The 288,358-nt window shown below is 38.4% G+C and overlaps 2 protein-coding genes, 1 non-coding gene and 1 pseudogene across 11 annotated transcripts; 2 read left to right on the top strand and 2 right to left on the bottom strand.

Annotated features, from left to right (window-relative positions):
- The first annotated feature begins 76,944 nt into the window (after nucleotides 1–76,944).
- On the top strand, nucleotides 76,945–77,045 carry LOC112135354 (small nucleolar RNA U13). Its single transcript, XR_002916650.2, has one exon. It is a non-coding gene; the product is annotated as a small nucleolar RNA U13 (small nucleolar RNA).
- A 46,185-nt stretch (nucleotides 77,046–123,230) lies between these two features.
- Nucleotides 123,231–260,698, bottom strand: STAMBPL1 (STAM binding protein like 1). 9 transcript variants are annotated; one of them, XM_024253098.3, is made up of 20 exons: nucleotides 260,303–260,326; nucleotides 240,820–240,893; nucleotides 233,032–233,114; nucleotides 229,114–229,331; nucleotides 225,997–226,072; nucleotides 223,750–223,845; nucleotides 221,313–221,670; nucleotides 220,112–220,236; nucleotides 217,940–218,077; nucleotides 213,380–213,492; nucleotides 212,332–212,431; nucleotides 148,513–148,623; nucleotides 134,920–135,085; nucleotides 130,463–130,600; nucleotides 129,303–129,411; nucleotides 127,700–127,761; nucleotides 127,482–127,547; nucleotides 126,216–126,298; nucleotides 124,962–124,986; nucleotides 123,231–124,211 (listed from the first exon to the last, which is right to left on the bottom strand). In XM_024253098.3, exons 3-20 carry the CDS (start codon nucleotides 233,059–233,061, stop codon nucleotides 123,880–123,882), a joined length of 2,346 nt encoding a protein of 781 aa, XP_024108866.3. In that variant the 5' UTR covers nucleotides 233,062–233,114; nucleotides 240,820–240,893; nucleotides 260,303–260,326; the 3' UTR covers nucleotides 123,231–123,879.
- Nucleotides 181,788–199,513, top strand: ACTA2 (actin alpha 2, smooth muscle; the record flags this gene model as incomplete). Its single annotated transcript, NM_001133342.1, is given in 9 exon segments — nucleotides 181,788–181,828; nucleotides 185,608–185,759; nucleotides 187,174–187,302; nucleotides 190,671–190,781; nucleotides 192,715–192,799; nucleotides 193,194–193,355; nucleotides 194,885–195,076; nucleotides 196,335–196,516; nucleotides 199,224–199,513. Coding segments are annotated over 8 exon segments (1,134 nt in total). The 3' UTR covers nucleotides 199,368–199,513.
- A 2,705-nt stretch (nucleotides 260,699–263,403) lies between the features above and the next one.
- LOC100455675 (pentatricopeptide repeat-containing protein 2, mitochondrial-like) lies at nucleotides 263,404–264,639 on the bottom strand (annotated as a pseudogene).
- Between the last annotated feature and the right edge of the window lie 23,719 nt (nucleotides 264,640–288,358).

The raw sequence follows: 288,358 nt of genomic DNA, 5'->3' as shown, positions 1-288,358 counted from the left end.
AAAACTCACCTCTGGTGACATGATAGTACTTGTCTCCAAAACAGCAAGTTGTTTCTCTCCTCTGTGCTTGTGCTCAGGCTGTTCCTTCTGCCAAGAATGTCCTTCCCCTACTTTTTATTTTTTTCCTTCAACATTTATTTTAAGTTCTGGGGTGCATGTACAGGATATACAGGTTTGTTACATGGGTAAACGTGTGCCATGGTGGTTTGCCGCACAGATCACTCCATCACCTAAGTATTAAGCCCAGCGTCCATTACCTATTCTTCCCGATGGTCTCCCCCCGCAACCCCTCCCTCCAACAGGCCCCAGTGTGTGTTGTTCCCCTCCCTGTGTCCATGTGTTCTCATTGTTCAGCTTCCATGCATAAGTAAGAATATGCGTGTTTGGTTTTCTGTTCCTGCATTAGTTTGCTGAGGATAATGACTTCCAGCTCCATCCATGGCCCTGCACAGGACATAACCTCATTCCTTTTTATGGCTGCATAGTATTCCATAGTGTATGTGTACCACCTTTTCTTTATCCAGTCTATCACTGATGGGCATTTGTGCTGATTCCATATCTTTGATATTGTGAATAGGGCTGCAATGAACATACACATGTATGTGTCTTTATAATGAAATAATTTATATTCCTTTGGGTGTATACCCAGTAATGGGATTGCTGGGTCAAATGATATCTCTGCCTCTAGGTCTTTGAGGAATCATCACACTGTTTTCTCCAATGGTTGAACTAATTTATACTTCTACCAACAGTGTAAAAGCATTCCTTTTTCTCTGCAACCTCAGCAGTATCTGTTGTTTCTGGACTTTTCAATAATCACCATTCTGACTGGTGTGAGGTGGCATCTCATTGTGGTTTGGATTTGCATTTCTATAATGATCAGTGAGGTTGAGCTTTTTTTTCATGGGTTTGTTGGCCTCATGAATGTCTTCTTTTAAGAAGTGTCTGTTCATGTCCTTTGCCCACTTTTTAATGGCCTTCCCCTACTTCTTAACTTGGGCAACTCAACTTAGTGGCTGCCTGCCAACACACGTGACTTCATAGAGAGAATTGTGCCCTTCTTTTCAGTGCTCCTGTAACACCCTGGGATGATGTCTGCCCTCAGACTAACCTTATGGTACTAAAGATGGAGTAATCATTGCCTGACTTCTTACTGTATCATAAGCTCCTGACCTTTGCTACCCCTTCTGCGTTGCTTGGCACATATCAGGCACCACAATCTGACACTATCTGTCTTTTACTGGGCAAATGTATATTCTGTGATTAATGGACATATTTGGATTTATTTCTATAGTTTTGTTTTGTTCTATTAAACTGTTTTTCCATTCCTTATTTAAAAAATCTTCCTGAGTTGAAAATCTTCCTGATTAAAAACATTATTTTTACTTCTCATTGTGGCTTGAAGCTGTACATTTTATTTCCACTGTAATCTATTTTGGTGGCTAAACTTAACACTTTAAAAATGTATACTTCACTTTAGAAAGTCAAGTAAATGAACATCTGTACTCTTCCTAAACAGTTCAATGTCCTTAGTATCTTAATGCAATGATGCTTCAGATCTCGTCACTCTAATTTTGCATATCATTGCCTAATATTGCAGTTCATTTTATTATTATTGTATGTTTATTTTAAAATGAAATTTACTTTTGCCAAAGAGCAACAAACTATATATGAATGGGTTTAATTTCTATTTTGTTCCATTCATCTATTGATATATAATATATCCACAATAAAACTTATCAATTTTAAGTATACAAGTTTACAAATGTATGCAATCATTTAATCACTACCACAGACACAGCATAGAATATGTCTTTTACCTGGCACAGTTTCTTTATGCTCATTGCAGTCAATACCAATTCATCATGGTCCCAGGCAATCACTGATCTGCTTCCTACCACTATTGATGAGATTTGTCTTTTCTAGAGCTTCAAAAAAATTAAATAACACATTATGTATTGTTTCATGTCTAACTCCGTTCACATAGTTTAATGTTGTTGAGAGCCATCCATGTTGTGTGTATCAATTTTTTTATTACCAAGAATTCCATGGTATGGAAATACCAATATCACAACTATTTTTATTCATTAATCAATTGATAAACATTTCAGTTATTTCCAGTTTGGGGATATTATGAATAAAGCTGCTATGCATTTATAAACAATTTTTTGAGTGGGCATAAGTATTTCTCTTGGATAATTACCTAGGAGTTGAATTGCTGAGTTTTATGGTAAGTGTATGTTTTTTTAAAAAACATTATCACTATAATTCTAATCAGTTCACATATTAATATTAAATATGCTTTAAAAAACACAAATATTTTCAAAGCTGTGTTATATACTATGATATCAAGAGTGTGGAGGTAAGTCAGGTAAATGTATGCTTATTTTTAGAAGAAACTTCTAAACTGTTTTTAAAAGTTGGTTGTACCATTTTGTGTAACCATCTGCAAAATATGAGAGTTCCAGTTGCTCTACATCCTCATTAATCCTTGGAATTACCAGTCTTTTTGATTTTAGCTGTTCTGTGGCTGTATGGTGGTACATTGCCCTTTTAAAATTAAATTTCCTCAAGACTAGTCATGTGGAGAATCTTTTTGTGTCCTATGGCCATTCATATACATTTTTTTTTTTTTTTGAGACAGAGTATCACTTTGTCACCCAGGCTGGAATGCAGTGGCATGATCTCAGCTCACTGTAACTTCTGCCTCCCAGGTTCAAGCGGTTCTCATGCCTCAGCCTCCCAAGTAGCTGGGATTACAGGCATGAGCCACCACGCCTGGCTAATTTTTTGTATTTTAGTAGAGACGGGGTTTCACCATGTTGGCCAGGCTGGTTTCAAACTCGTCACCTCACGTGATCCCCCTCCTCGGCCTCCCAAAGAGCTGGGATTACAGGCATGAGCCACCACGCCCGACCTCATATACTTTCTTTTATGAAGTGTCTATTCTATTTTTTTGTATATTTAAAAATTTGGTTTTCTTCTTATTCTTGAGTTGTAAGGATTATTTGAGTATTCTTATTATGAATATTTTCTACCTGTCTTTGTAACTTGCCTTCTTGTTTTCTTAATGGTGTCTTTCATGAAGGAGAAGTTTTATATTTTGATGAAGTCAATTTTATCAGTGTTTTATTTTATGGTTCATAGTGATCGGGTCCTGTCTAAGAAATTCTAAGCCAACTTTGCAAAGATTTTCTACAGTTTTTATTCTAGAAGTTTTATAATTTTAAATTCTAAGTGTAAATTTTGGATTTCTATTGAGTTAATTATTGTGCATGGTGTGAGGTAAGGGTTGAGGTTTGTTGTTTTCTATATAGAGATTTAAGGTTTTCAGCATCTTTTGTTAAAAAGACAGTTCTTTCTTCATTTCCCCGTTTCCCAACTGGTCTAAAGTTAAATGACTGTACATATGTGTGCATCTATTTCTGGACTTTCCATTCTGCTCCATTGACCTATTTGCTTATTCTGACATCAACACCACACTCTATTTCTGTAATTGTATAGTTAACTTTTAATCAGGTATATACATCTTGCTACTTTGTCCTACTTTTTCTAAACAGTTTAGGCTCCTCTGGGCCTTTTTAAATGCCATATAAATTTTAGAATCAGCTTGTCAGTTTCTACCAAAACAAAAAACAAACAAAAAAAAACCTGCTAGAATTTTGATTTAATTTTGATTGAGATAGTGATCCAATTTTACCTTTTAAAAGTATAGATAACAATTTTGCCAGCACACTTAAAAAAACTATCCTCCCTGATTTTCACAGCCACGTATATTATACATCAAGGGTACATATACATATGCATTCGTTTTCTAGGCAATCTATTGTTTCATTTACACTTTTATGGTTTTCTTCCACTAATAATACAAGGTTTTAATAATTACAATTTTATAATAATTCTAGCTATCTAGTAAGGGCCATTGCCCCTCCTTGTTCTTTGATTTTTAGAAATGTTTTGAGCATTTGTAGCATTTTTACTTTTCACATTACATTATCAGTTTTTAAAAAACAAATGCCCCCAAAACAAAAAACAAAAACCTGTTTGTATTCTGAGTGGAATCACTTTGAATTCTCAGATGAATTTGGGGAAGAATGAATATCTTTATAGTATTACATCTTCTAACACATTGAACCTGTTTTTTCTCTTAATTTATTTAGATCTTTAAAACCACTTTTGAATAACGTTTTAATTTTCCCCCATAAATATCTTACACGTTTTTTGTTAGCTGTACTATTAGGTACTTTACATTTATGGAAGTTATTGTAAATGACAGTCTTTTTTCTTAAAATTATAGTTTCTGTGTGTTGTATAGAAATGCAAACAATTTATTATTCTGATTTTACCATTAGCTAAACTCTTATAAATTCCTTTTTTTCCCTCTTTTTAAATTTTCCCAGCCACTTCATCAGTCCAACTCCGATAAATTCAAATCATTTTAAAGATTCCTTGGGTTTCTAAGATTATAAATTTGTCATCGAATTAAAGAGGTTTTATTTTGTCCTTTCTAATCCATAGCCTTTTATTTTCTTACTGCATTGGCTAGGACTTCTAATACAATGTTGAAAAGAAAAGATGGTGATAGAAAGTATCTCTGTCTCATGCTGATCTAAAAGGAAAAGCTTTCAGCACTATACTATTAAATATGTTTACTTTACCTATCCTTAGTAATGGACCTACCTAAGTCTATTTGGTCAGGTACAAGGTTTAGCATAGGTTATATAAGCTGTTTTGAATCGCTTATAAATATATATTTGCTTAATAAATTTCTGTAATTGTGGTAAAAATTGGTTTTAGATTTACTTTAATTATGTGTGAGAATGTTTACTTTTATCAGAAGGTTCTCTGCATTAAGTTGATCAAATAATTTTTCTTCTTTAATTTATTAATGTAGCAAATTACACTAATTGATATTTTAATATTAATCCAACTTTACCTTCCTGGGATAAATAGAACTTGGTCATCACATATTAATTGTTATTGCACTATAATCAGTTATACATTATACATTACTGTATTTAGTTATATAATATTTCATTTAGAATTTTTGCATCTATCTCTCCATAAGTAGGATTGACTTGTAATTCTCGCCCTGTCACCCAGGCTGGAGTGCAGTGGTGTGATCATAGCTCACTGTTTTGAAATGTCAAAAGCTGGCTCCCCAAACATTACCAACACAACCTGTTGATGAGACAAAGATGACAGTTTGATGAGACAAATGCTTACAGCAGTAAGAGAATACTAACTCTGCAAAGCTTTAGCAATGTCTCTGAAGAGCGGAGGTAAGGGCAAATTTATTGAATTGGAAGTTTGATTTAAGGGAGGGGGGAGGGATAGCATTAGGAGATATATCTAATGTAAATGACGAGTTAATGGGTGCAGCACACCAACATGGCACATGTATACATATGTAACAAACCTGCACGTTGTGCATAAGTACCCTATAACTTAAAGTATAATAAAAAATATATATATATAGAAAAAAAAAGAAGGCTCTTTCAAAGGTGGTGGAGGCTAGCTAATTAGGATTGGGTAAACATCAAGATGTAACTGTTCAGCATAGGGGAAAATACTGGGAAGGATTAAACAACTGTAGAGTGCAAACTGTTTGTTGATGTTTACCATCGAAGATTTATTGGGTCTTTTAGGAATTTTCTGTAATGAAGAATCAGAAAACTATGTGTCTGAGCAAGATACTCCTAGAAGGCAAAAGTCATGCTAATGAAGACAAAAGGATACCACCAAGTCATGATAACATAGCCCATGAGGTGTGGTTTTGGTTCATAGTGTCCAGGCTGAATGTAAGATAGACAGTGTCTATTCTTTGGAGCTAGCTGTCAAGATTGTGCAAAATTGATAAAATGAGCTGTGAAGTGCTCCTTAATTTTCTATAGTATGACATATTTTGTGTAAAGTTAGAATTATGTATTATTTCAGTATTCGTGAATACTTCCCTTTTAAAATTGTCTAGGACTGGTGTTTTCTTTGTGGGAAGATTAGTTAGCTTTGATTTAATTTTCATGTTTTCTGTTCTTTAATCTTTCTTAAAAAAAGATATTATTATTATTATTATTTGAGATGGAGTCTCGCTCTGTTACCCAGGCTGGAGTGCAGTGGTGCAATTTTGGCTCACTGCAACCTCCACCTCCCAGGATAGATCTTATTTTTTAGAGTGGTTTTAGATTCACAGCAAAATTAGGGGAAAAGTCAGAAATTTCCCATATATCCTCTGGACCCAATACCGTCCACATCCTGGACTCAACAACACACACCAGAGTAATACATTTTTTACAATTGACGAATCTACATTGACGCATCATTATCACCCAAAGTCCGTAGTTTACAGCTTGGGCAAATGCATAATGACATGTATCCAGCGCAATGGTTTCACTGCCCTAAAAATCCCCTGTGCTCTCTTATTCTGATAATCTGGTAATTACTTTGCGGTGGTAATCACTGATCTTTTTTTTTTTTTTCTTTTTCTTCTTTTGTGACAGAGTCTCACTCTGCAGCTCCTGCTGGATTGCACTGGTGCAATCTCAGCTCACTGCAGCCTCTGCTTCCTGGGTTCAAGCAATTCTCCTGCCTCAGCCTCCAGAGTAGCTGGGACTACAGGCATGCACCACCACACCCGGCTAATTTTTGTAATTTTAGTAGAGACAGGGTTTTGCCATGTTGGTTAGGCTGGTCTCGAACTTCTGACCTCAAGTGATCTGCCTGCCTCAGCCTCCCAAAGTGCTGGGATTACAGCCATGAGCCACCGTGCCTGGCCATCACTGATTTTTTTTACTGTCTCCATAGTTTTGCCTTCTCCAGGATGTCATATAGTTGGAATTATTTAGCCTTCTCAGATTGGCTTCTTTCACTTAGTAATATACATTTAAGGTTTCTTCATGTCTTTTCACGGCTTGATAGCACGTTTCTTTTTAGTGCTGAAAAATATTCCATTGTCTCGATTCATCACAGAATTTCTATCTCTTCACCTACTGTAGGACATCTTGGTTGTGTTCAAGTTTTGGCGATTTTATAATTGCCAAATGATCCCTTTAAAGCTGCTCTAAACATCTATGTGCAGGTTTTTGTATGGACATCAGTTTTCATCTTATTTGGGTAAATAGCAAAGAACACAATTGCTGGATCATATGGTAAGTGTATGTTTAGTTTTATAAGAAACTGCCAAACTGTCTTCTAATGTAGGTGTACCATTTTACATTTTCACCAGCAATAAATGAGAGCTCCTGTTAATTCACATCCTCGCCAGCATTTGATGTTGTCAGTGCTTTGAATTTTGGCCATTATAATAGATATGTAATGATATTAATATCTTAATATTGTTTCAATTTGTATTTATCTAATGACATGATGTTAAGCATCTTTTCATATGCTTATTTACCATTTACATATCATCTTTGGTGAGGTGTCTGTTCAGATTTTTGTTATTAATTTTTATTTTTTGAGACGGAGTTTTGCTCTTGTCTCCCAGGATAGAGTGCAATGGCGTGATCTTGGCTCACTGCAACCTCTGCCTCCCAGGGTCAAGCTATTCTCCTGCATCAGCCTGCCAAGTAGCTGGGATTGCAGATGTCTGCCAGCTAAAAAATTTTTGTATTTTTTAGTAGAGACGAGGTTTCGCGATATTGGCCAGGCTGGTCTCGAACTCCTGACCTCAGGTGATCCACTTGTCTCGGCCTCCCAGAGTGCTGGGATTACAAGCGTGAGCCACCGAGCCTGGCCAAAATTTTTTTTTATTGTTGAATTTTAAGAGTTCTTCGTATGTTTGGATAACAATTCTTTATCGGATATATCTTTTCCATATACTCTCTCCTAGTCTGTTGCTTGTCTCAATCTCTTGACAGTGTGTTTTGCAGAGAAGTTTTTAATTTTAATGAAGTCTAGTTTATCAGTTATTTCTTTCACAGATTGCATCTTTGGTGTCGTATTTGAAATATTATCACCATACTTCAGGTCATCTAGATTTTCTCCTATGCTATCTTTTAAGGAGTTTTATCATTTTGTGTTTTACATTTAGGTCTATGATCTATTTGGTGTTGATTTTTATGAAGAGTGTAAAATGTATGTCTAGGTTTTTTTTTTTCATGTAGATGTTCAATTGTTTCAGCACTATTCATCCTATTTCCTTTTAAGCTTAGCTGTGTATTTAAAAGGATCCTTATTTGATTTTTCCCGTCATTTCCAGCTATTTTAAAGGGGAAGTTTTTCAGTATATCTATCTCATCATGGTGCTAGAAAAGAAAGTCCCCTAAAAATGTTTGTTGAAATGAATGCAGCACATGACTAGAAAAAATACTGGAAATTGAATCTGTTAGGAAAAAATAAAAGAGGAATTAGCAAATTCAGCAGTTTGCTCGTTTTATATATAATTTGATTTCCAAGATTTCATCAGTATGCTTTCTGTTTTACATGAAACCACAGACATGCCATAGTGTTACTCAACCTTAGCCATGGGCATGATTTTCTTGGGTTAGGTCCAGGCCCAACATCTGTGGTGAGTTCAGATCCTATTTGTGGCTGGACCATGGCCGGTTGTAAGGGTGGTATGGGATCAGGAAGTGGTGGCAATCTGGCCCACAGAAAGATACCAGAAAGTAAAAAGACCTGCCATGTTGTTCTAAAGAGAGAATTATCACTGTTAAAAATTAATTTTCAAAAAAAGGATAAATGATAATGGATAAAAGGATCATCGCTCTTATACGGATGAAAAATGAACTTAAATATTTAACTCATACAGTTATAACTATGGACATGTTCTAAGTGGTTAAAAGGAGAAGTCACAAAAGCACACTTTTATATTAAGTAAAGGAATGCTGAAATGAATGTACATGAGGAGGCAACACTAATTTTTTCCTAGTTGGAGAGAGAAGCCAATTAAACCTCTACTAGACAGGACAAAATTGCAAGTCTATAGACAAGAATTTATTTGTCAGTTACTCATCCTTTTCAGATTTATGAAGTAGTTTCTGCAGAATTACACTAAGATAACCTAGAACAGTGTGCTGTAGACAACATGTAGTTTTCTGTTGAAACACATATTTTTTCTTATACTACTAATTAAAGACAAATCCATTGTTTTAGGAAAATTTGTCAATCCATGAAATTAGGGTAATTTATTAAAAAGTAAGCTCCTTCTAGCCCTGTGAATCTAGTTTTCTGAGGTATGACTGACCCACAAACCTGGATTACCTCTGCATTACGGTTATCCGCAAAGCTTTCAGAAGACAGACGCCTGAGGTGTAATTCCCAAAGAGTCTAATCTAAATGCTTTGGCTGTGGCCTGGGAATCTCTATTATTAAAAGCCTCTCTGGAGATTTGCGGTATAGTCAATATTGAGAATTATTGCCCTAAACAGATCCACACCTGCCTAACTCTTTTCTGATTATACCTGGCTTGTATTTGAAGCTAAAAAGAGTGTTAGCAATGGAGTGTGGTAATCAGATAAATCAATCCTTGCTAAAAGGATAAAATAATCATTTTGCCTTAAGGAAAGGCAGAGGGAACCTATTCTTTTAGATGATCTTTATGGAATAATTCTAATTATTGGAATTTTCAAGTATCTGACTGCCTGAACAAACCCAAACAAAACTACTCATCATTATTTTTTGTAGCATTATTGAATGTTTTTTTTAAGCCAAGCTTCTTGCATCTCATCTACAACTTCTATAATCCATTGATTATCAAAATCTATGCCCTATTTGGCCTCCTAAATTTCCTGTCTGTCATGATTATAACTCAACTCTTTGCATCAAGCCTAGAAGTTTATTCCTGATCTTCCAGCCAACATCTTTGTGACTAATCAAACTCAACCTCCCTGTGTTTCCGTTTTTTCATCAAATAATTTAAATTATTTTCGCCTTCTCACTCTCACAGTATTATTTGGTAAGATTTATCAATTGTGACAAGACATAAAACTGGTAATAAGACACCTAACCTTTTCAGAAACTCTCTAATTTACTTTCATGCCTCCAGGCAATAACATTTTTATAGGACATTGACTATGCATCCACAAATATTTTAGGAATTGGTTTACAAAGGTAACTAGGATATAATTTTTCATGCCAAATTGTTCACAGATGGAGCAATAGCCAGGGAAACAATGGCAACCCAACGTGGTACTGCCAGCCTAGGGTTGTGCTCCCCACATGATCGAGCTAAGGGGACTGAGTTTCCTTGGGAGCATCACTGAAGTCTTCTCAGGGAAGCCTGTTCTCAGATGCTTAGGGTTCTGAGCTGATCACACTGGTCACACACACTCGAGTGATTTGAAGACATATTTGAGCACTGAAGCTGAGCAGCAGTGAGTATAATTTTCTTTTCTCTACTAACTGTATATGGTGAGAATTTTTCTTCAACCACTGTGTTTCCTTCATCAAAACAACATTTTGATTCCAAGCTATTATATAATCTTTTAATCTTCAATGCTTTAAACAAACTAGAAATATCTTTCTTGGCAGGGATAATGGCTTGTTAAAGCAGAGGGACAGGGCAAGTGATCAAACAGTATCTCTCCCCTTTAAATCCATCCTGTCTCAGAATGTTGTCTCTTATTTTTAAACCCACTCTGGAGTGGAGTTTAATCAAGTCAGTTGTGATTCCACAAAATAAAAGATGATTGGATTACGTATGTCAGACTAAATAGTAATAAAACTTGTTTAGATGGGACTTTTGTTTAAAAACTTTAGCCATTTTATAAACAATTTTTAATTCTCTTTAAAATTTAATTTAATTCTCCATAGAGTGTCTGTGTTGGCATGGAGTTGGTTTCAGAAAACGTGTCTTTTATATACTAATTTGAGATTAGGGGGTCCATGCAGTGTCATGTGACCAGAAGACTCAGATATAACTAAATACTACCTCTTAAGTAACAAAGATTGAATCACAGCTGAGGACCAAGGATAGGAAAAGACAAAATACCATTTAATTTAATCTCATCTAGGGTCCAAAACCATAATCCATACAGCCCTGGTAACCTAGACTTGAGAAAGTGGTTTGGCTAGTGTGCTAAACAACCTCTTTATTGTTCGTAAACCCGAAAACCAGTCCAACACCCCAAATTATATTTGTCTTCCATGCTGACAAACAGAGGCCACTGTCCTTCAGGAGAAATCTTAGCCAGCTAACTCACTACTGGGGCGGCATAGGGTGATGGCTTAGGGTATTCTAACAGGCGTTTTCACTGATGTCATCCTACAGAGCAGTATAGAAAGGACTAATGTTTCTAAAAGTAAGCCATGAAAGGTGAAACATTTTTATTTATAGTTGCATGTATATTTTAATATATTTGGAAATATATGGGCAGATTATCAGACTTGTGATTCACAAATGAGCCTGACCACATTTCAATGAAAGAAGTGAATCAATTAAAAAATATTAAGCAAATATTAATGCAACTGGGAGGTGGTGTGGAAGCTCCAAAGCCATCATTGAGGGTTCAGGTTGTGATGTGACACTGTCTGGTTTCAAATTCTAGCTTCAGTGTTTACTAAGTGTATTACTTTGAATAAGCCAGTTAGGTTTTCAAATCCTCAGTCTCCTCAGCTGTAAAATGGAGAAAATACCACCTACTTCGTAAGTTGTTATGAGGATTAAATGAACATATAAAGTACTTTGCACTGTTCCTGTCAAATAGTAAAGGCTTAGTATACATAAGACAGTGCCATCATGATCATTAATATAATTACTTTCAAAAATACATCTTTACTGAGCTAATAAAGGCTAAACTTTGTCTTAGAGACCAAAGAAATAAGTAAGACATGATCCCTATTTTCAAGATGCTCAAAGTCTTGAGATAAATAAAAAGATGTATATAAACCATTGGAAATTACTATGTGAATAATAGTACCAGTGTCTGCTGGTAAATGCTTAACAACCAGCAATCTGGGGGCAGGGGGAATACATATATACATATGTACAATTATTATAAATTTTACTAATAATGTTTTCATTGTTTTTTTGCTGAACTCTTGTATCCATCATCAACTTCTGATTACAACTGACAAAAGAAGGTAGCTTTGCTAGGAATGGTTATTGATATCTTCATGTACATTAATGAATAAGATGAAAGTGAAAAAACAATGACATATGTTAGAACCTCACTCATTCACCAGTTCTGTGGGTGGCTTTGTTGCTGAATAATAGAGGAATATTTCCTAATTGTTGGTACTATTCATGATGTAAAAGCTATGATCCACTTTTAAGTTTAATCTGCATAGTTAACGTATCTCCATTGCTTTCTTAGGTATAGACGAAGTATTGTCAAATTACAACCTAAACTACCCCATCATCCCAATCCACCTTGATTGTATAAAAAAGTTTTATTAGAACACAAGCATACCCATTTGTTTTTATGTTGTCTCTGTTTTTAGTTGTAGCTGCTTCCAAGCTACAACTACACAGTTGAGTAGTTGTAATAGAGATTGCCTATAAAGTCTAAAATATTTATTACCTGGATCTTTATAATAAAAGTTTACTAATCCTTGGTATAGACAATCAACAAAATGATAAATCACACTCCGTTCTGTAGTGCCTGCCAATTTACATGTTGTAAATACTCCAAGGCCAATTTCAAGCTACCTACATGACATCACCGAACACGGAGTTGGGAAGAGATGCACAGTAGTTCATGATTATATATTTTCACCATATAGTTATAATCAGCATAAATAATCACAGGGACATAGATAATAGTAAAATATAGTAAAATAATCACAAAGTAATGAGTTTTTAAATATAATTAATTTTAAGCTTATACAATTTGCTTTTGTAGAGTAGTTAGGTTTAACAACTGGCTTGCAAAATTCCTGATCTTTTATAATCGGCTCTCAGGATCTGATATATGGTGGCTCCAGCACACCATTGTAAATAGCACCCTTGTGCATGGGGAACTACTGGTGCAGAGGGGAGGGTTGCCTACTTTGTGGGTTTGTGTTACATTTGTCTGGCTAGTCATTAGAAAAGACTTCAAAGGGGGAACATGGAGGAAGGTAAGAAGGAAAGAATGGAGAATCCTTAAAGAATGAGCAGGAGTTAGACTGAATAAATGTTCATTTCTATGAACATTTATTAAGAACCTATAGGCATTGGCTCAGAGCTAGAGATACAAAGATGAGTAAGACACAAGCTTTGTTCTTAGAGTTCACAACGAATGGAAGAGGTATTCATTCGTTCATTCACTGATTTGATTAATCAATTAATAATTTATTGCTCCCCTACTTTGAGCTTCATGCCATGGATTTAATAGTAAAAAAGATATCACACAAAAATACTTATGATGCAAAGTATTAAATGCTACAATAGAAATACGTTTTCAAAATGTTATAAGAACATAGAGAAGGAAGGGATTAATTGTCTGGAAGGATGAAGAGCTTTTGTACAACCCTTTAGGTTACATTCCATATTTGCCTATCACTTTCTCCTTCCAAACTAATTGTCTCGTTGTCTTTGAAAAGGCTATGGGCTTCCCATCTTTCTTGCCTTTTACTCTTCTGTGATCTGGCTGCTCTTAACCCATCTGCCTTCCAAATTTGAACCACTCCTTAAGACTCAGTTAAAATCTGACCTTTTTTTTTTTTTTTTTTCTGAGATGGAGTCTCGCTCTGTGGCCCAGGAGTGCAGTGGTGAGATCTCAGCTCACTGCAAGCTCCTCCTCCCAGGTTCAAACCATTCTCCTGCCTCATCCTCCCTAGTAGCTGGGACTACAGGTGCCCGCCACCACGCCCGGCTAATTTTTTTGTATTTTTAGTAGAGATGGGGTTTCACCATCTTAGCCAGGATGGCCTCGATCTCCTGACCTTGTGATCCGCCCGTCTCGGCCTCCCAAAGTGCTGGGATTACAGGCGTGAGCCACTGTGCCTGGCCAAAATCTGACCTTCTTCCTGAAGCTTTCACTGACCTTCCCCAGGCCACAGATCTATGTGCCCCCTCTGAGCTCCAGCAGCATTTGCTGACAATAAAGTTCTCTTAAGTATTTTTTTAATCGTCAACTGTGTATATCAGTGTAAGATGGGGTGAGCATACCATAAACACCACTGACATCTGAGTCAATAGATATCAGAATTCCAGGGCCCTGTTACATATGAGTGACTGAAAAAAAATATTTGTAAATTTTTGCAATGTTATGAACTCTCTCCATGTTAGTGAATGTAAGCATTTGGCAGAATATGAACGAAAAACGTGAGGATTTACCAAAGAGTCTGAGGCCAGGAGAAAGCTGTATGGTATGGTAGGAATAAGATGGGTTTTAGCTACAAGGGGACCTGTGTTTAAATTCCTGTCCTTTCATTTCTTAGCTGTATGTCCTAGGATGAGTTATTTAACTTTTTGGAGGCTTTTTTCCTTTACCTGGAAGTGAGAGGTAATACAACTACCTCACATGACTATTATGAGGATTACTAGAAACACGAGGAAATTGATTGACTGATGCTCATTTTTCTGTCCTTTGTGTCTGGCACTAAGTTAGTTTGTAATATGTATCTGTTAAAAGAATGATTGAGTTAGCTCTCAGATATGACTATGAAATAAGTTAGAAACATCATTACACTGGGCACATGGCTCATGCCTGTAATCCCAGCACTATGAGAGGCCAAAGTGGGAGGATCACCTGAGGCCAGGAGTTCGAGACCAGCCTGGCCAACATGGTGAAACCTCACATCTACTAAAAATGCAAAAATTAGCCGGGCATGGTGGCATGTACCTGTAATCCCAGCTACATGGGAGGCTGAGGCAGGAGAATTGCTTGAATCTGGGAGGCAGAGGTTGCAGTGAGCTGAGATTGCGCTATTGCACTCCAGCTTGGGCAACAGAGGAATACTCCATCTCAAAAAAAAAAAAAAGAAAAGAAAAGAAAAGAAACGTCATTACTTCTCCTTGCAATGGAGTAGACACATGGACATTTCCTCCATTCATGTGACCAAAATAACAACTTATATTTGTAACCGATGAAGGAAATAAAACTAATGTTAAAAGAAGAAGTGAAATCTAGGACTCAGTGGATTTGTTAACATGATCTGGTTCCTTCCTACGGTCACTCATTTTAGATATGACTGTACCATTTCCTAAAGTCTCAGAGTACTGTAATTTTCCATCTGCTGGGGATTCTGTCCTTTCCAAGTTGTCTGTGCTTGCAGAATTCGCAAGTTGTAAGCCAGTCTGAATTCCCTGTGGTGAGGAATGGAGAGAAAGGTGTATTTTTTAGGTACACAGTACTCTCTTCTATGCAGGTGGTTTCTGGAATTTTTATGTGCATCGGAAACACAGGGGGACGAAAGCAGTCATTATAAAGATTAAGACCTGTTATACATTCCACCTTAGTATCTTTGCATCAGTGACAACTTTAAAGAGCTGACATCTATTTACTGATTCAGAGCTAGGATTAGGTCACTAGATCATATGTGGTAGGCAGAATAATGGTCCCCCAAAAGCGTCCACATCCTAATCCACAGAACCTATGAATAGGTTACCTTTCATGGCAGTTGTGATTAAGTTAAGGATCTTAACATAGGGAGAGTATCCTAGATTATACAGGTGGGCCTAGTATAATCCCAAAGATCTTCAAAAGGTGGGAGAAGCAAGACAGTCAGAAGAGAAGTCAGGATGGAAGCAGAAGCTGGAGTGATGTTATTACTGTCTTTGAAGCTGGAGGAAGGGGCAACAAGGCAACAGATGTAGGTAGCCTCCAGAAACTGGAAAGGGAAGTAAACAGATTACTTCATAGAGCCTGCAGAAAGAGTACAGTCCTGCCTGTACATTGGCTTTAGGCCGGTGAGACTCATTTTAGATTTCTAACATCCAGAACTGTATGATAATAAATTTGTGTTGCTTTTAAGCCACTAAATTTGTGATGATTTGTTATACAGCCACTGGAAACTAATACACCATACCTTCCTCCTAGCCAGTAAATTACAATGACTCATTGTTGCCCGGCCTAACAAGGCCCACCCCTCTGCTTCAATGTTCAGGGCCTTCATCATCTGAACCTCTGCTGAGGCTGAGCACTGTCTAAGGCTGAGCACTTTTCATTTCTTCTAGACACATTGGTGCTGTTACTGTTCCTCTAAAACTCCCAGAACATAGCACAAACATATACATACACTCTCTATTCCAGAATAACTGGTTTCCTCCTCTTCACACGTCCAAATTCTTCCAGTTCTTCCGGCCTCATATCTGTTCCAAAAGCCTTCTCCATTTCATCCTAATTGATTTCTCTTATTACTGAACATTTATGACCCCTTCTATGGAGTTTGATATTTGATAACAGAGTGTATGTGAGAGGGATAGGACGCATGTCTTATTTTTCCCCTTATTTTTCTTTCTTTGCTAAGAGCTAGATACATAATCAAACTCAAAAACCACTTGTTGTCTCAATCATTCTTCTGAATGTGGTGAGATGCCAAGCTTTGGTCATGGGTTCCTTTGCTGAGCCCCAGATCCTATTAAAACTTCAGGTACCATCAGATCACAAAGTTAAATACTGTAGTTTTTAAAGAATTTTGATTTTATTAAACACTTCTGAATGGCTGCCTGCTCTACAAGTTTCTGGCTGGTGATAGACCCCATACCCAACATGGCCATGAAATTGCTTGATTGCATGGGAAGTCCAGAATTATGCGCCAATTCTGAACAGTCTGCATCAAAAATATTTGTTCTGTTTTCTGTCTAAATTGATTACATCACCCTTCCTAACTTCTTAAAATTCACTAAATTCACTAATCTTAGTCTGGTTTAGCATTGACTTGCAAAATAGCACTAACTGGCTTTGTCTTTGTAAGTAGCACTTTCATTATTTGTAATGATATTGTCTATATCCTTGCCTATCTAATTCTCTCTCTTGTTCTCTCTTGCTCACTCATGAAAGTAAAGTGTCATGTTTTGTGTCCTTTGGTTATATGTCACCAGTACTTTCTTCGAACTACCACATATGCAGGTGTGAGGCGTGAACCTAATATTTTACTACTGATAGATGAATCTTCATATAAGTGCTATTTTTCAACAAAGCAAAACAGAACATAGTGGAGGCAACAACAACACCGTCTCCCTGCTGACTACCCCCGAATTATTACAGGAACCACTTTCCCCATGTGACTTACTGAGCCTTTTTGCTCAACTTCAGCTATTGCCATTGGGATCCTGCTGCCTCTTAAAAGGGAAGTGACTACTCTTTATGATGGACACGATTCTCCTGCTCTAGCCTGATTAGATTCCCCATCCAGCATGTATTCTTATATACATAAGAAACCAGATTTTTCCTCATAAATACTTAAATAAATAAATAAAACTGTAGTGAAGATTCCACTTTGTGCTGAGACTCAAATGGCTTTTGCTGATTTCTGCATTAAAGCCCCAAGAGAATGCAAGCTGACCTAGAACCAAAGTCTTTCAAAAGTTGAGGACACAAGAATGCAGCATTCCTAAGGAAGATATTTCTAAAGACTGGGGAAATTCCAGTATTTAAACATTGTAGCACAGTTAATTATCCATGTTGGAATGTGGAAGAAACCCACGAAATAGCCCTCCTGTTTTCTGACTGATTCTTACTCCAATCCATTCTCAATATCACTGTGACAGTGATTTTTCTAAAATCCTTATCAGGTACAGACAGTCCTTTGTTTTCAGTCTTCACTGAAGCCCATCCTCATACCTTGTTGAAGAATCTGGACCCTTCTTGCTTCTCCAGACTCAGGTCCTGTCACTCTCACCTCACCTGCCACAACCCAGCGATGTCCAGCTTCCTAAAGGTGCCCCAAAGTGCTGTGCTATTTCATGCCTCCATCCCATTGTTCACGATTTGTCCTTCACAAGAAAGTCCCACTTCTGTGTCCACTTTGCAAATGTCACTTCCTAGTCTTTGTTCAAAACCCAAATGTTCATCTCTGTATTATTTTTAGTATGTAAAAACTAGGAATCTTATGGATTTCCACTACCATAGAATGAATAAATTGCTGTATATTCACACAATAGGATATTATATAACAATGAAATAGAGCAGAATGCAACTACGCACAACAGCATAGGTAACACTCACAAATAATTGAGCACAACAAGCCAGACACAAAAGAATACATGCTACTTAATTCACTTCACATCAAGTTCAACAATCATATAAAGTTCATCTGTGGTATTAGAAGACAGGATAGTGGTTTCCCTTGAAGAGAATAATGGCTGGAGGAGGCAATACGGGGCATTCTGGGATGCTGGTAGTGTTTTCTTTTTTGATCTGGGTGCTAATTATATATGTGTGTTCACTCTCTGAAAATTTATTGAGATGTATTATGATTTTTTAACCTTTATGAATATGTTTTAACAAAAAGTTGAAAGAAAACCCAAAGTCAACTCAAGCACTATTTTTGCAAGATAAAGGGAATTATTTACTTCTAGCTATCTCTGTATTGTGTGCATTTTTTCTTTGTAGTTGCTTTGGTCACACTGAATTGAAATGTACAGGGCTACATGCCTTTTTGTTGGATATTTTCTGTTTGCCCCTCTAGATTCCCTTTGCTTTCTTCTCTGGCACACTCTGTATTCCAGGAAACTTTCCTGGATTGAGTGTATCAATAAGCTTACTTTTACTCCAGTTGGGTTCAACCAAGAGGAAGCACCAGCAAGAGCAGAGTGAAAGGAGAGTGAGGAGGGAGTGTTTACGTACCCCCTCCTTCTCTGCCAGCTGCTCCTAGTTGGCTCCCTCCCTCTATTAAAGGCCATGGCTCTTTTAGCTGGCCCTGGCAAAGGCTGCAGCTACCCTCTCTGAGCTCTCTCCCTTTGCTTCTTCAGGCCTAAGGATAGAAACACCACCTTGCTGGTGTATTTTACCATTCCTTGTTTGTTTTCTTTAATCTTACTCACAGCTTTTGTAAATAATTCCTTTATTAAACACTCCTTAGATATGCTGTTTGCCTGTGTATGTGTTTTCTTCTTGGATTTGCTGATATAGTACACTTTCTCAACTCTCTATCAGCAATCCAAAGTCTGTGATACCCAGTTTTATTCATATTTTTATCATCCTAAACCACTAAGTAGTCCCTCTCAATAGTAGGAACCAAGAAATATTGATTGAATCTTATATCCTTGTGAACAGCCTAAAATAATACAATTGTGGACAAAATACAAACAGCACAAAATGGCTAAATTTTGAACTTTGGTGATGGATACATAAGAGTTCATTTTACTATTCTCTGTACTTTTGGGAATATCTGAAATTTTCCGTAATCAACAAACTTTTTAAAAAGGTCTTTAACCATTAATTGCTCCTTGCTTTGTCTTTCTTGAAGCTTTGATCTGGATTTTTTTTCTTTCCTCCTCATTCTACATTTTCTGCCAAGTGATTTCAATCGTATCCACAGTTTCTACTGTCAGTTCTTACCTGGATTATTGCAAGTTTCCCAGCTTGTCTTCCTGTGTTGGATCTATATAATTATCTTTTCTGTAGCCAGAATAGTGTTTTCTAAGATGTATATCGTATAATAAATTCATTCCTTTTTTTCAGAAATATTAACTAACCATTATACCCAAGCAAGCAACTGTCCTAAGCACTGAAAACAGATGGGTTCTCTGTCCTCAAGCAACTTAAAATTAAATGGAAAAAGACAGAACATAAATAAATGTAGGTATAAATAATATATTTTCTTAAAAAGCATGTTTCTACTATCTATAGCTATGTAATAAGCTGTCTCAAGCCTAGAGCCTTAAAGCAACATTTACTTTACTCAAAAATCTGCAGTATGGATCTGGCTAACCAATGGTAACTCATCTCTGGTCCTTTCATTGCCACCTGTGGCAGTTCCCAGACTGGGGGCTAGAATTATCTGAGATATCACAGACTTACATGTCTGACAGCTGATATCGGCTCAGTTGGGACTGTGTTCAGAACACCTAAATGTGGTCTTTCCATGTGGCTGTTTGGCTTCCTTAAAGAACAGTGGCAGGAAGAGGGGTTAGAGAACCAGGTGAAAGCAGGATGTCTTTTATGACCTGAACTGGAAGTCAGCAACCTCATCCATGCAGCTTCCATTTATTAGAAACGACTCATGAAGCCTGGCCCATACTCAAGGGGATTAATCTGTTTCCCCAGGGCCTACCCTCCTTCCCAGTACCCAGTGCATAGTAGATTCTTAATAAGTGAATTCTAGATAACTGAATTATAGCCCTTGTCCCATTGCATAAGTGTTTATATTTCTTTCACCTAAGAGCCCATTTGACTCAAGGATCAAAGTGATTCATCACTCAGGACTACACAAGTCCTAACACATGAAAGATGCTTAGTTATCTTTGAAGAATGCACAAAACCCCACTTCACAACAGCACTTGGGTCATACATGACAACTGTTACCCTCCAGCAGTAATAGGAAGGCACATAATTATCCACCAACTTATCTCAAACTCCTAACAGAAATTCTTGTGATTATTTTTTCCTATTGAATTTTAAGTACTTAGCAGAACACCACACTGAAATCCAACATATATTTATTGAGCAACTCCAATGTGTAATGCCAATGAGGAAGATTTGAGTATGCTTTGATAGTTAAGACCAAAGGAGGAAATTAGTGTGACTAATTAAAAACTTAAGAATGCATAGTTCCATAGAAATACACTGGGATTCTCTAGTGAATTTTACAAATGGATATTGTTTTATGAAGTTACTTCATTTTTTTCATACTGTATGTATGCAATAGATTATTCCAAGAATGTATATATATTTTTATTTTCTAGCTTCAAAATAAATGTTCAACTTCAGTCTGTGTATTTGATATCTTCTGTGATCAAGAACCTTACCAAAAAACTAATCAGTACCATAGTAGGAAAACGTGATCGTTAAAGCAACTGAAGATAAAACAGTTCTTGAGGGAAAAGTCTGACTTCATTTTTCTGTCATATCCTACTAGACTGAGAATCATAGAATTTGATTTAAAAGGTATAGTAGTTTTCTATGGCTGCTGTGACAATTTTCTACAAACTTAGTGGCTTAAAACATCACAAGTGTATTATCGTACAGTTCTGTATCTGACATGAATTTCACTGGGCTAAAATCAGGGCATTGGCAGGGCACCTGCATTCCTTTTGTAGGCTCTAGGACAAGATTCATTTTCTTACTCCTTTGGGCTGTTGGCAGAATTCAATTCCTTGGATTTTAGGACTGAGGTCTCCTTTTTTATTGCAGTTATCCATTGAGGGCCTTTCCTGGCTTCTAGAGGCCCCTACATTTCTTAGCTTATGGTTCCCTTCTTCCATCTTCAAAGACAGAAACTGTGATTTGAAGTCCTTTTGTATTTGAATCTTTCCTCCTTTCATCTCACTTCTCTGGTACATTCTTCTTCCCTAGTAGGAATCACATGAATAGTCCAAGATAATCTCCCGATCTCAAGGTTCTTCACTTTTACATTTGCAAGTCCCTTTGACTATGTGAAGTAACACATTCACGTCACAGTGTCTGGGGATTAGGATGTAGACATCTTTGGGGTTGGAAGTGGGGCATTATTCTATTATACCTTCCACAGAAAACCATATTTCCACTTGTTTTCTCTTTGTCTTCTCTCACCTGGCATCTTTTAATATATAAAAACCCTAAAGTTACTAGACATTTAGAGAAGTTCTTCTATCCACCCTTTTTAAAAGGAGTAGCAAGTAACTATGAAATCCTTAGTGATAGCAGAGATATGAAATCCTTAGTGATATCAGAGATAGTGACACTATGACCTGGATGAATAAGAACAAATATTTTAAAATAGTATGACTTTGAAATATAGGACATTCTGTTTCTCGGGGGCTACTTCTTTTTACTCACACTAACTAAATTTTTAAAAAGTTATTCAAAATAGCTTACTTGGAAATAAACGGGAATTTCAATGCAGTGTTTTGTAGAATCCAAGGCAGGAAGCACATTTGAACTACACAAAGAACCATCTGCAAAAGAAGGAAAGCCATCAGAAACTTTCCCCTCTCTCTTCACCACCTTCTCCTATACTTACTTCCCTATCTCCAAATGGTGTGTACTGACTTCTTTCTGTGCTTCTCCTTTTCTCTCATTACCCTTCCCTGCTTCTGTCTGATCTTGGTGCTTTTCTCTGCTTGCTCATGGTTACCCCAGTTCCCAACAGGGCTTCTTAGTTCAAGTTCCAGGAGTTGACTCCCTGGAGCCAATGAGTCATTTAAATTCTTGAAAAGACTCTTTGGCATGTCTTGAGTCAGAATTCATCACTATTTTAATGAACTGTGACTAGAGGACAGGACCCTATACAGTGCAAATGCCAAGGGCCATTGACAGATTGGCGGCCAAACTTGTCTTCTCCCAGTGTCCAACCTTATTATTTTAATATGTATTTTGATTAGTTACCCTTCAATACTTTCTCTTCTCCAATATGGACAATTTGGTATAAAATGCTATATATTTTATTTAGTCGCCATTTTCTTTATATAGTATATATTAAAACATTATGCTGGCCAGGCGCGGTGGTGCACATCTGTAATCCCAGCATTTTGGGAGGCTGAGCCAGGTGGATCACCTGAGATCAGGAGTTCACCACCAGCCTGACTAAGGTGGTGAAACCCCATCTCTACTAAATAAAAAAAAATTAGCCGGGCATGGTGGTGAATGCCTGTGATCCGAGCTACTTGGGAGACTGAGACAGGAGAATCGTTTGAACCTGGGCGGCAGAGGTTGCAGTGAGCTGAGATCATGCCATTACACTCCAGCCTGGGCAACAAGAGCAAAACTCCATCTCAAACAACAACAACAACAACAACAAACATTATGCCTTGATGAGGTTCCTATGGCTTAAAAATACAACAACTTTAGAGATTAAAACACTTAAAATTTTGAGACTAGTGAACCTTAGCTCTGTCATCAGGAGGAAAGAGAAAAATTTTATTGTCAATGTATGATCATAGTAATATAGAGTTCATATTTTTAATCTGAAATTTCCATCCCTCAAATCCATTATAAGGTGATACATGCATAGAGCTACTGGAATAGATAGTCTTGGTAGTTATTTCATTTAATTTGGCTCTTACCAGGTTTCCTGACATGAATTCTTTCTCTGGATGTCATCTTTGCCTTGATCCCAGGAATCTTCTGCTATTCCAAAATGCTATTCTTCTCAAACCAAAACTCTCTTCAAATTGTTTTAATACCTTTTCTGACTCATTTTCCTTTTCCTTTCACTGCAGATATTTGAGTCCCTTTGCTCTTCCTCCCCATTGTTCTCTATTCTAGACGAAAATAGGTTTTTTTAACTTAGAGATTAGTAGATTCTTTTGGGAGTCATTAAAAATTATTTTTCTACAAGCTTGACATGATCTTTTATTCCCAAATCCAGAAAATCTCAAATTGTGTTATTACTATATATGTGCGTGTATATATATGTGTGTATATATGTGTGTATATATATAAACACATATATATTTAATTATATATATAAACACACATATATTTAATTAACAATGTGCTTACTTATCTACTATTAAACAAACCAGTTTCCTTAGAGACAAGAAATGGGCTTTCTTCTGCCTATCTCTCAGCCATAACACAGTTTCTTACACATAGAAGAAATAATTGAATGAATAAATTTCATGAACATTAAGGTATATTCAGTAGAGATCAATTTTTTTTTAGATCTGTAAAACATTAGTAAAGTAAACTAATAAAAAAGTGGTGAAATCTTTAATAGGGGTGTATTCAGGTACATTCAAGGCCTGGTAGTTAGTTACCAGAATGATTTGCTTGCATTATTCCTTAATGTCTGGGTTTTCATTCTGACAGTTCCTCCCCAAATATTATCCATCCATTCAATGTTCAGCTCAGATGTTACCTTGATTCTTCTCTGATTATCTGAACTTTAGGTGATCTCTCCTCCTTCTTTGAACTCCTATTGCTCTTTGTACAACTTTGGTGATAATTACCAACATGTCAATGAATTTAGCATACTTCTCTGGATTGCTGCCATCAGTGAATTCATTTTATTATAAACTTAAGATTATAAACTCCTTGTGTAGCATGCAGATCTATTTAATTTACTTTTGTTTACTCGGTCTCCCCAAACACAGTACTTTGATCTAGGTTAGTGATGACCAGATGTTTTCTGAATAAATAACATCTAGTTATATTTGTTCTGTTACCCAACTAAACCTTAGGCAACTGCATCTATATTACTAGTTCTAGATAAAAAGCCATGTCGGATTTGAAAAGTGCTGAATTTTACTACTGTACTTTGATTTTCTAAAGATGGTAGTATATATTACACAGGAGTCTCATCTCTTGAAGTTTATTATATTTTCTCTGGTATGAATTTTGTCAGACTCAACTAGAAATCCAGTGGCCGAAGTTTTACATTCCAACTTGGAAATTTAGACAACGTCTCTTTAATTTTTGGCAGTATAAATAAAAACTGAATTTCTTACAGTGGCTGTATGTTTTCCAACATGCCTTACTGATTGAACTTTCTGATATTTATACAAATGTTGTGATGTACTACAGACTTGATGTACAGACTTACATTATGGTTTCTTTTCTTTGAAGCTTTTACCTAGCCATTCCAAGCTAAAATGATAGCTTGAAGGTGAAAGGCATAGTACACAAAGAGCACAATGCTGTTTGCTGATGACTTGATCTTACAGATAAAATCCTAAAAACTCCACAACAAAATGCGTTAGAACTCATAAACCAATTCAGTAAAGTTATAGAATACAAAATTGACTTACAAAAATAGCGTTTCTAAATATTAACAATCAACTACCTGAAAGAGAAATTAAGACAATCCCATTTACAATGGCAGCAAAAAAAAAAAAAAAAAAAAAACAACAACCAAAACACCAAAAACAACTCAGTAGTAAATTTAACCAAGGAAGTGAAAGAACTATATACTGAAAACAATAAAACATTCATGAAAGAAATTGAAGATGACTCAAATAAATGGAAATATATCCTTGTTCATGGACTGGAAAAATTAATATTGTTAAAATATCCATACTACCCGCGGAAATCTTTAGATTCAATGCAACCTCTATTAAAATTCCAATGCTGAATGGGCATGGTAGCTCATTCTTGTAATCCCAGCACTTTGGGAGGCCGAAGTAGGAGGATTGCTTGATACCAGAAGATCAAGACCAACCTGGGCAACACAGTGAGACCCTGTCTCTACAACAATAACAACAACACAATCCCAATGGCATTTTCAAAGACATAGAAAAAACAATCCTAAAATGTGTATGGAACCACAAAACATCCTGAATAGCCATAGTAATCTTTGCCAAAAAGAATGAAGCTGTAGGCATCACACTGCTGGACTTTAAAATGTACTATGTACTACAAAGCTATAGTCCTCAAAACAATATGACACTGGCATACAAACAGATACACTGACCAATGGAATAGGGTAGAGAACCCAGAAATAAGCCCACATGCCTACAGTCAACTAATTCTTGACAAATGTGCCGAGAACACAGTGGGTACAGTCTCTTCAATAAACAGTGTTGAGAAAACTATATTCACATGCAGAAGAACGAAAATGAATTCTTATCTCACCCTTTGTACTAGAATCAACTCAAAGTGAATTAATGACTTAAATATAAGACCTGAAACTATAAAATAACTAGAAGAAAACATACAGGAAAAGCCGCATGACATTGGTCTGGGCAGTGATTTCTTGGTTATGACTCCAAAGGCACAGACAATGGAAACAAAAATAGACAAATGAAATTCCCTCAAACTAAAAGCTTCTGCATAGCCAAGTAAATAATAAGGTCAAGAAACAGCTCACAGATTGGGAGAAAATATTTGTAAATCATCCATCAGATAAAGGGCTCATATTCAAAATATACAAGGAACTCAAACTACTCAATAGCAAGAAAATAACCCTATAAAAATGGATACAACACATAAATAGACATTTCTCAAATGAGGACATAAAAATGGCCAACAAATATATGAAAAAGTGTTCAACATCTCTAATTATCAGAGAAGTGCAAATTAAGACCACAATGAGACATCACCTCATACCTGATGGATTGGCCACTATCAAAAAGATGAAAGATAACAAGTGCTGGTGAGGATGTGAAGAAAAGGGAACACTTGTATACTGTTGGTGGTATTGTAAATTGGCACAGTCATTTTGGAAAACAGCATGGAGATTTCTTGCAAAACTAAAAATAGAACTACCATATGTCCCAGCAATCCTACTATTGGTTCCATACCCAATGGAATTGAAATCAGTATGTCAAAGAGATATCTGCACTTCCATCTTCATTGCAGCACTATAAACAAGAGGGAAGATATGGAAACAACCTAAGAATCCATTAATGGATGAATGAATTTTATAACATGATATATATATACACAATGGAATGCTGTTTGGCCTTTAAAAAAGAAGAAAGAGGTGAGCGGATCATGAGGTCAGGAGTTCGAGACTAGCCTGACCAATATGGTGAAACCCTGCCTCTACTAAAAATACAAAAATTAGCCACGTGGTGGCGCACACCTGTAATCCCAGCTACTCAGGAGGCGGGGCAGGAGAATTGCTTGAACCCAGGAGGCAGAGGTTGCAGTAAGCTGAGATCACACCACTGTACTCCAGCCTGGGTGACACAGCAAGACTCTGTCTCAAAAAAAAAAAAAAAAAAAAGAAGAAGAACAAGAACTTCTGTCATTTTTGACATGTCTGAATATAGAGGACATTATGTTAAGTGAAAAAGTTGAACTCATAGAAGTAGAGAGTAGAATGGTGCTTGCCAAAGACTTGGGGTGGGGAGTGAACGAAGAAAAGGGAGACATCAGTAGACAGGTACAAAATTTCAGTTAAATAGGAGGAATAAATTCTGGTGTTCTATTATATTGCACAGTGACTATAAGTAATAATCATGTATATTTCAAAATAGCTAAAAGAGATTTCAAATAATCTCACTGCAAGCAAATGACAAATATTTAAGGTGATAGATGTGCTAATTAGCCTCATTTAATTATTCCACCATGTATACTTATATAAAAAGTCACATTGTACCGTACAGCTATAGACAGTTATAAAAAAAAAGAGTACACATTCTGGAGCTAGACGGATTCGAGTTCAAATTCTTGGTCTTAATACTTTCATAAAAGTTACCTCCTTCAGGAGTTTAAAAATACTATACAAATAAAATTACCTTTTATTAAACAGACAACATTGCTTTTCCATTAAAGTTTACCCACTGAAGTTTACATCCCTTTAATAACCTTGATTTCCTTTCTGCTTAAAAAATATTATTTTAAATTAAGGAATTAAATTTAAATTTGAATATGTTGGCATTGACACCAAAATAATTTCTTTCACATTCTACAACTGCAATACATGAAAATAATTCTCTCTTAGGACATAGGCACATGACTTATGACCAGGTTGCTCTTTTGAATTTTTAGAGAAACTCTCAGATACACGATATAAACTCACATTTACAAAACAATTTTTCTGAAAAATTTCAAAGTTTTACATCATGAACGTTTAAAGACTTTGTCCAGGACTGGCAGAAGACCGACTATACTAACAGCAGGTTGATGGCAGGAAAAGGAACCAGCTGAAACAAATTATGCCTCTTTCTACAGGAAACAAAGGGCAGTTTGTTGTGAGACTGATAATTGTTTCAAGCAATTAGGTGTGGAGATGCAGAAGGGAAATAAGAATGGGATATCCTAATGCAGTAAACAATCCACCCTACCAGCTTAACAAATACAAGTCATACAATAGACTATTTCAGTGATAACTATCCCACATTAATGTGTGTGGGTGTGTGTGTGTGCATGCACAGAGGCATGCAGGTCATAAAACAAAAAACTTCCAGGAAAACTTGAGGGACTACCATAACTTAAATCCAATGATTTTTCCATCAATCTTACTCTTTTTGTTATTGTCAATTCAATGAAAGCACACAAACAAAAAATGTTTTGGGGGCATGATTTTATGACAGGCATTAGACAAGATTGAGCATACAAAGTTTAATAAAACAAAGACATTACTCTATGAAAACATGCAATTTAGTGGTATGAAGGCATCTCTATCCTCAAGTTTTCACTTTGAAACATTTAACCGTAAGCACAAAATAATATACACCATCAAATTCTTCTTCCTGAAATATATTTATTTATTGCTCTTTCAGCAAATGTAGGAGAGTGATAGACGGTCTCAGTCTTTGTTTGAGAATGTCGATTGTTTTCCTTCATTCTGTTATAATAGTTTGGATGGTATGGAATTCTTAAGTCACATTTACTTTCCTTCCACAATCTGAAAATATTCATTACTTTCCTTACTTCTCTTGTTGCTTTTGAGAATCTGCTGTTGCCTGATGTTTGTTTCTTTGTAGGTAAATTATCTTTGTATGTGATTGCTTTAAAAAATTTCTCTTTGCATTTATTGTTCTACAGTATCACTTCAATATATACACAGAGTTGACCCTTAAATAACACAGGGTTAAACTAAGTAGGTCCACTTACAAGGAAGTTTTCTTCTGCCTCTTCCACCTTTGAGACATCAACACCAACCCTTCCTCTTCCTCCTCCTCCTCAGTGCTACTCAACAATAACAAGGAGGATGAAGACCTTTATGATGATCCATTTCCACTTAATGAATAGCAAATATATTTTTCTTTCTTATAATTTTTTTATTATACTTTAAGTTCTAGGGCACATGTGCACAACGTGCAGGTTTGTTACATATGTATACATGTGCCATGTTGGTGTGCTGCACCCACTAACTCATCGTTTACATTAGGTATATCTCCTAATGCTATCCCTCCCCACTCCCCGGACCCCATGACAGGCCCCGGTGTGTGATGTTTCCCTTCCTGTGTCCACGTGTTCTCATTGTTCAGTTCCCACCTATGAGTGAGAACATGCAGTGTTTGGTTTTCTGTCCTTGCAATAGTTTGCTGAGAATGATGGTTTCCAGCTTCATCCATGTCCCTACAAAGGACATGAACTCATCATTTTTTATGGCTGCATAGTATTCCGTGGTGTATATGTGCCACATTTTCTTAATCCAGTCTATCATTGATGGACATTTGGGTTGGTTCCAAGTCTTTGCTATTGTGAATAGTGCCATAATAAACATATGTGTGCATGTGTCTTTATAGCAGTATTATTTATAATCCTTTAGGTATATACCCAGTAACGGGATGGCTAGATCAAATGGTATTTCTAGTTCTAGATCCTTGAGGAATCGCCACACTGTCTTCCACAATGGTTGAACTAGATTACAGTCCCACCAACAGTGTAAAAGTGTTCCTATTTCTCCACATCCTCTCCAGCATCTGTTGTTTCCCGACTTTTTAATGATGGCCATTCTAACTGGTGTGAGATGGTAGCTCATTGTGGTTTTGGTTTGCATTTCTCTGATGGCCAGTGATGATGAGCATTTTTTCATGTGTCTGTTGGCTGCATAAATATCTTCTTTTGAGAAGTGTCTGTTCATATCCTTTGCCCACTTTTTGATGAGGTTCTTTTTTTTTCTTGTAAATTTGTTTGAGTTCTTTGTAGATTCTGGATATTAGCCCTTTGTCAGATGAGTAGATTGCAAAAATTTCTCCCATTCTGTAGGTTGCCTGTTCACTCTGATGGTAGTTTCTTTTGCTGTTCAGAAGCTCTTTAGTTTAATTAGATTCCATTTGTCAATTTTGGCTTTTGTTGCCATTGCTTTTGGTGTTTTAGCCATGAAGTCCTTGCCCATGCCTATGTCCTGAATGGTATTGCCTAGGTTTTCTTCTAGGGTTTTTTTGGTTTTAGGTCTAGCATTTAAGTCTTTAATCCATCTTGAATTAATTTTTGTATAAGGTGTAAGGAAGGGATCCAGTTTCAGCTTTCTACATATGGCTAGCCAGTTTTCCCAGCATCATTTATTAAATAGGGAATCCTTTCCCCATTTCTTGTTTTTGTCAGGTTTGTCAAAGATCAGATAGCTGTAGATGTGTGGTATTATTTCTGAGGGCTCTGTTCTGTTCCATTGGTGTATATCTCTGTTTTGGTACCAGTACCATGCTGTTTTGGTTACTGTAGCCTTGTAGTATAGTTTGAAGTCAGATAGCGTGATGCCTCCAGCTTTGTTCTTTTGGCTTAGGATTGTCTTGGCAATGCAGGCTCTTTTTTGGTTCCATAGGAACTTTAAAGTAGTTTTTTACAATTCTGCAAAGAAAGTTGTTGGTCCATTTTCTTTTTTCTAGTTTATTTTAGAATACAGTATATAATAATGCATATAACGTAAAATACATATTAGTTGACTGTTTATGTTATCGGTAACGTCACAGTAGGCTATTAGTCATGTTTTCAGGAAGTCAAAAGTTATACATGGATTGTTGACTGCATAGAGGTCGGCATCTCTAATCCCAGAGTTGTTCAAGGGTCAGCTGTAGTATGGATTTACTTACATTTATTCTTCTAAAAACTTCGTTAATCTGAGAAATTATTTTTTTTCAATAATTCTAGAAAACTCTTAGCATTATCTCTTTGAATATGATCTATTCACTATTGTCCCCTTTTCTTCTTTTAGAAATTATATTAGACAAATAAAAGTAAAATGTTCAATGTTTTTGCTTTAACTTGTACATTTTATTTATTTTTTTATTTTTTAATTTTTTTGAGCCAGAATCTTGCTCTGTCACCCAGGTTGGAATGCAATGGCGTGATCTTGGCTCACTGCAACCTCCGCCTCCCCAGTTCAAGCAATTCTTCTGCCTCAGCCCCCCGAGTAGTTGGGATTACAGGTGCCCGCCACTACACCTGGCTAATTTTTGTATTTTTAGTAGAGATGGGGTTTCATCATGTTGGCCAGGCTGGTCTTGAACTCCTGACCTCGTGATCCGCCTGCCTCAGCCTCCCAAAGTGCTGGGATTACAGGCGTGAGCCACCATGCCCGGCCTATATTTAAAAATTTTTTAAATATTCTCCATAGCTTTAATTTTCTCTTCTGATTAATTTTGTGGGAAGTTTTCCTTCCAGATAGCCAATTCTCTCTTTAGCAATGTTGAATCATTGGACCAATAATGGAATAATATTTTCAAAGTTCTGGGAAAAAACAATTGTCAACTTATAATTTTATACCAGCCAAATAATTAACGAATATGAAGACAAATTAGACATTTTTGGATAAAGATCAAGAGAATTTACCACTTTTATACACTTACTGTTGAGAGTATCCATTGAATTACTCACTTAAATTGTTATTTCTAGAAGTTTTACTTTATTATTTCCCAAATGGCCTGTATTTTTCTTGGAAATTTGATTTTTCAGTTTTTGCCTTGAATCATTTTAAACATGCTCATTTTTATTTTATTTTGAAAAACTCCATCATCTAAAATTTGTGGGGCTCTAATCACTATTTAATGTTCGCTGACTCTGTCATGGTACATTTTTCTCCTGAATAATTTTAAAATGTTTTAAAATTCTGACCACATCTTTGTTATTATTTTTTTTCCTGAGAAACACTTGTGGTAATACACCTCCAGAATATTCTTCCATCTTCATTCAAATTTAATATTAATTTTCTTGCTGGGACACACATGGACTGTGTAATCAGTAAGGATATGCCAAATAGAGTCTATTTTGCCAAATATATATTTTCAAGAACACAGACAAAAGTTACAAAAATTAGCCAAATTCTGGGCCACAAAATAACTTATAACAAATTATAAGAAATTTACAAATTTCTCTGACCTCTTGTAATTCAACTAGAAGTAAATCACAAAATGATAACTAGTGAATCTACCTATGTTTGAAAATCAGGCATTTCACTTCTAAGTTACCAATGGCTTTAAAAAGAAACTATGACAAATTATAAAATATTTTAACTGAATGACAATGGCAATGTGATAAATTAAAATCTTGTGTTATACGGATAAATAAGAACTTAGAGAAAATGTTGTGTCCTTAAAGGGATATTAAAAATGAAAAAAAGCATAATAATCAGTGATCTAAACATCAATCAAAAAGCTAGTCTTAAGCACAAAGAAAGTAGAAAGAAGTTACTAGTGCAAACCAGGCAGACAGAAATCAAATATGAAGCAAACATACATTGTCAATGGATTAAGAAAGCCAAAATCTTTCTTTAAAAAATGAGTAAAATTGGTGAACCCCTACTGAGAATTCTCAAAATAAACTAAAAGTCACAAAATGATCAGTATCTGGAATAAAAAGGAAACATTATTACTGATCCCTCAGATAGTAAGAAAATAGTAAAGGATTATTATGAATAAATTAATGTCAAATATGACATTAACTTGAAAATGTAAAGGAAAAAAACACAATCCTGACTCAAAAAGAAACAGAAAAACATTGAGTTCTTCATTCTTAAAGAAATTGAATAAGAATTAATACCTTCTTATATAGAAATGAAATGTAGGAAAATTAAAATGAGTAAAATGTTAAAATAAGTCTAATGTTTAATATTGGTGTCAACTTGATTGGACTGAAGGATGCAAAGTATTGTTCCTGGGTGTCTGTGAGGGTGTTGCAAAAGGAGATTAACGTATGAGTCAGTGGACTGGAAGAGACAGACCCACACTCAATCTGCGTGGGCAGTATCTAATCAGCTGCCAGCGCAGCTGGAATGAAGCAGGCAGAAAAAGGTGGAAGAGCAGACTAGCTGAGTCTTCTGGACTTCATCTTTCTCCCATGCTGGCTACTTCCTGCCCTCGAACATCGGACCCCAATTTCCAGCTTTTGGACTCTTGGACTTACACCAGTGGTTTGCCAGGGGCTCTTGGGCCTTCATCCCTAGACTGAGGGCTGCACTGTCAGCTTCCTTACGTTTGAGGTTTTGGGACTAGGACTTGGCTTGCAGATGGACTACTGGGGAACTTCACCTTGTGATCGTTCTGTCCCTATGGAGAACCCTGACTAATAAAGTAAGTTATTTCTGAAATGCAAGGGTTTCAATATTGGAAATTCAATCAATATAATTGACCATATTAACAAAACAAAGAGCAATATAATTTTCTGCATTGATAGATGTGGAAAAAGCATTTGATAAAGTTCAATATCAATTCATGATAAGATTTCTTAGTAAGCTAAGAGTAGAAGGAACTTCCTTAATATGAAAAAATATGCATAAAAATCCTACAACAAACATACAACATAACAGTGAAACGTTGAAAAATTTCCAAGATAAGAAATAAAACGATATTCAATACCATAATTTATCCTCTTGATGCACTTACCAGCACAATAAAGCACAAAAAAGAACAAAAGAATAAAATTAGAAAGGAAAAAATAAAACTGCCATTATTTACATGATTGTATGCACATGGAGCAGAAATCTACAGATAAATTATAGAATTTGTAAGTTTCGCAGATGTTAAATATAAGCATAACCTTGACAAATCTATTGCATTTCTGCATATAACAAGCAAACTATGAAGCAAAATATTTTATCAATTGTTAAATATCAAAAATATAAAATAGCTAGGAATAAATCTGTTAAAATGTGTTTTTGATAGGTACAGAAAAATCCATCAAACATTATTGAGAGACAAATAAATGGAGGGATATGGCAGGTTAATGTATTGTGAGCTTCTTTACTATAAAGGTATCAAATTCCTCAAACTGATCTACAGATTCAATGGAATACCAATTAAAATCCACATGACAGTTTTGTGAGAATCGAGAAACTAGTTGATAAAATCATGTGGAAATAAAAAGAGCCAAAACCAAGATAATCATGAAGCAGAAAAATGAAGTGGGAAGATGGCTGTATTAATTATTGAGGCTTTGTAAAACTTTAGTGTTAAAAATGTGGCATTGGAATAAGAACAAATAGAAATATGTAAAAAAAAAAATGTCCAGAAGCAGACCCTCAGAAATACAGATACTTGATTTATGAGAACTGTGGCTCTATTAAGAAATGGTATATTCAGGAATGATGCTGGGTCAATTGAATTTTCATATGGAAAATGAAAAAATAAGCCCTTACCACAAAATATAGACAAATCAATTCCAGTGGTTGTGAATTTTAGTGTGGCAGTAAAACAATTAAGATTCTAGAAGAGGAAATATATATATATATAAATATATATATATACACACACACATATGTATACATATATAATACTCTATATATATGTTTTATATATATTAACATGTATGTATACATGTATGTGTGTATATATATGTATATACACACAAATATATGTGTACACACACATACTAATATAGGCCTTAAGCAAGCAAAGATTTTTCAAGAAAGAAGCTAAAAGCACGAATAAAGGTGAAGATAAATAAATTTAATCACACTATAATCAAACACTTCAAAATATAAATAGAGTGAAAATCTAAGCCACAAAATGGGAGAAGATAATTGCAATACATATAATAGACAGACGGTTAAGATCCAAAATAAATTCACAATACAGCAAATAAGCAAAAGACAGGCAACCCAATAAAAAATGCTCAGACACTTCAGCAAGATCTTCACAAATAATGCTATTAAAATGACCAGTAGGCATATTAAAAGGCAATAAAATTCATTTGTTAAGGAAACAAATTAGAACCACAATGTAATAATGCTCCAACATTGGTACAACTACATTGGAAAGACATGACATTATCTATTAAAGTTGAGCATATGCTTAACTTATGATCTGTGAATTCTACTTCTAGATACATATCCAGAAAAAAAAGTTTATGGGCCACAAAAGATATCTACAAGAATATTCATGCATTATAATTCACAGTGAACACTAACTTGGAAAAAAGTTATCAACAGGAAATTTGATAAATAATTTGTAGTATAATCATACCAAGAATGCAACAGAGTAGCAAAAATAAACTATATCTATGCAAAACTGCATGGACATGTCCATCTAAAAATTCACTGTTGCATTCTTAATCCCCAGTACTTTAGAACTGTGACTATTTGGAGAGAGGGCCTTTACAGAGTTAAGTTAAAATGAATTCATTGGGATGGCCACTAATCTAAGTGGTGTCCTTATAAGAAGAGGAAATTTGAACCCAGGCACGTACCAAGGGAAGATGATGTGGAGACACAGGGAGATGAGCATCCCCAAGTCAAGGAGAGAGACCTCAGAAGTAACCTACCCTGCCAACACCTTGGTCTCAGACTTCTATCCTCTCAAACTGTGAGAAAATACATTTTTGTTGCTGCTTTGTTGTGGCAGCCCTAGAAAACTAACATAGAAGGGAACAGAAGCACTTCAGAAATAGTGGAGTAAGAATGTCTCAAAATCTGCTCCATAAAAGTAACAGGAGCACTGGTAAAGACTGCCAACATCAGCTTCTCAGAACTCCAGAAATAATCAAAGGCTTGCAACACTCCAAGGAGTGTTTATTCGAGAAAAATTACTAAATATCAGTAAGCACAGTGAGTGAGCTGTATGGAGTTTTAACTTGCCCTACTCCCATCACCTCCTCCCCATCTCCATGGTAGTCTTGAAAACTATCCTCCCCATGCCTATGATAATTGACAGCTGGAAGCCTAGCAGCCACTGGAGGTGGGAAAGGGGGAAAATGAGTTTGGAGTTCCATAAAAAAGCTGCATCCAAGAGAATTGTAACCATTTGACCTGTCTGGCAGCTTCCTGGAAAACTCCATCTTCAGGGCCTGGCTTTATTTGACTTGACTAGAATTATTTCTGTGCAAAAAGTCCTATTCCCGGGGTTTTTGTTGAAAAGAAGCAGGAATTGTTTAACACCACTATTTCTGCCCAAAAAGTCTTATTCCCAGGGTTTTTGTTGAAAACAAGAAGCAGGAATTGTTTAACACTACAGGTGCCTGTGCTGTGGATACCAGGTGGGGCTAACAAGAGACTGACCAAGAAAACTTGAAAAACAGAAATGAGATGTCCATAATCAGCTTTGTCTTGGTCTGTTTGGGCTGCTATAAAAAAAATATCGTAGGCTGGGTAATTTATAAACAATAACTCATTTCTAACAATTCTGAAGGTTGGAAAGTTTAAGATCAAAGTGCAGGAAGATTTCATGTCTGGTGAGGGCCCCATTCCTTGTAGATGGTGCCTTCTAGCTGTGTCCTCCTTAGGTGGCAGGGGCAAACAGCTCCCTGGCATTTTTTTGATGTCACTAGTCCCTTTCATGAAGGTGAAGCCCTCATGACTTACTCACTTCCTGAAGGCCACACCTCTTGATAGTATGGCATTAGGTATTAGGTTCCAACACATACGTTTTGGAGGGACACAAACATTCACATCATACTAGACTTTGAAAAGCTCGTATATATTCCTGGGAATCTGGAAGGCTACCTGCATATTCAGGGTTGTGCACATGCTCAAGACAGCAGAAGGCCCTAATCTCTCGTCTTTGCCTGACTGTGTGGCTTAGTGCAAGCAAAAAGTAAATGCAAGGAATAGTTGTAAACTGCCTGCCCGAGTGTTGAAGGCATAACCCAACATAACCCAACTCCCTTGGCAAATGCTGGGAAGCATATTCATTCAAGGAATTTAAGGAAATCTCTGTCCAATCATTTGCTGACCATCAAACTTACTGAGCAGAGACTTTAATATCTGCACAGCAGGAGCAGGAAGGGCGTATTTCTGTGTGCTGGCCATTTCTTATATTTTGAGTTGGGTGGTTGTTAAACAAGTGTTTTGTTTGTAATTACTCAACAGGATATACCATTATTTCTCATGCATCTATTTGCTTGTGTGTTGTATTTTGCCATCAAGTTATTATTTTAACAAATGGAAGACAATATAACACCTATGTCAGTCATCTGTGAAAATTAAATGAAATAAATCAGGTATATACACAACAGAATTCAGCCTTAAAAAGAAAAGAAGAAAATACTGTCACTTGCAACAACATGGCTGAACCTGGGGGACATTATATTAAGTGAAATAAGCCAGACACAGAAAGACAAATATCATGCGGTCTTATATATAGAAACTAAAAAGCTGAACTCAGAACTAGCGAGGAGAATGGTGGTTACAAGGAGGAGGGGGCAGGGTTGGGAAGATGTTGGTCAAAGGATACAAAATTCCCGATAGACAGGAAGAATAAGTTCAAGAGATCTATTGTACAACATGGTGCCTATAGTTAATAACAATGTATTTTATTCTTGAAAATTACTTGGATAGTAGATTTTAAGTGTTTTCACTACAAAAAACATAAAAAGCATGTGGGGTAATTTTACATGTTAATTAGTTAAATTTAGTCTTTACGCAATGTATGCATATTTCAAATAATCATGTTATACATGATAAATATACAATTTTCATTCGTTAAGTAAAAAATAAATTTTAAAAAGGAATGAAACAGAAGGCTTAATCTAAGATTAGCCTTTGTTGAGTGCTCTAAAAATCTCAGCTATTACTAGTAGTAATAGCAGTAGTACTTGAAAAGGTCAATTATGATCCAAGAATTTCACCACAGAGCTCATACTGTGGAGAAGCTTTTGTGCATGTTTATCAGATGCGTAAGAACATTCACTACAGTAGTGTTTAAAATAACTCTTGATTGGAAAGAGTCCTAGTGTCCATTTTTAGAAGAATGAGTAGATTAACTGTAGTATTTTCATAAAGTAGAACAGTATATCATGGCAGAAAGGACTAAATTGGAACTGCGTATTAGTTAGAAGTAATCTCAGAAACATAATATTGAACAAAAATGAAAGTAGGAGAAGAATAAACACAATATGACTTTAGTTATAAAAATTCCAGATACATGGTGTTTCCTTGTTGTTCAGAGATATGAATATGAGTGGTAAAATAACAATAAAGCAAGGAATACAAGCATAGGTAATAAAACAATAAGAAAGCAAGGAATAATGAGCACAAAATTTGAGATTGCTGATACTCTGTTGGGGGAGGGTGGCTGAAGGACAAAGACAGGATGGACAAGCAGGGGTCAGAATCCCAATCAATATTCCCTTTCTTAAGCTGGGTGGTAGGTATACCTATGTTTATTTGATTGTCTTTCTTTGGACATTAGCCATGTTTTAAATATTCCTTTTTATATACTTAAAATTTCATGTACTTCAATCCCTTCTGGAAGTCGAGAGAGAAGGAGCAACAGGGTGTTTGGGAACTAAGAGCAGGGAGGTTTCGCTTGATTTATTCCAAGTGAATGAATCCATTGTGCCTACAACACAAATCTCTCCAAGTGATATCAATATAAGCTGAATAGCAAGAGCATTGAAGAAAAAAATTAAGCCACAAAATCATCACTGCAGAGGATGAAGAGAATGGAAAACCTTGCCCCTCTTCCTTGATTGTGGTAGGAGTAGGGTAAGAAGAAGGTTTGGGCTAATTTTCTAGTATATTGTCTAGATCCTCTTAAAATGAAAGTGGCTTTGCTAGTACCTTTGAGTCACCACCTAATGCATGGGGGGAAGCATCTCAAAACATTAGCCCCAGAATTTATTTAAGGACCCATTTAAAATTAATTTAGAAACCACATTATGTCCTTGCTCCTTTGAGTCATTGACCTAAAACAATTGTTACTAGATTGGTCTCATGTCTTTAAATTTTCCCCAACTTTTATGACTACTGACTCATGGACTATTTGTAAATTGATAATTTGTTCTAGACAAAAAACAGGCCCCTTATTTAGCAGAACATCAAAACAGAATTTTTAAAGAAGTCTTATAAAGGAGAGAGGGCCTAGTCAGGTGTAGTGGTGCATACCTATAGTTCCAGCTACTCTGAGAGGCTGAGGTGAGAGGATCACTTAAGTCTGGGAATTCGAGGATGCAGTGAGCTGTGATTGTGCCAATGCACTCCAGACCTGGGAGAGAGAACAAGACCCCATCTGTTAAGAAAAGAGAGAGAGAGAGAGAGAGAGAGAGAGAGAGAGAGAGGTCTGGCAGACAAGGCACCTATCTTGGCCCAGGAAGGCTGCCTATTCAAGTACTAACTCTGTTATTTGCAAGTTGTATCAACATCAGCAAGTCTTTTCCTCTCTTTGGACCTTAGTTCCCTTATGTATAAAGTGAGGGAATGAACTAAATGATTCTGCCCTAATGTCTAGGTGGAGGTTAAAATCTGACAAGTGTAGGTCCACTGATTATCATTCTGGATACACTCTTGTGTCAGCTGGTCCCTGTTGTCTTTGAGCTGGAGCTATGATTGCATAGTACTGATGACAGGAGAGAGACAACATTCTTCTCCCTGTGCTACCATGTGCATTGGGGGCAACTGGTGTTGGGCTTCCACTTTTTACCTCCAGGCCTTTGTTTGTGCTCTTTTCGGTAAAAAGTTGTGACAAAGCAATCAGGAGCCTGGGCTGGTCAAGGCCTAAGGGCTGAGAGAGCTTTAGGTTCTGTCTACTGCCTATAGTTGAGATGGACTGGAAATAGGAGTACATACATCTTGGAGAAAGTGGACTGTAACTGTGAATTGAAAGATTTCTCTCAGCGAATTTTGTTAACACTTCAGGATTGAAGCCACTTTGCTGCGGGATTCCACTTGAATACGTGATGGAGATAGAGATGAGGAAGAGGACTGAGGAAGAGAGTCTCTCTCATGTCTCAGGGGCATGACTGCCTGAGGGAGTCAGTAGAAGTCTGTAAGGATGCCAGGGTCAGCATGAAGCTTGATCAGAGCTGTGCATCTCTCTCCCTCTCTCTCTTTTGGCACCTGAGCTGGGAACTGCTGGCAGTAGTAATGGTAGATCTCTGGTTATCCCACCACCATGGATATTACTATGATCATTCCATGTAGCTAACCCTGTCACAGCCTACACCCCATTGGCTGTCTTGGGTTCAAAGGTTTCTTGTGTCAAGCATCAAGAATCATCAGTGGATGGTAAAATTGCTGGCTAACAGATGGGGAGCAGTGGCTTATGTGGTCTAAGCAATGACCCTGCAGGTTATTTATTAATGACAAAAGGAAAATGTACATTTACTGTGGAGAGATCTGGGGGACACCACCTTAACCATGTGCTCAAACTTAACATCCCCAATAATGAAACAATCTGACATAATGTGACTTCTGATATCAGAAGAGAGAAACAATACCAACTATGTAGTATTTCTGCCAGAAAAGTTTAACCTAAATCTAATCATGAGGAACAATCAATCATACAAATTCAGAAAATGGGATGTTCTAGAAGTCAGGTGATATGAATTCTTAAAAACTACATAAAAATCCATGTCATAAAAAGAATAGTTGGGGCAACTACAGTAGTCCACACTTACCCTCATTTCAGTTTCACTTTCTGTGGTTTCAATTACCTGTGGATTACCACTGTCTGATATAGGCGAGTACAGTACAAAAAGATATTTTGAAAGAGTCCACATTCACTTTTATTACAGTATATTGTTATAATTTTTCTGTTTTATTACCAGTTATTGTTAACCTATTACTGTAACTAATTTATGAATCAAACTTTATCATAGGTATGTATGCATAGAAAAAAACAGTATATATAGGGTTTGGTACTATCCACAATTTCAGGCGTTCACTGTGGGTCTTGAAACATATCCTGTGTGGATAACAGGGAATCACTGTATTTAGGTGAAAGGCACATAACAAATGATTACAGAGAATAAACTCTAATTAGATTTAAGATTTTTTTAAAAAAATGAAACAGTGAAGTTAGAATGCTTAGGGGGACAACTATAGAAAATTTTGAATATTAGATGATAGTAATAATAAATTAGTATTAATTTAATTAATAAATTAGCATTAATTTTCTTAGGTGAGATAAAGATGTGATGTTGGGATTCTACTCTTTACCTCCAGGCCTTTGTTAGTGCTCTTTTTGGTAAAAAGTTGCGACAAAGTAATCAGGAGCCTGGGCTGGTCATATCGAGCAATTGTGGTTATATAGAGCAATTCCTTTATTGTTAGGTGATGCATATTTAAGTACTTAGGAATAAATATTATGGTATATGAAACTTCAGAAATCTTGAACAAAAAAGAGTGTGTGTGTATGTGTGTGTGTGTGTTGTGTAGAGAAGGGCCAGAGAAATGTGGCAAAATGTGAACAATTGCTGAATCTAGGTAAAGGTCATATGGATTTTATTCTGCATTTTTGAAGTTTTTAAATATTAAAAGTGTGTAGAGGCATGTAAGGATCTGAAAATTGTCTAACTTAAAACTACTCATGTCTATATCTCTTTGTGAAGTTTAAAGTACCCCAGAGGTGCACAGTTAGCCTTGCCATCCGAACATCTAACTTTCTTGCTTTTGCCTTTCTCATGCACTGTAGGTTAAACTGTTGTCTTCCTGCTCCCAGAACATGTAGAATGTACCTTCTGAGAATGCAAAGATTTGCAGATTCAAGTTCCTGGAGAGACATCTCCACTATTAAGGACCTCTAGATGAGAGAGGAGGGAGGAATGGTGCTAGAGAGCAGGGTAGTCTGTCTTGGAAGCTTGTTAGCAGAAAGTGTATACAGGCCTCTGGCAAGTGAGATGATCCTAGAGGATCAGTTTTAGCAAAGACAGAGAGAAGATGAATTATTGATCTCCACTTTCTGGAACTTTTCTCCTTCCATTTTAGCATCCCTTCATTAAATATTCTCATTACATATATTTTTATTTTACTAAACTTTTACTAAGCGCCTGTCACATGCCAGGCAACAGTCTAGGCCCTGCATATAGAGAGATGGATGAAAGATGATTCTTGTCCTCAAGCCACAAACTCACCTATTTCCAGTTTCCATCACGCTGAGTGAAAAAAATAAAGTCAGACTTATTGAGTTGACCCTCTGAAGTCAGGTAGAAACAGGTGAAGACTAACTCTAAGGAGTGATTTCAGTGGCATCATTTTTTTTGAGGCATCCTTGACCAGTAGGAGTGGGGGAGGTGGAGGCTTCTTTACACCCAGGGCTGGAGAGCTTCCTCAGCCCAGAGTTGCCAGTTGCCCCCCTCTGTCTACATATTACACTCCACCAGGGAAAGAATACCAGGCAAAGATAGCTGAACCCAGCTTCCAGATATTTGGGATAAGGAACAGATTGAAAGCTCTGGGAGAAAAAGCTATCTTTTTAGAGAACAGAAAATAGTTCTATCTCTTTTGAGAACAGAAAATAGTTCCATATATGGAAATGTCTGTGAACCAAAAGGTCAAGTGAGTAGTTCAGAGCCTGCTATGAAAGTGGCTTGACCTACGTAGGCCAGCTACCAAGGAAGTTGGCATCCTTCTTTTCTGAGGTGTGTCTTTCTTTTCTTTTTACATTTAATGATCCTGGCTACTAACTCATTTCATCATGGTATTTAATACATTAGACTGAGAAGGAATGTATCTTTCCCATATTTTTAACAATAGGCCTTAAGGGGCTTTGAGCAGTATACTCCAAATGTTGATTTAACTATGAATGAATGATACTTATGACAAAACAGTTAGGTTGCAACTATAAATCTTTAGACCTAACCTGTCAGTCCAGACCTAAGTAGAAAACCTGTGTGGGTATTTCAGATCATGCTTTGTTCCGGAATGATGCTTTTATTACCGTGCTCCAATCTTAACTTTTATTGTCTGAATTCTGGCCAGGCTTTCCTTCCTGACTTGCTCCCTCTTCCCTCACTAATCTTACACTATCATTGTGCTGCTTTCAGGATTCCAGATATCTGGTAGTTTTCAGATAAAAGCTAATGAATGCATATAATATCATGAGTATAATGAATATAATGTCAGAGACTGTTGTTGTTACATGGGAGGAAAATATTTCAAAGAATGAAGGAAGGCATGTTATATATCATCCATGCATAGGCTAGGTTTATTGTTACTATGTTATGTCACAATATTGCCATTTCTGTAATACCGTTTTGGAGAATTATATTAACACTTGTGTTTTATGGAAATTACAGGATGTCCTACAATTATTAAATTCACTAGGTCTAATTTATTTAAAGGATCTTTTCACTCTCTTTGAAATCTTCTTTTTCATTTTGTCAATGCACTCAAACTAGAGAAATGAACTGAAGCAGTGATTTAATAATGCTATGAAGAAAGTTAAAGTTCTAACCAAAGCCATGGAGAATTATAGCGGGTATAGTTTTCCACTTGAATTTCCCCTCCATTTTCCTCAGATCATGGAAAAAGGCTATACAACAACTAGATCTCACCCAAGAGGACAATTTGTCTTGTGATTCAATGGCAACAAAATTGCCTTCAACCTCAGTGTTAAATTAGTATATCAGGTCCTATCTTATTTAATTACTTTCTACTATAACTGTGTTTTACAACAAAACCACGTTCAAAAAAGAGCTAAATAGAAATCAGTCACCTCCAGGCAGAAAGGTTTTAAAATTGGTACAACTTTCATCTTCTGCTATCTGCTTGCCCTCCACACTGACTCTTCCTTTAGAAGCACTCTCAATAATTGAGGAAGGGGCCACATGATTCCCTGTGGTTCATATAATGGAGCAGAATAAGAGGACAGAATTACTTGAGCCACTAATAACCTTGCAGGGAAACTGTTTTTATAAACTCTGGATGGGCACCAGAAACATGGAATAAGGGATTCCAGATAAATTCTTTTTTAAAGTTTTACTCTGTCACTTAGGCTGGAGTGCAGTGGCACGATCATAGCTCAGTGTAGCCTCAACTCCCAGGCCCAAGTTATACTCCTGCCTTAGCCTTCTGAGTAGCTGGGACTACAGGTGTGTGCCACTACACTTGGCTAATTTTTACAATTTTTTTTTTTTTTTTTTGGAGAAATGCGGGTTTGGCTTTGTTGCCCAGGATGGCTCAAACTCCTGGCCTCATGTGCTCCTCCCACCTTGGCCTCCAAAAGCACTGGGATTATAGGTGTGAGCCACCACATCTGGCTCCAGATAACAATTTAATTTTTTTCAGAGAGACAGTAGCTACAGATCGTTGTGAGCTCACTGTGTGCCAGGCACAAAAGCTAAATATTTTACAAACCTTGTCTGTAAAGCAAGAATAAAGTAGGTATTAACATACATTTTACAAAAGAAGACAGGAACTTTGAGAGAAGTTAAGTAAATTTCCCACTATCAAATACCTTGAAAGTCAAGGTGAGATTTAAACTAACATTGTTGTCTTGACACCAGTGCTCTTCTAGTTGATGTTGATTTGCTCAGCATTGGGTCACTTTTTATAGTTGTGCGAGGACAAAAACTGTTGCAAGATTTTGCCACATCCTTTCCAAACTCACCCACTAACAAGAGTTTTACCTCTTTAGTTCCAACACCTTTGATCTGGAAAACATGGAGAATACAAAGAGGAACATGCTGCTTGGATATGGGAGAAATATTTCAAAGAGTTTTGAGAAAGAGAAATGGGAGAATCTGTGGCATGAGGGGAAACTGGATAGCTAGATAGAAAAAGAAGGCAAGAATCACCCTTGTGGTATTTGAAAAACTCAAGAAATCATCTTGAATTTCCTTGGGATTATTTTTGGTTGCCGGATTGTGTCTCCTGAGACACAGTGTCCCCACGGAGACTCTTGCATGTGGGTCACGGAGAATAAACATAATATCATAAAGTTTAGCTGTTTTTATCTAGTAGAATTCCTAGTGGAGCTGGAGAATTCAGATTGGGAAGCCAGAGCTGCTCCCCAAGAAAGAAATCTCTGGAATAAGAGATTGAAACGTTTATCCCACGGCATAGTGGAAGGGTCCCCAACAGAAGTGAAGAGCTCCCTCTCTGTGATCTCATAATTACTAGTAAAGCCAAAAAATTATAATATGCTTACTGAGATTGAATTTCTAGTGGAAAATGGCAAACAGATAAATTTTGTGTTCAGATCAAAAGTGCCTAGGCCTCATGGCAGCACAGGAGATAAGGTGCCCTGGGGAAGTAAGAGTAGGGATTTATTGATATCATTATCTATTTCTATCAAAATAGAAGTTGAAAAAGAAAAAAAAATGGATGTTGAATTAACACAAACTAAGACACTGGGGATTGGAGTCAAGTTTAAAAAAAACTCACCAAAGTCTAGGGAAGTTTCACATGATACCTGGGTTATCTTTTGGAATCATGACTGTGATATTTAAATGGAGGTGCATTTCCTTGCCACATCTCTGACAACAACATTCCATCACTCAGAATCGGAATCAAGCCAAGAGCATACCTTCACTGTGACAGCCGAGCTGTTGGACATGAGTGCCTCTGCATGGCCATGATGGTCCAGGTAATGTTGCCAAGCTTCCAAGTGTCAAAGTGCTCAGCTAAGACAGTGAACCAAACTGAAAGTAACAATCAAGCCTTTTAAAACTCACTGTAGCAATGCAAGCAAGCGATCCAAAAGAGAAGCACTGGCTCCTCAGTATTCCACTTTTCTTCAAGGAAGGACACGGCTGAGATCAGATGACATGCAGCTCAGACAGGAAAAGTCACCTCGCTGCTAAGGAGCCCAAAACTAAGGGCTCCTGCCTCTTTATGGACATGGAGGGTCAGGGATAGAGACAGGGAGAAAGGTTAGGAGTGAAAAAGTACTGAGTTAAAATGGAGAAAAGTGCCCTAACCAAGATCCCAAATGATTAGGCAGAGCAAACCCAGAGATAAAGATTTGGGTGTAACCATTGGATACACATGGCCAGAAAGATGGGATCAATAGACACTGTGGCCTACCAGGGCAGGAAAGTGAGGGAAGGGAGCAAGGGCTAAAACACTACTTATGGGGTACTATGCTCACTACTCGTATGACGGGTTTAGTCATACCCCAAACCTCAGCATCAGCATCATGCACTATAGCTTTGTAACAAACCTGCACATGTATACCCTAATAGTAAAATAGAAGTTGAAAAAACAAAAACAACAACAACTATATATATATATGTGTGTATATATATATATGTGTATATATATATGTGTGTATATATATATATATGTGTGTATATATATATATCTGGGCATAAATAGTTTATTTCTTACAGACAAAAAAAACCAGCACACTCTCTAACATATAGTATAGCCTAGTATGTCTAGTATGTTTGGTGTGGACACAGGAGCAAGTTCTTTGTTTGTTTGTTTGTTTTTAAAAGGACAAGTGAAAAAAGCACTCTATGAGTAAAAACACCCAATTGTTTTGGTTATAGGAAAGGACTAGCATCTTCTGGCAGGTCGTACATGTGTAGGAAACTATTTTGCTCCTCAGAAAAGATGACCATGAAATGCTTTGGCATGACAAGCTGTGGCGGTACTTGTAAGAGAGAAAGCTTGAAGAGAGAAGCTGAGGCGAGGAGGGCCACCACTAAATGATGCTTCTTTGCAGACAGGAGACAGTGACACAGAACAGGGCCTTGACTTTGAGCACATAGGAAATGGGGCAGAAGAAATTCGAATTTCCTTTAGGTCACTTTGGAATCTCTGCTGCAGTTGATGTTTTAACAACTTCCCATTCTGCAGCCTCTCAGGGCCCGCTGCGGACATGTACTAGTCCAGTTAGCTCCTTGAATACCTGGATTTGAATGCTGGCAGTCTAGTTTAGAAAGCCAAGGAGATGTTGTCCTCATGTCTAAGCAACCAGGTGGAGTAAGAAAGCAACCCCTGCAGAGGCTCTGCTGGTACAGAAGCTCCAAAGGTTCTGTGAGTTTTAAATTAATAATTGTTTTCAGAGATGGCTAGGCTGCGAACTATGTGTCCTTAGGACCCCTTCAAATTTATGTTTGACATCTCTCTCCTAAGCATGACTCATATTTGAAAGATCACCAAGCCTGCCTGAGCTGAAATATCTAAATTATGCAAGAGGATACTTGTAATGCTTTTCAAGCTAAATGGTAGTGTTCTGTCAACCTGGTTATTTCTCTTTGGATAATTCAGAAATTTTGCCTCCCATAGGTTTTGCGTAAAAAAGAAAACCAGAGCATGACAGCATTATCTTCTACGTGTTCTTTCTAGACAGGGAAAATTAAAGATTAGCCTACAGATTTGTGTGAATGACAAAAGGTATCTCTGGATATGCATAACTGCTATTATAAACAACCCAGATTCCTCCTTTGAAAAGTATACCGAAATGATTTGAATTTACTTAAAAAATTATTTGTTCCATTCTTGATAATTAACATGAAAGGTCACATACTCTTGATTAAACGAAAGTATTACAAAAGTGTTCTTAGAACAAAGGAAGTTAGTACTAAGAAAATGCGTTGTTCTGCTTTTTATAGCCTACTTTTCCTTGAACTGGAGAATGAGAGGTCCTGCAAACAGGGAACTAAATATCAAGCTAATTGTACTGATATGTAAACCCACATCTATGCGATTGAATAGGGGTAGGCTCTTAAAAACAACTATAGCTACTTGCTTTTGGTCTCTCTGTTTCATAACATTCCTAAGCTTTTCACTGGTTCATCTGTTATGCCAACATTTAAGCTCTACTAGTATTCTCCTTCCTAACAACACCGAAATGAGCAGCCAAAATACTTTGTGGCAGTTAGTGGGAATGTAAATTAGTACAGCCACCGTGGAAAATAGTATGGAGGTTCCTAAGGCAACTAAAAATAGAACTGCCATAAGACTGAGCAATCCCACTGCTGGATATATAGCCAAAAGAAGGAAAATCAGTATATCAAAGAGATAACTACTTCTCATGTTTATTGCGGCACTATTCACAACAGCCAACATATGGAAGCAACTTGTGTCCGTCAATGGATGAACTGATAAAGAAAATATTTTATATATATATATATAACATATACATACACAATGGAATAATATTCAGCCATAAAAAGGAATAAATTCTGTCATTTGCAGCAACATGAATGCGCTTGGAGGCCATTATGTTAAGTGACATAAGTCATACACAAAAATACAAATATCGCATGTTAAATTAACAAGCTATTTTTGCTCTGATGCCCATTTTCAGTTTATTCCAACTTTTTAATCTCCCGCCACATCTCCAGGCAAATACATAAGGTGGAAAGATGTGGGCAGTCATTCATTCCATAATCTTGTGCATGATGAGTGCTCTCTCATTTCTGTGGAAAGTGGGGATGAGGCAGAGAGAAATGGAAGGTGAAAAGGGATTGAGGATGAGTAGCACAGGAGGAGAAAATAGAGACAGGTAGAGTAGGAGGAAACTGGGAAATGTGTCACTGTGGCTTTTATAAGCCATAAGTAAGCCTTGCTGTACCTGAGCAAATACACACACACACACACACACACACACACACACACTACCCTCCACTCAACTTGGCTTTATACTTTTGTAAGACTAAAAGCAGAGTTAAAAAAGAGAGAGACAGGCCGGGCGTGGTGGCTCACGCCTGTAATCCCAGCACTTTGGGAGGCTGAGGCAGGTGGATCCCTCGAGGTCAGGAGTTCGAGACCAGCCTGGCCAACATAGTGAAACCCCATCTCTACTAAAAATACAAAAATTTAGCTGGGCGTGGTGGCGGGGGCCTGTAATCCCAGCTACTTGGGGGGCTGAGGCAGGAGAATCGCTTGACCCCGGGAGCCAGAGGTTGCAGTGAGCCAAGATGGCACCACTGCACTCCAGCCTGGGCGACAGAGAGAGACTCCATCTCAAAAAAAAGAAGAGAGAGAGAGAGAACATGGATGGAATTGGAGGGAGGCCGTTATCCTAAGTGAACTAATGCTGGAACAGAAAGCCAAATACCACATGTTCTCACTCATAAGTGAGAGCTAAATAATGAGAACACATGAACACAAAGAGGGGAGCAACAGACACTGGGGCCTACTTGAGGGTAGCGGGTGGGAGGAGGAGGGAAAGGATCACAAAAAATACCTATCAGGTACACGTTTATTAGCTGGTGACAAAATAATTTGTACACCAAATCCCTGTGACATGCAGTTTACCTATATAACAAACCTGCACATATACCCATGAACCTAAAAGTTAAAAAGAGAGAGCGAGAAAGAGACAAGTCTGATAGCAGACTATTTTGTCATATAGTTGGTAAGGTTTATCTTTTTACTGAAAAAAGTCCTCTTCTTGACTAATAAATTTTATGCTGCATCTTGAATGAGGTGTTGTTCCTAATTATGTAACAAACTGTAAGGAAGTAGTACTCTTAAAAACAATATATTTTAACAACATTGTATCTCCTAATGTCTTATACAAATATTTATTGAATGAATCAGTGAATGCAAGCTGAGTAGCATTAATATAAACACACGTGTACAGATGTAAGCATCTTTTAATGATGGTCCTTGGGTGGATAATAGCCACTAACAGCAGTTCCCAGACTTTGCTGCATGTTAGAGTTATCTGGAAAAATCCAGATGCTCAGGTCATGCCTTGTAATAATTGAGTTACAGATGTCTAAAAGTGGCAAAGAGAAACCTGTATTTCTTAAAGGTCCCCATGTGATTCCAGTGTGCAGCAAAATTTGAGAACTCCTGTCCTAATTGATTTCTAACTCGAAGGATAATTAACTATAATATGTAAATAACGTTGCATATATAATGCTCAGATTTCTAACAAGATCACATATTTTTAAAAAGCTAGTCTTATATTAACATGCATTTCTAGTGAGTTTTTGATGTTGTGAAGGTAATTTCAAAAGGATTAATAACTCAAAAACCCTTGAGTGTGCACTGCATGAGTTCAGCAGTGACATAGTATCTAGCATTGTTGTTGGCTAGTATTCCAGAGACTGGTATCCCAAAGAGCTTGTCTTCCTATGGTAAACACCATCTAAAGACAGAAGATGAATAATCATGCAAGGAGGTGGAGGTCAACTGGGAAATAAGTAACAGTTGAAAGAATGTAAAAATCAACTCACAGGAGAGAAATTGTGAGTATATTATAGTCTTAGGAATTTAATAGCAGAATATAAGGTGACATGTTATGTTCTCCCCAGGACATGCCACTTATAAAAAGTAATATGAGGAGAACATGTAGGCTCATTATCTGATCACCTACTATTTTTAATTTGTTTTATTTTTAATTGGCAAATAATATTTGTATAAATTTATGGAGTACAAGGTGATGTTTCAATACACGCATACATTGTGGAATGATCAAGTCAGTCAAATTGGCATATCCATCACCTCAAATATTTACCATTTCTTTTTGGTGAGAACATTTAAAACGCGGTGGCTCATGCCTGTAATCCCAGCACTTTGGGAGGCTTAGGTGGGTAGATCAGCAGGTCAAGAGTTCGAGACCAGCCTGACAAACATGGTGAAACCCTGTCTCTACTAAAAGTACAAAAACTAGCCGGATATGGTGGCATGTGCCTGTAATACCAGCTACAGGAAGCTGAGGCAAGAGAATTGCTTGAACCTGGGAGGTGGAGTTTGCAGTGAGCCGAGTGCACTCCAGCCTGGGCAACAGAGCGAGACTCCATCTAAAAAAAGAAATCCTCTCTTTTAGCTATTTTGAAATATACATTATTGTTAACTGCAGTCACTGTGTGGTGTAATAGAACATCAGAACTTACTCTTCCTACCATACACAGCATTTTACTCATATTATCATGATTAATCCTGTCATTAATTCTATAAAATATTATTGTTTCCATTTTCTAGATGAAGAAATTGAGGCTGAAAGAGGTTAATTTCCTAAGATAATAGAGCCAGGATTCACATTCAAATCTAGCAGGTTCTAGGATTCATATTTTTCATTGCACAGAAGCATAAAACATTGCCCTTCCCCTCTCCCCAATATTCCCTCCATATCTTCTTATATGGGTGGAAAATCTGTGTGCTCTGTGGGTGGCAACAGTTGGTGTCTTTAAGAGAGCAGGGTTACTAAATACTAACTTTAACCGGAACTGAGAACATCTGTTTCTGAGGGCTGCATAGTGTAGCTGGGTGGAGGCAGTCGTGTTGGTGAGGTTTGATCTCCTACGTTCAAGGAAATGGGAAAAGCTCAGCAAAAAGCATTTACTGATTTGAATGAGTTCCAGTGACTGGAGAAAATAAGCATCTCTGACATCAGCTTTTCCCAGACCCACAGCAGTTTAGTCTTCATACGTTCTTCCGGAGACCAGAGAAAATGTTTGTTCCCACATTTCCAAAAGCACTTAGGGAGGGACGATGCAGTCTGCCAGAAGCGGTTCTGCCTTTGGGACTGAGTCCCCTTCTGGGACATTTTTAGAACTTCCGCCCGCCATGCGTGAGGGCGGGTGGTGAAGTTCTGGTGGTCGGTTCTGAGGAGCTCACAGGACTCACTGCTGTGCCTTCTGTGGGTCTCCAGCTGCGCCCTTGACTTGCATCATTAGCTGTCCTCATCCAAGAGGTCTGAAGATTCGTCAGCCTGTAAGCTCGCACTCCATTTCCTTTTGATTGCATCATATCATTAGCTTACTGAGTAGACAATTATTTCCATGAGAAAGGTCCATTCTGCCACCACAGCTGTTACCAGTAAGCAGCTGGCACCCTGCTGGTAGGCAGGGTAGAGTCCTCTGTTGTATATATAAGATGGTGGAGGAATTACTGAAGCAACTTCCTCACTTCAAGTTTCCTTGATTTTCATGATTACAATGGCCTTTACTTCCATTCTTCTCTATTTTTCTGTGGTCATACTTGTTCTTTACATCAACTGGAGATGTTCTACAGCAGAAACTAGTATGCTGTTTCTGATCATAGCCTCTTCTCCCTTTAACTCTGTTATTCATAAGATGTCACTTTAAGCAAATGAAGATTTCTAGTCCCTCTGCAACTGCCTTTTCTGCCCAAATGCCACCCGCTCCTACTTTACTTCTTTATGTATGCAAGTCTTATCCATGAGGTATTATTTAATCCACTTCATTCTCCTGCCAGAATCTCCAACATCCCAGCTCTCTTTTCTGCCCTAAACATCCAACCTCTAAGTACTAAACCTGGGCGCCATCCAACTGTCTGCCTTCTACAACCACTTATTGAAACACACACACACACACACACACACACACTACACACACACACACACACACTACATACACACACGCACACAGAGTTATGGGCATTGGTATTATGATAATTTCTTGTATCCAACTTGAGTGGATATTCACCACCACTGCCCAATTTTTTTGTGTGTGAATATGTGTGCCCCTAATAAGCTTCCTCTCTCAGTACTCATGGTGGACATTCCAGCAAGTTCTGGAATGGAGCACAAGGTGATGTTTCAATACATGTATATATTGTGGAATAATTAAATCAGTCAAATTGGCATATCCATCAACTCATATATTTATCTTTTCTTTTTGGTGAGAACATTTAAAATCCTCTCTTTTAGCTGCAAGTGTCTCTGCACACTTGTCCTAGAGAATAATAATGACTATAGAGTCATGGGACAAAACTTCCTATCTTAGAACCTCTCTCCTATGCTGCCTCTTCAAGTCTCTCCTCCTGCACTCACCACTCCTTTTCTCTATTCTGAGGACAAGTTCTGATCTTTTCCCTATCCAGAAAAAAAATCTCTTTATCTGTCCTCTAGACTCCATTCCTGCCTGTCTCTTCCAGGACCTTACTCCATTAATTACTTCATTTCTCTTCTAGAGTCAAACTTTTTCTCCAATATCATTCATTTTAAAATTTAAAAAACAAAACAAAACTTCCTTTACTCTGCATCTCCTCTAGCCATGCTTATCTAGCAAACACATAAGGCATTTATTTGTTCTGTGTCAGCTATTGTTCCAATTGTTTCACAACTCATTTAATATTCATAGTGACACTATTAAACATTCCCTTTCTCAGTTTCACATTTGAGACATCTGAGACACAGAGAAGTCAAGTAACCTTCCTGAAGTCACCTAGTTTATTAATTAATGTCAGAGCTAGGAATCGGATCCAGGAAGTCTACCGGGCTGTTCCATACTCCCCCTTCAACATTCTACCTCCTCCTTTTACTTCTCAACCAAGCTTTTCAAAACATGGACACTACTTACACTTTCTACATTGCAAATTGTCTTCTGTTTCTGCAGTCCTCTGAAATTGTTGCTTAGGGACACTGGTGACTAACTTCCAGCTTGCTCAATCCAAGAGACATGCTTTTTCCCTTTCCTCTCCACTCTCTCGCCCTTTCTTTTTTTCCTTCAATGCACAGAATTGGGTCAGTCATAATCCTGATTCATGCCATATTTATTATTGGTCATTCAATGCCCATTTACCTTTAGTTAATTTTGGTAAAGAATTTTTAAAATATGCCAATGAAATAAAAGTCAAGGCCTCAAAAATAACCTACCCCTAACTATGCTCAAACCCCCATTTCATTCCCCTTACTCCCTTCATCCAGGTAACTCATTATATTAAATGCTATGTTCATCACTCCTTTATTTTAGTTTTGAACATTTTTTTAAAAGAGTATCATACTATATACAATTCTCCTAGAAATTGTTCTCTTCAGTTAATGTTATATTGCTAAGATTCATCCATACTGTTGCATGTCAATTAATTTCATTAATTTTTACTGCTATATAACAACTAGTCAAATATATGCAAATATAACACACTTTATTCATACATTTTCCTACTGATGGACATTTGAATAAAAGACATCTCTAGACCTTATGTTATTACTCTGTTGTTTAGTGATATTTGTTGACATCTCCTTCCTTTTTGAAAATCACCGCTCCTTTTTCATTTTCTTCCGGTTCTTCTTTAAGGTGACTGTTTCTTTGTAGTCACCTTCATTGACTCATCTATCTACTCCTGCCACTTAAATATTGATGTTGCTCAAAGTTCTGTCTTTAGTTCTTTCCCTTTCTATTTCATATGTTATTCTGATGCAACCATGGAAAGTGAAAGTCCATAGTATCTGTGTGGGCTGTGAGCTGCGAGTTTCTAAATTTATTTTTTTATTTTTATTTTTTGTTTTCATTTTTGGTATTTTTTTTTTTTTAGATGGAGTCTCGCTCTGCCACCAGGTGCAGTGGCGTGATATTGGCTCACTGCAACCTCTGCCTCCCGAATTCAAGTGATCCTCCTGCTTCAGCCTCCCTAGTAGCTGGGACTATAGGCGTGTGCCACCTTGCCCAGCTAATTTTTTAAATTTTTAATAGAGATGGAGTTTCACCATGTTGGACAGGCAGACCTTGTGATCTGCCCGCCTTGGCCTCCCAAAGCACTGGGATTACAGGTGTGAGCCACCACACTGGGCCTCTAAGTTTATTTTTAATCCTACATACCTCTCCTGAGGAAGAGTCTTATATTAAACTACCCACCTGACTTGGCCTCAGTTTTCTCACTTGTAAAATGGAAGGGACAATAATATCCACCTCTTGGTGAGGACAGTACTGAAGGAGATGGCCTGTAAACTGTGGAGTACAGCTTCTAGAACAAAGAAGGGTTTCACAAATGAAAACTATTTTATTACTATTGTTCTGTAGTTTACCACATGTGTTCATGTCCCAGATTTTCCTCAACACAGACAACAGAAACATAAGGGCATCATGCAGGAGTGCAGTTGAAGTGGATGGTCAGAGGCTACTGCCTCAGAGACTAGTCTTGGTAATTGCATATAGGCTGCAATTCCAGTCCCAAATGGGAAAATGAAAAATGCACTGTCCTGTAGCCTAGCTATTCAAGCTTGCCTATCAGAACAGTGGGAGCCTCAAAAGGTGAAAGTAGTCTTTCCTTAATTTCCTTAAAGCTCAGCCCAAATTTTAACTATGGAAAGATAGAACATTAGGAGATGCCAGCAAATGTATCTAGATTAAAAGGAGAAACAAACTTGGATTCCAAATGCTTCAAATTATCTCAAAGTCATGACGTTTAACCATAATTTTCATAACCAGGCACAAGATGACTGAAAAAGTGGCCAGTGCTCCCATATCATTAGGTGCTAGTCAAGGAGGGTTATAAAGGATCTTTTCTCACTATTTCTTGCTATGAATTTGATGTTGTAAATGGATAGGCTACATCTATGACCGTGAGAAGACTTACACATGAATAAAATTTAAAGGAGCATCTGCTATGCATTTCTTCTCTTTTCCCAAACTGAAGCCTGATGGGGCCATAGACTCTGGCTGGGATGCAATATTGTAGAAGCCTAAGTTGATGGTCACTTGTCAAAGGGAATGATATAAAACATAGCAACCCGGTGAAATTAAAAAAAGAAAAAACACTTGGTTAACATTCACTTCTAAGACTTTGTCATAAGGAACCAATCAGAGATGGATGCAAGAATTTACAAGCAAGCATGTTCATATCAGCATTGTAATATCAATAAATTGGTAACAGCTCAAATGTCCAAGAATAGAACATAGATTAAATAATTTCTCTTCTTCTCTTTTCCCAAACTGAAGCCTGATGGGGCCATAGACTCTGGCTGGGATGCAATATTGTAGAAGCCTAAGTTGATGGTCACTTGTCAAAGGGAATGATATAAAACATAGCAACCCAGTGAAATTAAAAAAAGAAAAAACACTTGGTTAACATTCACTTCTAAGACTTTGTCATAAGGAACCAATCAGAGATGGATGCAAGAATTTACAAGCAAGCATGTTCATATCAGCATTGTAATATCAATAAATTGGTAACAGCCCAAATGTCCAAGAGTAGAACATAGATTAAATAACTTCTGGTATAGCTATATGACTGAAAAAGAATTGCAACCAAATGCTAACATAAAGACATGTCCTTAACTGTAGTTATTGTCATGATAAAATACTTATGATATAATCTTAAGTAAGAAGAAAGCCATAAAGCATAATGTAGAAAGTAATGGCAGTTTGGTAATGAAAAAAAAGTATATATATATAAGAATCATTGGCTGGATTAGCAAAATATTAGTAATGGTGGTCTCTAAGAGATGTGATTGCTGGAGATATTAAATTTTTTCTGTATTTAAAATATCTTATTTACATTATTCATTATTAATATAATTTTATAATTAAAATTATCTTCAAAATTAAAACATGAAACATAAAGAAAAACATAGCTGGGCAGGAGGTGAGTTTATAGGCACAAAACAGAAAGGATGAAGAGAAGACAGACCTTTAAAAAGGGAGCACAGTTCAAAGAGGCAGAAGTTGGAGCAACTTTCAGCTGAAAACAGGGTATCAGCAGCCTCAACTCTGGTCAGAGAGGGGAACACCTGTTCATATTATTATGCCAGAATATATGGCGAATATCAGGTCATAGAATTTGACTGTCTAGAACTCCTGTCAAAAAGTCTAGCTGGTGAATTGGAACATGCGTATGTGAGAGTTAAACAATATTTGTTAATAGCATACAACAGTATTAAAAGCACTTTGTTTCTAGAAAAGGTAGGGGAGTAATGGGAACAAGGAAGCACAATGATAGCACAACATAAACCTGCCTAACATGATTCATCCCAAATGCTCTCTAAACTTTCCAGAGTTAAAATTCGGTTTTTCCAGTGGGGAGGAATATATCTGTCTATGAGTGTGGATGTGTGTGTGTGTGGATGTGGATGTGGATGTATTTGTGTGTGTGTGTGTGTGTGTGTGGATGTGTACATGCATTTGTTGGGGGATTATTTGCAAAACATTTTCTTCGTAGGGTAAGTGGTAGGGACAAGATCTTGAACTGGTGTAGCTGCCCAAGAAAGCGGTGTGGCTCTTCTTATATCAGATGAAATAGACTTTAAAACAAAAATATTATTAGTGATGAAGACCATCACTATATACAAATGAAAGTTTCAAATTACTAAGAATATAGAGCAATCTTAAGCATATATGCATATAATAAAAGTATTGCCATAGATAAAGCAAAATTGATATAATTGTAGGAATAAAATTATTAACTCATTATCATAGAAGGTGATTCAACATATCACTCTCCATTATTAAGTTAGACACATCAATCAGCAAAGATATAGAAGATCTAAATAACACACAAAAAATTTTTGATCTAATAGGCACATGTAGATTTCTACATTTGATAGAGAAAATACATTTTTTTAAGCACACATAGAAATTGATCATGCACTAAGCCATAATGAAAGCCTCTGCACATTTCAAAGAATCAGAATCACATAGAGCATGATTTCTGACCACAAGTGTAAGTTACAAATTCATTTTAAATATATTAATAGGTAAACCTCACATATTTAGAAAAAAAACAAATTTCTCTATATAATTCATGGTCTATAAAATAAATTATAATAAAGATTTTCAAAGACAGTACTGTATAATATTTTAAAAGACTAACAAAATTTGTAGATATAGAAAAAAATGGTGTTTTGAAGAAAAGATGTAACCATAAATAATTGTATTAGAAAACCAAAGGAAGAATTAAAAAAAAAGAGCTAAATGTGCACCTTAAGAGACAAGAAAAGAAAAAAATAGAATAAGCCCCCAAAAGTAGAAGGAAAGATATAATTAAAATAGTAGAAATCAATGAAATAGAAAATAAATATATAATAGAAAAAAACACAAAAGCAAAAGGGTAGTTTTTTTTTAAAAGAAACTAATAAAATAGACTAAACTCTGAGAAGATTAATCACAAAAAGTTAGAAAAAGCACACATTAATAATATGGAAAAAAAGAGAATATGCAACTACAGATATAGCACAGAGTTTAAAAAGGTAATGTTATTAATAATTATAAGTGAACAACTTTAAAAACTTAAACAAAATGAAGAAATTACTAGAAAAGTATGATAAATCAGAAATGACTCAACATGAAACACAAATGTTTATCTATTTCCAAATTGTTTATGTGTGACAGCACTTTCTTCCTACAATATCAACTCCAATCTAAGTTTCTGGAGGGTAAGAGATAGCTGTGAACAACTTTGGCCACAGAATAAAGAGCTATCAACAGGAAGTAGGTAGATTGGAGGTGGGAGGTGGGGTAGGTCCTAAGCAAAGTTTTGAAACATAGATGGGCATTCATACTGTAGGAAGGTCAACAGGTGAGATGCTGGCTACCACCCATGGATGCTTCTTGAAGGAGTACAATGCGAAGGAAAATCCATGCAGCTCCCCAGCTGCACACATGCGATGTCCTCAAATGGAGATCCTAAGGTTGATGGTTTCAAACTCAACCCCCACACAATTTCCTGGTGTTGGCAATTAGTGATGCTTAGTTGCATGAATGCATGAAGGTAGATTGCTTCTTCATGTTGACTTCACTCTTCTCGATTTATGCTTTTCCCTTTCTTGGAATCTCTCTTCTCTCCCCATTCCCCATTCTTGGTCTAGTAGATGTTAGGAGGAGGAAACAGTTCCTCTATTCTTCCAAATCTTTCAGTTTACAGCTTCCCCTCAGTTTTTAAATTCACAGCCCAGAGATGCTGCTTCTGTGGTTTTTCTCTGAGACTTTACCCTACCTAAGGCAACAGGTGACATATGATGTCCTAGGCAAGAACAGGACTGGGATAACCTCAGGATTTGGAAGGAGAGGAGGCAGGGGGAACAGGAGCACATCTATTAGTCCTTTGGAATAGCTTCCTGCCACATGTGTAAATAATAGCTAGAAGACAGTGTCATGTGCCATAATAGAAACATGTAAGAGATCATTTGGAACATTACTGAGAGAGCCAGGAAACATTAATCAATTTTAGTGTTTTAGGTTTCTTTAAATAACTTCATCACATGCTACATATTAGGTCAAGTTTTAAGATCAACAGGCCCCCTTAAGTTATAAGACTGGAGACCACTGGTTCACCTAACGCAACTTAATCTTCATTTTTTATTTATTGACTTATTTGTTTGTGTCTTTGTCAGAGAATTAAGAAGACTGGTCTATTTAAAACTTGTTCATCAAGCAACTTGCTCATCACAAGCTTCTCTAAATGGATGGTACATCAAAAGACATTTATTTGAACAAATTTATTTGGAGATAAATTCTCTTTGGGAATTTGGAAATAATTAGATTTAGGTGTTAGGTATCTTGGGAATCTTAATTTTGGGGATAAAATTTTCCATTTCTTGGAAAGAATTTGGCTAATAGGCACAAATTATTTGTGATTTCACCCATGGAGGAAAAATGCAAAATGCACTAAATTATCTCAGATGTTTTCTTGGCATGGAGACAAAAATCTAGATTTGTTTAAGCATCTGGATGATCAAGAGAACTATTCATCTCCGTTGCAATTATTCATATTATTCTGTCCTTTCACCACGATTTCTAATCACATCAAGAGCTCAAGGCAAAGGGACAAAATCTGGTTAAGAGACATTCTTTTTTTTTTTTTTTTTTCTTTTTTAATTATTATTATTATTATTATTATTATACTTTAGGTTTTATGGTACATGTGCACAATGTGCAGGTAAGTTACATATGTATACATGTGCCATGCTGGTGCGCTGCACCCACCAACTCGTCATCTAGCATTAGGTATATCTCCCAATGCTATCCCTCCCCCCTCCCCCCACCCCACAACAGTCCCCAGAGTGTGATGTTCCCCTTCCTGGGTCCATGTGTTCTCATTGTTCAATTCCCACCTATGAGTGAGAATATGCGGTGTTTGGTTTTTTGTTCTTGCGATAGTTTACTGAGAATGATGATTTCCAATTTCATCCATGTCCCTACAAAGGACATGAACTCATCATTTTTTATGGCTGCATAGTATTCCATGGTGTATATGTGCCACATTTTCTTAATCCAGTCTATCATTGTTGGACATTTGGGTTGGTTCCAAGTCTTTGCTATTGTGAATAATGCCGCAATAAACATACGTGTGCATGTGTCTTTATAGCAGCATGATTTATAGTCCTTTGGGTATATACCCAGTAATGGGATGGCTGGGTTGAATGGAATTTGTAGTTCTAGATCCCTGAGGAATCGCCACACTGACTTCCACAAGGGTTGAACTAGTTTACAGTCCCACCAACAGTGTAAAAGTGTTCCTATTTCTCCACATCCTCTCCAGCACCTGTTGTTTCCTGACTTTTTAATGATTGCCATTCTAACTGGTGTGAGATGGTATCTCATTGTGGTTTTGATTTGCATTTCTCTGATGGCCAGTGATGGTGAGCATTTTTTCATGTGTTTTTTGGCTGCATAAATGTCTTCTTTTGAGAAGTGTCTGTTCATGTCCTTCATCACACTTCGGGGACTGTTGGGGGGTGGGGGGAGGGGGGGAGGGATAGCATTGGGAGATATATCTAATGCTAGATGACGAGTTAGTGGGTGCAGCGCACCAGCATGGCACATGTATACATATGTAACTTACCTGCACATTGCGCACATGTACCATAAAACCTAAAGTATAATAATAATAATTTTAAAAAAAACTTTCCTTCAATGCTTTCAACCCTTGTGTTTGGGTATAATTTGCTCAGATTGTGAGAAGCAGAGGATGTTGTTATTAGGTTGCAGGCATTGTGTCTGATCTGAGCCTTCACTACTGACATACTAGAAAGTGTTACAATTTACCCAGTGTTCACAGCAACATGCTGAGCATCTTGGGCGGAATGGTGAATGCAAAGATGACATAGAGTGAAGTCTGACCTAAAGACCTAAAATAGTTTATATTTAGATGTTTTATACTGATTGAGGTGGTGAAGAGTGAACTAGTGGTATAATAGTAATCAAAGAAAATAATAGAATTCCACAATTTTCAACACATCTGAGATCTCACCCCTTTACTAGAACTTGGATATCAGATTCTCTTCAGGAATAAAGAGATTCCTTTAAACTGCTTTGGGGTGAAGAAAATCCAGTAAATACAAAGCAAAAACTTCAGAAAGACAATTTTTTGGTGCATCTTTCTTTCAAACTACAGCCATTAGTTAGGGAAAGAAACAAATTCCATGGATAGATCCAGCCTGCCTCTTGTCCCAGCCTTATTTCCGACCTGTCACAATCAAGTTAAGGAAAGTTTTATTTTGCTAGTAACAATGTGATCTCCTTCCCGGTCTCTATTCCCCAAACAATGATCCCTAAGATTCCCAGATCTATGCTGACCTCCAGTGTCTCCTTGAGCTTCAAAATTTTGCAAGGCCGTGATTTCAAGCATGCTTCCAAACAAAATTTTGATGGATGGGAACTCCGAAGTCTTAACAGAATCTTTTCCTAAATTAAACAATACTTATAAATGCAAAGTAGTCATCCTTAAAATAATTCATTCTCCAATTGAAAAAAAAAAAACTCACATTGCATTCTTAAAGTGAACCATACCTCAAGATGAGAAGAGCTTGTTACATGCTATTCACACTTCTCCACTCCGTATTCTGGTCCTGAGTTGTACAGTAGTGAAGAAGTGATTTTTTTTCTCTTTCCTCAGAAAACCCAGTAACATATGCCACTGTCTGTTATGATTTTGCTAGCACCATTGACTAACTACCTGATCACCAGCTGTGACTTCCATTAAGAATCTCTTTTTGGATGTAACTAGTGAGCAAGAGTCCAAATGAAATTACCTTTATTTGCTGTTTCCTGCCCTCTAACCAAATGTTCTGACCACATGTTTGGCTTAGAAAGGAGAGGTTGTTGTTTCACTCCCTAAAAGCCAGTTTTTGCTAGAATGATAAGTGCTCCCAAGGCCCTGGGTGGCGGAACTATTTGCCAGGTGTCACGTGCATGGCCATTATTTCCTTTCCAGGGATATAATGCAATCTTAGCCTTTGAATCATGAATCTTTTTTGAAACAACATTTTTAAATACAAGGAAACAGATGAAAGAGTACACGTTATTTCAGTAAATGCTCTATTTTTTTTCTTTTTCTCTCTTGCCAAAAACAACCTTATCTGGCAGTCCCAGACCAAAACTTTTACCTCAAAGGCCTCTGAATTAGAAAATAAAAATCACAATTTGGTTGCCGATGTTTAAGGCTCTAAAGCTCTTTCCCGAGTATCCATGTCTAGGATGCCGTCCTGTCTCTTGAGACTACAATGCTGTCTTTAGTGAGGCTCTTTTCTTTCTGAGTCAGACCCCTGCCTTTTAGCATTAAAGATGCTCTCCTGATAACCCTAGTTTCCAAGACTTAATGGTGGTTCTTGGACTTAACCCAAAGGAAATTGTCATATTTTCTCCTGGCTAGCGAATTTCATCTCCTTTCTCAGTTTCTTGAGTAGAGCTACCCAGGATAGCTGGTGAACCCATCTCCTGGATTTTCTTTCCCCACTGCTCCCTCCTTTAATATTCTTTGCCACATCAATTGCCCTTGCATTTAATGACAACAGCTACCATTTGTTGAGCTATTTAATCAGAGAAAATTTAGCATTGAGGTTAAACACATGGTATCTGGAGTCAGATTATCACATTTTGAAGCCTGAGGACGCTACACACAAACTGTGGGACTTTCATTATTTAACCTTTATTTGCGTCAGTTTCCTCATTCATTAAATGAGGCTAATAACTTTACCTCCCTCACAGGACTATGTGAGAATAATATGTACAGTGTGTTTTTCCTGGCAGGTGGTAAACCCACATTAAATGCTAGCTCTGTTATTGTTACCGTGTTTGGGTACAGTGGTAGGCAGCCTCTACAAAGGGCCCCTGATCCCTGCCTCCTAATATTCATGTCCTTGTGTAATCTCCCTTTCCTGAGTGTCAGCAGGACCTAGTAACTCACTTCCAATAAAGAGAATATGGCTAATGCAATGGGGTGCCTGACAAAAGACTAATATCCAGAATCTACAAGGAACTCAAGCAAATCCGCAAGAAAAAACAAATGATCTCATCAAAAAGTGGCCTAAGGACATAAATAGACAATTCTAAAAAGAAGATATACAAATGACCAACAAACATATGAAAAAATGTTCAACATCACTAATTATCAGGGAAATGCAAATCAAAATCACAATATGATATCAACTTACTCCTGCAAGAATGGCCATAATCAAAAAATCAAAAAATAATAGATGTTGGTGGGGATGTGGTGGAAAGGGAGCACTTTTACTCTGCTGGTGGGAATGTAAACTAGTACAGCCACTATGATAAACAGTGTGGAGATTCCTTAAAGAACTAAAAGTAGATCTACCATTTGATCCAGCAATCCCACTATTGGGTATCTACCCACAGAACAAGTAGTCATTATACATAAAAGACACCTGCACATGCATATTTATAGCAGCACAATTTGCAATTGCAAAAATATGGAACCAGCCCAAATGCCCATCAATCGACAAGCGGATAAAAAAAATGTGGTATATATACACCATGGAATACTACCCAGCCATAAAAAGGAATGAAATAATAGCACTTGCAACAACCTGGATGGAATTGGAGACCATTACTCCAAGTGAAGTAACTCAGGAATGGAAATCCAAACATCGTATGTTCTCACTCATAAGTGTGACAAAGCTATGAGGATGTAAAGGCATAAGAATAATACATTGGACTTTGGGGACTTGGGGAAAGGGTTGGAGGCAGGTGAGAGCTAAAAGACTATACACTGGGTACAGTGTACACTGCTTGTGTGATGGGTGCACCAAAATCTCAAAAATCACCACTAAAGAACTTACTCATGTAACCAAACACCATCTGTTCCCCCAAAACTTATTGAAATTAAAAATAGTAATAAAAACAAAAAATCTCCTCAGGTACATACAATGGCATATTATTTATAAAATTATCTTTAAAAGAAAGGGAATTCTGACACATCCTATGATATGGATGAACCTTTAGGACATTATGCTAAGTGAAATAGACCAGTAACAAAAAGTCAAATATTATATGATTCTGCGTATATGAGATACTTAGCATATTCAAATCCATAGAGACAGAAAGTAGAATGGTGGTTGCCAGGGGCTTGGAGGAGACAAGAGGATTTCTTGTTTAGTGAATACAAAGTTTCAGTTTTGCAAGACGAAAAGCATTCTGGAGATTGGTTGCACATAATGTGAATGTAATTAACACTACTGAACTGTACACTTAAAAATAGTTAGGAGGGTCAATTTTATTTTATGTGTATTTCTATCACAAATAAATATTTCAAAAAGAAAAAAACTATGCTGTACAGTGATTAAAATCCATAATAAAGTCGTGTCTGTATTACAGAGGAAAATTCAAATGTTCATTGAATAGTAATGAATAAGTTTTCACCTTCAGAGAACTTATATTTGGGCTAGAATCCTACCTCGGATTCTAACAAAGAAAAATAGTATATTAATGAAAATATATTTTAGCTAACTTCCATTTTCTGAATATGGACTTTCAGAATGAGAGATTAATAACTTAGTGTCTTGTTTGAAATGTGAATACCATTCATTTTAACTGATTTGAAAATGCTATTAAGTAGAACTCATCTCATATATTGAAGATGAGAAAGACTGTGAGAGGCTGATGGAGGAGATTGTGGTGTGGGTGAAGGTGGGAAAGAAGAGAGGGGACAGAGGTCCAAAAGGGTCTTCCCATGATTGACATACTTGAGTTACAGCTGCTGAGATAGAGGAGAGGGTGCTTAATACAAAACATAGATGCCTTCAAAACAAATATTATATTTTGACTCAATAAAGAAACATTGGCATTTTTCAGCTTTAATTTATTACTCTCATGGAAATTTTGCCCCAGAATGCAAGTTCAATTTCTGCACTCAACATGGTGGTTCCTTATTCAGTAATTAAAGACCTTTTAGCTTAAATTAAATCCATCCCTGCAATATGTTCTGTGGGCTATGGCATTAAATACAATGAATGTTATCTTTAATACAAATTAAGACCTTAAAATGTTTCATAAACTAGGCTAAAACATAAGCAATTCAATCTGAAAATAATCATTGTGGTATTGCAGCTGGTTCAAGCAGCTATATTAGAAGTGTCTACAGCTTGTCCTTTAAGCTACAATAAATGGGTTTGTTAAATATGTCATTTAAAAGTGCCTAATTTGACCTGTTTAATCACAGCCTAACACAGTCTCATATTGAAATGAAGGTACTGTCAGTCTCTTTTAACAAATTTGCCTTCAGTGAGTTTATAAGTTACAAGTAATATATTGAGTTTCCCCTGATAAAGTACCACTATTTGTGGGCCCTCAGAATTCAGACATGTTTTAAGGGATCTCCTTTATGTGAAGGCCTTGTTGGGATTGGTGACTGGATGTATGATATATATCATATATTAATATATATGGTAAGAAATAGAGAGAGAGGAGAGAGGGGGAGATTGAAAGAATTAGCTCACATCATTGTGGGGCTGGTAAGTTTGAACTGTCTTGTGTGGGCATCAGGCTTGAAACTCAGGCAAGAGTTGGAAGTCTCTGTCTTGAGTCTAAAATCTGTAGGTCTGACCAGCAAACTGGATACTCAGGCAGGATTTCTATGTTTCAGTCTTAAGGCAAAAATGCTTATTCTTCAGTAACCCTCAGTTTCTGCTCTTAAATCCTGATTGAATGAAGCTCACTCCATTATCAAGAATAATCTCCTTTCTGTAAAGTCAACTGATTGTAAAGATTAATCAGATCTACAAAATACCTCATTGCAACATCAGGCTAGTGTTCAACCAAATAACTGGGCACCGTTGCCTCACCAAGCTGACACATAAAATTAGCTATCACACCTGGTCACTAGGGCTAAAACCCTAAGTAACCAGGAAATAGCGGCTACCTCTTAACCCCTGAGACTGAACACCAGGTAGGCAAATGGTTTATTTCTCAGGGACTCAGGGACCCTGTTAACACAATATGGCCTCCCAGTGTCCTACTTGAAATCCAGAGTTGGTCTCTGGGATCTCTTGCCACAGGTGGATCCTGCATTCTAGCTGTCGTATCAACACTTGGAAACTGCCCTAATGCCTCTCTGCTTCTCAGAGGTTTTCTGTTCCACTTCTTAGCCTCCTTCCGTGTGCAACTTCAGAATTCAACAAGTGTCTTAAGGAGAAAGATAGCAGAACATTGGACTCAGTTCGCTACCCTTTCCTTTTCAGGAGACTTCTTGGCCCTCAAGGTCTCTAATTTTGGTTAGTCTAACCTGAAGAGTCAGCCAAAAGCTTTGCTGGCTTTTCTGCTTCCTGGTAGGTGGCCTGAGCCTTCCACCTGCATACTCAATTTCTTTCAGTAGCAAATGCCTTGAATGAAAAAATGGATTCAGAATAGCAGCTCATTTCTGTTGCAGTGATCCCTTCTCTGTATCTTAGGTTCCGGTTACTTTGAAAACTTTCTGGTGGCTTAAAGCAGATGTTTTCTGCTAGTTTTTCTCTGTTCTAATTGTTTTCAGTGGGAGTGTTTGTCAGCTGTATACTATTCCATCATACTCCTTTTTATCTCTCTTTTGTAGTCTCTCTCCAACTTCTTAATACATTTAATTCTTCAATCCATCTCAAACTTATTTTGTTTCAGATTAAGAGGTTAAAAAATTTTATCCCCAAGTATCTGAATTCCCCAACATCACTTTACCCCACTCTGAGCAGAATAGCTGTATCTCCATAGGTTCTCTTATAGACAAATTTAACTAATATTTTCTAGATATTTTGTAATTTAGGTGTTGACTTTTATTTTGTTCCTAGATTTGAAGAAAGAGGGCTTTTTAAGAAAATTAATTTCCAGGTGATAAGCTTTTCCCCCTAGTTTTGTTTTTATGTTTTAATTTTATTATATTATGGAAATATCATGTGTATGTTCTGTTTTTTGGAATTTATTCAGTGTTATTTGTATCTTAATATATGATCTCTTATTGTGTTTCATAATCACTAAAAAATGTACAAATTCTGTGAATGTTTATGTGTTTGTGAAAGTGTATGAACATATAATCTATTAAATTATTTTGTTCTCTGTTTCTCAGATTTTTGAATTTGTCCTGTTGTAGGTCAATATATACAAATTAACATCTTCAACTATGACTATATTTCTATTTCTTGTGTTTTCTACAATTTCACTTTATGAATATTGATGCTATTATTCATCTACATGGATTTGACATTTTATCATTACATAGGACACTTATTTGTCTCTTCTAGTGTCTTCTGCCCAGAAATCAACTTGTCCCTGCAGTAGGTAATGTTATCCTATTTATGTTTTTTTGATAATACAGATATATTATGTCTTAATTTTGTTGTGCTTTCTTTTTTCACTGCTTTAAAAAAATTTTTCTCTATCTGTGTTTGGCTTTATTTAGTGAAGATAACTAAAAACCAAACACAATCAACAAATTGTGTTTGTTAAATAAACATACACCTAATATATTTTTAATGGTCTTAATGGTTTTTAATGGTCTTAATGGTCTTTTAATGGTCTTTAATCTCCTATTGTGTTTCATAATCCTAATAAAAGAGCAGTAAAAGAGAATTCTTTTAGCGATTAATATTACTTCTCCCCAGAAAACAAGGACAGCAACGTCAGAGTTGCTCAGAATTTAGTCTCTCTCCTTTCCCTGTCTCACTGACAGACTACTTACTACAAAGATTGTGGGTTTGTGAGTTTCCCCCCTCAGTTATCTCTTCTCTGCTCTTCCATGGAGCCAAATAAGACCAAGGAAACTTCAGCTTCTGGCCTTCATGCCCCGTTCCAAACAAAGAATTGCTGACTTTGCCTCCTGGGTTGTATCACTTTCTTTGGAGCCCCTTCTCTGCCAGCTTTAGGTATTCTCCTTCAGTGGCATTTCAAAACTTAGTTTGATCTTCCCTATGCTTGACAGCCTTTCTTCTGTAATGGCCTGGGTTACAGATTCTGTGTTTCATTGTCCCTTTTTTGTGATTTTGTATTGAATCACAAAGAAGGAAATGATTAGAACTTTAATTTGGCATCTTAAAAGAGAAAAATAATAGCTAACACTTAAATAGTACTTTGTATGTGCCAGGTACTGTTCAAAGCATTTTTTCATGTAATAACAAATAATCTTCACTTTGTGAATGAGGAAACAGTGACACAGAGAAGTTAAGTGGCTTATCTTAGGTTAAAAAAAATGGGAGTAAATAGATGAGCCCAGATTTGGAGTTAGGCAGGTGGGCTCCAGAGTCCACGGTGCACTTTGCTATACTGCCTTTCAATCACATTTATTTAATAATTTACACTTTTCTTGCTGTCGTGTGATTTTCCTTTAATGTGTATGTGAGTACATATACTCAAATTATTTTAATTGCTATCCTGGTCTTCCTGTTCAGTCATGAATCAATGCCATTCTCTGTTTCTTTCTTTCTTTTGGTAGTTTCAAATGCATTTTATTACCTGTGAGGTCAATTCTCACTGTTTTAATTTTTCAATTTTTTTCCTAACTACTCCATTATCTTTATTCATACAGATGAACTTTGAAATCATTGTACCAGGTTTCTAAAAAATCATCTAGTGATATTTTCAATTGATTGTATTAAACTTGGAAATTATTTTGAGAAGAAGTGATACATTTATAGGACTCTGGTTCACTACATTTATCCTTTTATAAATAGCATTCTTATTTATTTGCAAGACTGATCAATAATAAAAAGGGAAGGTATAAGTGAAACAGAATGAAAAAGGATTTTGGACACAACACAAATTTAGATATATTAAATGAGTACTACAAATAATTCATAAGTATGGCTGCTTATAAGAAGCTTTTGGTATTTAAAACTTGTAAGGGATTAATATCTGGAAAATACAAGAAGCTCCTGCAAATCAACAAGAAAAACAATAATAGACTACTAGATGAGTAGTCTAATAGACCAATAGATGAGCAAGCTAATTACAAGAGAGGAAACACAAAAACAGATGAAGAACTAAATGCATTAATAATTGGAAAAATTCAAATTAAAAAAAAATCAACTGTCACCTTACTTGTTAGACTGGCCAAATTAGGAAGCTGGATAATATTACACGTGGGCAAATATATGGGTATAGAATCACAACTGCTTCTGTGTGGTTGATGTTCATGGAGACAGAGACAGACAGCCATTCTAGGGAGCAATCTGGCATCCACATTAAATCAAGTATATTCAGATCCTATAACTCAGTGTTCAATTCCTGAGATCATGTCCCAGAGAAATTTGCATACAGGTCCAAAAGGGGACATATACAATGATGTCAATCTCAGCATTGTTCCTGGTGGCTTGGAATTGCAGGTGACTTGCAAGTTCACCACTGGGGATTCGAGAGGTAAAATGTGTGGGATCCAAACCATAGAGTTTTAAACAGCAACTAGGACAGATGCATCCAAGGCAACATAAATTTTATGAATGAATAAATAAATAAATACATTTTAAATAAATTAATGTAAACAAAAGGAAGATGTCTGTAAATAGACCAATAATGTGACAACATGGTATAAAGTGAAGACGATGATGGCTACAACTCTGCTCCTGAGATCCAACTCACCAAAAAACAAGTAGCAATGGAGAAAGTCTCATGTCTGCTTGTATATTGAGAAATTTCTTGCAAAATACAGCTTCAGTATTTTAGAGTCATACTGATCTTCTCATTTCTGATAGTGAAGATTTAATTATTTAAATTATTTTAATATGTATAATGGGACGGTGAAACTTAAAAACTTTTTAGCACAAAATGGCCAGGGAAATAATTTTGTTTTTTGAATTTCCAAATCTTTTCACCTTGAGTAAGGTAAAGTGGCCAGTAGTCAGACCCACTCTCCTCTGCCTGTATTTTGGGAGGAAATATCCAAAGCCCCTCCTCCAGTTCTATTCTTATGGCCAGGAGCTAGGAAAAGTGCTGTGAAAGGACTGAGTTCTAGGCAGAGACCTTGTATAAATCTTGTTTATTCACTGCATACTTTAGGCCCGCCTGGATCCATTCTGGTAAAGTACAGGTCAAGCACCAAATATGGGAGCTCAGCCCAGTTTATTTCCAACTTACGTGTTTTGCTGTAAGAGTGTATTATCAGCAAATTGGAGGATTCGTCCAATCTCTAATCTTGGTTCTCTCTTCCTAATTATTTTATGAACAGGTTAAATAAAACTGGTCTCAGGTATGATCTTTATGGGGCCCCAATGCCTACCCTTCTCTTTACTTCTTATCTCAATCCGCCACATCTGTATTAATGCTACAACCTCCTCTTATGAAGTGAACATCATTTTTGTCCCCATCCATCCCCATATTGATTTCACACTTGTCCAAACATGCACCACTGAGATTTGGAAGTGATTTACCTTATCCCAAGTTCCAAGGTGTACCCTGGTTATATTAGGCCATTGAAGACATTTCTGTCCTCTTCACCACAACACTTGCCTCAGAGTCAATCTTGTAGGTCCAGTTGCGGTGCTGCCTAGGACTTTGGTTTAATTGGGAAGAGATGCTCTCTCTGACCTTGGATGTGAACAAGGAAGGACGTAACCATGATTTTTCTGGAACCCATGTTGAGGCATGGAGGAGGATATTGCTGAATTAACTTCAGAGAAACAGGGTTAGAGCACTGATCAAAAGATGCCTGAAGCCTGATTATCCACAGACAATTTTTCTTCATCATTTAAGTCATTTAGAGTTGGGTTTTCTGTTATTTCAACCATGCATCCTAACAGATACAACTGCTTAGATAGACCAATCTTTATTTCCCAATTGACTTCGAGAAAAGGTCTCTAAGGATAGGTCTTCTCTATCTGGGTTAAATGGTCTATTTCATCCCCAGACTTTGAAACAGGCAAGAAGTTCAAAGATTAAAAAGTTGGCAAGCTCAGACAGTAAACCATCTCTCTTGTTCAAACACTCACTTCCTGGCTTTCTAAATTTCAGAGTTAGAGAATCTCACAAATGGAAGAGATTCAGAAGTCATACTTATCAGCATGGTCGACTTGGTAATTGATGACTCCTGATTCAGCTTAAGGCTGGTAACCTCTCCTTCTTTGTCTATGAAATTCTCTGGGAGGAGAATCTTCCCACATGTTAACACCATATTTAAGGACCACTGGGGAGTTATCTTAGTTGATGGAACATAGTTTAATGACGTAATACTATGAAATAATGGCAAATGTTTATATCATGCCTACAATGTGCTAGACATGTTCTAAGCACTTTATATAACTCATTTAACTTGCATTTAATCCCCATTACACCATTTCAGGTAGATACTATTATTATCTACCTTTTGTATATGAGGAAACTGAGGCACAGAGAAGCTAAGAAACTTAAGCAAGATCAGACAGCTAGTAAGTGGTAGACTCAGAACAAATCTTGAGAGCCGGGTTCCAGACTACATGCTTAATAAGTACATTAACAGAGTAAAATGAATTCTGTGTCAAGTATGTAATGGTGAATTTTATAGAGGTTACATAATCATAGAGTTCATAACTATGAGTTTTGGTGATCTCCTTGATGGTTTTGCGGTGATCCATCCACCTACTGTATTCCACAGTTCTTAAGAATGGCTGGCCTCTATTTACAAGGTTGCTAGCAAACATTAGGTATGCCACTTCTGAAGAGGAAAATAATTATTTCATGGAAAGTCAACCTGCTCATTTGTGGCTTCGACCTACCTAAGCCCTGGTCTCAAAAGCTCTAAGCTGTGAACAATAGCTCACAGCTATGCTGTGCTCAAATGTCTCCGTGAATATGCTGGTAGTTCATCTCTGTGGGGGTTTGGTTATTGATTCTAAAAATTCCTTCTCTGATTGCACTTCTTCAGGATCAGGATGATATATCACCTTTTTCTTCCTACAAATAAATGTATTTGAAAATAAATACACATGAGATTTCTATATAATAACACTATATGCAAACAAGAATGGCTAATATTTAAAGACTGATAATAGTAAGGATTAATGAATATGTGGATCAATTAGAATTCTCACATACTGCAGTTGAGTATAATTTGAAATAGCCACTTTGTACAGTTATTATTTATTATCTACTAAAGCTAAAGGCATCCTTATTTTTTGATCTGGCAATTCCACTTTTAGGTATATAACCAACAAAATAGCATGCAATATGCTCCTCAAAATACAATCACTGAAATGCTTATTGCAGTATTAGTTGTAAAAGTCAAAAACTGGTTGTGGGGGACAATCCCCAATACCCATCAGCATAATAGGTAAACAAATGTGATATATCCACACAATGAAATATTACACTGATCTACAGATACATGCAAAAATATGGAGGAGTCTCACAGACATGGTGTTGAGCTAAAAAAGCCAGACTAAAAAAGAGCACATACTGTATGAGCCATTTTATATAACACAAAAACTAGTGGAGCTCCTCTATGCTGCTAGGTTACCCCTGGATGGGCAGTGTTGGAGGGAGCTTGGGGGGGTTTCTGAGATCCTGTTGTTCTCCTGATTTTTTATTTGGGTTCTGGTTATGTAAATGTGATTAGTTTGTGAAAATTTGTTGTGCTGAACACTTAGGATGTACATACTTTTCTGCAGGTATGTTGTACTTCAATAGAATGTTTTTAAAGTACATGTATGCAGTTTTCCCTGCAGAGGCTCAGTGAAGAGGGCAAACGGTCAGTCTCTCAAGACAGTGAGCGGTTTCAATCTTTCTCAGACAATGATCCTTGATTCCAGAGAAAAGCCTGGCCAGATCCCATAACCTTTTAACTGTAGAAGAACCAGATAGACCAAAGTGAATGTTTAAAATATAGTTAACCTATTTTTCAGATTTCAAAAATGGTTGAGTGGACAAAAAATCAATAGTATTTTCAACTAGAAAGATTTTCCCATATTGACCTTTATATTAATTTTCTAGATAGTTGAATTTGGAATTTCAAAGCTTGTAGGGGTTTCTTTGGGGAAAAATGTGAGTTTTCCAGTAATAGTATTACTAACTATACAACTTGGACGTCTGTATCTATTTTGACAAAATAATTTGTGTTTAGTTTACTAACATTGTAATATATTCAGTTCTTTTGGAGAAAGAAAAGAGACATATTTATGGATAATTTGCATTGCCTCTTAAAGTTTTGCAAATAATACATGATCAATGTTCAAGGTGCCATTTCTCTTAGGAATTCAAATTCAGCCATCATTAATAGAGAACTTCCTTTGCACAAAGCACCATTCTGGATAATTTATATTTTTCAATTAATTTAATTTTTATTTCAATTGTGTGATATGGGTATTTAACACCATTATACAGATAAGGAAACTATAGCTATCGAGATTGATTTATCCAGCTAGAATTCTGACTCTAAATCTAGGACTTTTAAAATATCATGCTAGGTAACCTTCACAGACTGTCTTCTTCTAGAAAATGTCATTGCAGAGAAATCTAGGAGGCAGGGAGCCATATCCTATTGTCACCAAGGCATCATCCTATGCTTATAAATCAGCAGATGTGAGGCCGGGAGAAGCAGGTATGGAGAAAAGAATACAGGCTCAGGAAGGTTACAGGCAGACAGGGAGATCTTGCCAGGGAGAGTTTGCTAAGCACTTCCATTCTTTTCTACTTAGGATGAGGGCTAAGCAAACAAAATACAGTCCACAGTTTTTTTCTCTGAATCAAACATGAGTTTGACTACCTTATTATAGGGAAATTTACCAGCCCTTTTTCATCTGCACAAGGGATTGGTAAGAAGAAACAAACCACAGAGCCCTTTTGTCCCATGATCTTGACCTTGGAATTGCTAAAGAATGTGCTCGCTTTTCTTTGTCAGAAGCTGTATTGGAACTGAAGAGTGAAGAAATTAAATTTTGTAAACAGAGTTCGGAAAAGACGCACTTTGGTTCCAGGAAAGAATTCACAGTGACTCCACTCAATAAGAGTTGAGTTGGCAGCTTCAACATCTTCTCTGGGAAGCCCCCGAGTAGCTTGGAGAGTTGATGTTGCATAAAAGGATAATCATTGTCGTTTAAAAGAATTAGTGTTTGGGTTCTTCTACGAGTGACATTGTGAGAAGAAAAATATTTATTAAAGATTGGCCTGTAGAAGGAAAAACTAGACCCCAGAGACAATAACAAGAGAAAAGAGTGGTGATCTCAACTCTCCTCCTATTAGGGAAGAAAAAGCACACATACACAAAAAAAGTAAAAAAAAAAAAAAGTTGGGGTGACTGACATTTTATTCTTTATGCCTTTCCCTTTAAAACAAAAATAGACTTGGAAGTGGAATAGTAAGACCACTTAGATATGTACAAAATTTTACTCTTAAAACTCTCCTTGACCCTTAGAACTTTAGCCCTAATTGCTATTTTCACTTCTAAATATCATTCTGCATGCATTCATTTATTTAATTGCTTGTGCCTACTGAGTCTTTTTTCCCTATTACTCTATTTTGAATTTGAATTAAGCAATCACATGACTTTGGTTGAAAAAGCAAGCTTTCAGAGGCTTTTAATTTTCTTCTAGATTCCTTGAATGACCTCTAAGTTACTACCATAAAAGCCAATTGATGCACAAATATTTTTCCAGAGAGGGTCATGATTTTGAAACTTAAGCCTAGGGCTATCATTTGAGCAAAATCTTTTGTTATTTGTGAATTTGCTTTCATTTTGTTTTCCACTTGAAAATAATTAAATAATTTGAATTGAAACAAGTTGAGGTACATCTGGAAAGAGCAGCTGCCAAATAAATGCTTGTTGAGTTAATAAATAAATGAATGAATGAGCTAATCTACTTAAATCTGATTCTGTCTCTGAATCTGAGAAAAAAAAAGTGGTTGAAATTGGCTCTTCCTTGATTGGTCCAAGACTTGCACAGGACACTGAAATCTCTAGTTATTTTCATCGTGAATAGTCCTCCGGAATTTCTTTAATGAAGAGATCTTGAATATACAACTAACCTTTAGAAGAGGTTACAAACTAGTTGTCTCTGAGTCAAATCCAGCTCCAAACATATTTTATTTGACATTCAGTCTTTTAAATTGTTTTAATTTAAATTTACAAACCAGGAGACTTTACCTAAAAGCATAGATTCTATCTCTTCTTGCACTAGGTCTGCACGTCTCCACAGTATCACACACATGGAATAGAATAGCAGCTACTTGCTGTAGATAAGGCATAGGCTCTACAACTTACTACAGTCCACGTTTGCCCTAAAAGGAATTACTATTAATAGGTATTGGCACTGTTATTTTTCATATATATAGTAAGCACATATTTCTCTGTGTCAAAAATTTAGACTAAGAGCTGTATAATTCTAGAAAAAATGGAAAAAATCATCTGTTTTTCTTTTAATAGAAAAGTTCATTTTATATAAAAATTAAACCTTTAAAAAAAAAGTCTGCCTGGCTTCTTTGGGTATCTGTGCTTATTACTATCTTTTCTCTGTGATACAGATTCTTTGCTTTTTGTTTCTAACAAAGCAAAGAATCTCTATCACAGAAAAAAGATGGTAAAGCAAAAGTTTTTGTTTCTGCTTTTGTTTCTTTTATATAAGTCATAATGGAGAGAAAATCTATTCTTGTCTACAAATCTTTTTCAATATTTTAATTTTTTCTCTCAAGGTTCATCTGAAAAGTGATTTCATCAACCCATGTTGGAAGCTTATCAGACACTGCTGGGGCAAAAACTGGGGAGATGAAACCATGAGTCGATTCAGACAAAAAGTCAGTCATGGACTGGGACCTGGCATCACACACTGGGGCTGAGCCAAGCTGGAGTCAGGCAGGAAGCCAAGGACTGGAGCACCAAAATCAGACAATTACCGAGAGGGGCCAAGTCAAGAACTTACTGGAAGAGCCAAGTCAGAGATCAGGAAACTTGAAGAAGAAAATATGTTTGGAATCTATATCCTGTCTAGGTCTCAAGACTTCAACACACATAGAAGCTTGAGGCCACACTGGGTTTTTGGCAACTAGGTTTATCTTAAACTTAAAAAAAAGTTTTTAAATCGTGTTCTAACTAATTTTTCCGCCAGGTAACTTGATATAAACATACAAATGGTTTCTTTCGCAGCTTCTTTTAAAGTATACATTTTATTAAAGTATAACACACATTCAAGTGTTCAGGTTAGTGAAATTTTACAAGTGAACATACCAGATAATCAGCATGTAAATCAGTACATAAAACATTATCAGTACCTTTATGCCCCTTACCAGGTACTACTCTTCCAAGAATAGCCACCATGCTCATATATAACACATAGATTACTTTTTTCCTGCTTTTTATTTATACTAGTGAAATAATACAGTTTATATTGGCTTCTTTTGTTCAACATTATATTTGTGAAAATTATATATGTCACATGTAGCATTGTTTTTCTGCTGTTGTATGAAAATTCCACAATTCAGGCATTCATTCTATTCCTGATGGACATTTGAGATAGTTTTGGTTTGGTGCTAGCATAAAAAATTCTGCCATGCACATTTTTTTGCATGTTTTATCGTGACTATATGTATGCATTTCTTCTGGACATACGCTCGCAAAGGAAATTGCCAAGTCATAGAAAATGCTCATGGTCAGCTTTCCTAGATACAGCCAAATAGTATTCCAAAGTATTTATATCAACCCATATTCCCACCAAGAATTTAGGAGAGTTCTGGTTGATCCACAAAATCACCAACACTTGGGATTGCTTGTTTTATTTATTTTAGCTATTCTTGTAATTGTGAAATGATATTGGTTTCAATCAGCATTTGAACTTTTTTTCCCATGTTGGTTGGTCATTTGAATGTCTTCTTTTGTAAAGTGTCTTTTCATTTCTTTTGCCTACTTTATCTATTATGTTATCTGGTTTTTTTCTATTCACTTTTGGGAGTTTTAAAATATATATTCTGCATATGAAATTTTTGGTGATATCTGTATTGCAATATCTTTGTTCATTCTGTGGCTTGTCTTATCACTGCCTTAAACATATGATTTGATGGACTCTCATTCTTAATTGCAGTGTCATCCAATGTATCTTTTTTTCTTTATGGTTAGTGCTTCTAGATTGCATCAAGGTCGTAAAGACATTCTTCCTAAGTTTTAACCTAGGAACTTCATTGCTTTACCTATCGTATTTCAGTCTACCATCTGTCCATCTGAAATTAATTTCTATTTCCAGTGAAAACAAAAATTAGGAATGAAACTTTATTTTGTTCAATATGTATATCCACTTGACTCAACATCATTTATTAAAATCATCCTTTACGTTCCCCCACTGCCCTCCAACAATCAAGTGACCTTGAATATGTAGGTCTGTTTCTGGACCCTCTAACTGTTTCATTGGTCTGTGTGTCTATTCTTGCACAAGTACCACACTGAAACTGCTTAATTACAACATTTCTTAATATCTAGTAGTGTATAAGCTAGTAAGGTTTGTTTTTCCTCTGCAATATTGTCTTAGATTTTTGCATTTCTTAGATTTTGCATTTCTGATATAAATTATAGAGACATCTTGTTAATTTCTACATGTACACACTCACACACACATACACATACCCACAAACTTGTTTGAAATTTGATTGAATTTTCATTAAATTTGCAGACATTTTTACCATGTCAAGTCTCTTTATTCATTAGCATGGCTTTAGTACTTATTTATTAGGCTTTCAGCTTTTTCTCAAACTTACTTATATTTCTCAAAAGAACACATTGATTCTTTTGTATCTCACAAGTGTGACTGGGTTTTTAGGCTCATGTGTGAGATGTGCTTCCCTCAAAAATTGTTGTGACTGTGACATGTTATCTGTGTGATGTGAAAATAAAAAGGCCACACCATCTTCCCTAGGAAATTTAAAGGAAGATCACTACTATTTTTAAGTTTTTCACTATTTTGTTAATATATCCTTTTTCTGATTACATAAAGAATAATTATTTAAATCATAAAACTTTAAACTACTAAAAAAGAGGAGAGGAAGTCAATAAAATTTCACTCACGATCTCAACCATCTTGTATTAGTGTATTCTTGCATTACTATGAAGAAATACCTGAGACTGGGTAATTTATAAGGAAACAGGTTTACTGGCTCACAGTTCTGCAGACTGTACAACAAGCATGATGCTGGCATTGGCTTGGCTTCTAGGGAGGCCTTAGGAAACTTACAATAATGGAGGAAGGCAAAGGGGAAGCAGGCCCTTCTTACACAGACAGGGCAGGATCAAGAGAGAGGTGGGGAGGTGCTACAGACACACTTAACCAACCAGATTTCATGAGAACTCTCTCATGAGAATAGCACCAACAGAGATGGTGCTAAACCATTGATGAGAAACTGCCCCCATGATCTAATCAATTCCCACCAGGCCCAACCTCTAATGTTGGGGATTACAATTTGACGTGAGATTTGGGCAGGGCCACAGATCCAAGCCATATCACATCTTTTATAATCATGGTGAATATTTTGGTGTAAATATCTTCCATATATACCATTAAAAGGGTATCATATTATATATATATATTCTTGTGTATCCTTCTTTCTCTCTTAATATTTCAGAAATATTTTCTCCCTCAAAAATTATCATTTAAACATGACTTTTTAAATTACTAAATAATACTATGGGCATCAAATGTGTGGGCATCAAATGAACTATTTAATAAAGTACTTATTGGTAGTTTCAAATTTTATTTTCAGATTATTTTTTCTATTCCAAATAATGCTATAGCAAACATCCTTGTAAATAAATATTTGATTTTATGACTACTAGAGCTTTTTTAAAATATTGAAATAGAGATGGACACACTTCTAAATGTTTAATTCTTGTTACTAAATTACTATGAAATGTTAACACCAATTGATATAAACCACAACATTGTAAGAAAGGGCCCATTTCTCTGGAACACCAAATGGTGTTGGCAATAAACTACATTTAGTAATTTTCCCCAGAAATATAAAATGCATTTTCCCAAATTTCCCCTGAAAACTTCAGTGCCACATAAGCTCTTTAGGAGATATAGCTTCATGGTTAGTTTTTCTCTAGCATTTTTCTCATATTACAGTCATATGATGGGATGAAGATTTTAGATATCTCAATCTCTATTTTTTTCTCTGCTTTCAACCTTCAGACCAAAGAGGGCAAAACAAATAAAATAAGATAGATAATGAATAAAAAGATGGATTGCAACCCATAATGGCTAGGGTTGGGAAAACAAGCAGATTTACTGTTGGTGGAAATGTATATTGGTATCAGTTTGAAAGGCAATTTGATTATGTCAGTATCTGTGAGCCGTTAAACACTTAAATGATACATATTCTTCACCAAGCAATTCCACTTTTATAAATTTTTTCTGAAGGGAAAATTATAAAAGTGCACAAATACTCATAGAAATATTCAGTGCAGTATTGGTGAAATGAGGAGAAAAGAGAGAGAGAGAATGAAAGAAAAAAGAAAATGAACAACTATCATATAGAGAATGCCATGCCATAGTACATCCATGGCACAGAATACTGTATTGATATGTAAAGAAGATGCTATATATATGAATGGATAGTTAAGATATTCTGTAGTATAAAAAGGAAAATGAAGACCAATAGCTGTATCAATTAGGATTGATTCAAATCTAATACAGAAATCTACACATGCAGGTTTAATTTCTTTTTTCCATCATGATACTCATACACAATTATATTTTATATAATATTATAAAAATATAATATATTTTAATAATAAAAAATATATTTTAATAATATTATAAAAATATATTATATTCTTATAAAATACGGGAGGGGAGGGCTATTTGTGGACTGAAGGAGTCAACCAAGGACATCTCTTCCCAGGCCCCCTCATCCTCTCTTTTACATTTCAACTCAGAGGGCTGCAAAGATCAATATCTCCACATAGCTGTTACCCAACTGTGGCCCTGCTATACATAATAAGACTTACTTTTCTTCTATAACAAGGAATCAAAGGGCATAAACCCAGGGAGAACTTAGTGTAAAGCACCACAAATGTCATCAGGGACCCAGCTCCTTCCTATATTTCTTCTCTGTGATCCTTAACAGGAAGCTTTGGTCACAAGTTTCCATCTCTGGTCTTTCATTTTCCTTTCAGGTAGGAGCGAGAAGGAAAAATGAAGAAGCAGGGATGGCACCTACATCAGGAGAGCAAAACTTTTCGAAATCTTCAGCAGATTTCTGCTTCCATCTCATTAGCTAGAACTGTCACAAGACAATCCGTAGCTATAAGTAACGTTAGGAAAAGTAGTTTTTGAATTGGATACAAGGCTGCTTTGAACAAAATGGGAGTTTCTGTTAGTTAAGAAAGGATAATAGACATTGAGTGGGCAATTGGCAGTGCCTGCCACAATATCTAGAATATTACTCCATTATCTTGCAAAGGTAAATTAATGTTTAGTTATACCAACACTTCTATACGTGATTTCATGTATATATACATAGAGAAAAGCCTAGAGGGAAATACAGGAGGAGTGGAATTATTGTTGAGCCAAGTGAACTTCTGTTTTTACCTTATGTATGTTTTAATGGCTTCAGCTTTCTTACAGTGAACATGTATTCCTTTTATAAGGATACCTTTACAGATAAAAAGGTCACTCCTAAAATAAAATAAAGAAAAAGGGGAAGAAAAAGAGGCAAAAGCTACTAGGATTTCAAATTCAGATGTCAAGATGGTAGCTCTGTCATAAAAGAAAAAGACCTTCCTAGTCTGAAGTCATTTATCTGGCACCATAGCTGTCTGAGCAGATCAAGTAAAACTTTGAGAAGCAAATTTTAAATCTTCAAGTCTTGGTATCTGTATGATTTTCCAAGTAGTTCAAAGAAAATATTAGACCAACCAACAATATAGAAAAAGCTCAAATCCATCATCCACAATTTTTGTAGGGTCTACTAAAAAATTATACTGTGCATATTCCATGGGAAAAGAAAGGACAAACAAAATGGCAAGATCTCTGGCTTCTAGCAACCAGTAGAAATGTTGAGGAGGAGACTTCCTGAACAAGATCCATCTGGATAGGTTATACTATCAGATATGTTGCTATTTCTGTGATGTGAAATGAGATGTGACAAAAGTAATAATAAAAGTAATGAGACCAGTTAATATTTATTGAGTGCTTACTATGTACCAGGCAGTAGGCCAAGTATAATGCAGGACTTCATTAGCTGTAATTTTCATTTTGACCTTATAGAAAAGGAAACTGGGAGAAACCAAATGACTTGCTGAAGTCTGCACAGTTAATAAGTGGCAAATCTAGCATTTCAATGCAGTCCATCTGACGGGAGAGCCAAAGTTCTTAAATGCCGTGTTCCACTATTCCTCCTCACTCAGTGAACCTTCGATACAATCCAGAGATAATCCTGCTTATACTGAACTGTCTCCAAAGACTCACACTTTTGAGCAGACAACAAAGTTGCTGGCCTTTCATTTGGAAGACTGTTGCTAAAATACTCTTGTAACCTCTGAGGAGAGTGAGGACCTATGGCAAAAGTATAGTACCATGGATGGATTAAATCAAATTAGCCTTACTGAAGGCACAGAGAGACTGACTTAGATTGTGTAGGCCTGTAACAGGCCAAATACCAGTGTTGCAGGGAAACTTGAGGGGCACGCAGTGAGAGACAGCAATCACAGAACTGGAGCTATGCTGGGAGTGTTGGTGCAGCTTAGGGATATAAGTTCTACTCTGGGGAAAGAACCCTTGAGAAAGAAGAAATGGTTGGGTTCCAAGGACTATGGCTTAGTTACATGGTGCGCAGGCAGGACAGTAACTCCTCCTCCCTCACCTCACTCCTCCTTTCTCTGTGAGGAAAAAGCAGCTGACAGGGCAAAGGACAACAGTGAGCCAAAGAGCTATGGAGCTGCTGTGGTCAAGGGTGTCTGTGCTTTTTATGGAATATGGTGCTCATCTCCATGGGAGTTTGATTCTTCATTCTGAAAATTACTTTTTGCACTTCTTCTGGGCCTAGTGCCTAGGTTTATCATGAGTTCAGAGTTACCCTTCTGGATGGGTTTATCATTTATGTATACCACATTCCATAGAATTATTCCTGAGAGATTTGTCTGGAATGGCATATTGATTTAATGCATGTATCAACTCCTCTTGATGAGTATGGGTAGCTGGAGAGCTAGGTTAGTAAACTGATTCCTGCTTTAGCAGAAAAGAATGCTAAGATGTTCATTATGGATGTGTGTTGGGATAAGTACTGATTCTGATCCTGGGTCATGTGTTCTTGTAGTTTATGGTACTGAATCAGAAAAGGCATGGGAGATAGATGATAACCATTCAGAAATAAGTAGGGGTAAAAATTAGGTGAAAAATATTAGCGGGAAGATCCTGACTGAACATTGGGCTGGTTGGATGTAATAATGTAATAATGCTCCCTTGGACCAATCCATTTCTTGTTCTCTGAAGGACCTTTCTCCTAGCCCTAAATATGTGTCCTTAAATTGCTCCTGATTTTTTATAACTTCACCCTCATTTTCACTCCTCCTAGTCTTCTCTATTCTAAGAAGTTTACTTTCAACAAGTACATTTAAAGGGAGGAATTGCAAATAATAATTTAATTTAATTCAACACAATTCATTGGTCAGTTGAGGTGAATCAAATTCCTCTAGTTATAAATTTGTAAATTTATAAACATTCACACAAGGTATACATACAAGCAAAAGCTTATCAACCCTTTCTACCACTAACAGTTTTCTCATTCACTACTATGTCACTTTAAGCTTTGAAACAAACAGACTTACGAAGCTTCCCTTGTTCTTAAGCAGAAGGCTTCCCCCTCCCCCACTTTTTTTGAGATGGAGTGTCTCTCTATTGCCCAGGCTGGAGTGCAGTGGCGCAATCTCAGCTCACTGCAACCTCTGCCTCCTGGGTTCAAGCTATTCCCCTGCCTCAGCCTCCCAAGAAGCTGGGACTACAGGCACCCACCACCACACCCAACTAATTTTTGTATTTTTAGTAGAGATGGTGTTTCACCATGTTGGCCAGCCTGGTCTCAAACTCCTGGCCTCTAGTGATCTGTCTGCCTTTGCCTCCCAAAGTGCTGGGATTACAGGCTGAGCCACCGCACCGGGCCCAGAAGACCTTCTATTGTATAATGAGAGAGCTCATCAACTAGATGCTGGAAGAACAAAGATGAATAAAACAGCCACTTCCCTTGAGGATCTCACAATATAATCTGAGTATTTCCACAAAAAAGATGAACAATACTATCATAAAAGCAGTCAAAAGGGGCAGCACTTATCAAGAGCTGTGAAGGATCTGGAATTTTATTTTCTTAGCAGGCTAACACATTAATCTAACACAATTTCATAGAAGCTGGCAAAAGACACAAGACTATAGCATCAAAGACAAAGAACTCTATTACTCATGACACAAACGTAAGTATCCTCTTTGCTTCAGTTCCTTTTTCCCAACCATTCCCACAAGAGTGCTTTAGATAGATGCTGGACAAGAAGTAGATTTATTTCACAGCTGAGGGCCCCTGAGCTTAGGGAGGCTGTGTCTTTCATACCACACGGTAAGCAAATCTGCCATTTCCTTCAGAGAGAGACATTACATCTATCTTCCAAAGCTATTTGCCACATAAACATTCTTAAAAAGAAAGGAACAACAGGACAGCTGGTGCCTCACTCACAAGGCAGGCAGAAACACAAGACCCATGGAGAATTAGCTCTGCCTGGAAATTAAGGAGGGTTTCCCAGAGGAATTACTTTTAAAAAATAAGTAGGAATTCACCAGGTACAGAAGCAGAAAGAAAGACATTTCAGAGAGTGGAAACTCAGTCAGCAAAGACCTGGAGATAGAATGAGGAAAGGATAAGGACAATTTGAAATTCCTTAGAGAGTAAAATAGTATTCTCAACTTCAAAGAGTTGACCAAATTTTGATCATTATTTAAATTTGTTTTGGCTATAAACTGATACCATAGTAGTCACAGCAGTGTTTGTGAGACAAATCATTGAGCTGAACACAGTGAGACTTGGGTGTAGATCAGGATGCAATCTGCTGGGCTCATTGCATTTCTGGCGCTGCACAGACGAATACCCCACCACCCACCCCAACTTCTCACAACATTGTGAGAACATTGGTTTAGCTACCTGAAGACAACGTTCTTCCCATGGTCCCCAGGCCCTTCAGATCTGCCAGCCACTCCACGTATGTCTTGATCTTTTTTTCCTGAACATATACCGGAAGTCATCTAGAACTGGAAACAATTTTCAGGTAGTCATGAGTCTATCTTTTAAACTGTTGAAAATCTGAAAGGCTAAGTCTGTTGATTGCTTCTGGTTAGAATTAATGTTGCCAAAGCAACCAGTCAAGCAGTAAAGATATCATACTGGCCAGGCGCGGTGGCTCACATCTGTAATGCCAGCACTTTGGGAGGCCGAGGCGGGCGGATCACCTGAGGTCGGGAGTTTGAGACCAGCCTGACCAACATGGAGAAACTCTGTCTCTACTAAAAATGCAAAATTATCCGGGTGTGGTGGCACATGCCTGTAATCCCAGCTACTCAGGAGGCTGACGCAGGAGAATCGCTTGAACCTGGGAGGCAGAGGTTGCCGTGAGCCGAGATCGCGCCACTGCACTCCAGCCTGGGCAACAAGAGCAAAACTCTGTCTCAAAAAAAAAAAAAAAAAAAAAAAAAAAATCATCCTACCAGCACAATTAGTATTATATGTGGCTTTGGGACTGACGTGGCCCTGCCAAGGAAGGTGCTGGCCAATGTGGAGAAAAGAATTATTGGTAGCCTGACAACCCTTCCTGAACTGGGACCACCTGCATCAACATAATGGGCAGGGGAAACAGTTGTGATTGTTAAATGCAGATTCCCAGGTGATACGCCTCTGAATTTTTAAACAAATTCCTTTGGTGGTTTTTATGTACTCAAATATTTTTATACACTCAAATATTAGAACACTTCTGCTAAAGATGGTCCTTGGGGAATGAGTCTGTTCTGATGGAGTTAATGGACCTCTCTCGGGAGCAAATGCACTTCTAGGCCTTGGTGGGGAATTTTCCACAAGCTCCCTCCAGGGACCCTACAACATGCCCTCCTAGGGAAGTTTAATTCATTCTCGGTGTCTCACCATAGGGTTGGGCTGGCAGCAGAGGTTGTTTCCTCTTATCCTGAGGGTGACTCACACAAGTGACCCGGGAGTAGAGCCTATATTTAATCAGCCTGAATGTGATAAGCCTCGAAGAAGATCCAAGTAGGTTGGCAGGCTCTGGCCAAGAGGCACTTGGGTCATAGAGGTGAACAGCACACAGTGTGGTTGGATGTTTAGACAAGCACACTAACAATGAAGTCCTAAGAACACCAAAAAATATGCATCAGGGTAAATGTCATGAAGGCAATAAATGGGGTGGGTACAATGAGGGAAGGAATAAAAGATGAATTCAGTTTATTTTCTTTCAAAGGCGAAAAGAAAGGTGTCTTGGGAATCCTAACCAAAAAAACACACTAAGTCTGTGGAAAACGTAAAGGCAGGTAAATACCTGTAGTATGTCCTGAAATAAACATATTTTATATTATAGATGATTGTATTTAACACAGTATGTCTTTTAGTCTTCACAACATTCCTCTAAGTTATGTACAATTACTCATGCTTAATAAATGAAGAAACTGAGACTCAGATGGTCTAAATTATGTATTCATGTGTCCCACAAACATTCAGGGAGCACCTACCAGGCATCATATCGAGGTTCTATAAGCAATCAGTGACTGAACCATGGTTCCAAGCCAGGCCTCTGACTTTATAATGTGGTATTTCTGCTGTCAGATTGCTCACAATATGGTTACAAAATGTGAAAATATAAGTTATAATGCACTAAGTAAACTAAAATATAAGATTTATCCCCCAAAAGTACATGATAAACTTCCAAATGAACTGTACAGATTAAAAATATCAATGTCTGTGGTTTTGGAGGACTTTAGAAGGCCTCATACAGAAGTATGGGCTTGAGATGGACTTTTAGGATTTAGAGATGGTCTCAAGAATAGAAAGCATTTGCTCTGAGTTAATACAGCTAAGTTTAAAAAGAACCCATTGAACACGTAGATTAAAAATACCAGTTCACTTAAGCAATATTTATTGATTCAGTAAATACAATGTGCACAATTTCTTAAATCAGTAAACTCTGAGACTCCAAAATCATCATAATATTCAAGTGCTTATTAAATAATTTATAACCCAGTTGAAGAGATAAGACATGAAATTATAAAATGATTAGTGATGAGACCTAACAGTATTATAGAGTTATGTAATAAACCATTTAGCTGTCTAAATCAAGGAATATCATAATAAATGATAAGGTGATGGTTGTCTAAACAGTAAGAGCCAAAGGAATTAGAAACAAAGTAAATGTGACCTCTTGATGATTTTGGAAGTTCCAAGAAGAAAAAAACACTGGAGCAAATTAGAGAGAGAAAGAGAGAGGGTGTGTGTGGGTGTGCCAGTGTGTGTGTGTGTGTGTGTGTGTGTGTGTGTTTGCACCTCTATTGTTTTTCCAGGAAAGGTAGATCTAACATTGTGTTTTAGTCTTTCTGTATTTTTTTCAAGTAAATGACTTCCTAATACTCTAAGAGGAAATGCATGTGATATTTTCCTTTTCTCTTAAGTATACAATTTTTAATAAGTTCCTATTTCTTAGAATTTTGTATTGTAATTGTCATTTTAATTTTCCTGAGGCTATAAATCTTAACTTCCTACTTGATTCAAGGCACAAGGATAAACTTCTTAGAATGGAAGTTTTTGTGTGTTTTGTAAGTGTTTTTTTCTGGGAAATATTTTTAATTTTTTCTTTTATTAAAATTTGAAACAAATATGACAAACTGCTGATATTTATTACACCTGGGTAATGGGAACATAAATATTTTATTAATGCACTATATTGTATAATGTTATATTATACTTCTATATACTGTAAACGTATGAAATATATAGTATTGTATTACATTTAAATTTTTCAAAATAGACACAAACTCTTCCCAAGTTATTGTAGTCCCAAATTCTTGGCAGCAGGAGCACTCCTCACAGTAACATCCTGCAACCAGCATCAACATGAATTTACATATTTAAATATTAACAGGATTTAGAGATGGTCTCAGGAATAGGGAGCATTTGTCTTATTCTGTTCCAGGATCCCACCTGGATACTGGATTATACTTTGTTGTTATGTCTTCTAAGGCTCTTCTTGGCTATGACAGTTTCCTTGTTTTTAATGACTTTGAGAGTTTTGAGGACTTCATGTCAGGTATATTGTAGAATGTCTCTCAACTGGGATTTGTCTAATGTTTTCCCTTGATTATACTGGGTGTATGGGTCTAGGAAGGACGATCACATAGGTAAAGTGCCATTCTCACCACATCATATCTAGGGTTCATACTATCAACACGCTTAATGGCTTTGATGTTGGCCTCAATTACCTGGATGTGATAGTGTTTGTTCAGTTCTTCCATTGTAAAGTTACTTCCCCCCACCCCCACTGACTCTCATCTCTTTGCAAGGAAGTCACCCTGCACAGCCCATGCCTAAGGAGTGGGGAGTGTCTACATCAGTTATTTGGAATTTTTCTGCATGGAGAATTTGTCTCTTTTCCCCTATTTATTAATTTATTCAATTATCTGTTTATATCAGTGTGGACTTGTGGATGTTTATTTTCTACTTTAAGTTATAATCCAATACTATGTTGATTGTTGCTCAAATTGTTCCAGCTTTAGCCATTGGCAGCTCTTTTAGTTATTTCCTGCAGGGCATATATTTTTATATAAGTATGGTATCTTATATGACATTCAGACTGTTGTATATATTCATTTTTAAATGTCAATTTGTTCAAATTATAAAAGTAATACATGCTATGAGAGATAGTTTTAATAATACAAAATGCATAAAAAGCTAAAGTCATATACAGCACATAACTCAGTATGAACATTTTAACATATTAAGCTTACTTAACACATTCTTTGGTCCTCAAAGGAACACAATATGGAAAATATGTTGATGAAAGAGAATATTTGTCTCTGAATTATTTATTGTTTTTTTCCTAATTAAAAAGAGAAATAGTCTGGGCACAGTGGCTGAGGCCTGTGATCCCAGCACTTTGGGAGGCTGAGGCTGGTGGATCACCTGAGGTCAGGAGTTCAAGACCAGCCTGGCTAACATGGTGAAACCCCGTTTCTACTAAAAGTACAAAAAATTAGCCGGGCATGGTGGTGCATGCCTGTAATCCCAGTACTCGGGAGGCTGAGGAAGGAGAATCGCTTGAATCCAGGAGGCAGAGGTTGCAGTGAGCTTACATTGTGCCATTGCACTGCAGCTTGGGCAACAAGAGTGAAACTCTGTCTCAAAAAAAAAAAAAAAGAAAGAAAAAGAGAAATATATATATTTTTCTTTTCTCTTAAGTATACAATTTTTAATAAGTTCCTATTTCTTAGAATTTTGTATTGTAATTGTCATTTTAATTTTCCTGAGGCTGTAAATCTTAACTTCCTACTTGATTCAAGGCACAAAGATAAACTCTTAGAATGGAAGTTTTTGTGTGTTTTGTAAGTGTTTTTTTGTAAGATGTGATCAATGATTCAAATCACTTAGTATAACATTTTTATTAAAAAAATAATTTTGCAAATTACTTGGCAATTAAAATGGTTATCATACATCTCTTCTTTGTAATTCATACAGACCAATATCTAAAAGTATAAAGAGCTAAGCCATTGTTGATACACAGCTACTTAATAGAATATTACCGGTAGGATGATTATGACTTTTACTCAAAAAATGGCAAGAGATTCCAAACAATTATGGAATGAAGAATGAGGTTCCAGAAAACACATTTCTCAGTACTGAGAATAAAGCGGAAGAGGAAAACTAAGTAAGACACTATACAGCCAAACACTGGCCCCCAAACTCTAGAATCTTCCTAGCAGGGTCTGGAATTTTTAGTTTTAAATTGATGGTAAAGATGAAGACCTGTAAGGAGTATGTACGTTATCATTTTTATTCCTGATATTTTAATTTTAGTAAATCTCTTTGCCATTAAAAGTTTACGTTTGAACCATTTTTTTTCCTAAAAAGTGTATATGGCTATTACATTTTTTGAGTCTTTGCAAAATCTCTCAGACTATTCTTTTCTTGTCCCCATAAATAAAAGAACTTTAATTCTAATTGTAATGGTTTCTGACTTGAAATTCCTATACTTTTAAAAATGGAAATTGAGTTTCTGATCTCCAGTTTTTGTCTTCGGAGGAAAGCTTTCAAGTTTAAATAACTATTTGAAGCTACCTGGGTTTTAAATTAATATTCATTTATTACAGTAGAAATTTAAAAACCTAGTTTTTTTCAAGGTTTTATGTCTTTTGTCAATCTTATAAACTTACGTATTGAGTCATGTTTTACAAATAAGAACTATTACTTCTGGCAGAGGCTTTGATAAGTGTTCAGTTACCTCAATTTTTAAAAATTAGACTACAAATTTAGTAAATTAAATTACTTAAATATTTTAAATGCATTCCTAATTACATTCAATTTTCTTTTTAAATACTTTAAAATTTGGAGCCCTATCAAGTTTTTCCTAAATACTTAATCATACACTTAATAAATTAACTTACAAATATAGTTAATCTCAAATACCTTAAGCACACAATACAGTTATTTTGGCAAATTATTTTATAACATTCAGCTTAAACCCAAAACTCTAAAATTAATTACATAGTTTATTAGGAATTGCAAGCCTTATATGTCACAATCTCTTAAACACCACAAACACTTTAAATTCAAATATTGGGAGACTATCCAAAACTTATTCTTTTTTTTGACAGTCTCACCCTCTCGCCAAGGCTGGACTGCAGTGGCACGATCTCGGCTCACTGCAACCTCCACCTCCTAGGTTCAAGCAATTCTCCTGCCTCAGCCTCCTGAGTAGCTGGGAGTACAGGCGAGCGCCACCACGCCTGGTTAATTTTTGTATTTTTTAGTAGAGACAGGGTTTAACCATATTGGCCAGGCTGGTCACTTATTCTTAAACCTAGCACATAACTTGTAAATCTACAAGTTTGGTTTACCTTTTATTATTAATTTCCCAGGGATGAAAAACTATTTGTGTAAAGAAAACCAGAGTAATACTATTAACATGACATTACCTGATAAGATGAATTGACGCTACCTTCAGGTGGAATTGAAGTTATTGTCTTTGTTCGGGCTGCTATAACAAAGTAACATAAGTTAGATGGCTTTCAAACAATAGAAATTTATTTCTTACAGTTCTAGAGGCTGGGAAGTTCAAGATCAAGGGGCCAGCAGATTCAGTGTTTGGTGAAGACCAGCTTCCTGGTACATAGATGACCATCTTCTCCTTGCACCCTCACATGGTAGAAGAGGGGTGAGAGAGCTCTCTGGAATTTCTTTTATTAAGAGCACTAATCCCATTCATGAGTGCATACTGTTATGATAAATAACAGAGAATAGCACTTAGCATTTCCCTCTGCAATATTTATTACACTGTTTCGGAATTATTCTGTAATAGCAGGGGGTCAGGGGTTGGGGAATGGTCATAGAATGAGTTTAACCTGAGGCTTTCTATAAAAGGCAGTGAGGGATTATTGAGGATTTGTGAGTAGAGGGGTAAAGGAATCTGCCTTATGTTTTAGGAAGACTGACCTGACAGTAGTTTGGAGAAAGGATTCAAGTAGGGTAAGATTGGAGGCTAGCAGATCAGAAGATCTGAGGATTTTGTCCAAGAAAGTGATGAGTCTGAACCATAATGAGACAAAGAACAGGGAAAGTATTAATAAGTTACATTGACCAGCATAGGTAATAAATAGGATGTGGAAGGTGAGAGAGAAAAAGAAGGTGAGGATGCTTGAGTTTTCTAGGTTAAATAATTCCTCATTAAGATGAAACACACAGCTGGGGTGTTTCTTCCCTATGTTACTATTTCCAGCTTTCCAGAGAGATTAATCTTCTGCAAAAGAGGTTTCCAGGAACACTATGATGAAGAAATGAGTTTTCTATTAGTTTATCAGTTTGTGTCACAGGCCTTAGCAATTTCTTGCCCAGAATCTGCATAAAAACATCTTAGCCCAAGATGGGAAGTGATAGCAATATTATGTAGACCTGAACTCTTCTGAAATGCATATCTAAGTATTCCTGACCAGGAAGGATGTGCTCTGAAATGATACTGCCTACTGCTCCAAGCCAAGTGATGAAAATACACAAGTATTGCTCAGAAGGCATGTCTAATTGGATATTCTCCTTTTGTGTGGCAAGGAGAAACTATCCTGTAAGAAAACAGGATGCAGACAGTATTTGTCTGCCAAGATTCTTCCCAACTGCTGTTTCCCAATGGTCAAATTTTTGTCCCACAAGGAGATAATGTCCCTGCACTTCTGGGTTGCATCATCCAGTCTCTTCAGTGACATCTTGAGATGCTAGGTCCCAAACTTTGCTGTGTAGTGTTTATTTAAAACCAGAACTGATGGTAAGAACCAGAAACTCCAAGTGTGCATGTGGTCAGCCAAGGCAAAAGATCCAACACACTCAGGGACAGTTACTGAGTGTTCTCAGGCAGCAGAACAATGAGGACTAAGGAGAAATTAGGGTAGTGACAGGTGGAGTAGTAGTTGTGAAGATAGGTGGAGTTGGAGGAAACTGAAGGGGTCATAAGATCCATGTCCCATACATAATTTATCCTTCTTTTTCACTGCTGGAGGCATCACACTAAGTGTTTGATACATATCACCTGATCTTCACATCAACGCTATACACGTTTTACACATAAGGACATTAAGGTTCAGAGGCATAATATGTGTTGACAAAGTCCACATGGCTAGTAAGTGTTGAGGCTAGAATTCAAACCCAGTTTGCTTGGTTCTAACACCTGAGATTTTTCTATAGGTTACACTGACCTAGTAGATAACTAAAAGTTGTTTATGAGGGTTAAACTTCTATGCTTTTGTCCTCTTATAGGCTACATTATAACATACTTCCTATGTTAAAATTTAATGTCTCAGAAAACTGAACTAAAATCTCCTGCCCATTCTCATATATTTTCTCCAAATGAAGTAGGTAGGAATCTACATAGTATGAATAAAAGTTACTTTACATATGCAATGATTCTTGGCTTCTGTAGTTATTAAAGAATTATGAAGCTAATGGTATCCCAAAAAGCTACATACAATGTTGAATCAGGAAGAAACTGAAATCCTGAACAGAACAATAATGAGTCCTGAAATTGAATTGTTAATAAAAAAACCTACCAACCAAAAAAACCCTGAAACAAATTGAATCACAGCTGAATTCTACCAGACGTACAAAGAAGGGCTAGTATCAATCTGACCGATGTTATTTCAAAAAATCTAGGAGGAGGGACTCCTCCCTAACTGATTCAGTGAGGCCAGCATCATTCTGATAGCAAAATACAGAGACACAACAACAACAAAATAATAAAACTTCAGGCCAATATCTCTGATGAATATTGACACAAAAATCCTTAAAAATATTACCAAATCCAGCAGCACATCAAAAAGCTAACTCACCATGATAAGTAGGCCTTATTTCTGAAAAGCAGTGTTGGTTCAACATGCATAAATCAATAAATGTGATTCGTTACATAAACAGACCTAAAAACCAAAATCACATGATCATCTCAATAGACACCAAAAGGGCTTGCAATAAAGTTCAACATTCCTCTGTGTTAAAAACCATCAACAAACTAAGCATCAAAGGAACATACCTCAAAATAATAAGAGCCATCTATGACAAACTCACAGCCAATATCATGTTCACACTGAATGGACAAAAGCTGGTCACATTCCTCTTGAAAACCAGAACAAGACAAGGATTTCCAATCTCATCACTTCTATTCAAAATAGTACTGGAAGTCCTACCCAAAGCAATCAGGCAAGAGAAAGAAATAAAAGACATGCCAATAGGAAGAGAGGAAGTCAAACTATCTCTCTTCACAGATGATATGATTTATACTTAGAAAATCCCATAGTCTCTACCCAAAGGGTCCTAGAACTGATAAACAACTTCAGTAAACTTTCAGGATATAAAATCAATGTACAAAAATCAGTAGCATTTCTAGACACCAATAACATTCAAGTTAAGAGCTAAATTAAGAACAAAATTCCACTTACTATAGCTTAAAAAGAACAAAATATCCAGGAATACAGCTAACCAAGGAGATGAAAGACCTCAAAAACAAGAATTACAAAATCTACTGAAGTAAATAAGTGATCACAATGCTATTTCTATCAAACAATCTACATCATTTTTCACAGAATTAGAAAAAAAGACTCTAAAATTTATATGGAACACAAAACAGCCCAAATAGCCAAAGCAATCCTAAGCAAAAAGAATAAAGCTGGAGGCATCACATTACCCAACTTCAAACTATACAAGACTACAGTAACCAAAACAGCATGGTACCAGCACAAAAACAGACACATAGACCAAGGGAAAAGAAAAGAAAATCCAGAAATAAAGTGATACACCTACAATCATCTGATCTTTGACAAAGCTGACAAAAACAATGGGGAAAGAACTCCCTATTCAATAAATGATGCTGAGATAAGTGGCTAGCCGTATGCAGAAGATTGAAACTGGATCCCTTCCTTTCACCGTATACAAAAATTATGTCAAGATGGATTAAAAAATTAAATGTAAAACCCAACACTATAAAAATGCTAGAAGAATACCTAGGAAGTACTATTTTGTACATAGGCCTTGGCAAAGATTTCATGAAAAAGACTCCAAAAACAACTGCAGCAAAACCAAAAATTCATAAGCAGGACCTAATTAAACTAAAGAGCTTCTGCACAACAAAAGAAACTATCAACAGAGTAAATAGGCAACCTACAGAATAGGAGAAAATACTTGCAAATGATGTATCCAACCTACAGAATAGGAGAAAATACTTGCAAACTATGTATCCAACAAAGGTCTAATATCCAGAATCTATAAGGAACTTAAATTTACAAGCAAAAAAAAAAAAAAATACAACAACAAATAACCCCATTACAAATTGGCAAAGAAAATGAACAGACACTTCTCAAAAGAAGACTTACAAGAGGCCAACAAACATGAAAAAATGCTCACAATCACTAATCATCAGATAAATGCAAATCAAAACCACAATGAGATACCATCTCACACCAGTCCGAATGGATATTATTAAAAAGTCAGGCTGGGCGCGGTGGCTCATGCTTGTAATCCCAGCACTTTGGGAGGCCGAGGCGGGTGGATCCACGAGGTCAGGAATTCAAGACCAGCCTGGCCAACATGGTGAAACCCTGTCTCTACTAAAAATACAAAAATTAGCTGGGCACGTTGGCAGGTGCCTATAATCCCAGCTACTTGGGAGGCTGAGGCAGGTGAATCGCTTGAACCTGGGAGGCGGAGTTTGCAGTGAGCCGAGATTGTGCCACTGCACTCTAGCATGGGCGACAGAGTGAGACTCCAACTCAAAAAAAAGAAAAAAAGTCAAAAAATGGCAGATGTTGGTGTGGTTGCGGACACTTATAAATTGCTGGTGGGACTGTAAATTAATTCAGCCACTGTTGAAAGCAGATTGGAAATTTCTCTAAGAACTTAAAACAAAACTACCATTTGACCCAGCAATCCCATTACTGAGTATATACCCAAAGTATATATCTATTCTACCAAAAAGATACATGCACTCATATCTTCATCGCAGCACTATTCACAATAGCAAACATACAGACTCAATATATATACCTATCAATGGTAGGCTGGAAAAAGAAAATGTGGCACATATACAGCCATATAATACTATGCAACCACAGAAAAAGCAAAATCATGTTCTTACCAGCAACATGCATGCAGCTGGAGGCCATTATCCTAAGTGAATTGACACAGGAACAGAAAACCAGATACCACATGTTATCACTTATAAGTGGAAGCTAAACATTGAGTACACATGGGCACAAAGGTGAGAACAATAGACACTGAGGCCTACTTACAGGGAGAGGGTAGGTGGAGGATGAGGTTCAAAAAACTACCTTTTGGGTACTATGCTCACTACCCAGGTGATGAAATCATTTGTACTCCAAAGTACGGTGATACACAATTTACCCATCTAACAAACCACACAAAGACCCCCTGCATCTAAAATAAAAGTTGAAAAAAAATAAAATTTGTTTGTTTTTAAAAAGTTATGCAGAAAAGGCAAAACAAGATGGTCAAATAAGTCTCCAGCAATTATTTCCTTCACAGGAGCACCAAATTTAACAACTATCTACAAATAAGAACACCTTTATAAGAACCAAAAATCAGGTTAGCAATCATAGTACCTGGTTTTGACATCAAATTAAGGAAAGAGGCACTGAAGAGGAGCATAAAGGTAGTCTTGAATTGCCCATACCACCCCTCCCTGATTCCCCTACAGTGGCTGCATGGCACAGAGCCAAGTTCAATCTGCGAACTTGGGGAAGGGAGAGTATATGATTGTAGGACTTTGCATTGGAGCCCAGTGTGGACCTGTCACAGCGGAAAGCAATACCAGGCAGAACTGAGCCAGCATATACAGAGGAAGAATTTAGACCAGCCCTAGCCAGAGGCAAATCATCCATCCCAGCTATTGGAACCTGAGTTCTGTCAAGCCCTGCTACTGTGAGCTAAAATTCCCCGGGGTCATAATAAACTTAAAAACCAGTCTAGTCCACAAGGACTGCAATTCCTGGGCAAGTTCTGGTGTTGTGCTGGCTCACAGACAGTGGACTTTGGGAGCACACGACCTAGTGAGATACCAGCTGAGGTGGCCAAGGGAGTGCTTGTGTTTCCCTTCCCCAGCCCCCAAAAGTGTAGCTCATAGCTATGGGAGAGATTCCTTCCCTCTGCTTGAGAAGAGAAATGAGAGAAAAGAGGACTTTGTCTTATAACTTGGATACCAACTAAGCTACAGTAGAACATGGCACCAGGCAGAGTCCAGGCCCTAGCTCCTAAGACAACATTTGCAGATGTACTTTGTGCCAGAAGGGAAGCCAGTGACTTGAAGGAATGAGGCAATCCTGGCAGAATTCATTACTTGCTGACTAAAGGGCCCTTGGGCATTCCATAATCAGCAATGGTAGCCAGGTAGTACTTGCTGCAGGCTTTCGGTGAGACTCAGAGCCGTGCTGGCTTTAGGGATTGACCCAGCACAATCCAGCTGTGGTGGCTACAGGGAGAGACTCCTTCTGCTTGAGGAAAGGAGAGGGAAGGGTAAAGGGGACTTTGCCTTGCAGCTTGGTTACCAGCTTAGCCACAGTGGGGTAGAGCACCAAGTGGACTCCTGAGGTCCCCAACTTTTGACTTTGGTTCTTGGATGGCATTTCTGGAACTGCCCTGGGCAAGAGGGGAGCCCACTTCCCTAAAGAGAGTCCCAGGCCTGGCAGCATTCACCAAATAATGACTGAAGAGTCCTTGGGCCTTGAGTGAACATTGGTGGTGCCCGGCAATACTCGCCATGGGCCTGAGTGGTGGTGGCCATGGGGAGTCCTGCTTGAGGAAATGGTAGGGAAGAGTGGGGAGGGCATTGACTTGCAGCTTAGGTGCCAGCTCAGCCAGAGTAGAATAGAGTGCCAGGTAGATTCCTAAGGTTCCTGTCTCCAGGCCTTGGCTCCAGAGAGTATCTCCAGATCCACACGGGGCTGGGAGGAACTCACTGTCCTGAAGGGAAAGACACAAGCCTGGCTGGTCTTGCCACCTGCTGATTGTAGAGCCCTTGGGCCTAAAGTGAACATAGGCAATAGCCAGGTATTTGTCACTGCAAGTCTTTGATGCATCCCAGTGCTGTGCTGCCTTTGGGTCTGACTCAGTGGAGTCCCAGGGATGGAGGCCACAGGGGTGCTGTGTCACCCACCCCCACAGGTCCAGGCAGCTCAGCACAGAGAGAGAGAGAGAGAGAGAGACTGTTTATCAATGGGAAAGTAAGAGAAGAGAAGAAGAATAATTGTTGGTAAACCAGGCAATTATCCTGAATCCCAGACCACCAAGGCAGTACATTCATGAGTCTGCAAGAGCCACAGTGTTACAGATACAGCTGCAGTGGCCAAAACAGATACAGCTGCAGTGACCAAAGATTTAGATCACAACATCCAAGTCCCTTTAAATACTTGGAAAGCCTTCCCAAGAAGGATGGGTACAAAAAAGCCCAGATTGTGAAGACTACAATAAATACCTAAGTCCCCAATGCCCAGACACCAACAAACATCCACAAGCATCAAGACCACCCAGGAAAACATAATTTCACCAAATGCATAAATAAGACCTCAAGAGCAATCCTGGAGAGACAGACATCTATGACATTTCAGACAGAGAATTTAAAATAGCTATTTTGAAGAAGCTCAATGAACTCCAAGATAACACAGAGAAGGAATTCAGAATCCTGTCAGATAAATGTAACAAAGAGACTGAAATAATTACAAAGAATCTTCATCAACACCAGACCTGTCCTACAAGAAGTGCTAGCTAAAGAGAGTTCTTCAATCTGAAAGAAAAAGACCTTAATGGGCATTAAGAACTCATCTGAAGGTACAAAACTCACTGGTAATAGTAAGTACACAAAACACAGAATATTGTAAACTGTAACTGAAGTGTGTAAGCTACTCATATCTTGAGTAGAATACTAAAAGATGAACCTATAAAAAGTAACTACAGAAACATTTCAAGAAATACACAACATAATAAGATATAAAAAGAAACAACAAGAAAGTTTAAAAGCAGGGGGAAGAAGTTAATGTGTGGAGTTTTTATTAGTTTTCTCTTTGTTTGTTTATGCAATTAGTGTTAAGTTCTCATCAGTTTAAAGATAGTATAAATTATAAGTAATCAGTTTAAAGATAGTATAAGTAATAAGATAGTGTAAGTTATAAGATATTATTTACAAGCCTCATGGTAACCTAACATCAAAAAACATACAACAGGTACACACAAAATAAAAAGCAAGAAATTAAAACATAGCAGCTGAGAAAACTGTCTTCACAAAAAAGAAGACAGGAAGGAAAGAAGGAAGAGAAGACCACAAAACAACCATAAAACACATAACAAAATGCCAGGAGTAGTCCTTACCAATCAATAATAACATTGAATGTAAATGTACTCAACCCTTTAATCAAAAGACACAGAGTAGGTGAATAAATAAATAAGCAAGACCTAATGATCTGTTGCCTACCAGAAACACACTTTACCTATAAATGCACACATGTGTTTTTGCATGACTATAAAATAGTTTTTGGTTTTTGGAAAAGATAAACAAAACTATAGAATAGTCATGCAAAAAGATATCCCACACAAATGAAATTCAAAAAAGAGCAGGAGTAGCTGTAGTGATATCAGACAAAATAGATGCCAAGACCAAAAGTATAAAAAGAAACAAAAAAGATCATCATATAATGATAAAGCAGTCAATTCAGCAAGAGGATGTAACAATTTTAAATATATATTCACTCAACAGAATATTTGCTTTATATATATAAAATATTATATATAATATTTATGAATATATAATATTATATGAATATATAATATTTATGAAAAATATTTATATATTTTATAATATATAAAATATTATATATATAATATTTTATGAAGCAAATATTATTAGAGCTAAAGGGAACAATAGACCACAATACAATAGTAGCTGGAGACTTCAACACCCCACTTTTAGCATTGGACAGATCATCCAGACAGAAAATCAACAAAGTAACATAGGCCTTAATCAGCACTATATACCAAATGGACCTGATAGATATTTACAGAACATTTCATCCAATGGCTGCAGAACACACATTCTTCCTCTCAGCACATGGATCATTCTCAAGGATAGACCATATGGTAGGCCATAAAACAAGCCTTAAAACATTCAAAAACATTGGCCAAAATTAAATAAATCTAGAAATCAATAGCAAGAGGAGTTTTGGAAACTGCACAAACATGGAAATTAAACAATATGCTCCTGAATGACAAATGGGCCAATGAAGAAATTAAGAAGGATATTTAAAAATGTCTTGAAACAAAAGAAAATGGAAACAAAAAATACCAAAACCTACGGGATTCAGTAAAAGTAGTACTAAGAGGAAAGTTTATAGCAATTAGCACCTACATCAAAAAAGTAGAAAAACATCAAATAAACAATATAACAACTCATCTTAAAGAAATAAAAAAGCAAGAGCAAACCAAACACAAAATTGATAGAAGAAAAGAAATAATGAAGGTCGGAACAGAAATAAATGAAATTGAAACAAATAAATACAAATAATCAATGAAACAAAAAGTTGGTTTTTGGAAAAGATAAACAAAACTGAAAAACCTTTAGCCTGACTAACTAAGAAACAAAGAGACCTAAATAAATAAAATCAGAGATTAAAAAGGAAACATTACAACTGATACTGCAGAAATTCAAAGGATAATTTGTGGCTGCTATGAGCAACTATATTCCAATAAATTGGAAAATCTAGAGGAAATGGATAAATTCCTAGGTACATACAACCTACCAAAATTGAACCATGAGGAATCCAAAACCTGAACAGGCAGATAACAAGTAATGAGATTGAAGCCTGTAATAAAAATAAAAAAGCTAATCGCTTTACTGCTGAATTTAGCTAAACATTTAAAGAAAAACTAATGCCAATCCTACTCAGACTATTCTGAAAAATAGACTAGGATGGAATACTTTCCAGCTTATCACATGAGGCCAATATGACCCTGATACCAAAACCAAAGAAAGGCACATCAAAAAAAGAAAACTATAAGCCAACATCCCTGATGAACATTGATGCAAAAGTCCTCAATAAAATACTAGGAACCAAATTCAATAGCACATTAAAATGATCATTCATTATGATCAGGTGGGATTTATTCCAGGAATGTAAGGAAAATTAACATATGCAAATCAATCAATGTGATACATCATATCAACAGAGTAAAGGACAAAAATCATATGATCATTTCAATTCATGCTGAAAAAGCATTTGGTAAAATTCAACATCTCTTCATGGAAAAAACCCTCAAAAAACTGAGTATAGAACAAATATATCTCAACATAATAAAAACCATATACAACAGACTCACAACTAGTATCATATCGAGTGGGGAAAAATTGAAAGCCTTTCCTCTAAGATCTGGAACACAAGGATGACCACTTTCACCACTGTTATTCAACCTAGTACTGGAAGTCCTAGCTAGAGCAATCGGACAAGAGAAAGAAATAAAAGGCTTCCAAATTGAAAAGGAAGAAGTCAAGTTATCCTTGCTTGCAGATGATATGATCTTGTTTTTAGAAAAACCTAAGGCTTCACACACACACACACACACACACACAGACTATGAGAACTGAAATTCAGTAAAGTTGCAGGATATAAAATCAACATACAATAATCAGTAGTATTTCAATATGCCATTAGCTAACAAATTGAAAAACAAAAAAGTAGTCTCATTTAGTAGCTAAAAATAAAATAAAATACCCAGGAATTAACCAAAGAAGTGAAATATCTCTACAATGATAACTAAAAACCACTGATGCAAGAAATTGAAGAGGATACCAAAAAGAGAGAGAAAAATATTCCATGTTCATGTATTAGAAGAATCAATATTGTTAAAATGTCTATACTACCGAAAGAAATAATCTACAGACTTAATGCAATCTCTATCAAAATAACAATGATATCTTCACATAAACAGAAAGATAATACTAAAATTTATATGAAACCACAAGAGACCCAGAATAGTGAAGTAATCCTGAGCAAAAAGAACAAAATGAGAGGAATCACATGATCTGACTTCACATTATACTACCGAGCTACAGTAACCCGAACAGCATGGTACTGGCATAAAAAAAGACATATAGACCAATGGAACAGAATAGATAACCCAGAAATAAATCCATGTATCTACAGTGAACTCATTTTTTACAAAAGTGCCAAGAACATGCAATGAAAAAAGGACAGTCTCTTCAATAAATGGTGCTGAGAAAACCAGCTATCCATAAGCAGGAGAATGAAACTAGAGCCATATTTCTCATCATATACAAAAACCAAATCAAAATGGATTAAAAATATAAATATAAGACCTCAAACTATGAAATTACTAAAAGAAAACATTGGGGAAACTCTATAGGATACTGGACTGGACAAAGATATCTTGAGTAATGCCCCAAAAGCACAGGCAACTGAAGGAAAAATAAACAAATGGGATCACATCAAGTTAAAAAGCATCTGCACAGCAAAGGAAACAGTCAATGAAGTGAAGAGGTAATCAAGAGAGTGGGAGAAAATGTGTGCAAACTATCCATCTGACAAATGATTAATAACCAGAATATATAATGAGTTCAAACAACTCTATAGGAAAAAAATCTAATATCCAATGAAAGAATGGGCATAAGACATAAATAGACTTTTCTCAAAATAAGACATACAAATGGTAAACAGTTATGCTCAATATCAGATAAATGCAAATCAAAACTACAATAAGTTATCATTTACCCCAGCTAAAACTGCTTTTATCCAAAAGATAGGCAATAACAAATGATGGTGAAAACATGGAGAAAAAGAACCCTTATACAGAGTTGGTGGGAATGTAAATTAGTACAACCACTATGAAGAACAGTTTAGAGGTTCCTCAAAAAACTGAAAAAAGAACTGCCACATGATTCAGCAATCCCATTGCTAGGTATACACTCAAAAGAGAGGAAACCATCATATTGAAGGGATATCTGCACTCCCATGTTAATTGCAATAGCTAAGATTTGGAGGCAACCTAAATGTTCGTTAACAAATGAAAGAATACAGAAAATTGGCACATATACATAATGGAATACTATTGATCCGTATAAAGGAATGAGATCCTGTCATTTTTAGCAACATGGATGGAACTGGAGGCCATTATGTTAAGTGAAATAAGCCAGGCACATAAAGACAAACTTTGCATATTCTCACTTATTTGCGGTAGCTAAAAAAATGAAAATAATTGAACTCAAGTAGATAGAAAGTAGAATGATGGTTACCAGAGGCTGAGAAGTGTATTGGGGGTGGGGGTCGGGGTGGGGGGTGGGTAGAGGTGGGGCTGGTTAATGGGTACAAAACTGTACTTAGAAAGAATAAATAAGATCTAGTATTTGATAGCACAACAGTGTAGCTACAATCAACAATAATTTATCGTACATTTAAAAACAACTAAAAGAGTATGATTTGATTTTTTGTAACACAAAGAAAAGATAAATCCTTAAAGTGATGAATACCCCATTTATTCTGATGTGATGATTTTTATGCATTGCATGCCTGTATCAAAATGTCTCATGTACCCCATAAATATATATTCCTATTATGTACCCACAACATTTTTAAAAAATTAACCATGTGTACATGCACACACACACATACAAAGTAAAGAGATAGAATTTAAAAAGACCAAAGTCCAAATTCTGTCTTTACCTTATGAGCTATGTAACTAGAGGGGGTGGCGGTTTCGGGAGAATAAGAAATATTTAACTTCTCTGAGCCTCAGTTTCATAATTTGTAAAATGGAGACATAAATACTTAGTTCACAGGTTTTTGTTGGAATAAGACAATGTGTCTAAAGTGTCGAACAGTGGGCCAGGCACTTGGTAATCGTGCAGCAATATTTATTCTTCTTGGTGGTGATTTTTAACTTATTTTCAACATGGATTTTAAAAAGCTGATGAACAAAAGGCGTTGCTTCCTAGACAAATTTATTTGAAAGCCAAATTTAATATATAATTTTAGAGGATTCCAAGTCCCTTGAAGACCATCTACGGGTTCCTTATTTCTCAAGGGGTTATCAATGGGAACACATTAGGGATTTAGATCTCTGTGCTGCACCTCTGAATTAAAATCTCCAGCACGCGTATAGTCCTCCACATTTTAAACATCCCTCCCACCAAGTAATTCATGTACACTCACTGCTGTATGTTAAAAGACCAAAGTTAAGATGCCCAACCTGCCATCCTGGGTTGCTGAAGAATGCTACCAACGTGCACTCGGAATGTGTTTGTATGTGCTTGGCTTGGCTTTTCCACTAGACAGCAAGATCCCAAGTAGTGCAAACTCTCTTCAACATCTTCCTTTGCATGCACACATGGTATAGGTGCTCTGACTTGAGTGGCTTCTTCATCAAGGAGGCTCAGTTTCTGGTGCTGCAGGAAAATTAGCCATGTGTGATGGCTTCTATTAGAGTCCAGCAGACGCTGACTGTATTTGAGTTTGTAATGAATATTTTGCAATCTGTCCTTTGGGAAAAATGCAGTATCTGAGATTTCCCAAGTCCCTCTGTAAGTATCAAATAGTTCCTGATTAAGTCAATGCTACAAAGTCAAAGGCACAAAATCAGCAAAGGGTAAATCCCCTATAGATTTGAATCAATTGTGCCTTCAACAAATGCCTATGTACTTTATCTGCATAGAAAATGCCTTTGAAATATAATTCTTGTGGATATTGTTGGGATTCAGGACATTCTGCCCCAAAATATGGCAGCTTGGAACTTGAAAAAATAGCAGAAGCAGGAAGGTCACTCTCACCTTACACTGCCCTTCTCCCCTTAAGCAGGTCATAAGACCCTCATTCAAGAGGTACCTTCCCTATACCCAGAGAAAAGAAGCATTCTTATCTTCAAAGACACAGAAATGTCAAGAGGAATCTGAAAAAACAGGCTTTGCTAAGTTCTTCTCAATTACTACCGTTAGATCATACCACCGTTGTCCAATCCTACTTGCTCATGTCCATCCACCTCATCAAACCCAGTACTAAAAATAAACAAGTTTACCTGTGTCTTTGGATCTTTTTTTTTTTTTCTTTAGGACAGAGTCTAGCTCTGTCTCTCAGACTGGAATGCAGTGCTGCAATCATAGCTCGCTCACTGCAGCCTCAAACCCCTGGGCTCAAGTGATCTCCCCTCCTCTGCCTCCCCAGTGGCTGGGACAACAGGTCTTTGGATCTTCATTTCTGAAGGCTTCTGTGTCACATCAAACTTATGTTAAATAAATTCGTAATGCTTCTCTCCTGCTAATCTGTCTGTGTCAGCTCTCTCAGGGACCCTAAGAGGGTTGAGAAAAACCTTCCTCCCATATTATATAAATATATATGGAAAAAATAATGCCACATAATTCCACTGCTTGGCGATAGTCACCTTTAAGTTTTCATGATTATCCGTTCATGTCTATACAGAGATATATTTAGATATGGAAGGAAACATAGGTCATTTCCTCGGGAAGCCTCTCCCTGATTTTCCACCCACGCCCCAGTCTAAATAAGGTTTTCTTGCTATATCAGTTGATAGAATCTGTACTTTTTCTTGATATTCTTTATTAGAGTAGAAAATATTTAATTATTATATTTATTTTCTGCTGTATATTTTCATCATGAGACAAACTTATTGTGGTAATAACATTGAGTACATTGCTATATGCGCAGCATTTAGATGAGTGCTAGCATGTAGTTGAACAAATATTCAATACATATTTTTTCAGTTAACAAAACGTAACATTACGGGTGTATACATATGTTTCTAAAGCCAGCGAGCTGCTGTCTCAATCATATTGCCAAATGCCATCAAGAAAGAATCACCTGGAAACAAACAAGGCCACTGTAGCTCTTGTTAGAAACCACTGGATCTTGTAAGCTTGAAACAGAATACAGAACAAGGACTTCACAACACATACACACACACACACACACACACACACACCACATTTGTGAAAGACAGTATGAGGCACAGAAAGTACCTGGCTGACCTGAGCCTGGTCTGTTCACCTTAAAAAAAGCATCATTTGAGAACTGACTTGGGGTGGGGGACAATCACCCACTCAGCTAACTCTAGATCTCACGCCAGATGCCTGTTGGTGTTCAGTGAAAGTTCATTAGGCTTCCAGTGAAGGCATGACCATGATTTCCAACAAATGACACTACTCATGATATTAGGAGTCTCTCTGGAGTACAAGAATTCAGTTTGAATTGTCAGCAGAAAGAGGTGTGAATATGTACAAAGTCATCTTCTTGGAGCCTCAGTTTCTTTATCTTTAAAATGAGGGTAATAAGACCCACTGCAAAATGGAATATATATATATATATATATATATATATATATATATATATATATGTATGGTATGTGTAAAATACAATATTCGTCCTTGAGGATGCAAAGATGCCTTCAGCAAAGTCCTTGTCCTCCAGTATATATATATATATGTATATATACACACACACATATATACACATACGCATATACATACATATACGTACATATTATTCAAGATAATAAAATCACTTCATACACACACGCACACACACACATATATACATACACATATGTATATGTATGTATATGTGTATGTATATATGTGTGTGTGTGCGTGTGTGTATGAAGTGATTTTCTTATCTTGAATAATAGTATTATATTTATCCTGCAGTTCAAAAAGGTAGATTAGTTTAGAAAGAAACTATTTTGTGGTCATGAAAAGCAAAACTTGATCCTTCTGTTGATACTAATTTATTTAACACCAAGTCTGTGCAAGGTGCTGTGATACATATGATGTATATGATGTCATATGATATATGATATATGATGCATATTTAGATATATGTGTATGCATGCATGTGATATACATGATACATACAAATATATGAATTACATGTACAGGTTAATATACAAAAGTTTATTGACTTATTTATATACACATATATGGATTGATCTTCAAAACATCATATTGAGTGGAAATATCATGAGATATATTAACATACAATCAACCTGGGAGGTGGAGATTGTGGTGAGCTGAGATCGCGCCACTGCACTCCAACCTGGGCAACAAGAGCAAGACTCCATCTCAAAAAAAAAAAAAAAAATAGGTACACAAGACAGCATAAATAGTTCACATTACTACACACAAAGAGAAAGGTGCATTTTAAATACATTAGAATGGCTACCTATTAGGAATGCCAATAGAAGTGGAGTCTGGGAATAAAATACATAAATGAAAAAATGTTTTCAAGTGTTCTTGCATGGACTGATGACAATACACCACAAACTGAAGAATAAGACAATCTCAAACCTCTCTTCACTGCCATCCCCCACAGGAAACCAGCACAGTAAACTTACCTGTTCTAACACTTGCTGTTATTGACAGTTAAGGGTGGAACATGAGGTAAGGCTGTGAGGTGATCTATCAGAGCTATTACTGATGTCGTCCATATTCTGGATCTTTATCCAAAGCTTACTGGCTCTAGGAAATAGAAGTCTGACAAGCATTATGTACATTTCATTTTCCTCATGTCACCTTCAGAAGCTGAAGAAATCTTGAAAGCCTTGGACTGCTGCCATCAGACATAACTAGCTGCCACTGCATTACCTTTCTGACTATGCAGTAATTAAAATTTGCATCTTTACTGGATTGTTTTTAGAGTTAAGAAACGCATTTCCATGAATGAAACTGGACGCACAAGGCTACACAGAATATGATTCTATTTACATAAAATATCTGGAAGAGTTCATCTCATTAAGACAGAAATCAGATTAGTGGTTTCCAGGGACCGACGAGAGGGAGGGGTGGAGAGTGACTGCTTAATGGATTTTCTTTTGAGGTGATGAAAATGTTTTGGCACTAGATGGAAGTGGTGATTGCACAACATTGTGAATGTGCTAAATGCCACTAAATTGTATACTTTAAAATGGTTAATTGTTATGTTATGTGATTTTCATCTCAATTGAAAACAAAAAGGGGAAAAGGAGAAAGGGACTTTCCACATTCTAAGTTCTTAAGAAAGTCCTTTCTCAGTGAAAGGATGACTAAGGTGTTATGCATAGGTCAGTTGAGTGCTGAGTGGGCAGGGGGCGGAGTGGAGAAAAGGCCACAGGCACAAGTGGAATATGGGAGGATGGGGTGTAGAAAGTGCTGCAGTGGGGACCTTTCCCCATACTGATTTAGGGTCCCACTAATTCAGCAAATGCTCTTCTGCAGCTCTCCACACTGCAATTGAGTCCAGCATGCATACCATACCCACTTCTCGTGAATTATCTCTTTTCCCAAAGGGGTGCCCATTCCCTGAAGCCTAGCCCTTCAACTCTTTCTGTGGCACAACCTCCCCCAAGGCTTTATCCTATCCTGAGGCCAATCCATTCGAGGATCTGGTGCATGCAAAACACAATATTCATCCTTGAGGATACAAAGATACCTTCAGCAAAGTCCTTGTCCTCCAGTAGGACCAAGTCTGTGTGGTCTGGATTCCTGTGATCTCCCTGAGCTCATCCACAGCAGCTGCACTGGCCTCTTTGCTATGCCTCCTGAGTGCCTGGCATGCTCTGGCCCTAGACCCTTGCTCTAGTTATTTTCTCTGTTTGGACAACTCTTCTTCAAGTCTTTGTTCCAATCTCACAGAGGCCTCTCCTCACCATTCTATTTAATAATACACCTCGCTTCTTCCCCTCACTAACTTCTCCTCAATCTCCTATACCCTGCATTACTTACCAGATCATATATCCCTTCCTAACATAAAGTATTTTATGCAATCATTATGTTTATTATTTTTCCATCTCCTGCTGCTGGAATCTCAGCCTCACAATAGCAGAGTCTTTGGATATTTTACTCATATTTTAATTAAAGGCCTAGAATGGTTCCTGCTGAAAAACAATTGTTGCTCAATAAATATTTGCTGAAAGATTTAAAAGCCCATGGTTCAATTTAAGCACTTTCCTTTCTCTATCAATGTGAAATTTGAATACAGCAAGTTTCTGTAGCTGCCTCTGACAACTTTGCTAACAGTCTTCTTTGCTGTTACCTAAGAGGAGATTTGAATATCCACATTCAGGTGCTGGTGATATCACATTCGAGCTATTGCACCCTGGCCACAGGCCCAAGGTGCCAGACTGCACATCTCTCCTGCTATATTCACCTTTGAACTAAACCCTCTCTTAGGGCAACAGCTCAGCAGGGAGCACCCTCTGAGGAGTAAGGGGGCTAAGTCTCTCTTAAAGACCCTGAAAATGCTGCCAGTGCTGGTTGAAAAGCCCTGGTGATCTGTGATAACCATAGTGACAGAAAACTCCGGGAGGTTTATGGAACCTCATTGCTAAATTTCCTGCACAACTGTTTCAGCAGAGTGAAGCCCATGATTCAGCAATTGCTAAATGGCACTGGTTACTTACTAGGTGACAAAAATGAGCCCATGGGGGTACAAAGGCAAAGCTCAGGTCAATTTTATTGAGTCTACCAGGTCCTATCACCAAATATCCCTATAAATGGAGTGACATTGCTAGGGATGCTCTACAGATTACCTCCATGAAAGATTCAGATAACCACTGTTAATTGATTATTATCCAATTAACATCCCAACAATTGCTGTGAACATAAGGAGGTGAACAAAATATAGACTTCTGCCCTCAGTTAGTTAATCTAAGGGTAGTGGAGTGTTTGTAAAACTTTTACTCAAAATAGAGAAAAATAAATACCATTACATGAAAAGGTAAGAGAAACTTCTGTGCCTTAACCTCTCACTTTCTACTGGTATATAATTGCATAGTGTAGTTTCTCAAATTGTGGTCCCTGGGCCTTTATCATCTTGATACCTACAGATGAATATGTAGTAGTATACAAACTCTCAGGCATAGGCCTGGACTTCTTGAAACATCTTTAGAAGCTGGGCCTTGAGGGTGTGTATTTTTAAAATTTCCTCATGTGATTCTTATATTAAAAGTTAAGAACCAGTGTTATGGTACATTATAATTGATCACACTTGCATATATAGTTTATTATTGTGTCTCACAATTATAAGAAGAGCAGGCAAGATGTATCTTCATTTTGTGGATGAGTAAATTGAAACTCAGATATGGTAAATCCAAAGTTATACTGTTAGTTCACGGCAGAGCTAGAATTAGAACCTGGACTACCCGATTTCACATTTAATCCTTGCCTTACCCCATGCTGGCCTGTTTCTCTGTTGGGGAAAAAAAAATGAACCAAAATGTGAAATGACAGACATTGTTTCCATAGGGAATAAGTCTTTTTTATACAAGCAGGGGCAAATTTTAGTACCAGGAGAAACACTGCCACCTTGTGGCCATGTGGAAGTGAAGCACAGCCTTGTCTGTCATTAGAGAAGTTGATTCCTCCCCGCCCCCACCAACCTCGCCCCTGCCTTGGTTGCACTGCTTTCAGTGATGGATTTGTGTTGGGCTATCCTCACTCTCTACTGATGAAGCTGACGAGTCCTTTGAATTTTGGCCTTTGGTTTTGTAGCTAAGATTTTTTCTCCTAGCTGAGGTTAATTTACTCATTTAGGGCAGGGAATACGAGGTCATCATGCCATGCAATAGCCAGCAGAGCCAAGACCATTCATCTTGGTGGATACTTTCTGCAGCTGACACATGTCTACATTTCTAGAACTTTAGCCTGAAAATAAAAATTTTAAATATATATATATATATATATATATATATATATATATATATATATATTTGTCATAGTTACAAAATCTTCCTGAAGAAGCCAAGGCTGATTTCAATGTTGGGAAGAGGGACTGCAATCCATTTCAATTCCCAGGAATATACAGAGATAAGAGGGACTCTTCTCCATTCAATTTCAACACACTAACATCTGCATATTCACAAGAAAATCTTCATGGGAGGTTGCACTTGGCAGACACATGATACAGACCACAGAATTACGTGGAGAGCCCCAAACACAGCTAGTGCTGTATGGCTAGGCGGACATGAAACACAAAACATTCAGCCTTCAAGATAACAAAAAAGTTTGCTCAAGGCATCTCAGGAATCTGTGGAAGTTGTCAGTTACTAATAAGTCCTCAGTTTGGGCAATCTTTACAAGTACTTCTCCTGCCTTGAATGTCAAACCTCCCAAGCTGCTGTATAAGTAAAGCCACAGTCAGTGACCACCCCCACATGCCCAGGCTTCAGGCTGTTCTTGATCTCCTTTCCTCCAATCTCTCTGCTCCTCTTTCTTGCTCCCACCACGGAATCTTTAGCAAGCCCTTCCTTTCTTGAGATTTCAGATCCTTGGTCACTTTCCTGACTTCACACACTAAGTCAAGTCCTCCTGTCATGCTCCCACATTACGTTTTCTTCTAATGACATCTGTCAAAGTTGTGTTTAGCATTTAACTGTGTCACTATCCCATTAGTGTCTGCCTCTTGACTAATGGTTCCAGGAGGTAACCATGTATATAAGCCAGACCTAGTACAGTGACTGGCACAGAGTAGAAATACAATAAGCATTTATCGAATGAATGAACAAACCCATAAACAGGGCTAATTTTGGTTCAATAACTTCATTTTTATTCCCCTCAAATCACATCTTCCAAACCATATCTTTGATGAACTTTCTGCTGCAGCCTCCAGAGTGAATCTGATATCATTTGTTGTTTAGCATCTAAAAGTTGCTGCTGAAACCCTATCTATCAAACTCAAATTTCAAAGTAGGGAGAGGATAGACACAATTTTATAGTCCTAGCAGGACTTTAAAGATTGCAAGTGTTCTTAACAATAGCCTCCTGATTTCTTAGAATTTTCTTTGTATAACTTTATACAAGTTAATTGATATTTTCAGCCCTTGTCTCCTCTATCTGTAAAGTGGGGATAACAGAACCATTGGATGGAGCAGTCAGATAACATACACTCAATTCTTTTCCATTAAGTCTGATGTTAGTCAATGGTTTTTCCTAGTTGCCTTTCACCAAATCGAAAATGTTCCCTCCTATTTCTAGTTTCATAAAAATTTTTGTCATAAGTAGATACTGAATTTTGCCAAACACTTTTTTGTGTAAGCATATACCATGGTACATAGTGGGCACTCAATAAAGTTAATTTCCTCCCTGTTTAATTAAGTACTTTCTTTTTTTTTTTTCCTCCTCCCCGTAACTTCCTGGCTAGCTGTTTGGCCAGTATTGAGTCATATGGAAACGACCTTATTCTGTTGGGAGCAGCTCCAGAACCTACACCTTTGAACTTGGCTTAGGCTTATACTGGAAGTTGAGCGTTAGAGAGGCCCAAAGCCCCAGACAGGGCCAACCCAAGTATATCCACCTAGAGAAGTCCATTTCAACATCAACCTGTTCTCTTTCATCCTTTGTCCAGAGCTCTCCCTTTCCTCAGCCATCTGGAGACACTCTGTTCACCTGAGCCTGCTAACATAGCAGACCTATGCCCAATTCCTGGGGCATTGCCTCCTTGCCCTCCCCCACCAAGTCTTTAGTTTAAGGTTAAACAAGTCAAGTAAGAACTAAAGTGTTCATAACCCATAGTGGTTAAATGTCTTCACATTCTTTAATAACATTTATATTTCAGCAAAATAAATTATGATAACATTTGTATTTTACCAACATATGATACCCAAAGCAGTGAAATACTATGTACCAAAAAAGAATATTATTGTATTAGTCTGTTTTCACACTGCTAATAAAGACATACCTGAGACTGGGTAATTTATAAAGGAAAGAGGTTTAACGGACTCACAGTTCCACATGGCTGGGGAGGCCTCACAATCATGGCTGAAGGCAAAAGAGGAGGAAAGTCATGTCTTACATGGTAGGGGGCAAGAGGTATGTGCAGGGGAGCTCCCCTTTATAAAACCATCAGATCTCATGAGACGTATTCACTATCATAAGAACAACATGATAAAGACCCATCCCCATGATTCAATTACCTCCCATCACGTCCTTCCCATGACACGTGGGAATTGTGGGAGCTACAATTTAAGATGAGATTTGGGTGGGGACACAGCCAAATCATAACAATTATATTTAAAAGAAATATTAAAAAGAAATTATTTTTATTTATTAATATGGAATAGCAACCATAACCCATTGTTGAGTAAAAAGCATGTTATAAGCATGCATGGTGTGATCACCTTTCTTTAAATTTGTGTGTGTGTAGATATCTAAAAATTCACAAGAGTTAGCTTTGAACAGTGAGATTGGGATTAATTTGCACTTTTTTTTTAAACAGATCTCGCTCTGTTGCCTGGGCTGGAGTACAGTAGCATGATCTTGGCTTACTGCAACCTCCGCCTCCCAAGTTCAAGTGATTCTCCTGCCTTGGCCTCCTGAGTAGCTGGGATTACAGGCACGTGCCACCACGCCCAGATAATTTTTGTATTTTTAGTAGAGACGGGGTTTCACCATGTTGCCAGGCTGGTCTCGAACTCCTGACTTCAGGTGATGCACCCTCCTCAGCCTCCCAAAGTGCTGAGATTGCAGGCATGAGCCACCGCACCCGGACTTTTGCACTTTCTTTTTAAAACTGTTTTGTATTGCTTGAATTTTCTAGATGACTATGTACTGGCTTCATAATCAGGAGGAAAAACAATGATATACTTGCTGGGTTGTACTGCAGATTTAGAAACACACAGCACCAGAAGTCGTTTGCACCTTATGTCGTCTCAGGGATGAGTTGGATATCGTTTCGCTCATTAATTTGTATGATCATTTGTACAGCAAATTTTTCTTGGATGCCTAGACCTGTAAAATTAGTCAAACATAATCCTTACTCCCTTCCACTGCCTTTAGGATAATAAGCTCTATATATAATTAATTAGGATGAGAGTGATAATGATAATAATGTCTACCATTTTTGAGTAAGCCAGACACTGTTCTAGGTGCTTTTCAGAATTGTCTTTAATCCATACTACAAAAAATGAGGGAGGCATTGTTGGCCCTAATAAACAGATGTGGCCTACAGTGTCTTTAGCCTGAGACACCAGAGAAGGTTTCATGAAGAGGTGGCCTCCAACTAAGACTTGAAAGAGGGGTGGCATTTGACCTTCATGGATGGGAAGAAGGGAATTCCAGGTCAAAAGCTAAGAAAACATATAGAAGAGAGGCATTCATGAGGTCAAGTTATGAACCATTTAGTTTGTTAGAACTGTAGGGAAGGCTTCCAAAAGAGACAAGGTTATTGGGGGTAGATTGAGGAGGAGAAAGCTTTGAGTTCCAGATTTAGGAAACAAATCTGAAATCCTTGAAATCCAGAGGTTAAGCTGTGCCCTTTAGACAGAAGGGTTTGGATGGTTGGTGGGAGGATGCCACCCTGGAAAAGAAGGTCCATTTTGTTGCACTCACTTCAGTGTCTTTTGTTTAGGTAGCTAGGACACATTGCTCCCACCGATGGCCCTTTCCCAAATTCCTTGCTGCAGCAGCATCCACAAGAATGGAAGGAAAGCACACAATGAAGGGAAACTTTTACCTGTGGCTATTTCATTTGTCATGACCTTTGAATGAGCCTTCTTGTCACTTCCCTGCATTTTACTGCAGACTTGTGCTTTTTATTTATAAAGCAGATAGCCAGAAGAATCCTGCAGCTGGGGAAGTCAAGCCCAAAGCTCTGTGTGAAATCTGATGTGTATTTGAACATCATTAGCTCTTTGTGTGTTCTCCTCAATCTGCCAACTCTAGCATCAATGTCATACTATTTCTGTACTGGTGCTGGGCTGGGCCTATGGAGCCCTGGGCATTACTGTAATGATAGGAAAGCTATATTTAGCGCTTATCACGTGACAGATACCATTCCATGTGCTCTAAGTGGAGTATCTCATTTAATCCTCAGAGCAGCACTACATGGCAGATACTATCATTTTCCCTCTTCTAGAAGTGAGAAAACTAAGGCCCAGAGGAGGTAAATAAGTTGCCCAAGGTGACAAGGTCCCAAATCTAGGAATGGCAGGGATTCAAATGCACAGTCTTCAGAGCCTACACTCCTACCCACTTCTTTATGCCTCCTTTTCTGCCTTCAAGGACCTTACAATGTATATGGGGTACAAGATCTATACATGCAGACCACAGGTCAAATAACATAGGAGTGCCTGATGGAACGAGAACAAGCACAGATGACCTCAGAGAGGACTCAAAGCTCTCAGAGGGTTGGTTACAGCCTACAGCCTCCTGCGGGAACTAGTGATTTCCCTGGGCCTGTGAAGAGGGGTGGAATTTGGGTAGATTTTTTTGAGAGAGGAGAGCACAAGGTGCAGACAGTGAAGAGCAAGATTTGGACTGGGAGTAATAGAGTCAGAAACAAGAATGGGGGAAGCACGGAACGAGCAGCTGGATATGGCTGGAATGACACAGGCATGGGGGCAGGGAAACTCAAAAGGAGCTTGGATACATGTGATAAATTAATGATACAAGGTTTTAAAAAAAGATCAGCTTCCCTAACACTCGCTATGACTTTTCCATCAAATGCCAGTCATACAGAACACAAATGACTACTGCATACATATGTTCCTTCATTAACTGATTCATTCAAGAAATGTTGCCTGAACACCTACTCTGTGCTAATCATGATTTCTGCCCTCAGATGGCTTATGGCCTAGCAAAGGGGAGATAATTAAACGTCTACAGAAGACAATTATATGTGAGAGCATATCAGAGCTGCATGGTTTAGATGGCATAAGGGTAAGAATTCCACAGGAGTGGCCTTTGGACACCCACAAGAGTGGAATTCCCCTTATACCAAAGCAAGATGGTGGTTTGGACAATATGCATGTGTTATGGAGGAGAGGGGAGAAGGGAGGAAAGGAAAGGAAGATTGGATGTCTGGATAAATCTGCACTATATTTTGACACAGGGATGAGAGACCAGTGTTTTTCCAAGCTTTGTAAAATAGCTTTCAACTTTCTTTATTGATTTTTCTTTGCTTTCATCCATGGCAAGAGATTTAAGCAATAGACGCCAATCTATACTGAAAATTAATGTCACCAACTAAGGTGTTCTTAATAAACAAAATTCACCATGCCCATTACCATTTTCATGCAGAATAAGTTATCCCATGAGACACCCTAGTCTTTCTATACTTAGACATCTCAGCAGCCTGCTCTTTGCCATAGACACTATTGTACCCTGGATCATCAAGAGATCACCTGCTAACAAATGTGACACATGGCCTCCTCCATCTCTCTGCTTAAAGGTGTCTGTCCTCAGGATACCAAAGCTGGAGGGAAGAAGACAGGCCAGAAGTATCAGGGAGTTAATGCCCTAGAAAGGCCCCTCAACCAATGAAAGACTGGAGTTGGTGTCAAGACTCAGCTTCCCCGTGCCTTGTTGGTATAATGTGGAGGTTTGTCCTACATAGCCTTTCAGAGGGACCTCAGTAGAATTGGGCCCCACTTGTCTATAGCAATAGCATGGTTATCAGGGCCTGCACTATGGGCTTTTCCTTATTCCCTGTCTTACTTTACAACATCATCACCATGTTTCCTAGAATCACCTCTTAAATTAACCACCTGTACCCAAACCTTGCCTCAAGGCTTCTTTCAAAGAAATCCAATCAAAAACGTTCTCCAGCAGCCATGACTTGACCTAGACTCAATTGAGAGTCATTTAAAAGGTGTAAAGATTCTTGAAGATGTCTTTACTTCATAAAAAAGTCCATGTGTCTCTTTTGGGGGTTCTGAAACATAGTAAGGCCAATAACAACGAACTTACTTTTGCCCTAGGATCTAGATTTTCTCTATAAGTGCTTACTCAACTTGTGAGGGACATGGAGAATATGTGTAGTTGATATTGTTTGTTCTTTTCCACAGAGGAAACTATTCAGCATCCATTTCACCCTTTTGTTTTTCTAGTAGTATTTCCATTTTGATCTACTTTTTCCCATAACTCATAAAGCTGAGGAGAAACTAATCCTGTCCACAGCTCCAGAGGCGGCTCCTGAGTTGCCTAAGTCAATTAGTATATGGCAGACCACACAGGTAGGCAGATGACTAAATTTGGCTCAATCATACTAAAAGGCCAGGTATATGATCCATATCTGAGGGGAGAATTTTTTCCTGTTTTTCCCTCTTTTTCTTTGCTATTGGATATGGATAAGGAATCATGCTGTTGATTCACTGATAAAACCATTGGATGACCATGCAAAAACAAACAACTCTAGTCGAATGCCAATGTTGAAGCTACAGATTGGAAAACTAGAAAAGAATCCTGTGTCCCTGATAATATCATTGAGACACTGAATCAGCTACCAACACTGACTTCTGCCCAGTAGCCAGTAACTGTCTTTGTGGGGGTCGGGGGAGATTCCCGATCTGTAGACTTTGGCAATTTCTATAGTGTAAATACTCCCAGTATGACAATATCAAGCTATCAACGATTTAACAACTGGCTTTCAAAATTCCTAAGAATTTAGTAATTAGCTCTTGTGAGCTGGTACAAGTAGGCTTCAGTGAGCCACACCTTTGGACTGCCTGTCATATGAGGTAATACATTTTTTCTATAGTTTAAGCCAGCTTGAGTACCTAAACACATCCTGACACTCCTACCCAGAACCCTCTATCATCCTCTTAACGGAAGTCCTCCTGCCTCCCCACTCCCAATCTTTTGACACTCAGGGGAAGCTGATCCTATGCCAGGCTCCAAGAATGGGGCCTGTGGATTAAGCCAATCGACATATCCAATTCTCCAATCATAAGTCATTAATTCAGAGGTCGTTTATGATCTAAACAGTTGAATAAGAATGGCTCTCAGAAGCAAGGACCAGCAGGAGCAAGGGTCAGGGGAGGTGCTTGGAGGGCTGGGGGCATAAGTGTCATTTCTTCTGGACTGTGATATTTAGATAGGTCGAGAATGGTTGCAGGCACCTTGTCACTATCAGTTTGGCAAGCAAATATATGAAGAGATGGACAAGAAATAGATAAATGAAGAGGGTAGATTCAAGAAAATAACAAAGAATCTTGACTGGAGGCACTGGTTTAGGTTAGTCAAACCCAACCCATATCTGAGCATCTAGTAAGATATGTCAATAAATTTCCATTTTGCTTAAGCATCTGAGGTTTTTTATTGTTGTTGTTACCATCTATCAAGGTACAGAGCTAAACACTGTGGTAGATACTTCATATACACTTTAATCTTCACAAAAAAATAAGGAAATTAAGACTCGAAGAGATTAAGCCATTTGTTTCTACCTTTATGAGGAAAATAAATATCTGATCCCAGATTTGTATGACTCTCAATTCACCACTATCATAAGATGCAGATCTATGTGGGAAACCCCACAGTCTCTTTTCTTTTCTCCTGAGTCCTGTATTAGTCTGTTCTTGCATTGGTATAAAGAAATAACTGAGATTGGGTAATTTTTTGTTTGTTTGTTTGTTTGTTTGTTTTTTGAGATGGAGTCTCGCTCTGTCGCCCAGGCTGGAGTGTAATGGCACAACCTTGGATCACTTCAACCTCTGCCTCCTGGGTTCAAGCAGTTCTCCTGCCTCAGCCTCTCGAATAGCTGGGATTACAGGTGCCCGCCACCACATCTGGCTAATTTTTTGTATTTTTAGTAGAGATGGGGTTTCACTATGTTGGCCAGGCTAGTCTCAAACACCTGACCTTGTGATCTGCCTGCGTTGGCCTCCCAAAGTTCTGGAATTACAGGCATGAGTCACCACACCCAGCTGAGACTGGGTAATTTATAAATAAAAGATGTTTAATTGGCTCATGGTTCTGGAAGCTGTACAGGAAATATAGCTTCTTCTGCTTCTGGGAAGGCCTCAGGAAACTTACAAACATGGTGGGAGGTGAAGGGAAAGCATACATGTCTTACATGACCAGGGAAGGAGCAAGGGTCAGGGGAGGTGCTACTCACTTCTCTTTTTCTTTTTGGGATGGAGTCTCGCTCTGTTGCCTAGGCTGGAGTACAGTGGTGCAATCTCAGCTCAATGCAACCTCCACCTCCTGGGTTCAAGTGATTCTCCCTGCCTCAGCCTCCAGAGCAGCTGGGACTACAGGCGTGTGCCAACACGCCCAGCTAATTTTTTATATCTTTAGTAGAGACGGGGTTTCACCATGTTGGCCAGTCTGGTCTCGAGCTCCTGATCTCAGGAGATCTGCCTGCCCTAGCCTCCTAAAGTGCTGGCATTACAGGTGTGAGTCACTGTGCCCGGCCTTTGCTACACACTTCTAAACAACCAGATCTCACAATTACTCACTCACTATCACAAGAACAGCACCAAGGGATTGGTGCTAAATCATTAATGAGAACTCCGCCCCCATGATCCAATCACCTCCCATCAGGCCCTACCTCCAACATTAGGGATTACAATTTGACATGGGATTTGGGTGGGGACACAGATCCAAACCATATCAAGTCCTGTCAAAGGGCCCTATATAACTGAAAAACAACTTGATCCTTAGTTTTAACTTAAAAATGTAAAACAAAACAAAAAATTGTTTCTAGTTATCTAATGGGCCCTGGGGTTAATACCGAATTGTATGTTCATTTATTGAGGGCCACCTCCTACCAATCTGAGCAAATAGCAATGATACATAGAACGTCTCTAAAGGAAAATAAAAAGGCATAGCCAAGCTCAAAAATAAGATCAATTCTTTCATGGTATAAGAATGGAAACAACTGCAAGATGATGACTTGGGCACAACAAGCCAAAGCTTAGTTGGATCAATGCTTGGAAGTAAAGCAAAGCCTGCTTTTAGGTTTGGTACAGAATAAATGTGCCCCACCTGAGGCAGAACAGGAACCAGGCTCCCTTCTTAAAACCACAGGCTGATGTAGAAGTGTTGCAGTCTTGCCAGTGCACCACAATGTTTCAGTCTTGCTGTCTGAGGTAGTACCTGGAGTTGTTTGTCTCATGACCAAGAAAACCAAGGAGCCTGGACACAAGGGTGAGGTTGGAGTAAAAGTTTAATAATTGAAAGAAGAAAGCTCTCCACAGCAAAGAGGAGGCCGAAAGAGGGTTGCCACTTTTACAGTTGAATCCAAAAGCTTTTATAAGAAAAAGCTCCTTTCATCTCTGTAGCTGTTTGTGTAACTTCCCTTAACTGTGTAGTAGCTGTCTGTGTAACTCTCCTTACCTGTGCAGCTGCAGGTATGTCTTAGGTAAGCACAAAGTACAGCTTCTCTTGTTTACGAAACTGTGGGTATGTTTTAGGTAAGCTCCTCTCCCTGTGCAAGTTCCCATGGAGCCCATCATGTACATGTCTGTAAAGGGGAGGAAACTTTTTCCTGGGAGCCCGCTGATTATCCAAAGAACAAAGGCTTCTTTGTTAGGCCTTGCTTCCTTATCTCTGCAGCTAAAGCTAAATTTTTCCCCAGGCTGCTCTATCGGTGCCTGTAGCTTTGATTTTTTCAGGCTATTTCTCTGTTTGAAGGAGTTTTACCAAGGACCCCTGCTAACTGTCTGCCTAACCAGTTTCTTTTCCTTCTTCTCTGAACTCTCTGTCTTGTGGAAGACGGCTAAGACAGTGCCAAACACTCCCTGGGAGTGTGGTTTCTAGAAAGCTACAGGCCTAAGGGTCTGAGATGATTCGGTACAGCCTATGACCAGTGGCTGAGCCAAGCTGCCCCCAAATGCATGACTGAATCTGTGATAGTCCTGATATCACCATGACGTATGAGCCTCAAGATTATCTCAGTAAATCTTCGCTCAGAACTAGGGACTCTGGAAGAACTGGCAAAAGAACACACTAAACTATTAGATAAGGAGAGGTGAGTGCAGAGAGAAAAAAATGAGCTATTCAAGATGAGCCTACAAATTTCAAAAATTCACGAGGAAAATCACATGAGGAAAGCCAGCCTACAAAGTCAGCATGAAATCACTGCAGTTAAAATTAAAATAATAGAGCAACTCTAAAAAAGACTTTAAAATAACTCAGTAGGATCTTCAAGAAGATAAATAATGGAATAAGATATATTAAACTATGATAAATTGTCAATAAAATAAAGAAAGTGTGTTGAGCCTCAGAGAACTAAAGGGTGTAGGGTGGGGTCAGAAGTGTCTAGAGGATATGCCTAAGCTCAGGCCCCACAAAGTTATCTCTCCCCAGTGGCTGGGGTTCCCTGCCTAGGGACTGGGGAAGGAGAGGTCTAATCCTTTCAATGACGTGACAACATTAGAGTTATGACAAGAGGAGCCAGAAGCAAGGCCAGCCCTGAGCTCTCCATTCTCACGTGTTTCAGGTGGAACAAGAGAAACTGGTCCAGGCCAGGCCCAATCCTCCTAGTGAGAGGTGACAGTGTGCTGGCAACCCTCACAGCCCTTGCTCACTCTCAGCGCCTCCTCGGCCTTGGCACCCACTCTGGCTGTGCTTGAGGAGCCCTTCAGCCCGCTGCTGCACTGTGGGAGCCCCTTTCTGGGCTGGTGAAGGTCGGAGCCGGCTCCCTCAGCTTGCAGGGTGGTGTGGAGGGAGAGGCACGGGCGGGAACCGGGGCTGCACGTGGTGCTTGTGGGCCAGCCTGAGTTCCGGGTGGGCATGGGCTCTGCAGGCCCCGCACTGGGAGCAGCCAGCTAGCCCCGCCAGCCCTGGGACTGTGAGGGGCTTAGCACCTGGGCCAGCAGCTGCTGTGCTCGACTTCTCGCCGGGCCTTAGCTGCCTCCCCATGGGGCAGGGCTCGGGACCTGCAGCCCGCCATGCCCGAGCCTCCCCAACAAGTGCCACCCCCGCTCCATAGCACCCAGTCCCATCGACCATCCAAAGGCTGAGGAGTGTGGGAGCATGGTGCGGGACTGGCAGGCAGCTCCACCTGCAGCCCTGGTGTGGGATCCACTGGGTGAAGCCAGCTGGGCTTCTGAGTCTGGTAGGGACTTAGAGAACCTTTATGTCTAGCTAAGGGATTGTAAATACACCAATCGGCACTCTGTATCTAGCTCAAGGTTTGTAAACACACCAATCAGCACCCTGTGTCTAGCTCAGGGTTTGTGAATGCACCAATCGACACTCTGTATCTAGCTACTCTGGTCGGGACTTGGAGAACCTTTGTGTTGATACTCTGTATCTAGCTAATCTAGTGGGGACGTTGAGAACTTTTGTGTCTAGCTCAGGGATTGTAAAGGCACCAATCAGCACCCTGTCAAAACACACCAATCAGCTCTCTGTAAAATTGACCAATCGGCTCTCTGTAAAATGGACTAATCAGCAGGATGTGGGTGGGGCCAGATAACAGAATAAAAGCAGGCTGCCCGAGGAAGCAGTGGCAACCCGCTGGGGTCCCCTTCCACGGTGTGGAAGGTTTGTTCTTTCACTCTTTGCAATAAATCTTGCTGCTGCTCACTCTTTGGGTCCACACTGCCTTTATGAGCTGTAACACTCACCGCAAAGGTCTGCAGCTTGACTCCTGAAGCCAGCAAGACCATGAACCCACCGGGAGGAATGAACAACTCCAGACACGCCGCCTTAAGAGCTGTAACACTCACCGCGAAGGTCTGCAGCTTCACTCCTGAGCCAGCGAGACCACAAACCCACCAGAAGGAAGAAACTCCGAACACATCCCAACATCAGAAGGAACAAACTCCGGACACGCCGCCTTTAAGAACTGTAACACTCACCGTGAGGGTCCGCGGCTTCGTTCTTGAAGTCAGTGAGACCAAGAACCCACCAATTCTGGACACACTAGGGCTCAGCGAGGGCAGAAGGAGGAAGGGACGGATCCAGGCACTGATCCCTTCTGCCTGCTCTGTGGGCACCTCTGCTGTACTAATAAAGTCTGTCTGCACTGCAAAAAAAAAAAAAAAAAAGAGAGAGAGAGAAGAGAAAGAAGAAAGAAAAGAAAAAAAAGGAATGAAACATATACAAGTAAAAATGAAAAAGGAACAATAAGAAACATTAAGAATGAAAAATATAGAAAACAAAATACATACCTCAGTGGATAGACTATTCTAGCTGGGCTTAGTGAAAACTAAGAGTTAATTTAAAGAGAGTAATGAGAAATTTCCTAAAATGCAACATACAGAGAGAGTCGACCTAGAAAATAACTCATGGAGCTTCAACAGATAATAATAACAGTTTCAGAAGAAGAGAATGAGAATGGTAAAGAAACACTATTTAAAGAGAAAATAGCTGGGATTTTTTCCAGAAATGATGAAAGCCCTGCCTTTCTAATTAAATTAAATCTTATTAAATAGATTAAGTAAAAATAAATACACATTGAAAGTCATTGTTGTGAAACTGCAGAACACATTGGAAAGTGGTAGGGGAAGCTTTAAAAATTACCAGAGGAAAAAAAATTAAAGATTACCTACAAAGGAATGATATTTACACCAAGAGCAGACATAATCAACAGCAACAGATGTTAAGAAAACATGATTTAATATTTTTAAAGTGCTGAGGAAAATTACAAATGGCCTGGTATAGAATTCTAAACCCAAACAAATTACCATTCAGGAGTGAGCATAGAAAAAATTCTAAATTTCATTGATTATATGCCTAAATCAGATAGTTGTACAGAAACTGATGATTCAATATCTAAAAAGTGTCTGATCTAATCAGAGGTCAGAAGACCCTGTGGGCATGCCAATGAAGAAGACCAAGATGTTTGAATATGCAATGCTTTCAGTGTGATCTGTGAGCTCCTTCTGCAAATAGCCTTTTTTCTGCAGCTCATGGGTGACCTTTGGGTGATTCTCCTACCCAGTATGCCCACCACAAAGAGAACCAGGTTCACAAGAATGAGGATGATTCTGGACCGTGGGGTCACCTCAACTCGGGAACATGGCTGTGCTCGTTGACATGGGAGAAGTCTATGCTTGGGGCCACTAGGTGAAGCCATGAGGAAAAAAGCCACACCACCAAGTACAAAGACTTCTCCACTGCCCTCCTCCCAAAGGAACTCAAAGTTCTTGCTTTGAGTTCACCAAAGTGGAATAGGGTGTTCTCTAACTTAATCTTGCCTTGCAAAGTAGAACTTGCACTTCTGGCCATGAAGAATAACTAGTACCTGACTTGCCCTACTTCTGTCTAGAAATAGAAAACTGGAGAGCAGACAGCACAGACTGTGATCGCTCAGAGAAGAGAAATTAATGAGCGAACCCTATGATCACTCAGACTTTCTGCCTAAAGACACTTTCCAGACCATAACACAGGAGGGAACCCTAAGCAAAGCACAACTATCTCACCGACATGCTTACATGTTGAAATGCTAACATGTTGAAATGCTAATACTCTGGGAGTCATGGGTTAAATAGAATATATTACTAGCGTTAAATTGTAGAAAAGAAAGATGGCCTACTGGCCAGCATGTAGCTAGAATGGATAATATGCAGGAAAGAATATTTCAAAATCCTCATTTGGCTTTCTTAATAATAAAACCTACCCCTTGAAATGTATATTTCTTATCCACATTCCAGTATCTGGAATACGACGCTGTTTAACAAATAATCATGTGCTGTTTGGAAGAGGTCTTCTTGGCAGTAGCAACCTATGGAAATAATTATTTAACTACTAAAAGGGTTAAGGTTAAAAAGGAAGTACCTTCTAAGGGACCCAAGAAGCATTAAAGATTCATAAGCAAGTTATATTTAACAGCAGTTAGAGAAAAGGATCACAAAACCAAAAAGCAAGCCCCTACCAAAAAAGAGAAAACCAGAAATACCAAAAACATTATTATAATTAAGTATTTTAACCTATATTTTATAATTCCAAACACAAGGGGCAAAAAATCCTCCATAAATGGAAGTTCTTTAGGTGGTTCCAGGTATCTGCTTCAGTTTATAACTATCTTCACAGTTTACATTTATAGAAATATAAATATTATTTCTTAAAAATTCACATTTAATACAAACTTTCAAAGATATTTAAATGTAGGATAGCAGTAAGGAGGCTTTTAAATCTAAGAAACTTCAGGGCATGACAAGAGCAATTCCTAAATCCAGATGATGATTTTACCATTGCTATGTATAAGCTGCCATTTGTAGCAGGTTTTACGTGGGACATTATTGAACATTTTCAGGGGTGGGGGAAAAATAAGAATCTATTTTATCATCTTAGATTGCAAACATGGGTTCATGATATGTCACAAAGTTACTTTCTCTGAGAGCAGTTAGTATCTCCAAACCAGGCTAGAATTTCTAAGGCAGTCTTGCCTTTTGGTGGACTATTAAGTTTTTTTTGGTGATACTTCCATGTTTGGGGGTGCATTAGGCCATTAAGATGAGCACCAAGGTGAAAATGGAGAGGTGGCAAAGCTCTAGTAATACTCTCCTGCTCAAAATGCTTTTGATACCTGAGAAAGAAGTAGGTAGTTTTGAGCCAGTAAAATGCATACACATATATAATAGTCAAACATTATAATTTAATGTTTTCTATGTGAATTCACAATTGAAATATTGTATAATATGACACCAATAATCTGTGCAAAGGTCTTTGAGGTAGAGCCTTATTTAAATTCTGCATTCAAATACATACACTTTACATAAATATGATCTTCTTAAAGTTATAAACAAAGTTTAGAAATATGGTAAAATCTCTAGAATTATCAGAGGTAATTTAGAGGCAAAGTGGCCTGTTCAGTAACTGATATTTCAACAAAAGGTCATAGCTTCTTCTGTTGATTCACGGAGTGGAGTTAGCCTGTGGATAGACATTTGTACTAACATACACTGATTACATTCATACTACAGAATCATATGTTAGATACCAGAGCACAGTCTTAATCTTTCATCCTCTGCATACACTCCTATTTGGGCACTTAGCATGCCACTGCATTTACTCTTGATGATGTTTGTCTTCCCAACTAGATTTTAAACATCCTTGGAGGCAGAATCATCAGATATTAAAAATCTATAAATATGTTGGCTCTTCAGCGCTAATAAATGATAAAATATACCCAGTAAAAAACCAAGCAGTATTTACAGCCAGCTATTAAGAATCTTTTCAAACACTAATTGCATATACTCAGAACTGAATTTGTTGTTTTTCACTCTAGACCAAGCTTTGGGTTTCATTTCTGAAGTTTGAATTTTCTGAGTCACTAGTAATGTCCTTGAGGATGATAGTCTGAATTTTCTCTGCAAGAGTACAAAGATTGGCTTTTTTGAGACCTTTAATCAATGCGTCATACGCATCTTTCTTTCCATGAAGTTGATGCCAATTACGAAGCAGTTGAACTTTCTGTTCTGCTGTGTCTTGGACATTGTCATTCTTGATCTCATCTATTTTGGCTTCATTGACACCATTCTTTCGAACAAAGCTTTTAACTTGACTTAGTGTCATGACTCCAGCAACAGTGGTGATATATTTACTCAAGTCAACATCTGAAAAATAGAAAATAGTCTGAAAATTTGTTTTTCTAAATGAAATTCCCATTACTGAAAACCATGTTTATTTCTCTTTTTATAGTACTTCAGAATATAGCTAAGTCCTAAAGGTCTATGAAGAGCTGACTGGGGGAATACAGAAACAAGACAACCTTGAGTTCTAACTCCAAATCCTGCCATATACCCAGTAATTGTTAAATAACCTGGGCCACAATACATAACATTTCTGTATCTTCTTTTCTCATTTATAAATTAAGAGGATTGGAAAAGATCACCTATAACATCTCTTATGGATCCAATGATCAATGACCCACAAATCTAAAAGTATAAGCAAAGAGTTTATGATCATCTTATCTCTAAATCACAGATCAAAGAACAACCGAATGGAATCATGTATGTTGTTATAGAGTTGGGTACACTGATAATACCTGAGTCTACAGTGCACTTTAACCTCTAGATCTTTTTAGGCAGGAATTCTGTAATACATCTAGCTGATTATGAAGGAAAAGTTTCTTAAGCCTCAGACTATTGTGTCCTATTGTTACTTGATTATTTTTAACTATGAGTATTCATTATAAATTTAAACAAACTGCCTGATAAATGCTTTATGCTGAGCAGGTAGAATTGTATGAGAAATAACAAGATCCCACAATATGTCACTGAAATTAGTAACATTATTTTACTCTGAAATTGGCCTATTACTCTAAAGGATGCCATCTCTATGAAATAAAATGATAAAAGCCTTACCAGATAAATTTATTGCCACTGTTTCCTAGAAAGCAAAAAATGGAAGCAGAGAAAGACAAATAAAAATATATCTTTAGAATATTCTAAATGTGAACTTCTAATTTTTCCTTAATTCGGAAAGAAGTACAATCAGTTGCTTGATGTATAAAATTAGGAAGCTAGATTAAGTGATTAAGAAGGATACTTTTACCATTCAATTTTTATTCTGAAAGGTTCCAGCCTTGCCAGAAACTAAGCAACATTGTCTTAGTTTTTAAAGGCAAGAAACCTAAAGAATTCATAAAATAAGTTGAGTTTATTTTTCATATAGACTTATTAAAATAAATACAACTACTCTTATTCTTAATACCAGAAAATGGCTCAAATTGAAATTTTTTTTACCATATTAATTTAAAGAATCCTAACTCCCACTGAGCCCTGGCCCCAAATAAGAAAATAATTCCGTTAAGTGCAACTGGTTTCTTTTCTTGGTGTATTTCTTGCTATCTGAAATATATTGATACCATGTTGGGAAAAGATATGGTGAGACATAAGGTCAACCGGCAGCCAGAGAAAAGTTAAGCGGTGCCCTTATGACAAACTTTAAGAGCAATCTCTTTGCTCAGGCTTGGATACTGAACCCATGCCTGGTAAAGGCTGTTTCTCTGCAGGGATAACAACAACACGGAACATGGAAGTTGGCCAAGTTCTTTTTTCAGCTCATTTTCAGCACACTCTCAATTCCCTCTTTTGTTGATTCTTACGGTTTTTTTGTACAAGTTTACTTTTAATTTGGGTACCATATCATAATTCATCTGTGAGGCCCCTTTAACCTATGCACACACAAACACAAGCAATGTTTAAATAAAGAAAGTAACAGGCCGGATGTGATGGCTCACACCTGTAATCCCAGAACTTTGGGAGGCTGAGGCAGAAGGATTGCTCGAGGTCAAAAGTTTGAGACCAGCCTGGGCAACAAAGTGAACCCTGTCTCTATAAAAAATAAAAAATAAAAATTAACCTGGCATGGTGGTGCATGCCTGTAGTCCCAGGGTCACAGCTGAGGCAGGAGGATCACTTGAGCCCAGGACTTTGAGGCTGCAGTGAGCCATGATTGTACCCCTGCACTCCAGCCTGGGCTATGGAGCAAGACTCCATCTCAAACAAAATGAAACAAACAAGAAACAAAAAAGTAAAAGGAAGTAACAAAAAGCCAAATCACTAATTTCTCTATTTTTCTTTTCAAGGAAAGCTGATACCTATTTCAATACCTACAGGATTTAAGGTTGGAGATTCCTGAGGACCTTGGTTTTCCTTTCTGTGCTTTCTGCATGCTTTCTGTACTTCCTTTCTCTTCACTGAAAGAATAAAGAAATTTTATCAACTCAGGTCTCAGCCTTGTAGAATGCATGTGAGAACACACTTTCACACTAAGAGAAATATAAGAAGGAAAAAGGAGAAATTCATTGAAACTTGAAAGTGGCCAAACATCGCAGGAGACAGCTGATTTTGGAACTTTCGTACCACTAAGTCAAGTGTTCTAGTGAAAGGACATATCTTAGTTAGTCATCTAATTGCCACAGGCTGGCCTAGCATGGAGGTGGCTTTTTACTTACCATATGGCAAGCACCACTCTCTGTCCAGCAAAGATGTGGATGGCAAGACTATGGCAGGACGCAGAAGCCGTAGGACAAGCAAGTCAACATCAGCTTGCTATGGATGCCCAGAAATGAAATACACACACAAATAACTCAAGCATACATACTCAGTAGGTGTATGCATTAAAGTCAACGTGAGACAGAAGAATCTGTATGTCTCTGAGCACAATTACAGTGTTTAAATATCCCAAATGTATTTTCAGCTAAACAACCGCTCAAGGCAAGGCAAACTGTCTTCTTCAACTGAACTGAAGAAACAGATAATTGTTCTGAGAAGGGAAAATTGGATACTTCTAAGTTATCAAAAGTTGGTGTGACCCTGTAGTTGATGAACGACTTACAGGGATTTTTCTAGACTAATTATGATAATACCTAATTTTGGCTTTTCTACTGACTCTACTAAGTCACCTTTGTATAACATGTGTCCCCATAGTATTTTAAGTTAAGAAGGAGAAATAATTAAAAACAAGCAATTAGGCCAAGGAAGAGGAGGCAGAGAAGTACAAGTTTTTAAAGTGTTCCCTGCAATGTGTTTCCTGGGAATGCCTTTGCTTCTTGTGTTCTCTTTTTGCATAGGGAGATCTCAATGAATAGTGAAGAGTTACTTCTGATTTTTCGCCAATTCTGCTGCTGCAGAGAACCCTTGTTCATAGGAAGGATGAGAATACCACTCAATGCCCCAAAACTGTTGCTCAGAAACTAGCTGAAGAATAATTTCACTTGTTCTTATCAGTCAGCTCTCAAGGCTGCATTCAGGGGCAAGAAATTAACAATACATAAATCTACCAAACTGGTAGCTTTTTATAGGTAAGAATGAGGCAAATCTTTGCGAACTACTTCCCAAGTTATTTCAATCAGCAATTTGAACAAAGCAAGAACTTACCCCAAACAATTAGTAGAATTGGGAAAAGAAGAAGAAGACACAACCACCACAAGTTAGATCTGGATCCTGTAGGTTGGAACATTAGACATTTTATATGAAAATAAGCAATCTTTAAGATTAAATAAAGGACTTTCTAGTAATCAAGAGTGATTGGTTTTTCTTCACATCTTTCCTTGGGGACGGGGGAAAGGAGAATATAACCGTAAAAAAAAAATTACCTTCCTCTTTGCATTTGGTGTTGCTGGTGAGTGTGCATTCCTTGATGATTCCATGTTCACATCTAGAAAAAAAAATACAGGAGAAATTCAAAAGCCTGGCAGAATAATTCCTTTATCATTTTCAATGGAACTTTATAAATTAGGGGCCATTTTATTCGTCTTTGCATCCTTGGCAAACGTATTCCCTCAAATATTTCTAAATTAGTATCTAAAGCTAGCACAAGTTAATATAATTTGGATGGCTGAGTGAAAAATATCATAAGGAATGACTCTGTTTTAAGATTTCAAGAGTTAAAGGAAGATAGGAAAATAGTGACACACAAGAGAGATGAAGTGGATACAAAAATAAACTTAAACCTGGTAATAAACTGAACAGTAAATCCTATAGCTTAAACTAGCTCTTAAAATAAACTGCCAAAAGTTAATTTCAAAAAATTCCTATAGACCAAGAAAATGGCCAGGTGATAGCCAAGCCCGTGATGCAGCTCAGGGAGGGTACTCAGCTGGCCCTTAGAGGCTGCCACTTTTAGCAACCGGTGGTGATCAGGAGACACAAGAGATTCATGTGTGATTTCCTTCAGACAGACAAACATTCACAATCAGGTTGTCTGAGTTCACAGCCTCTGCCCATTACCTGACTAGGTGAGCTTGGGAAGTCACACTGCCATGAGCCTATTATCTCATCAATAACATGGAAATAATATTATCTATTTCAAAAGGTTATGATGACAAGAAAATTAAATCAAGATTATGAAATATTTGGAACTACTATTATTGTTATTATTTTACTAAGTCAGCTGCTTCCCCAATGCCAACCTAACCTGTCATCATAGGGGCACTCTCAGACACTTGGGGCCAGGGGACAGCCTGGAACAAATGTACATAAAATTTTCCTAGCAAATAAAACATAAGGCATCATGTCCTTATTTCTTAAGCCTATTAGATGAACTCCTAAAATCTTCCCAAGATGACTTACAAGTCAGGTTCCCTAACTTTGGGTCAAAACCAACCTCTTTTAGCCTAAAAGGCAAGGCCTTTCATGATTCAGCCCTGACCCCTTCTCAGTCTTTCCTACACTCCAGCCAGTACTCTGTTTTCCTGAGCTTCCTTTGTCTCTTTGCAGCTGCTGTTTCCCTGCCTATAATGTGCATTCCATCCATGTGCACCTGTTAATGCTCTTTCTTTTCTTTCCTCAAGATTCAAGTCACGAGACACATTCATGTTTTCACCTCCACCTCCTCAGGCAGAGTTGAAAAGTTTTCCTGTATAATTTGTAACACCTGGAACATAAGTCTCTTCTGATGCTATTCTCATGCTGTTGAAACACAATAACCATTGCTTTCCTTGACTGTCTGTGCTTCTGGACTGATACCTTGATGCCAGGCGTATGTCTGGCTCATATATTTAGCTTAAGTGGCCAGCAAACTGTCACCTACACAGGAAGTGTTCACTAATGTTTAAATGAGCAAACAGTCATCTAGTTGCTTGGAGGCAAAGCAGGACTAGAACCCTAATTCTTAACTCTCCGTCAGTGTTACTTCCCTAGGAAAGTTATATCTAGTGTTATATCTAGTGTTTTAATCAGAGAAAGACTAAAACTTACTTGGTGCAAGGGTCACAGTGTTCACATACAGTAGAGTTACAAAAAAAGTTTGGTTTACATCTGCACTTGGTATTCTGGGTCCGGATGCAGTTTATTTCCACTTCTAAGCCTAGAAAATCAGTTTGGAAACTATTAATTACAGCGGCTAATTATAAGCGGACTATGAAAATGGTGGGCAGGAGCTGCATGGATTTTTGAGATCCCCTGCTTATATCAACAGTCACACCATGACACCAGTAATACAGTCAGTGTTTAAACACAGAACAGGAAACCCCAGGTTGAAATGGCCAGCAATCATTTAGCAGCAACCAAGACAAACCTCACCATTGCTTAGATGTCTCCCCTGTTCCTCTAGTCTCTAGCCTTAACACTCAAAGGGTGACTTGGGGACTGGCAGCATGAGCATCACCTGGGAGCTTGTTAAAAATGTGGAATGTTAGGCTCTACCCTAGACTTACTCCATCAGGCCAATACCAAGGTCCTCACTCAGAGACTCTGATGTAATTGCCCTGAGGTGGGACCTAAACATGAAACATTTTTAGTAGCTCCCTAAGCAATTCTAATGCACTGCCAGGGATGAGAAACATTGCTTTATAGGCTGAATAGGGATGGGAAAAGCTTTATGTCCAGAGGTTTCTTCATGTCAAACAAAACTAGAAACACTTCTGTTATACTTCAATCTGGGTCCTTAGAATACATTGAGATATCCATGAAAATTCAGGTCCCCAGATGGAATTATCAGGACAAACTAAATCCCCAAAGAAAGGGGGAGCATTCCTACTTACTTTTGGATTTCTGTGTCCTTGTATCTGCAGGCTTCTGAGTTTTTTCTGGCCATGAACGAGCACCATTATATACGCATAAGTCAAGGCCGGAAAAAAAATAATTTCTGAGCTTTTGATTTGAGCTGATGCACCCTGTTCCTAGGGTTCATATTTAGTCATTCTCCTATATCTGGAAGAATTGCCCAGACTTACTCATAAAGGTCTAGACCAGTAATTAGCTCGGTACCTGGTCCTGCGGTACCCTAGCCACCAGTCCTTCCCTTTCCTGAGTGTCAACATAGCACCACAGTAGGCCCCAGTTTCAAATTGTCTTATAAATGGTTCTACATGAAATTCCAAGATTGGCCTCTTTCAATTGCTTTTTAAAACTCTTACCATGTCCTTCATCACACAATCTACATCTTCTGCATTTGGAAGAAAAATGGGCTTTGTCTGTGTACTCCTTCCCTTCTTGGCAGGGCACGCAGTCTGGTTCATCCCCATTGACTGTGCAGTCCCTAGCTTTCCTTTCACCTGCCCAAGGAAAAAAGGAGCAAGTGTTTGAACAGGACACGGGCAGGTAACAGGGTGGCAAGTATGCAGGGATGACAGACAATAAAACTCTTCTAAAACACAAGGGGAGTGGGTGTAGGCTAATGAGATATAAATACAATGGGGGAGAAGATTATTTTAAAAGTCATGTCAACAGACAGAAAGTCTCCCAAGACAAAAGCTAAAAGAGTGACTGAAGCCCATAGACATAGGATGATTAGCAACAGGAGCATACAAAAAAAAAGGAAGGTTAGAATGACAAAGTACACTGCACGAAATGCCTTTGCCAACAACTAACTTCCTTGGAGAAAGGGGAGAGGTTGGTTGGTATATATTCAGAGTGGGGATAGCTGTTACTGGCCACTGAGATTATCAAACTAACTCACATTGCTCTGACTTTTCATTTTACTTTCCAAAGTCCACAAATCCTGATAAGAAACAGTGTAATAAGGAAAAGAACATTTGAAGTTTTAAAAGCCTTGGTCAAATCTTGAGCAGCTATAAAATCTTTAACAAAGTGTTGTTTTCTCCAAGTCTAAATTTCATCCTGCATATGATGGAGATAGTAATATTTCTCTTGCATTGCTGTCAGAACTGCACTCGGCTTGCGTAGTGAGCACGACAGTTCTCTTTGTTCTCCCCTTTCTATTACTTTTTCATCAAAAGACAGGGTACATACTGATGAGTTTTGATAAGCATTAACATATTTATGCCAAAATTTATTATCTGTCAGGTTTGTTATCTTAAAAACAAATAATTTTAAATAATATACACATTTGCATTAATTTACTTTAAAAATAAAGTTTGTCACTGTATTGCTATTAGAAAGCATTATGCAATGTGTTCTATTAAAAATTCATTTATCTGATAGGTGTTTATTAAATGCCTATTGAGTCCTAGGAACTTTTTAGAAGTTTGATATTATGCAGGAAATAAGATAAAGCCTTCATCACCAAAGACTTCACCTTCTTGGGATGCAGGCAGACAATACACAAATAAATATATTGATATCAAGTGCTAAAAAAATGCTATGGGGAAAGCTAGATGAAGGTAAGGGAATAGAGAATGAAGAAGAAAGTGACAGAAAATATCAAGGGAAGTGTGAGAAAAACATTACTAGTGACTCTAATTGTTAATGGTATAACTAGTTTTAAAAAAAATAAGCAGTTTAATCTGCTCTGCTCACCTATATAGCAAAATTAATTTCTGCTGTGTTTCCTAGGAACATGAATTCCTTAATAACTTCATATATTCTTTTTGATAAAACAAAATATTTACTACATGAGCAAATTATGACATGTAAATATATATGCTATTTTAGTAAGTAAAGATAATAGTCTGTCAATAGTAAAAAACAAACAAACTGGAGATTCCCAGAACAAAATTCAAAAATAGTGCATAGGGCTATATAACATTGTAGCAATATTTAAAGAAAACAGAACCCAAGTCCAAGTATAATTTTATTTTTTGCTAGTGGTATTATACTGGTCTCTGAATGAATTGGTCTCTTTAATGAATTATCTTGCAGAATGTGCCTAGCACAACTTCCTTGGTATAATGGAGATACAGTAAATCACAGGTTCTTTTGTTCCTCCAAAGTATGAAAACAAAATTTATTAAAATAAGAAAATAAGTAGTTGTTTTATTGAAAATCAAATTTTAAAATACTTTTTTTTAGTATAATGGTACATATGCTTATTATAGAAATGTTGGAAAAGGCAGGAAAGTATAAGAAGAACTTATGTATCAGGCCGGGCACAGTGGGTCATGTCTGTAATCCCAGCAGGTTGGGAGGCCAAGGCAGGCAGATCACCTAAGGTCAGGAGTTTGAGACCAGACTGACCAACATGGCGAAACCCCACCTCTATTAAAAACACAAAAAATTAGCCCGGTGTTGTGGTGTGCTCCTGTAATCCCAGCTACTTGGGAGGCTGAGGCTGCAGAATTGCTTGAACCCAGAAGGCAGAGATTGCAGTGAGCTGAGATCATGCCACTGCACTTCAGCCTGGACTACAGAGTGAGACTCCATCTCAAACAAACAAACAAACAAACAAAAAACTATATATCAACAATCTTGAGATATTGCCGTTATTTTGTTGCATTCCTATATGCATATAATACATACATACATGTATATGCATGAGCATATATATAACAGGTATGTGTGTATATATGTATATATGTACAATGTGTATATATGAAATATGTGTGCAGTATACCATAGAATCCTTCTTATTGAATATGATGATGTGGGGAGGACTTCTTTGATCATTTAATCAAAATGTCAATTTACATAGGAAATCACTTAAAAATACTGCAAATATTTTGTTTTAATTCATAAAATATAACTATATAATCATTTGACAATCTTGTGATATAGAAGTTATTATAATCCCAGGTTCTTTCTTACTTAAGTCACATCCATAATGCATCACCTATAATTTCCTGTTTGTCTATTTTTCTCTTCCTTTTTCATTTCTTTCTTTTTTTCCTCCTCCCTCCCTCCGTTCCTTTTTGATGAAATGAAAACATAAACATACCAATAATCTGTATGAATGGCCTTAGAGATTTTTGTGATTTTTCCTACTACTTAACTTTTATTTTTCCCTCACAAAATTCATCAACAACATTTTAGCAGCTCATCTTTATTGAATTCTCAAAAGCACTTAACCTAGTTTTCATAGAAATAAAATCTGTCTTTTCTCTGTATTTGTATTTCATTAATTTATGCAATATTCAATCAAATTACATATGAATATCACAACACCAATGAGCATAAACAGATTTGGAAGCAACTTAAATATTGATAAGCCTAAAATTCAACAAGAGGGAATTGAAGTGGGAAGAGTATTTAACATGGTTGGATGCCATCCGGGATATTTTATAGACGGATCAGGGAGAATCAGTTAATCTAGCCAGATCAGTTGGAAATCACTTAAGAAGGTTTATATAATTGAGGATTACATTAGAAATATATCAGAAAACATGACTTTGATACATACTATTTCAGCCTTTAAATATTCCAAAATTTACCTAAGGAATCCCACATCATATTGATAATGAAATATCATGTGTACAATATTTTCCTTTATTTTTGATTACTTTCTCAGGGTATTTTCATATAAATTAATTGCTATCTTAGCAAGTATAAACATTTCCAAATTTTTGACTCATATATCCAATGTCTTTCTTAAAAGTTTGTAACAATTTACATTCACTTCTTAAATTAAAACAAAGCGAAACCAAAAAAAGCAATAGACAAAAATCCTTGACAGTTTGATGTGCAAAGCATATTTTGTTCATTTTAATTTGCATTTTAGGTTTTAAAATTATGAACAAAGATTTAAATTCATAGAGCAAATTGATTGTGTTTAGCAAGTTATAATAAAGCCAGGAAGCCATTCTTTATTCGTGTTGGAGAAGATTTAAGTGTAAATGGGTTTAAGTATAAATGGGTTGGGTTATAGGGGAGATTTTGCCATAAGGGTTATTAAAATCTGGACATGAAGCACAGGGAGACTGGTAGAATCTTTTCACAAACAGGACCTATCCTCTTTTGCAGCTTGAGTGCTGGAAGCCTGGGAGGCCAACCATGAAACATACTACAGTCCTTTTTTGTTCTATTAATCTATCACATGAACCCATGTGCTATTTTCCTTTTTTCAACTCTACTCAAAGTTGAAGAAATGTTTGCACAATTGCATTTTGCTTAGCTTCCAATTACCAGTGTTTGAAGGATTTGTGATCTGAAATTAGTTTGCCCTTCAAAGTATTGATTTAAAAAAAAAAGCTGTTGGTTTCTGCCTGTTGCTTTTCTTATTCATCTAGTTATTCAGCTGCAAAATGCAAATATATTTTGCAGGCTTCAGTGCCAGGACAGCTTTCTTAGAGACCTTCTGATTGAAGGGAAGTGCTGAGACATATCCCTTAAGAGTAGAAGTCTCTTGCTTTCAGAGTTCCACTATTGTTATGATAGAACCTAATCAGTTTTGACATGATAAGCTTTCATATTCACAAATGAGTCATTTTTGCTTAGAAGAAATGGAGCCAAATAGACCAATCTTCTCATTTCAGAGGTGCATGTCACTTGTAAATTAAATTTATCCATAACCACATCAAATAAGCGTGATAAATATAAATAAAACTCATCTTTGGAAAATAATTTCATAGTTGTTTTTCTCTCAGTTATGTTATATAATACAGGGGAACCAAAAACTGTAAAATTATTATAATCATGATTACTATGTGCTACTCCTAACTGTGACTTTCACTGTAATCTCTGGATGTTTTGTGTAACATACCTGGAGGACAGGGCTTATGGCAGAATTGGCCATCATGATGCAGGCCTTCCAAGTTCTGAGTCTCAACTGTAGTAACAGTCTTCCTCAATTCCAGTCCCTTGGAGTTGATGTCAGTCACTTGGGCATTAACACTTTTGGACGATAATCTAGCAACAGACGTAAGAACCTGTAAAATAAAAGCATGAAGAGAATTTTATTGATTTCTGAAGTAAACAACGTGGTAAACAAGTGTAACCCGCCCAAAATTGGCAGTATCTGCTGTGCACAGGCAAAGCCAATGTGAGGGCCTCACTGTCTTTCAGATTTCTCTCCAAGAAAGCAGCAGGTCACCTGTATAGCAGTTCAGACCTCAGGTTCTTCAAACCACACTAGAAACAGCACCATGGATGATCGAAGCCAGGTATTCTAAGGTGAACAGGGCCTCCCACTTACTGCCCTGTGTTTGTGGGTAAAATCACTTACATTCTCCAAGTCTCAGTTTCTTTACCTATAAGTGGAAATAACCTCTTCCTCACAGGCTTGTTGTGAAAATAAGTGGAATAATGCACTTAAAGCTGTTAGCACAGAACCTGGCACATAACAAATACATGCCCAATAAGTGTGCTACTTTTATTATTAAAGTTTCAGTGAGGGGGAGCATAGTGGAGGAGGAAAGAGAAATTTCAAAACAACTGTGGTTTGAACCCCAGGTCTGCCACCAATGATGAATATCTGAGAAAGGCAAAGAGACAGAGAGAGAGAGAGAGAGAGTCCCCTATGGGTATAGTGCCCTGCCCTCCTTGATATACTAAATTCACCCAATATTTAGGAGACAGTATTATGAGAAGGGCCACAATTCCTGGTTTAAATCATCAAGTACCCAGGTGACAGATTACACAGAGTGCGAGAAATGATTTGTCCAATAATTCACAGTTAAGAGTGGCTAACAAGAGACTCAGAACCAGGACTTCTGGCCCAAATCTGGGCTGTTTCATATTTGTAGAATAGTTTCCTAAATATTTTACTCCATCTAGGCATGCAAACAACTCCATTTGTTTTAAGACAGTTATTGGCAAGAAGCCTGCAAAGAACCTTCAAAACAAATGGATACTGGGGAAAGGGGAGGTGTTTGGCAGGAATTCGCTAAGAACCAGAATCCAGCCCCAAGACCTCCAGTCTGGGAAAACTGTAGCAAGACCCCTAGAGCCAGGGCTCTTGCTGGCGGAGAAGGCAAAACTTGCCAGCCCTGCCCTGAAGCTTGGGAAGAAGCTGAGTTTGTGTTCTCCTCCCTCCAGTTTGGGCACTGAATTTCTCAGAACAGCCGTGACCATGACTGCAACCTCTCGCAGGGGTGAGGAAATGGAATGCACAGACAAATAGTTAGAAGCTGGAAGTCATCCTAAGCTAGAATCTGTGCATTTGCTCCCTTTGAACCTCTCAGAAACAGGGACACATGAAATTTGTTCTTTGTATCCGATGACAAGAAACTGAGAGAACAATTGGATATTCACCCATCAGTGAGGAAGAATCACTTTTTATAGCCAACCAGGTTACAGAGTAGAAGAAATGATGCAAGAATTAGCAGACACAGAAGATAATGACTGAACCTCTGCCCTAGCACCATGCCAGTCTGAAAGGATCTCCACACCTTCTTAGCAATAGTCAATGCTCGGATCTAGCATGATGGTTACAAGTAGAGCAACAGCTCAATGACCGAATTAAACTAACTACTGGAAGAAATATAGACCCCCATTCAGGCTTATTCCAGTGTCAGTGTGGCAAATGGCCTTGATGAGCTAGGATCTGAAAAGGAACCAAAAGAAGAAGGAAAAAAAAAAAAACCCAGAGACAAAATAAAAGCATATTACCTTCTTACCCCCTGTTTTTATTGAAGTTCAAAGAAAACAGGAAAAGGCTTTTAAAAAGAAGCAGAAAAAAAAAAAAAAAAGGCATTCAGTGGTGAGAAATGACAGCCCTCAGCATGGCAAGAATGAGTAGACAGATGCCTGGAACAGTCAGTGAGAATTCACAATTTTGAGCACAGCATCAGACTGCAAACGGTTTGTTGTGATTTAGAGAGGCAAAACAAGCTTTAGAGTCATCACAGTAAAGAGGGTTTTACTTTGTTTTTGTTGTTGTTGTTGTTTTGTTTTGTTTTTGTTTTAGATGGAGTCTTGCTCTGTCACCCAGGCTGGAGCACAGTGGCACAATCTAGATCTCGGCTCACTGCAACCTCTGCCTCCGGCATTCAAGCGATTCTCCTGCCTCAGCCTCCCAAGTAGGTGGGATTACAGGAATGCACCACTATGATGGCTAATTTTTTGTATTTTTAGTAGAGACGGCATTTCACGATGTTGGCCAGGCTAGTCTCAAACTCCTGACCTCAGAAGATGCTCCCGCCTCAGCTTCCCAAAGTGCTGGGATTACAGGCATGAGCCAACGCACCTGGCCAAGAGGATTTTACCTCTAGGCAAAGCCCCACAAGGGAATTTCTTCAATATGACCATTGTGCTCAGCTGCTGCAGAAAAAAAATGCCCTCTTGATGAGGGGGTATAACGGTGGCCCAGAAAATTCAACAGTAGAAGGTTAGGGATTAAGAAAATGAAAAGTGAAAGAAAAGAGGGACATTTCAAGAAAAAAAAAAAGTTTCAGCAGTATATTATCTTTTAACACACAGAAATTTTAATGGTGCTTATTTCTAGTTGCTAAGACTATTTTTCTTCATTTTGCTAAACTCATCTTTTCTTGATAATGCATATGTGTTTGTTGTATAATAAAAAAGTTTAAAAGGTAGCAGGGTGTGTTGAGCCTAAAGATCTATACTGATTTATCATAACAAGCTATGTTATTATTTTTTAGTAAAATGGAAAATCTGGGTAATAATGGTAGTAAATCTATAACAGCAACTTAGTATTTGAAAGATGGGAAAAATTCTAAACCTTTGAATTATTAACATTTAATTCTTTATATAAATTTTGGTTATTTTGCTCTTCTAGTTTTCTTTGGTAGTCTTATAATTTTACTAAATCAAACATCACAAATATTAACCTCTGTTTAATTGGATATATTTTCTTAAACCAGCATAATCAAAGCCATTTTATTTCTCTTTGGTCCTCTAGGACTAAATATATCACCACTCATTACAGCAACATTGTTTGATGGTAAAGAAAATTCTCTTTTATTTTTGAAGTAAAATTACTGGACACAAAAATATGTTACACTAAAGAGAACTTTTTAATTTTTGAAATCGAAAGCTCAGTTATACAAATCACCAGAAACTGGTAACTACAGTATGCAGTAACTTCTGTCTCTGATGAAATCTTGGTTTATTTTTTCTTAAAGAATACTTTCCATGGAAATGTACTTTATTAACCACACCCTGATAGATTCCCATGTCAAAAATGCAACAGGAGTTGCCGGTTGCCAATGAGACAATAAGATAAACAAAAAGTACCTCATAATTTAGGATCTCATTGCGCTGTTACTGAACTAGGAATAAACAGATATATTTCTCAGAACAACTATTTTTATGCCTCTAGATACGACATGGGTTAACTTTCTTGTGTGGCTTATAAACTGAAAAAAATCTAATAATGCAATATTGTTTAGGCACCCATAGAGACTACTCTGGGGAGAAAGACACATATAAGTTCTAGGAGGTTTGTCATAAAATATTACGAATATTATTTTACATTTGAACCTAGTATTTTTGAAAGTGCACTTTATTATACAAGTATAATAGTTACCCTTCTATATGAGCTTAATAAAATAAAATGCTTAGCTTAAAAGTCACTTAGAAATGCATGTTAATAGATTTATCTGAAAGTTAGACATCTCAAATTGAAAGTGGACATTTTAACCCCTGGCTTTGAATTTCAAATAGATTGATGAAAATAGATGGGTTAGGGGGTTCTACAGGAAAGAGTGCTCCCCACCCCATTCCTCTCAAAATGCAGCAAAGAAGTAACAGAAGGCAGAGGGGTACTTGAGAGAACAGTAGAAACAGAAAGTGAGATTTTTTCTTTTTTTTTTTTTTGAGATGGAGTCTTGCTCTGTTGCTAGACTGGAGGTGCAGTGGCGTGATCTCAGCTCACTGCAACCTCCGCCTCCTGGGTTCAAGTGTTTCTCCTGCCTCAGCTTCCCGAGTAGCTGGGACTACAGATGCGCACCACCATGCCCAGCTAATTTTTGTATTTTTAGTAGAGACGGGGTTTCACCATGTTGGCCAGATGGTCTCAATCTCTTGACCTCGTGATCCGCCTGCCTTGGCCTCCCAAAGTGCTGGGATTACAGGTATGAGCCACTGTGCCCGGCCGAATTTTTTTTTTGTAAAGGGGAGTGTTGACACCAGCAAAGCATCCAGTTAGCTTCTAAAATGTTAAACAATTAAACTAAAAGTTGGTATCTCATTATATTTACAATTTAGAGCAGAAAGGACTTTATAGATGACCTAGCCCAAACCCGTTTTCTGATAGAGATGGCAGTATCCCAACTGGTGAAGTGACTGGCCCACAGTCATGCATCTAGCAAAGGAGATTCAAGACTGTCATGGGCTAAATTGTGTCCTCCCCCAACTCCGAAATTCATATAGTGATACCGATACCCTAACTTCTTGAGCATCCGAATGTGACTGTATCAGGAGATAGGGTCTTTACAGAGGTGATTAAGTTAAAATGGTGTTAATAGGGTCAGCCTTAATCCAATGTGACTGGTGACATTTTAAGACGAGGAAATTTGGCATATACAACTTCCAGAGCTCTTGTATTTGGAAGGCGGGAAGGGTCCAGAATTTGGAAGAGTGTCTTGGCTTCACTGTTTTTGTTTTGATTTTTTTTTTTTGCTTTTTTTTAACTAAAGCTATATAAAGCTTGTAGACTGTATAAATTTCTAAATTAAAAAAAAAGAAGAGGAAATTTGGACACACATACAAACAGAGGAAGATAATGTGAAGACATATGGAAAAGAAGGCCATCTACAAGCCTGGAACAGATCCCGCCCTCGTGTTCCTCAGAAGGAACCAGTCCAGATGGCACCTTGATATCAGACTTCTAGCCCCCAAAACTGTAGCCACCCAGTTGGCAGTCCTAAGAATTTAATATAAGGAATGAACTATAGTCTCTTGATTCTCTTGGATTCTTGATTTGTGAGACATTAGTGGTACATATAAACTTGCGATCCCTCACAGCTGAGCCCAAGAATTTCCCATCTTGGATGATCACTGAGCTAAATAGGCAAGAGATTTCCCATGGTCTTCAGAACTATAATTAGCAGATGGCAATATGAACTAGAGCTACTTCTTTCCAGACTTATTGGTCCTGTTAGGCTGTGTTGAAATCTCACCACCCTCTACTGCTGAGGACAAAAATGGAGCAAGAAATGAAGTTCCACCGACTAATTCTGCTTGTCTGCTTGTAGACTTTCAGTTACTTATCAACACTTGAGGAAAAAGAAATTCTAAAAGACTAATAGTTTATTATTGAATAGTTTAAAATTTCCAATAAGATAATGTATCTCTAATATATCTGTGTAAAAAATAGGGATATAGTGATGCCATCTTGTCCTACTACATTATTGAAAACCTGAAATAGAAGTAAAATAAATTTTTCTACATGAAAGAGATAAGCAAAGATCCCATTCGTTTGTATGTTTTTCAAAATGTGTACATAAAAATACACATGGTAATCTTATCCCAGGGATGTCCTCTTTCTTTCTTAAAGCCAATCTCTGGACAGTCCAGGACAGAGGTAGTTGAAGCAACAGCTGCAAGTTACTGATTAGATCCATGACTGGCCAAGCCATAAATAAAACAAAATGAATGAGCCTAGGAAATTCCATCTGAAATTACATTTTGAGTTTAGTGCTAGAGTTAGAAAAATAGTTCTCAAGACCCTGACAGACATCAGAATCCTGTAGTGATGCATTATTTATTAAAAAGTGCTAAGGCCCCCACATAGACCTAAGGAATCAGGATCTCTGAGAATGGGGAAGTACCCTTGGTGATTTTGATGCTCATCACAGTTGCAAGGCAACTAGGTTAGAGGAAGCAGAATCTGAGGTTAGCAGGTTACTACATTTACATGTGAGAATATAAGAGTTTTATAGACTAACAGCATCTGTGTTCAGCACTTGCAAATCAGAATTTGACTTCTCATGAAGAAATAATGACTCTTCCAAAAATAAGCTTGAAGATAAGAGAAATGACCTTTGGTAGAGGAAATGGGTAATGTAAGGGCTATAGAGTCCTAAAATACAGCCCCAGAGCCCTTACAAGCCCAGAGGGGCCACGTGGGTCGTACAAGAATAAAGCAATCTGGGATAAGGGACTACAGAGAGAGGGAGGGGCTTGGGACCAGCTCTGCCTGTGGCCACTACCTGTGGGCAGTATAGGCCCAGGGTTTTTTTTTGTATTTTTTTTACTTGACAAATAAAAAAATTGTATATACTTATGGTATATAACATAATGTCTTGAATTATGTATATATTTTGGAAGATAATTAGCTAAATCGAGCTAACTAACATTGGGCATTCCTTCACATACGTATTTTCTTTTGTGTGTGTGGCGAGAACACTTAAAATCTACTCTTAGTAATTTTCAAGTATACAATACATTGTTATTAGCTATAGACATCAAGTTGTACACTAGATCTCTTGAACTTATTCCTCCTAACTGAAATTTTGTATCCTTTGACCAATATCTCCCTAACTCCCCCCAACTTTGCCCCCTACCAGCCTCTGGTAACCACTATTCTACTCTCTACTTTTATGGATTTAAACCTTTTAGATTCCACATATAAGTGAGATCATGCAGTATTTGTCTTTCTGTGAGTATAGGCCCAATTTTTAAAATCAAGCCTAAAACCTTACAGACATTCATGTGAAAAAACCAACAACAACCAGTTAATTAGGACCAATGATCTCTTTGTGAGAATGGCTAAAAACCAAAGCTAAATCCTCAGCAAAAAAACAAGAGCCTTTACCCGCATACTCTGACTTTCTCTTACTCTCTTTTTCAAGATCTCTGCTCTCACAAATAAAAAGTATTCACATTTCTCATATCTTATATTTTTATAGCCTCACAAAACACAGAGGTGAATAGAAACACAATGCTGCCTGACTTCATTGAAGGACAGGCTGTCATTAATGAATCCAATGTCAAATTGTCAAATTTACTCTAATTTTGCCAGTTTATCCCAGTCCATGCCTTAACACAACCTACAGTAAGCTTGCTCACTTTGCTGGGCTGAGTATATCTGCTGATTGAATTTGTAGTCAGATTTGCTAATTTACAAGGCTGGCCTTGCCTAAAGGTATGATTTTTTGTTTCTTTGTTTTCTTTGTAGACGGAGTCTTACTCTGTCGCCCAGCCTGGAGTGCAGTGGCATGATCTTGGCTCACTGTAACTTCCACCTCCCAGGTTCCAGCGATTCTCCTGCCGCAACCTCCCGAGTAGCTGAGATGACAGGCACACCACCACACCCAGCTAATTTGTGTATTTTCAGTAGAGTCGGGTTTTTGCCATGTTGGCCAGGCTGGCCTCAAACTCCTAATCTCAAGTGATCCATGATCCACCCACCTTGGCCTCCCAAAGTGCTGGGTGACAGGCATGAGTCACCCGCCCAGCCTAAAGGTATAATCTTATACTAAATTCACTACCGTTTCTACTTAGTGGGACTCAGGCTAGTTGTCCTATATAACTATGATTGCCATTTCTAAATGCCTAAAGATGGGGTGACTGGGCTGTACAACAGTTTATTTCAAATCAAGAAAGAAGTTGTGATCAAAGGGAAGAACCACCTCATTTCCTTCCGGGGAAGGTGAAGTTACCAATCTTACAAAAGTCAACTTCTCTCTGATTTGGGCTTTACTACTCACACTCACTTCAAAGACAATAAAGGTGGGCAAGTGGACTGAAGATTTGTTCCTGCTTGAGACTGAATTGAAGATATTTAATTGGTGTTAGAAGTCAAACTATATAAGAAGCTAAAGACATTTTTAAAGCAAGGATTTTCCAGAAAATAAAGAGGATTTATTAAATGTTATTTTTCCACTTTTATGAATGTATATATACATACATAGCAAAAAGAAAACTACACACTAAGGTTCTTGTAGTGTTGTACCTTATAAGTACAAGGTACAACATATAAAATTATGTTGCTTTTTATCGTTTTAAATTATTTTATTATTTTTCATCATTTTAAATTATTTTATTATTTTTCATCATAAGTCCTAAAATTTTAATATGTAAGCTCTATGAGTAATTTTTTAGTAACAAGAAAAAGTCATATATATATGTATCCCAGTACATTTAAGAAATGCTTTTTTTCTAATAGTAAATTATAAAAATAAGTAATAAATTAAAAAATAATAAAAATTATAGTAATCCCAGCTCACTTAATAAATGCTCTCTCTATAATGTATCCAATAAAAAATATGAGATAAAAATTATTTAGAAATAGAAAAAGGTTTGTGTAACATGCAAAGGAACAAAAAGCAGACTATATATAGCTCAAATTAAACATGCAATTATGTATATGTGTAGACAAGGCTAAGAATTTATAAGTAAAATCAAAATTCTTTACATTAGTGTGGTGAGATAAAGTATAAATGTAGTTTTTAAATATTTGCTTTTTGTTTCACATCATGTGGTCATTTTTTCTATATTTACCTATTTAAAAAGAAGAAAGGGATGGGTTCACTGTCCTAAATTTGGTTTCAAGTTGCTTTTTATCAATTTCAAGTTTTAAATTGTGTCATTTTATTTCTAATCATAAGTAAATAGTCTTTAGTACCTATTACAAAACATGTGCTCATCAAGGGACTTTTGGGGCCCAAGATAATTCGCCAAAAGCAATTAACTTCCTAGGGGCTTTCAAGTGGGGGGATTTCCTTACTTAGGTTTCAGACCATCTCTTAAGAAACAGTTATTCTCTCAAACTGGCAGTTTACTCTGGTAATTTGGCACCCCTAATGCATTGTATTAGCCTTCAAAGAGATTCCTTTGAAACACTGACACTTCTTCTATGTGTCAGTATAAGAGTATTCAGAAGGAAATTACTTGTCCAGTGTCTCAAAGAGCTTACTCAGATACAACGTCCAAATTCCAGATCTTCTTTGACTCTAATTTGCTGCTAAGGGTGGTAACTGTATTTCAGGAATGAACATTAGAGGATTTTTCATTAGTCTAACTGTAGCTGGTAGTGGGGGTCCTGCCATTTATCAATTTAATTTTTGCTTGCAAATCTGGCCATCATTTACAAATTTGTGTTTTTCCATCCTGGTTGCTAATGTCTTAATTCACATTTTATCATTTTATTGTATTGGTAAGACTTCTCAAGTCCTTTGTGATGTAAATATGGCCCATTAGAAATGAAAATAAATAGCCCAATTTATGTTCATTAGGTTGGCTTAAGAAAAATTATTAAATTACCAATTAAGCTACAAAAATGATTAAATAGTCCCATTTATGTTCTTTGGGTTGGTTTAAGAAAAATGATTAAATTACAAATTAAATAACTGTTCTTTATTTTCCCCACAAAATAATTCTGTATGACTGCTTGTAAATACACAGCTTTATTTTCCAAAGGCCCTCTCCTTTCCTTTGACCATAAGATAACCATTCTACAAAATGTAAAGGAGAGCAAACTGGCTGTCCAGTGATTGCCTGGCCAATGTCCTAAATAATGCAAGACAAAACCTGTTGGGGCCCAACAAAATAAAAATCCATGGTCTCTTAGAGGCTTCGGAATTCAAATGAGCCTCATGGATCCACATCCCTTCAATTAGCAAGCTGGCATTTCTGAGTGAGGGACTTTCCAAGACAGGCTGCTCAAGTTTCTTGGCCAATAACAGGGTCACACACAATTAAAAAAAAAAAAAAAGCAACGCACAGCTATTTCTCAAACAAATTTGTAAACTAAGTTTGACTCTTTTTCTGCCTCCTTTAGAAATTTGTCAACGTTTTGGGATTTCAAACTTTTTTATTGTAAGTGTCGGAGTAAAAACACTTAGAAATAGGAAAGAGAAAACTAACACCAGGAAGGTTGAGAGAAGGAAAGAGAAAGAGAAGCAAAAGGGGTTAAGGATGGGGATACTTGTTGACTATAATTATCACCAGAGTCAGAGGACTAGGGGAAGAGGGGAAAAGCAGAAAACAGCTCCCCACCCATCTATGTCCAGCCCATTAATAGAATTAAAATTTGCTTCTGTATTCCAAGTAATTAGCACTTTGCATCCATTTTATTTATTGCTACTATTAAGAAAGCATAACCGTGAAGGCATAAAAGCAAACATTTTCTGGAGACACATGAGGTGACACAAGTGTCGAAACTTCTTTAAGGATAAAGGCCTGATGTTAGGCATGTCGTGAGCGCAAAATCAATTTCTGTGTAACTAAATTTAAGAGTCATATTAGAGGGGAGAAATGGAAGATAAACTGCAAAACGTAAACAATGATTACTTAGCTGATAGAGTTATGTCTGAGTTTTGTATTTGACTCATCTGCATTTATAAATTTTATTTAATAAGCCTTAATTTCCTAGGCCATATATCATATACAAATACGTTATATCTGACTTACAGGTATTATAATATGTATATATACATAAATGTATGAATATTTATATATGCGTGTGTGTGTGTGTGTGTGTGTGTATTCCTTCAGAAAAGCAAAGTTTTCTTCGGACTTTAAACAGCATCCTCTGGTAAAGGTGCTATTGGTACAAAAGTTCAACAAGCATAGCTCCAAGCTTTGACAATTTTCTTACACTTTACTAATACTGCTGCCTAAAAACTATGAGATTTTCAGAGCAGCCAACATTGCAGTAGTGCAATGGTTAATAACAAGAGAGAGAACAGTGTGGTCTGAGGTTGTATAAATGTTTCCTCAATCTTGAATCATTAATTTTCTCCAAGGAAGTTTCTAAAGAAGCCCAAATAGTGCACATTATTTCTGAAAGGAACAGGATTTTTTTTTTCTAATCATCAAATGGACCCAGACATCTCAGCTTCTTGGTGTAATCTGGATATCAGATGCAATCAGCGAACTGCCTGAGTTTTGGAATTAGATCTGAGTTCAATCCCGTATCTGCCATTTACTAGCTGTGTGATCTTGGCTGAATTACTGAAGTTCTCTGAACCTCATTTCGCCATCTGTAAAATGGGGATGTGGTCATCTTCCCCACTACATGGCTCTCGTGAGAATCCACGGAGATCACATTTGTAAACACTTCTCTCGCTATGCCTGGCACTTTGTCGGGGCCCAATAAAATAAAAATCCATGGACTCTCAGAGGCTCCGGTACTCAAATGAGCCTCCTGGATCCACGTCTCTTCGATTAGCCATCTGCAAGCTGGCATTTCTGAGCGAGGGACTTTTCAAAACAGGCTGCTCAAGTTTCTTGGCCAATAATAGGCGCCGGGTTCTGTGCGGTGGGAACGAGTACCACCAACCCCAGCAGGAGACCAAGCAGAAATCACCATGGGAGTGCAAGCTAAGAAAGGGCAAAAGAAGAAAGAGAAGGGCAGAAAAACAAAACAAAATGAAACCACTCAGGCAGCGACTTATAGTCTTAGAGAATTCCCGGAAGGGAGACAAGGCAGTTTCTTTTCCTGTGTGACAATAAAAGACGGTAAACAAGCCTCCAGAAGCTCATTCAGCCCCCATATAACTTTTTCGAGAAAGAAAAGGTGCCGTTCTTCCGAGCCCTCCAGCTTAACTACTGCTTCGGGGCTGACTGATTTCCTACGTCTGAGAACTGCCAAAAAATTAGCAGTATCTGTTCTGAAGGCTGCAGGCTCTCTCCCCGCCCCCGCGGAGCGGCGCGCACTCACCCACTCGCGCCGGAGCGGACCTTTGGCTTGGCTTGTCAGGGCTTGTCCAGAAGTTCCGCTCCACTCTCCAACCGGAGTCCCCCTCTAGCGACCCTAAAGCTTCCCAAACTTCCACTTCAATTCCTGTGCGCCCCCCACACCCACCTCAACGTGGAGCGCAGTGGTCTCAGAGGAGCGCCGGAGCTGCCCCGCCTGCCCAGCGGGGTCAGCACTTCGCATCAAGGCCCAAGAAAAGCAAGTCCTCCAGCGTTCTGAGCACCCGGGCCTGAGGGAAGGTCCTAACAGCCCTCGGGAGCCAGTCTCCAACGCCTCCCGCCGCAGCCCGCCGCTCCCAGGTGCCCGCGTGCCCCGCTGCCGCCGCAATCCCGCACGCGTCCCGCGCCCGCCCCACTTTGCCTATCCCCGGGACTAAGACGGGGTAAGCCTCCACCCGGGCAGGAGAGGGCTCACCAGAGGTAGGAGGGTCCAGATGCCCAGCATGGTTGTTGAGCAATCCTCTGAAGTGAAAGAGCCTCCCCAACTCCGTACTGAGCGGGTCCACCAACCCGCGGGAGAAGAGGCAGCTCCGCCTGGGCAGCCAGGGCTGGCCTTCGGGTGTGTTCCGTGCCAGTGCCCGCCCCCGAGGCTCCAGCCAAGTCACTCGTAAACCGCTTCCCTCACTCCCCAGAAGCGTCTTTGAACACCTGTGTGTCACTCTTGCGCGAGATCAGAGACGAGCTCACGAAAAGCCCCCGTAGTCAGGAGGATAGGAAGGAAGCCTCGCTGGGGAACGCCCGGGTTGGGGAGGGCTCCATTGATTCAGCAAATTGGCCTACGCGCGGTTAGGGAGGGGGAGAAGCTAGGGTGAGGAAGGAGTCAGGGTTCGTTGCACAAATGGGCATTCCTGTCCCGGGGCATTCCTGCAGTGGCTGGCATGCTCACTTCATGTGAGGACCTCGAGAGCCGGCCTGCTGCCCTTTCTAAAGGTTTCTGCTGTTGTTCAAACTGGGAAGTTGGGGAGGTCTTGAAGGAGAATGGAGCTCAGAGCGCAGAGGTCCTGCCTGGGTGCAGGAGCCTTGGCTAATTGCTGGAGTCAATCAGAGGAAGACTTGCGGGGCATTTGACTGGGCTGTCCATGTTGTGGCTGCAACATGAGAGGCTCACAGACGTTCCTGGAATGGACAGTTAACCATATGAAAAAGTACAGATATTGCGCCATAGGGCTCTGAAAAGGGAGGGCCCCTTAGTTTTTACTTCTCAAGAGGAAAACAAAGCTAACAACTTAAGGCAAATCGCACAGCCCCAGCTATATTAAACATTCACAATTACTTCCTGTCCTTCGTTACTCATTATTTCCTGGCCAATTTTCTCAAAAAAAAAAAAAAAAAATCTTGTAATTCTTTCGTGCTCTGGTGAACACTGTTCCAAGTCACTATTGTTTTGGAACGGTAGATAGCTCTTAGGTAGTTTTGCATGAATTTTACAGAAGGTATGTTTGGATAATGACATCATTACTGAACCTGAATTTGGATGCAGTTCCAGACTGGACACACTGAAGGTTTCAGTATTCCTTTGGCATCGTCCACCAAGCTCTGCACCTCACTCCGCAACGTCTCTCCCTTCCCAATTAGATTCAACCCATTAATAACACATTAATAACCCTTTGCTTGGCCCACTGTTCATCCTTCAGGCTTCCTCTCAGTTGACATTTTCTTCTGGAGCCTGTTTGGGTCCTCAAATCTAGGTTAGGTTACCCTCCTGAGGGCTTTCCATCACCCTGTGTTTTGCATCTGTCACTGGACTTACCACCAGTCTTGTAGGTGTTGATAGGCTTGTCTCTGTTCCACCTTTCAGTAGACTGTTAGTGCCATGAGGAAGACCCTGGGCGTGCCAGCCTTGTGCACACACTCTGAGCATCTAATAGACACAAAAAGAAGTGGGATAGGGAGGATCGTATATGAGCATTCTCTGTATTATCTTTGCAACTTTTTTGAAATCCTAAAACTATTCTAAAATAAAAAGTTCATTTAAATAAAAAAATGTAAAAAGAAGGAAGGAAAACAGGTGTGAGGGAAGGAAAGGAGAGGTAAGGGAAGAAGGAATGGAAGGAGGGAAGAGAGAAAAAAAGGGGAAAGGACAATTGACAAAATCAGTATCTCTTGAGTGTGAATTATAAGCCAGCAACTCACATATGTGTATCTTCCTTACTTAATACTTATCATCATAGCCCAGTGAGATGAGTGATTATTAAACTTACTTTACAAATAAAAGTAGCCAAAAAAGCTTAAGCAACATTGGCAAAGATGGTTAGTTAATAAATAGCAGAGTCAGGAATTAAACTTAGATATTCTGGCTCCCAAGGTCCTGCTCTTTCTATGCCATACCCCCTTCCCCTACCCTCTACCCATGTACATCTAATTATCCTCAAGTTCAAGGAGATAGGAATAGGTGCTTTGTGGGGAGACATATGTTTCATGGTCAAATAATCTTAGAAAATTCTGGGTTACTTTAATTCGAAAACTTTCTTAATCCAAAACTTCTCAGGGCCCTTAGTATGCTAATATCAAAAGGTGGGATAATTATATATACTGTTCCCCAAACTTCTTTATCTATGGAACCCTTTGAAGAATCTATTTAATGAACACCTAATGAATGCTGGTGTTCTGGGGAAAACAGTTTGGGCATCTCTAAAGGTTATTTTTATTTTACCAGCATATTCCTGAGAGTCCTCAGGCCTTCAAGGGCAAAGAAATAAAATTTTAATAATAGAATTTCAGGCACTCTACCAGATGTTGGAGATATTTTGGACAACCATCCTTATTCAAACCATACCATATAAGTTAAAGCTTCTACTAAAAAGATATCCTGGTTTCTGAACGTTCTGAATAACATTTAAACAAATATCTGACTATGTAAAAAACAGGAAGAGTTAAGATTAAAAAAAAACAAAAAACTTCTACATCTTTTTACCACTAAGACTTTTGTTCTTTTCCCCTTTGGACCTAATGTTTAAAAAATGTTGTCAACCAAATTGTTTTTACTAAATTGCAATAGGTTGATTTTAATAACTCCCAGCTATAGTGTATATCCATGACTGTTTATCCTGCCTTTCTCCTTCTTCTTCCTCCTGGTAATAGTACTTCCAAGTTGTCTTTAGAAAAACTGTCCCTCTCCCCTCTTCTTAACTATTTGATGTGAGTGGTTCTTTTAGTCAGGGTTCTCTAGAGAAATAGAACCAAGAGAATGAATAGATAGAAAGATAGTTAGATAGGAGTTGGCTCATGTGATTGTAGAGGCTGGCAAGTCCAAAACTTTAGCATTGGCCAACAGGCTGGAGACCCATGAAAAAGTTACAGTTCAAGTCCAAAGGCCGTCTGCTGGCATAATTCTCACTCTCTCAGTGGAAGTCAGTCTTTTTTTTTTTTTTTTAAGGACTTCAACTAACTGGATAAGGCCTACTGACATTATAGAAATGTCAAATGTTTTACTCAAAGTGTAAAGATTTAAATGTTAATCCCATCCAAAACATTGCTTTACAGAAACATCTAAGATAGTGTTTGACTAAATAGCTGAGTGCTATGGGCTAGCTAATTTGATACATAAAATTAACCATCACAGTGGCATTGGTACCAATCCCAGGGCCTGGGTATACATGTAGGTGGAGGGAGGTAGTGGGTGGGAAACGTGACTTGGCTTAAGCCAATCAGCACATCACATTCAGTTGGAGTAGATTTTGGGACCTTTACTGGAAACACTGGGACACAAACCCTTTCTTTTTCATTGGATTTGAAGTAGAAATATGTGAGATGTGAAACTGATGTGGTTGGTTGTGAAGGGAGCTTGTGGCCCTGCCAGAGCTGCAAACAGTCAACTCATGCTGAGAGGAAACCACACTGAGAGGAAACCATGCTGAAAGATCAAGGTTGGTAGAGTCATCCAAGTTCTGGATGCATTTGGTTCTGAAATTGAACCCTGGACCACCCGCAGTTATCCAACTCTACAAATTCTTAGTTTTTGCTTAAGCCAGATTCTTACAACTGAAAAAATCTTAACTGATAAATTATCAGAACTTTGATCAGTATAATAATTCTTTTGTTACAAAAGTTAATTGTTACAAATTAGCTATTCTAGTTTCAAGCTCAAGTAAAGATAATTGCTTAAACAATTCTGTAGACTGCTGGTATCTAGGGACATTACTTCTTCTACCAAACAATTTTTCTGTCACTAGAGGGCGTCAGAGCCCACAGCGGCCAAGTGACAAAATCTATTAATAATTGTTTCTACCAATTAATAGAAATATGTATGGGTTCTTGGGAAAGGAAGAGAGAGGACGGAGGTCTTAGATTTGGATAGGTAATCTGTGAATCTGATCATATAGAGATTTTCACCTCCCGGAGAACATATTATTTCCTACAGGATTAAAGAAATGACATATGCAAAGCACCTAGTATACACAATAAATACTAATTTTTACTTTTACATTGCTTTTCCTAAATGAAGTGACTTCACAAGACAAATTGATAATTTGGGGTCACAGTTCAGATAAAAAAAAGTAAGTTAAATGGCTTACAACCACTTTTCCTGTACTACTTCCTTCCTCCACTACTTCCTTCCTATACTTCTTCCTTCCTACACTACTTCCTTCCTGTACCACTTCCTTCCTGCACTACCTCCTTCCTGTACTACTCCCTTTCTGTACTACTTCCTTTTTGTACTACTTCCATGCTCACATTCCTGAAGGCTAGGAAAAGTGTCCTAAAGCCTAACTGACCAGGGCTGGAAAGCTTGGCCACCAAGATATGGAGCAAATTATTAAGTCTCCTAATTTTTCCCACTATGAAAACTGGTATACTAACCTACCTCTTGAGCAATGGCTGAAAAAGACAATGCATTAAAGAATGTTTAGACTGTGGCAACTAAGAAGCAGAGAGCAATTGGGTTAGTAGGGTGAAAACATCTGTTCTGTGGGCCCTAGCTTCTTAATCCAATTGAGTACCCCTCCCCTGACATTTTTGCATATGGTGGTCCCCTGAAAACACAGATATTCTATGAAACCAAACATGAGAAGCATGCCTACCCCCTGGGTGTTAAGAACTGACACAAGGAAAGATAGGGACCACTTTTCAAGAGGTGTTGATTTGGGGGCAGATAAAATTTCATCCTGAGTGGGCTTAGCTTAAGGCAATGTTTCTTCAACTTCATTCTATTTTGCCATTTCTGTAGTCTACTTGTATATACTAAATATATATTTAACTAATAATGTATTTTTAAGTCAATTTATTTTGTTCCCTAAGTCATTTTGTTTTTAAAATAAAACATTACATTATAACCATAAATGGAAAATCAGCATTCCTTGCCAAAAATAGAAGGTATCCATAAAAATAAATATGCCACTATTGAAACAAAATATTTGCCTGCATGCCAATAAAAATTGTTTCCCAAACTACTAGTGGCAAGGGCCTTATACTTCTGGAAAGGTTGGCTTAAGTCATGGCAGCGCCTTCTCTCTACTTTAGACTTCCTCCCTGCCCCCAAACAACCTCCAGAGAAAAGACTAGCTAGTATGGGCCTCAGGCCCTCCCCATGGGCCTGGAAGGGAGGTGACTGGAAGGAACAAGAGACATCAGAACAGCATGAGGGAGGGGCAGTCATTGTCTCCCAAGCCCATCTAGTGCCGGTGAGTGGGATAGGGGTGGGGGACTCTTTACCAGGGCACCAGCCTTTCCCTGTTAGAAAAGGCTGAGGGGACAGCTTGAGGGAGACAACGGATGGGCAGGGAGGACTACAGGGAGTTCTGCAGAGATAGAAAGAGAATGTGGAATGGGATGTTGGAGGAGAAAGGGCAGGGGAGGAGCCCAGAGCACTTGGGTAGAAAGGAGACATAGATGGTTTTCTGCAGAAGGCAATCTTAGTCGACTAATACAATAGTGGTATTAATATCTAGTTCAACTGAGAAAGGAGAATGGGGAGAAAGAGTTTTGATTTGGATAATCTGTGCATATGAGCATATAGACATTTTCCTCTCCCTGAGAACACCCCCAAATTAGCAACTTGTCCTATGAAGGATAGAGTCCCTAGATATAAATCACTAGATGTGAGAAGCTGTGAATAATATTTAACCTCTCTCAGCATCAGTTTTCTCACCTGGTAAACATAAGTCTTTCCAACAGTAATGATATGCCCAGATAGATTCTGGGAAATAAACTTGGATTTTGTTATTTTATTTTATTATTTTGTTGTAGCAATTTGCCAATGGCCCCCTAAAGACCATCACCAACGCCTTTTATAGGTGACAATTGATATAGGCCCTGCCTATATTACCAACTAAATGCCATTTTATTTACCTATACTGCTTTCCTCCTCACTAGGCTAGAGAGCATAAGCATTGCCTGCAGCCTAATATCTTGGCTTCTCCATGAAGAATATCATATTTTTTAAACTTTCCAGAAAATAACTAAAAAGGAATCATTGGATCAGGCTCTCCCCTCCCATGGTCTCCCATTATTGCCTCTGATCAGGTCTGAAGGTGAGAAGATGTCTCTCTCTCTTTCTCTCACTCTAGCTCTTGCTCTTGTTCTCCCTTTCACTCTGTCTCTTCCTATATGACTTGGCTATTTAGACAGGCCCAGTGGTTTCATGAATAACTAAACATAAGAAGTCAAGAGAGGCCTGGCTCAGAGAGCATGGACCACATCAGCCTTTTGAAGTTCCCTTAGTGTATTAAAGCAAAACAAAAATCAACACAATATTGAACCAGTTTGCAAACACTGCGATATCTTATGTTTTCATATAGCAAATAGATGCATTTAATACTTAGAACTTAAATGCAGAATCACATTTGGTGCTAGTGTCATTTGCCACTTGATATATGACACTAGTGTGCTACTATCATTTAAGGCCCTTCATGGATGTGAGGTGTAATCCATTCCTACTCACTCTTAATAGATTCTGACCTATACAGGCAGAAAGGTAGTGTGGGAGAGACCTCTGGGACCATAAGATCAACACCTCCCACTTTAGATTCTTCTCTACAACAGCCCTAGGAGACTACACCAGCCTTAGCTTGACTCCTTCCAGCACAGGCTCCTACTATTTCTCAAGGCAATTTACTACATATCAGAACACTTTGCAGTGGTTAGAAATTCTCCCGATGTTATAACTTCCTATAGTTTGACAAGTGTTTGCTCAACATCCACTATACAAAGAACACTACTTATAAACAGAACTAGAATAGCTCTGTGAAAAAGGAATGATAGTAACCCTCCCATCACCTGAGGTAGGAAGAGGCATTTTACCATCTGAAACCTCCCCACAAACTCTACACAAACCTGCATGCATCTAAAGAGTTTTTTGTCCAGGCAACAAGGATAACTAGACAGCCTGAGTCTCTGATCACAGTAAACTGAGGGAGAAATTGAGGCTTTTATCAGCCTTTGCACTGAAGAAAGACACTAAGCAGGCATTCCTCCACCTGGCTTTGAAATCCCCTTGGAATTTCCAAGTCATTCAATGGGTTTGTCAAAGTTCTTTCTGAAATTTCTTCAAACTTATTTTTATTTAAATCACACAAATATGTTGAGAGGAATGGTTTAAAGGGACAGACATTTAAAAATAAGCAAAAATAAGATATCAGTAATATCTAATGCTTACATAATGTCCAGAACATTTGTGTGTGTGTGAGTGTGTGTGTGTGTGTACGTGTGTTTTTTTGCATAACCTGTTAACTTATCTGAACCTTACAACTCCCTGTAAAGTAGGTCCTGTTACCATCCTATTTTATAGAAAAGAAACTTGGAAAGACTTGCCCAAAGTCACACAGTTACTAGGTAACAGAAATGAACTTCCAAAGTCTGTGCTGAATCCATTTCCTCTTCAGTTACCTCAGTGGCCTTATCATCAAGATGTAAACTACCTAAGTAAGTGCAAAGCCTTCTTGTTTTGTTGTTCTGTTGAACACGTGGTTTCCGGTTGATTAAAACCATACTCTTGTTGTATTATTTTCTTAAATTCCGGGTCATATTGACTAAGATCATAATACAGTGAGCTAAGGGAACTCTTTCTTGCACTGAGTAAGTCTGCTAAGTAAGAATTTTTGCTGTTTATGTTCACTCCTCTATCTAAGAATCATAGCTCACATAGCCATGCAAATTGGATTGAAATAAAGATAATCTAATTAAGATAGTGTGGCCATAACTCCACACTCTAACTCAGTGCATTTCAAACCTCAATATGGATATAAACTACCTGTCAATATTACTAAGATTAAGATTCTGATTCGGTAGGTCTAAGAAGTATGAGGTTATGAATTTCTCACCAGCTCCCATGTGATGTTGATGCCACCTTCTGGAAAGGACACATGAAGTAGCAAGAGTCTTTGCTCAGGGAAACCACTCATCAGTTCGGTTGTTTACCTCAAACAGATAAGGACCAATTAACCCCACTTTTACCACTTTGGCCAGTTATATTATTATTACAGCACTTCTTTAGTGGTAGTAGATGGGAAATGTAGGGAAATCAGCAAATTCAATAATCTCATTATAAACATATTTGTATCCAGTCTCCATTTAGCTTCATATTATACTACTTAGGCTAAATTTTTACTTAGCAGAAACAAGTCTTACTTGACTACATAAATACATTTTCCTATCAAGAAAAAGAAAAAAAAAACTTAGTTCATTTTCAAAGACACAGCTTTTATTTCTGTGAACAGCAAGAAAACTGGCTAGAAGCCTGCTGACTTCCTCAGCCAATCAGGATAATGTGACCATAAATGTCCATGAATTCCCCCATCAGTGAATCTCTGCCTTTTTTATTTCTGTCATGGGACATGTATCTTACAGTTCTGTACCACATATTCTGCCGTTTATGTCTTCCTTTCCTCGTTTCAAAAAAAAAAAAAAAACACATTTAAGCTCGGTGAGATCTCTCACCAAATAATCCATTGTCTTTTATGTTAAAAGCTATTAACTTCATACACACGCAACTTTTAATTGCTTCTTAATGATAATACCTCTCCATTTAGACCACTTAATATGAGCCGGATACTATTTAGTGGGTTTTATAAATATGATTTCATTCAATGCTCATAAAAATCTTGGGAGGTAGGTCTTCTTATTGTGTGCACAATATAGGTGAAACAAACATGGGCCCAAGCACTTGAGGATCTTGCAGTAGTCACCCAACCAGTAAGCTATAGAGCTGGGATTTCAACCAAAGCAATTGCTTCTCGCATGTAACAACATACTGCCTTCTTGAACCAACACATACCAGTTAATCGAGCACTCACTATGTGTTAGACCCTTTTATATATACTAATTTATTTAATTCTCATACCCACACCTACAGGGAAAGAATAACTTTCCTGATTCACATAGAGGTAGCTCGATAAGTTCATGTGTCAAGTAAAGGTATCAAGATTTGCCTGACTCTAAAGCCTGGGCTCTTTGCACAGTATCATGATAATTCCTGTCTTTTTAGTGAATGGGACGGTTTGCCTCATTGCTGTTTTTCATAGAAAGCCCAACTGAAACCTTTACATACCCACGAGCACAGACTGAAACACGTAGTATCTGGGACTGGGACTAAATTACTTTGCCTAACCTTTTATCTACCGTTTCCCCCATCCAGCCTCTCTCTCACTCCCTACAGTGTTCCCTTCCCAGGACATGATGCGTCTCCCACCCTGCTCACTCCACTGCCCGTGGCACTGTTAACAAAGCAGCTGTTGGATTGAATTGGGAAATGTCCCTGTTTTGACCCTGGTTCTTCCTCTGTCCTAGGATCACACCTCTTCAATTTGCCTTCCTTTCCACTGATACTAGTCTAGACCTCACCCAAAATGAAATTTACTATCAACTTTTCCTGGTGTGAATATAGCTAAAAAGTATAAATCACAACGATGGAAGATAAAGCAATGGCCAGTTCTTTCAAAAAAAAAAAAGTAATTTCTCTCTTAACCCGATGGTTAATAAGTGGCTAATATTTATCAAGGGTTTAACTGCACAGGAAAAGTGCTTTATGCACACAATGTCTCATTTGATCCTCACCTAATCTTAACATCTAATATTATCCTCATTTTACAGATTAAGAAACATAGGTTAGGTGAGTTTAAGTAATTTGCACACAGCTAGTATGTGGCAGAGCTCGAGTTAGGACACAGGTCTGGAGGATCCACAATGAACACCTTGTGGACTGGCCCTGCTCTCTCTTGGATGTTGCTGGGCCTGCCCTTTGCTTATGCTGACTTCCTCGCAGTTGGCCTCCGCATGCCCTGTTCCTACTCTGTCATTCAAACATCCCCTCTGGAAGGACCCTATTCCTCCATAGTCCAAATCCCACTTTTCATATAAGGCAAACCAAAGCCTCCTCTGACTCACTTTATCCCTTTGTGACCTTTCCAAATTTAGAACTTTCTCAGCACTTTTGAGGAGGGAGTGAAACTGATTTGGCATTTGGAGTCTGGGAAAATTATCTCTCTCTTTTTAAATTTACACATCAGATAAATCCAGATTCATTTGGAATTAAGCTATCTCATTCTTTCTTATCATTGCCTTGTAACTGTACTTGACTTTATATGGCTTGAGTCTCATTCCTAATCAGAATGCAACTTGCTCCAGAGGGGGGACATATTGGCCACTTTCTTTGAATGGAGGCTTTGAGCTTAAGTCTAAGATCCCAACAATTTTCCTTAACTAAACGAATACTTATGAGTACCTACTTTGTACCATGGACTGTGTTAGGCCTCAGGGAATAGCAGTAGGCAGGATAAGAACATTCCTTGCCTTCCTGGACTCTACAGATTACTGGGGATGACAAATTAGAGTAATTATAAGCATCAGGCCTGGCCTCTCTTTGCCTGTGAAATGCATCTCTCTTTTGGCTCACCAGACACCACAGTTCTGGCTCTCATTTATCCCTGGCTGTTGCTTCCCTGTCACCTCCACTGTAGTTGTGTTCAGTGTCCTGATGCTTGCTAATGTGCTCTCCTCAGTCCTCAGGTCCCCTAGCTTCAAAGAAGGCCTGAAGTGTCAACCATCACCTCTTCCCAGATGCTCTTCAAACCTACCTCATGCCCTGACTTCTTAGTTTTACATTTAAAGTGCATTATGTTTAATTCCTGCTCATGTTCCACTCACCACCTTGAATTCTTATCGTGCCTAAAACTGAACTATTTCATTTCTATCCAGACCAGAAGGGTGGGAAAACTAGAAGTGGTGAACAAAACTTAAAAATTAATAAATGAAGTAAAATTTCAAGTGGAAAGAAGTCCACTTTATCTTTCAGCTCAGCTGGCCATCTTCTGAAACTACAGACTTTGCAAATTAGCTTTGCCTTTTTCTGCATCTGTCAAGCTCCATAAATAGCTTGGAAGCTCTTTGAACGTAAGAACTATATCTTCTATTATTCCATTTTGCCAGGATCTACCCCAAAGCCTTTGTAGGTGCTTTACACATGTGTGAGGAGGTGTGTGGTGAGGACACAGGCACTAGAAATGACCTTTGCTGTTGCTTTCTGGATCCTCCTGGCGTTTGATTAGAGAGTCAGGACTAAACAAATGGCTAGCAAATTATACAGTCAAGCACATGTAACCTTTTCTGCTCGAATTGAGTTTGGATTTTGTCCTGATTTTTGATAGGAGGATCAAAACCATGGCATTTATGCTATTCTCGCCCGATCTCTCTGGTTATGTAGACTTGTTAAAAAAACAAAACACAACAAAACAAAAAAACAATGTCATCATTAACAATTAAAAGAGAGGGAGAGTGAGAGAGAACACTAGTGTGAGACTGTCACATTCTCTTTCCCCATACTTCATTAGGGTTATTGCTGCCTACGCTTATTACTGTTTAAAATCATCCCAAGATGAGTAGCCTGCATTTTAAGGGTTCCTGACAATTATTTGGCCAGACTCTCATCTCTCCTGAATGCTGGCATCTTCTCCTTGTGAACGTCTCTCTTTGAAGTCAGCAAGAATCTGGTCTGTGGTAAGTCACAAGTCTTCCCTTCCTAGGAGCCAAGGCTGGCAAGGCACCCTGCTGCAGAGCTGGGAAACTCGCTGACCCCATTTTTTTTTCTGCTTTTTTATCTCAGTACTCACTTTCTTCCCTTCCTTATCTCTCCTCCTCAGACCCCTACACTCACACACAACATCATAACCCATTAAAACCAGCTCAGTAGAAGCTAAAGAATCTATAATTTTAATTGTACTTAATTTTTATCCATTTTTTTTCAGTGTTTCAGGCAGTGGACAGTGTTTTTAAACATAAAAAGTTTTTCTGAGCTTTCAGTTTTCTGATTTATAAAACAAATGTTAACAGAATAAACTTTATATGTGTATTAGGAGGATTAAAGGAGGTAATTCATAGAAAAGATGCTATTCAGTGGCAGAAACAGTAAATTCTTGATGAGTATTAGTTCCTATTAATAACAATAAAATAATAATAATAGAGAAGAGATCAAATTCAAGGACAGAAAGAATAAGGTAGGTTGCTTCTAATAGCTTCAGGTATCATAGAAGGCTTTTTGGAGAAATTACCATTAGACGTAGAACAATTTAGCATGAATTTGTAGAAAAGAGGATTCATTTTAATAAACTCCCTCTCTCCGGGTGACCCAGACACCTAGACATCTTCAGTTCCCTGAAGTAGGGTGAGCTGGAGCCCTGGTGCAAATGAACTGAGCCTGGCTCATGACTAGACCCATCTCTCAGCACGAGCCTGACTGGTTGTCACTTCTTTGCATTGAGATTGGCTTTCAATAGAACAGAATCTTTTCTCTCTCTTACCACTTTCCGACAGGTCAGAGCAGGGGTGATGAAAGCCTGAGCAGAGTACAACAAATGTATTCACAGTTATGTTTTCTCAACTTCACCCACTTATATGAAAAGGCCAGTCAAGAGCTTATTTTCAATTTTTTAACAATTCAGTTCACACAAGCATTAATTCATTAGATGTCAAAAGAGCAGAAAATAAGCTTCTCCTTTGGGATATGTAGGCATACATTTTGCTGCTAATCTAAAGGAATCTGGGGAATGGGGGCAAAAATTACCTTCACCAGATATAAGGATCTCAAGCACAGTGCAACTTCTCTACAAACATCAGCATTGGTTTGAGCCTCTAAGAAGCTCTAATAATATTTAATGAAAGAATTATTTTATTCAATTTTCAAACTTCAACTGTACCCAACACCTGGACCTTTACATTTGGTTCTATTTGGTAAAAATATTTTCAAGAAATTCTGTTCAACACTTTATTTCTATCATAGCTTCTTAATTATGAATACAATTTTGTTAATTTAAAATTATAATCTGTCTCAATAGTTGGTGTGTATTTTAAAATAACACAATATCACTGAATTGCTGCTCATTATGTTCAGGTTACGTTAGAGATATGTTAGTCATTTTCAATTTAGTGGAGAGGAAGTGGGTTTTTGCTATAGAACTACAAAATTTTAGGGTCAAAACACTTGAATTAGTTCAGTGCAATGGAAGGACTATTCAAATGTAATTAATGTACTAATTTTCTCCATTTTGCGTGATCCTCATAATGAACCAATATATTTTCCTTGGCCATATCAATCCTTTTGTTAGAGACTACATAGTTTCCCCTTGTTTACTCTGGCATTTGTGATAATATCAATATATTAATTATATGTTATCTATTATACCAACCTTGTCCAACCCATGGCCTGTGGGCCACATGCAGCCCAGGATGGCTTTGAATGCAGCCCAACACGAATTCGTAAACTTTCTTAAAACATTATGATATTTTTTGGGTTTTTTTTTTTTTTTTTTTTTTTTAGCTCATCAGCTATAGTTAGTGTTAGTGTATTTTATGTGTGGCCCAAGACAATTCTTAGTCTTCCAATGTGGCCTAGGGAAGCTAAAAGATTGGACACCCCTGTATTACACATTATATTATCACTATAATTAATTGATAATAGTAATGTATGGTTGGGTCCTAATCGGGATGGGACATAAGATTCAGTGGCTGGGTCATTTGACCTTGCCTCAAACTTGAAAAAGACATCAGATTTTGGTGACAATTAGTCAGTCAAATGAAGAGGAGCGAAATTTGGCTTCTATTAATCTCACTGCATAGTATTATGGTATAACACAATGGGAATAGTACTGTATACTAATAGTGCACTAAAAACTCCCCAAATCTAAGCATAGAGGACAGATTCAATGGAGGTGAGCCTCAAAAGCCCAAGTCACCAAGTCACCTCCTGCTCTGTCAAGTATCTCCTAGTTTGTGGCCTTTCTTTAATTCTCGAATATTTATTAAGAGGCCAGTATGTGCCAGGCACTGTTTTATGACCTGGAGGCGCAGCATAGACCAACACTGAAAAAAAAAATCCTACTCTCATGGAACTTACGATCCAGTGGAAAAGTAGTCAGGGCCCCATTTTGCTAAGCCCAGTGCCCACACATTTATTTGCTAATAGTTCCCTTTGCTCTCTATGCCCCTTCCTGTACCGTCTCTACTGTTCCACCTGATTCTTTATGTATTGGAGAACTGGGAAAGCAGGAATGACAGGAAAATTTTTATTATGTCTAGTCTGTAATAAGAAAAAAACAAACACTTTCAGTACTTTCAGTTTTTAAAAAGTATGACAGTACTATTGTCCTTCTCAACTAATTTTTCTGCATGGAGCTAATACCTCATTCAAATGCACACGCTGCTCTGTACACGGTTTCTTCCACCTCTGATTTATCTCCTTCCTTTTGTATAAATTTAGCAATCTTTTCCTCATAAACCTTAAAATAGCCAAGTGTTCAAAGATTTGGAAAACTTAGAGGCAGTATCATTGTTTGCTCTTGCTTGAGAGTTTTTTTTTTTTTTAATCGTTGACAGCATTCTGGTTTCACTTTCACTTCAGTCGGTAATTTAATGTGATACTAATACAACCTGTAATAACAGTTAAATGCATGGAGCACGAATTACATGCTAGAAATTACAGTAAACAATTTGCATCATCTAAATGAATTTCCAAAATAACCTTATTATTTTCCTCACTTTAAATATGCCTTTTGAGAGGTGAAGTAAATGGCCCAGAGTCACAAAGCCAGCAAGTGGGTGATCTGTATAGTATTACAGTGATCTAGGATTTAGGATTTAGAGTGCTATATAGTACTATGATGATCTCAGCTCATCTAACTGCAGGGCCACATTCCACATATTTTTTGGCCCCACAACATTAGAGCATTAATCAGGTTCCCAAAAATGCTTCCTAATTAGAGTGAAAGAGATTTATTTTATCAAACAAAGTCTTAAGTGAACTATGCCAAAGTCAATGATCTGGTGGAATTCACAGAAATGTTTGTATTACTTAATAACCATTAACTAGCCAGGCATGGTGGCTCATGCCTATAATCTGAGCACTTTGGGAAGCTGAGATGGGAGGATAGCTTGAGGCCAGGAGTTCAAGATCAGCCTGGGCAATATAGTGAGACCTTGTTACTACTAAAGTAAATAAATAAATAAATAAATAAATAACTGAGCTCACTGGCTACAAGAGGAATTCATTTTTTAAAAGACCACCAACATTTAATAAATTGCATTCTCTAGCAATTGCTTTTTTCATATTTTTCAACTAACTGGGTAGGAATTTAGTTTCAATATCACTTTTAATACATAAAGTACCAATTTAAAGTGCAAAATCTTTAGACATCTATTTTGGGGGAAATGTCAAGAACATTTTTCTATTTGGCATTGGTTCACTAAATTGAGTTCTTGAGAGCCTGATTTTTTTTTTTTTTTCACCAAAGAGTTAAGCCAAATGAAATTCCACCCACTTTAGTCAGGGTATATTTCTGGGTCCTCTCAATGTCTGGTTTAGTTCTAGTTTTAAAATTTAAGAAGAATTTAAAGCTCTGAAGACATGTATTTATATAAATACACAAAACAGGGGCAGGGCACAGTGGCTCATGTCTGTAATCCCAGCACTTTGAGAGGCCCAGGCGGGTAGATCATCAGAGGTCAGGAATTCGAGACCACCCTGGCCAACAGGGTAAAACCCCATCTCTACTAAAAATACAAAAATTAGCTGGGCGTGGTGGTATACGCCTGTAGTCCTAGCTACTCAGGAGGCTGAGGCATGAGAATCGCTTGAACCTAGGAGGTGGAGGTTGCAGTGAGCTGAGATTGTGCCACTGCACTCCAGCCTGGGCAACAGAGCGAGACTGTCTCATAACAAAAACACACAAGACATAGAGGTAAATATTTATGTATGCAAATATATACACCTGTTAATATTTGGCCTGGCAAAAACTAGTTTGCTAGATGATTTTCTTGGAAAAGATTTTGGTTCAGTAGCAGAAATGAATATGGGTGTTATTCAAATGTCTGTAAATTAATGAGGGCCCTTTGAGGTTAGTTCAGCTTAAGCATTTTGAATCTGAAGAATGAATGGTCTACGTTAAAGACGCTTTTGGGGAATGGGAAGTGGTGGCAAACACAACATTGCATCCCAAACAGAGCCAAGGTGACAGGGTACCTGGCCTCACATCCATGAGTACTTGAGAAATTGATAATCAAGATGAAACAACGTGTTTTTCTTTAGAAAGGAAAGGCAAAGATAATGGCTAACAAGAAAGAGTTTGTTTCATCGGGAACTCTATGAAAGATTTTCACAATTGTTCCCCTGACAACTCTGGGATTACCTAATCACCTTCTCCATTCCACTTCTTGTCTCTCTCAGAGCTGTTCAGATGGTGATGATGACCTAGAGATCCCCAAGAGTGGGAATCCATTTGGTCCCTAGCCAATTTTCAGGGGCTCCATCTCCAAAGCAATGCCAGAAATTATCCCAAGAAGGAATTTCTGAATCTATGGGTCACACAGAAGAAAGGGAAGGTGGGAGGATTGGGAGGCAAGGACCAGGAAAAATTAAAATAGAAAAATAAAACATAGAAGTTAAAATTATTTTTTGAAAGACTAAGTACTTACAAGGTTAGCTTTTAAAATAAAACAACTACAAACTCTATATGGTTTCAATTTTGCTTACAATGTTTCTTTTCAATAGATTGGCCCTCACATATAAACATATACACATACACAAACACAATCTTTATATTTGCTGTCTAAAACACCTAGTATCCTACAAAATTACCTGTAAGAGTCTCAGTTAAGTAGACACTGGAAAAGCAATCAGAAACAGATTAAAAGATAAATGGGGTCTCACTTTGATGGCACATATAGTTAACTAGAAACAACGCAGAGAAAATTAAAGTAAAAATCATACCATTGTATGAGGCTTATAATATACATTATAATGGGATGAACAAGCGTAAATCGATTTATACATTTGTAAGGTTACAGTAATTTCCATGAAGTAGATGGTGAGTATTTAAAGATGTATATTGTAATCCCTAGAACAACTTTGTAAAAATAATGCCAAAAGATATAGTTAAAAAGCTAACAGATAAATTACAATGAAATTTAGAAAAAAATTTAAACAATATAAAAGAAGGCAGGAGAGAAGAAACAGAACAACAAAAAAGGCAAAAAATAAAAATAGATCAAAGAACAGTAAATCTAAATCGAACTGTATCAAATATTACATTAAATATTAACAGACTAAAAATAAAAGATCAATTTTTTTCTATACTTCCTGTTCTCAAAACTCCTTTTGTGACATCGATTACTATTACAAATAACAGTTACCAATCCCTTAATTTCCTGCTGCCTGAAGACCAGACAATAGCTGAATTTACACTCCTGTCCCCTTAATCGTTAGCAATTGAGGACTTTGTTTCATTTCATTTTAAATGGCCAATTAATAAGTAGTCCCTGGCTGGGCGCGGTGGCTCATGCCTGTAATCTCAGCACTTTGGGAGGCTGAGGCGGGTGGATCACAATGTCAAGAGATCGAGACCATCCTGGCCAACATGGTGAAACCCTGTCTCTACTAAAAATACAAAAATTAACTGGGCGTGGTGGTGTGAGCCTGTAGTCCCAGCTCCTTAGGAGGCTGAAGCAGGAGAATAGCTTGAACTGGGGAGGCAGAGGTTGCAGTGAGCTGAGATCACGCCTCTGCACTCCAGCCTGGCGACAGAGCAAGACTCCAATTAAAAAAAAAAAAAAAGTAGTCCCCTTGAACAGCAGCCTTCTAGCGCTTCAGAAACTATAAATTTGGCTTAAATAAACTTTTAGGCAAACTGTAGATCTGCTCACCATCAGAGCATCACCCTCTGAACACCAATTCTTGGCTGCTTTCTAGGGAGAAAATATGCAGGAAGGACAAAAAGAGGGATATTGCACAAATTGCTAAAGCCATTACATGCTATGACTCCTGTTTGTATTATAGTCTTACTTTTACAAATGTCCTATTAGTTACAAAAAGATAGCAACAAAAAAGAGCAGCAAAAGTACTCTTAAAGTGGTTGGCATTATGACTTTTATTATAAGAAAAAAAGACAAATCCAAATCATCTAAAAAAGGAAGGAGTTAGTCAAATGACAAAATCTGGATCTAAACCCGTATCAGATGGGATTTGAGGAAATATGTCTGCCACTCATTCTTAGCTTATTCTGTTTACCCAAACACTCAGATCCTAACTTGAATTTAAATGGGCCACGTTGCCAAAGACTGCAACAGAATCAGACGGCTCCATGCCATTGGCACCCTTTACAAAACACAAAACATACTGCATGAAGTTTTCTCATTTTGTGTTTGTGTTTGTCCTCAGCTGTACTTATTTTATCAAGTTAACTCTTTGAGGATGGAAAACAGATACATCTGTTACTTCACACACTTAGAGATGAGATACTCATTTAAGTAGCAGAAGTTGTGAACTTTAGGAAAAGTGAGGTCAAGAAAAACATCTGCCTTTTCCAGCTCAAATGCTCGGTACAAACCTTTTCTGCCCAGATATACAATTGGCTAAGCATTGCTTGAAAATCAGATGCCATTATTTGGGAAAAATGTCTATTATTTGTGCCCTCTATAGATCGTGACAGGAGAAGACAAGGTTTGCCTTTACATTTTAGTATTATTTTATTTATTGCCTTTGGGCGGAGGAATCCGAATGTCAGACATGAGTTCAGACATTCTTTTTGTCAGTTTTTGGATGTATAAATATTAAATGGGGAATTCTTTTTATATATATATACACACACACACTTTTTTATTATACTTTAAGTTCTAGGGTACATGTGCACAACGTTCAGGTTTGTTACATATGTATACATGTGCCATGTTGGTGTGCTGTACCCATTAACTTGTCATTTACATTAGGTATATCTCCTAATGCTATCCCTCCCCACTCTCCCTACCCCACAACAGGCCCCAGTGTGTGATGTTCCCCTTCCTGTGTCCAAGTGTTCTCATTGTTCAATTCCCAACCATGATTCTCAGCAAACTATTGTAAGGATAAATGGGGAATTCTAATGCTGTGCAAACTGTCTAACTTCTGGACTATCTAAATGCAATTTTAGTATTCTGGTTGAATGTCCTTCTTCCTACCTCCTAGCATTCGCTACCCCTCTGAGTTATGAGTAGCTAGAACCAGACCTATTCAGGTAGTCTTAGCACTAACTGAATGCCCTCCTCAACAAGCAGGGGCCTAAGCTCCTATGAAGCTGGATAAAAGTGAAATGGAAGTCAGAAAAGGGCATAGCAATTTGCTGCATTCAAAAGGAACTCAGTGAAGAGGACAGACAATCAGGTCAATAAGACTTTACTGGAATTTCTGGGTGGTTCTGGAAGGTGGAATACAAGGGAGAGATTGAAGAGATGTTTCTTGAGATGGAAACATCCAAAGACCTGCTTAAACAGGGTAGTGACTTTGCCTATGCGTAGAGAAAAAGTTGGTAGGTGTCTTGATCCAGGTACAGTAAAACCTTTCTTTAGGTATCATATCCTGAATTTTAACATTAAGTATAAGGGATTTATGTACTGCTTGAATATTAGAAACATTGTTCTATCTCTAAAAGCCCATCTAAATTCATTTTTCTTTCCAGTTATCAGTGTGGTTACATCTGAGGTCTGCCATGAGCAATTTTTTCCAAAAAGTGTTTATTTTATGAAGAGTTAGAGGCATTCATTCATTCATTCATTCATTCAACATAAAAGCCTTGGCAAAGTTTACAATTTAACAACATCCTTGCAAGAGATATTTACTGAGCCCCTCCTATCCCTTAGGCACGGTGCTAGATACTGGGATACGATGGTGAACAATCAGTGTCCCTTCCCTAGGCTGGTGAGGAAGATGTATATGAAAGAAATAATTGTATCAAATGTATTACCACAAACTACAGTAAGTACTATGAAGGAAAGATAGGGTGCTATTAACGTATATGAAAAGATATAGTTGGGAGGATGGTATGGTGGTCAGAGGAGGTTTCTTTCCGTGAGAAACTGGTCATCCCAGAGAGCCAGAAACAATTTGAGTAGGAGTAAACCAGCCAAAAAAAAAAAAGTGATCTTGATGTTGTGAACATAAAACTGATCTAAAAAATAGTCTGTTTGAAAAATGATCATGACAGATGGAGCCTAAAGCTCTGAAAGTCTCCTTTGCACAACAGAGACTATGCCAATGGGGGCATGCTTTCTTTGGATTTGTAGGCTTTTTCAAATAGAGACATCAAAAGCAGAGTGACCATTCAGCCTTACAAGCATGGGTTTGGGCACGGCTGATGCCCTAAGGCATAGCAGAATGTGGAAATACTCACTTCTTCCAAAGATTTTTTTTGATGGAAAATTGACACTAAAGACCTTTTTTTGGGAAATGAAAGAAATGGCTAGGTAATTTGGACATTATGGAAATCTATGCTGATGCTATGGAAATAATAATGTTCTCCAATTTCCCCCATTCTCACTGCTTAAGATTATACTTCTTGCCTCAATAATCAAGATCCTACTTATAAAAGTGTTTGTCTTGAGTATTATTTATTAAGAGAGAGAGAAAAAAACACAAAGTTGTAACACAACCCAAATAACAGCTTTCCAAACCCTTCCTTCTTATGTAGGAGGATCTTCTACCTAAACACATTTTTCATCTCTGTGTAGTATTGCGGGGTGAGGGGTGGGGGGAGACATCAAATAATGTAACGTTTTATGAATACCAAACCTACACAAATTTCTGAAAGACAGAAACTTTTCCAATTCTAGGAGATACTCCACATCTACTTTCCGAGAAGAAGGCTTTAAAAGGGATGAGTAAGGTATAAGGGACCTGCAGAATCTCTTTAACATGCACACATTATGGTACTAGAAAAGAGGACAGAAATGCCTATATCAACAGCTGCCTGTAACATTTTTAGCAGAGCCTCATTCCAGGCCAGCCAGTGAGAATTAAGGAGGAAAAAGCTTTCAGTGATTCAGAAGCTGCCTTCCCTTATAAAGTCAAGGTTCTCTGGAGTGGTATTTTGACTACTTTTGGAGGAGGGATTGCCTACATCCACTTCTCTAAAGAAGGCAGAATTTTCTCTTCCTCTCTACCAAAAAAGTACTCTACCGACAAATATGTGTGCAAAATGCAGACTGTGCCTGCATTCCTTCAGGTCAGCAGAGTGCCCGTGTTACCAACATTCACAGCTGGTTTTGGGATAAAGTTATTGTTGTCATGGATTCAGGAAAACAAACATGGTTTTAATTGCTCCATTATGAGTTTTAAACCCAAGATGATCAAAAACCCTGCATATAGATTTGTCCAGCTCCCGTTGCTGAAAGGAATCACCTGTATTACATATCCTGGCTACAAAATAAGAACATTCATTAAATGCATAGATAGGACCACTCAAAACATAATTAGGTGTCTGGTTAGTCAAATGTTCTGGATAAATGAGGATGTCTATACCTAACATTTCTGAGTTACCAGTTTTTAGCGATTTAAATACAAATTAAATATGCAAAATGCAAGTTAAATACAAATAACTGCAAACACAGAAACTACGGAATTGAGTAGTTTACTTCTGCAGAAATGTCAAGACCATGACAACACACCTTAAGGTCACAAGTAGAAAACTCTAATTACTGTTATATGTTACAGAAAAAAAAATGGACTTTTACCTGGTTACTATAGTTGTTTGATTTCTGGATAAGCCATAAACTTGAAGTATGATAATCATACTAACAAACTCTTGAGATATCATTCATGTAAAATTCAAATTCATATTTATTTCAAGTAGTTTCTCCAGAGGAAGAAAGGGAACAACTTTGCCAACCATTTTCCTGTTTTAAATTTAGGGATGATTGAAATGAGTTCAGGTGTGTGAGCCATCATTTCTTCTGAACCTGCTGATGTAATCCACAGATTCAGCCCATTTTCCTTGTATTGGCCTTTACCAGACATGGCTTACAGTAACAAAATCATGAAACAAAATATTCTATTTTATATGTTCATCTTCTGTCTTTGAAAGTTCAAGAAACAAGGGCTCTGATACCTGCTTTGGTTAGTGTTTGAAGGTTGCCAAGCTGTGTTGCATGTAATAATTTGGGCTTAGGTAACGTGGATTGTCATAAAATGCATGTAAGCATGGGTTAGTGCTGAGGAATAGAATATTGAAAGTCACCAGAATTCAGTATTCCACTGTATTCTCGCATCTGTCCTCATCACCACCTGATGAAGCAGGTGTTACATCCTTCTCATTTTATAGATGAAAAAACTGAGGTGAGATGCTAGATGATTTGCCAAGGGACTCAAAATAAATTATTGAAAACTGGGATATGAATCCAACCTACCTCCAGAGTCCATACTCTTGCCCCTACCTGATGATGCTTTTTATCATAGGTAATAAGAGTCTTGTCTTGTTCCAACTATCTCAAATTCCAATCAGGTTTAAAGAAGTGGGAGCTCTTCAGTATAAAATTACCCTATAGGGTCTCAATTTTGTTGGAAAAGGAAGTTAATGCTTTGAATTCCAAGTTGCAGCTTTTAAAATTCTTGACGCATCCAAAGATATCTCGAGGGTCTCTTCCTGTTCACTTTCTTTTCTAGGGGCTAAAGTATGTCTGATGCTAAAATAAGTGTTGTATAAACTCCCAGGCTGATCTTGGCACACAGCCTGCCCTCTTGGTACTGTTTGAGCCATGTTGCTCTTTATGGGATCTTCTCACTCAAGCCTCAGGATCTCCTAATGGTAACCTAAGCTTCCAGTGCTTCCCATGTCACTCTGGACAACAAGGATTTAAACACCACCCGACACCTAATATCTGACCTAATTAATCCAAATTTGAGTGACAACTGATAATCTGATTGGCACTTAATAGTTTTCAAAACATTCGAGCAGGTTACGTCTTTGACCTGCTCAGGAACCCTGAAAAGTGGTGGCTGGCAAGTGCCATTGTCATTTTGCAGATGAGGAAACTGATATGCAGGTGATTGCCCAAACACAGACAGCTGGTAGATGAGGAGGTCATGGTTTCTGGGACAGAATTTTAGGCACTCTGTCTAAGTCATGCTTTCCTTTTGTGAAACCATCAACCTCTTCTGCTTGTTACCTCACAGACGCCACAATAAACAGAAGAGTTTATACTGCCTATTTATATTTTCAAATTCAGTATTTCAATCAGAAATTGTTAGAGGTAGACAGGATATTAAAATAATAGGCCCACACACTTATAGATTAAAAAATGAGGGCCAAAGGGCTTAGTGAACTCTTCAAAGCCACACAGACAATCAGAGGCAGGGCCTAAAATAGAATGCAGGCCCACAGTCCTGTCCAATCCCCTTCCCTGTCTGTAAATCTGCTCTCCATTCTGTTCTCTGAGGACATGAGCCTGGGATCCTATAATCTAACAAGAAAAAGCTATGATAATATTGATGAAGATCATTCCTCACTATTCTTCTCTACTTTTGAGACTTCAGTATCACATTCCCTTCTTACCCTCTGTCCAAGTGCTTCTGTGTGGCTCTTGTTTAAATGCAGATCTCTAGGCCCCATGTCAGACAGCCTGGCTCAGGTGAGCCCCAGGAATGTATTAGGACCCTTACTTTCAATGGCAAAAACCGTGATTACTTTTGCACCAACCTAATAAATTTTAACAAATTGCCCAAGTGATTCTGTTGACTATGGTTCTGTAAATTCAGGCCATGCTTTAGGAAACTCTGCTCTAACTCACTATTTTCAAGGACTGGAGTGGAAAAAAACATTGGTGTACCTCATTTAAGGAATATTTATTTTTGGCAGGGCTCTCTCAAAAGTTAGTCATTACGGTGATCAATAATTGGTTAAAAGCAAATCAGCCCAAACCAGCAGTGGATCATAAAATTGACACTCTTCCATGGAGTCTGCTGTTTCTTTAGTAAGGGGCTCTTTGCTCAGCAATCCCTAGGAAAATCTCTGCTTTGCAGAAACACAGGGGGAAGCATGATGGTCACCCTTGGATGCTTTGCTTAATGGCTTGACCTTGCAACTGTGGTTCAACCTGCTTGCCCGAGGATCTCTGTTCTGTGCATTGGCTTTTGATGGTCGATATGTTGGTATACCTAATGTGTTTGACCTCCTAAAGCAAGTACACTAGGCAGCCGCGTGCTGCTAAAGGAAAATAGGGCAAGGCTATTATGTTATAATAATCCTGAAATGTGCTAAAGAAAGCCTACAGCCAGAGAATGTCCCTTATCTTACGCATCTTATCTGTTCTTTCCTTAAAATAAATTAGGGAAACTTTCTGAAAATAACAACGTCTGAGATGGTCATTGCAGACAGCTCTTTTAAGGTTTGGGGAAAATAGAAAGTTACTTAACTAAATTCCTGAGTTTCTACTATATGTAGAAGGGCAGGGTGTCCTAGGGGAAAAATGAACACACTGGCTGCCTCCAAAAGTTTACAATCTAATGGTGAATATACTGCAAATGTGAGAAAATATAAGAGCTTACATCAAGTAAGTGTGCTGATGAAATCACTGGAGCGATTGGAGCATTCTCCCTGTAGAAAAAATGCATCTAAGAAGGTTTGCTGTAGATGAATTTTGAGGAGGCTTTTAAAATAAGGCAGAAACATGATTTGGCAGAAGAAGAAAAGGGAAGCTATCCCCGGCTCTGGAAATAGAATACACAAGGGCTGGACTATATGAATTTGTGTGTTGTGGGGAAGGAGGAAACTTAAGACACTAAAAATGTTTGTAAAGCTTGGAGTGAAAGTTGCAAAGGAGCAGCAAACAGGAGGGCAAAGGAAAAACAGGTGGGCAAAAGAAAGTTGCAAAGGAGCGGCAAAAAGGGTGCCTCCTTTGAATGACCATGCTTTCATAATAGTTTAATTTGTACAGCTGCAGACAGGGAAAGAGACCAGTTGGTACAAGATATGTAGATACTATATGCTGAAGGGTAGCTGAATATGCCACCCCAAAATACGCCTCTCTGGCTTAAGGATTATTTTGAGTTGAAAGCAATCGAGAAATAGATACAAAAAATCTCTCTGCCCTACCCCTATTTGCTTAAAAGCAGGACATACACTTACAAATGTGTCCCTCCTTCCCTCTCTACCAAGAAGGACAAAGGTTGATTACCAGGGATGACCTTAGGCCCTTGCTTGCCTGAAGATGGCACAGAGAAATCTACATAACAGACTTTACTATATAATCTTTTGTCTACCATTAGTTTCCCATGTATTTGTTTTCCCACAATTTGACACCCCTAGAAATTCAAGATCCTTTCCCCTTGTCTTGTTACTTCCCCACCAATGTGTTGTTCTTCGTTGATGATGCCACATAAACCAGAGTTGTAAGCCACCTCTTTGAGAATTGCTCATTCCCTGGGTATCTCCCATATATACATGAAGCCTATTTGTTAACAAACTTCTGTTCGCTTTTTTCTTTTTAATCTGCCTTTTTTTGCAGGGCTTCCAGATAAGAATTCAGAAGAATAGAGAGAGAATTCTTTTTTCCTCCCATACAATGCAAAATATATGAAACTAAACTAAAACTAAACTAAAATATATTTATATATATAATATATATATATAGATGCATAATAATGCAGGCATAATAATCCTGTCATTTATATTTTTTAAGACACCATCAGTAAACACTAAGGTTTGTGATTTTCACTGAATAATAAAGCCTAGTACCTTTTCATTGAAACCTAGCAAACACCGTTTGAGATTAAGGACACAGGGAAGACTGCATAGAATGTCAGAACTAGAAGAAAACTGAGAGGTGAATTAGCACAAAGTATTCATTTTAGGAAAGATTATTGAGACTCAGAGATGTAAAGATCTTGTCCTCTTTCATAATAGCATCTTGATGGCAAAGTCAGGACTGTGGATCTCTACACTGAGGGTCTCTCTTACTCTGTGGCTATTCTTGCCCAAGTTATGCCTTCCTCTGACGTGTATAAATCAGCCAGTTTAGGGAAAGCATCACACTCTTCTAAGTGCACATTGCATATGTGTAACAGCTGACACTGATGAAGAAACAGAGATGAGCAGTGACATCCCAGACAGTTGGCAAAGTGTCACTCATACTATATCAAGAGGATGGAAAGTGAAAGACTTAAAGGATCCTTAAAAGTCTCTTCACATTTTCTACATAGTACACAAATCTTTTCTATAATAGCCCTGAGGGTCATCTTGCATCCACTTACTTAATTCAATGGACAAAACACTCACTATCCCATAAGTCAATCTGTCCTCTGTGTTGCTAGGTTGTTAGAAACTTTAACTTATGTTTCTAGGTGAAGGTGAAGGAAATCTATTTCTTTGTAGACATAACCCATGAGTGCTACTTATATTTTCACAGGGAACATGAAAGACGCTCACTCTTCTACTTCACATCTCTTCAGTGCATTAAGGCAGCCTTCGTGTCTCCCCGAAGTCCACACTTCTGACTTCGTGTCTCGCCGAAGTTCTCACTCTGAGCATTCTTAGTTACTCAGAGCTGTTCCTGTGTGTGACCAGGCTTCTAAACCTCCCACAATTCTCAACACACACTCCTTGATTATTAAAGTTGAACAATGCGCTAATTAATGTTCTGAGAAACCAAGAGGTTGAGTCTCTAACTGTAGCTTTACCAAAGCCAAGCAGGGATCCAGAGAACAGAGACTTTCTGTGGCTTATAAACAGCAATAGTAAAACACTTTCCCCTTGGTAAGATAGCTTTGTTACTAGTTCAAGGAATCCCCTAGTGACAAATGAGTTTCTGAATCACTCTTTACACCATAAACTAACTCTGCTAATGACTTAGTGAATGTTTGTCATTGTTGTCAATAATGGTATTGTAGCTCTAAAGTGTTCTGTACATGCCAATGGGTCATGGTGGTCCTCTTCACATGGCCATATATCCCAGGAATCTTCGGGCCACCAGTTCTCTATTTCTCTACCTGACAACACTGATATTTTTTCTTCTTTAGGGAATGCCTCTTGGTTGCTATGATTTTGGTCCAAAGCACTATATGTATCCTTCTTTGTATGGCTTTTTTCTCCTCCGATATGCTGGATTCCAACTCCAAAACACTCCTTGGTGGTAGTATCAACAATTTTATATTTATTCACTGTTTTGTGTTTAGAGGAGCAGTGATCTGGTTTCTAGACTAAATAAATGACTATCAGCTAGTCTTCACAGAAGTCTAGCAAATCCACCAGTTCACCATGTCATCCACACTCAGAGAATCAGGGTCAAACTGGATGTCATGTGGTTCTGCCTCCTTCAGCTGTTTGTCTGAGTGATTCCCAAATTTTGTTATGAATAAGAATCATTGAGGATTGTATCAAAAATAGATTTTTATTCTGGATAATTTATATAAATACTTTGTCCTCAAGGGGGTGAAGTGTAACTCCCCATTCTTTAAGTGTGTGCTGTAGTTAGTAACTTCTATCCAAAGAGTATAGTATGGAAGATACTGACAGAAAAATAATTTTACAGTAGAGAAACCTGGCAAACATTAGCCAAGTGATTAAGATGAACATCTATAGTGATAAGTCATCCTGGTAGCATCTTGTCTTGATATCAAGGGATGAGAATAGCAACTTACCTCTAGGGTCTTTTTCCCAAAAACAGGTGATTTCAGTCTAATCATGAGAAAAACATCAGACAAATCCAAACTGAGAGACAGTTTACAAAACATCTGACCAATACTCCTCAAAACTGTCAAGGTCATTAAAAATAAGAAAAGTCTGAGAAACTGTCACAGCTAAGAGGACATGGCTAAAGAGACTTGACTTAAATGCAGTGTGGTATCCTTGAACCAAAAGGAACATTAAGTAAAAGCTGAGGAAATCAGAATGAATTCCGAAGATTCCTTAATAATGTGTAAATATCAGTTCATTAATTATGGAAAATGTACCACAGTAATGTGAGATGTTAATATTAGGGGAAACTAGGTGTAGGGTAAATGAGAACTCTCTGTACTATTTTCACAACTTTTCTATTCTAAGATGAAAAGTTTATTTTGGAAAATTGACTCTAAGGTCTTCTCCAGGGATTGTAATTTAGGAGGTGTGTTTAAGGGGAAAGAGAGTCAGCTTTGCATATTATTAATACACTCCTTTGTTGATTCTGATGCAGTCAATTCGTAGGCCATATTTTGGGATCCATGGTCTATTCTGAAGGTTCTTATTCTTGGATACACATTAGACATCTGTGTCCCATCTGAGATGCTCTGATTTAATTGATCTAGAGTGTAGCCTGTGCATTCGGATTTTTTAAGCCCCTTAGGCAATTTCAGTTGCAGCCAAATTTAAAACTTATTACTCCTGTGCTGTCCAACATGGAAGTCAGTAGCCACATGTGGCTATTCAAATTAAAATTTAATTAAGATTAAATAGAATTTAAAAATTCCTATAGACATTTCAATGATCAATAGTCACACGTGGCTAGTAGTTACTGTATTGGACAGCACTGATGTTGAATATTTCCATCATTGCAGTAAGTTCTGTTGGACAACACTAGTCAATACCATTGGTATAAATGGCTGTTTGTGGTCTTCTCCAAAGGCTTCTGAAAGGAAGAGTCCCTACGAGTAATATACAGGACAGGCTGCTCTAATCATTGGTGATGATTCAAATAATCAACTCATCCTAGATTTCCTGGGACTTTTTAAAGCACTGAAAGTCTCATATCCTCCCTTCCCCACCCAGGACCGAGGAAACCCCTCGGGTACACCAGGAACCTTGGTCATCCTGTAGATCCAAAGTCTTTTGTGAAGGAGAGCTTCAATCAGTAGGAAGCTGGGGCAGTTGGGTCTAGTCAGCTTGAGAGAAAAGAGCTGATACTGGGTTCACTTGAGCTAGCTGATGCCAATATTGCCCTGTGTGCCCAGGCTTTCATGATGCAGGGATGTTGAATAGTGAGGTCATCTGCTTTTGCTTGATGATTTAACCTCATGCTCCCTACTACCTGGGTGGAGCCTGACATACAGGCCACTACCCACACCTCTGTGCATGTGCTTGAACTCAATTTCTGGTGTCAGATGGGTTTGAATCCCTGCTCTACCACTTACCAGTTCTGGGGCCATGCAAGTTATTTCGCTTATTTGATCCTCCATTTCCTCATCTGTAAATGGGAAAAATAGTATTCCTTATGGCTGCTGTGAGGATTAAATGAGTTTATGTATGTAGAGCAAATAGCTCATAGCAGTCTGGTAACTATTAGTTGATTTATTTTTATTTGCCCTCACTTCAGAATATCCTTGACCATTTGCTAAGCATTTTCTGTGCTTTATTCGGTTCAGTCCAATAAACATTTACTGAATGTTCCAGGCTCTAGGAATGCAAAGATGAAATCAATTTAGTCTGCCTTCAAACACATTATAGTTGGACATATTATTATAGAACAATATAGTGAGTGCTATGAGAGAGGCAAACACAAAGTACTATGGATAAACACAGGAGACACCCTTAACCAAAATGAGTTGGGTAGAAGTGGGTAGGGAGTCACGTCTGTAATCCCAGCACTTTGGGAGGCTGAGGCAGGCAGATCACGAGGTCAGGAGTTCGAGATCAGCCCGGCCAAGATGGTAAAGCCCCGTCTCTACTAAAAATACAAAAATTGGCCAGGGACAGTGGCAGGCGCCTGTAATTCCAGCTACTCGGGAGGCTGAGGCAGGAGAATCGCTTGAACCTGGTAGGCGGTGGTTGCAGTGAGCCGAGATTGCACCACTGCACTCCAGCCTGGGTGACAGAGCAAGACTCCAGCTCAAATAAAAAAGAAGTGGGTAGAGAGGGCTTCCTAGGGGAAGGGGATACTTAAGCTGAGTTTAGGAGGATACGTAAAGTGTGCTAAAAGAAGAGATGGCATTAGGAAAGGAGTTAGAGAAGTAAATGGGGGAAATACTGTTTCAGGCAGAGGAGCAGCATGAGCAAAGGTCCTCAGTTATGAGCTTGTCTGACGTGTTAATGGGAAAGTCCATTGTTCCATATCACCAGGGCAATGTTGGCACATATTAGTTCTGAGTTGGGGTAGATAAGGCAGGAGAGGCAGGAAAAAATGTAAGTGCAATTGACAAAGACGTAATAGGTATTATCCGTCTTTTCCAGGAATTTAAAACATCTTTTAAAGCTCTCTGTTCTTCATGGTTAAACCTAATTTCTCAAGTTATCCTTGGTGACAAAGAGAATGTTAAAAGTTGTTCTGTCTCCTAAATCTAACAGGTGCTATTCTGCAATCTGACATGTATTTTGTTGTTTCATAAACAAAAATAAAATACAATAAAGCTCTTGAAAGTGCCTTGTGAATCTTATAAATACATTACATTATCTAGACATTCTGAAAAGCATAAAGGAGTGATACAAGTTTATTCCACTTCCCTAGTTGGCCATTACAGGATCATGGGCATGTAGCTTTACAGTTTTCTGATCCCTTTCCTAAGATAAGACTTGTCTACCGTGTCTTAAATGTCTGCTATGATCTTAATATGTCTCCCAAAATTCATGTGTTGGAAACTTAAACCCTAGGGCAACAGTGTTAAGAGATGAGGCCTAATGGGAGGTGTTTAATTGATAAGGGCTCCGCCTCCATGAATGGATTAATGCCACTATAAATAGGACTTGTGGGAGCAGGTTCGCCTTTTTTTCCACCACGGGATGGCACATCAAGAAGGCCCTCACCAGATACTGGCACCTTGATCCTGGACTTCCCGGCTTCCAGAAACGTGAGAAATAAATCTCGTTTTTAAATAAACAATCCGGTCTCAGCTATTCAGTTATAGCAGCACAAACAGTCTAAGATAGTGTTTATTAAGTGTAGTAAGTACATCTGATGCCAACACCATTGGTAGAAATACTTTTTGGAAACTGAGAAACTGGTATAAACACCTTGACATGTAATGGGAAACACATTGGGTGGTGAGATGGGGTATGTAATAGGCGGGATAATGAATCCTCCCCGCAAGATGTTCACCTACTAATCCCCTAAACCTGTGGATATGTTACCTTACACACAAAATGGTGACTTTGCAGATATGATTAAATCAATAATCTTAAAATGGGAAGATTATGTTGAACTATCCTGGATTATCCATCAGAGCCCAATATATTCACGAAGGTCCTTCTAAGAGGGAGACAGGAGGATTAGTGTCAGAAAGACAGTTTGAAGATGCTCTGCTGCAGGCTTGAAGAAAGAGGAAGTAGTCATGAGCCAAGTGGACTCTAGAGACTAGAAAATACAAAGTCATAGACCCCCACAAGAGCTTCCAGAAGGAATGCCTTGATTTTAGCCGATTGAAAACCTGTTTTGGAATTCTGATCTCAAGAATTGTAACAGAATACATTTGTGTTGTTTGAGGCCAGTAAGTTTGTCATAATTTGTTAGAGCAGCAATAGGAAACCAACACAGAGTGTCAGAGTCTTCTGGGTAAGAGTTTACCTCTGCACTTTTGTTGTCTGAAAAAGTGTCTGTCTCACCTCTAGAACTAACTTCCTCATTACGGAGCATCTGACGATAATAATAGCTAATAATTACATCGTGCTCACCATGGGCCAGGCAGTGTTCTAGGTGTTTCTAACCTATTAACGCCTCATATCTCATTGCCACCTTGTGATAAGGCATGAATATTAACCCTATTTTTCTTATAAGAAAGCTAAGGCACAGAGGGGATACAGTGGTAGTAAATGATAGCTTTGGAATTTCAACTCTGAATCATAACCCCCATGTATTGATCCAAAATGTTTGCCTTTACACAAAGTCAAGGTCTGAGGGCCAATTGTCACTGCATTCCTTCCTCACATCCTCATGTTGCATGGTTCTTCTCACATTTAATATACCATGTATCTTCTCTCTGATCTTCTCACATTTTGAAATAAATGAAAACATTATGAAAATAAATCCCTAAATACCAGCCTTTAGACCTTCATAGAAAGTGTCCAATCAAATTTCCCGTAGACAATATTAATTATGCTCAAATGAGGAACAGAGCAGAGTCTGGCAAATCCCTGCAGATGTGGCGGGATGGCCATTGTGCCAGAGTAGACTCCATGCCTTTGTCTTCGTGGGCTGTCTTAGGAGAACTGTTTGTGACTCTCCTGGAGAATTCCAAAGATGGGAAATGGAAAGGTTTCCTTGCTCTCACTGTGTCTTCTCAGAAAAATGGATTTTATGAACTGAACAAAATAGCCAATGCGTATGATCAATCTAGAAAAAAACAATTTCTACAGCCCAATTTTTCGGCACCAGCAGAAAATCATTTTTCTTACCAGACATCAATATTATACAGCTATTTGCCAGTATTTACATGGCCTAATCTAAATCTACAGAGTGCTGCCCCAGTGCTCAAGGAATTTACAATAAATCATAACTAAATAATCTTACTAAGATGGTGCATGATGTTTGTAGAATAACCTGTCTGGAAATGATTCTTGGATATGTTCTTTAGCTTGGAATTTATTTTATAGTGTCCCTGAACTGCAACCAAGTTACCCGACATTACTGTTTTTCTTTCTTTCCTTCTTCTTCTTTTTTTTTTTTTACGCTACTGTTTTTCTAATTGTTCCATAACTCCTTGGATACATGGCTGCTGGCCCCAGGAAGTATCTGGCCGCTTGGCTGGACATATCTTTGCACACACACTCATACCCATACAGTGCTGGTTTCTCTCACTGAAGAGACTTGGATGGGATGTGAAACTATAAATCTCAAACCCAGGCAATAAGATCATTTAATCACTTGTTTAGAAATTTATTTTCAATTATAAGTATTTCCTGGTTAGTGTCATAGATTATTCGAAAAAAAACTTGCAAGAAAAACTAAACCTTGAGTCCTCTTTCAGTATGGGTCTCTTTATTTCATCATAGTCTGATTATTATCAGAGCTTTGGCTATACACTACCATAATCAAGGAAGAAATGATGTAAGCATCATAAAGGTGAATGCAAAAACTCTTCTCTTTGGTGTTTAGATGAACAGTCACTTCATAAAGATTGCAAGGACTACACAGACACTGCGTGAGTCAGAAGCAGGAGGAAGGGGAATCCTTCCTCTACTCAAATTGCCCTCCTACTCAAGAAAATATGGAAATTTTGCTTCACATGATTCCTGTGATGAAAATTAATGAATTAACCCCAAATGCCCAACTTTATGTTGTACTGTGTAGATTTTATATTTTAACATTCTAACGGCTGTGTTTTCTGGTTGGTAAAAGCTAGACAAATCCCGAGCAGTATAGAGAAATCCTGTTATGATTTAGTCTTAAGCTATTTAAAATTTTCTAATCAATAGTGCAATTCTTCAAAGATATATATGTATGTATATGTGTGGGCACCATTAATCAAACAGATCTGACATAGTAACATGAGTTATGGCTGTAAAATAAAGCCACTCATTCTGAGATTTTTCTCACATGTCCACAGTCCAGAAATACTCACAGTGCCCACAAAAATATTTCTTTATGAGTTAAGTGAGAACCTAGTAGACAATATAAAATCATTGAAGCTATTCATTGATGCTTGAGATAACGGCTTATATTTTTGAGAAATGAGAGGGTCACCTGGTATCTTAGTCCATTTTCACACTGCTATAAAGACATACCCAAGACTGGGTTATTTATAAAGAAAAGAGGTTTAATTTACTCACAGTTCTGCATGGCTGGGGAGGCCTCAAGAAACTTAAACTCATGGCAAAAGGGGAAGAGGCGTGTCTTACATGGCAGCAGGCGAGAGAGAGCAAGCAAGAGCAGGGAAAACTGCCTTATAAAACCATCAGATCTCGTGAGAACTCACTCACTTTCATGAGAACAGCATGGGAGAAAACGCCCCCATGATCCAGTCACCTCCCACCTAGCCTTTCTCTGGACATGTGGGGATTATGGAGATTAGAATTCGAGACGAGATTTGGGTGGGGACGTAGAACCAAACCATATCACCTGGTCTCTCTACTGCCTGTCAAGTAGGTTAGTGGGCAGAGAGGAGGGCTACAGAGGCTTCCTTTGAACAATCTCGTTTCTTTTCCAAACTACTTCTTTGACAGGCTGCTGGGTAGACTCTCTGGTCAAAGGATGGTCCCTACTTATGCTGCTAAATTGCTCAGTGACAAATTAGTAGACAAAGCTAATGCACCAAAAAAATGAATGTAGTTATAGTAATGCAAACATCCAAATTCCTCTTTGTAAGACATAGGCCTGTCAACCTTGTCTCCATACTTCAATTCCTATTTCCACTCACATCCCTCAAGAACTTGATTTATAAACAGTGTGCCTACCATAAAATCATCACTCCCTCTATGTATTTATAGACGACTGAAGGAATATCTTTCTTCCTTGCATGCTACCATGGTAGAAGAGTTTTAAAAGTCCGTGCTAGGCAGAGGCAGCCCTTTCTGCCCCTTTCTGTTCTCAGTTTATTAGGAAATGGCCTGAAATTCCAGCATGATAGCAAGCTGGCATCCTCTGTGGAATGTGCAAACCATGCCTGCATCTGCCCATTACCCTAGCTCAGTGTCTCTGGGCATTTCTGCAGTTGTTCTGAAGGCTTGGCGTGTTTATCTCCCACAGGCAGCTGAACCGCCTCCCGTTTCATGAGCAGACCAGTGGAATGCAGTGGAAGAGACCCAGGCCTCCGGCCACCCAGATTAGAGAGTTTTGTGCTGAGGTCCCTATATGGTTGTGTTAGACTGAACGACAGGCTCAAGTCTGTCTTTGTTCCTTGTTTGGGAAGCAAGTGGGAGGAGAGCAGGCCAAGGGGCTATATAACCCTTCAGCGTTCAGCTTCTCTGAACACCACCCAGTGTGGAGAAGCCCAGCCAAGCACTGTCAGGGTAAGTGGCGCCAGCCCAGGGATGTGACTTATACGTTCCAGTGACTCTTTTAATTAGCCAGTATAATAAGACATCATCTGCAGGGATTTGGCTGGGTTCACGCACTGATATTTCTGAATGAAGATTGTACTACTAAAATGATTGTAGCTTTTGGCGTTAATGATCTAACATTAAAGACAGGGCTAATATGTAGTTTGGTATGATGGAAGGGGTAGAGAAGAATATGAAAATTTTATTAATGCATGTCATCTGTAAAATGTTCATCCTAAGCAAACAGCCCAGATCTTGCAGCACGATACAGGTATGCAGGTTAGCTGTGTGCAGTAAGTTACACATTTATTTGTATTTAGGCACTGGAAACTCAGATTTATTTTTGGTTCTGATTTGGTGTAGGGATTTTTTTTCACTGGGCTGTATTTTTGGTGTAGCTAAGGTGTCTGGAAGTGGGTTTTGGAAGTGAACAGAGAATAGTTGCCTAGTCTTTGATTGTGCCTGAATTTGTGTATTCACTTCTGGGTTTCCCTGGCTCTAACTGGTAGTGTCTTTTGTTCGAAACGTATATCTCTTTTTTGTTGGAAATGTGTATATGTGACCTTACAAGTTCGGATCTACATCATTGGTCATTTGCAGCAGAGCACAGCAGGTGACCTGCTGAATTTTTCTCTGGAAAGAAAGAGGGAGGGAGCAGAGCCTGCATCTGACAGCTGTGTGTGCCTCCCGCCGGATATCTGGTTTGCATCTCTCTCAGCTTAAAGCTCCCTTCAGCCTGGTGAGGCAAGTGTGACTGTGGAGCCAGCCCTGCCATCCCAGGCTGAGTTTCACTGCAAATCAAGGCTTGGCAGCTTCAGCCCAGACTGGACTTTTCATGCTGAGATTTTCCTAGCATTTTGTGTTTCATGACTAAATATGGTTTGCGTTTCAAGACCAGTGAGCTGGGAACTGTACTGTTCTTTCCCCTCCCATCAACGACTCATTTTTGGCACAAGGCGCACTCTAGTCAGTTGGAGCAAACCCCCTGACCCGGGTGCAGTTCCAAAAGCAGACACTGAGCGTGTTTTACCTAATTAGGAAATGCTTTGCTCCAAACCGAACTGCTCATTCAGGTTAGAGAGGAGCTGTAAACCACTGAGCTGACTCTTTCCAGGGACACAGTGACTTCTTCAATGACAGTGCTCCTTTTGGACATTATAACATTCCTCCTAGATTTTCTTTTTCTTTTTTTTTTTTTTTTTGGCCAAGTAAAAAACATTTTTCTGCATTCTTGCTGATGCTGAAAGCCAGTCTACTTTTTCTGAGTATAGTCAACCCCTCCTCCCAAGCCATCACTGCCCAACAAAACAGTTATTAAAAATATACCGGCATTCATGGTAACCATACCTTCCCATTTTCAGAGACCATCCTAATTTGAAATGTTTTATCCTCTTTTCAGCCCTTACTTTTGATTTGGAAAATGCACTTAGCACAACCATAGAGTGCCTGCTTATCCCCTGGGGCTGGCTGCTTCTGACAGATACCCCAGGCTCTTAGGCTTCTTCCCTTTTGTCTCCTTTATAGTTCTCGCCTCTTTTCTAAAGCTTCTTAATCTGCTATGAGGGAAGCCAAATCACAGGAAAGCCAAGATAATTCAGCATCTGGAAAGGGAAAAGAAGGGTGGGAAAGGAAAAGGCAAGCCATTCATGAGTCCCATGTCCATTCTTGCGAGTGGAATCCACACATTGATTATTTTTATTCTAAGCCTGGAGCAGTGTGGAAAGAAAGCAAAGGTTAGAAACAAAGAGATCTGGATAATGAAAATAATCACACAGTGATAGTAATAATAATCATGATAAAATTAGTATTTATTGAGAACTTAGAGCATCTCTGCTGCAATAAATTATTTTAAACACTTTAAAAAATCCAATCTCCATAAGAACTCCATGAGGTATGTCCTGATATCATTACTGTTTTATAGTAAGGAAATTGTGGTTTAGAGATGTTAAATAACTAAAATCACACAGCTTTTAAGTGTTGGAGCCTGGACTCAAATCCAGGCAGTCTGACTTCAGAGTCTAAGCTCATAATCACTGTGATCTGAAATCTTCGTTGTCCTAAATGTATCAGTTCAAGGCTCTTGGACAAGTCACTTCAACTCCTTAAGCCTTGGTTTCTTTGTCAGTTGAAGATAATATTACATGCCTTGACTTTAAAATATGCCATCTCAATTGCAGTTTTATGTTCTTTGCAAAGAGTTATTTTACATGAAGCACTGCTAAGGAAGTTTTAGGCCTTTGGCAAGATGTAGGTTTGATTTTGTGGGAATGTTTTGGCAGAACTCCAACTCTGTAATCGCTATTTTATTTCCCTACTTCTCAGATGTTTCCTTAAAAGAACTGCCTTTTATATATGGATTTGGAGGTGCAATCAGTTCACCCATTTAAAAGAAGAAATTTTCTCAATTTGAAATCCTAATTGAGATCTCAATGCCAGGCAGATAACTCTGGGTGTCCTTCTCTTAACGGAACATTTCGACCTAATTGTGATTAGAAAAGTGGAAGAGATCTTGAACTGGAAGCCAAGGGGTGGCTAAAGAGTACCTGATGTCTGGCTGGAGCTCTGCCTCTAATGCCCTGCGTGCCCTTGAGCAATCACTTCCTGATTTTCTTATTTGTGAAAATGAGAGCATTAGATGAAAATGTCCTCTAATATGCCTTCAATTTCTCAAATTTGTAAGTTGATATGCTGCTCCAGCCTTTGTAATTTTATGAAAGGATCCAAGTATAAGATCCAAGTATAAAATGGGTTATTTAAAATTTTGTTTTATTACCAAAGAAATACACATTCAATATAGAAAATTTAAAAAACATGACAGAACCATGGGAAAATAATTAAAAACACCTACAAAACCCACCACTTCATAATAACCCCAGTCAACATCTTGGTAAATATGATTAATCTTTTTGCAATGCATAAAAAATACATTTTTAATGAGACTTACAATGTTACTTTTTCTAACCTATTACTATTACATAAGAACTACCTTTTGCTTATCCTCTTACTCTACCTTTTTAATGGCAGTAAAGTATTCTACCATATGATATATAATCCATCAGGCTCACCCTCACTTGTTGGACTGTTAGCTTAACAGTGACTTTTATTAACGGTGGATAATTGCAGCCCCTAAAATTTAAAGCACCTTCTCAGAAAATTTTATTTCAAAGCTTCTCTGAGGCTAAAGTAAAAGTCCTCATGATTCAAAAAGATTTTTCCATTAAACACTTGACCATTTTAACATTTCTAAATTTTTACATGCTGCCTCTCCCTCAAAAATCTAGCTTTTTGAAAAAATTTCAAAAAGGTATAGCATATCTAGAAAAATGTGCATTTGAGTTGATACAGACAGGAAAATCTAGATGCTTATTTAACATAAGGTAGGCAACTTGTCTCTGGAAAGATCTGGTCTCAGAGTCTGGAGTTCCCATCTGTGCTCTGCAGTTTGTTTATTCATTTACTGGCTTGGTCCACCTTTAAAGTGCTCACGAGAACACATGATATGCCGGTCACTACACTAAGGTTGTATAAACATAGAAGTCAGAGTCTTGGAAGTCAGAGTTTCACCTTACTGAAAGCTTACAGTGTAACTAAAGTACTTCCAGATATGTGCTATATTAGATAAGGGTCAGGGGATAGCACTAGGAGAATAGAGGAGGGCCCCCAAACCCAGCCTTGGAGGTGGGAGTTGTCAGGGAAGTGCCACAAATGCTCAATTACAGCTGAGGCTGCTTCCTGCCTGTTTTCTATAGAATCCTGTGAAGCAGCTCCAGCTATGTGTGAAGAAGAGGACAGCACTGCCTTGGTGTGTGACAATGGTTCTGGGCTCTGTAAGGCCGGCTTTGCTGGGGATGATGCTCCCAGGGCTGTTTTCCCATCCATCGTGGGACGTCCCAGACATCAGGTGAGGAAAATTATGATTGGAACATAAAAGGACACAGATTAGGTTCCTCTGTGTCCACGTTTATCCACAGATTGTCTATCTCTTTCTGCCCAGAAGTTATGTAACCTTGTTAAAAATATACCTCTGATGATTAAGGTCCAGGAGTAAATGCCAATTTCACATACAATGTAGACAGATTATCTGATGGGCGTCTATCAGATACAAAGTCTGCCCCTTTTTCATGTGTCCTTGTTGTCTAAATATAGTCACTATCATCATCATCATCATCAAAATCATTTCATCACCATCAGAAATGCTTATACATTATCCTGATGTATACGAAAGCTACTGTTTGGAAAGAAACTAAAATAAAAGTCAGGTCACTTAACCACACAGAGCTGATGTTAGATGAAAGCAAGCATTGATACCAAATGCAATTTTACATAATATTAGCTGTCAACAAAATATATTTGGACAGCCACATGGTAATTTTACACATTATGTGTAAACAAGGTATTGGTGGCATCATATGGTAAAAACTCGGTAATTTCATCTCAGAAATTCTCCTTCACATCAGAAATGTAGTTTGTGCATTGAGGCTATCTGATTGATGTTTATGCCTCTCTGCTTGGGATATATTCACAAGAATAAATAATAGAAACCTCTCCCAATGAATGCAGTCTGTCTGAATTCATTGATCTTTATGTAGTGGAGATACTCTGCACAAGCCGCTATTTTATGGGTCCATAGTAGCCATGGCTGTTTTGTAGTTCTAAAATAGTCACTCCAGTGCAATTTAAAATCTAGTAACAATAATTTTTTAAGAACTTCACCTTAGTGATTTTTTTTAAATGCAGCTGACTAATTTAGGCAAATGTCTTCACAGTTGATTGGTATGAACTTATCCATTAGAAATCAAGCTTCAAGTGGTTATTTGTAGATGCAATGGTTTTGCTTATAATAGTTAGAAAATAATGCTCATATTCTTTTGGGTAGGTGATGACTTTAAAAGTACAGTTTAAAGGATTTATAAGACACAAAATGCCATTTAACAAATATGTAAAATTGTATACATTCTTTCAACAAATAATTATTGAGTGCCACATATGTGCCATGCAATTTGCTATAGTGATGGACAAGACAGACATGATCTCTGCCCTAAAAAAGCTCATCAAGGAACATAGGAGATAAAAATACAAAGTAAAATTGACTTTCCCCCAACATCTCCTGTTATTTGGAGGCAATTCAGGTATTTTTCCAATCAACTACAGAATGTTCCTTAAGAGCATAGTGGCAATGAGACTTAATATGTTTATTGTTGCTGATAATCAGAAGAGGAAGTTTCCATCTCAATGATTTAACCTTTCGTGGCTTGGCTGTAATTGATTCACAAGTTTTGGGAGATGCTGACTCATAATGTGTTGAACCTTTTTAGGGGGTGATGGTGGGAATGGGACAAAAAGACAGCTATGTGGGTGACGAAGCACAGAGCAAAAGAGGAATCCTGACCCTGAAGTACCCAATAGAACACGGCATCATCACCAACTGGGACGACATGGAAAAGGTATGGGAGGTTTGCTGCAGCTTGGGCCCTCAGGATGCATAATCCCTGTGTTCTCTGATAAGGAACACCACACTACTGCTGCGGAAATAACTGGCTCACATTGCTCAACTGTACTTTTACTTGTTAATGTTCATTCTGGCTTATTACCCATTGAAAAAAAAAATCCTTGCAGCCATAAAAAGTGATGAGTTCATGTCCTTTGTAGGGACATGGATGAAGCTGGAAACCATCATTCTCAGCAAACTATTGCAAGGATAAAAAACCAAACACCGCATGTTCTCACTCATAGGTGGGAATTGAACAACGAGAACACATGGACACAGGAAGGAGAACATCACACACCGGGGACTGTTGTGGGGTGTGCGGAGGGTGGAGGGATAGCATTAGGAGATATACCTAATGCTAAATGACGAGTTAATGGGTGCAGCACACCAACATGGCACATGTATACATATGTAACAAACCTGCACGTTGTGCCCATGCACCCTAAAACTTAAAGTATAATAATAATAAAATTTAAAAAAAAGAAAAGAAAAGAAAAAAAAATCCTGAAATGTTTCTTTAAAAAAAATTCCCTTGCCAGGCACGGTTGCTCACACGTGTAATCCCAACACTTTGGGAGGCCAAGGTGGGAGGATCGCTTGGCCCAGGAGTTTGAGACCAGGCTGGGTAACATAGTAAGATCCTGTCTCTACAAAAATTAAATGAAATTAGCCAGGCATGGTGGCACACACCTCAGTCCCAGCTACTTGAGAGACTGAGGTGGGAGGATCATTTGAGCCTGGGATATGGAGGCTGCAGTGGGCCAAGATCCTACTCCAGCCTAGGTGACAGAGTGAGATCCTATCTCAAAAAAAAAGAAGAAAAAAGTGCTGCAGGGCACAGTGACTCACACCTGTAATCTCAACACTGGATCACTTGAGGCCAGGAGTTTGAGACCAGCCTGGGCAACATAGCAAAACCCTATTTCTACTTAAAAAAACAAACAAACAAAAAAGTTTAATTAACAGCGTGTGGTGGCATGCAACTGTAGTCCCAGCTACTCAGGAGGCTGAGGTGGTAGGATCATTTGAGCCCAGGAGTTCGAAGCTGCAGTGAGCTGATCATACCATCAGCTGTTGCACTCCAGCCTGGGCAACAGAGCAAGACTCTGTCTCTAAAGAAAAGGAAAAAAATGTCCTTGCCTATTAGGGTTTATTAACTAATTAGAGGGTGACAGTTCTGTAGATGAGAAGAGTAGCCCTTTGCCACTGCAGGGAATTAATCATCTGTTGCTCATGTCAACTCAGTTGCCCTCCTAGGACAAGCAGTGCATGAGCAGCAGCTCAGAGAATAAAAACCCTCCTTTCATTCTCATCAGGGGCTGCATGGTTATCCCTCTCAGTGCAATACAGCTAAAGGGGCTTGAAATGCTGGGAGTAGCCTTAAACAGCCCATTCTTGAAAGGTTTTCATTAACTCACTCTAAACATCTAAATTAAAAATGTTTTTGTTTTCACTATAGTAAATAGGAGTGTAACATTGCAGATTTGGTACATTTCTGAATGCCTCTCCACATACTGAAGCACAATAGCCACTGAAAAAAGCTATACGATACATATTTTAAAAATTATTTACCTGTGTTGCATTACATGAGGCCTTATCTCCCAGACACTTATAAAAGAGCTAATGAGAAGAGCTAAATTCTAAGATTTTGATGTTTGGTCATTAAACATTACAGACACCAGTGATCAGAGAAAAACAGAAGAAATAATGAGAAAGTGACATAAAAAATTTTAAATGCAGCAAGATATATCAGAATCATAACATCTGGCCTTTTATGTATCTATCGGCTCACTACTACTACTACACACACAATTTATCACTTAAAAGAAAAATACATAATGTTGTTAGAATTAATCAGCAGTAATGCTCCAAGCTCTATCTTTCTACAAAAATTTCATATCAGTAGGTTTGCTTAATTGAGGATTCTAGATTTGGTAAGATTGCAGTTTGCACAGAGAAAAAGATATCAATATCAATAGGAAAATATTCTTTTAGAATTTCTCCATGGAGCTGACAACATCTTAGAATGTATCCTCCTAGAGAGAGACTATTGGGACAAAAAACTTTCCTTATTTCTAAAATTTAAATTCAGAGTATCTTCTGGTGGGGGTGAAGAGAAAGAGAGAGAAGGAGAAGGGTTGCTTGCTGTGACTGGAAGGATTTTTTGAGCAATCTGCTGCTTTCACTCCACTAAAGAAACAAAACTTTCTGAAGTTTCATTTCCCTTCTATAAACCACAAATCCAAAACAAAAGAAAGTGGAATAAGATAATCTTTAAAGCTAATCTTGCTTTTGCTAATTTATAAGCTTTCACCAGCAGTTCTCGTTTTGCTCTGTTTTGATTTTGGGTGACTCTCATATTCCTGGCTCTGGTGGAGAATTTTCATGCTTTTAAAGATTAATTAATTTAGTCCTTTTTGCAATGGTTTGTTCTTTTCGGCATCTAGGAATTAAAGAAAGTGCTGTACCATAAAGCAAATGTAGTTATGTCCAAAGTACCTTCGCATAGACACACTATACACAGGTGTGGGCCTTTTGGAAACACCTGAAGGCCAAATGTCTGACTGTGAGTGGAAGATCCAGAGTGTGCTGATAGAGGAAACTTTTCTCATCCCTCGAGAGCAAAGAGGATGATGGAGGCAAGAGTCAGGGAGCCCTGTTCTCTTCTTCACGTACACTGCAAAGGGCAACTTCTCTAGAAGCATTAAAAGTGTCAATTAGGTTTTCAAGTAAGCGTCACTTATTCATATATACATTCACTTGTCTTTTCATTTACAAAATTAAATCATTTTCCCATGAACATTAAAATGGGAAGAGAGAACAAAGAAAATAGAGTTGAATAATAATAACACTGATTCTGGACCAGACACTGGGCTGAACAATAACTTGAGGGTTACCTTATTTATTTGCACAAAGACCCAATGAGGTACACACTAATTATTTTCATCTCCTTATTACCAATCATGAGACTGAAGCTGAGAAGGGTTAAAAACTTGCTTAAGCTCACACAACTAAGAAGTGTCCGAGTTGGGCTTTGAACCCAAGTTTTGATCAAGGGTTGTGCCCTTAACCACTATACCATCCTGCCTCGCAGATCTGGGTTAGGGATTCTGCTCAGTCACTTAGTAGATGTGAATCCTTTTGGAAGGTACCCACACACTTTGAGCTTCAGTCTCTGCATCTATAAAACCATGGACACATGCATGAGTACTTGTAGCATTTCCTTTGGTCTTGGTTTCAAGTAGCTTCTGGTCCCTTTTTGGGAAATGCAGGACCTCATGACAGCACATCATTGTGTTTCTCCTCTGTTTCCCAACTCACTAGATCTGGCACCACTCTTTCTACAATGAGCTTCGTGTTGCCCCTGAAGAGCATCCCACCCTGCTCACGGAGGCGCCCCTGAACCCCAAGGCCAACCGGGAGAAAATGACTCAGGTAAGTATGCTACCCCAGCACACAACACTTTGGGGTCTGGGGAAAGTTCTATTAGAAGGAGGCTATGCAGGACAGCAGAGAGAAGGCCGGAGCTAGGAGTCCACCAACAGACTGACAGCCTTCAGTGAACTCAGGGATCCCAAAGGACAGGAACAGCTTGAAAGTACTTGCATCCTTCCTGCAACGACCAGCCCTTTGCCTCCAAAAGCAATAGGAAATTTAAAAGATTTCATTGAGAAGGGGACACGTTTAAGTTAAAATGTCTAAGGAGAAGTCACTTCAAAATGTAGCATCACATACAATAGGAATTTGGGTTCTAGAGTCAGACATATCTAGGTTTGAAAACTGGATCTGCCACTTACCAGTTATGTGATCTTAAAGAACCCCATTAATTTCTCAGAGCCTCAGTTTCCTTGTCTATAAGTTGGGAGTAATATTAATACTATCATTTTTCAAAGGATTAATGTGAACATTAATGAGGTGAAATGACAGATGTGTATCATGGTTCCTAATAAACATCCAAAAAATAATAGTTACTATTGTCATTATTAATATTTGTTTGAAGCTAAAGACCTCACAATAGAATCCCATCCAGTCCACCAGACAGAGCTCTGAGTTTTCTAGTTTGGATGAGCTATTAAATAACAACATCTAATGTCAATTCTATACTTGTTATGGTCAAGTACTAGGCTCAGCATTTTACATTCATTGTCTCTTTAAGTTCTAGCAATGTGAAGCAGGAACTATGATTATATTGATTACACAAATGAAGAAATTGAGGCTCAGATACATTAAATGATTCTCCCAGGGTCACATAGCTAGAACTGGCAGAGCCTGGGATTGATCCACAATCTTCCAGCATTGAAGAATCATAAATGTAAATAACTGCAAGGCCTTTTCCTCAGAAGGGCTCCTGGTGCTTGCACTAACCCACTAGCACTTGTTCTCCACAGGGGAACATCTGTGGGCCTGGGAATCACTGCGTGTCACAAGAGATGTTGCTTCTGATGAGTTATTGTTCCTGTCAGTGGTGTGAAGGCAAAAAAAAAAAAATGGTTGGAAATTATGGCTCGCTAGCAAATGATGTCAGACATTCTGGTTAATAGAGGAGGAAGGGTCTTACAGATGGAGAAATGAAGACCCACGGACATCTCCTGATGCACAAACTTCTCACAAGTGACCTGGAGGGGCTTGGTTCTCATCTTGTCCCTGGACTGCACCAACTGGGGCACTGACATTCTATGTGGTCCTCTATTACCGGTGGGCCGGTCCTGTCTTCCAGGAATCAGGGCCTCTCCCACTGCAACCAGAATGGCCTCAGATTCTAGGGTTAGCATTGACCCAGCAACTACATAAAAAAGTGGAATAGATTAAATAGAACTTCAGGCAAATCACAGAAATGGGGCTAATCCTAGCCAGCCTGAGCTTCAGATTTAAAAGTTCTCTTTCTTTATACCAGAGAAATCAAAACCTGGATGTTGTCTTCTCTTTTTCTTCTGGCTTTGACATAGTTAACAAGCCCTAGGATGTCTGCACTGGAAAAACGGGAGATCTCATTTAGTCCAAACTCCTCCTCTGTTTATAGTTAAGAGACCTGGAATGAAGCCACTATTAATCAACTATTAGTTTGGTGACTATTAGTCAAAGCCAGGACCAGAGCCAGAAGCTAGATTTTCCTTTCCCCTGGCCAAACCTTGTGTGCACACTTCTTCTTCCCCTCCCCACCCTGTCAGGCCATTGATGTGATGGCTCCCCATTCACACCTTCATTTCTCCTCTTTACGTGACCAGGGCTGTTCTGAACCTCCTTACTTTGGCCTCCTCTGCCCAGAACAAGTCAGGCCCCTCTGCATCCATCAACCAGGTGTGCTCTCCTGATCATTCTTTGTCAGATGGGCACCTTCACTAATTCAGCTCTTTGGATTGCTTTGCAGATTATGTTTGAGACTTTCAATGTCCCGGCCATGTATGTGGCTATCCAGGCGGTGCTGTCCCTCTACGCCTCTGGACGCACAACTGGTAGGTGGCTGGGAGGGACAGGAAGCTGGTCGGAGTACACTGCCAGAGATGGGATTGAATGGTCATTAACACTTGGGGGTGACGGACTGGGGTTGAGTTAGAATGGACATGGCTGAACCCAGCCCTAAAAGATCTTCTTCTCGTGTTCAAAATAAGCCCTTGACCTCATATTTCTAGCAGAACTTTTTTCTACTGTTTTCCTCTTCCTGTTCTTTCCTTTTTTTCATTTTCCCCGAGCCCTGTCCCACCTCACCTCTCCTATCACATGCCCTGTTTTCTCTTTTTAAAGAAGAAGCTCGGAAATTCCCTCTCCCCCAAGGCTTCCCTCTACTTGACCAGCAAGTAACCACATGCCAGCTGCCATGGTGACTTATCATGCCCAACTGTCTCCCAGGCATCGTGCTGGACTCTGGAGATGGTGTCACTCACAATGTCCCCATCTATGAGGGCTATGCCTTGCCCCATGCCATCATGCGTCTGGATCTGGCTGGCCGAGATCTCACTGACTACCTCATGAAGATCCTTACTGAGCGTGGCTATTCCTTTGTTACTACTGGTGAGGCTTGTGGGAGATAAGGGGGAGAGGGGAGCAGTGTGTTGCTCAGTAACTTCCAGGACCATCCTCACTATCCAAGGAGATGATGGGATGAAGATTTGCAAATGGCAAGGCCTGGCTCTAATGCACAGAGCAAAGCACATCTTTCTTTGCTATGTGAAGTTGCAAAATGATTACACTATTTCCTTGAGGAGAACAGTTATAGACACCCAGTGTTACGCATTAGTCAGTGTTGTATAATTGATCTTTTTTTAATCTCCTCCATTAGCAAATAGAAGAAGATTGTGCAGAGACTGAAGATGGCATGGTGTGGTGATTGGCAGGAGACATTGTGATAGGACTCGAGTCCCAACTCTGCTACTCAGTAGCTCTGTGAGCTTGGACAAGTTAACCAATAATAGTCTGTTTATTTGTAAAATGGGGATAATAATAGATCCTACATCACATGATTGTTATGAGTATTAAATGGAAGAATGCATGTGGAATACTTGACATAGAGTAAGCATTCAATAATTGTTAGCTATTAACAGTGATACATATTAATAGCTAACACAGTGACATATGTGTATTCAGATTCTAAGCCGGTGCACCCAGTCCTCCCTCACAAGAGGAAAGTGTCAGCATTGCCAGAAGCATGGTATGTCCTCAGTGCTGGTGGCTCCAGCTACCTGTCCTTCCCTTAGCAATTTGGTATTGTCCAAACATTTAGGTTTCTGAACATGCCTGAGGCTTATTTTATGCTCCGAATTTGAGGCTTGAAACTTGAACCCTGCCAATGTTAAAGTCTCCACTTGCAATATGAAGTTGAATAATTGCATTCCTCCTCTGCTCCCTACAAAGAATCCCAAGATGCCTCTAAAAGGTTCCTAGAGCCTCAGATATAATTAATAGCCTAGAACTTCAGAGAGCAGAAGTCTGAAAGGTCTCTGCCTGCCCACTTCTTCCATATCTCATTCAGTATGCACCGCTGAAACCTTCTGGACTAGGCCTGGTCCTGAGACAGCACCACCTCTTTCCTGGAGGGTGAGAAATGTGCCAAAGGTTTGAGTTGCTATCTACTGGCCCAGACAACAGGATCTCAGACTTTTTGAAAATTGTGAGGCCCCTGAGGAGCTGATTCAGCATAAGATATCCTGGTTAACTGAAAATACAATATAACAAACTTTCTGTTATAAAATAGTTATAACACAGAGTAGTTATCCTGCCCACTCACCCCAAAAAATGTTATGGTACAAAAGGATCCCCTACTGTGTGCCTTTCTCTAGCTAGCTCATTTTATTCTTGTTATGCATTTCCCAGACAACGCATGCTGAGGGCCTGCTATGCGTGAGACACTGTGCTAGGAACAGAGGTGGTTCCCTGGTGGCCCTACTATGTCATTATCATTGTGGATTTTGGATTGCAGAATATTGAACTGACACATTTTTTGATGGCACATGTCTTGAGGGAGAGACTGAAGTAGGGCAGGTGAATCTTTACCACCTGTGCAGACCCTAATGTTTGCCACAATGTTTGTATCTGGTTGACAGCTGAGCGTGAGATTGTCCGGGACATCAAAGAGAAACTGTGTTATGTAGCTCTGGACTTTGAAAATGAGATGGCCACTGCCGCATCCTCCTCCTCCCTTGAGAAGAGTTACGAGTTGCCTGATGGGCAAGTGATCACCATCGGAAATGAACGCTTCCGCTGCCCAGAGACCCTGTTCCAGCCATCCTTCATCGGTAGGCAACGAATGCCCTTTTCCTGGGAAGGGGAGTCATTGTCTTCTTCCGTATCAAGCCAGCCTCCAGAACATGGAGACAAGTGATGGTTGCCCCAAGATCAAAAGCATTTCTAAACCAGAAAAAGGGAAAGTGCCACATTTTCAAGGTGACAAGACATAATGAGGCCAGGAAAGAGGTTTTCTTCCTAAGAAAACACTATCTATGTTGCAGTTAAGCCCAAAGCATTCATGGTGTATAATGAAAGAATTAAATAATGCCTGTGCTTTGGAGACAGTGGAAAGGGTAGCAAGGGTGTGCTGAATTCTGAGAATTTGGGAATGCTGGGGGAGAGAAAAATAGAAGAGCACTCAAAGTGAGTCTGTTCCTACATTCACGTTGTCTTGGAGAGACAGGTTTGCATAGTTGTTTACAGAGGCAGGCTCTGAGAGGGGTGAGCCTGGGTTTCAGTCTTAGTTCTCTTGATCTTGGGAAAGTTACTTAACCTTCCCAACTTGTCTCCTCATGTATAAAGTGGAGACTGTAATATTACTTATGTCCTAGGATGGCTGTGAGAATTACAGGAGATAGATAAAGAGCACTTAGCCCACTGCCTGGCAAAAGCAAGCATTCAATAATTATCAGATATCACTAGTAATTAATAATCAGGTAGTGCTATTGTTAATGTTATCATTACATCACAGCACTGCAGAAGATGAAAGGGCACTTAGAGGTTTTTTGACAACAGCTGCATCAGAAATTAACAAAAGTCCAGACCCCCACCCCCACCCAAAAAAAATGTTAGCAAGATTGGAAAAATGAGCCTTTGTCTAAATAGAATACAAAATTTCCCTGATAATCCAGCCCCATTAGCTTTGGGGGCTGGGGCAGATGCAACGTAGCTGTTAAATGGAGTCCTGGGAGGGCTCTGAAGAGTTGCTGCAACATTGGCTCAGCGTGGAAGCTCTGCAGGGAATCAGAAGGCTTCACCCCTTATTTAAACCACATGGAGTGAGTAGTGAGTCTATTAAAAAATCAGTGATACCTGTTGTAGCCCGCACCTCAGGATGCTGCAGCAGGCCTTCCTCATTAGAAGGGAGGCAGGAAGACATAGAGCATAACAAGGCCCTTTGGTCTCTCAGACAGGTGGTTCCTAGATTATTATGTCTTCCCAGCCTCAGTCCACTGCAAGATCATCCAGATGTTCAAGTCTGGTCTTCCATGTCTAGCCTGGGTTTTACTCTCCACTTAAGGACCATGGCCTGTATCTCTTTTCCAGGGATGGAGTCTGCAGGCATCCATGAAACCACCTACAACAGCATCATGAAGTGTGATATTGACATCAGGAAGGACCTTTATGCTAACAATGTCCTATCAGGGGGCACCACTATGTACCCTGGCATTGCCGACCGAATGCAGAAGGAGATCACGGCCCTAGCACCCAGCACCATGAAGATCAAGGTACTGTTCAGTGACAGACCCGGTGGCAATGCCGCCAGCAGTGTCAGCCCTATAACCACAGATAAGAACTCTTCAGAGACTGTATTTTGGTGACATACAATTGTGGGTTTTAGGGGTAGGTAGTGGACACAAATCTCATATTTTACAGGATGTAAGTCAATCCAGTTCATGAGAAAAATTGAGTGACTTTATACAAAATTTGATCTCTATTTATCCTTGTCTATCAGCTACTTTCAGTAGCTGCAGTCAAGGTCAACAGAGCTCTCCACATGCTCATATCTCTTTAAAATACGCATTTTGTTGTTTTTCTCGACACAAAAAATAGTGCATCATGCATGTAACACATTTTTTAAAAATACAGATGACCTAGACTTATTTCTGAAGAACTTCAAACACTGTAGATTTAGGAGGAGCTTATACTCTTCTTCCACTACTAACCTCAATCCTGTGGCCGGGAATTCAAATTTTATCCTCATTGCTCTGTCTAGCACATCTTTTGGTACAGGTTCTCAAAAGCACAGAATGACTCCAGGATGACCAAGCTCAGTCCCTGAGCCACCCAGGACCCCTGTATGTGGTGCGAATGTTGAGCCCTAGTGAAGGGAACTCAGGGATTAAATGGAGATAATTCTTTGGAGGCAAACTTAACCTGTGGCTGGTCACTTCTCAAAGGCTATTAGCACTCTCTGAAGTCAGAAGGCCACACTTGGGACCCTGTGACCCATGTCACAGTAAGTAGAGGGGCAATTCTAGTGCAGTTCACACACATGGGTATTTAAACAAATTCTCTTCTTTTTGCACTCCCTTCTGTTTTTTAGAAGGAGTATGCAGCTAACACTAGAGAGTGTGCTAGACTGAAACATGCACACTTTCTCTCTCCATGATAGGCTCTGGCTAGTCCTGCCCTAAAAGACTTCAGCATGAGAGAAGAGAGACTGTTTTCCAACAGGGTTTTGTTTCTTGGATGCCGTTTTGATCAGCTCTTACCCCACTCTTACTTCCACACCAGAGGGAGGTGAATGAAGCCAGCAGCTGGGCTCACTACAGAGTTAATCTCATAAGGGTCGATAACAGAAAGAGGCTATTGCTAGAGTTGGGCAGTTCCTAGTTCTCTAAACTTGGTTTCTTGAATAGAAATGAATGTGAAATTCTGGGCCATGATGTAGTGAGATAGTATAGAGAACCAAGAAAAACCTGGGACGATAAGATGATAACATTTGGTGAAAATGAAACTGGATGAGGGACCTATGGGAACTCCCACAGAATTTGTCATAGGCTGTTCTTGCATTGCTATAAAGAAATACCTAAGACTTGGGTAATTTGTAAACAAAAGAGGTTTAATTGGCTCACAGTTCAGCAGGCTGTACAGGAAGCATAGCTCTAGCATCAGCTTCTGGGGAGGCCTCAGTCTCAGAAAGCTTCGAATCATGGTGGAAGGCGGAGCAGGGGCAGACGCCTCACGTGGCAAAAGCAGGGGCAACAGAGAGGGCAGCGGTGGGGGGAGGGTGCCACACACTTTGAAATAACCAGATCTCATGTGAACTCAGACGGAGAGCTCACTTATCACCAAGGAGATGTCCTAAGCCATTCATGAGAGATCCACCCCTGTGATCCAAACACCTCCTACCAGGCCCCACCTCCAACACTGGGGATTACATCTCAACATGAGATTTGGAGGAGACATCCAAACTATACTAAATTCTTTACAACTTTTCTGAAAATCTAAAATTGTTCCAAAATAAAAAGGTTATTTTTAAAATCAAACCAAAACAAAAAACCACCTGGGAGAACCCAGGTTTGAATATTAGATCTGACACTAATATAACCGGTGTTACCTGGGCCAGTTACTTAAACTGTCTCAGCCTCTGTTTCCTCATATGTAATATGGGAGTAATTTAAGACTTATTCTTCAAGATGTTTATGAGAATCAAATGAGATAATACATGTAAAATGCTTAGCATAGTGTCTGGCATATAATTACATGCTCAGTAAATATCAGTACTTTGTATTAAGAAGTAAATGCTCAAGCAGCGCTCAGAAGATAAAGACTAAACTGGTTAGCCACAGTTTTCACTGTTCTCTGTGCCTAAACCATTCATTTATTTAAGAAACATGAGCACGCCTTGCAGGTTAGGCCTGTGCACTGGGAAAGGCCAACCAGTGCAGCTTAAGAGGCACCTATTGCAAGAGAATGTCCCCAGCAGGGGACCCTGAGTCCCCCAATGTTAAACAGAGCATCTGGGTGAAAAGTGGTAGTTCACTTCACCACATGGAAACACATTTGTATAGTAAGTCCTAGCACAATTAAAACTTCTCCTTTGAATAGGCTAGGGTTTGTTTCTACAGAAAGTGTGTCTTGTTGAATTCTGAGGCAGAGTTCATGGAAATCAGAGGCATTGCTAGGGTTCTTAAGTGGGGGCCATGGCTGGATTTGGAGCCAGCTCTCAGTTTGCTCAATAATGTGGTCGAGGAGTTACAGATGAGAAAAACGAGTGCTTACTGAAGAATTTCTAAATCCGTGGCTCCCTCTGGCGGTCCTGCCAAGAACATGACACAATTAGGACACAATTGGCATCTAACACACAAGGCTGTGTCCCTGCTGAACAGGAAACTAGGCCATGGTAGAACATCCAGGCTCTGTCCTACGGCACTAACGACTGCACTAATGATGACATTAATGACCCTTCTTTTTCATCTTGACTGACAGATCATTGCCCCTCCGGAGCGCAAATACTCTGTCTGGATCGGTGGCTCCATCCTGGCCTCTCTGTCCACCTTCCAGCAGATGTGGATCAGCAAACAGGAATACGATGAAGCCGGGCCTTCCATTGTCCATCGCAAATGCTTCTAAAACACTTTCCTGCGCCTCTCTGTCTCTAGCACACAACTGTGAATGTTCTGTAAAATTATGCTTTCAGTTCTTTTCCAAATCATTCCTAGCCAAGGCTCTGACTTGTTACCTATGTGTTTTTTAATAAATCTGAAATAGGCTACTGGTAACTTCTTGCGTTGGCCTCCGATCAATACCCGACTGAGATCATTTGTTAGGTTGACCTCACCCGTTACAGGATGGCTCCCTCTAGTGGTCCAGCTGAGCACATGGCAATTAGGATGGATATGTTTCTCAGGCAAAGGGTAGAATCACATTACCTAAAGTGGGGAGCTGCACTTCGGTTCTGTAAAGAGGAATAATTTGAGAATACACTGGAGATTTTTTAAAATAACATGGATTAAAGTGTATCAATGGGATAATCTACAGTACCTCACAACTTGCAAAGTGATTATATTACTTTACACTCATAACCCCAGTACTGGTAACCTGATGGGTGAAAAGAAAATAATTACACACACACACACGTATATATACATATATACACACATATGTATGTATGTGTGTGTAGATATATATGTATGTGTATATATATATATATATGTGTGTGTGTGTGTATATATTAGAGATAAGGTCTCACTCTGTCGCCCCGGCTGGAGTGCAATGGTGTAATCATAGCTCATTGCAGCCTTGAACTTCTGGGCTCAAGAAATTCTCTCCTCTTGACTTCCCAAAATGCTGGAATTATAGGCATGAACCGCTGTGCCTATATATCTTAAAAGTCATATCTTGTATATTAAAAGTCACACACACACATATAGATACATTTCCCATACGTGTACCCATATATATGTGTGTGACTTTCAATACACAAGATATGACTTTTAATGCATATACTATGTATTAAACATATATATATATACACATACATATATACATATAGAAACAGGTGGTCTGACTTTTATGTTTATTGAGGGAAACATGGATTTTTTAAAAAACGTTGAGAAACACTGCCTTAAAATATCACTACACATCTAGACCATCTGTTTCCCTTCTCTTGATCTATCTGTCTTTGAAAAGGATACTATGGATATATTCACGCCAGAAGGAATGAGAGAGAGAACAATACTTTCCAAGGACTATTAGCATCAATCATCAGGTAAGGATTTTACACATATCATCTCTCAGCTGTTCTTCACAACTATCTGGGGAAGTATTACTATCAGCCCACTTTATAGATGAGGAGACAGAGATTGCTCTAGAAATGCAATTGGATAGGAGAGCTACCAACTTCCATTTGGCCTGAGAGGCACAAAGATATAAAAAAATACCGACCCTGCCATTCAGGGTCTTAGCCTCAGAGCACTCCTTACCCAGGCTGTTCACCATCCTCAGTTGCTCCCAAGCTGGGAGCTGCTTGCCCTCCAGTGCATAGTGTGTGTCGGCAGCCACTGGTTGTCCTGAGGAGTGAAGGTGGCTCTGTCTGTGGCAGCACCTCACTGCAGAGACCTCCAGGCCCAGGACTGAGTGTCTGTTTGGTCTAGAAAACCCGAACTCCCCTAGTCTTCTCTGGCCCTGTAACTTGCAGATAATTAGGATTAATACTACAAATAATAAGAGCTGGGATGTACTGGTGCCCACCATGACCAGAGCCTGAATCAAGCTCTCTATATTAGGATCTCATTTTCTCCTACAACAGCCCTATGAATTTGGCCTGACTTAAAAAAAATATATAGAGATGGGATCTTGCCATGTTGCCCAGGCTGGTCTTGAACTCCTGGGCTCAAACGATCCTCCCGCTTTGGCCTCCTAAAGTGCTGGGATTACATGCGTGAGGCACAGCACCTGGCCATTACTGCCTTTTTACAGAAGAGTAACTGAGGCTAGCAGCAGCCCAATGTCATGCTGCTGGCAGAAGTATCAGCTTGCTCCTTCTTGTGCTTGGTTTCCAATTCATATTTTTAGCCATTAGGCCAGCATTTCCCAAAGAATAGGCTACACGGACCAACCTCATCGGACGCTCATTTTAAATGGGTAGAGTCCTGGGTCACATCTAACACCCGCTGAGCTAGAATCTCTGGAGCTGAAGCTGGAAACCTGAACTTCAATCAGATTTCCCTGGTGATTCTTATGTACATCAAAATTTAAGAACCACTGGAATATGATCCAGGGAAATCTTCCAGCTGCAAATTCATGTTTGCCAGGCAGGGGCACTTCATAGCCACTAGATTTAAACTTAAAGATTAGTGTGCAGATACTTGCCATCAGATCACTTTCATAATTGAGGCAGAAATCACCAACCATTGCTGTCATCTCTACAGGGTTTCCTTGGAGTAAAACTGGTCTGTTGCACTGCTGTACTTCATATTTACCACCAGGCGGCATGAGCTCTCTAGTAAAGAAACATTCTTGGAACAGCCTCTCAGGCTGAAACAACCATGCCCAGAGGCAAAAATCAGGCAAACCAGAACCACCCACTGAATATGCATTAGTGAAATGTTCGCTCCTTGTGAGCCACTCAACTGCAGTGCCTAAGCACCCTCCTCCCAGTCATTGATCAGTAATTCATGCCCTGATTCCACGAGATGCCCAGTGACTTAAAGGGCTGGGCTTTGCACAGGTGGCTGAGTCCCCTTCATGAACGTCACACCAATCTCCAGAGGAGATAAAACCAGCAACATACAGGTTTGGCAGCCTTCTGAATCCTCTTCTCTCCTCTAACAATAGCAAACCAGACTCTCAAAGGAGGGGAACATCCTTCTATGACTACAGAATTTTCCCATGACAGGCTTTTGCAACTCTGGAGGACAGCATGGGTTTCTAATGACATTAATTCACATCATGCAGCCATTACTGTGAGCAGATGTGTGGGAAGAGGCATTATTTACTTAAAAATAATCCTCTGTTGTCTTGGGAGGCCGAGGCAGGCGGATCACTTGAGGTCAGGAGTTCAAGACCAGCCTGGCCAAAAAAGTGAAACCCCATCTCTACTAAAAATATATAATTAGCTAAGCGTGGTGGCACGCACGCACTTGTAATCCCAGCTACTCAGGAGTCTGAGGCAGGAGAATTGCTTGAAATGCGGGGACAGGGGTTGCAGTGAGCCAAGATCGCATCATTGCACTCCAGTCTGGGCAAAAAGGAGTGGAACTCCGCCTCAAAATAATAATAATAATAATAATAATCCTCTGTTGTTAATGTGGTATCATTTGTGCAGCTAGGAAATTCTCTTTAGAAGAATTTCTAACACAGAACAGCCTGGAGAAGAACGTCTGACTGTAGTTAGGGAAGAGGCTGTCTAGACCAACACACAGTCGCAGGCAACCAGAAGCCATTGCTGCAGGTGCAGCTCAGCTTATTCAGAAAGAGACAGCCAAAAAAAAAAAAAAAGAGAAGGAGAGAAAATGAGGCAGCCTGAGATAGGGTTCTTCCTTACCAGAGTATGAAGTAATGTTTATTCCTGGGAGAGCAGAGTCAACTTAAGTAATGTCTGAAGAGCACTATGAGCTAGGACAGAGAGCAGTGTCAAGGAAATAGAACTAGGCAAGGTTCTGCCTGGATGGAACCTGCAGCTGAGTGAGGAAGATGCGCACTAAATAAGCAGTTGGGCACATTGTAAGGGGTTCAAAAGAAGAATTATATGGGGTACTGGCCTTTATAGCCATGGGCTCTAACTTAAGCCAGGGGCTCAGGAGAGGCTGCCTCCCTGAGAAGATAGTGCTTAAGCAGAAGCTTGAAGAGTAAGAATTGAGTAGACAAAAAAAGGGCTGGGGGCTAGAGGGGGTTGAGGTTTGGGAAGGGGAAGTAGGACCTGCATGGGACGTGTTCCAAGCAGAGGCCCAGAGATGTAAGAATGCTGCATACCTGGGAAAAAGAGAACCCCAAAGAACTGGACCACACACACAAGTGTGACCATGACTTCACTACGATTTTCCAAAGTAATATTCATAACATTTTTTCTATGAAAAAAATCAGACGCCAATTTCAAACAATGGAGGCAATGTTGAATGAGAAGTAAGGCATCTCTGGACCATCTGCTTTTCCTAAGCATTTCACCTTTCAGGTTAAATTATTGCTTTTCCTGAGCAGTTCGCCTTTCAGGTTAAATTATTCATCTCACATCTGGGAAATGAACATGCAAACATCGCCACCTCTCAGTCTAATTTATTCATGGAAGCTGTAGCTCTCCCAGAATGTCCTCCTTAGAGCAATTTCTAGCCCCTTCTGGGCTAAAGGGAATAAAAATGATTACTATTTGTCTGGGTTTGAAACAATGCTATCCTCAAGGAAAACTGATGATGAACAGGCTTCCATATCGTGAGGTTAATGACAGTTTTCCAGAGGCCTAATACTCAGGGGTCCTTAAGTAGATTTCCTTATCCATGGAGAAAAGTATGTGGTACTGCAGACACACCACACCAAAAGATGTTCTTTTTATACTCTTCTTAGTTCTTGCCTTCTGTTTCTTTCCCTCCACATTTAGTTTTGAGCCTAGTCCTCTGTCCTTCATTGAATCAATTATTTTTCCTCCTTTAAGACCTCTCTGCATATGCCACAACCTGAAATTCCCTACAAAATGACCTAAAATCATGTGACTTCAGGCCTTCCTTAAAAAAAAAAAAATGACATCACCTACTCAGGCAAAAATATATTAAACAAGTAAATTCTATTTTTCAAATTTAGAATGAGCTCTTGCTCTTAAGATTTAAAAAAGTCTGTGATTTCAGAGAGATGCCTCAACATAGTATTCTTCCTTATGAATGCTTAAACCACTGACTTTGATGGAAAGCAAGAGTAGTATTCTAAAGTGCTATGACTAGTGCCTTTTGTTGGTTGCTCTCTCTTGTATTTCTAATCCTACCCAGCTGAAACAGCTGACCTGACTATCCTTGATAAAAATAAATTCTCCCTCTAAACATGGTGCTAGTGACCTTGATAAAGACTCAGGACTGGTGTCCCACAACACTAAGAGAGTGACTGGAGTGAGTGAATTCTGGAGGCCTCAGACATCTTCATTATCAACTTTATTTTACTATTAAAATTTGACTTTAGAGGAATTAAGCTGATCACATACTGCTCTGTCAAAAGGAGAATGAGATGCTACTTTACACTTACTAGGATGGCTGTAATAGGATGTAGAGAAATGAGATACCTTATATGTTGCTGTTGGGAATATAACATGGTAGAGCTGTTGTGAAAAACAGTTTGGAGGTCTCTCAAAAACCTAAGCCTAGAGTTACCAGATAACCCTGCAATTCCACTTCTAGATATAGATCCAGAAGAATTGAAACAGGTACTCAAACAAATGCATGCACATGCATGTTTATAGCACTACTACTCACAATAACCAAAAGGAAATGTCTTTTTGGTTATTGTGTCCATTAATGGACGAATAAACAAAATGTCATCAATATCCATCAATGGATGTCCATCAATGTCCATCAATGGACGAATAAACAAAATGTGGTATACACATAAATGGAATGTTATTCCATAAAGATGAATAAAGGACTGATACATACTACAACATGGATAAACCTTCAAAATGATACACTAAGTGAAAGAAGCCAGATGCAACAGCTCACATATTGTACAATTCTACTTGTGTGAAATATCCAAAATAGATGGATCCATATAGAATGCAGATTGGCAGTTGCTAGGAGCTGGGGGGAGAGGGAGGGAAGGGGAGAAAATGCTTAGTGGGTGATATGGTTTGCCTGTGTCCCAAATCTCATCTTGAATTGTAGCTCCCATAATTCCCACATGTTGTGGAAGGGACCCAGTGGGAGATAACCGAATCATGGGGGTGGTTCCCCCATATTGTTCTCGTGGTAGTGAATAAGTCTCACGAGATCTGATAGCTTTATAAGGGGAAACCCCTTTCACTTGGTTCTCATTCTCTCTTCTCTGCTGCCATGTAAAACATGCCTTTCGTCTTCCATCACGATTGTGAGACCTCCCCAGCCAAGTGGAACTGTGAGTCCATTAAACCTCTTTTTCTTTATAAATTACCCAGTCTCGGATATGTCTCTATTAGCAGGGTGAAAACAGACTAGTACAGTGGACAAGAGGTTTTACTCTGGAGTGACAGAAATCTTTTGGAACTAGATAGGGATGGTGGTTGCACAACACTGAATGTGCTAAATGCCACTAAATTGTTCACATTAATGGTTAATTTTAAGTTATGCCAATTGAGCTTCAATAAGTTATTTTTTAAAAATAAACATACTGCCTTGGAAAGAACCTTGATAAGTACAAAATTTTATTGCTGAAGAGAGCCTGCTGAATCAGTTGATTCACATGCCTTATTTCTGTAGGTAAGGAAATTAAATTCTCTAAAAGTGATATAATTTGCCCGTGGTCTTTCCCAAAGTCAAGAGCAGAGCAAACGTCTTCTAGTTGCTTGCTTTGCTTTCCTTGTCTGTCAGCCTTTATATTAGAAGGAAACATAATTGAGCTTTTTTTCTTTTTAAATCAATCTGTAAATGCCTTTTTCTCTTGGAGAAAGTACAGAGGAGAATTTTTAAATCTCCTCTTCAGGCTCAAGAATATGAATTCACCATGCATTCCATTGGTACATCTGGGACCCAGTGAGACAATGACTAATTCATGTAAACAACCGTAATTTTTCACTGCCATCTCTTGTTTACCTGATAGAGAAGCACAGGTAATCCTCCTTGATTGAGAAAAAAAAATCTGATTATCTCCATTTGGTTTTAGAATGTCTTGTCATCCAGATAATGTCAAGGCATTTACTTCAAACAAACAAATTAAATAAAGCCAGTCTGCAATGCTCTTAATCTACCTTCCCTCCCCCAGAGTCCTCCTCTGTTTTTTCCTCTCTAGTCTTCTGCATCTCCTATTCCCATCCTGAAATCCAGCAAGCTGTAGTGACAGACCTTAAGAGTATCACAGGCTTCCTTTCTAAATAATATTCCCTTCCCTGGATTTTCTTTCCCTTTTCCATTTCTCTGGTTATTCAAACGTATACAGGATATGGATTTTACTAAGTCCTTTAATTATAAAAACATTATAAAATTTAAAATATTATAATTATATACCAACATTACTAATATGAAAATATATGGCTTTAATTAAGAAATTTTTTTTGTCAAACAAGTTTGTTCTTCCATGAGGTAAAATTTAATACCTAGTATGATTTAATCAACTGGCAATTCCTTTTGAAAAATATCCTTTTAATGAGTAATTTCTTAAATCTATTTGAAGGCATCTTCACACCAGATCAGAGGTAATATAATAAAAGCTATTCACATTCTCATCGGAATGGTACTTTTTAATATAGTAACTATGGGATCTCAGAAGATGTACAGCAGAGCCTCCATATGGCACTGAAAAAAGACAAGAAACTAGCTAGTTGGCACTTGCCTAGTTATGGACTGAATGGTGGTGCCCCCGCCATTAATATGCTGAAACCTCATCCTCGCTGTGACGATATTTGGAGGTGGGGTCGTTGGGCATTGGGAGATAATTAGGTAATGAAGGTAGGGTCAGGCCCTCGTGATGGGATTTGTGTCCTTATAAGCAGAGACATGAGAGAGATGATTTCTCTCCCCCCATTTGAGGGTAGGGCAAGAAGGCAGCCATCTGCAAATAAGGAAGGGAGTCCTCATCAAGAACTGGACTGTGCTGGCACCCAGGTATCAAATTCCAGCCACCAGAACTGGGAGACAGAAATACAGTGTTGTTTAAGTCACCCAGTTTATGGTATTTTTGTTCTAGCAGTCCAAATGAAGACCTGCCTTTTGATAACTTAAAAAACAATAACGTCTTCTTGGACATCAGCATGCTAAATCTCTAAGAGCCACTAAATCATGTTTTCGTCAGCTGTCCCCGAGAAAATATATTCTGGCCTTATGAAGAACAAAAGAGTAGAAAAGAAAACAAATTTCTTAAAGGAGCAGAAAAGCTCTTTGCATCTTAGTTGTCTTCCCAATAAATAACAAGCCAAATTCTTTTAAGAGCAAAGAGTTGAAGGTTCACCTTTCTTTCTTAATCATTGCCAAATGCATGACATTTCTCAAGCATTCTCTTCACAGAAGATATTCTCTTGCCAGATAATTCTGCAAGACATGCCAGAAGAGAAACATCTGCTTTCCACATTTAGGACCTCCTAGGCTGGTTTTGCAACAGAAACCTCAATCTAAGGTCAAATCATTGTAATAACACAGTCTCCAACACAGTTGATGTGGCTGCAATGTGAAATGAATTGGGAGAAAACAGAAGTCAATCAGTGTGGCCTCAAATAAAATGTCAAATTTCCACAAGCAAAATCCTACTAAAAAGAAACTAGGAACAATTTGAGTAGCTGAAAATAATCCACAAACATTCTGCTTTGCTCTTCTACAACTGACAAGGTCTATGGAAAGAATGATTTCTGTCCTGCATGACAACAAAGAAAGCCATTTCCAATTCAGTCTGTAAGAAAAAGGGAAACAAACAACTTCAGCAAATATTTATCGGGTACTACATTAGTTTGTGAGGGCTGCCAAACAGAATACCACAGACCGGATGGCTTAAATAACAGAAAATTATTTTCTCACAGTTCCGGAGGCTGGAAGTCTGAGATCTAGGTTTTGGCAGGATTGGTTTCTTCTGAGATCTCTCTCTCTTTGGCTTGTAGATGGCAGTCTTCTTTCTATGTTTTCCCACGGTCTTCCTTCTGTGCATGTCTGTCCTAATCTCTAATTATAAGGACACAACTCATACTGGATTAATGCCCGTTCTACTAGCCTCATTTTAACTTAATTATTTATGTAAAGACCCTGTCTCCAAACTCAGTCGTATTCTGAGGTACTGGGGGGTTAAGGACCTCAACACATGAATTTGAGGGACACAATTCAGCCTACAACAAATACATATGAGGTGTCAGGCACTGTGTGCAAACCGACTAGCATTGAAAATCAAAGGAAGTTCTTAATTGTTTCATTTTTTTTCCTACAGAAACACAAATCTGAAAAGAAATGAAGAACCATCTTTGCCTTAGGATGTGGCAAATGGAGCTTTGGAACTGACTCATATTCAAAAGAACGATCTCCTGCCCTAGCAACACAGCAAGACCCTATTTCTACAAAATAGAAAAAAAAAATAGCCAAGTGTGGTGGTGAGTGCCTGTAGTCCCAGCTACTCAGCAGGCTGAGATGGGAGGATCACTTGAGCCTAGGAGATCAAGGCTGCGGTGACCCATGATTGTGCCTTTACACTCCAGCCTGGGCGACAGTATGAGACCTTGTCTCAAAAAAAGAGAAGGTGCTGTCTGCCTGTTGTGAAAGAGACCTTCCATAGATAGCTTATCCAATGAACACTAGTGCTCATGCACATGTGTGTGTAGTGGCATCTCCAGGTTGGTTAACAGGGTCTCTGCCTCGTGACCAGTCCTTTACTTAGTGATGTGGTCACATTTCTGTTGGTTCTTCTTTCAGACACAGCCCCAGGGCCTCATTCTGCCAGCCAAAGTCAGGCTCTGGTTTGCCGCCTCCAACAGTTCCACTCTGTGAGATCCTGGTTAATTTGGTTTGTACTTGGCCAAAAAAAAAAAAAAAAAAAAAAACCTACAAAAAAACTACAAAAAAAGTGCCAAGAATGTCTCCTTTATTTAGGAAATACAATATACTTTCTTAGTGAAAATGAGTTCTTTTCTAATTTGCTATTCAGAAGGGACATAATGGTTTTGCATACTCATAGCTTCTCTTTCTAGTCTTTCTGGAAATCTAAGATGCTAAATGTTCTTGGCTCTCAACTGAGTCCTTTCTATCTTTAGGCACCATTCAATGTCCATAGCTTTTTCATCGGACAACTCTCATTTTACATCCTTTTAGTGTATTACTACAATTTTTAATTCTATACAGAGGATCTCACTCATTTCTCAACTATCCATTGTCCCAACAATTATTTTTACTTGAATAAAGTATATAGCATTTTCCTTTGATCAAGTATATCAGAATATCATGGTGTGTTTAAGTGTTAAGACACTGAGGACAGCACCACTCAGGAAAAAGTGAGGTGTCTATGGAGCCAGCCTTGCAGAGTTAATCTGCTCTTAACTATTGGTGGCCATAGACTAAAGTCTTCATGCACAAGGCAAGCCAAGCTCTACTTCTGAAGTCTGAGACCTAAGCTCTCCATAGCTAGAAGATTCCATGAAACAGAAACAAGCCACTGACATGCCCATAGTAGATGGTTCTGTATAAATGAGAACAGGAACAGAATTCAGGTGACATGATACCAGAATTGAGGACTAGACAAGCAGGGAGGGATGTTGTATTAGTCCATTCTCATGCTACTATAAAGAACTCACCAAGGCTGAGTAACTTCTAAAGGAAAGAGGTTTAATTGACTCACAGTTCTGCATTGCTGGGGAGGCCTCAAGAAACTTAAAATCATTGCAGAAAGGGAAGCAAAACACGTCCTTCTTCACATAATGGCAAGAAGAAGTGCTGAGCAAAAGGGAAAAAGCCGCTTATGAAACCATCAGATATCCTGAGAACTCACTCACTATCATGAGAACAGCATGGAGGTAACCACCCCAATGATTCAATTACCTCCCACCAGGTCCCTCCTACCATGATTTAAGATGAGATTTGGGTGGGGACACAGACAAACCATATCAGATGTTAACCCATCCAAGCACAGAATACAGGAAATACCACTCTGGAATATGGAAATCATTGAACTAAGCAGTAGAAGCTAGTACATGGAAACATGAGTTGTTTAGGCAACTCAGATACAATGTCATGAGGAAAGCAAAGGCAGAGAGGGCTGTGGCTGGCACAGAAGACATTGGGAAGACAGAAGGTTTCATAGGATTAGTTTGGCCCTGTTGAAAAGTCGTGGAGATCCAGGGAGAGATGGCTGGAGAAGGAAACTTAAACGTTGAAAAGAAAAAAAGAAGAAAGCTAGACTAGAGTAAGGTAAGGTCCTAAAGGGTGAGAAGGGAGACCAAGAAGTGATCACAAGTTTCTCGATCAAGGAAAGGGCTGTCAGCCCAGGATTTCCCAACCTGCCTGGGAACGATGTCTTCCAAGATAAAGATTTCACCTGCAGAACTAGTCTTCAGTGTCCCGAAGGACCTATTCTCAAAGAACTCAACAATATCACTTCCATTCTGCCCTCTGTGTATCTGCAGCTAAGATTTCTCCACACTGTTTCCATCCTCAGGTTTTTCCTACCAATTCAACTTGCTAACAGAGTATCCAAGTTTCTCATTCCTTCTATTTAATCTGTCTCTTTTTATCCAGATAAATGCTTGTACTATCTAGGTAATAGCCACAAATGCCATTTCAAGCTTTAGTAAAACATTATATTTATGTCACCCTATTCAGTTTCAAACTTACTTGGTTCTCATTCTCTGGGGACTAATTTATATAGAAATACCTTTAATGACAAAACTTTCCAAATTATTTTCTGATTCATTCTTTTTGACTAAGAATTATCAGTTATTTCTTATGTCTCATTTCTTCTTCCTATCACCCCTGTTCATTTTCACAGTAACAGGCTTTGTACTTTTATCTGAGTCTTTTTTTAAAAAATCCTCTCTCAAGCTTCTCTACTTTTAGTCTTCTAAATCAAATTAATGAATTGTCTGCTATCCCAGGCCCTCTGACACCTGATCCCTGAATAGAAGCCTGTTGTTCTTGTATCTTACACAATGATTCACTGCAGAGATATCTCTCTGAGCCTGGGATTTCATGACACTGAAAACACAGAACAAGCTTTATCAATGGCAGCCATATTTCATCTACACATGGAAGCTGTTCACCTACCTCAGGGGAAGGTTTCAGAAACAGATGGTCTGCGTTGGAGACTACATACACTCAGAATTTCTTATTTGGAATTACATTTTACATGAATAAAAAATATAGCAAATCATCTAAAGCTTTAAAAATGTATGCAGAGACCTCTATAAATACCAGACATGTTGTTTGCAGCACAATTTATTATCTGGCCATAGTATTTGGGTACATTATTAGGTACCAATTTAATACCATGTAACCTCTCTTGACACAGAGCAACCCAAAAAGAAAACTTCAAAATGTGCAACAGCAATAAATATCAAGCTTTGTCATCTAAAATGTATAAATATAAAATATCAGTCATTTCTGGAAACATCTTAAGAAAATCCGGCAACCACATGTCCATGAGTAGGTGTCTGATGTTGATGGTGCTTACATTCAGAACATATCACCTCAGATCCAACACAATTATTTTTATGTCTTTTACCAACACATGTTTGCATATCTAGGAAAGAAAAAACTGGTTTTACCATATGTTTGATTTCACCATAATGTTTACCATATGATTTTCTTTAGGGAGGGAGTATAGATTTCCTAATTTTAAATTGTTCCTGATTTTTAAAATATTTCCAATCAGAGCAAATACAATCACATTTATTCATTTTCAACAACAACAAAAATATTCACAGGGGTTGCCAAATGATTTTCATTTTAAGTAAATTCTAACTTCAATATAATATTCTCTGATGTTATAGCCACAGAACCTCCAAGAAAATTAGAAAAAAAAAAAAGGCGTAGTCAAATGTTTCTTTTGGACTCTGCAAAGGTAATCAAGAAGTATGATCGTGGTTTCAATCCAATTGCTATGAAAAAACTAATTTGGCCATATCAAGCAGAAAGAATTCATGCAACATTTTAAATGTCATTTTCTATGATAATTGTTTACTTATTTGGACTCTGAAGAAAACTTTTAAATATCATACATATATATAAGTGGAAAGGTAACTTTGTGCACCATTAATTCTGCTACAGAAATATTGATGTTTCCTTGTAAATACAATTATTTTGAGAATAAATCAGAAATTAAGTATACAGATAGATTAATTTTCTGAGATAAAACTCCAAACTAAGCAGTGCAGTATTTTATCTTATATTAGACTGCTACTATTTATTTAAAAACAGGTTGGGGGGGCAGTGAACAAGGAATATCCGGAAAAATAATATGATGTACTCACACTGAACAGCCTGGGCTCCTTGGTGTGTGGATGAAAGCCCTTTTTTTTACAAGCAGAAACCTCAAGCATGCCAGCATTGGTGAGCCTGAAGATGCCAGTGCTAAATTTCAGAGTAAAAACAAAGTAGAAAAATTAAGGATCATTTGGGCATTCCAGATGCTTTATTTGAACAGCACACACATACATATTCCTCAGGTGAGATTGAGAAATCACAAACTAGGAATCCCATAGTGATTTTTTTTTTTTAAACCAATGACTGGCCCAGAGGAGAGAAACCCAGGAGGAGGCAATGCTGCTGCTAAGAGCCTGCAGGACCGTTAAGGGGACAAGGCAAAGAAGCTATTGTGTGTGACCCCAGAGGAAAGGCCAAAGCCCCACCAGAGAGTCTCATGAGAGGAAATTAACAAGTGGCAGATATTTTGAATTCTTCTAATAATGTTAATACAGATTACAGCAATAGCAAATATGTATTGAGTGCCTGCTGTGGTACCAGGCACTACTATGCTAAGCACTGTACATAAACTATTATCTAATTTCATCTTTACATCCATCCCTGATGGGTAGGTATCAGGGATGAAGAGGCAGAGGCCCACAGTGGTCAACTATCCTGCCTAACACACCACTTGACGGGTGGAGCCAGGATTTCAATATGTTTGTTTGATTCCCATGCTCATAACTACTCTGAAATAATCATTGTCCCCCAAAGCTAGAAAGGTTTTTTTCTCAGCTAAGGCTAGAACATTTCTTATGGCAGAATATAATATAGTAGAAATAAGTCCTGAAAAGGCTAACTGGGATAGCATCTTTCTTAAATGTTATTCACTTCAAGGTCACGCTAACTGAAGAAAGAAAATCAGTAATTCTGCCACTGAAAGGACCTTAAACTGCAGAGCTATAGGTCTATGGCAGCTGACTACTACCCATCTCTTTTTCCCGAGGGCGTTGTGTGCTTGCCAGTCCAAGTACCACAACCTGGTGTCTGGACACACAGGAACCCAGCAGCCCTGGGTAAAGCCTTCTTTGGTCTCCCCTGAAGAGTTACACTTACTCTTTATGCTTTGGTGAGCAAACAATGGCAATGGCCTCTGGCAACATGAGTTGATAGGAACAGTGAGTGTGAAGATCAACGCTGGATAAAAATGCAGTTTGAGTGGGATGTGTCTATAAACAGAAAATAAGATTATCTTACTAGGATAGCTGTCTTAGCCAAGGCCATAGCCTACTTTAATAGAAAACTCTGTTTTTTTGTTTTTTTGTTTTTTTTTACCATCATTAATCAAATAAGGATTTTTGAAAAGGTTTTGCTGACATAATCCTTCCCTTTATGCCAATTATTTGTTATTTTGAAATAACTATGACTTTGAGAAGAGGCTCCTAGAAGTGTTAGTGTACTTCCTTCTTTTTGGGAAAGAAAAAGCTGCAAATTAATTTGCTAGGGGCTTTAAATAGATTCTCATATAATTATCACAACTCATTTATGAGATACTTATTTTATTATCTCAATTTTACATACAAGGATCCCATAACTAAGGGAGGTTACATAACATGCCTGTGGTCACACAGCTGGTAAGGAGCAGAGCTGTTATTGGAAACCCTGGGCACAAGATACATATATACAACATTATGAACATTAAAAGAAAGTGTTCGCTAAATAGACCACATGTGCTGTGTATCCTTTTGTGGACTGCCATTTCCTATAAATGGGAGAATGGGAGACTCCAAGTTGTTGAAGGTATTTGGAACTAATCTTGCATAGCAACTAAATACATGGGGAGAAAAAAAGGGGGATTATAAATTACAAGAAATCTGCCAAGTTTCTGGCTACATACAAACGTGTTTATGCATGGCCAATCGGAGGTTCATATTTGAATATAAAAAATAAATGCACGCCTAGTTATTTTATAAATTCATATTAAACCCTAATTACTCTTGGAAAAAAGAACGTGACTATTTTAATCATGAAACAAAGATTCTTGGCACCACTGTCTAGGTCCTGACTCCATTACTCACTAGCTATATGACACTGAAGATTTCTTAATCTTCTCTTGCCCATTTCATCGTCTGTAAAATTGGGATAATATTTTCTGCATGGGATTGTTATGAAGATCAAATAGGACAGTCCATTAAAATTCTTGGAACAGTGCTTAGCACATAGAAATAAAAGTCATTAGCTGTTGTTATTGCTGTTGTTATGTTAATGTCTTTATTAACTAAAAGGCACAGAGCCATAGTAGCAGCTAAATGCCTTTACACAAAACTATATTCTATTAAAGAAATGTAAGATTTTAAAACTATTTTTAGGCCAGGCATACTGGCTCATGCCTGTAATCCCAACACTTTGGGTGGCCAAGGTGAGAGGATCAGTTGAGCCCAAGAGTTCAAGACCAGCCTGGACAATATAGGTAGACTCCATCTCTCCGAAACAAACAAAAAAAAAGTTTTTTTAATTAGCTAGGCATGGTGGCATGTGCCTGTAGTCTCAACTACTTGAGGGGGCTGAGGTGAGAGGAGTGCTTGAGCCAGGGAGGTTGAGGCTGCAGTGAGCTGTGATCACTCTACCGCACTCCAGCCTGGACAACAGAGCAAGACCCTGTCTTGAAAAAAAAAAGGCAAGACAATGTTTTTTTTCTGCTTTAATAGAATGAAGGTAAAATCAGATGATGATTTACAGAAAGATACATGTTCTGCAAGGAAAAAATAACACTTGGTATATAAAAACTTAGATCAACAAAGGAATGGAAATTATCCTAACTTTTAAAATGCAAATCTTCAGTAGCGGGTATGAGTGGGAGTATCTGACAGCCTGTTATCTTATAAGAAATACCTTCTCTTTGTAAAATAGAGCCTTCTATGTCTTTGTGAGAAATTAAAAATTGTTCAAAGAAACTATAGTGCTGTGGAGGCAGCAAGCAGGTTATTAAGCAGACAAATCACTCTGCTTGTCAATTTATTTCCACACGGAATGCACACCACATGACCTGAGTCCTTCATTTCTACCAAAAGGAATTATGTCTATTCCAATTAGGACAGTTTTCCCATGGGAGAATGAGGCTCCCATTCCCTCACTCTACAGAAATGAAAATGATGATGATGATGATAACAATGGCAGCAGATGCCATTTATTGCAACTGTATAATGTGAACTAATCACTTTCCATGAGTCATATCATTGAATTCTCACAGCAACAAGATAAGTGCTATTATTATCCCCATTTTGCAGATGAGGAAACTGAGGTAAGCAGGAAAGTGAGTAACTTGCTGATGCTCATAAAACTAGTTAAACCAAAACGTCTAAAGTCAAATACATGTCTGTCTGACTATGTTTCAGACCTTTTGTTCCTATGACTAATTTGTATTTGAAAAAAGCCAGCTCTGGAATTTGTTGCTATTATTATACTTAATAAAAACCATCATGAAAAGTCATTACAATCACTGAGGTTTAGAAATGTAACATTTTTGTATTTTCATCCAACCACAATAATTTGATATGGTGAAATGAGTTTAACAAAAAGTCCTAGAATTCAAGAATTATGCTAAACTTATTAAAAAACTTACCTTCATAATTGCATGCATTATGTCCACAGTAGGTCATAAGGGGAAAATTTTTGTTTCTAATTTGGAAAATGTTTTGTTAGATTAACATTGACTTGTCAATGTAAATGCATAATTTAATGGACTGTCATTCTTGCTAGAATTTGTTTTGCTTTAAAATGCATTCTTGTTACAGAAATCATGTTAAGCTAAATAAGGCATTCTTTTTACAGAAATCATGTTAAGCTAAATAATATAGCAATTTCCAGGCAAACTATAATGCATATTACTTACTGCTAAGTAACACAAATAGACATATGAAGAGTTTTACAAACTCTTCATTATAAATAATTTCTTGCATTTGAGAGGCAGTTTATACTTTTCAAAGAGCTTTCACACCTGGTATCTTGTTTCCTGTTCACAGAAATCCAGTGAGGAGAGAAGGTATTCATTAGCCTCACTCAGTCAATGAGGGAATCTGGAAACGAGGCTCGAAGTCCTAACTGATAGCACATAGCAATTTACAAGAAGAGTTGGGACTAAAGTCTCCTGTACCCTCCAGAACTGCATAATACCAAATGCTTAGGAAGTGTGTGTGTGTGTGTGTGTGTGTGCGCGTGCGTGCTGCTCCCCAGTGCTTCTCTATAAAGCAAGTAAAATACAAAATGATCATGTATCATTCCTCAAGGGCACTTGGAGGTCCCCAGAATGTGTCCTGGAAATTTTCTTGGCCAGTATCCCATCTCAGTGGGATGGCTTATCCTAACCTGCTATGGTCTGAATGGTGGGGTCTCCACCAATATTCATGATGAAACTTAATCCTCAATGCAACAGTATTAAGAAGTGTGGTCTTTGGGAGGTGATTAATCATGAGGGCTCCACTCTAGTGAATGGTATTAAGACCCTTGTGAAAGGGCTCAAGGTTGAAGGGAGTGCTCTCTTGCCCTTCTGCCTTCCACCCTGTGGGGACACAGCAACAAGGTGCCGTAGGTGTTTAGTGAAGGCTACTCGTGGAAGCTGAGAGCAGCCCTCACTAGACATCAATGCTGGTGCCTTGATCTTGGACTTCCCAGTTTCCAAGACCAGACAAAATAAATTTCTGTCCTTTTAAAATTATCCTGTATCAGGCATTTTGTTATAGCAGCAAAAACACACCAAGACATTATCCTAGATCCAGCTTATGTAAGACTGAATGGAAAAAATTTCCCTCAGTTGGATTGCACTATGGCTAGAAAGGATAGATTATTATCACCAATTATAACAGTTACGATTTTCTGAGTCCTTCAAAAAATGTGCTATGAAATTCACCAATAGTATCTCATTTAATATGAAACATCCTGTGAAGTCAATTATTATGATCTCCACTTTATGGAAGATAAAACTGATGCTCGGATTTCTTAATAACTTGCCAATGCTCCTACAGTGAATTCTTACCAGAGCCAAGATTTAACCTCATGTCTACTTGATTTGCTCCTATGATGGCCTGGTGGATGTTGGAACTCAATGTTTTGGGCCCTATCCTCTTGCCTTACTACGTGGCTGTTTGTACAGTGATCCATACATCGTTTGCCTATCTGAGGAGTGTCAGGGAGTGTAGCTGATATATACAAACACATGTTTAAAAGAAACATTTCCAGATATTTTCTTAAAATAATCTAATTTAGACCCACACTAACAGTTGTCTAGCCAAATCAGTTAACAATTTGGCTAAGCCTTCACTAAGCTATGTAAAATCATCTAAAACAAATCACTGATTTCCAAATGTTACTCTCTTTCTTTCTATGTCTTTTAACTTTAGATGATACAAAAAAGCATAAGATACACGTTCTCCAAATCCAGATTTGACAGGTTTAGGCACAGTCTAACACTGAAAAATATGCTATAATATGATGACCTTTATTTTTTTAATATCTGTTATTCTTTTCTCTTTGCTTGAGAACCACTACTTAAATGATAACATTTATTACATTTGAAAAAATTAAAAAGAAGAAGCTATTTAAATGAAGCTAAACTTTTTTTCAAGGAGGAAAATAGCACGCCACACAAAAATAAACTGAAACCCAAAAGGTCAAACGTACATGGATCCATCCTAGAGTGAGGAGATCATGTTGATCCTGAACATTGAATAATTCCTCTACATTCTCCACGTCACAATAGTCTGGTCCTGCAGACTGCTTTGGCACAATTACATGGGTAATAGTAAATTCATTATGTGTCTAAAAAACAATAGCAGAAAGAATGACATGCATCTCACAGAAAAAAAAAATAACTGAACAGGAAACAAAATGTTTAGGACTAGAGTCCCCCACCAGGGGGGTGTTTCCAGGTACAGGGACCACTTACATCATCCCTCCCTGTACCTGGACACACCACCCTTTCCAATTCAAATACAAAGTCCCAACAGTAAAAATGGATTCTTTGCCAAAACTTTGAGAATCAGTTGTTTGTAGCTTGAAACCCAGTTTCACAACAGAAAACATAACAGAAATAGGAACTTGCATTCCAGGCTGGTCTGTGGAAGTTTAGTTAATAAATGATGTCTTGATATATCTATAATGGAAAAACTGAACAAAACAAGGACGGATTTATTTGGAGGGGGAGATACTAGTTAAATAATTTTGTGGTGTTACCAAAAGGCATTTCTTAGGGTTGTAAAGGTTGATGGTTTTGTTTCTGTTTTACTAATTATATTTAATGTTACTTCAAGACTTAAGACATTCTTGGAATATTGGGAGGACTTACTAGGATCTTCTGTAATTAAGATAATGTTTTGGATTTGCAATCAGATAAAGAGAAAGGAAAAAACAAATTACCCCCCTTAGGCAAAAGATAAGAGTTGAGAGGAAGAGGGTTGTGAAGTGCCACGGGATCCTCAAGGAACAGATGTTTGTGCAATGAGAGGCTGTCTTCCCCCAGGCAGGCTGGCCTTTCTCCCATCCAGAGGACCATCCTCTCTCTAGCCTTAGGGCTTTCCTGCACACTATGCACTGCTCCTTTGCCCTGATTTCAACTCTTCCCTCCAGCCAACCTCCTCCTTTATGTATTCTTCAGGCCTAGCTCAAACATCACTTCTCAGGGAAACCCTTCTCAACCCCTCAGACAAGGTTAGATTTCCCAGTTACACACTCCCATGATGTCCTACACTTGCACAGACAGCACTCAGCCCCACTTATTATTAGTCATCTGTCTGGGTCTTCACAGCATCGTAAGCATCATGAGGCAGGGACCGTGGCTGTTGCAGGATACCAAATGCTAATAACCAGCACAGTGCCTGGCACATTTAGATATTTGGTAAATGTTTGTCTGACAATGGAGTGAATGAATCACAAATGAATCAGTCAATCAATCTGAATACAACACGATGTGGGGGTGAATACTTCAATAGCACACTGTCCCCTTAAGTGCAACAGAGGCGACTATAGATGCCCATTCTTCTGTGCTGCCACCAATGGCTTCCTCTCTCTCGGAGGGAAAGTGATGACAAAACACTGGAATGCAGCAGGAGCCTGTGTACTGAATACAATGTATTATTATTCAATAAAGCAGAGGTTCCTAAGCTAAATTTTGAGGACTGAAAATATACCTGGACCCAGATATATAAACTGGTACTCAAAACAGACTATGAAAGGACACGTCCAAAGAAACGTTATCTTTGTTGTAGATAGGAAATTGAATGCATCTCCTCTCTTTCATCCCTTCTATTATGACATTGTCTTTCATCACATACTTATGATGACATCTTCCATAATTAAGTATGTCCTGTGCTTATAGGCTTTTGTTGAAACTACTACCTTAAACTAAAGGAAACAACAAAATCCTAGTTTTATTCCACGTGTATCTGAAAAAGAACAGCAAGATAATACATGCCACAGATGAAGTTAATTATATGAATGTATGTGAAACTAACAATTGCAATGAAAATTTGATTTGGCAACCTGATAGATTTGGAAATATGAAGACCTATATTTCACACCATTTTTATAATCAAAGATTTAATTTATAGGTTGATTCTTTAGGACAAGTTTTTATAGTGTCTCTGAAATTTTACAATCTATTTTCTAAAAGGATCATTCCACCAGTAATGACAACAGTTTTATAAAGTTAATCTGTGTAACGTTAATTTCATAATATTGATAACTCTTAGCATGGTTTTATTCTGTTCCACTTATCAGAAGAAATCTAGTACTATTAAAAGTATCCTATGCAGATATATATATATATATATATTTATATACATAAAAAGATCATACCAGTTTTCCACAGAGTATTCCACAGGTTTCTATTCCTCTCACTGTATTAGATTCTGCCAGCTGCAGAAATTTGTGGCAAAGATCTTTTGGCAAAACTACACATCGCAGTCCTTCAACCACTAAATCTAAGAAACAAAAAAGGGAGAAAAGGCTGAAAAACAAACTATACGTCCCATCTTTCAAAATTGTTATTGGCAAACACTTGCAGTTGGACATAAATTTCAAAAATAAAAGTATCAGGTGTTCCACTTTCCATATTTTATTTTAAAACTCTTAGAAGTAAACATTAACTAGAAGTAAAATTAAATTATGTATATAAATTATTTTATAAGCAAAATCAGAAGGTACAAGCACTTTTACATGTTTGTACCTTGGGTCAACTATTTACATGTTATGTTATCTTTTGGCATGAAGCAAATATAGGGTTAAATGCATAGGCTGCATAGAATGCATCTCATATCCTATCAGACATAGATAAATATTGTGTTTATCATGTTACTTCTATCTTTACGAAAGTTCGTGACCAGTAAGTAAAAGCACAACATTTTGGTAAACAATTAGCAGTAAAGTAACTTTCAAAATGGTTGCCTATTATCACTCATTTCAAATAAACGGGAACACAAATTCTATCTGACAGTGTCTGCGAAGAAGAATTCTGTATTTTGGAAACTTGCCAGCACTGATCTGGCAGCACTGAGCAGCACTAATTCTTGCGGAAACACACAGTCCATTTGGAGGTTAATTATCTATGTGTATGAGATTCTCTCAGTCCAAGGATGATGCTAAACATACTGAGTATAAACATTTATTGCTGAGCAAAGTTCTGGATAAACAATTTTCTCACACCTTTTCTCTCCAGAAAGATGGATGTATTTAAGATGTATGTATCTCTTAGTTAAAATACATAGAAGACAAAAGTACTTGAAATTCTTCTCATTTAAAATCTCTGTTCAATGATAAAATACTTCCCATTTATTATAGAGTCTCTGCTCTATCGGGGGCATCATATTTCCTGAATTTTAAGGTTATATATAGTAAAAGCCAGAGAGTATTGAAAGGTTAATTCTGTCATTCATACCATATTATGCAGGGGTCCTACTACAATTAATAATGAAACGAGAAGGACCCTCTCAGATGCTATAGAAATATGGTTCCATCCGATGAGCCTCAGTGTCTCACATGGGTGCATTTCATCACTTACTCTGAACAGCACTTAGAGTAGCAGCTGGCGTTAAGGCCCTGTTTACAGGAGGAGAGTGGCTAGCATAATTGGTTGCATCACTTTTATTAGGTTGATCTGCAAATACATTCAGCAAGGAATTGTTCTGGTGTGTGGAAAAGCAGGACAAAGCGCTCCCATCAATCTGCTCTGACAGCCCTGAGGTCTGCTGACTTCGCATTTGACCTCGGGCTAACTCTTGCTTCTTGAGTTGATCTTCGAAAAACAGAAACTGCTCCGATTCTAGCTGCTGCTGGCGCATCTGAGCAATCCGCTTCCTTTCTGCCTCTATCAATCTCTGATGCTCCAGTTTTTTGAGAATTTCAGCTTTATATTGGTTCTAAAAAGTGTGACAGCCAGAAGAGAAGGTTAGTTTCCAAGGAAAAACATTGAACTGGAATTAGACATTTTCAGTCTTCAAGCAGACAGAGAAAAGGCTAGATACTGTGATATGCCCACAGGGACACTCAGGGAACAGTGAGAGAAATACATAACATCAGGGCAAAAGCCCCTTGATCTGATTAAGATAGCAGTTCTAAATCCACCGATATTTTACCAGAGACAGGCCATGACAATCAGGATCCCTTCATTCCCTTATGCTTTTAAATACTGGAAAATCAACGTCAAGTTTGTTTGCTCAGTCAGACCAACAAGACCATATGAAACAAAATATCTCACCCCTACTGCACTTCTAATATAGTGGCCACTAGCCACATGTGGTTATTTGAACTTGATTAAAATTAAACAAAATTAGAAATTCAGTACCTCAGGCACACTAGTCACATTTAAGTACCGAGCAGCCACATGTGGCTAGTGGATACCATATTGGAAAGTGTCAAACAGAACACTTCCATCATCACAGGGAGTTCTATTGAACAGTGCTGCCCTAGAACCTTTCGCATTTGACTCTAGAACTCATACTCTGCTGGAAATTTATGGATAAGAAGGAATCACTAAAAAATGGTTATAAAAATGTGTTCCAACCTTCTCTGTCACCACTAACGAAGAGTTTTGCTAAAAATGAGGAGTCCCAAGCTCTCCAGTTCTAACAAAATATCCAGGCTTATTAGGTGATAATATGAAATACTAATGAGCCTTTCAGGTGATTTTGATAGAAACTAGATTTGGGAGCTACCGTAAGATGGCGGTAGCATGGGGGACACAGCTTATAGTGGCACATTCAGGTGCATACAAATCACCCTGGGGCTAATTGCAGTTGCAAATCCTGATTCAGCTGGTCTGGGGTGGGGCCTGAGATTCTGCATGTCTAACAAGCTTCCAAATGATGCTAATGCTGGTGAAGCAAGGGCTCACAGGCATTGCTGTTCATCTCTCCTAGGCTCAGTCCTGCTATTCTAAACCCACAGAGAGTCCTACATGGGACACTACAGTAGGCTACGAAGTGACTGGTATCAAAGGCAGAACATGCAACAGCTGCAGAGCCTGTTCCTCCCAGGAAGATCATGAAGAGAAAGATCATACACATTGCTGACTGTGGAAAGCTTGAACTGGGCTTTCGTCTCCCTTGCTGTTGTTGCTTTGTCTTACCCTCCAAGATAATTTCTATCTTTCGTATTTCAAGTCACATTATTAATATACACACTTGAGGGACATTTCCAATTTCAACATTCCCTCTATCACTTCGTTAAAACTCTCCACTCACGCCAGCCTTCCACCTATGCCCATAGAAAGTCAAAAAGCTCAATGAGCATTCTCAGAACTGATGAGATTGAACTGAAGTTAGAGTCAGTGAAGGTGGTAACCTCTAAAGCAAATAAAACACAAACAAAAAAGCAAAATAACATTTATAATGATGCTATGTTGAACGTGAGTATCCCATACACTCACTGGCCAATTTCTTCTTCCAATGCCTTTCTGCCTCTCAGACATTATCATAATGTTCACTCTTTATTAATAACAATCCAGAAGCCACAACTTTTGGGTGATACGATTACATTTCAACCACAAGGTTAGCTGTTATTCTATCTCAATGCAATACTGACTGTAACATTCTAAGAATCAAATTCACATTTCTAAGGCCTACATCATTAGGCACATCAAAAACCATATACTGCTCTCCCTACCTCCTACTGGCTGTTCGTCTGGCAAAAGAGCAGCCATCTGGCTCAAGGTTATATTGGCAAGAGTTAATCAAAAAGTTCTACTTAAATCACTGCAGGAAATCTGTTTTCTAACACATTGCTTTGTTAGATATTGTAGGGAAATAGAAATACCACATTGTTGGTGCAACAGCTTAACCTGGATATCAGCATAAATTTTTTATTGGTTTCACATCACTGCATCTTTAATTTTTAATTTAAATGCACAAAACATTTGAAAAACTCATCACATAAAAATGAAATTCAAAAAATATTTGTACATAAAACAGTCATGAAATAAATGTACCAACTGAACTTACTTTGCTTTGCAAATATTCTTGGTATTCTACGTTATATTTCTTTAGAAGGTCGTTTTTCAATTCATCTGTCCTTGGGAATGCAATCTCCTTCAGTTTCTTTTAAAAATATATATACATATTGATTAGTGGGATTTTCAATACACTCTTTCAGATCATCAGGTGAGAAAGAAAAACAGCTCGTAGGTGTATTGCAAATAAAGTCATGAGTAACCAAAGATGATGGCAGAAAAATAAATCTTTTTTATGGGTCCAAAATATAACTTTCCAGCAAGAAAGAAACACTATTATCCCTTTTGTAAGAACTTTATTGGCCCCACTGATTAGATAAGCATTTTGTTATAGCCCAATGCTATAAAATGTAAATAGCTAGAACTTTGTGGCTACCTTTGTGGTACCCCATTTGTAGCCAGTGAGTTTGAGATCAACGACTTGTTCTATAGTACATAAATCATGTAGCATCAGAATTAGAAAGGATGTGAGAGAATATATGGTGGATAGGGATTTCTAGACATGCTAGACTATAAAAAGAACAGCTGGGGCACTTTTTATAAAAATACAGACCCACCCCCCCCTCCAAGCCTAATCCAGATCTACTGAATTAACACCTCTAGAGAAGGGGTCTGGGAATCTGGATCTCAAACAGCTTCCTCAGAGATTGTTAATGGCAGGAAAATCTGGGAATTCTTATATAGTCCAACTACCTCTTCTTTTTTAGAGTTGAGGATACAAAGGCCTGGAGAGACTGAAAGTCCTGTTTGGTATTATGCAACCAGCTAGCGGCCCATTTAGGACTGGAACTCAAGTCTCCTGACTCTAGCTCTTTCACCAAATTTCCATTCTCTTAATCCTTTGTCATTCATTTATGTATTTATTCATATATCTATTCAATAAGCATAAACAAGGGAAATGTATATGGTTTGGAGAATTTTTCTCCTACAAAAAAAAATAAGCATAACCCTAAATTATAGTACACGAGTCACCGTGACAGCCTGGCACCTTTGGTTTCCAAACAGAACTCTCTGAGGTTGAATGAACAAGACAACTGGGGGGAAATGTTACACAAAGACATGATAATAAATGATACTTCAGGTAAGTGACTGTAGACATTAAAAAAGTTGGCTGGGCGCGGTGGCTCACGCCTGTAATCCTAACACTTTGGGAGGCAGAGGCAGGTGGATCACTTGAGGTCAGGAGTTCGAGACCAGCCTGGCCAACATGGTGAAACCCCATCTCTATTAAAAATACAAAAATTAGCTGGGCATGGTGGCAAATACCTGTAATCCCAGCTACTCAGGAGACTGAGGCAGGAGAACTGCTTGAACCCAGGAGGCAGACGTTACAGTGAGCTGAGATTGCGCCACTGCACTCCAGCCTAGGTGACAGGGCAAGACTCTGACTCAAAATACATAAATAAATAAATAATGCAGATGACCATTTGACAAAATCTGCATTTTGCTTATGCATCCTCAGGTCTGAAAAGACTCATAGGAAAGCGTTTATTTCATTATTTGGTAAAGTGTTTTTCAAAAATTATTTAAAATTTCATGCTGCAATTGGCTTTGTGTACATGATTTTATCTTCCTTCATATAAGACCAACACAAACTATTAAAGACAAATAGATGAGAAACATTGTAAACGTTTATTTAAAAGAATATATTCACAGCTAGACATGACCAAAATTATAGATATAGCAATTATTGGTGATAAACAAATCATTAAAAAATTGATGATAAATTGCAACACTTTTTCCTTGACAGTATTTTAGTCTACCACCTCCTGCTTCCCCCACAACACTCTATAATCTATAATTCCAGTTCTACAAGATGTAAATAGCTAGAACTTTGTGGTTGCCTTAATAACTAACACTAATTTTCAAATAGTTATTGAGTTCAGGGCTGTATAAAATAATCAAAAGCAGCCAAAATGACCGTCTGAAAGAAGTTCGGAGAAATATACAACATTCTCTTAATCTCTGGGAGAGATTATTGTAAAACAATTCCTTCCTATCGCCATTAGGTAATGTTTTTCTTTCTTTCTTTTCCCCCAGAATCAATTAGACAAACCACACTGGCTCAGTGATGATCATTAAATGTCTAAGAAAAAATCGAAACATCATAGTTAATGGAATGAATTTCTTGCGCTCAAACTCTCAAGAGAAAGAGAAAGGGGAGGAAGGGGAAGGGTGAATCAATAATGGATACTTATGGAGCATTTGATTCCACAGTGGAGAAGAAAACCCACAATACCTTCATAATATCCTGCTTTTCAGGTACTGCACATTGCTGGTAATCTCGATGGTTAGGAAGCTTTTCTACAAACAAGCTAAGAGAGAGAAAACATGGCCTTAGCATTATGTGACAGCAAAAGCTCAATAATGGTTTCTAATAAGGGAATGAGCATCCTTTTTCAAAAATGGCATGTTTAATAAGTTATTCATTTACCTTCAGTCTTTCCATCTGCCTTTTCACTAAAGTCTGGCATGAGTATTATTTTGGTGTTAATGGTTAAGCTCAACAAACTAAGCACCAAAGCTAACAAGGTTAAGGTCAGGTAGTCTCTAAACAGATCAAGTCACTTTGATCTTTTTCAGGTACTGCATGCTTAACCCCAAAAGAGCACCATCTTACTTTTGCGTACTACTAGCAACAGAGAGAATCACATAAAAATATCAGAGCATGGAAAGAGTGATGTAAATCCCTTCTCACTCTTGAGAAAAACTCAAACGACCACTGATGAATCAGCAGCGCCATCGTGTATCAAAAAACTCTTAACTGAAAACTCATAACTAAGAAAAGTGACAACCAGAATCCCTAGTGAATTAGGAGTTGCTAATTAGGAATTCATTATTTTTCGTCACCGTTTGAGGAACAAGAGACAGCAGCAGTGAAAGGAAATTCCTACAGCAAACCAGGTGCATCGCTTCCAGGTAAAGTGAAGAAACTGCTACCACAAAGGCAGGGAATTCTCTTTTTTATGCACTGATGTATACTCAGCCTGAAGAATAGCATCCAGCTCATAATAAGTGCTCAATAAATATTTGCAAAATGAATGAATAACCCTTCCTTGATAAGTCATAATGAGCTGTAAATGCTATTTCTGATCAAATAATATGCCTTATACTTACTGATTCTGTAAATCAAATCATACACACATATACTCATCACTTAATTTCATCTGATGACAAGGCTATAGGTTAGACAGAAATGTTAGCATAATTCCCATTTTAAATGAGAAAATTAAGGCTTAAAGAAGCCTTAAAAGTTGTTAGCTATCTAAGCCTTTACACATAGAATAAATTCAAAGACATTTAGAACAGAGGGGACCTCAGAGATTTTCTCCCATAAATCTTTCATTTGTAGATGAGGAACTAAGGCCCAGGAAGAATAAGGGAATTACAAATTATCATACAACTAATAATACAAGAGAATTCAAATATTTTGATTACACAGTAATTCTGAGATATAGGGGCCTTTTCCCTTTCACCAGGCTCACAATTCCGTAGGAACATATGCAAGATCAGAGCAGAAGGTGAAAAAGAAATATTATTAATTGGTAACTTATTCAGAAACAAAAATTATTGGAAAAGTTTGGCTATCAATGGTGGAGAATAACTTCTAATTTCATATTTATTACTTAACTTTCTAAAAACAAGTGATTTTCCCAGGTAGAGTGAAGGTTGCCAATCATTCTCTAAATTTTCAAGTTCAGTAACTTGAATAAAATGCAGATCTCAATTTTGCATACCATGTAAACTGTCTTTAATTTTGCCCTCGGTAGAATCATGGAAGGCAATTTTTAAAATATTGTATCTTTCAACTTCTTAAATGTTCTCAGGCTAAGCCCCTGACTAAGCTAGTGAAATTATATGTGAAGTAAGCCAGGCACAGAAACACAAATACTGCATGATCTCACTTATAATGTAGAAGGAATCTAAAATAGTCGAATTCATAGCGGGGCAGAGAGTAGTATGGTAGCTATCAGAGTTCCAGTGGTTGAGGATGGAAGTGAGATGTTGGTCAAAGGATACAAAATTTCAGTTAGACAGGAGGAATAAGTTCAGGAGGTCCAGTGTACATGATGAATATACTTAATAAGAATGTATTGCATAATTATGCAGCTTGGGTCTGGCACAGTAGCTCATGCCTATAATCCCAGGACTTTGGGAGGCCAAAGCAGGAGGATCACTTGCATCCAGGAGTTGGAGATCAGCCTGGGCAACATAGTAAGATCCCGTCTCTACAAAAATAAAAAATTAGCTGAGCATGGTGACACATGCCTGTAGTCCTAGCTACTCGGGAGGCTGAGGTGGGAGGATCACTTGAGCCAGGGAGGTCGAGGCTGCAGTGAGCTATGATTGTGCCACTGCACTCAGCCTGTGCAACGGGGAGACCCTGTCTCAATAAAAGGTCTGTGAGGTAATAAATATGTTGATTGTCTTGACTTGGTCATTCTACAATATAAGCATACATGTATCAGAACATGTTGCATACCACAAACATATATAATTTTTATTTGTCAACTTAAATAAAATTAATAAATAATAAGCTAGCAAAAGTAATCGACATGTGACTTTCAATTAAAATAAAAAAAGAAGGTTCATCTTAGAAGATATAATTATTGATAACAGGACATCCTTTCAACTAGTAAGTTACCAGATTTATAGTAAGGAAAGACGAAGTCCCATTTCTGTTAACTCTTAAACTAGGATATGTCACTAACAAATATGTCTAATAGGAAACATGATACTTTGACATGGCTGTTTTGATGTAGCCACTTTTACTCAACATTTTGACAGCTCTTTTGTACACAGTGTTCTTAATAGCCAAATAAAATGTTTTTTAAAAAGAAATAATAAGTGCTATATGAAACTTGAATGAGTTTCCTGAACCTATCCCTGAACCTGAATCAGATCTTTCCTGTGTCTCCCAACTTGTCCCCTAGACTCAACCCACCAAATCAAATTTTTCAAATGTTGATGGCATGTTCTAGGTGCTGTAAATGGAGCTGCACTGTAGTTCCTGCTCTCATAAAGCTTCCATTTTAGTCGGGGAAAATCGCATGAAAAAATAAATTATATTTATGAAGAGTGAAACATGTATTAAATAGATTACTGTGCTGGCCTTGGAGAGGAAATCTGATAACCCTGAGCCTCCTGCCCTCCCTGACCCTAAGCCTCAGAGATGGTGTTGGGATGCCTGTGAGTACATTAGTTGGTAATTTAAAAACTGGAACCTTTAATGCTCCTAGAGACTGTGCAATTGGTCTGAGTATGAAAACATTACTGATACCCAAACTGCCACATCAAAATAACTATGTAAATATTTTTCCAATTTTCTCACTTCAGAGGCCTTTAAAACACTTACGTTATAAATTTATTATAAAGAACAAAGGCATTTTCCAAATTTCCTTCTTCCAAATACACAGACGCCATCCTCTCCATCTCTACTCCAGACCTAAAGTAACGTCGTGGAGTGATGTCTTCACTGATGGTGACATTACAACCAAGCTTGCTTAGGGCACGGACTCGCTCTTCTGGGCTTAGGGAAATATCTGTATGGTCAGGCATAGCAGCTAACTTTTTCTGCAAAGCAAAATTTAAATCTCTGATTAATTGTTGATTATAGTAAGAAAAGGATATGACTAATATTATGGACGTATTTTCTTTATGAGGAAACTAACACCATTACCTAAGGAAATCTTTTCATAAGTTAATGATATAACCAAAGTAAAGCATTTTTGCTTAAACACGTGGTTTATACAATAAAAAGACAAACCTCCAGGGTAAACATACAGTTTTATTGGAGTGGGATCTCACTTTAGGTTTCAGGGTATGCAAATGTTTCAGGTCATTTTAGGTAAAATATCATTGCTCCTCATATCCCTGTGCATGCCTCTATCTGGGATCATGTGAAGTAGGTCATAAGATGAATTCCTGCCATTGTAGGGTTCATGTTAGTCTACTCTGAAGGGTCTCCAAGGAGGTAACTTGGATTCAAGTTACTATAAAGATTCAATTCTATTCCAGAATAAGTGTCGTTTAGTAAGAAGTTTTCAGGGCCTCTCTGCATCTTCACTGAGTTAAAAAAAAAAAAAAAAAAAAAAAAAAAAACCACAAGTAAGTCCTGGAGAAGCCTTTTCAAGCATAAGAATGCCCCTCCCATTTTTTTTTAACATAAAAAGAATCTCAGACCTCCAGATAATAGTAATTACACTGTTAAATTAGTCCTTGACTAAGAAAATAATATGTTACTAAGAAATGTCAGTGATAGTAATATGAATTTTGTTAATAAAAACAGCATCTACACACTTTTGGTAAAGCATAGAACATATACAATTCAGAATAATTATTCAATAAAAAGTCAGTGCTTCAGAAAGGAAATTTTCTCTGTTAAATGCCACATAGCAAGTATCTTAGGCTCTGCTAGCTATATGGTTTCCATTGCAACTTGAATTCAGCTCTCAGCATGAAAGTCACCATAAACAATATGGAAATAAATGACCCTGGCTGTGTCCCCCAAATTTTTATTTATAAAAACAAGTGGGCGGTTTGGCCCTTAGACCATAGTTTGCTGACCCCTGCTTTAGATCAGCATGTTTCAAAGCATGGTCCATGTACTGGCAGCATCAGCATCAACTGGGAGTGTCTTACAAATGCAAATTCCTAACAGGTCTCACCTCAGACCTACAGTCAGGATCTCTGGAGTTAGGCTGGAGAATCAATGTTTTAATCTGTCTTTCCAGAGGTACTTATGCATGCACAGTTTGAGAAGCAAGGCTTTAGACCAACCCCTTCTACCATTGCTGGATGCTCCCAGAACGGAGTTAGCCTAGAGCAAATTTAGCTTCTCAAGGCCTCCTTGGTCAGTTAAGGGTAGGTTGCAAGTCTGACTACTGTGTGGGTGGAGCACTGCATTCAAGTCTGTAGAAAGCTATAAAAGAAGTGAAGGTAAGCATACTTTTAGTCTGGCCATGAATTACTGAGCCAACCTTCAGGGGCAGGGTATAGTGAATTAGATATCTGGAGTTCTTCCAATGCCATCTGGTCTACTTTGGTGGTAATTTTATAGGCAACAGAACCCCAGAGATCTGAAATGATTCTTGGTCCTAAAGGTTTAATATGTAACCAGAGACCCATAAACTTGTTTCTCAAGGCTTCATTAAGTAAGAACCATACCATGTCCCTTGTACATTTTATTATGTGCCTTCCCCACATCAGAGACAGAAATTGGAGTTTCTGAACTTTGAGCCTCAGGCTTCAGTATATAGTCTTTTCCAATTGAGATGTCTCAAATCCTACAGCAATCCATCCACTTTTCTCTAACCACACTCACCTATAGAACTCAACAGCACCAAAAGAAAATATTGCCATTTGACCACAGATAATTGCTTCAATGATATCAGAAAAATGACTAGACAAAAAACTATGAAAATCAGAATGTTCTCTAAAGGGGGTTCCAGCCTCTCATACGTATAAAAGTAATGTGTTCATATTTTACTACTATATAGTCCACACTGAGTTATAATTATTTCTGTACAAGTGTGTCTGATCCCTTATGAACTCCTTGGGGTTTTAAAAGGGATCATTTTCCATTTATCTCTGTTCCCTAGAATGTAGCATATTCCCTGCCACATAAGTGATAATTAATAAGTATATCAAATAAAAGAGAGAAAGAAGTGAGAGAAGGAAGCAACAAGAGATTATAATTAGTTTTTTTCCCTGAAAATGAAAATTAGATTGATTTTTCCTCTTCGGAATGGTCCCATCCTTCCCAAATTTAAAACTGATTTTAAAGATAAGCTGGAAAATAACCTAAAGTCTTCATCAATCTATGATATTTCATTTGCACGCAGGCTTCTTGGATGAAAACACAAATTTTCCAGATAAAAAGCCTTTGTGTTCATTTTTACAGTCACATATACAATAAAATTTTAATTATTGTTATATAATATTCTAGAAAAACACAGAAGGCATCTCATAAGGATGACTCCTTCCTCTGAAGAGGTGGAAATGGGTCAGTCTTTATTAACCATAGACAACAAAATGGGGACAGAAAGTGAAAATGTTTCTGCAATTGTCTACCTTTCCAAACATATCTGAAGACAACTAAGCTTTGTGAAGGACTTTCTTGGTCAAGAAAAAACATTAGGGGCAGGGTGCGGTGGCTCACACCTGTAATCCCAGCAATCTGGGAGGCTGAGGCAGGCTGATCACGAGGTCAGGAGATGGAGACCATATTGGCTAACACGGTGAAACCCCGTCTCTACTAAAAATACAAAAAATTAGCTGGGCGTGGTGGCGGGAGCCTGTAGTCCCAACTACTCAGGAGGCTGAGGCAGGAGAATGGCATGAACCTGGGAGGCGAAGCTTGCAGTGAGCTGACATCGTGCCACTGCACTCCAGCCTGGGCGAAAGAGCAAGACTCTGCCTCAAAAAAAAAAAAAAAGAAAAAACATTAGGTCACAACCTATTTCAGTACAAGAACCAGGCCTTCTCTTTCTTTATGTCCTGGTGCTAGTCTTTGTGCGTACAGGGTATATATTATACTGCAGCTCATGGGGCTACTCCTACAAGGTCACCGTGAGTGGCTGGGGAGTGTCATCAAGAGGAGGAAAATGGGAATGACAGTTTCCATTTATCGTACCATCCTGGTAGGCTAGGAGCATAAAAAAATATTGTTTCCAATTGTCATTGGGCAAAAAGTACAAAATCAGGGCCATGGAGATTACATAATGTGTCTATATTCACACTCAGAGACTGATCTAGGACACAGAATAAGCCCATGTGATGTAGCTAGAGAAAGTGTGCACAGTGCTGGGCAGTGAGGGGAAAAGTGAGAAGAACAAGAGCTTCAAGTACAAAGACATTTACACAAGGATCCAAAGCAATACCTAGGTGTTATGTATGTTTTTCTCAGTTAACGCCATACAAGGTGAGCCTCCAATTCTTATCTATAAAGAAGCTGAGGCACAGACCTTTAAGTAGCTCCTCAGATATCAACTCTGAAATTCTTCTCTCCGATGTTTTGCCAAAGGACTACACTCCTGGAATCTAGCCAGATAAACTAAAATTTTAGACTTTTGTGGAAGATAAAATTTATTTTTAAGTCTTACAAAGATAGCTTTATTAGTCACTTCCTCAAAGAAGACAACCACACAGATGGATGAAAAACTACAAGTGCTAAACTTCTTAAAGTAATTGTGACTCATTTCACATTTGTATGTTTCTGTTCTTCTTTTTGGGCTTTCCAACCAAATGTTAGATATCAGCTGGTGTGACCTACCAGAGAATTCACAGTAAAAGGCTGATCCATGTTGTCTTATCTGTGAAATGAGGATGTTCACTGTTTCTTCTCAATCACTTCATCTGTTTCAAAAACAAGAAGCAGAACTAAAGTTATTTTTTGAGACCCAAGTTTGAAATCCCAAACCCCAGGGTTATCTCTGCCTCAGACAAACAGGAACAAATTGAAATAACTTATATAACCTGAGTGTTTAGACAGACTGTTAGAAATCTCTTCCTGAAAATACAAAACTGCAAGTGGTTATAGTTTCTTGAAGCTGACCTTTAAAAGTGAAGGTGTGAAAATAATTCACATTTGACTGGCACCCAGTATGGATCTGCTGGGGGATACCTTACTTAGAACTCTATGCAAGGTTATAAAGTAGGTTCGCTTTCTTCAAAGGAATAAAGAAGATAATATTGATTAGAAGCATGGACTGTTAAACCTAGAGCCGGTCTGGATTTAAACTCAACCTTAGAAATACGACAGGCAGAATTCTAAGATAGCTCCGTGATTCCTGCCCCTTAATATCTGTATGTTTGTGTAATCCTCTCTGCTTGAGTGTGGTTAAGACCTGTAGTTGGCTTCTAACCAATAGAAGATAGCAAAGGTCATGGAATATTATTCCCATGATTATGTTGAATCATATGGCAAAGATGAAGAGATATTGTAGATATATGAATCTCCCTAATAATGTTAAGTTAATCAAAAGAAAAATAATCCTGAGTGGTCTGGATCTAATCAGGTAAGACCTTTAAAAGAAGTAGATTCTCTCCTGCTGGCCTTAAAGACTCAGCCACCACAAGTTCCAAAGCTGCAAAGAAATTAATTCTGCCAATGACCATACAAGCTTGGAAGACGACTGCAAGCCTCTGATGAGACTCTAGTCCATGTCAACAAGTCAATTGCTGCCTTGTGAGACCATGAGCAGAGGACCTAGATAAGCTGTGCCTAGACTCCTGAACCAAAAAGCAGCAAGATAACACATGTATATTTAAGCCATTAATTTCATAAAAATTTGTAAAGCAGCAATAGAAAACAAATATGTTTAGCTGTGTGACTGCAGGGAAGTTATATAGCCTTTCTGTGCATCTACAGAATGGGAGAAACAGTGGTTCCTACATCATGTGGTTGTTCTAGGATCAAATGAGTTAGCACATAAAGTCCTTAGAGTATCAATAGCTCCTAGCATACAGTCAATATTTTATCAATGTTAGCTATTACTAGAATCTTTATTTTATAGTTGAGACAACTGAGGCTCAGAGAAGTCAAGTGAATGTACCCAAGTTTAAATATTAATTCAATAAATATTAGTAATTCCCATCCTTTTTATGCTAGTTTAGGTGAAGCTCTGTATCACCACTTTCCACTTTTAAGTTTATTTTGTCCTTTATACCCCACTCATCACTTAGATGACTTTGAACATGGGTCTTCTCCTCAGTTTCTCATTTAGGAAACAAGGGGTTAAGATGGATTCTTTTCAGTTATAATATTCAGTGATTCTAGAAATCTCAGAAGTAGATCAATCAACAGCTCCAGTGCTATTTTCTGACCTAAATCCATGGTGGAGGAACCCTTCAAGAAAAATTACTCTTGTATTCCAGTCTTTCCCCTCCATTGTCTCCAGTAATCCCTGGAGTAAACATTGAGCTCTAAGCCTGCAGGTTAAAAAATGCCCAAGAAAGAAAAACCATGGTTCATCACAGTGTAGTTTAGAAGCTGAGTTAACAATTTTGGCACCACTGAATGTAGGCAATCCCAACTGAGGAATTAATACTTCTCAGTCAGAAGAAATAAACCAGGAAAAAAAGACGTTAAAAGCGTTAAAAAGACAGAGCAAAGGCTTATGGGGAACGTGAAGCCGGAGAGGGAGGAGAACAAGAAAACACTAGTAAGTCATTTATTGGGGCCTTATAAAAGAGTAGAATTGGCCAGACACAGTGATTCACGTCTGTAATCCCAGCAATTTGGGAGGCCGAGATGGGCGGATCGCCTGAGGTCAGGAGTTCAAGACCAGCCTGGGCAACATGGTGAAACTCCGTCTCTACTGAAAATACAAAAATTAGCCAGGCATGGTAGCGCACACCTGTAATCCCAGCTACTAGGGAGGCTGAGGCAGGAGAATTGCTTGAATCCATGGGGTGGAGGATTCAGTGAGCTGAGATGGCACCACTGCACTCCAGCCTGGGTGACAGAGCGAGACTCCAGCTCAAAAATAAAATAAAATAAAATATTTAAAAAGTAGAATTATTTCTTTTGATGATTGCTCAGATCCATAAAGAGACAGCATAGAATTTAAAAGGTTGAAAATATTAGGATAGCGGTTTTTACATTTTACTGCATCTAAAATCACATAAACCTGAGATCTGTTTAAAATGCAGTCTCCTAAGACCCACCCTAAGGATTCTGAATCCATCGGTTTTAAGCCCACAAGTAGGTATTGTCAGATATGGCCCAGTGATTCCAATACATGAGGTTTCCAAACAATACTTTGAGAGACACTGCATTTCAGAATGAATTAAGCAGGATTCTTAATTGCAGGCAAAGGTCTGACTCTTGAATTCATAGAAGGATAATGAAAAAAACACAAACTTCTAGGAGGGCCAGAGAAATCAGGTTTGGAAGCCACATATCCAAGAAAACTGCCCCAGACTACACAGCAGCATTGGTCTGGTGAAAACACCTCTGCTATCTCTATCACTTGATGAACAGGGGATTCTACAGCTTCTACTACCAACACCAGCAACTCCAGCAACTAGCTGCTGCCCTGGGAACGATGTGCAGCCACCGTACTTCTGCATGTCTCTAGTTTCTATTTCAAAGCATGAGATGCAGGTGTCTGACTGGCAGAGTCTGGGTCCCATGCCTGCAGCCTGGCTGAAAAGATGGCCGAAGATGTAAATATCTAGCACTTTATCCTCCTGTAGGAGGCAGTGGGACATGTCAAGAGAGGAAAGGTGGATTCAGGGCTGGGTGACCAGAAAACAATGCTAAGTGTGAGCAGAAACAACGAAACAAACATTTCTGTAATGAGCTTCTATATGTATGAAATGTATAAACATATCTTAAACATCAGAGTTTATTAAATTACTATAGATAAAAACTATTCACTCCCCCATATGAATATATTAATAATTCAGAAATAGAAGCCAACTCCCCTGAAATCTAAGATGAAAGAAGTTCACAGACTGGTCAGTCAACTTTTTTAACCATTTATTAGCTGATGGTCCTGTCTTAATTCCTTTATCTTTTGCCCCCTAGTCCTGGCACTTACAGTTGCATTATAAACAATTGCAAGATCAACATAAACAGGTATGTTTTCTAGTTCAGTGGCTCTCAAAATGTGGTCCACGTTCCCCACGATCCTGTCAGGGAGACTGTGAGGTCAATATTACTTTTATAATACTAGTAAAACATTATTTGACTTTTTAAATATCAATCTTTCACAGTTGTATAGGGGAGATTTCCAGAGGGTACAAGAGTTAATGGAATGCTTACTTGCATACTCTTATAAATGTCTGTTTTGATTTTTAATAGAGTAAATATAAATAGATATAACTCACATAAACAAAGCTTTTTAGTGTCCTTAGTAATTAAGTGTGTAAAGGGGTTCCAAGACCAATAAAGTTTGAAAACCATGGCTCTAGATCAACAATGCAAACAAATAAACAAAACAAAAACTCACCATGCTACCTCAATCTAATCAGAAATAAAGTAGGCCAGGAGAATCTAAAACAGGAAAAATTAACAACAAGTACCACTTTCCATTTGTGCTACTGTGGTCTTACCAAAACAATTAGAAAATTTGAACTGAGGGTACAGTAAGAGGTACTTCACCTCATAGTACTTGAGACCCACAGATGCTAACTAATGGGAAGTATTCAGTATCATGCAAAAATAAAATAAATTCCCTCTCCAAAGTGGAAGTCCAAAGTGCTATAAAGCACACGGTGCAAACAGCCTTTGGAGTGAGATAAGCCTGGGTGTTGAGTCTAGGCTCTATCATTTGCTTGCTAAATATCCTTTACTGAGCCCCCTCCAAGGTTTACTTTACTCATTCGGCAGGGTGCTTGTCACGGCCACACTTCGCTGCTTTTAGAGTGGCTTAAAACTAATGGAAAACATTCATCAGAAATGCCCGCTTTAATCTCAGCCTACTCCCTAACCTCTACCTCACATTCTTGTGGCTTGATAACATATGAACATCTGAACTACAGCCTTGTGATCCATTTAACCTGTAAGACATCTCTTGAGAGTTCTTGCTTCAGAGCTCTTGCCTTCTTGCTTTTATTGCTAGCCCCTTTTCCCCTTTTCCTGACCATAACCTCCAAAGACATCATCATTTTTTTTCTTTAATCTGACCTTTTATAGAGGAGTAGGGGAGTGTCTGCTTTCTGTTAATCCGACTCACAAGAATGTGGGGAATCATGGTGTCAGAACCATACATATTTACAATGAGCACATGGAGGCCAATCCCTGTCCCAGAGATTCAGCTAACAAGTAGCTCCCAGAACCAACCGAGAAGTCGACTGTGCCCAGAGGGGATGTGGCAAAAATGCCGTCTCATCCATAAGTGGCCCGGGAGGGGGTAAGTATCCTCTCCAAATTGGTATTTCACAGCTCTGAGCTTGTAACAGTTTATTCTCTATATAACCATAGCAAAATCCTCTTGGCTTTTGTGTCCCTGTAATGTCTCCAAGTCTGAAGCCCCCATGGAAACATTGAAGAGTCTCAACAATTCTGCCCTTTAAAATCAGCAGCAAACAATGCAAGAATGAACAGAGGAAAATATCTGACCTAGCATGGTGCTTATTTTGTGATTTTTTCAGCCTTAATTTCCTTTTCTTTTCTTTCTTTTTCTTAAAATAGTGTGTGTGTGTGTGTGTGTGTGGCAAAGTTCAGAATCCTGACCCATTTTCATCCACAGAGAAATATTTTCCAGAATTCAGAAAGGAGGTGACTACCAGGCAGTGAACGGTCTCCTAAGAGACTCAGCATACAGTAAACAGCCAGCGAGACCATCACCCAAATGTGCCATTTTCTCCCAGGCACTTCTTTTGACTTGAGTGCCCTAGTGACCTGGATAAGTAGGTGTGGCCCACTGGCAGTTAAGAGAGGACAGAGCACCTTATACCACCTCCAGCAGTCTCATTTCTAATTGGCCAAACCAACAGCCACTGGGTTAGTGGTCATGTTTTCCAGGAAGAACATGGTGCAATTTACTCAGTTGGAAGTAGACAAAGAAAATTATTGTAACTCAGACTGTAGGCTGCAATGACCTAATCTGATTTAGATAAAGGGAGGTAAAGGGTCATTCCCATGTCTTAAATGACAGACACAAAGAAGGATCTCCTGAGTCACAGTCTTACAGATTGGGCCCTACTTCAGGAAAAATAAATAAATCTAGGCCCACCCTTCATGTCCCTTTTGAAGGATTTTAAAAATTCAGACATCAAAAACAAAGATTACATTGATTTGTTTTCACACTTATCTTCTGTAATATCTGCAATCAGAAATATGCTGTGACCTAGATGATAAATAATCTTTACTAAAATATTGATAAGATAAAAATGAAATGATCATAATATTAGAAATAGCTTTTATTGGATTTTTTCCCTATATTTGTAAGTACCATATATTATCATTTACTAGGTGCCAGGTGCTTCTCTGTTACTTCTAGAGGTATATTGCACATTAAATATACCAGTCACAACAGAATGGTTTATATTAGATCAATGAGTAAGAATGCAGTTGTTACAGGAAAGATGATTAAATAAACCACTCCTGATGCATGTGTTAAATTACTCTGAGGTAGATCTAGGCTACTCTGAGTGCAAGCAAGTCACACACTGGGCCACAAAATAATTATTTTGCATAGTGTAATACAAAGTTTTTATCCAGCCACCAAGATGAAGTGGTTCGGTGCCCTTAGCACAAAGAGCTCAGGTTTGGGGGCCATATACTACTTTAGGAGGGTCCAGTTTCTATCACTAGTTGGGACTGCTACAGCAGCTTATTTAACCTTTTTGTGCACCTTATCTTCATCTATTAAATAGGGACAACAATAGCTTTCCAGAAGAATTCAACTAAAGCTTAAATGAGGTAATAAAGTTCCATTATAGTTCCCAGCTTGCAGGAAGAAACTCAAAGAAAATCAGTTCTTTCTCACAGCAAATGTTGGAGAGGTGAGGTTAATGACCTCTGCTAAAAGTTGACTTCTATTACAGATATCAGATGGTTGGCTGATGTGTAACTACTTGCTTCTTTGCAATGAACTTTTGACAGACAGTGATCTATCCCCTAGCCACCACTACTTCTTCCTCACCAGCAGGGCCCAGTCCCCCTAGAGATAGTCACTTTCTCAGTCTCCCTTGTAGTCAGGACTTGGCTGGTTGGCAAGTGACCAAATATTGGACAATGAGACCTGAGGGGAAATCTGTTGGGAGGATTCTGTGAGAAATTTTCTTCTCTAATACAAAGAGACATCCTAGGGAATATATGCCTTTTCATCAGCTGAACATGTGACTTCACATAAGTCTTAAAAGGCAGCAGCCATTTTGCAACCTAGAAGGGTCAAGTCCAAGGACAGCCAGTGTCTGGAGGATGGCAGAGCCCAAGGGTGGAATGAGCCTGGCTCCTTGCTCACATGGCTGAGCTGCTGATCTTACCGTGCAACCGTTCTCTTCTAAATTGTTATTATATAAGATTTAAAATGCCATTACATAAGGCACTCTTAGGATTCTGTAATATGCTCCCTAATTAGTATAGGATTCCTCTGGAAATATAAGAAAATATTTAGCTATATGAATCCCATGACAAAAGAGATGATTCTGAATAGTAAAATAGTAAATAATAATCATAAAATGTTGTGAGATTTAAATATTTTTGAAGGAAACAGTTCCAAGATATATTATTTACTCCTTAACTTAAAATAGAAACATTAACCCTTTCTTCATAATTCAACATTAACAATGCTTCCCTCCATTTCTAATTTGCTCCGTTTAATCTGTCATTCATTTAGAAAAAAATCAATTAAAAGGCAACTTATTTACTAAACTTCTTGACTTCGGTCTTTTTCCTCCTTTAATCTATTTTCTCTCACTGATAAAATTATTTGAGATTATTTACGGAATGAAAGTATAGACTAGGTGTGCATCAGGAGAGATCTTCTGTGAGTGAACCACCTGCTGATTACAGCAAATGCGCTACATGATTTCTAATTTTGCTGCTCAAAAAGCCTTTTATCTTACTTGTTTTTTTCCAGACTGTCTTCTAGGTAAGAGTGAGCTGAATTCTGGGCAGGCAAGGTACTATGTCGCCTTCAATAGAAAAAGATAGCCAAAAAAAAAAAAAAAAAAAACTGTATAATAACAATAGGTACCATTAACAGAATGCTTTCCTTCCCTGGCTAACTGGATGCATGAACACACATGATCTCAGTTAGCCTTTTCCAATAGGAGGTAGTTGGGCCTTGGGATTAGACATGCAGTCTCCAGGGTTAGAACATCTGAATTCAAATTCTGGCTCCAGGAACCACTAACTGCAGAATTGCAGCTTCCCAAACTGCAAATGAGGTTGATAATGAATAGGGGTACTGAGAAGGTGAAGTGAGATAATGCTTGTAAAACATATAGCACAATGCTTGGTGCCAGTAAACACGCAACAAATGATTACGACCATGATTTCCATTTTACAGATAAGAAAACTAAAGCCTAGAAGAGATAAGTAACTCAAGCAAATGACAGAGCAGGGACTCTAGGTGCACAGGAGTTCAGGGCTCATACTCACAGTCATACAGCAACACTAACGACTGGCCTCTCATAGTAATCAGGAAAATCCAAGAGAAGGTCACATCCTTGGGCCTTGGACAAGAATGACAAAATTTACTGTGGAAATGAAGATTTCAGTTCAGCATTACAAATATCTGATTCATAATCTCCTCCCTGCCAAAGAAATAAAAGGACATTCATTCCCTTCAAATTTTTTTTTTTTTTTTTTTTTTTTGGAGAGGAAATTTCACTCTTGTTGCCCAGGCTGGAGTGCAATGGCGCAATCTCAGCTCACTGCAACCTCCGCTTCCTAGGTTCAAGCGATTCTCCTCTTCCAGCTTCCTGAGTAGCGGGGATTACAGGCATGCGCTACCATGCCTGGCTAATTTTGTATTTTTAGTAGAGGCGAGGTTTCACTATGTTGGCCAGGCTGGTCTCGAACTCCTGACCTCAGGTGATCCGCCCGCCTCGGCCTCCCAAAGTACTGGGATTACAGGTATGAGCCACCATGCCCAGCCCCCTTCATTTGTTTCATCAGCAGAATGATTCAGTGTCTGTGGACTGACTACATGGTATATGTAGTTAAGAAATTCAAATCCATAATTATTCTATCTAGACACAGTTCAATTCAAAATATTTGCTGGTTTTTAATATAAATTCTACACTTTTGTGCTATATGAAAGGCATTTCATATGCTCATCAATGTGCTAATTTTAGATTCTTTTCTAAATGTGATGATTCAATTAATATGCATTATAAAACACCTGGCAAATGAATTTGAGGTGCTGGAGAGAGATTCATATTTGTACACAGATATTTTTTCACCACAAATTCATATGAACTTGCTAACTGTGCTCTCCTCCTGTTAAAATACTAAACATTCCTGGAAATAATGCATTTCTAAAGATAAGCTACCCATAAGGCACTAAACTTTAATGTACATTTTAATATACTTCCTTTTTTATTGCAATTTGCTTTCAAGAAAATACTATCCAAAAGATACTTAGTTCAATGAAGTATAATGAGTCACAAACAAATGTTTGAAATAGCATCATTTTCCTGCCTGTCAGTTGCCTGAAAGCTCAGAAATGGAGTTAGTCCTTGGGCATTATTAATCAATTTTATTTAATTTTCATAACTTTCTTAAGGACAGTAGTCCTACAAAATGAACTGAGTCCAGCACTATTATTCAAAAGCAAAAGAGGGCCATCCTGAAGTACTTCTCATCCACTGCTTCTCCAGTGTTCTCCAACCACAAGAATCTTAACTGTTTAACATGTCGCAGCAGAGGCTGTATTCATACGTTTGGTTTTGCACTGGACAATCTCTTCAAAGCAGCAGGCAGAAACAGAAAAGGCAGTTTCCTTCTTAACGTTCCCTGGCAATCCATTTTAAAGAGTTTTCTTGAAGAGCTCCTTATTCTGGCAAAGTTGTTAGCAAGTGGTCATCTGCTGTTCAAATTTGCTCACCACTCATCTCCTTCCTACCTTCCTACCCTAGAGCTGACATCCCCCTGATTTGGATGCCATGTTCCCTCTGGGAGTGGTTCCTGCATAACCTGCCTGCATTACAATGACTTGGTGGAGGAGGGGTGTGCTGGCCACACACACACACACACACACACACACACACACACACAAACCCCACAGATTTCTAGGCCCCACTGAGTCAAAATTTCTGGGAAGGGTGCCCCAGGGATCTCTAGTTTTTAATCAAGCAGCCCAGGATGTTTTTATGCACATTAAAACTTGAGATTCACTGCATTAAACAGTTACAAACCCCCACTAAGCACCTGGCCCTGATCAGCTAAACTTTCTGTATTTAAAATCAACTCCTGCCTTGGCCTCTCTGAAGTGGAGGTGTTTCCTTTCTCCTCCTTCACCCTCCATCTCAAATATTAATATTCCATCTTTTTCTCTTGATATACCTTTATTCTATAAGACACCTTTTTTTTTTTCATGGCTTCAGCTTAATTTGAGCTTTAGCATTCTACCTTCAAATGTCCTCCATCCATTTCCACCAGGATACCCAACTGTGATTTTTCATTCAATACAATCCGAGGCTAAATGGAACTTTCCTGTAAAAATTGATAGCTCCAAATAAATTTATTTATTCATTCATTTATTCAATGTTACTTATAAAGCCCCTACTTTGTGCTTTTATGGACCTTACATTCTGCTAGGGACCAGGAATGGGGCAGAGAGGTTTAAAAATAATAAACAATTATCTAATAAAGATTGTGGTAACTGTGACAAAGATAAAATACAGAAAACAACGAGAGTTATACATTTTTTTGGCAAAAAATACCTTATAAGTGATGGTGTATCCTTCATGATGTATCAGGAAACATATGTTATTGATTTGTTCAATTATTAATGATGTTAATCTTGATATTTGTTTAATTTATATCTGTCAGGTTTCTCCACGATACTATTTTTCTCTTTATAATTGAAAAGTATTTTGTAGGGAAACTATGCAAATATACCATTGCCCACTAATTTTAGCATCTGAAGATTTTTTTCCCTGAGACAAATATTCTGGTGTTTGAAAGTGGCCATTTTTCGGGGAGGAGCCAAGATGGCCGAATAGGAACAGCTCCAGTCTACAGCTCCCAGCGTGAGCGACGCAGAAGACAGGTGATTTCTGCATTTCCATCTGAGGTACCGGGTTCATCTCACTAGAGAGTGCCTGACAGTGGGCGCAGGACAGTAGGTGCAGCGCACCGTGCGCCAGCCGAAGCAGGGCGAGGCATTCCCTCACTCGGGAAGCGCAAGGGGTCAGGGAGTTCCCTTTCCAGGGGCGACAGATGGCACCTGGAAAATCGGGTCACTCCCACCTGAATACTGCGCTTTTCCAATGGGCTTAGGAAACGGCGCACCAGGAGATTATATCCCGCACCTGGCTCGGAGGGTCCTACGCCCATGGAGTCTCACTGATTGCTAGCACAGCAGTCTGAGATCAAACTGCAAGGTGGCAGCGAGCCTGGGGGAGGGGCGCCTGCCATTGCCCAGGCTCGCTTAGGTAAACAAAGCAGCCAGGAAGCTCAAACTCCCTGGAGCCCACCACAGCTCAAGGAGGCCTGCCTGCCTCTGTAGGCTCCACTTCTGGGGGCAGGGCACAGACAAATAAAAAGACAGCAGTAACCACCGCAGACTTAAATGTCCCTGTCTGACAGCTTTGAGGAGAGCAGTGGTTCTCCCAGCACGCAGCTGGAGACCTGAGAATGGGCAGACTGCCTCCGCAAATGGGTCCCTGACCCCGGACCCCCGAGCAGCCTAACTGGGAGGCACCCGCCAGTAGGGGCAGACTGACACCTCCCACGGCTGGGTACTCCTCTGAGACAAAACTTCCAGAGGAACAATCAGACAGCAGCAGTCGTGGATCACGAAATTCCGTGGTTCTGCAGACACCGCTGCTGATACCCAGGCAAACAGGGTCGGGAGTGGACCTCTAGCAAACTCCAACAGACCTGCAGCTGAGGGTCCTGTCTGTTAGAAGGAAAACTAACAAACAGAAAGGACATCCACATCAAAAACCCATCTGTACATTACCATCATCAAAGACCACAAGTAGATAAAACCACAAAGATGGGGAAAAAACAGAGCAGAAAAACTGGAAACTCTAAAAAGCAGAGTGCCTCTCCTCCTCCAAAAGAACACAGTTCCTCACCAGCAACGGAACAAAGCTGGATGGAGAATGACTTTGACGAGTTGAGAGAAGAAGGCTTCAGACGATCAAACTACTCCGAGCTACAGGAGGAAATTCAAACCAAAGGCAAAAAAGTTGAAAACTTTGAAAAAACTTTAGACGAATGTATAACTAGAATAACCAATACAGAGAAGTGCTTAAAGGAGCTGACGGAGCTGAAACCCAAGGCTCGAGAACTACGTGAAGAATGAAGATGCCTCAGGAGCCGATGCAATCAACTGGAAGAAAGGGTATCAATGACAGAAGATGAAAAGAATGAAATGAAGCGAGAAGGGAAGTTTAGAGAAAAAAGAATAAAAAGAAATGAACAAAGCCTCCAAGAAATATGGGACTATGTGAAAAGACCAAATCTGCGTCTGATTGGTGTACCTGAAAGTGATGGGGAGAATGGAACCAAGTTGGAAAACACTCTGCAGGATATTATCCAGGAGAACTTCCCCAATCTAGCAAGGCAGGCCAACATTCAGATTCAGGAAATACAGAGAACACCACAAAGATACTCCTCGAGAAGAGCAACTCCAAGACACATAATTGTCAGATTCACCAAAGTTGAAATGAAGGAAAAAATGTTAAGGGCAGCCAGAAAGAAAGGTCGGGTTACCCACAAACGGAAGCCCATCAGACTAACAGCAGATCTCTCACCAGAAACTCTACAAGCCAGAAGAGAGTGGAGGCCAATATTCAACATTCTTAAAGAAAAGAATTTTCAGCCCAGAATTTCATATCCAGCCAAACTAAGCTTCATAAGTGAAGGAGAAATAAAATACTTTACAGACAAGCAAATGCTGAGAGATTTTGTCACCACCAGGCCTGCCCTAAAAGAGCTCCTGAAGGAAGCACTAAACATGGAAAGGCACAACCTGTACCAGCCGCTGAAAAATCATGCCAAAATGTAAAGACCATCGAGACTAGGAAGAAACTGCATCAACTAACGAGCAAAATAACCAGCTAACATCATAATGACAGGATCAAATTCACACATAACAATATTAACTTTAAATGTAAATGGACTAAATGCTCCAATTAAAAGACACAGACTGGCAAATTAGATAAAGAGTCAAGACCCATCAGTGTGCTGTATTCAGGAAACCCATCTCACGTGCAGAGACACACATAGGCTCAAAATAAAAGGATGGAGGAAGATCTACCAAGCAAATGGAAAACAAAAAAAGGCAGGTGTTGCAATCCTAGTCTCTGATAAAACAGACTTTAAACCAACAAAGATCAAAAGAGACAAAGAAGGCCATTACATAATGGTAAAGGGATCAATTCAACAAGAGGAGCTAACTATCCTAAATACATATGCACCCAATACAGGAGCACCCAGATTCATAAAGCAAGTCCTGAGTGACCTACAAAGAGACTTAGACTCCCACACAATAATAATGGGAGACTTTAACACCCCACTGTCAGCATTAGATAGATCAACAAGACAGAAAGTCAACAAGGATACCCAGGAATTGAACTCAGCTCTGCACCAAGTGGACCTAATAGACATCTACAGAACTCTCCACCCCAAATCAACAGAATATACCTTTTTTTCAGCACACCACACCACACCTATTCCAAAATTGACCACATACTTGGAAGTAAAGCTCTCCTCAGCAAATGCAAAAGAACAGAAATTATAACAAACTGTCTCTCAGACTACAGTGCAATCAAACTAGAACTCGGGAATAACTCACTCACTCAAAACCGCTCAACTACATGGAAACTGAACAACCTACTCCTGAATGACTACTGGGTACATAACGAAATGAAGGCAGAAATAAAGATGTTCTTTGAAACCAACGAAAACCAAGACACAACATACCAGAATCTCTGGGACGCATTCAAAGCAGTGTGTAGAGGGAAATTTATAGCACTAAATGCCCACAAGAGAAAGCAGGAACGATCCAAAATTGATACCCTAACATCACAACTAAAAGAACTAGAAAAGCAAGAGCAAACACATTCAAAAGCTAGCAGAAGGCAAGAAATAACTAAAATCAGAGCCAAACTGAAGGAAATAGAGACAAAAAAACCCTTCAAAAAAATAAATGAATCCAGGAGCTGGTTTTTTGAAAGGATCAACAAAATTGATAGACCGCTAGCAAGACTAACAAAGGAAAAAAGAGAGAAGAATCAAATAGATGCAATAAAAAATGATAAAGGGGATATCACCACTGATCCCGCAGAAATACAAACTACCATCAGAGAATACTACGAACACCTCTACGCAAATAAACTAGAAAATCTAGAGGAAATGGATAAATTCCTCGACACATACACTCTCCCAAGACTAAACCAGGAAGAAGTTGAATCTCTGAATAGACCAATAACAGGAGCTGAAATTGTGGCAATAATCAATAGCTTACCAACCAAAAAGAGTCCAGGACCAGATGAGTTCACAGCCGAATTCTATCAGAGGTACAAGGAGGAACTGGTACCAGTCCTTCTGAAATTATTCCAATCAATAGAAAAAGAGGGAATCCTCCCTAACTCATTTTATGAGGCCAGCATCATCCTCATACCAAAGCCGGGCAGAGACACAACCAAAAAAGAGAATTTTAGACCAATATCCTTGATGAACATTGATGCAAAAATCCTCAATAAAATACTGGCAAACCGAATCCAGCAGCACATCAAAAAGCTTATCCACCATGATCAAGTGGGCTTCATCCCTGGGATGCAAGGCTGGTTCAATATATGCAAATCAATAAATGTAATCCAGCATATAAACAGAACCAAAGACAAAAACCACATGATTATCTCAATAGATGCCGAAAAGGCCTTTGACAAAATTCAACAACGCTTCATGCTAAAAACTCTCAATAAATTAGGCATTGATGGCACGTATCTCAAAATAATAAGAGCTATCTATGACAAACCCACAGCCAATACCATAGTGAATGGGCAAAAACTGGAAGCATTCCCTTTGAAAAATGGCACAAGACAGGGATGCCGTCTCTCACCACTTCTATTCAACATAGTGTTGGAAGTTCTGGCCAGGGCAATTAGGTAAGAGGAGGAAATAAAGGGTATTCAATTAGGAAAAGAGGAAGTCAAATTGTCCCTGTTTGCAGACGACATGATTGTATATCTAGAAAACCCCATTGTCTCAGCCCAAAATCTCCTTAAGCTGATAAGCAACTTCAGCAAAGTCACAGGATACAAAATCAACGTACAAAAATCACAAGCATTCTTATACACCAATAACAGACAAACAGAGAGCCAAATCATGAGTGAACTCCCATTCGCAATTGCTTCAAAGAGAATAAAATACTTAGGAATCCAACTTACAAGGGGCGTGAAGGACCTCTTCAAGGAGAACTACAAACCACTGCTCAATGAAATAAAAGAGGATACAAACAAATGGAAGAACATTCCATGCTCATGGGTAGGAAGAATCAATATCGTGAAAATGGCCATACTACCTAAGGTAATTTACAGATTCAATGCCATCCCCATCAAGCTACCAATGACTTTCTTCACAGAATTGGAAAAAACTACTTTAAAGTTCATATGGAACCAAAAAAGAGCCCGCATCGCCAAGTCAATCCTAAGCCAAAAGAACAAAGCTGGAGGCATCACGCTACCTGACTTCAAACTATACTACAAGGCTACAGTAACCAAAACAGCATGGCACTGGTACCAAAACAGAGATATAGATCAATGGAACAGAACACAGCCCTCAGAAATAACGCTGCATATCTACAACTATCTGATCTTTGACATATGTAGGAAGCTGAAACTGGATCCCTTCCTTACACTTTATACAAAAATTAATTCAAGATGGATTAAAGACTTAAACATTAGACCTAAAACCATAAAAACCCTAGAAGAAAACCTGGGCATCACCATTCAGGCCATAGGCATACGCAAGGACTTCATGTCTAAAACACCAAAAGCAATGGCAATGAAAGCCAAAATTGACAAATGGGATCTAAGTAAACTAAAGAGCTTCTGCACAGCAAAAGAAACTACCATCAGAGTGAACAGGCAACCTGCAAAATGGGAGAAAATTTTCCCAACCTACTCATCTGACAAATGGCTAATATCCAGAATCTACAATGAACTCTAATAAATTTACAAGAAAAAAACAAACAACCCCATCTAAAAGTGGGCAAAGGATATGAACAGACACTTCTCAAAAGAAGACATTTATTCAGCCAAAAGACACATGAAAAATGCTCATCATCACTGGCCATCAGAGAAATGCAAATCAAAACCACAATGAGATACCACCTCACACCAGTTAGAATGGCGATCATTAAAAAGTCAGGAAACAACAGGTGCTGGAGAGGATGTGGAGAAATAAGAACACTTTTACACTGTTGGTGGGACTGTAAACTAGTTCAACCATTGTGGAAGTCAGTGTGGGGATTCCTCAGGGATCTAGAACTAGAAATACCATTTGACCCAGCCATCCCATTACTGGGTATATACCCAAAGGACTATAAATCATGCTGCTATAAAGACACATGCACACGTATGTTTATTGCGGCACTATTCACAATAGCAAAGACTTGGAACCAACCCAAATGTCCAACAATGATAGACTGGATTAAGAAAATGTGGCACATATACACCATGGAATACTATGCAGCCATAAAAAAGGATGAGTTCATGTCCTTTGTAGGGACATGGATGAAATTGGAAATCATCATTCTCAGTAAACTATCGCAAGGACAAAAAACCAAACACCGCATGTTCTCACTGATAGATGGGAATTGAACAATGAGAACACATGGACACAGGAAGGGGAACATCACACTCTGGGGACCGTTGTGGGGTGGGGGGAGGGGGGAGGGATAGCATTAGGAGATATACCTAATGCTAAATGACGAGTTAATGGGTGCAGCACACCAGCATGGCACATGTATATGTATGTAACTAACCTGCACATTGTACACATGTACCCTAAAACTTAAAGTATAATAAAAAATAAAAAATCAAATGAAAAATAAAAAATAAAAAAAGAAAGTGGCCATTTTTCTAATTCCATTTTTCCTTCTATAATTATTAGCTCAGTTGACATTCTTGCTTGAAAGCTGTTTAATTTTTACATAGAATTTTTAAAATTTAAGCTTTCAAGTGGACCTATTTTCTTTATGGTATCTAGGTTTCTCAACATTCTTTAAAAGGTCTTCAAACTTACTCATCATAAACAATTTTAAAATATGTCTACTGATCTTTTCTTCTGGTACTTCTGTGGTTAGTCATTTTTGGGTAAATATATTTGACCTGTGTGGAATTTATTTTTATGTAAGGAGTGAAAGAAGAATATGGTCCTTTCTTGACCGCTAGGCAGAACAGCCTTTTTCCTTCTGCCTCAATTATAACTCGGAATTGACTCCAGTTCCATGAAATATACTTAACTTGCTTAATTCCCAACTCTTCCCAACAAAGTGATCTGCCCAAATGAGGCATTTAGTACATATTTATTAAACGCATATACTCTGGAAGCGATGGATAAAGTTACAGAGAATAGAAGAATTGGTAGCCCAGAGAGGAAGCAAGTATGCAACAATGGAATGAGGAAACCCTTGTCCAAACTGAAGAGCAGTGAAAGAAATGGAGAAGGACAAACAGTTATTGGGAAAGATTCTGAGGAAAAACCATAGAACTTGGAAGCTAAGTGGCTATAATGAGATACAGAAGCATAAATAAGCAAATATATTGTAAATGTTGGCATCTAAAAGAATTGGAGATGGTGATGCTTCTGACTTCACTATCAGAGGTGAAGAATTGTCTCTTTCATCTCTATGGATGGTACCAACAACCAGTCACTTACACAAAATCTGGCAAACTCTGATATTAGCAATCCTGCACCTACCCCTTCCCTTAACCCCACATCCAATCTATCACCTGCATGTGCAGATTCAGATTCACCCTCCAAAACATCTCTCAAAACAGCAGGTTTTCACCATCTTTGCGGGGAGGCTCCTTAATGTACACCCCACCCTTTTCTCTGCCTGCATTGCTAGAACTGCCTTCTAGTTGTTGTATTTGTTTCTATCTTGCTCCCCTTTGATTAATTCTACCTGGTGAAGAATCTACCTGTAGTGATCTTCTAAAAATCTGATTCAGATATTGCCATTCCTTTGCTTAAAGCCCTTGAATGATGTTCTATTGCTGTTAATATCCTATAGCCTTAATAAGTCCCACAAAGCTGGGTCTGACCAGACTGCCTCCTTAGAGCCTTCTTTCACACCACCTCCTCCACTGGCTTCTTTCAGTTGCTTAGATGCACTATGCAAAGTCAACGCAAAGGCACCCCATCCTCAGTTCACACTTCCACTTTCTACCCATCTTTCTGGTGTTAGCTTAAGCATCTCTTTTTCAGGCAAGTTATTTTTGACCATCATCAGACTAGGTCACTCTCTTGATTACATACTCATGAAGAAACATCAAATAAACCCAAATCAAGGGATTTTCTAGGAAACAATCAGCCAGTGCTCTTAAAAAGTGTCAGGATCATGAAAGACAGAAAGACCTAGGAACTATCGCAGATTAAAAGAGACTAAGGAGGCATAACAAATGAATTCAATGTATGATCTCAGATAGGATCCTTGCCCAGAAGGACTTCGGTGAAATTTGAATAAGATCTGTAGATTAGACAATAGTACTGTATCAGTGTTAATTTACTGATTTTGACAACTACTGTGGTTTTGCAAGGTGTTAATATCTGAGGAATCAGGGTAAAGGTTGTATAAAAACTTTGTGTACTATTTCCACAATCTTTTGAAAGTCTAAAATTATTTTAAAATAAAATATTTTGTAAATGCTTGAATAGTACTTTAAAAAATCTTTTCAACAAGTAAAAGAACAAAAAAGTTTTGCACCACTGACAGCTATAATATCTATTATCTCTAAACTATAGGAAACATTTGCATAACAGTAAGAAAAAGAGTAAAAATGGGCAAGTGACATGAGCAAGTAATAAGAGAAATATAAACAGTTAAGTCACAAGAAATAAACATCTACATTCACTAGTAATTAAGAAACTGAATTCAAGGCAGGTATTTAATGTATTTGATTGGTAAAATTTACATGATTGGTCCAACTCAACATGGATGAGGATTGAAAAAATGTCAATTTTTAAAATAATATGCATTCCTGTTGACTAAGCAATTCCAATTCTAAGATTTCCCCATAGATTTCCCTGACCATTTAATATATACACACACACTGCAGCATGGTTTTAAAATATCAAAATTTTGGAAATAAAAATAAATAGCCATCAAAAGAGGAATATTTAAAATAAAGAATCTCTATAGCATATGAAGCTGTTAGAAAGGACTTACATCTATTTGTACTGAACCAGGATGTCATCCAAGTTAGAACATTAAGTGAAAACAGCTAGCTGTGGAGTAACATATAAAATATAGCTCCATCCTTGTAATATGAACACAAATGTATTCATTACGTATACTGGAATTTTTTAAGAAACAAGTCTGGAACAACATTTACTGAATTTTTCTCAGCTGTTCTCTCAAGGGTGGGATCATGAGAGACTTTCACTTTTTATTTATTCATTGCTGTACAATTTGTTATAAGTATGTATCACTTTGTAATCAGACAAATTATACTTTTTTATAAAACCTACAAGTTTTGAATAGGTTGCCCTGAATTTGAATCCTAGCCCTTCCAATTTCTACATGTGTAAATTCTGGTAAATTACTTAGCTCTCTGAGTCTATTTCTCTCGTTCAAAGTTAAGAATAATTGTGTCTTCCTTGCCTCACAATATTAAGGTACTGGTAGTTGTAGCAATTATTCAAGGACTTCCCAAATCCTGGCCTGAAGCTGAGCTGGGTGGCCTTCATGTATATACCATAACATCAACAGCAGAAAAAAGCAATTTACCAAAAAGCTATAGACCTTTAGGAACACAGAGTTGGAGAACCCTACTGCATAAACCCTTGAAAGTCAGTCCTGCCAAATTCAGGGCCCCAAGTCCTCACCCTTTCTTTCTGCCTTTACGGTGACAAACCAGCCTGCTTCACCCACCTGTTCCTTGATCCTCTGTTTCTGGACAAGGTACTGTGTGTCTCTAGCTCAGGTGTGCATTTGTTTGCATCCAGTTAGTCGCCCGCTCAAAAACTGCACCACAGTAACTCAGTGCCTGCCAGAAGAGGTCTAAACCTTCGCCAGCCCTTCAGTGCCCTCTGTTATCTGAGCCTTTCCCCTTCTCTGTGTCTTCTCTGTGTCTACTCACTAATATGTCTTCTCTTACTTTCCTTTGATCAAATCAATCTCTGCCCTATCCAAATATCTGTCACTCAGAAGGATGTACATTATCTCTAAAAATTCCCACCAACCCTATGGTTTCCTGATTCCACCCATCAAAAGAGAGATCATATTAAGACTAGGAAAGGCAATATATTGTACCTTTATGAGAACTCCAAGGCAGCACTGACATATATATTATTACATGAAACTGTCTATCGAAATCAGGAGAAACAAATGCTCAAAACATAAAAGTAGAAGAAAGAATTTGAATATAAGATTAGATTTAGCTCTTAAGCAGATTCTTCTCAAAAGGGTGGTTTACTGAGCACCTGCATCAGAATCTCCGGAGAAGATTGTTAAAAGGAAGGCTGCTGGGTGCAGTGGCTTATGCCTGTGATCCCAATACTCTGAGTGGCTGAGGTGGAAAGATCACTTGAGCCCAGAAATTCAAGATCAGCCTGGGCAACATGGTGAAACCTCGTCTCTACAAAAAAAAAAAAAAAAAAAAAATTAAGCTAGGTGTGGCAGCATGCACCTGTAGTCCCAGCTACTTAGAAGGCTAAGGTGGGAGGATCGCTTGAACCCACAAGGTCAAGGCTGCAGTGAGCTATGATCACACCATTGTATTCCAGCCTGGGTGACAGACCAAGACCCTCGTTTTAAAAAGATAAAAAGGAAGGCTGCCAGACTCCACTCAAACCTTTTGAATAATCATCTCTAGGGGTGGGATGGAGGACATTTTCTTATTTTGAGCCTAGTTTGAGAATCACTGCCCTAGTTACCTAAGTTATTCAATAATATTATACTCGACAAAAGAAAAATAACTACGTGTGCCATAGAAATATGTTAGAGTTATATTTCTTTCAAGATCCACATTTTAATTTATTAAATTTTTCATGAATTGAAAAAAACAAAGTTCTACACCCACCAATGATTTTTAGTGATTTTCACCTTATTTATCAATTTATTTATTTAGCTTAAGTACTTTATAGATTAAGTAAGCGGTTCCTTTGCCCAGGTTAACAGGAACATTAACATAGGAAGGGCATATTTCAGGCCTCTGTTTCCCAATTTCGTTCCATCCACCATGTCCATTTGTTCCTACAGTTAGAGAAAACTTATCTTGTGGAACAATTTATAAACCAATCTTTCAAGGACAAAACAGATTGGGGAAAAAAAGCCAGAGTCAACCCACCAGAAGACTGAAGCATGAGCCCAAAGACAGAACGGCCTCTCTGTATTTCTAGTGTTAAATGATACAGTTGTAGTGACAGGATAAATAGAATCACAGGGTCCTCAGATGAGCCAAATTTAGCCATAATCATCATTCCTGGCTATAGTTTTCCCTACACTTTTAATTAAAGGTGCATAGCTGATTAGTGCACTAGCAGGCAAGTTTGAAATGAAACACTCTAAAGGGGAATCTGCACCTGAGCCTGTCTCTGAACACAGGCAAATGCAAAACAGGCAGGCAGTGTTCACGGGGAGCTAAAAAGGGTTAAAAATGAGTCATCACTGGCCTCCTGTTTCTAAATTAACCCAGAGAAGCATCAAATCACACAATTAAAATGAATAATTCCTGATGGGCCTCTTAACAGTTATCTCTTGCTTGAGCTTTTGCTGAATCTGGTTTAGTTACTCTGATGCCACTAAACCTAAGTATTGCAGCACTTTAAAAAAAAAAAAAAAAAAGCCAAATTCACTAAATCTCAAATTCTTTTATCTTTAATCAAATTTAAACTCATGAAATTTAAAATGTTTCTTTAAAAAGAATTGAACTTTTGCCAAATAATATAATGTGTAACTTACACAAAAAGGTAAATCAAAGGATGCAGAGTATATTTTTAATGGTGAGATTTCAAAAGTCCCCTCAACAAAATTATTAGTGTTTTATACTTGCATGCTGGGTACCGAGGATACTGACTGGAGCAAGAAAAGTGGGGGCTTGCCCTCACGGCACTTCAGGGTTCCAACTATCTCCAAAGTAAATCTATCATCTTCAATGTAAAATTAGTACCCAAATGATTGCTAGTTTTCCTTGACGTTTTGGTATTTTGTAAGTAATGCTTTTTATTAAGTTCTTTATTAAGAAGTGTTCCAATTTGCATTTTCACCTATGCTTTAAAAAACTGATTGTTTTGTTTTTGTTTTGTGTAACACTGTTGACATACACAACACATATATCTCTACTTCTACTCAATGATTCTTTGCTGGAGGCAAATTCAACTTTATACAAGACCAAGAAAAAGTTTCACCTACTTAGAACAACACAATACTAGCTATAGATTTCTGAGAGTTATGAGAACAAACATTTATAAGAATTAATGCAATGAAGTCAAAATATTGGAATCAGTGATGGCAGATTCCATCCTAAAGCTCTGAAGGAGTTAAGAATTGCTTATTCTTCACTGCCACAGGAGTCTTCCCACCTATAAATAAAATCTGTCATCTTATAATTAGACATAATTGCTTCAACAAGTCAAAGAACAACTAAAATTTGCTTTGCCATTACTCTATAAAATATTCTGAATAAGCTGAATTAAAAGGTGGTTAGAAATGTCATTATTACTCCACCACAGCTCACAATGGGAGATACCTGAGACTCTGGGAGTGTGGAGGGAAGTGGATGGCATAGAAGTTTTTCAGAATACTAAAGCTTGCCCCAGAATCTGATATATTATATGAGGGAGGCATAAGAAGCCTTGAGTATAAGGAGAGACATAAGTATTGTATATGCCAACTGTGTTAGGGTAAAGACCCAGAAAATAATCCATTTTAAAGCATATATGAAAACACAAATTGGAGCACTTCTTAATAAAGAACTTAATAAAAACATTACTTACAAAATGTGAAAACATCAAGGAAAAACAGTTATAATCTGGCTACTAATTCTACATTGGAAATGGCAGATCTACATTGGAGAGGACTGGAACACGGAAGCTCCATGAGGACAAGCCCCTACTTTTCTTGCTCTGATCAGTATCCCCAGCACCTGGCATACAGTATAGGAGACAGGGATCCATACAAGTTAGGAAAATAGGTGTTGGAGTCATATTGCCTGGGTTTGACGGCCAGCTCTATCATTTAACAGCCTATGATGCTGAGCAATTCACATAGCTCATTTGTACATTTTTTAATCTGCAAAATGGTACTTAGGCATAAGGTTGTTTAAAGAATAGTAACAAGATTAACAATGAACACATATAGCACTTAATTTTGTGCCAGACATTGTTCTAAACACTTTGCATTTACAGCTATTTATTTAATCCTCCCTAAAACCTTCTGAGATAGAAACTAACGTTTCAACTGAAAAGCAAGGAAACTGAGACTCACAGAAGTTAGTAACTTGTCCAAGGATACGCTACTAGTAAGTGGGGGAAAAAAATCCTGTTTCCAACCACTCCATCATCATTGAGATAAACTTGCGTTAAGGCTTAGCACAGTGCCTGGCATATAACACATCTTCAATAACTAACAGCTATTAATAAATATTGTCAAATGTTTGCAAGATTCTGAGGTTACACCAGGACTCCGCAGGAAAGAATGCTGTAATCCACTGGTGATGTCTCTGTGGGTGTGGAAGGTATTAGTGATCACACTTGTGCCACAGGTTTTCAATCTCTTTCACATAAAACAAAGAATCCTGATATCTGCCTGAGGTTTTCTTTTCTCCATCTCAATGGGATCTGAGATCAGGCTGTCATCCTCAGACACTGGATTATTGCCTTCACTCCCTAATACTAAGCCACTCTCCACCCAACTGCCAAAGTGTTCTTCTGACAACATGCTTTCCTCACTTGCTCCCTTTCAAGGAACCTACAATTGGCTACCACCTCAAATCAAAATTCCACCCCCACCTTTCAAGGGCCTTAATATGACATGGAGGAAACCCGCTTTTAACTTCTGTTCAAGTGCTCAAGAGCCTACTTGTCAAATAAATACTTGGTAGGAATGGCCACGTTTCATTATGCAGAGAATAGCAGTGTTTGTGCTACTTCAGAACAGTGATAAGCAGTTTTTTATTTTACATAATATTTTACTTTTATGTATTTATCTTTGGACATAGCCCAATTTTTAAAAATAAATTGAGAATCTCATTTTACTTTCATTCAGAATGAAACAAGCTTGATCAGAGAAGGACATAAAAAGACGAATTTCAGGAATAAAATTTGCATTATTATTACCCACTAGAAAGTTAATATCCAAGTAAATTTCAGATAGCTTTCTAAGCTGTCATCCTGAAAGTGGAACCTGAATAACCAGGAGACTTTCTAATGATAGGAGATGGAAAGTCAGAACTAAAACGAACAAAAAAAAGGAGTCTTCACATCCTTAATATTCAAGACAATGCACCCATTTCCAAAAGAGTACCTTGAAAGGTTAACTAGAGCAAATCAAGACATAAGAATTACTGGTGTTTATATCAAGGGACTTCTTTTAATAAACACAAGTTACTAAGCAACCACCAGTCAAATTAATGTCTCTAAGCCAACCACATCAATGGAAAAAAATAACACGGATTTAACTTAAAAGTTAGAGCAGCAAACAATATGTGTTTTGAAGACTCAGCAATATGCCAAATGTTAAATTGGCCTGTCCACTTGACAGGCAGAGATGCAAGATTGTACTAGAAGTTAATCTGATTTGCTTAGAAATGCAAATAATTTCTGACAAAAGCCACATCCAGATGTAGCTACATCCAGATTATTCCTGAGTTGAACATTCTGATGTCAACTCAGGATTTCTGAATGTACATTCACACGTTCAATTGGACAGTTCACATGTTGAGATAGCTGGAATAAGCAAGTCAACAGGTACCAATAGTATTTTTTGTTGGTTTTTGTTTTGTTTTAGAGTTTTGTTTTTGTTTTGTTTTGATTTTGTTATTGTTTCTTCAATCGAGGATGTTGGCCTTCTTAGCTGATTATATGAACTGGGATTCAATTTGATGAAATGTTTGGTGATTCATATAAAGTTATGATTTAAAAAATAGCAGAAGAGGTGATGTAGTAAAAAAGGATGAGTTCATGTCCTCTGTAGGGACATGGATGAAGCTGGAAACCATCATTCTCAGCAAACTATCGCAAGGGCAAAAAACCAAACACCGCATGTTCTCACTCATAGGTGGGAACTGAACAATGAGAACACTTGGACACAGGAAGGGGAACATCATACACCGGGGCCTGTCATGGGGTGGGGGGAGGGGGGAGGGATAGCATTAGGAGATATACCTAATGTAAATGATGAGTTAATGGGTGCAGCACACCAACATGGCACATATATACATATGTAACAAACCTGCACGTTGTGCACATGTACCCTAGAACTTAAAGTATAATAATAATAATAATGAGACATTCTAAAATTTGTCATTTATTTAGCAAATATTTATCAAAGAGCTGCTACGCATCAGCCCTAAGGAATGGAAAGCTGGCTCTAATATCTTCAGGGATAACCATGAGTCATTTCCTGTAGTTTCAGTTGAAGCCATCTATAAATCTTTCATAAGGTCAAGAAAAAGATATTAGTAGTAGACAGAATCACAAATCCAGTAGATTAATTAAAACGTCTCTAATTCGTAAATGTACCCACCAGGAAAGCACCTAGCACTTCCTGGACGGAATCTACATTATTTTCTCTCACATTCCTTCTACTTCTCATGTTTTGGGCAAGAATTATCAGCCTTCTTTTCCTGTAAAATGCAATCTCATTTCTTGGATTGTAGCTGTAAATTCTTACAGCTGGGAAGGGTCCTAAAGGAAGGAAATGATCAAACGGTGTTAATTAAGTCCTATGTGCTGAAAGTAAGAAGAGAGAACTATTATTAACAATTCTTTATAACTATTTTTATCAGTCCTTCTTAGGAATCAACCCCAAAGACACTCTCTCCTCCAGAAGCAAATCTCTCTATTGAGGACATCCTCAGGAAACTGGTTCCTCACTATTCCCTCCAAGCCTCCCACAAACCGTAAGAATCCTATGAAACAGAGCAAGAGTACCAAGAAACAGGCCTTGAAGGTTGAGATAGGGGTAAAGGACTTAGGTTATCTGCCTTATAATTTAAATTTTGGTGCTTACTTTATAGGTGAGGATAAGAAAACAAGTTTCTTCTTGAAATTCCCAAGAACCAGTTGCTACATAAATTACAGCCAAAGTATACGCAAAAGCAGATTCTTGGTGGCAATTTGCTGTATCTGTGTCTGAACAGAAAACAATCAGCCAATTCATTTTCCAGGTAGATTCCAATAACACTTTATGCCTTTGAATGGAGAAGCTCTCATGGTGCAAATGGTAAACAAAAAGAGCCTACTGCTCAGCGACACATTAACTTGTATTAAAAATAAAGATATGTATAGTGTAGCTACACAATGCCCACTATAATCCAGTGGCAGAGTATATTTTTGAAGTACAATGTAGCATCCATCCTGAAAACACAAAATTTCCAATGGAAACAAGGTCGGGATAAAAACAAAACACGGTGGCTTAATTTCTGTGTAAAACAACCGTCAAAACCTACCCTCAAAAAAATTGACACGAACAATCAAACATTCAGGTATAATTTATCTGCTGGAACAAATCTACGTTATTGACCTTGACAGGGCCTTAAATCATGAGACCATAAACCAGCATCCTAGTGATATCTATTATGTCTTCGGAAATAGCTTAAAATCCAGGACTTCATGTTATTGTCAGTAACGAGCAAGATGTTTGGAAAGCAGTGTGCTCACTGGGGCTTACTTTGAAAGCTGTCTTTTTTACTTATTACCGAACACTGATTCCCAGGAAGCAAGCCACCCCACCCCACTTCCCAGGCACTTGATTTTTTTTTTTTTTCAAACCTCTAGATTGGGTTCCGTTTCCTGAATTACTTATTCCTTATATAAATTTTCTTTTAAACTTCAGCAATTATGGCACCTTAGGCTCTGGGGGTATCAGCAGCGTGGGTTGCTTTAGAGAAAGTTCTGAAAAAAATATATTTTGGAGACATTCCATTTCTTTGTGCATCTCACTGGGGGCTTTCGGTGAAAGCTTTAAGTTATTCAGGTGAGGGGCAATGTCTTAGTCGCTCATAAATGGCATAAAAGTAACATCATCTGGAAAGGCATGGCACCTGCTCGGCCGGGGTAAAGGTCTGTTTTTCTAACCCTCGCCCCTCCCTCCTCCACACCGCGCCGCTAGAGACAGTGCAGTGGTCCTCCCAAGGTCGACATCATCTCCAAGGCTGCACCCAGGGCTGAACCAAAAAAACAGGCGCACCCACGTATAGGTCACGGCCAGAGTCCCGCCCTGCCACCAGCAGCCAGGGCTTCCTGCCTCCCTATCAAGGTGAAACTAACCCAGAGGGCCCAGCGGAGGGGCGCACGCAGGCGGCGCGGATGGAGGCGGCCGATTGCAAGACTGGCAGGAAGGAAGCGATCAGCCGCCAAAGTGCATTTTTTCCTCCCCCAGAGCCAGCCCGGGACCGGACGCTGCCAGCGGAAGGGCCGGCGCGCGCCAGGCCACGAGGCAGACACACCCGCCGTGCGCACTTCCCTGTCCGGTGCGCGCTCTCACCCACGCGCGCGCGCCGCTACTCACTAGCAACCCTCGGTATCCGCAGCCCGTATGGGACGGCGACTGCGACGGCTGCCCCCGTGCCTGTCGTGTGGCCTTGGCATCCGTCCGGCTGCTGCAACCCGGGCCGCGGTAGCTTTTACTGGAAGGCGTTGCAGCGGGGTGATACCGACACCCGGCGACGAGGAGTCCGCTCGTTTGCCTCGGCCGTGCCTCCTCCCGCTTCTCCTCTGCCGACCGATGGAGCTTTGCTGGTTCCACTCGCGCGGGCTACGTGCGTCGTTCTCCTCCTCCTCGCTGTCGGACACCCCAGCGCAGGGGACGAACAGCGTCCTCGCAAACCCACGCGCAGGCCGGCCGACCCCGAACCTGCAGCAACCTTCCCTGCTGCCGCTGCTGCAGGAAAATAAATTGTCACTGCGATGGTCCCGGCCTCCCCTGCCCCGGCCCCTGGGTGCCGCCTCCGCCTCTGCCTCCGCCCCCTCCTCTGTGGCGGCGGCGGCGGCGGCGGCGGCTTCCCGCATTCTGCAGAAAAAGCTCGCAGGTGGAAGGAAGCAGGGCCCCTGCGGATGGCCTAGAGCGAGAGTGAAGCGGTTGGGTGCGACTTTCGCATCTGAAACCCTGCACGTCTTCTCCCCAGACCGGAACCACCTAAACTCCCTTTTGCTCCACCATCAATTTCACCGAGATAGACAGGAGTGGTGCCTTTTAAGACTGCGCAGTACACAAGCCTTGATGCAGCTGACCGTTAAACTGTCACTGGAGTCTGGGGAAGGATAGGGTTTTGGTGAAAATCCCACTTACACCTCATATTAGGAATTCCTTTTTGATATTTATCCACAACTGGCTACGCCAACTATTAAGCATCTTAGCTCTTCCCCCTACCCACAATTTGTGTGTACTTGGAAAATACGAAGTATTAGAATATCTCCTGGATGTTATGTTACTATCACATGTGGTGTTCTTACTGCAGTTCTGGCACTGTGTCAGGCGGTCGGTACACAAAATCTTACTCCATCTGCCACAACCCTGTATATAAAAGGGACTCATTTTTTGTTTTTGTTTTTTCCATGAACGAGAGACAGAGAAGTAAAATAATTTATCCCAGGTTATTCACCTAGAAAGCAGTAGAAGCTAAAATTTAAACTCTGATCCAACACTGAAAGCTGTTTCTATTGGCTTGACAGGTTCTATTAACTGATAAACATTTTATGAAGACTGCTGCTGCTGGATGAAATAGAGTCGCTTTTCTTGAGCTTGGTTGGGAGCTTACTTCCAAGTGAGAGAAATGGCTGCAGAGTGGGGTGGGGAAACACTGGCTTTTCTTAGTTAGCCTTTCCTCTGGAAACCAAAATTCTAGCCCTGGCTCAGCCACCAACTGAGTTATTTGGTCTCAGGCATTTCACCTTCTTAAGCCTCATCTCCCTGGATTCTTTTTTTTTTAAATGAAGAGTTTGATTGTTGGAGGCAGCCTGCAGCCTTGCTTTTTAAGAAGCAACAGTGTTGTTTTTCTTAGTTTGAAGTTGGTTCCAAATGTTGAAGTTAGGAAATTTCACAGAAATTCAGACTTTTCACATTTTCTGTAAAATTGTAACATCAGACATTTGGTCCATGGCGAGTTCTAGCACCCATCAGCTGAAGCTGAATAGCAGGTGTCCCCTTTAGACTGTGAAGACACTCTTCAGTTTTCCACAGTCCCCACCACTCCCATACACCCCCACCTCACTGACATTTGAAAATATGGTAGGCATTTGAGTTTGCAGTATTGGACCAGATAATCTCATGACCTACTGGACAATTTAAAATTCAGTGGTAATTAAGAAGGTTAGCCAGATTCCTAAAAAGCACTATGAAACAAAAAATTCCACATACCTATTTAGAGTGGTCATTGATCATGGTGTTGCTATCTAGCATCCAAATTCTCATAAAAGCCAAAATGGCCCAATACCCATCATCCTCTGCTCCCCGGCGGCTAGAGTACCATTTTGTGACCCAACATCAGCCTCAGAGACTCCTGTACAGTTATTTGAATCTGGTTTATGTGTTTCAAGAAGAAACATTTTAGAAATGTCTCCATTATCTGTGAAGTGGGTTTTGTGTTCAGGGACAGTAGTGCCAGAGGTAACACTGTGGCAGTGCCAGTGGTGCCCTAAGTGAGCTGTTTGAATGGTATGATGACCCACCTGTTCTAATTTCAGCTGCTAAGCTTCCCTTCCTGTGTAAGGAGCCTGATTTGCCAAACTTCCTGTCTCTTTGGTATGCTGCTTAATGACTTTCCGATATATTTCTCTTCTGATTCAGTTAGCCAGAAATGATTTCAGTGTTGCGACCAAGAACTCTGATATAGCAACTTTAGGTGTGATTTAAGTTATTTCCCTTTTATTAATTGAGTTAATGAAGAGCAAGCACCAGTGTATTTATACAACTTTTATCTTAGAGAATTTTAAAGTGACCTATAGTTTTACTTGCATTTTTGAAGATTCACTCTCAATAGTAATTTAAAATCTAGATTTCCTTTTGCTCCAGAACCTTTATTTCTCTTATTTTTGAGACAATTTTACCCTACTAAACCTTGAATGAAGATTTCACATCTATATGCAAATACACATAAGCACTATTATTTTGCAGATGAGAAAATGAGGGCTCAAGTTACAGAATACCTGAAGGCAGAGCAGTGAGGAAATCCTGGGCTATTTTCTGATATGGTAGAACAGGGTTTCGGACTTCCTGAATTCAGCAAAGGTATAATTTGCAAGTAATTACTCCCTTGAAAATCAGAGTTGACCACACTTGTAGTGAAATTAATTCCTGATAGTGCCTACTGGGTTCCACTCCAGTACTGGAAGCTGGACTGGAGACAGTGAACATGTTCCTTCACGGATCCTCAGTAGTGTGCACAGGGGAAGCCTGCTTTCTAAGGGAGCTGAGCTTTCTGTGCTTGTATCTAGATCTTCACAGTGGCGCGACATAACTTCTCGGAGAGCAGCATGCCACCATTCAGTGATTTTAGGGAGGAAATCAAGTGTCAATGTAGTGTCTGCTGAAGTGTGATGCCTGCTTCTTAGGGAAGCCAATAACTCACTGGAAGCAGGTCTTCGTACCCACAGGTGGATTGAAACTAGGGTTTACTCAGCCAACAGGGACTGGCCAAGCGCCTGGAAGGTCTAACAGGTGACCATCCTGTTGTTTTATGGCAACATATGGGATTTCCCGTCCCTTACATTTTTAAAGGGATGTCACAGAGCAGAACATCCAAAGTGTAAGTGGTGACCTGGACAATGATGTGCAGTTTTCCATACATCTCATGAAATCTGGCCACAAAGACAAGCACATCTTTCCCTTTTTCCCTCACTTTGGCCAGCAGTTCCTCTGAGAACTCACGTCTTTCAATGAATCTTGATACATTTCCTTCTGCAACGCCCTTTAGTATCTCTATCACAGTTGCTAACATATTTGACTGGATATGGATGATCATGTTTAGTAAACTTTATGCTTTCTGGATTCATGATGTGAGAAAAAAATGGACATAGCTTTTGCCACCTGGTTCTGATGTCACAGGAAACAGGATGCTGTCCTGGAGAGAACTCCTTTGATTAGGGCTTCTTTTCTTAATGTAATACAGACTTTGAAAGATTCAGAGCTATTCAGTTTGTAGCCAATTGCAAAATCAAGAACATAAGTATCCTGGTGAACTTTCCATCTGGGTTTTGCATCTCTGTCAATATTTCCAAAGCACTTATATATTTGCTTTTGATAAATAACATAACCATCAAAATAGTAAATTGTGTGGAGTCTGAGAACCGTTGTAAATACTCGTCTTTCATGAGCTCCATTGCATATTCCTCAAGATTCGAGTCATAACACAGTCTTATGAAAAGTGGTCCAAACTTAAATTCCGCCAAAGTGACATTTTTGTTTTCTGTATGGTACTTGCAAGTGATGTTTTTAGCCAGTTCCACATGGTCCCAGGACTCACGCGAATGAAGTAGGGTTCTCAACTTCCCCTTCAAGATGAGCTTGTTCAAGTTCAATTTCTCTTCCAAGTTTCTAAAATAGATTTCTGCAGTGCCAGGAAGATTATATGCAACAGCCACCTTCTTATGCTGAAATTCTTTTAATTTCACAATATTATCTGTAAGTAGATATCTTTTTGCTCCAAGAGGACAGTGGCAGCAGGTGGAGCCGGAGCCTCTCATCCCGGGATACACTGAAATCTGCGGCACTGGCAGAAGAGCTCATCTGGAGGACCAAAATGCCGCAGCCATACTGTCTCAGACTATACCAACTCCAGACTTTTTTAAAAGATAGGATTCTCTTTCTCTTACCAGTAATATTAACAAATGTTGCTTATCAATAAACATTTCTTCATTACTGGTGAGGGTCCAATGAAATCAGCCCTCTTATCTGGTGGTGTGATTTTGCTACAGTGCTGGAAAGGATTTCGTCAGTGTGTCAAGGAACATTCTAAAATGTACTCTTCCCATCGCCCACAGTAATTCCACTTCTAAGAAGCAATTTATTCTAAGGAAATCTGAAATAAAGAATAAGATTCCTCCACTGAGAGATTTATGACCAACTTTGGGTATTAAAATTATGTTTACGACGGATTTTTAATGATGTTGAAACTGCTTGTGATACAATGTTAAGCAAACAACACAAAATTGCATGCATATATATCTCAAGTAGGTAAATCTTAAATAAGAATACAGGAGCAAATCCAGGAGAAATTATTTAAATGGCCTCCTAGAGATTGGTTATGGGCAATTATGGTTGACTTCTTTATACTTTACTATAATTTTAATTTTTCTATAAAGGACATGCTTTCCTTTTATTTTGGAAGAAAAAACATTTAGTAATTGAAAAATAAACAGGCCTGGCGTGGTGGCTTATGCCTGTAATCCTAGCCCTTTGGGTGGCTGAGGTGGGTGGATCACGTGAGCCCAGGAATTCAAGACCAGCCTCTACTAAAAATACAAAAAATTAGCCAGGTATGGTGGTGCACACCTGTAGTCCCAGCTACTCAGGAGGCAGACGTGGGGGAATCACCTGAGCCTGGGAGGTTGAGGCTGCCATGAGCTGTGATACTGCCACTGGGCTCCAGCCTGGGCAAAAGAATGAGACGCTGTCTCTAAAAATAAAAAATTGAAAAAAAAGAAAACAGATTTGGCAGCCAGATAAATATGAGGTGGAATCTGCCACAGTACCTCATTCATGATGGGTACAATATAAATATTTGAGAAAAGGACAAAGGCAAGAATAAAGAAGAGAGAAAGGAAGGAAAGGCACATTATTTCATAAAGAAGAGTGATGAATTGAGTGATTGTGACTCCCCTGTCATTTGCTTAGTTTATGCCATTCATGGAAATAGGCCATTACATTCTAAATTGGTTCATTAACTCATGCTGCATTTGAGTATTTCCCAACTGATGACAAGTGACAAGACATTAATGCCTTTCTCACTGAATGGGGAATATGGAGCCAGCACTCAGATTTTTTTCTGTTCCACAACATCAAAGCTAGATCTGTTCTGAGAAGCTGCCATAGCCTCAAAGTGTTGGTATTCAAGACAAAGAGGACCTTTCCTGCCTCTGACTGGTCTTAATGTGGAGGTCTGTCACTCTGTCTTTAAGGTACCTCAGAGGCCACGAGCTTGGAGTAATCTCTCATCTCCCCATCTGGCAACGCCCTACTAGGATCTTATTTCTTGGAACTGATGATACAAAAAGAGAATATTTAGTGTTGAATTTACCTTAATCAGGAGATTAAAACTATTTTCATATACTGTACTGGAATCGTTTGGTGTATGCACACAAAGTGTTGGTTCTCATTGGCTGTTCTTGCTGACACCAGATAGGCTGGAGTCCTTGTTCTTTGTTTTAAATTTAGAATTTTCTGGCTCTGGATTATCTCTAAAGACAAAGCATCCAGGGAAAGAAAAGAACTAGGACTCAAATGATTCTATTGGAAAAAAATATCCTTCTCAGAGATTATTATGCACTTAAAAGTATGTACCTCAGAAATTGTTATATTATTGAAAACACATGTTTTTAAAATTCTGGCTTTGTTATTGTTTATACCAGTAGTTCTCAAAATATGGCTCAGGGATCCCTGTCAGCCTGTAAGATAAAAACTATTAAAAAAAAAAAAAACACAAACACGTTGTTTGGCTTTTTCACTGTCATTCTCATGGATTTGCAGTGGAGTACGTCAGCTATACGTATGATATCACCACAGCTATAATGCAAATGCAGATGGGAGAATCCAGTCATCTCTTAAGCCAGACTCAAAAGATATTTGTAAAAATAGAAAGCAATGACAGTTTTCTCACTAATTTTTGTTTCGTTCTGGGAAATAAATTGTAATAAAAATGTGAATATTTAGTTTAACATGTCATTAATTTACTATTTTTAAATAAATTAATAAAATATGTTTAAAGTTTTTGCTTTATTTTTCAATGCAGTAAACACGGGCAGATATAACCCACAGAAACAAAAGCTCTCTGGAATCCTCAATCATTTTTAAAGATAGTTTTTAAAAACATAAAGAAACCCTTTAGGCCAAAACGTTTGAGAAACACTGGTCTATGCTATTAAAGAGTAATAAGTTCCAAATAACCTATTTTTTTATTTGAGGAATTATAACTATGGTAATTTAGCCCGTGTCATTAAATGCAGGAAGCAACTGCTCCAAAACTGGAAACAGCAGGCACAGTTGATTTTTTCCACTCATTTGATTTATTTTGGTTTTGGTGCTTTCTTCCTGTTACTTTAAACTAAGACAATTTTGTATCCATTATGTCCCCATATCCAGATACTGAATGAGGTTTGGGAAATACATGGAATCTTTTCCTCTGCTGCCATTTACAAATTATCCTGGACCTAACCTACCTGAGCTTATTTTTTCCCATTTGAAAACGGGGAATAATGGCTCTAGATTGCTCTTAAGGTAGTTATGAAGGAAGTGAGAAAGCATTCTGAAAAATTATGTGCTTTGCAGATATTAATATAGGGCTTACTACTAGTAAACATTTCAATATACAGGCAGCCATTTGATGAAAAATGTAAATTCTCTTTTCTGCTGATATTATTTAACCCCTTCGATTTAGGTACATAAGGCATTGGTAAATGTGGACCAAATATTAATAGTGTTTGGGGTGTTAGATTTTTTTAAAATACCTTTTTTTTGCAGGCTGATTTACAAATGTAAAATATATGTTTACAAGGGCAGAAAGGTGGAAGGAGACCTGGCGAGAGGTCATAGAACAGCATCTGATCCCCACAATCAAAATATATAAATATACTCTGTAAAAATTGCGTCTCCCCTGGGGCTGCTCCAGTGCAACAGAAATCCTTCCATCATAGAATTTTGCTGTTATTTAACAGCTGTACAGTAGGTTTGAGCAGCTTCCTTTTAAAAGAAAAGTGGTAGATATACAAGATGGCACTGTATCGGCATTTAAATTTTCTTTGGTCAGGAAAAAAAAATCTGTTTAAAGAAAAATGTGACCACTGGATATTTTACTGGAGTAAATAATGCTATCTTAAAATGCAACTCTTTATCTATGGCTATATCAGCAAAGACATGACCTTTCCAAGGACAAATATTAAAAATTGCAAATCCCTAAGTACATATTTGGGCATGTGCTTCTGGGCTTAACACTCAGGCTCATAATGCTGTAACACTATGTCTTAGTCTGTTCAGGCTGCAATAACAAAATGTCACAGACTGGTTGGTTTAAACAACAGAAATCTGTTTCTCACAGTTCTGGAGACAGAGAAGTCCAAGGTCAAGGCACCTGCTGATTCAGTCCTGGTAAAGGTCCTATTCCTGGCTTGCAGATTGCTGCCTTCTAGCTATGCCCTCATAAGGCTGAGAGCGAGATCTCTGTAAGGTCAGCAATCCTATCAGATTGGTGCCTATCCGTGTGACTTCATTTAACCTTAATTACCTCCTAAAAACCCTTTCTCCAAATACAGTCACATTGGGGGCTAGAAATTTCACATATGAATTTTGGGAGGTTACCTGTTATTTGCCATTTGAAAGTAAGTACAAAATAGACCTTGGATGAAGCCACATAGTTTCATACCAGTCTCTGAGGAACTACAGCATTGCAAAGGAGTTGTAATCATGGATTGGTCATTTTATACATTAATTTATTCAATTTTTCTGATTAAATGCCAAACTTTGTCATCGTAATTCACTCTGTCATAATATATTATTTATATTTTCAGAGGCTTGCGTGAACACAAAGAAATGCATGCCCCTCTCCAAAAAGAGAAGGAGAATTTCTAATAAGTTGTTGATATTGTCTTTCTTTGACTTAATAATTTTATTTTAATCAGAGAAACCACTATCATTCTTTGAGGTGGAAAACAGGGTGCCCTCTGAGCAAGAAGAACCTTCAAGTTTTAGTATCAGAAGGTATCAGAAATATCATTTAGTCCAATTTCCTTACTTTATAAAAGAGAAAACAGATCTTGAAAGTGCCAATAACTTATCCAAGTCATTGAAGACAGGAACTACATCTAGTTATCTGTTCCATTCTGATCAGGAAACATGATTAGCTTGCTACTGCCTAGGTTTCTTAAAGATGGATTAAACATTTAAACATAAGACCTAAAACCATAAAAATCCTAAAAGAAAACCTAGGCAATACCATTCAGGACATAGGCATGGGCAAAGACTTCATGACTAAAACACCAAAGGCAATGGCAACAAAAGCCAAAATTGACAAATGGGATCTAATTAAAGAGAGAGCTTCTGCACAGCAAAAGAAACTATCATCAGAGTGAACAGACAACCTACAGAATGGGAGAAAATTTTTACAATCTATCCACCTGACAAAGGGCTAATATCCAGAATCTACAAAGAACTTAAACAAATTTACAAGAAAAAAAAACCGATCAAAAAGTGGGTGAAGGATATGAACAGACACTTTTCAAAAGAAGACATTTATGCAGCCAACAAACATGTGAAAGAAACTTCATCATCACTGGTCATTCAAGAAATTCAAATCAAAACCACAATGAGATACCATCTCACACCAGTTAGAATGGCGATTATTAAAAAGTCTGGAAACAATAGATGCTGGAAACAATAGATGCTGGAGAAATAGGAATGCTTTTACACTGTTGGTGGTAGTGTAAATTAATTCAACCATTGTGGATGATAGTGTGGCAATTCTTCAAGGATCTAGAACTAGAAATACCATTTGACCTGGCAATCTAATTACTGGGTATATATCCAAAGGATTATAAATCATTCTACTCTAGAGACACATGTACACGTATGCTTATTGCAGCACTATTCACAATAGCAAAGGAATGGAACCAACCCAAATGCCCATCAATGATAGACTGGATAAAGAAAATGTAGCACATATACAGCATGGAATACTATGCAGCCATAAAAAATGAGTTCATGTCCTTTGCAGGGACATGGATGAAGCTGGAAACCATCATTCTCAGCAAACTAACACAGGAACAGAAAACCCAACACCACATGTTCTCACTCGTAAGTGGGAATTGAACCATGAGAACATATGGACACAGGGAGGGGAACATCATACATGGGGGCATGACAGGGGGAGGGGAGCAAGGGGAGGGATAACATCAGGATAAATACCTAATGTAGATGACAGGTTGATGGGTGTGGCAAACCACCATGGCACGTGTATATCTACGTAACAAACTTGCACGTTCTGCACATGTATCCCAGAACTTAAAGTATGTAAAAAAAAAAAATTCGATAGGCACCTGTGTTCAACCAAACAGCCATTATTGGCCCCAAGACAGTTGAATTTTAGGTCATCAGGTGTGATCTTTAGAAAATTAAGGTTGAGTCGATGACCCTTTTTACTCTCTTGATCCAAAATGTTCTTCTTTACTTGGATTATTGGAACCATGATCACAAGCCACTGTGGCAGAAAGTGAAGCTATTTACTCCAATGGTTAAGAGAAAAAACTCTGGAACCAGACAGACCTGGGAAGCTTAGTTTGCCACTTTGCAGTTGTGTGGCCTTTGAGCCAGTAAATTAATTTGTTTCCTCATCTATACAACAGGGAGAATAATCCTCATTTAAAGAGAGTTTGTGAATATTCGTGAGCTGGTCTACTAAAGTGCTTAGCCTGTGTGGATACCCAATAAATTATCATCATCATAGTTAGTAGTAAAAGACGATTCTCAATTAGAAAGTAGTAGTTAAGGTTGAAACAGATGAAGAGACATCCCTGAGCTATCCTGTAAGTTCATTAATTCACGCACACAGCAATAGGAAGTTGTGTGAGGGGGGGAAGCAAAATCTGTCTTTGTATTTACAGGGCATTTAGCATGCAAATATCCAAGCTTACTTTTCTGGACAGTGATGCACTTTACTTAAGTATTTGGTTTCTGTTTCAGCCCTGATGTCAGGGCCAAAAAGAGACATTTGCAATGCAGGCTAGGAGACAAAGGAAACAAAATGCATCTATTAGCGCATGTTTCATTAAGATTTGATAATAGCTTGATTAAAATCTATATTGACTTAGCCTAAGGAAGCTTTTGCAATATAAATAACTTCCTCTAGCATTATCTCAGTGCCTGGAGAATGATTTGAATTCTAGAAGCTCTTGGATGATGGGGGATGGAATTATGTGTGATCTTCAGTTTCTTCTTTTTCCTTTATTTTTTGAATGGTATTATTTCTCTACTTTTCCAATATTTCTGAAAAAAATCTATTATTTGTATAATAATACAAATTTTTCAAGTTGTAAAAGAAATACATCTTCTCTTTAACTAATACACCACTGTAAAAGGCCATTTTGAAAGGGGCTTCAGGCCACTGTGTTCAAGATGATTTGGAGAGGAGACAGACTCGAAGTAATCATCTGGGCTTAAGATGGTAAAACCTTAGGTCTTTCCCCAATAATGTTCTTATTTTGGTCTTCCTGCTCACTGTAAAAAAAGAAAAAATATATATCATTGAATAACAAAGATATTTAATGCTGCGGGAGACAAATCTGGTTGCTCTAAAGGATTTCCATGAGCTGATGACCTCCAGTGAGTCCTCTGATGAGGGGATCTAGGACATGCCCCTGAGGACTTGCCTTAAACTAGGTGTTCCTGACAGAGGAGGTCTAGGATGAGCCCAGGGGCTCTGTAAAAACTGCTGGGACTCACATCTGCCTCCTACACTGCCCCTTTTCTGATCAGACAAACATTTCGTCTCTCTTATCCCCAGACTTTTAGGATGCCATTTAACCAGTTACCCAACCAAACTTTGAGGCAAACAGCCAACTATTTACCTCTTCATATAAAACTAGAATGTTTTTAAAATAGAGATCTAAAAACAGAAAAATTAAAATCATCTTGTGATCTCACCATCCAGAAAGATCCAGCACTTTGGCTTATCTACTCTTAGATACATCTATTCATACAAACACACACATACTACTCCAGGTATCACTCCATGTTTATTTTACCAAGTTAGTGTTAGAATATACATGCTCCTTAATAACTTTTGTTTCTTTTAACAAATGGAGAACATTTTCCTACATTAAAAAAATTCTTATAATCTTTACATCCAATTACATCAGCTCAACAAATTGTCACCAGATGACTTCTAAATGTCCAGCACTGAGAGATGCTACAGGAGTCCCGGTTCTGCCACTTACAAGCTCTTTAGTCTTAGGTAAGTTACTGACTCTAAGTCTCAATTTCCAGATCTCTAAAATAGCAATGATCATTATATTGACTTCAGTATTTGTGGGGTGATTCATTAAGGTGATGCACTTAAGGTGCTGATCAAGTTTCCCAGCATGTAGTAAACAGTATTAAATATCAGTGTTAGCATTATTTATAATATTATTGAGCTTGTCTCTACCATATCTTTCAAAGGCATCGATCATCCTGACCCAGTAGTCCATTTTCTAGTGAAAATTCATGTCTTCTTTTCCCTTCTTGGGGCGTTGTGTAGTTTCAGAGCACATTAGCCACTGTGTTGGTCTGGAAATAACTAGCCCAGTCTTCATCTACATCAGTAAAGACACATAAAATCTAACTTTACATTTGTTCATAGCCATATACACTGTATGCCTACCATTCCATTCAAATCTAAGGAAGCCCAATTCAAAATTACTATTAGGAAAAAATTAACAACAGACTATTCATATGAAAGTAAAAAATAAATTTGAAAACAATTTAATATGATACAATTATTTTATAAAACTTAACTTTTTTGTGGGTTAATATTGAGTGTCAACTTGATTGGGTTGAAGGGTGCAATATGAATCCTGGGTGTGTCTGTGAGGGTATTGCCAAAGGAGATTAACATTTGAGTCAGTGGGCTGGGGAAAGCAGACCCATCCTTAATTGGGTGGGCACCATCTAATCAGCCTCCAGGGAATATAAAGCAGGCAGAAAAATGTGGAGAGACCAGATGGGCCTAGCCTCCTAGCCTACATCCTTCTCCCGTGCTATGCTTTCTGCCCTCGAACATGGGACTCCAAGTTCTTCAGTTTCGGGCCTCGGACTGGCTATCCTTTCTCCTCTGCTTGCAGACATCCTGTTGTGGGACCTTGTGATCGTGTAAATCAATACTTCATAAACTCCCATATACATATATGTGTGTGTGTGTGTGTGTGTGTGTGCGCATATATATATATATATATATATATATATATATCTCCTATTAATTCTATCCCTCTAAGAGAACTCTAATACACTTTTCTCACCACTTAGGGGAAAGAGGGAGGGCATCTTTACATCTTTAGAATCATTGGCACTTATATAACAAAAAGTGACATGCAGCTTAGTGGTAAAACAATCAAGATGCAAATGAAATATGCATTTTGAATCAAAGCATGTGAAAATATGAGAATGAGAGAAATAAAATGATTGGAAAAAATGCACATAGATATTGATAGTGAATTTTCCCTGAATGAGTTTTTAGAATCATATTTCTTTATTTTCCAATTAAAAAATAAGCAAGTGTTACTTTTTTGCTTTGATTAAAATCTAGCAAATGTTATGTTAAAAAAAAATAAGAGCACAAACAAGAATTTGTAGCATGTGGAATTCCTTCCTCCTGTTTAAATTGAGCAGTAAACCAGAAGATGATCCATAAGGCCCCTTCTGACTCTAGCAGTCTATAATTCTTTAAGAGAGAGTGCAATGTGACATTTAATTAATGTAAACCATAGAAATTGGAACATAATCAAAGCAACTTGTCTTAGAAGGAACATGATATAATATGTACAATTCACTTTGGAAAATTGCTAGAAAAATATTATTTTGTTTTATTATAAGGACGAGGCAGAACACTTTTAGATCAGAAAGTGTATACTGTGGACTTTTTGAGAAGCAATCCTTCAGGTATAACACTTTATTTTATGATATCAGCATTGAAGTGTACATTAATCAAGAAATATTAAAACTTAGATCATTACCCAACTAGTATAAATGTACTTGTATAAATCAAGGAACAAAAATAGTATCTCACAAGAACTGAGAAACACTATTCTAGGAAGCATTGTTGCAGAGTAAGCAACCAACAAGCAGTTACTCTCATCAGTGGTCCTCACAAAGAAGTGTTTTTTCATATAGATTAAGATAAAATCTCTAAGATTCTAGAAACTTGCAGGTCATGGATTTAACACTTTCAGAAATTGTATTGTTTGAAGATTTTACCCCAGGTCCAGGCCTTCTGGATGATATAAATACCCAGTTCCTTTTTCTTTGAGACGGAACCTAGGATAGATCTTACACCTGGCTTTAGTAAATGGGAAGACAGATGATTTATCCAATGTCTAAGAGGCTAAATGAATCAACCAAAATAAAGGACAAGAAATGGGTGTGTACAGGCATTTTCTAAGGAGAAGCAACCACTTCTTTAGTGTTTTAGACAGGGTTAATAGTTGTGAATGAAAGAAACCAAGTAGAAAATATTGGCTAGAGCTCACAAACTCCAGATGGGTCCAATAATCAGGTTTGAAGACAATGCAGCCAGGGCCAATGATGAAAATTATGCGGCAGAACTGGTCTGGTGGATATACCACTGGCACCACTGTCAGGTTGAGTCACCAATCGTTGAGCCAACACTGTTTATTGAAACCTGTCTTAGGAGACAATTCTTCATTGGTGTCTTGCATTTCTTCACATCTTGCAAGCAGAAGCAGAAGCACTGGTTTGCCTTTGTTCCAGATTAACTTTTCAAGTATGTTCATGTAGCAAAAGCCTTGGAAGATATAGTATTTTCCTCCACAGCAAAGGGCAGACATGTTTACTGCCCATTATGAAGGATTCAGGTTCCTCTTTTGTAACACAGCCATTGTTTGTTCAGGCATCTATGTGAGCCCATACATATCATCTCTAAAAAAATGCAGGTCGGGGGAACAGGGTACATGCTGATGTTCATGTGGCTTGATGTGCCTTGAGTAGTAGAGACTTTTGTCTATGACCCATGGGTCTCATGTCTTCTACCAGTATTCCTTAAAATGGCAGATTAACCTGGTAGCCAGTGAGTAGCGTAAAATCTCAAAACCTTCACAGTTTTTGCATCTTTCTGCTAGAATTGTTGCCATTACTGCTTTTAGGGATTAGAGGCAGACACTAGAATGGAAATGGCAGAATATCAACTTCTTCTCTTCTGAGTTTCTAATGCCATGCTCAGATGGCAGGTACTTCTAATTGTTTTACAATGTTGGAACCCAGGTCATATGTCTAAGATGAAAAGGAATCTGAGAAGTCTGTTTTTTTTTTTTGTTTTTTTTTTTTTTTTTTTTTACAATTTCCATGGTAGGAAATTCTCCAAACATAGCTTGCTTGGGACCACAGCCAAAATCATAGACAAACGTCTACTGTTAGTAGTCATTCTGTAGTTTTTAAATTGATACATAATTGGAACTTGACTCTGTCAAAGGCTCATTCCAACAACAATAACAAAAATAGGTCTATAACATCCCTCAGGGAAAGGCCTTAAAGTCCATGGCTCTTAGCAGAGTTGTTTGTGTCACTTGGCAAAAATACACCAGATGGCACTCTAAGTTGTAATTCTACTTCTGTTTTCTTCTAACTAAATTGAATGAAGTGTTTTCATCCCCCATAGCCTATTAATGGGAGGGCAAATCAGTGCACATCGGAGTCCAGGAAAAGTAGGAAAAGTAGAGGGATACATCCCGGTTTTTCCTACCACGATTCTTAAATAAGATTGTTTCCAGTGGTGCCATGGGTGATTCAGAGCTTGGATGAGGCTTGTGCTAAGGGTGTCCAAGCCCTTACATAACCATAGGTGGGACCGAGCCACCACTACCTGGGACAGCAAGAGATGGAAAGACTGGGGATGGGAATTCTCTTAGAGGATGGTGAGTTAGTGGGAGTGGGAAAGCAGCACTCAGGGGAGAGTGTCCTAGAAAATCACAGTTCTTGGGAACTAATTTTAATCCCATTTGTCCTGCTGGACCTGTGTGTATGTGTGTGTGTGTGTGTGTGTGTGTGTGTGTGTATTTTAAATTTAAGAGCAACATACATATAGAAACATGTACAGATCATAAAGTCAATTGACTATCCTACAGTGAATATGCCTATAAAATCACAACCCAAATCAAGAAATAGAACATTGCCAACACCCCAGAAACTCCCTAAAAGCTGTTTTCCAACTACCATCCCTTTTCATTCCTCAAAAGTAACCACTACTCTGATTTTAACATCATGCATTAGTTTGCCTCTTCTAAAATTTATCAAAATGGAATTATATCTTCTTTTATGTCTGGCTTATTTGGTGAATATTATATTTGTGCAATTTATCTGTGCTTTTGCAGGTAATAATAATTTTTAAAATTTTATTGCTGTGTAGTAGTTTATTATATTAGTGTATCAAATTTTATTTATCTGTTCCACAATTGATGGAATTGGGGTTAAGGTAAAATTTGTCTATTGCAAATAATGCTACTTGAACATTTTTGTGTGTCTTGTTACAGGCATGTTTATATTTTGATTGGGTAGATTCTAGGAAAATTTCTTGGTCATAGGATGTTCATTTGTAGAAATTTTGTACATACTTCCAAACAATCCAGAGTTTTGTAGCAACTTATACTCCTACCTGCACTGAAGTTAAATGTGGGAGACCAGCATGCTTCACACAAAGTAGATACTCAATAAATATTTATTGACAGAATTAATACATAAAAGTAAGTAATTTGTTCTACAACAAGTGGACTCAACTCTGAGTTCAGACCATGTGCTTTTAATTTCTATACTGTACTATTGAAGAGAAGTGTTCAATTCAGTTTTTACACTAATTGATGAGGTTCCACCAAGATTAAGATACATAAAGAGCTATTGATACAAGAGATGAATGGAGATTGGAAGGAGAGGAGATCCATTAAAAGGAGAATCTAAATGTTTTTCTGGGCTCTCTGAATCGCTGATGTATTGATGCAAATACATTAGTGGCAGTTATTTCAACCAAGCAGGTTGGACCTATCATTTAATATCCTGACTACACCATATGGGTAATCCAGCTGTGGGTCCAAGCAATTGAATTAAGAGCTGAAAGAAACATTCAAGGTCAATGAGTTACCTCATCTAAGGCTGGTCCCTTGTTCATCCCAGGTTTAGCCTCTTCTTGAGTCCAGAGAACTCATATTAAGTGCACTTAATCAGGTTGGCTTCTTCCTTTGTTTCCAGGGTAAGCTGTATCTGTTGAGAAACTTTGAATATATGTACCACAGTCATATCCCTACTTTCTCCTATTCTGATTATATGGGAAAAATTTGGAGGACAGGGAAAGATAATGGCCACTCATCATTTGGTAGCCTAACCTGGGTTTCTTTTTGTGGTGGCTGGATTTCAAAAGAAGATAGAAAAGAAACTGGCAGACCTCTTAAGACTTAGGTGCCGAACTGGCATACTATCCCTTCTGGCACATCCCAGTGGTCAAAGCAAGTCCCAAGGCTAGCCCATATTGACGGCAAGAGCAGCCTGCAGGCACAGGTATGGGAGAAATTGTTGGTGGCCATCTTTGCAGGCGATTTCCTACACTCTTCATACTCTTGACACTTCAAATAATTAGTTCATCTAATTTTGATGACTATTATTTCACTGTTCTGCAAATTTGATGGTTTTCTTAAAGACAAAGTCTTGCTATGTTGCCTAGGCTAATCTTGAACTCCAGGGTTCAAGTAATCCTCGTGCATCAGCCTCCCAAGTAGCTTGGATTACAAGCATAAGCCACTGTGCCCAGCTTATTCTTCCACTTTTCAGATGAAGAAACTGATGTTCAGAAATCTGTAGCTCAAATAAATGCCCAAAGTCATCAATCTTGTAGTGATAAAGCCAGGGAAGGGGTCTCCTTCTCTCTCTCTCTCTTTTTTTTTTCGAAGAAGATGGTGTTCTTTTTAGTTACCTACAGCATTTCTCATTTTTGCAGTATTGGTTAGGATACAATTTGGGTGTAAATTTAAACAACTTTGAGTTCAAGGGCCAGATGAGAAAAGTGAAGCCTAAGTCGGTTTAAATTCATACAGGGATCAGAGCAGGAGCTTGAACCAAGGTCCTATATTGGTCTTAGACATCCAAAGCCCCAGAGAAGCACCTGCCACTCCGGCTCACCCAAATAATTCAGCATCTGTGGCCATGCAAGGCTCCCCATTATCACATCTGAGTGTTACGACCTGCTGAGTGTTGAGCCCCTTGGGTGTGCTTGGCCATCCAGGAGGCAGAGGTGAACTAATGATTGTTTCCACCTTTCTATGTGATCAGGAGCCATGGGGGAGAGGAGCCCTAAGGCGAAGGACTTGGAAAATGTACAGAAAATCTCACATCAGCTCCTAGCTAATTCAGCCTTCTTGTTGGAACACCTGTAAAGGATTCTGCCTCATGCTGTTTACCTCTGGGCTAGTGTCAGAGATGTTTTGCTCTGAGAGGGAAAGATTAAGAATTGTGAATTTGCCCACCATGACATTTATATAGTGTTAATAACACCAGTGTTGTAATGCAACAGGACAATAGCTGGTTAAGTTGTATTTTATAATAGAAAGGTCAGGGAGTGCAAGATCACAATTAGCAATATGGAGTGTCAATGGTTCAATGGTTCTTAGAGGCCAAAGCGAGTCAAGGTCTGGAAGCCAAGAAACCATTATGATAGCAGAAAGTCTACATGCATTTAAGGAATAAAGCACATTCAGATGAAATAAACTACAGTTCCTAGGGGGAGCAGGAGGGTATAATAGTACGGAGGAGGACTTTAGAGGCAAACATCTGAGTTTGAGTCTGAGATGATGTCTGTTCATCTTGAGCAGATAATTTTACCTCTCAGAGTCTGTTCATCTTGAGCAGATAATTTTACCTCTCAGAGTCTGTTCATCTTGAGCAGATAATTTTACCTCTCAGAGTCTGTTCATCTTGAGCAGGTAATTTTACCTCTCAGAGTCTTAATTTCCTTATCAGTAAAAAGGGAATAATAATAGTGTCAGTCTTCTAGGGCTACTGTAAAAGAGCATTAAATGGTGCCATGTGGATAAGGTTCATGAGCTGTGTCCAGTGAACAGGAATCACTCAATGAATACTAGCCATTATTACTATTTTTTACAAACATTATTCCAAAAAGCCATGATTTTTCATTATTATCTAAAGAGACTATCATGACGACTGAATAGACAATATGTGTTAAGCACGTGGAAGAGGGCTCAGCATATGCTGAGTGCTAAATAAATGAGGACTGTTATTATCAGTATCAAGTAAATGCTAGGTAGTCACTAAAAATGATATTGAAGCCTACTTTATAACATGGAAGGATGTCATTATATACTTTTGAAAGGCAAGTGTAGATTGTAAAATGTGCACAAAGTCTCATTTTTTGCAAATACATAAATTGTGTACGTATCCATATGAAGGAGATTAGTTTATATACCCAAAGAGATGCCATATACTTTAATGGCTAAAGTAATAGATACTGAAGCTAAATCTCCTGGCTTTGAATCCTTGTATTATCATTTATTAGCTGTGTGACCCTAGACAAATTACTTGATGTCTCTGTGCCTCAGCTTTCTCATCTGTTAAAAGGGGATGATAATAGTACCTACCTCACAGGATTGTTGGCCCCGTTAAAGGTGTTAGTACATGTAAAGGGGTTAGACTATTTTCTGGTACAACAAATATTATCTATATATTTGAAGATGCTATGTGTGTGTGTATTATATGTATGTGGCAGAATTCTTGGAATTTTTTTTCTTTTCTATTTTCCAAATTTCAAAGTTTTTATTTTACAGACTAGAAAATCAATTGGGATCAGTTGAAGCAGTATTTCTCAATCTTTTTTCATTGTCCCTCCCCAAGGAATCTTTGTAGACTTTTTCTTTTAAATTGTCCTTCCTCCATACATTTTATTACCATATATACTGTATATCCATTTATGTACTTGAAGGGAACCAGAATATGCCATTCCAAAATATGCTACATTGGTAAAAAGACAATTTTAAGTTGAAGACATTTGTGATTGAACAAATTTAGAAAAGGGGAAAAAGAAAAAGCAACTTTGAAGCTTCCCTTTTCTGACTAAAGGAGCAACTTCTGGGAAACAAGATTGTCACAAATCCTTTTCAGGGCATATGTACTCCCAGAAGAGAAAGAGAAAATAAAACCTACCCCAAATCTCTTCTCCAGGAGGGTTTTATGACCCTGAAGGAAATGAAAGACCATTTTGTCTTGTGTAGACGTTTTCACAAACTTTCTTATTGCCTGTTTTTTCTCCTGCAGATGCATTTATTTTTCCAAAAAGTCATTTGTTTCCCTTAAGTGCCTTTATCCCTTTACTTATTAAAATGATATATAAGCCCCAAATTCTAACCACCCCTTTGAGTTACTCATTACCAAGCTCTCCCACACGTACGCTTGTTGCACGAACGAATAAACATTGTAATTTTCTCCTGTTAATCTGTCTTTTGTTAGTCTGATCCACGGGCCCTGGTGACTAAACATAAAGAAGGCAGAAGAAAGTTTTTTCCCCCTCCCCTACATGTTATATTTCTATCTGTGCTATGTTTATAAGGATAATAGACTTTTTTTCCCTCAAGAAGAAATTTCATTTCCTGGGAAAACAATATAACTCTCATTGAGAATGTATGAGTTAAAATACAAAAAACAACCACATATTAATGGTCAAGGAAGAAAGCTATAGTGTCTAGGAAGTTTAGTGGGTCAAAATCCTGGTAGTAGCAATTCAGATACACAAACAAACCTGTTGATATTTCATGGGTTATTTACCACAAGGGCTGTTTTGAGTTTCATGCCTGGAATAGAAATGAGCAGGCAGCTCTGGCCCCAAAAATGCCCATCAAAAGATGAGTACAGCTGTTGAAAGAGTAAGATTAGAAACGTTATTCATTATACACCTTCATTAATTTTATGTAAAGAATTATCAGAATCTCAAACCCAAACATATTTAAATATAAGTGCAAAAGTTCACCTGAAGCCAGATAAAATGTGAAATTTCCCATTGTGCTATTTCCTCTCTAGGCTTTTGCATTGGAAAGATCAAAAATTGTCTTTTTTCTAAGTAGCCCCGTACCCCTAACTTTTGAATCACTTATTGGAATGCTTATTCAAATGCAGATTCCCATGTCCTCACCTAGGGATTCTGACTCATTACTTCTCATGTTGTGGGGGGTTGGTATTTACATTTTAGTAAGCCCCCAAGTTATTCTTTTTTATTTTTTTTCTGAGAAGAGTCTTGCTCTGTCACCTAGGCTGCAGTGCAGTGGCTGGATCTCTGCTCACCGAAACCTCCACCTCCTGGGTTCAAGCGATTCTCTTGCCTCAGCCTCCCAAGTAGCTGGGATTACAGGTGTGTGCCAACTGCACCTGGCTAATTTTTGTAGTTTTAGTAGAGATGGGGTTTCACCATGTTGGCCAGGCTGGTCTCGAACTCCTGACCTCGTGATCAGCCCACCTCAGCCTCCCAAAGTGCTGGGATTACAGGCGTGAGCCACCATGTGTGGCCCCCAAGTTATTCTTAGGCACATTACACAATGATGATGAGGATGACACTAATGACAATGATAGAGAAAATACATAGATTACTGTGTGCCAGACACCAAGAATTCTTGCTCATCTCAAGGAAAAGGAAATCCTAGGAAACTGGTTCAATACTGGATTTCTTCAAAGCTTTGGAAAGGCTCAAGACACTTATAATTTGATTTAAAAATAAAGTTGTATGATGTCTCTTATACACTAAATGTCAGCCGAATTTCTCTCTGTCACAGTTTTATTAGTCTTTTTAAATACTGCATCATACACGTGGCTCAAAACATAATTGTGGGGGTAAGAAATGTAAAGTAGAGGAGGAGAAAAGAGGCTAAGAACATGGAAAAAAATCTTCTATATAGTAGTATGCTAAGTGCCTTATAAAATGGTTGGCCATGAATGAAGTTTTAGTCTTATAGTTTTTAAGTCTTTTAGATGCTCAATTTTCAGTCCTTTCAAAGCAATTTTAAAGTCGACAGAATAGAATGTTTTTTTTCAGGTTGGTGAATGGGTTCTGATCACTTGTTTTGGTGGATTTGTGAGTGATTGATAGAGGAAAAGACAGAATGTTTTGATTTGATAGTGAGGTATGTGATAGTATTTCTTTGGATAGCTGCCTTATTTCATGATAAAAGATTGGTCGTAAAAGGTCTGAGTATTACCAAGAAGTAGTGGGGAAGTAGGTTGGATTTTAGAGAGGAAGGATAGGCATCTGGCCAACCTAAAGGCAGACTGCCATGACCTTAACAACAACTTAATTTAAAAAGAGAAGCAAACCTTCTCCCTCCAACACAGTCCAAATAACCCTTTATTATATATAAAAAAGGACAAAACAAATAGACAGACAAAACCTTGTGAAAATGTGAGACTACATTTCATAGACTCAGAGTGGAATGTGATGCATGAACATTAAGGACCTACCAGGCAGTTGAGATACAACATCTCTTTTTCAACCTGAAAAGGCACGTGGAATAAGAAAAAAAAAAATGTAGTGCAAAGTTTAAAGTAGGCATCACCCTTCATCTTAGGTCAGAGTAGTAGACTTACACCCTAAAAAGTATAGCTTGTCTCATACTGTGAAACTGGTTTTACTACACAATTCCCGAGTCCCTGGAGGAGTAATGGACAGTTTGCAGAAGCAGGTGACTATTTCTGGAAACAGTCATCGAGCACAACAGGATTTCTCAGTAAGGATTTATCAGTAATAGAGTTATTTCTTATTCTATTTTTACCAAGAAATGTAAACTCCCTTGTCTTAGATATATTTAGTTATCTCAAAAATTAAGAAACACAAATCACAACACTTCAATGACTATGGGACCTTGATCATGACATGTACTCTGTGTGTTTTCATTAAAGCAAATGATAATAACTAATGCTGCAAGTACATGGTAGAGGATGACAAAGAAATAGAACACAGCATGAAATTAAGTGTTGCATAAGTGGTAAACAATTAAGTGACTTATTTTTAATTTAAACTTATAATGCCAATATTTTTATTTTAAGGACTGGCTGATACCATTTCCTCCTTCATTAGAATAAGTTTCTTAATTACTAGAAAATTCAAAATTGATTCCAAATTTTACAAGATTTTTTGAGTCTTGGGAGAGTTAAAGTGAATTAAATTAGAGACCAGGCCTAAAGAATCCTTGAGCACACAAAGTCAGTCAGACCTCATAAGTGACCTTAACCTTGCTTGATTTGCAAACATAAGCAAAACTTATTTGGGCTTTTTCTTTTAAATCTCTATATTACGGAAAAAGGAAACTTAAAGTTAGCTAATCAGAAGTCACCAGCTAATTAGCATATGGCTAGGGACTTTTCAGCAGAATAAACCAAATAAGGCAGCTGCATTACTATAATCAATCAAATATTTTCTTTGCTTTACTTCCATGTTCATCTTTATTCCCCTTGCATTTCCTCCAAAGAGCTCCCAAACCACTTCTGGTTTGGTGCTGCCTAATACATGAACTGTTAACTTGTTCAAATCAACTCTTTAGAGTTTTATTGTGCCTCAGTTTATCTTTTAAAAGGAATAAAGACCCTATGTTGGTGTAAAGCAATAATTACCATTGCAATTTGGCCTCTGACTCCTGTACTTAAAGTTAACATTCAAAATCAAAAAGCCTCCACAAGTAAGAGAAAAATAGAAAAAGATAGCAGGGTTCCAATGCTTAAAACTCAGAAACATAAACATCCTGATTAGCAAATGTACTTATTTAATTAAATAGTAACTGTTAACATTAAAAGGCATACAATAAAAAATGTCCTTCAGTGAGTTAAAGAAGAAATAACTCTGTACAACCAAGGACTTTAGAAAGTTGTAGAGGGAAAAAATAACTTTAATAAGGTTTCCCAACTCTTCTATTTCTTACATTGAGGATTATTAGTCTAATGCTAATGACCCTCAAAAATCTTAATCTCTAGTGTAACCCTTACTCTAAAACTCCAGAATCATAGAACAAGCTTTCTATTGGCATCTCCACTTAGTGTGCTAGAAATATGTTCCTTGAATAAAATTTGTGCCTGCCTGAGCTAATCATCTCTTCCCAGCCTTTCCCTAATCTTGCTCTTCCAGAGTTTTCTGTGAAAGATAAAAATCTACCAAATTTCCAAAGCCAGATACATGCATATTATCCTTGTTCTGCCATTTCCCATGTATCTTATATCAGATGGATAATTCCTGTTATTTCTAGCTTCTAAACATCTCCATAGTACTATGTCAGTCCAAGTTAAGTAAAGAAAACAACCTCGTTATTTAAACACAAAGAACGGAATGTCTGGAATTGGTTAAGTAGGTATTGGAAGACTAGAAAGTAAAAAGAGAATATTAAGGTAACACAGAGATAGAATTGCAGGAGCAGCTACCGCCCCTTGGACTGAGGGAACAGAGTGAGGTTGGGGTTGTTAGAACTTAGGAGAGAAAAGGGCCTTGAAATTCTGGGCCCCAGGCCTTGAGGAGGGGCCATTTCTTGGTAGCTGCTCATACCTCAGAATCGCAAGGAATGAATTGCATGAATCTGGGTTCGGGGAGAGAAACAATTAGTGCTGGGCACCTCTGAAAGGTATAAGTAGGCTGGTTCTGGGAATGTGGAAAATAAGCGCGATCAATTGCTTTTTCTTGGATGAAGAGCAATAATATTGGTGGGATGAGGCCGATAGGATTGCAAGCATGTAGAAATGAGTAGATCTCTTTCTTTCTCTTTAGCGTTGTAATCTCACATGGAGTGCTCCTTAGAAAATAGACCAGGTTTCATGAAAGGGTCATATATGCAAAGCAATCTCCAAACAAGAAAGGAGCCAAGAAACCAAAGAATAAGGCAGACAGAATCAGTTTTTTGATAAAGGGTAATTTATTGGGGGAACTTATAGATGGAAGGGTGGCCTGCAGTAGCAAGACAAGTAGATCTCCACACCAATACTCCCCAGACCCAGGGCTTATATATCATAAGGAAAGGGGATACATGCTCTATAGAGACAATTAAAGACAACCCCCCAGAACAGGCAAGAGTGCTATGTGCATCATAACCTATCATTTGTGTGATAACATCAAGTTTGCTTTGGTCTAAAGGTAGGATTTACAGTAAGTATGTGTTCTTACACTAACGACAGTAAATAAAGTAGAAATCCGAAGGCATTTGTGGGACTGGGGTTAATGAGAAGTCAACATGGTGGATTAGCATCCAAGATGAAGTTACTTTTGTCTCCACAGACCAGTAGGAAAAAAAAAAGGTAGCTTGCAGAATGCCAGGGTAGGCATTAAAGAACCAAACATAGAAAAGTGTGTTCAATGCTAGGAGATAGCATAATAACTCATAGTTGGCAAAGTCTGTTATTTCTACCTCCTAAACTCTAGAGTTTATCCTATTCTTTCTATCCACACTGCTGCTCTTCTGCCCCAGGTAACTATTATCATGCAGCTGACCTAATGCAATAACCTCCTAACTAGTTGCTGTTTCTTCTTTCCTGCCTCAGATCCACTCTCTGTACAACAGCCAGAGTGTGCTTTATTATATAAATAAAATTCCGATCACAACACTCCCCTACTCAAATCTCTCCAATGGGAGCCAATTTTACAGTAAGTAGCTAGTCAGACATGAGCAGAGTAGGAGAGGGCTCCCCCCACCCACCAAGAATGTCAGGTGAACATCAGGTGATAGTAAGGAGGTTGTTAACTGTCTCTCTAAAATAATAGTTGAGGGCCAGGTGCGGTGGCTTATGCCGTGGCTTATGCCTGCAATCCCAGCACTTTAGGAGGTCGAGGTGGGCAGATCACCTCAGGTCAGGAGTTCGAGACCAGCCTGGCCAACATGGTGAAACCCCGTCTCTACTAAAAATACAAAAATACAGGTGTCAGGTGCCTGTAATCACAGCGACTCTGGAAGCTGAGGCAGGAGAATCGCTTGAACCTGGGTGGCGGAGGTTGTAATGAGCTGCGATTGCACCACTGCACTCCAGCCTTGGCAACAGAGCAAGACTCCATCTCAAAAATAAATAAATAAATAAATATATAATAAAATAACAATTGGTCACAGCCAGTGCCAGGGAAAGGCAGTCTCCCAATAGATAGAAAAAACTTGAAACTGGTGATCAGCAGCTTCCTGATAAGATCTCAGGAGTTGGGTGAGTGGGTTCAGGCATGCACATTAAGAGGCAGAATGGCAGAGTTTAACTGGTATATTACCTCCTAGGGACATTCAGCTGGTAAGAGAAGAGTGCTTCAAGTGAGCATGCATACAACTCCAGTAAACACACTGTGCATGCTCCCCTCCCAAATCCTGGTGGGCCACTGCACATGTGGACAGCCCACCAAAGAGAAGAATCAGGGGAGAAGGAATGCAGGACCCTGGAAGTATGCCAACGTATAAAAAGCCCAAGTCAAAAGTCAAACTGCACACTTGTCTTTCAAGTTGCCCACTTGGTCCTCTTCCAAATGTACTTTACTTTGTTTATTCCAGCTCTAAAGTTTTTAATAAACTGTCACTCCTGCTCTAAAACTTCAATCCTATGGCCCCCAGTCGAATTCTTTCTTCTGAGAAGGCAAGAATTGAGTTTGCTGCAGACCCACACAGATTCACTGCTGGCCGGTAACATATTTTGGTGCTGTGTGACTCAGATAACTTCCACTGCTAATGTCAATGTTGGACAATGTTAGATAATGTTGAAGGATTAAGATATCAGCGTAAAACTGAGTTTCTGTGGACTATACTTCTTTGTTATGCTCTACTGAACCCCTATTGGGGGGAAGTCTTTGGGATACACCTTACAAGAGACTCATCTCTCACAGACAGTTGGCTGCTGGTCAGTGGAGGTTGGCTGCATTTACAGCCAGAATCAAAGGATGCCACTAATTTTAAAGCCCTAGTGTTTAATTCAAATGTTATTTCTTCACAGAAGACATTTACCTATGAAAGCTGTTTTCTGGAACTTCTTTTCTTTACCTGTCTTTGTAATTATAGGCTCAAAATTGCCAGAAGAAGAACCCTAAATACTTAAAAATATATCTGTTTATCCAACTTCATTCTGACAATATGCCACCATATTCCAATTTGACAGTATAGTTTACTAAGTCATTTTCCTTCACCTTTAATTATCCTTTTGGCTTAGACTAGAGTTTCTCTACGTTAGCACTCTTCTGAGCTGGATAATTCTTTGCTCTGAGAGGCTGTCCTGTGCACTGTAGGATGATTAGCAGCCTCCCTGGCCTCTGCCCCCCACATTAGAGTACCATGCTCCCACCCCTAGTTGTGACCATCAAAAACGTCTCCAGACGTTGCCAAATGTCTTTAGTTTCCAATAAAACAACGTTCTCCATTAAGCAACATAATTTTTTAGTGTATGTATGTCCCATATGACATTTCAGAAATTTATCTGAAATTCAAATTTAACTGAATGTCTTATCTTTTTCATTGCTAAATCTGCAGTCTATCTGGGAGCGAGATTACCCCTGGTTGAGACCCAATGGCCTAGAGTTAAATCAGTGTTTTACCAATGGCAATGAGTCAACTGCTTTTTTCATTGGTTTGTTTTTTGAGCCAACCCTACATTATTTGCAATTATAATGAGCACTGTTCCTTTAGAACTAGATGTTGTCAAGAGATGCAGAATCTAATAAAATGAGTTTTGGTCATGATTGAAAGTTAAAGAAACATTTAGAGCTCAGTCAGGGAGGAAACAGCTTGAAGAAGAAAGCTAGCAGCAACTTTAGCAGAGAAGCAATGACAGTGAAGAGTTCTGTCCACACAAATTAGTTGAAAGAGGTTACAAAAGAGGCTACCAGAGGTTACAAAATATTGCATAACAGAGTGAAGTACCCAATGGATATACCATTAATGTTTTTCTAAGTCGATGGGAAGATGCTTAAATGTCTTAAGAGACTACAGAAATACAAAATCAAACCAAGCCAAAGAGGAAGTCAGCTGCAATTTTAGTGGGTATTGCAGACTTCCCTCTCCTCCAACGGAAGAATTAGCTAATTCTTAAACTCCAGAGAGGCTGGCCTCGATGTCAACTGCATAGTGAAACATAAAATCTTTGAAATAATTATAAAAATAGCTCAGTATATCCACCAGTGGAGTAAGAAGAATTTCCCTGAATATTTATAAGCACAAGCTTAGTATCCTGGTCACTAGTTTCTGGCCACTAAGCAGCCTCAACTGATTGGGAAAATTACATCAATTTGTTTGAGATGGTTGAACTATTTCTTCCATGTTATTATTGAGCAAATAGGCTTGCTGCCCCGTGCTCACAGAAGCCAATATCTGGACACTGGGTTTTGAGGAAAGAAAAACTTTATTGCAAGACGGGTCAGCAAGGAGACAGGAGATGGGCTCAAATCTGCCTCCCCAGTTTGGAATCTGAGAAAATGTATGGCTTAGAGGGTGAGGGAAAGGATTTAGGAATGTTGGTTTGGCAGGGACTGATTGAAGGTCTTCAAATTTGACCACTTAAGGTAAGGTATGTTGAGACAGATTTCAGCCCTGGATATTCTGGGCCAATGAGCCCCTAGCTTCTGAAAGAGTTCCTGCATTTAGGTTCCCGTCATGTCCTTGTCTTCTTGGTTCCCAGGGGAGGGATCACTGG

The sequence above is a fragment of the Pongo abelii genome, chromosome 8, assembly GCF_028885655.2.
Source record: "Pongo abelii isolate AG06213 chromosome 8, NHGRI_mPonAbe1-v2.0_pri, whole genome shotgun sequence".
In the NCBI taxonomy this organism is placed as follows: Eukaryota; Metazoa; Chordata; class Mammalia; order Primates; family Hominidae; genus Pongo; species Pongo abelii.
The sequence above is the reverse complement of the archived record's forward strand: the minus strand, read 5'-3'. Positions and strand labels throughout refer to the sequence as shown.

Excerpts from the sequence above, each read along its gene's own strand:
- STAMBPL1 (XM_024253099.3), bottom strand. The coding sequence starts at position 233,061 with ATGGATCAGCCTTTTACTGTGAATTCTCTG. Across the intron at positions 212,432-213,379 it reads TGCTCACCAAAGCATAAAGA|CACTGGCATCTTCAGGCTCA; the intron begins GTAAGTGTAACT and ends TCTGAAATTTAG. Across the intron at positions 127,762-129,302 it reads CACTGTGACCCTTGCACCAA|ATGTGAACATGGAATCATCA; the intron begins GTAAGTTTTAGT and ends TTTTTTTTCTAG.